The sequence below is a fragment of the Xiphophorus maculatus genome, chromosome 2, assembly GCF_002775205.1.
Source record: "Xiphophorus maculatus strain JP 163 A chromosome 2, X_maculatus-5.0-male, whole genome shotgun sequence".
In the NCBI taxonomy this organism is placed as follows: Eukaryota; Metazoa; Chordata; class Actinopteri; order Cyprinodontiformes; family Poeciliidae; genus Xiphophorus; species Xiphophorus maculatus.
The window spans coordinates 2,780,617-2,996,546 of record NC_036444.1 but is presented as its reverse complement, the minus strand read 5'-3'; the positions used below and the strand labels follow the sequence as shown (position 1 = coordinate 2,996,546).

Genomic DNA, 215,930 nt, shown 5'->3' with positions numbered 1-215,930 from the left:
CACAGTTTCCTCCTGCTACTTCCTGTTGTCTTCTTTGTGGTTTCCACCAGTAGTAATATCCGGTCGTGGATCACGTGACTCAGGTTATGCAAAAAAAGTGTTTCCATTGCAGTTTTGCGAAATACATTCACTTTTATACAGATGAAAAACTTCCTCATACTAGCCCAAACGTTTTATGGAAAAATGTGAGTTTTTCTAAAGTGCAGAATTTTCATTAAGCCAATTTATTTTCGTAATTCCAATTTGTGCAATTTTATGGTTAACCGAAACGGAGCTCCTTCACTGGGAGAAACTGGCTGTTCACATCCTTCTGTTTCCACGCATATTAATGTAAAATTGAGTAGAAGGAAAAACTGTAGAAGAATCTCTACAAGTAAGAAAGATAAAGGTTTTAGATTTTCACCTTTTGGTGGTGAAAAAAAAGGAATAGATTTGTCGCTGCATTATGGGCGTCTTAGATTTGTAAGCCAGTTGCCTTTTGTCATTTTTTGTTAACTCAACCGCAGAAAAACTCTTCCTGACAAGTTTTAAAGATGCCAAAGACCAAGTTTTAAATTGAATTTTTCTATTTTTCCCATTATGTCAACATAACCCTGGTCAGTCCTTTACATCCAGGTGTTATTTTATGTGCTTCCATTACAAGTGTGTAATGGAAGCGCAGTCCATTTCGGCACATAGAAATGATGAAATAGTGGTACTGCAATGACCCTCTTATGTGTCAATGATCAAGTCATCTTCTTGAAATCATTTGTTTCCCAGGAGTCCAACTGAATCTTAAAGTGGTCTTCCTGTAGTCATTCTTTCAGCTTATTTTTTTAAAGGCAACCATACAAGTGATTCACCAGCAGAGACAAAGGTTTATAAATAATCTGCTCAAAGAAAAGCAAAAGCTGAAAAACTATTAATGGAGTCAAAAATAGCTGAATAAAAATGCTTTCAAATATCCTTCAATGGATGATTAACTGTTTCAGTCATCAAGGTCACCTTCAGAAACGGTTTCTCTGCTGCAGTTTTTTGCCTGCAACGTTTTAATCAAACTCAATTTCTCCAGTTTTCTATCTTTCAAGACACCGAACACTGCTTATAAAGGTCTTAGATTTTCACTTCCAACTGATAGTAGCATCTCTATACATTTAATTAAAATATTTTTTGTGCTAAGTTACAATATTCAGAAATGTTACAGGTGATGAAAAGTGACATGTTCTAATATTTGATAGCACTGATTAGTGACTCAGAAACAGGACACTAAAAAACATCCTCTAAAACAAAGATCATTAATTGAGTGAAAAACTGAAGAATTGTTTCACAAGACCATTTTAACACTATGGTCTTGTGAATATAAAGGATTTCAAAATATAAAGGGAACAGGAAGTGACTGAAAGGTCTTGAACTGTGTTGAAAATTAAAAAAACCTCATGTCAAAATATATTTTTCTCAAAAAAGGGAATGTTCTGTATTTTCCCACCAACAGTAAGCAGCTTTACATGTGTGCATGCATACAGTATAACTTCACTGTATAAAATGAATAGCCCATTTTCTTCACGCAGTCATAAAAAATGAGAGTTTTCACATTAAAACTTAATAAAAATGAAAATCTAAAACAAAAAATGAGGCCAAAATTAAGTTTGTGTGTGAATCCTACATCCTTGCAGCTCCTGCAGGATTTAAGTATAAAAGTAGCAGCCAGTTAATGCTAATCACAGGCCTTTTGTAGCTAATCACCATGAATGTCTCTATAAAAGCAGCCATTCTGGTTGTGTAAGAGGAATGTGTTAACGTCATGCTACAGTCAAAAGTCGAAGCAGTGCTCCTGAGATCTGAGAATCAAGCAATTTTCATCATTCAGAAACACTACTCACTAACGTTTAAAGCTGCAGTAGGTAACTTTTACAAATATGTTTTTTAATTAAGTTTCAAGTTCAAGTTTATTTCTACAGCATATTTCAACAATAAGGCAGTTCAAAGTGTCTTACATTATAAAAACAAAGTCGTAGAACACACAGTCAGCAACTGAAGCATTACATTTTGTCAAATGCCGTCGTTACTCATCAGAATAAATGTATGTATTTGACAGAATAAAATAAGACAAATAATCAGTGAAAAAATCCAATTCCTCTTCTTTCTCCATGTAGTCCTACTGCCATCTGCAGAAATACACAGCTTGGTCAGAAACAACCAATCAGAGCCAGGAGGAGGCGGGTCTTGGTACTGTCAGTCATGGCATGGATGCTCAGGCTAGTTAGCATGGTTATCGATTATGGTGGATAAACAGTTTTTATGTAACGTTAAGTTGTTTCCATGCTATTTGGACATTGAGTAGCGCATACCGGAGAAGATTGACAGCACTAAGAACTTCCTCCTGACTCTGTTTGGTTATTTTTAACCAGGAGTGATGTACTTCTGCAGATGGCAGTAGGACCACAAGGAGCTTGATTTTTTTTCACAGCAAATTCACCCCCAGATCAGAGTGTGAAATGTTGAAGTTCATATCAGGACAATTAGAAAAAAGACTCAATAAGTGTGGCTGTTTAGAACAAGAGAGAATATGGTTACATGTTTTAGGTGTTTGGGCCTACATCTGAATGAAGTTGGTTCATGATGCACTGCACCATGTTAGCATAAAGCAAGCGCAGCAGATCAGCACAAACTGCTCACACCAACTTTCAGGCACGGTGGGGGAGGTGCTGTGCAACCACAAGACCTGGGCACCTCGCAGCCACAGAGGGGACCAGGAACTCCTAGCATACTGAACTGCTGTAAAGACAAATGTGAAAAAATCTGACTGACAGCTACAAGACGGGCCAAACTGGGTCACCAAAGCAAAGAAGCAGCGCTGCAGGTAGTACAGTGGAGGGAAACTCCAAGTCTGACCGGCATGAACGATTACTTCTAATGACTTGCTACTGAATTATGGGGTGTACTTAGTTTTCACATACATACAGTTTACTTTCTAGTTTGGTTTCATCTTTGTGTAAATATGGGCAGTGTGAAATCTGTTGTGTGTTTTTGCAGCCTTGAGATTAGATTGGACCAATCTTATAATCCACTAAAGAACAGAGATAAATAAAACCTTAACAGGTGAGTGAACTTTTCTTTTATCACTTCTAGTGGAAGAAATCAATATCCAGTAAAATATCATCTATAATAGAATAAACCCACCTTTAGGCAACAGTTAGTTGAGCAAGTCATCAGGAAATGTTAAAATTCAAGAAAATATACATTTTAACAGTATAGCAGATCATTAAGTTACAAGTTTTAATGTATAAAGCGAACCACAGGTTGTTTGAAGGACATGTACTTAGAAACACGAGGCTAGCATAAAGTTTGTTTCGATTTTCTGTTAGATGTGAACTCCCTCAGCAGACTGTGGTTTCTGTTATAGAAGCAACACAATACACAAGCACACACGCACAGAGCGAAAGAGAGGCAGACAAGACATAGTGATGTGACGCAAGACTTTGTGGGAAAGTGTAAGAACTAGAAGATTGCCTCAAACTGCGTGAGGTGGGACCCACTGACTGGCAATGAGAAACGGAGGAAGCTGAAACCGAATTCTGCAACACAATACATGTGAAATATGCGCTGACAGCAGTTTCTTCTTTCACTTCACTCTGTTCAGGCCTGAAGACTGGTCCACAAAATTGTTCTTAGACAATAACATTTTAGTCTGCTCAGTTCTGCCTATTTTGAGCTCCTTTCAGATTGACCTATTTTAGGCCCTTGTCACTTTAAATCCAAATGAGCTGCTGCTGGCCACGCCCCAACACAAAGTTTACACTTGCATATGAAAATGGCTGCAAACAAATGCACAATTATACAACTGTCCATCTTTGAAAAGCATTAGTAGAGCATCCTGCACAACCAACAAAGATGCAGCAAGTGGTTTCTGCATGGTAAGTCAACAACAAAACAACTTGTTTTTTCCAGAAGCCATTGTACAGCACAGTGAATTTGCATAATAGGTTCCCTTTAAGCCTCAATTTTGTTTCACAAAAGCAGCAGCACATACGCTTCATTGGCGATGTAGCCTGTGTAGCTAGCCTACTTTAACAGGCTAACAGCTAGGTGGAGCTAGCCTTATCTGGTCAGTCAACGGTTACAGCTATTAGAAAAGTGTTTTATCAGTAAGTCAGTTTTATATTCTGTCTGTTTTATAAACCTATACATTAAAATACAGCTGATTAATCTTGGCATTCAGACAGGTACAATTATTATTTTAACATAATGATGTTAGAATATATAAATCTTAATTGTTAGTGTTCTGATGTTGTTCTAAGAGTGACTGAAAAGATGCTTGCATGAGTTGAGGGGATTAGAAAACTAACAGACATTTATAAATCCGGTTGGATCTGATCTGAACAGATAATCAAGTGCCGATATTAAAGACAGTTTTCTGTAGGAAACCTGTCTGACATGAAAGACTCGTCTGACTGAGATTAAGATTTTAATGAACAACTTGTCACATAACACAAAATGTTCCATTTTATAATAATGTCAGACTTTGTCAGTGAGGGTAAATGAATCCACCCTCACCAAACAAAGCGAAAAAGCAGTGGGTTTTTTCTAAGAAAAATTGCTCAGATATTTATCAACACCTACTTGTTCTTTTCTGAGGAAGAGCTCAGAGGCTTTGTGACTATGAAAAACACAGAGTGTAGGAAGAGGACTAACTGAAGGTGTCAGGATGTAATTTACACTCTTCAGTCTGTAGCTTTCAAATACAAACAAGAAGAGAAGGAAAATCACAGGGAGCAAAAGAGGAAGGAAGGGATCGAGACAGATCAAGACAAAAGCAAAAACTTAATTATTTAATCAACAAACCAGAGGAAACTAAACAGAAACAGCCGATGCCAAACCAAATTTATGTTTTTCAAGAGCATTGAATAGGAATCAGCTTACAACCAAACCATGTTGAGGTCTGCCAGCGCTGACTGGAAAGGCTTGTATTTAACCCTCCCATTCATAGTGGTCACTACAGTGGACAGCTATCTAAAAGACATTTTCTTGTGCTTCTTGTGGATTTTTATGTTATAAATGCACACAGACCACTGAAGTGGACACTAATGAGTCATAAAATACACTATTAACTACTGGCCATCAGCTGCAAATGCAAGAAATTATTTTTGTTAAATCCAATATGGCCGACAGACAACAAAGCATGCCAGCCGACTCTGTCCCTCCTTCTACTGAGGACGGTAAAAAAAAAATATTGTGACATCAGATAACCCCTAAAGAACAATACTTGTGATGTATTTTTCAAATAACCACTTTGTATTTGGAGAAAATTACAATTGATCACATAAAAAAAAAATTAAAAAAATTTTTATTTTTTTCACAAAAAACATTTTCCTACCTTTTTTGCCTTAAGAAATTTTTTAAAAATTGCAAAAAAAAAACCTGACACAAAGGATCATAATTCATGCATGAAAGGGTTAAATTTCTGCAATATCAACATAACCTGGAACACCAGAATACAGCACAAAGCAATTCTTTTTCTTTCTTGGCCAGCGTTTCTGTAATATCAGCAGAAAAATCAAGAAAAATTGGTTTGATTCAGCTGTTGATAAAACCACTGAACTGCTCTGTTTGTTCCAGTTTTTATCCACAGCCCATCTCTGCATGTTGTTGTAAAATGAGAGTGCTTCAGCTACATACCAACGCAAATAAACCCATGAAGGAAAGGTGCCTGGTGCCTTTCCTATTGGGTACGGTTCACCCTGGACAGGTCACCAGTCCATTAGGACAAACAACCAGGTATGCACACCTGAGGAGAAACCAGTCATTAGTTATGTGTTTAGACTGAGAAGATGCTGGATAATCTATTCCTGCACAAGGAGAACACAAAGAGCAGAAAACTTTCTTGCTGCAAGGCAACAAGTGCTCCTTTGCTGCTGCTGCACAGTTTAACAGATGAACAGATTAATGAAATTTGCACACAACTTTAAAGTCAGGCTGCACACTGCAAAACTAGTTTTGTCTAGTTTGTGGTGAAAATACCTTAGTACACTTGAAATAAGACAAAACTAATTATAAGTAACTTTTTAGTAAGATATAAAAGCTTGTTTTAATAATTCTTTAATATTTATGAAAAAGCAATAGTTGTACTGGCAGATTATTTCACTTTGTATTGTATTGTATTGTTGAAAGTAAAATAATCTACCAGAGGAGCTAGTACTTTTTCATTAATATTAGGGAATTATTGACTTAAAACAAGTTCGTGTATCTTGCTCAAGACTTAAAAAAAAGTTACTTTGGCTTATTTCAAGTTAGATTTTTACTGTAGAAACAAAACAAGAAATACTTGGTAAGATTTTGTGTTTTTGCGCTTGCATAAAGGTACAGTTGCAAGAAATTGTTCTCAGGTAAGAGTAGATGTACATCAAGATAGCATTAAAGTACAAGTTATTGGTATGGTGCAGTAAAACTACTCCTACATGCAAGTAAACGTTACTAGTTAGTGCCCACACCTGCAAACACTGCTACTGCAAAAGTGACTAATAGAAAGCGGACAAATAACTATTCACAGAAAACTACTTTTCAGATGTCTATAAGCATCTAAGTGGCTAAAAGAGGCACATTTTACAAGTTGTTTAGTTACATGGAGGGTATCAGAGTGTAAAACAGAAATGGTACAATTAATTGTTTTAATTTTGACCTATAGGATTTTGAATTACAGGCATCAGCTTGGGGTTCCTGTTCCTGCATTTTTAAATGTTTAATATCAGGAGTTTTTATTATATCAGGGACATGCATCCATGTTTTGTGAGGCCAGTTTTTAAATTACAATCTGTTTTTCATGTCTGGCTTGCAAAACCGTATTGTACTTTGCATACATTTGGTTGATGTAATCTGGGGTTTAATCTTAAAATCTCAGTTCTACTGCTTTACAACAATGCTCAAGTGTGAAAGATGCTGCAGTGGCTGCTTGTCTCTGAATCATCTGACCTGGTTTGCTTGCTGTACTCTGATATCCTCCAGATCTCAAGGCTGCTGCACAGAGCTCTGCATGCAGCTGTAACATCAGGCATTCATTTTGACTTCCAGAGCAAAACGCTCAGTTTCTAAAACAAGAGAGCAACTTTTTTTGAGAGTTTGTTCTCTGTAAACTAGACTGGAACCAAACAGAAACATGTTCCTGGTCAAATGATCAATAAGTCTGATCAGAAAAGAGAGCGCTAACAATAACTCAGCAAAATGCAGTGAAACGAGAGTTTATTTAAGACGGTAGAGGAATGTTTAGAAAGAAATGGTAAAGCTGTGCATGTTTTCAGTGGCACACTGCCAGAATATTACCACCGCCTCATCCAAAATATTCAGTGTTGGAAATTTGATTTGTTTCTCATGAGAAGGAAAGTGTAAGTGGCAGCAGGCTTTTTATGGAGCTTAGAAAAGATCAGAGGACCTTAGTTATAATGAATACTTTACATTCCATTTATTCAACTGAATTGGATAGGGCATGAATATGAATGTTATTAATCCAGGGTTAAGAAGGCCAACAAAATATCAAGGGCAGACTAAAATGGGTTTCCCCAAAGAAAACAGCCATCAATCAAACTATCCTTCAAAACAGCAGCCATTTCTTTTTCTGAGAATCAAGGGACAATTTAGTGATGATGTGTGGATTTTACAACATGATGGAGCAACATGCCACAAGGTCAAAGCAGCATTGGAAAACACAAAATCTTACCGTTTTTGATCTAACTTCAAGTGCAAACATCTTAGTACAAAAAATAATATATAGGGGCTTGTCTTTATTTTAAGTGTACAAAGATATTTGCACTAGAAACTAGGTAAAAAAAATATTTAGTAAAATTTTGTGTTTTTGAAGGGAACTGAGCGACAGAAATTTCAGAAGATTGAAATTTTGGACTTTTTATCTGGAAACTTCTCAGGTTTGAACCTGAAGTCAGTTCTAGAAAAGCTTGTGAGGATGAAGAACTAGAATCAACTTTAACCTGTAAAACAATTGAAACCTTATGAAAGAAATATGTAAAAAGTAAAATAAGATACATAAAACATATTTTGATTTCATGGAACACATTTGTCACCATCACTAACAGAACAGATTTCTGTCCATTTTTGCAGACATTAAAAGCTGACCTAAGCTTTCCTCCCTTTCAGGCAAACAGAAGAAGATAAAATCCATTAAATTAAAAGGTTCAGATGTGATTCCAGTCTGTTCAGAAACAGATCCATAAATTCAGTCCTTTTGGAGATTCATTTAGTCTGATTTTATACTCCCACATCTTAAATAATCATTCTGGCTGATGCTATCACCTAGAGAGGGCTGAATGTTTTTCTTTTTTAAATTATTGTCAGTATTTGTGTAAATTTATATTAATAACTCAATTATCTAACTGGAACGTTGTAATTTAAGATGTTTCTCTAAACATTGAAAAATTATGTTTAATGGATCAGTAATGCAACAAAAAGTGATTAAGTTTACAAAACATAAATTGAACTTTTGTCTTATTAAATATTATTTTATCAGTCAAATCAAATCTGTTTTTACTTGTAACGGACCAAACTACACAAATGTGAAAATATGTTTAAAAAATGTAGAAGTACTATTTAAACATAGAGAAAGTTATAATATGTTTCAGCTTAACCACCGAAACAGAAACCAGTTTGACTCTCCTGTTTTAAGACATAACATTTTATCTGTTGGAGAACTGATTCTTTTTATTTTATTTTATTTTGGGTGTTTTTAAACCCTGGCCCCAATCTGTGATGTCTCCAAACTGTTGTGCTTCAGACAACATTTCTCTTCACTTCCTCTTTGTCATCAATCACTGTTAGAAATCTTGATTATATGGACGCCTGTGACATCATCGCTCAGGCTGCCTTGTGTGCAGTTTTTTCTTTAATGCTTTATTTTTATTTTGATCCTTTTGTGATGGACAGCTGTCCTTCAGGTTTCCTCGACAACCAGTCATACACCTTCAACAGCAATTAATGAGGAAGAGCATCTTGAACTCTTCCTCTTGTTTATGAAGACTTCATAATTCATTTCATGTGTTGTTTCTGCTGCTTATTTATTTTGGATATTTAAAGTTTTTTCCAGTTCCAGTGTTAAATGTTCAATATAATTAAAATTATATTGAACATTTAACAAATGTGTCTCTGCATTATTATACCATTACTGATGCATTACTTGAAAATTGTCTCAAAACAACAATATTATTTATTGCAATAACTTCTGGGACAATTTATTGCGACAGGCCTATGCTTTACGTGAATGTGTGAAAAGAATTGAGTGTCTTTTATTATTTATAAATGACTAACAGGTTGATTTTCACCATTACCTTTTAAAGTGTCTGTTAATCATAAAATATTCTGTCAAAATGTTTTCATTTGAATTGTTTTTTCCCTTATTAATTCAAATAAATCTTATTTATATAAAAAACTGAGCTGAAAGTTCCTTTAAATCTAGACTAAAACCCACTTGTTGCCTTTGAACCACAATGAATGGAACGCTGATCAATACATTTGGTGTGTATTGATGTGTATTGATAATTTTAACAATGGCACCTGACAAAATGAAATATCTGTTACTGGTTTTCACAATTGTTGACTGCATTGTTTATGATGTTTTTATGTTTTCATGCCTTGTTGCTGAAATGTACTCCACTCTTGATTGAGTGATTGATTGATTGATTGATTGATTGATTGATTGATTGATTGATTGATTGATTGATTGATTGATTGATTGATTGATTGATTGATTGATTGATTGATTGATTGATTGATTGATTGATTGATTGATTGATTGATTGATTGATTGATTGATTGATTGATTGATTGATTGATTGATTGATTGGTTGAGGCTAACTGAAGATGTATGATGTTCTTATTGCCTCAACCACTGAAACCAGAGAAACTTTTCCTCCTCTACTCGAACATAAATGCTTCCATGTCAGAAAAGCTGTTTTCTGCCAGTAAACAATCAAAGCAAGCTTCGAAGCTCTGACTAATTTGGGGCCAGTGAACTGTGTGGGCCTCCAAACACAAACAGAACACCTACTCCTGCTTCCTGAGTGCTGCCTGGACGTACCGGCGAGCTGCCAGGATATTAGCAACATTTCTTTAAATGTCAGCGCATCAGGTTTTAGCTCTAATGTTTTTATCTGCCGTGCAAACAGCTGTTGTCCCAGTTACTTTGACAATAGTACGCAATAGAGAAATATAGCATTATGCATCTGTATAAGCACTGACCCATCCATCTATCAAAACACACAAACTTAGACTAATCGATGAAGCTAGCAGTCAAGTTCCTGTGGGAGGAAACTGGAGTATCTGGAGATGAACCCGTGCATCCACATGGAGAAAGACTCCAGGCTGGGATTCCAACTCAGAAACTTCTCACTGCACTTATTTATGCATTTGTTTATAGTAGTATTCAATTTGTTTGTTTTGCTTATAAAAAGATCTCGTACATTTAGACATTCATAGACAAAGGAAGTTTCCATTTCTAGCCTTAGTTTGGCTTTACATTGATAAAAACATAAATAATACCTAAAAGATGCATAGTGGACCTGCTGGTATTTGCAGTGATTAGGGAAAACAAATCCTGTGAATACTTAGAACTCCCTCTAAAGATACTTATAACTGCCTATTTTAATAGTTAAAACAAAAATATATGCACTAATACACACAAGGAAAACTTTCCTGGTATTTAATGATGCTGAAAGATGCAGTATTATGTACTTTGCAGGCACATAATTCCGCTTTATAGCACAGCAAAGTAACTATGTTAACTTCAATTGTTATAAAAATTTGATAAATATCAAATATGGCTTAAAAGGAATTTTACTTCATGATTTAATGTCTCTGTCTCTTTAAAACCTCTTGCTCTTTCTGAAACAACACCTGCAGGAAATCCCCACAACATGACTCCTCCATGAAGTAGCTCCTATAATGAGCTCAGCAGGTGTACAGTTCCACCAGGTATTTGCTAATTGCTGCTGGCTAGTCTGAAGGAGCAGAGTGGAGACGGCTGCTCTGAGAGGCGGAAGCTTGGAAACTGGAGTTCCAAGGAGGGACTTTGTCTAGGAGGCGGGGCTAAGTCTAATCAGGCACTTTACACAACTGAATGGTTGCCATGGAGATTAAAGGATTTCTCAAACATGCATGAAATAGCTTGATAACTATTTCATGCAGGTAGTAGTGTTGCCTACTACCTGTAGTAGATAAAGGAATAATATTGAAACATGCTGTATTATTGACATAATACTGCCTCTTTAAACACTCATCTTAAACATCAGCAGATTGTTTGTAGCGTTAACAGTAAATTATCCTAAAGAAATACTTTCTGGATGTTTGCACAGAAATCATTTAAATGCTTCTCAACACACATGTAGCGTCTTTCCAGGTTCTCCATCTTCCTCCCAGAATCAGAAAACATGACTGTTAGGTGAACTGGAGTGTATGGGGTTTATAATTATATTATAATTTAGTTGTAGAATAACCCACCAAATAATCTTCTTGCAAATAAGAAGCTGGTTTATAAAGATAAAGGTTTTGTAGTGTAAGGAGTAATTTTTAATAACCATGGCTGATTCAGTGACTTGATTTGTGCAGCTCTTCTCTTGGATCTTTACATATCCTGCACAGCTATAAAAAGATATTTTGATGAAATATGCAACAAACCTACAGCGCTCATGCCTCAGTTATCTCCACATCTGCAGTAACAGCGACTAAATCAGCCTCGTTATTCAGAAGAAGTTTATGTTTCAGGCAACGTTTCTGCAGGGCATGATTGATTCAGTGAAGTACAGAATTATTTTTTCCTCAGGAGGCTCTGCTGCAAACAGAACATATTAAAGGGGGAAAAAAATTTTTAGGTATTTTTCAAGACACAATTGACTTTTCATGTAGCCGATATTTGTTTCTCCATTTAGTCTTTGCTGTTGGAGTAAAAGCACCAAAGATTTTTAAAAACTTGTCCACCTCTATTACTGCCACGCTGTGTTAGATAAAGTTCTGGTAGGAGTTCTGACTCCTTGTGTCTGTTTGGACATTCAGTTTGTGATCAATTTTGCAGGAATGTTGTTTCTCCATCTCCTTTATTTCTGCAGCTCTGAGTCCTGTCTGCGATGTAAGTCTGAGTTTGATGCTTTTGAAATGCTTCACCCTGGAGCTCCAGTTCGTCATAAATAAGCCATCTTGATCCGTTGTAGTCTGGTTCTGCTTTGCCTGCAGAGACTAAGTGACGCTGCTTAGGTCCGCTTGATGTTTGGGGAAAAAGGACAAAGACATTACTTGTGAGTGCATATTCTCATAGTTTCTCCAGTTTGTGGAATTATTTCTGAGTAAATGTTTTTGCATTAGTGGGATTTTCAGTGATTCGACCAGATACTAATGTTGCATTTCTGCAGCTCTGCTTCATGTGTGAAGGAGTTTGATGTGAAAGTGCCGCTCCAAGCAGTGAGATGAAAACAGAGGAACTCAGGGACAACACAAGCTATTCCAAATAGCACTCATCCTAAATAATGCAGCAACGTGTAGGGGAGGGGCGAGGCGGGCAGGAGAAGAGGAGGAGAGAAAAACAAAGGGAAGAGTTTGAAGAATACTGGTCATGACAGAAAAAGATACATGTTAATGTAAAAATATTTAGGGCTGCACCTAATGATTAATGTAGTTATAGATTAATTTGATTATTTTAATGATTAATCTGTAACTTGGATTAAAAAAATGGGCACATTCTGCAGCTTTTTTATCTAAGCCTTTTTATACAAAATTAGAAATGCATTAAAAGATGCAAGAAACTAAACATTTTACTGATTAAAATGCAATAACAGCATTCTATTGGTGAACGCTTGAACACCTGCAGCTAAAAATAATTTCTAACAATTACTAAATTATTTGATGATTATTTTAATAATAAACTCACCAAGACTAATAATTTCAGCCCTAAAACTGTCTTGTACAGAAAACTGTTTTGAGAAGAGTATTGGTAGGAAAACCATGCATTATCAAAATGAAATATGAGCAAAGCAACGTTTTCTCTGACATCACTATAGTAAGAAATTTGGACCAACAACTCTCTCAGGTTGATGGCTGCTTTGAAAGGCAGAAAATCTCATTAGATGGATTCACAAATCGAATATGTGCAACATGATAACTAGAGAGGAGTGCAGCTTAAAGACAGTGAAAGAGAGAAGCAGAGAAACCAGTGAGCTCAGATGATGGATCATAAATCTATAAATATGAATTTATACATTTTGGCTTCCATACATCTGCTCTGGGCCACTCAAACTATCCCATCACTATTCTCCATTTTCTGCAAAAAACCAATCTATTTAAGATGCAATGACACAGTTTGTGGTTTATCTTAGCTTTGTGGTCACAGATGAATATTACAGGAACAAATAATCAAATGCTGGGTTAAATTTTGAATTTTTTATGTTAAATTGCCAAATATGTTCTCACAAACAATTCAAGTACTATTAAAAACAGGTGATTAAGCAGATTGCTTTTAATAGCTTTTATTGAAGTTTACCATTGTTCATTTGCAGGTGGAATACATGTTCAGTATTTGTAACAATACACTTTAGTCTTTGCAAAAAGAAGAAGAAAAAAAATCCCTTTAAATTTGTCATATTTTAAGCAAGTTGTGGCCCACTTTCAAAAGCATCTAAGCACTGAGATCATCCTTGTCTTCCACTGACGGTGCGTGTTTGCTTTCTATTATCTTCTGCTAACACAGCAAGTGCTGTGAATTTGTATGTAGATTTATTCATGAGCGTTCACAGTGCAGAGGTGCTTTTGGGATGCCAGGCTTTGTTAACAGCAGATGTCTTTTCAGTCACCGAAACAAAAATACGTCCTTATCCGTCTGCAGTCCCGACAAGCAGAAATGCCATTTGAACACACATCCATTCTCTGCCAGTGCAAATGATTCAAATTTAAAACAGAATAAATTAGGAACAACAGCAACTCATCATGAATGTACAATTCATCACCCCTTGAAAAATCCATTTACACTCATATGATGAGGAACAAAAACACCTGCTAAGTCTAAGGATATCATTTTTTTAGTGCAATTTCACTTATTTTACACCACAGGTCACTTTTTCTTTCATTTACTCTAAAGCATTCACAGAGAAGGAGGCTCAACCACAAGCAAAGTTTCCTTGCAGGTCACATTTAGATTTTTATTAGCGAGTTCAGAAAAATGTTTAGGCAAATTAGCCAAATCTCGGTTCAGTTTTTATCTCTGTAAGCTGCTTCTTTTGAGTTTATTTTACTTTATATTGCCCTCAAGTTGCAGCTGTAATTATACCAACAAGTTGCATTAAGTCAAAGATTCAGCAAAGATTTTTTGTGCAACAGAGGAAACTTGAGGAAGAACAGCAACACAAAGTTAAAAGCTAAAGCTAATATGTGCCTTATTTGACTCCTTGCTTGCAGCAAGCTTTTCAGTCACACTCAGGGCAAAACCTGCTGATATTATGGCCTGAATGGTTTTGGGTTAGGCGGTTATGGAAGCCTGCAGCTTGTGGCCGAGCTGCAGGATGTGATGTCACTCCACCCAAACGTAACAACTGGTCAAAGCTTCTGTGCAGCTCAGCTTTTAGACTCACAGGCCAACTCTCTCCTTCAGCAGTGCATCTCAGTGTAGTCTGCTCAAGTCTACAACTCACATCTACATGTTCATGTCCTACATTCCAATGGTCATCTGTGCATTGCAGTATTCTCACTGTTCTGTACAATATTGCACAATTCATCTTATCTGCAGCTATTTTCTCCTAATCACATAATCACACATAATTGTTGCCTGCAACCAATGCTGAGCACAAACTAAAATTACACAATAAAAGGAAAAAACTTTTGGAAAATGTTCTCAATCTTATACCATTTTCAAGCTGGTATGCAAAGTTCTGTTACAGATTAAATTCTAAGATACAATCCCATTCAGCAATATAAACTCCAACATTTTTAAATCATGTATTGGATGATCTCTCAGCGGAAAAACACCCGGATTTATCTGGTTATGTTCCATCTGTCTTTTAAAAGGACTGGATTATGGATTTTTCAGGCATCTAGTGCCATTTTATAGCATAATCAAGTAGCTGTTAACATCAGCTGTTATTAAAAAAAAACTGTATATGCCAAATATGACTTAAGGAGATTTGATTTTGTAATTTACCATATGAAATTGTCTCTTTAAGAAGCTTCTGTTTTTTCTGAAACTCCGCCTTCAGGAAGTCATCACAACATGGCTCCTCTATCAACCCTTCAGCAACATTTTTCCCAGCGTTCACTGAGAAGTAGCTCATATACTGAGCTGACCAGGTGTTTGCTAATTGCTGCTGGCTAGTCTGAAGGATCTGAGTGAGGGAGAACTGCTCTGTGAGGTGGAAGCTTGGAATCTGCAGCCCTGAGGAGGAGCTTTGTCCTTGAAGGCGGAGCTACATCCAACCATTCAGCTGTTTTGCACAGCTGAATGGTTGCCATGGAGATTCAAGGATTCCTTAAACATTCATGAAAGACTCAAGTCAACACTCCAGGTATGTATTTGATGAGGGAATAACATTACGAATATGATGTAAAGTTAAAAAAAAAAAAAAAAGAAGTAAATTTTACATAATACTGCTCCACTGATGAACATTGCATCTCAAATAGTTTCCATTTCCTGCAGCGACTCACTGAGCTCCAAGTGTCTGCCTTCTAAAAACAGAAAATTAATGGCCTAATCTCAATGTTCTCCCCATGTTGGGATGCAAATTGTGCAAAATGCATAACTGGTTATGCTTTTTCATTGTTTCACAAGTAAAAACAAAAAAATATAACTTTTTGGCTACATGTTAAATAATTGCAAGGACATATGAAATAGGTAGGTTAAACTCCCCGGTGTGATGCACTTCAGTCCATCCATCATCATCATCATCATCTGGTTGTCTGGGTTTGGGTTCTGGTTGGAGTGTTGGCAGGATGTAGATGGACAAACACATTGGGGCTTTGTCTGCGTTAAAGTGGGAGCTGTTTGTGTTGGTTTCTCTTTTACCCTCAATAAAACACTAACTCAATATTAATGAGTTAGTTTGGTTTAAATTTACACTTTCACTTGAAGTATCAACAAGGCTAACACTACAAAAAAAAAATCTTACCAAGTATTTTTGGTCTACTTTCTATCCAAATATCTTGGTACACTTAAAAAATACAATACTGACTTGTAACATTTTTAGAAAGATATAAGAAGCTGTTTAAAGTCAATAATTCCTTAATGTTAATGAAAATTATTAGCTTCACTGACAGATTTTTTCACTGATAAGACTTTTTACAAGACTTGTTGCAAGTGAAATAATCTCCTCAATACTTTTCCCCTAATATTAAGACATTATTCAACTAAAACAAGGGCCTATATATTGCTCAAAAGTTACTTGTCAGCTCGTTTGGTCTTATTTCAAGAGCACTAACATATTTGCACTAGAAATTAGAACAAAATATTTTGTAAGATTTTGTGTTTTTGCAGTGAACACTTCTTTAGGAGGAAGAGTTGAGGAGCCTCTAAGCAGACTAAGAAAACTTGCTTGTGAAATATTCTACACTAACCCCCATGATTCTCATGTTAAATAATAGAAAACATTTTTATAGATTATTTATAGGAAGAAAAAAATTCACATCTACAACCTAGAACTCACACAAAGACTAAAGTGCAGAAGCCAAGAATGCATCCTTCTGGCTGTAAATGAGTCAAATTGAATTTTTACAACATTATTTTGTTTCCTTAACTGCAGATGTGGACATCAAATCCATGGCAGCCAGCTAACCAGGAAGTAGTTAGGAAATTGTCCTATTGTCCCTTTCCTTGCAGATGTCCTTCTGTGGACAGATTGGAAATAAAGCAGCGTGGAAACAGCCTGGCAGGGCCGTGAGTTCAAACTCCTGTGGAGTGGAATAATGAGCGGAACAGCAGCTTCTGTGGCCTGAGGAGAGAAACGAGCCAAGATGTCACAGTGTCTCCTCAGGAAGAATTCACCTGAGGCCGGGAAGAGTTAGTCTCTGGCTGAGGCTAAACCACAGACATTATAGCAATTCAGACCCTAAGAACACAATCATTCCTTAACAAAGATTAAAACATATATATTTAAGGATAAAATTATATTTGGATTATATTTTCCTGATAAATTCTGGCAGATCTCAAAGCATGCTGGTGAAAGCTTTAATTCTAGTTATTTGATGTAAAACCAGGGTGTTCTCCAGGGTTCAATCCTTTATTTTACTTATAACACTCTTCACATCAGCATTCTTAATGTTCACTTTTATGCAGATGACATAATGATATACAGTACATGTTCCCGCAAATGTTAGTACATTTACAGGAACTTTTCTATAAAGTTTGAAATCTGTGTAGCTTACTGTTTGTAATTTAAGTTGATCTGTAGGCTGAAAGAAAACTCACCTGTTACAAAGTGATAAATGAAGTGAATTGCAGCGATGCAGAACTTCAGAAAAGTCTCAGGAAGTACTTTTATTTTCTTCTAGTATTTTCCTACGTTTATCTTTTATCATCTCTGTCCCTTGGTCCAGGCTGGCCAGACCACATTCCTCCCATGTTTTCTGTCTTTTCTTTGGTTTTTGTGATGCTGTTTGTTCTATAATGTTCTTCAACAAACTTCTGAGGCCACAGCTGCATTAAATTACACACAGCTGGACTCTATTTAATAATTAGGGGACTTTTGATTTAATTTCACTGGATTTTATTTAGGGACATCTGAGTTTACTAAAAAAAAAACTTTTAAAAATGCATAAACTATTTTGTGTTGATCTTTCATATAAAACTAAAATAACACGCATTGATGTTTGCAGCTGTAGTGTGACAACATATAAAGCAGTTGAAGGGGTATGAGTATTTTTGCATTTGTTAACTATTATGTCACAAATTCTTACCGTTCAGATAAAATGCAACAGTCCGCGGCTCAGACTCACTGATCCTCACAGCTTGCTGCAGGAAAAGCCTCGGCTTCCTGATTCTGGAACATGTACTGAGGAAAAACATGCATGTAGTCAAAGACTTTCTACACACATGAATACAGGAATGACAAAATCTGACATTTTTATTTTATTTAATCATAAGCGATCAAGCTGTGACAGACTGGCGACCTGTCCAGGGTGAACCCCGCCTCGTGCCCAGAATGTTAGCTGGAGAGGCACCAGCACCTCCTGACCCCACTAGGGTCAAAGGTGTTAGAAAATGGATGGATGGATATACAGTAAGTGATTATGGTTTAAGAAATGTTTTAATTTTTTGCTTTTGCTAAAATTTCCCTGATGATGCTTTAGTTTCAGGCCTGAGACAAATTAATATGAATTTCACTTTGAAATGACTGAGTTAATGTTTTGCCTCAAGTTGTATTTGATTTTTTATTCCCATTTCTTTTGCTGAGATGTGTTAAAGATAACACACATTCCTGTTTGTGTGTGTTAAAGCCACCTTGCAGTGTCTTTCATCTTCACTGGCTGCTCCATCCTGTAAAGCAGTTACTCAGCGATACAACCAACCTTTCTATGCCCATGCTGTTTGCACTTACCCTCCTGAAAATGGAGCAACATGAATAACACGATGCAAGGTAATTTACTCAAACATGGAGCAGGCAGCCTGGCTGTAAGTGGGGAAACGTTCAGTGCTCTCTAATTACCGGGAGCCATTTGATGACTTTCATCTCCACAAACAAAACCAAACAGATTTGAAGAATGAATCAGCTCTCTTTCAGCGCAGAGTCAGAAAAATCTGCTTTTCACAGGAGGAAAATGGCTCAGGAAGACGACTGATGACGACTTTCAAAAGTTTCCAAGAGCTGTTGATGTTTGAGGATTAAGGGCTGATTAAGGGCTGTTGGAAATAATGTCAAGCCTTTGACTGTCCTAACCACATGTGTCTCAGGGGTTTGCCAAAGAAAACTATACTAAAATATTCTTTGTCTAGTATAATGCAAATATCTTAATATGCTAGAAATAAGACAAAATTAGAGTGGAAGCAACTTTTCAGCAAAATGAAGGAGCTTTTATTAGCTCAATAATTCCTTAATATTTATTAAAAAGTGGCAGATTTTTTCACTTATAACAAAGTATTTTACATGTTACAAGTGAAAATATTTGCCAGTGGAACTATCATTATTTTAAATCAATATGAAGGAATTATTGACCAAAACAAGCTTCTATATCTTGCTGAAGAGTTTTTTTTAAGTTAGGTTTATCTTATTTCAAGTGTCTTTGTGTTTTTGTGGTGCAGCATCTATAAGCACTGGATTTTATTCTAAAAACAATTTGTTTACTTGATGTTTGCTGTGAAAAATCCTTTCTCAGTGCAGTGAAAGCCAGTTTGACCTCAGAGCTGCAGCATCCTGTCTGTGCTCTCCTGGCTGGTGAGAAAAACTGGACCTCAGAGACGTTATTGATTACTTGGTGAGCTCAGGCTTTTAGTGTTTGTGTCTCTGAAGCTGGAAATGAACCGAGCCTCTAAAGGACCTCCTGTTTTAGAGCGCTGAATGATAATAGAAGGATCATACTGTTCAATCTCATCAGCTTCCTAACTGAGGCTTTCACTATTACAAAACCTTACGAGACACTTTAATGTTTATTACAGAACTTATTGAGTTTAATGATTTAACTTCCTCTCTCCATCCATTACAGTATTGATGAATTTGTGGGATCAGAGCTTAGGTGTGGCTTTCCACTCATAAATTCCTCCCTGACTGCTTTAAGAAAGTAGTTGGTACCTACAATACTTCTATTCCTTTTTGAAAAGTTATTGATTTTTCTTCAAATCTGTTTGCAAAAAGTTCTGTCAAGATAACAAATTTTGCTGGATGATAAATTGTCCCAGAAGGTATTGCAATAAAGGATAATATTGCTGTTTTGAGACCATTTCAAAGTAATATAATGCTAGAGGCATAATTATTCAATAAATTATTATTAAAAAAATAATTGATGAACATTTTACACTGGAATACAAAATGAATAAACAAAACAACAGAAACGACAAATAAGATGAATCATAAAATAAATCTGTCCTTCAAGAAAAAGGTTAGTTGAGACCAAAGCACCAGACTGACGAATTTTGTCTTTGAGTTTTTGGTAGAAAAAGAGAAAATAGAAAAACAATAAATCATGCAAATGGAAATTATTGAGCTCGGGTTAAATGATCATGCAGTTAATTGATTTATTGTTTCTTGCAACAGGCCTATTTGTAAACTCAAGATCCTCTCCATATTTCAGAGGTTTCATAAAAGACCTCCATTAACCAGAACACATAATTCAAATCACAATCGGGACGTTTCTGTGAAGACATTTTCTCCAAATCTCGTTTTTAGATCAATAGTGATTTTCAACAGCTTTTTAGAATCTGATGTTCTAATCAGAAGTATTATTTTATGTGAAATGAAGAATAAGATTTACTTTAACAGAAAGATATTGGCATCACAAGTCAAAAATTCTACGTATGATTTCATTTCTCATTTCTACACCTGTTATTTTCCGCTCATACATTTAGAAAATGTTTCTTATTCATTCATTATATCGCTTTTTATTGTTAAAGATGGTTTGTTCCAGACACAAAATACCATTATTCCCTTCTCATGTTTCTTACCATGTTCTGTTTCTCTGTTAATTATTTCAAACTCAGTTATTTAGTTTGGTTTGTTTTGCGTTTTCTCCACAGAACCACGGAAGGTTTCACACCACTCACAGATTTCAGGTTGGATTCCATCTCTGTGAAGTTCCACTCAGTCAGAGGAAGGCTTAAACTGAAAGGCTGTAGAAACACATGAAGAAGAAAAACTTAATGATTCACATCTTCAATATGCAAAAATAACAAGCAGATGCATCTTAATTGAAACCACGGTAACCAGTTCACTGACTTTTATTTTGTGGTTTAATTGTCAAAGAAAAAAAAGGAGAACGTTTTCATAATTGAGAAGTTGAATACCAATCAATATTTAATTAAATGCATTCATTAATTGATTACAATCAATGTGAAAATGTCTGCATTAATGGTTTTCACAGTTTACACTGCAGCATATACAATGAAGTGGTGAACATATTAGCTTTAAATAGCAGCTTTTACTGCTCATCATTCCTTAATGTTTTGAAGCTAGTTATTCTACAGAGATAAAGATTTTTATCATCTAAGCAGCTTCACTCCAAGCTAACACTGGATTTTCCATCTTAAATGCCAACAATTAGCATGTTAAATGTTAAAATTTGTGACAAGACAAGCAGAAAAAGATCAAACAAACATAACTGGTTTGGAAGTGTGAAGGAAAACAAACATTTTTGAAAAGATTCATGTTTGGAGAAATTTAAAGACAAGCAACCGTCATACATGGTACTGGAAGGACAATGAGTTAGGATTGTTTTGGACCCACAGGAATTTGCACTCGTTGATTAAAACTAATTTTAATTTAATAAAACAATTTTATTAATAACTGCATCCTTACATCCATTACGGCGCCGGCTCCAGCTTCCATGGTGCTCTGCTGGTGGCTCCTGAGCAGCAGCTGCTGCAGCTCCTCCAGACTCATGTCTATGTTCTCCACCGATTCTGGAAGCTCAGCTCTGCACACACACACACCAATATTCAACACACACATGGGTTTCTGTCAGGACGTCCAGCCGGGATAACGTACCGGTCCAGGGCGGGTCTCCTGTTCCTCCTCTCCACCATGGAGGCTACGGAGCCCCTCCCCTCCAGGACAGACTGCACCATGGCGACCGGGAGGACTGGAGGCTCAGAGGAGCAGACCTGACAGGTGGAGGTCATGGCCGCCGCCTCTCCTCCGTCAGCGGCGTCTCCCTTCCCTCCACCACGGACTCCTGGGCTCACAGGCTCCTCTTTGATGAGCATCATGCTTTTCTGCCTTAGCGTGGAAGCAGAGACAGTTTCTAACACTAAGGCTGTTTTCACACCAGCAGACTCGGTTAAAGCTGGTTAAATATTTGGGTAACACTTTATTTGACAGGTTGTGAATACGACTGTCATGACAAAGTCATAAACATGACATAACACCTGTCATGAACATGAGTAAGTCTTCATGAACATTTATGACTGTTGTCATGAAGTGTCATTCGGTAAATTATGACAATTTTAATACAAAGTTGACATTATTCAAAATATCTTCGTTATGACAACTTGATATTAACCAAGAAATCATGATCTGACATAACTTTGTTATAAAAGTATTACTGATTAAACTTTAAAAAGTATGTAGCTTTATGTTATTAAAGCTAAAGTGTAAAGGGTTTGGTTGGTTTGACTCATTGTTGTGTGAAAGCAAACCGCAGCAGCTGAAAATGAACCTTTAACCTTTTGAGACCCTGAAGTTGTCTGGGAGAAGACAGCGGTTCTGGTAAATCAGTGTTTACGGTTCTGACTCACCTGTTGTCAGCAGACTGCATCTGAATGGCCATGCTGGCCTGAGTCATGTCAGTAACATCTGAAATGATCGGTCCTCCTGTCAGTCCATCCGTCGAACAAGATGCAGTATCGCTGGATGGCTGAGAAGGGACAAAAACAACAAAGTGGCATTTTGTTTTATAAAACTGAAACTTTTTTTTTCAAAGCTGAGATCTCAGACCCAGTTTTAATGTTGCTGCCTCTTTTTCTGCCCCTCCTTAAGAAGAATCATATTTACCTGTCTATGTGCAGTCAGAAACACCACACCTAAATAGTTGGCCATTGCACTCTGCTTCCCTCTAGTGTTCAGTTAAACTGCTCAAAAAGATTTCTCACCAGATTTCTTTTCTCTGCATGTGAAGGATCAACTATCACGATTAAGACATTTTGATTCAAATTTTATGACAGCATATTAAGTCTTTGTAGATAGAAAAAGCAAGAATAAAATTCTGCCGAAAAACTCAGAATTTTTTTTTTTTTTGTTACCCCTCCAGGGGGTCTTTTGTGGGCTCTAGTGTCCCTTATATGACAGCAGGCTGACAGGAAACGGGGAAGGAGAGGGGGGAAGACATGCGCCAAATGTCTTCGGGTCCGGGAGTCGAACCCGCGACGGCCGCGTCGAGGACTCAAGGCCTCCAAATACGGGTCGCGCTAACCGCTACGCCACCACGGCACGCCCAAAACTCACTTTCTAGAGAACTTTCTAGAAAAATAAAGGTAATTTTTCAGTTTGAAAAGTCGTACATTTTCTAGAAAAAAAAAACAGGAAAACTTCTGAGTTTTTCTGAGTTTATGAAGTAAAATATTTTGGACTTTTGGAACTCATAAATTTCCTTGTTTTTTCTAGAAAATGTCTGAGATTTATCTATGAATGTTTTGACTTTTCAAACTCTGAAATCTCTGTATTTCTAGAAAATTCTAGTTTTTTTATATGGAAATTTTCCCCTTTTTTTCTATAATGATCATAAAACACTGTTGTAAAATTTGCAACATTGCTGCACAGGATGCCATAAATAAAGCTGCGTCCCTGCATGCATAACCAGTCAGAAACCCCCGGCTATAACTTGGAAGCTGCAGCTGAGGTTCAGTTCATGTGGCTGTTAGCAACATTTGTTCTGAACATGGAAGGTCATTATTTTAGTGGTTTCATAATTTTAGATCCCAACAGAATAGATCACTGAAAAACATCAGTATAGCATTAACTCTAGAGAGACATTCTAGCAAATCTAATAAAGCTTATTGACTTTTGGGTTATGTTTCTTCATTACATTTTACTATAACTGGCTGGTTTACTTACTGAGTGGATGTAGTAGGATTCATGCACCGGCTCTATGGGATGGCTGTGGCTGAACTTGGGTGAAGGAGGGCTGGGAGAGCCGTCATCCAACATCAGAGGCCTGATGGGATAAAAACGTTTCGGTCAGGAGGATTCTCACTTGAAGAAACCTGACCTCATTAAAAATGGTTTCCAGGTGTGTTGAAGTGACGTATTTTAGTTAAAGCTCGATACTTACTGTTTGAAAAGTCATTTATGTAATTTTTGAACTCAGACATTTGGCTTCTTGTTTTCCGGCATCAAAATCAGACAATGCATGAGTAATTCAATTCAAAAAGGTGTTGTTACTCTTTAAGGGAAATACTTCTTCTGAAAACCTGTATGTTTCTACCAAACAGACCTGGATATCCATAGTTTTTGTTTCTTTTTTTTGTCACTTTTGTATTTGGCGTGCCTCTCCGTTCTCATCCTGGCCTTGTTCACGCTCAGCAACAACGCTGAACCAGCATTTCATCCACATTGACTACAACAAGGTCACACACCATGCGGCGCTGCCTTCACTGACTGACTGATTCAGCACTTGTCTCCATTCACAGCGAGCGTTGAGTTAGATGCTTTGGTTTGTCAGCCCTCCCCTCCACCCCTCTGTTTGTCCTGTTTTTGTTGACGGTTGCTCCGTGTGTGTGTGTGTGTGTGTGTGTGTGTGTGTGTGTGTTCACTCACAGTTTTCTCTTCAGGCCCACAGCGCTGGGTGTGCTGGACTGCATCTGGCTGAACAGAAACCGGATCAGCTGGGGAAGAGGGAGAAAGCACAGCATGAATCAGCATCCTGGCTCGGCCTCACAGAGAAAAACCAAAACGTTTCAGGTGAAAAACAGCTTTTATCAGTTCCACCAGCTGGGTTTAAGAAAGAAGAGAAATCCCAGTTGTTGTAAGTTTGTTTTGTCCTCTCCGTCCATCCCTTCAACCTTTTATTAATAAATAAAACTTTAATCTAATATCATTGTAGTTCTTGAACATGTAAGAAGATCTTCTGACTGTGCAGAAAGTTACAGAAGCGGCAGCTTGTTTAAGCTTTTGAGCTGATAAAATGACTCCATTTTACACATAAATCATTTAAGCAGCTTGGTGTGAATCACCTGTTACATTAAAATGACAACAATTCAATTTAGAATCAATTAAAGCTGAACTTCAGAATATTTAAAAGAAATTTCATTTCTATGAAATAAAATAAAGTCTAATAATCTGAGTGTGACGTGTGCTTACATAACGCTGCCCATTACATTGTTTTACACTTCATTTGACAGAAACATTATCCTTTAAAACTTGATTTCCCAGGTCAAAGCTCCACAAGCATAAAATCTTGCCCTCCATTTAATCTTATTTTCATATTTATTAATCCTCTAATGGAACCAGCAGAATGGAAATAGTATAAATAACAATTCTGACAGTTTTTAGGCTTTTCAAACATTTTTAACTGAAGTTTATAGTTTAATCAATAATAGATATTAAGAGCAGGTTTTTACTTATTTATTCTGTGGAATAATTTTGTTGAATTTTCACAACAGAACAACACAAAGTATCCATAATATTTTTTATATCATTGTTTTTTTATTTGGGTTTTAGTTTTTCACAAATATCGACATCGCAACAGAAAATGTTTCTTCTTTTAGTAAAGGTTTAAGTAAAATAGTGTTTTTTTAAGTAAGCCAATGAATTTTCTATAATATTTATCAGAAATTATACATGATCTTTTTTTTTTGAAAAGCTCATGGCTGCACCTCTGATCCAAGTGTTGAAATAATTTCTGATCTCAAACTAAGGAATAGGATTTCCTCCCTGGACCATGAATTCGTTTTATTTGTTCCCGTTTGAATCACTTTTTGTTTTCAGAAGTGAACTTACCTTGTTCATGACCTTCTGTTGCTGTGTGTGGTTCTGTCTCAGTGAAACCACTTCTCTCCACAGAACCTCATTCTGCCTGCAAGCAGGAGCAAAACCAAAAGCCTGATTAGAAGGTTAAAAGTTTGATCTGGAGTTTAAATGTATTTGCAGCCATTTTCCTGTTGCTGTCAGGACCAAGGCTGCACAACAAACTGAGTCACAATCATCAGTTGTGACTTCGGAAGGTGCAAAATCAATATGATCAATATTGCAAATCAAAACGCTAAAGCGACTGGTGAATCATGGTTATCTTGTTAGTTAGTTTTGTCTTATTTTAAGTGTAGTAAGATATTTGCCCAAGAAGCTAGATGAAAACTGCTCAGTCTCTGATAATAAATTATTGTGTTCTTGTTCAATTATAGTTTGGATTAGTTTATGTTTATGTATAGTTTATGTTTCTTCAGATCGTATAAACTTCTACAAAAATAAAAATATAATTTTTAAAATGATTAATTCGCCGCCGGAAGGTAGAAACAAATGAGAACGGCTACATTTTAGCTCATCACACAACAAAAACTTGGTTTATGCATTATCATTTAGATGTTTTATAAATCAGGATTTTGAATAAATGGAGGCTGTGTGTGTGTGTGTGTGTGTGTGTGTGTGTGTGTGTGTGTGTGTGTGTGTGTGTGTGTCAGTCAGGTGATGAGGTGAACATTCTCTCCTCACATCAGCGAACAATGCTGAGCATAAAGCCGCTCCTTCACACAATAGAACCAGAGCAGCTATTTTCAGCAGCTGTGGCCTCCGGAGAAAATGTCAGTTCATCCGCTCACTGATCGGTTCCAACAGGAAGAATAAAATGACAGATCAGAAGCTGCTCTGACACCACAAAGATTCACAGCAGTGGATCCAAAAACCTTTTTATTGAAATCAACTAATTCTGCACAGACACATCAATAAACTACAGATTTGTGTGTAAAATGTTATAAAATGTAACGTTTCCTTTTGCGTTACATGTGTTTTGTGGATTTGTAGAAGAACTGTGGACAAATGCAGGAAAAATGACCCAATTTCAACTACTTACTTATAAAACCTTAAAAGAAATTATAGATCAATTAAGCTCAAGTTCCTGCTGTCTGAATGTCCTACCCACACATTTCTTTAAGAAAGTCCTGCCTGTCATCACAAATGATCTGATCCAAATAGTGAACTTATTATTTTCATCAGGCGTTTTCCCTGTGATCAAACCACTGATAAAAAAGAACAACCTGGACAAATCACTACTGCAGAACTACAGGCCGACCTCTGACCTCCCATTCATCAGCAAAATTATTGAAAAAGTTTCAACTGTTAAAAAGCTTCCTAACTATAACCAACCGCTTTGACTCCTTCCAGTCTGGTTTTTGTGCTCACCACAGAGACCGCCCTCGTAAAAGTGTTCAATGATATCCATATAAATACGGACTGTGGCAGAACCACAGTGCTGGTTCTGTTGGACCTCAGTGCAGTTTTTGACACTGTTGATCATGACATTTTACTGAACTGACTGGAGAGTTGGGTCGGACTCTCCGGTCCAGTACTCTGCTGGTTCTAATCTTACATAAAGAACAGGGATTCCTTTGTTTCAATAGGAAACGTCTCATCAAAGCGGACAGAAGTCACATGTGGGGTTCCCCAAGGCTCAATCCTAGGACCCCTTTTATTCAATATTTATATGCTCCCACTAGCTCAGGTTATAACTACCATAACTATGATACACAGCTCTACATTACAATGTCACCATGTGACCTTTGAATCCATCCAATCACTGATCAGATGCTTAGAACAGAAAACGTGTGGATGAGCCAAAACTTTCTCCAGCTGAACAGAAACAAAACTGAAGTTATTATCTTTGGACCTAAAGAGAAACGATCTATTGTCAACGCACAGCGTCAGTTATTACAGCTGGAAACCAGAGATCAGGATGACCTCTGACCTGAACCTTCAGAGTCACATAAAGACAATTACAAAGTCGGCCTTATATCACCTGAAGAACATTTTCAGGGTTAGAGGAATAATGTCTCCGTGAGATCTAGAAATCTAGAAGATCTAGAAGATGTGTTTATCTTTAGTTGCATTGATTACTGCAACAGAGTCTTCACAGGTCTGCCTGACAAAATCCTTCAGCTGCAGCTGATCCAGAACGCTGCTGCTGGAGTTCTGACTAAAACCAGGAAGTTAGAGCACATCACCCAGTTCTAAAGTCCCTACACTGGCTCCCTGTAGCTCAGAGAATAGACTTTAAAATACTGCTGTTGTTTTGAATAGGCCGATTTATTTTCAAAAAGTCAAATTGCTCAATTATGTGATCAATAGAAATGCAGATATAGTCTGAATTATTTTGAAAATCTCTGGTGGGATTTGAAAAAGATGGCTGCCATACATAAAAACAAAAATATAAATGAGGAGAGCAGGTTGAAGTTATGCCTGGCTGTAAATCATGTTACCAGCAAGTTAAAACAGGAAGAAAAAGCTCTGCTAAGATCTGAACATGCTAGTCATGATGAGGTGGAATAATTAACAAGAGCTTAGCAAAAACGTAATTTTATATTTAGTTTCAAGAAAAAATTAAACATCAGTTGTATTTAACTTAGTTTATCACCAACCGCAGCTAGTTTGTGTATTTTTCAATGAATCTAATTTGCAGTGAGGTGTTGGATAATGTCAGGTGTAACTGTATTTAAAAAGCAGAGTGACTTCACTCACTGCTTCATGTCCTGCATCTGACACTCCATGTTGTCCTGCTGCGTCCTCAGAAGCTGAACTTCGTACAGCAGCTTGCTGAGGTCCTCCTGCCGGACTTTAGTCTCCTCGCTTTTCACGATGGACACCTACAAACAAAAACATCAAAAATTTTAAAAGGTAATCTTGATATTTGAAAAGATTTACATGGTGGCTAAAACAAATATACAATCATTTGTTGAACTCCGATTTTATCTAATCATATTTATATTCCAAACTCCATTATTTGTGAAATTTGGTGTTAAATAATAGCACTGTGGAGTAAATTCTCAATAATATTTTTGAAAGTATCAAGGTTATGAACAAAGATTAGACTTTCACAAAAACACTCGATAAAAATCAGTTTTTTAATGGGGATATTTTCTGGCTCTTTAACTGACCACATTAATTTGTTGCAAAAAAGATAGAATATGTAAAAAAAAGAAAAACATTACACCACACACTTTAGACACTTACAAAAAAAAAACTTGGTGACATGTTTAACTAGAGATTCAAATTTAGTTTTTTTAATCTGAAACTGTCTGGCATCAAATTACTTTTCAGAACTTCTTTAACCTTTGACCTCAGACTATTCTTAGAAACTCAGCAAGATTTCTTCACTGAAGTAAAAAAATTAAAAAATATTGACAAATTAACTAAGGCGTCAAACTGTTTGTTTTAAATCAAAATCTCACCATTTACACTGAATTGAAGAAGTTTGAACTGAGCTGTTTTGTATACTTTAATAATTTGTAAATTCTGTCACTCATATTGATTGCTTTTATTATTGGCTTGTGCAACATTAAGTTTTTCTAAATGGAGTTTTATTTGGAACATTATACTTATTAGGTTTTCTGTGCGGATTTAAACTTTTTGTTTTAACATGAATTATTTTACCACTATTTATGCCTAAAACTTGTAGCCATTTTGTGAGTTAATTTGACTGAACCAAAAGCACTTTTCCATCAACTCATCACTCAAAGATCTTCACACTGGAGTCACACTCACAAACACAAAATCTTACCAAGTATTTTCAGTCTAGTTTCTTGTGCCACTATCTTAGTGCACTTTAAATAAGACACAACTAACTTAAAAGTAACTTTTTAGCAATAAATAGAAGCTTGTTTTAGGTAAATTATTTCTTAATATTGATTAAAATGTATTTGTTCCAATGGTAGATTCCATGTTGGAAATGAAATAATCTACCAGTGGAATTGATAATTTTTCAAGAATATTAAGGAATCACTCACCCAAAACAAGCTGCTATATCTTGCTAAAAAGTTACCTGTAATCCAGTTTCATCTTAAGTCAAGTGTACTAAGATATTTGCACAAGAAAGTAGACAAAAACACTAATAAGCTTTTACATTTTTGCAGCATGCAGAGATCAGCTGGCAATTTAGAGCTAAGTGCCCAGACTTGGATCTGACAGGAGGAAGCTGGAATCAAACCTACAATTTTCCAATTGCAAGAAAACTCCTGACCCCTCTGTGGCTCTAAATAAGAATATAAACTCATTTATCCAACAACTCTAATGAAGTGATGGTGTATTAACAAAGTTTATTGTTTGTTTCCACCAAAAGCTTCTCGTTTCAGAGCAACTAAACAACATTAATTTGTAAGTTTGCATAGTTTAATAATTATTTAAAGCTGCTTTAAAGTACATTTTGCATCAGTTCCTTATAGTTTAAGCCAGGGGTGTCCAACATGTGGCCCTAGGGCCATTTGTGGCCCCTGAATGATACAACTTTTCCCCACTGGAGATGGAGACGTTTCGACCCACAAATTAAAATCGTCTTTTATTCATCTTTTAATAACAAAGGTTTTTCTTTCCTTTTAGTTTCTTTCCATGGAATTGAAGACCAAAGCAGACCTCGATGAACCCAAACTGGTTTTAATTACATTATTACATTTTTTTGTATTTTTGTTGAGGATTTTGGTACATGTTGCAAACAGTTCGGATTAACCTTTTGTAAGCCATTTCCATCAAAGAAAAGACTTTCTCCTGAAGATCAGTTTTCATGTTTGACAGAGTTTTATTTGTGTGTGTGTGTATGCATACACACCTTCCTCTTGATGTGCTCCAGCATGTGCTCGTGTCCCTGCAGGAAGTAGAGGTGCTGGAACTCCGTATCGTCTCTTTCAGGCTTCACCAGGCCGCTTTGCTCGATGTTCACCACTTTACGGAAACCGTCTGATAAAACCCAGCAGAGCGGAGGAGTAAACACACCGACGACATGAAATAAAACAAACAAGAGGGCTATACTCACACATGTTGAGCTGTCGAACGAAACTCGCCATGTTGTTGTGTTTAAAGTATTTCGGCAGAACCTCTTTGGCAAAGCGGCCCTGGTCAAACACGTGGAAACTCGTTCCTGTCTGTACAACAGAGAAAGTTGTCAGGGCTGAAGTGTTTGTTGAATTATTTAACCATTTCAGGAATTAAAAGCAGAAGTGCTGCATAAATCTTCTTAGTCTTTATGTTTCAGAGCCGTCACTGTCTGACCTTAAACATATAAACATACAACTCACCTGGTTAATATTTAATTTGTAGAAGGGTTACCTAATCCTAACATGTCTGCATTCAGAAATATGTTTTTGTAATTCATTGGTTTAAAAATACTGAGCATTTCTAGTTATCAGAACTAAGCAACAGGTTTGCTAAAAACTAAACATTTAAGAAAGCAGGAAGTTTGTGTTTTCCATAATGTGACAAAATGTATAGTGAGATGACAAAACCTCTGTAGAAGAAACATAAGCACCATTTTAAGCTTTATTGTAGATTATTGCTTAAACAAGCCTGACTGTGGAACTGCAAGCAGCTGCTTGGATTTAATGGCATCGGTATGATTAGTGAGTTACAAATGATGCTAATGATAGCAGGTGTTACACACATTAGCTTAAGATTGGTGAAGCAGCTGGTGTTGACATGTTGCATGTGTCAAACACAAGGCCCGGGGGCCAAATCCGGCCCACCATAGATTTTTATGTGGCCCTCTAGACTCCAGAGGTATCCATAAACAGAACTTCAAAATAACAGTTGTGTGCTTAAATATTGTTTTATTAATCAAATCAAATAGGTTTGTATCTGTTTATTGCCAAATTATGTCAGTCAATTCTTCCAGTTTTACTGCGATTGCGGAAATGAACTCAAATTGAGTTATTTTTTGTGCTAATGCATAATTGTGAGTTTATTGAAAATTTTCCAGAAAAATTGTCAAAAACATAATTAACTACTACACTTCTGCCTCAGCCTTACATGATGTCAAGTTATAGTCTGTGATTGATTATTTGCCAGTAATAAAAAGTCACATTTACCGTCATACAGAAGTGCAAATGCAGAGGCAGTTCTAACCGTTTATCGGGTTTGTTGATACATTCTAGCACAACCGGCCCTTTAAGAATATTCATGATATTAATGTGGCCTGACATGTTTTCATTTCCTGACATGTTGGCATTGGGGGCCCCAAATGAAAACATGCACCGGGTCCCAAAAATGCTCGGGCCGGCTCTGGTTGAGCAGAACTCACAGCGCTCCAGCAGATGAGGTGGTTGGTGTCAGGATCCTCCACCAGCGTCCACAGTTTGGTGAGAAACGCCGGCACGTTGCTGCCGTAGCTGCCGTCCACACCGGCAACACCTGGAGACTCCTGCATGTTCAGCCCTCCTGGTCCACTTCACGGCAGGAAATCCAAATGTAAGGAAACGTGTGCCGCTTCCCAGATTAGTCCATGTTAGAGAGTGATCCGTCTCCGATAATCCCAGGTCTCTTTGGTTCCATCTCAGTTAGACTTTCTCTGTTTGTTTTGGTCTTTTTGGGCAGATTATCGTTTTTCACTGTTCTCCCCCTGTCATCATCCAACTGAATGCGCTCACAGAAGGTCCATGTCAGCACACAGAATACAAGCCCACCCACCCACGGCCTCCCAATGACAATCCCAAGAGTCTAACAATACACTGATCACACAAAACGGTTCAACAATGCACCCTGAAAGAGCTGCTGGGTGACCCAAACACCACTGAGCTCAGGGTTAAAGTCCTGACAGGCTTCATGACGGGAATGAACTGAAAATTATCAATTGGATTCTATTTTTTCCCTGACTCATTTGTTAATAACTTTTAAGAAATTGCCCAGATAGACGGGGATTAAGCAATGAATCATGATGAATCGATTATTGAAATAATCATCAATTATTTAAGTAATCAATTAATAGTTAACTGGAGTTTACAGACTCAAAAAAGGTCATTTGTAAGAAGAACAACACAGTCAGAGCAGTAAATAAGCTAAGGCTGTGCAGAAATGTATACATTTTCCATTTAAGATGAAAAAAACATTCTTTGTCTGCAAATATGTTCTATCCAGACCTTCTGCAGTTTTAGTTTCAAATTCTGTAAATAAAGCCTTTTGCTACCCAATTATTAATCAGCAAAACCAAAAGTATCATCAGATTATTGATGTTAGGTCAGGCAGAAAAGTTTTTCATATTTCTGAAATTGTTTTTAGCTGCAGGTGCATCCTTTGCTACAAATGATCAAGTGTTCACTATAGGAATGATATAGCACTTTAGGCATTACATGTTTATTACCTAAAAAAGAACTGAATTATTTGTTTATTGCATCTTTAATATATTTCTAATATTGTATAAATAAAGGCTTTTATTAAGGATCTGAAATCTGTATTTATCCTGGACTGACTTTCTGTAGGGGGTTTTATATTTTTTACTATTTCTGACCACTAGATGGTGCCATTGTGTTTAGAAACTTTCAGTCCCATTTAGCAGTGCAAGTTCGCAATTGATAAGTTTGTTGATTGATCTCATCAATTGACTAACCATTAACTTGTAAGTGGCCATTTTCTTACAAAAAAATGTTGGGCCTCTTTCAACAAGAACGTGGATCGTTTCTCCATAACATAAAGGGCAACATTTTTTAATGAAGGATTATTAAATTTTAACATAATTTTGAGTCAGCTGTACTAAATACTGAGTAAACAAACAGAAAAAAGTTAAAACTTTACTCCGTTAATGGCGTCGTGTTTTCTTGATCATGTTGTAATTTTTTTTATTTTTACATTACCTCCTCGGTTTTTCTCGGTCATCAAATCCTCGCCTTCGTAGCAAATCAGTAATTTTTGTTTGAAAAGTTGATGCTGCTCTGTCATGCAACACGGCTGAATGAGCGATATTAAGGAGAAACTTAAGGAGATTGGTGAGTGTTTATATATAAAAACAGAAGCACATAAAATGCGTACCGGACTCTATGGCTGCGTTCACAAGTGACCCAATTCCGATTTTTTGTGAAATCGGATTTATATCTGATATATATATATATATGGACTTTAGGTCGCATTTGAATTGGATAGCATCGGATATGGGTCGCATTCGAAAGGAAACCTACCTGTGCTTGTCAGGCTGTCATGAAAATATCGGATACAGGTCGCATTATGTCCAAAAGAAATCGGAATTGGGTCACTTCAGGCTGCAGTGTGAACGCCGTTTCTTTTTCCTTTTCTGTATCAATTGGCTCCACTTAAGGACGACCAGCGGCGCACTCTACTGGATGGAGGTCAAACTACAACATTAAAAAAGAGTGCAGTCCATTGGAACTAATTTTAATTTAATAACCCATTAATCGACTGTTAATCCTAAATCAATTAATTGTTTGCATTCATAGTCCCATTCAAATAATATGATTCTTAAATAAAATATACAGACTCTGACACAATTTCTTGTTGTAATAATAACCAAGAGTTCAACCAGAATCTGTTTACTGACTTGCCTGATGATCAGTTTTGTTTGAAGGAAGTCAAACATTGCAATTCACACCAGCAGATTATGCAACATCTTGTCAGGTAGCAATTAAAATAAACAGTGTGGGACTTTGAAGATATTGTTGCTGCATTACTGAATGAGTAAAAAAATGATGTTTTATCATCAAGTTCTTTCTTCAGTTTATTCAGAAAACCTCATTGATTTTCTCTCAGCTGGATTGTCATAAAATAAGGTTTGGGAGTCAAAGTTGCTCCAAAGACTGGTGTGAAGTCTGGTTCTCCTGCATCCTCCGGCCAGACGAACTTAAACTTCCTCAGCAGAGTCACCGTGATGAGGAAGAGCTCCATGCGGGCCAGACTCTCTCCAAGACAAACTCGAGAACCTGGTTCACAAAACAACCATGTTCAGTTATTTTAACATACCTCAGTGTGTCTGCATGCTTTTTTCTAGTCTCATAGACATTAAATCTACCTGCAGAGAAAGGCATGAAGGCCTCAGGTTTGACAAACTCTCCCTGTTCATTCAGGAAGTTTTCAGGGTTGAACTCATGAGGGAATTTCCACTGTCCCTCTTCTCTCAACACTGAGGTCATGTTCTGGATGATCATTGTACCCTGAAGGAATCCAAATGGTAGATATTTTTATTACAGAATGCCAAATCCATGAAAACAAGCTGCTAACAACCTGAGGAATGGAGTATCCCATGAGCTCTGTGTCCTTAGTGGTGCAGTGGAAGACACTGAGAGGAATTGTGTTGGCAATCCTCTGAATCTCATGGATCACAGCCTGGAACAAAACAGATTTCTTAAAATCTGTCCACCATGAAAAGCAATCCCACTGATTCCAGCTGTTAGCGATAGAATAAAAACGGCATAAACCCGTAGAAGGTGCAAAAAATCTTCCCTGACTGTGAGGCTGGAGGCTCAGATCCAGATGAAAAGCAGATGTTAAACATATTTTCTATTGACCCCATATTTTTGTATTAAAAAATCCAAATAAAATATCATAGAATATGTTTTTTATTGGTCTGATGGAATTTTCAAATCCCAAATGTTTCCATCATCTGCAATCGGTGCACCGCTACTTGAAAATACAAGTGTGTATGTAATTAATCAACGCAATGTGTTTTAGAGCATATTATTAAAAATATATTTCAGTAACTATCACAAATTTAAGAAAAATGTCTTTATAACAAGAACCGTCCCACCTGCATGTAAGGCATGTCGTTCCTGTCCTCAAAAGTGGCCTGATTGCCTCCCTGCAGCACCCGGTCTATCTCCTGCTGACATCGCTCTGAGGGAGGGAAATAAAGCACATTAACAGTTATCTGTTCACATGTACGTAAATTCATTTATATCAGTGCTTTGAAGCATACCTTGTATGTGAGGATAGTTCAAGAGGTAAAGAAACCCAGTCAGCAGGGTGTTGGAGGTGGTGTCTGTCCCAGCAGCATAGAGGTCAAAGGTGATTCTTGTTAGCTGCTCCTCAGAAAAAGTGGAATCACCATCTCTCTAAAAATTGGTAGACAAAGACATAACATTTAAATCACATAAACTGTGTAAAGAAACATATGCATGAAGAATCAGATTAATAGTTTTGTACCCCTTGGATGCATAATTATACATTTTCTTTTGCATGTTTAGATAGGACCCTATTTTACTGTATGGCAATGTCTGTTTAGTTTTGTGTATTGATTTTATTTATGTAAGTATATTGTCTGTTTTCTAATTACGTTTTCTAAGTAAGTTAAGTCTGATACGGTTCGTTCACTGCGTTTATTTTATTTTATTTTATTTTTGACTCACCTTATCCAGCTCGTCCAGATAGCAGTCAACAAAATCTCGCGGCTCTCCAGGGACTCTGCTCTTCTTGTGTTCATTCACCAAACCTCTTGAAATATTGAGAAAAGTCTACAACTCAAAAGTTAATTAATAAGCATTGTTTTTTTGTTTGTTTTTTACACACTTTGGTAGATTGTTTTTTGATTCATAGATGTGCTCATAAGTTCATATTCTCTGTTAGAATTGGTCTATTTTTGTGCAATGAAGTGTCTGATTATACATTAGATCTTAAGGCCACAGACTGAGGGATGCCCATTATGAAAAGAGCGTGCATGTAGAAAAGACTGCGCTTAAAATTAGAGCTATATGTTGGGGAATGGGGAATAGGAAGGATTCCAGCATTTAAGAATTTATTTATAAAAAGAGATTAGCATGTTTACTTTGCTAAAGTGCAAAAGTAGTATTCATTGATTGTTTTTTGTTGTTGCTGTTGTTTTTATGCTATGAGTTAAACATTTGTGTTTGAGCTTTAGCTCATCAATAAACGGGTCTCAGGAAAAAACAGCCAGCTATAGGCTATTGGTTTTAAGATCAATCAATTAATCACGGCTTCCTTCCTCCAAATTCCTCTAAATCTGTATTGAAATGTATTTGATGAGAAATCATAGAACCCAACTTTCAGCCATGAGTGACAGACAGAAAAGTGAGAAATACAAAAAGAAAAATTCGAATTTTGCCAGAGTATGTAAACTTATGAGCACAACTTTACGTCCTCTATCACCTCCATATTCTGAAAGGCTTTGTTGAAGGGCAGTGGGAGCGAACGGATCACAGGAAATGAGTCGTAGATCTGGGGAGAAAGAGGATTGGTTATATAAAATACACAGATTATGTTTGCATAGAACATTTCTAAGGAGGAACATATTCATTCAGATTAAGGCATTCAACTGTTATGGGGACAGTACAAGAAAAATACTTTTGATACGTTTGAGAAATACTTTCACCAAATTAACTTCATCCTATTTCTGAATAATACTTTGACTCACCATCGCCCAGGGTCCCATTAAAATTTTCAAAATCTCAGTGAAGCACCTGATTACATTTTTGATCGTCTCATCTTCGTACTCATAACGCGTTCCAAACAGAACCTTGCAGATGATGTTGGAGCCTGCATTGTGAAACAGGAACTGAGGACTCAAAGTTTTACCTAAAAAAACAAACCGAACAAACACAAGAGACGAAAATGTGACAAGGTTGAACGGTAGTACAAATAAGACAACAGAAATATATGAATGCTTAAAATCACAGGATCACCAATATTATTTTCTAGAGTTTTAATTATGTGCTGAATCTCTTCATGGATTCTTTCCTCCATTGACTTCTTTCCCAAACCAAAGTTCCTCAGAGTCATGAGAGCAAAGCGCCGATGGTCCCTCCACAGCGAGCCATAATCAACCAGAGCAACACCTAAAGAAAAGACAATATAAAAATGAAATTTCTTTATACAGTAACCACATGTACTTCTCAACATAGAATATATGTTTTATTTAACACTGCTTAGTTTATTTGAGCAAAAATGAGAAATAATCTCATGTAGGTTGACTTTAGAAATTCTTTCACATTCACTGAAACATGTCTAGGAATGGAACGACCATGTAATTTTATACAAACTGAATATCAGATAGCGCTTAATCATTTTATATTTAGAATAGCGGCATGTTGACGCTCATTTAAATGTAAAATGTTTTATTAATGCAACCAAAAAGAACAAATAAAGTCATTGATATTGTAAAATGTTTGTTCATGCAATATGAGTCGCCAGTTCAATTTGATTATTTGAGTGTTTAGAAAAATAAAGTAAATGGCAAAAAATAGCTGCACCACCTTTCGACATAAAGTTAGTCATGAATACATTCTATTAACAGTGGCGGTTTCTGATATGGGGGACATGGGCAGCCGCCCAGGGCGTCAAGTGACACCTCCCCCCTACAACACGGTGCTGAATGTCAGGCCAACTAGTCCACTTGGGGGAAATGGGCGCCCTCAGCCTGAAATAGCTGTAATTAACACCTGGTGCTGTTAACACGAGTTTCAATTGAGGTTGAGATTGGGGCTGGTGGTTTTGGAGGTTGTGTTGGTCAGATCTGGCAACCCTGGGGATGGGGGCGCGTTGATTGCAAATTAAGCCTATGGAATATTGAGAGGAAGCGGTCAAAGCCAGGAGAGTCGAGATCAGGAAAAACAGAGATTTTTTCAAAGTCGAAACTGAGAAAAACATATCTGAGGTCAACACCCAAATCAGTCTCGCTAATGGCTTTTTGTGAATTATGATAGAAAACACAAACGTTACCTTTGCTATCGGCGATGTCAGTAATTAACATGTTTTGGGGTCGACCAGCGAAATCAGTAGCTTTGATCACCATCGCCTCCTTCATGGCCTCAAACCCATTGATGACCACAGCTGGTCTCTGACCCAAGAACAGACTGTAGACGTTTCCATACGACTGACTCAGCTGGAAAAAAGATTTTTTTTTTATTTACTATGTCCTAAATTTGAAGTATATTAAATAAAACAAAAAAAAAAAACATAGAAAATGAAAAAAAATGTTGACTGTGCTATTTAGCAAATGTTTTTGTTCTTTAAGGAAATTAATGCTTACAGAATATTTTTAAGATTTTAGTGTTTAGTTGTTCTTCGTGGTTGATATGCATTTTTTTTCTTCCATGTAAGCATAATGTAATAACCAACAAAAAAGTGAACTTGATGCCAAACTGTGGAGAAAATATCACATAAATCTGCTGAGGTGAATTAGAAATAAAAGAAAACATTACTTCTGACTTCATAGTCTTTAATGTCATGCATTCACCAAACACCTGCAAACATTTACTGAACATTCACGGTGTGTTTTCTGGCTGTTCCTGGTTTTGTTGTGGCCAATCACATTTAGTTTAGTTAGTATGTTACACCAAATATTTCTTCCTTGTTTGTGTTAGAAAACCAAAGATTTATGAAAAGGTGGTGCTGTAATCTCACTTTCCCCATCCTGGAATCACCCAACATATTTCCCTATTACATGTGTCACCCTAAAAATGACGCTAAATATTATTCTGATCCTGTCTGAACCAGTTGCCATTGAACTGGAGGACCTGGATAAATCACAGCAGACTTCATTGGGAAATGTCTTACATAATCAGCAGCAACCTTTGGATGGCTCACAAACAATGACTTTGCTAAATGTGTGGAACACTGCAAGACTGAATCTAAATGTAAGAAATTTGGAGGCAGATAAATGTAATAAAAAATAATAGCAAATATCCAACTTCACCCCTGTAGAGAAACTTTATTGCAGCTTTTTCATGCTTTCCTGCTCAAACACATTAGAATCAAATGAACCAGACCTTTCCTAATTTTTAATAACATGCTGTTTTGACTAGAATTTTTTAACGTAATTGCAATTTCTGCCAAACCTTCACTGTGTTTCATAGGAGACCATGACTGAGCACGACGTAACTTTGGACCTGTGAATAATACACCATTTCTGCTCACTGGATCCTGAAAGACACGATCTAAAAGATCAAGTTTCCTAAGTGTTGGTTTAGAAGACCCTATTTAATTTGGTAAATTCAAAAAGTGTTGCTTATAGATGGCAAATATTGTATTATATTCTACAATAATTAAAATATTTTATGACATACATGTCAAATTGTTCTGATTTATGCTTCTTACTTCTCTGGTTGTTTCATATGTGCAATTGTAAATGCTGCCCTTGTCATTTTAATTTCTAGTATAAATAGTTTAGAAAAGTAGCCATCACTGATTCTGGGGAAGTTCAGTTTAATAAAATTAGCATTTCTAAGGGTTTGCAGGTCAGTGTCGTTATGAATGGACTGATAACCAGGAGTTTTTGAAGGTAAAGTTACAGTCAACAAATTCAAACTGAACTGTAATTCACCTGGTAAGGAACTAAATTCAAAGAGACCAAAAATAACTGCAGACGTCTGTAGCCAGATTGTGAATGAGATTAAAATAGGATTTTACTTTCTTTTTTTTTTTGCAGGACTGTAATCCACCATTTCACATAAATGTGGAAATGAGCTTTTCCTCAATATCAACTGGAGTTTAGGTGTTCTCTTTAACTTAACATTACAGTGTGAACTGTATGTTTTGAATGTTTCATTATAAATTTAGTGCTGTGGGAAACGGAGCCAAAATGTCACAATCCAAATATTTACAAGCCAGGCGGGCTTAGGAGTGGACATGATACATTTTACAAATCATACCACGAAATCCTGACTTTTCCAAAAAACAAATGTCTTCCCCTCCAGGGACTTTTTGTGGGCTCCAGTGTCCCTTATATGAAAGTATTCTGACAGGAAAGGGGGAAGACAGGGTGCAAATATCGCCGGGTCCGGGAATCGAACCCGCGACGGCTGCATCGAGAAGTCAAGGCCTCCCAATGTGGGTCACGCTATCCCCTATGCCACCACAGCACGCCCAGACTTTTTCAAGCTTTTATTGAAAAATAAATAAAATAAGCATCAGGAATAATCTCTAAAATGTTGAATCTCTTACATAATTTCCTGAATCATGCTGGAGACTACATAAGTTCAGGTAATGTTTGACTTTGCTGCATACAAATGTACAATACAAAATGTTCTAAAACTATCGCCAAATAAGTATTAGCTGATCAACAGCAGAGGTTACAGTTTACTGCTTACCTGCAATTCTGAATAAGTAACGATGAAGTTTGCAAGTTCTGAATTATTTTCTAGCAACATATACAAATTAATATCATATATAAATGGTAATAACATTAAATATAAAAAGAAAGAAAATAAATAGTAGTATTTATCATAGCTTTTCTTACCCTATCAAAGTCTTTTAAGGGGTTCTTCATGTTCAGGTTCCAGAGGTTCCCCAGTACAGGCAGACTGGGGGGTCCGGGTGGGAAGTTCTTGGGTCTCTGAGGTTTGAGTTGAAAAAGAAGGAAGACAACACAGAGCACCAGCAGAAATACTGAAATCATGTTGGCTTGTTTTGGATCAAACTGAAGAGATGACCTGCTTAGCTTATTATGAAAGTCTGTATCTCAGCGCTGACTGCTCTGGTTGTGGCTTTTGATTCTTTGTATTTAAAGGGAGAAGCAACATCAGGCATAAATAAGTGATCATAAAAGATGACAGGAAATGACATGTAAGAGGTAGTTCTTTAGTTTTCTTCATGAACTTCAGTTCAACTTGTTATTTTTAACCAGTTTATTTTATAACTATGCTGTTATTAGTGAAAGGACCTACACTACATGTATGAAACTGCTTGGAAATCATTGTCAAGTCTAAATTTGTTAAATATCATGACTTAATAGACTTTAGCTATTACATAAAAAATAAATGAATAATAGCCCTTTTTACCCTTTCAAAGTCTTTTAAGGGATTCTTTATGTTGAAGTTCCAAAGGTTTCAGGCAGGCTGAAGGATCCTGGGGGGGGATTTTTGGGTCTCTAAGGTTTGAGTTGAAAAAGAAGGAAACAAACAGAGTCCCAGCAGAATTACTGAGACCAACATGTTGGTTTGGATCAGATCGAACTTAAGAGATGATCTGCTTAACCTGAGAGAGAACATGAGGTGGTCAAAAGAAGGACAGGAAGTGATGTGCCAACAAGTTAGAGGGGGTGGGTCTTCAGTTTCCTTTATCTTCTTGCAAATGAGGTAAGAGCAAAACTACTTAGAGATTTAGGTTACAGTTGATGGTTTGTCCTATAGTCAACTATAAATTTGTGAAATATCATGACTTAATACAATTCACCATGTAAGCTAACACAGGTTTATAAGCATAAAATCATTCATTATATGAATGATTACATATGAATGAGTACGTAGAGTACGTACAGGAAAAACAAAGGACCAGAGATTTAAAAAAGAACAGTAACAACAACCCCACAGAAAAACATGACAAATAGTCATATGAAACAAGAAAGAAAAAAAACCTTTAAAATTCTTTTTTAATTTAAAATAACTTTAAAAATCTTAATTGTGTTGTTATTTTTAACATTCAAATTATAATTGGGATTTTTTTTTCGTTCTGATCAAAAATCACATAAATTAAAGCTATTTATAAATGAATGCACAACTTAATGAGAGTCGCTTCCTTTCTTTTGGAAAACAGCAGTGTAGTTGTGATTTTTTAACCTACACGTCGCTCTTCAAACGTGCATATAGAAACTTTCAGAGCTGAAATCGGAATTTATTCTGCAAATGAAAGAGACGTGATTTCATATCTGTTACCATTTCTGACCACCAGATGGTGCCATCGTACGTCAAAGGTTTATTTGAAACAATACAATCCCATTCACACAATAAGATTCTAAAATGAAATATACATAATTTAATAAAATTACTCATATCTTTTATTTGTAGGAATGTAATTAATGACTGATGTGTTTTACTCGGTTATAGAAACTATACAGTTTTAATAATAAAGAAGAGTTTAATTTAATCTGTTTATTGATTTGCTCAATGATCAGTTTTCAAACCAGCTGATTATGGAACAACTGTCAAGCAGAAGTTAAACAGTCTGAATGTACAAACAAAACTGGTATTGATTTATCATTGAGTCCTTTGAAAACCTCACTGATTTTCTCTCAGCTGGATCTTCATAAAATAAGGTTTGGGAGTCAAAGTTGCTCCAAAGACTGGTGTGAAGTCCGGTTCTCCTGCATCCTCCGGCCAGACGAACTTAAACTTCCTCAGCGGAGTCACCGTGATGAGAAAGAGCTCCATGCGGGCCAGACTCTCTCCAAGACAAACTCGAGAACCTGGTTCACAAAACAACAGCTTAAAAATAACATTCAGTTATTTTAACATACCTCAGTGTGCGTGCATGATTTTTTCCAGTTTCAAAATTTCCCACTGCAGCCTGAATGAACTTAAATCTGATTTTTTTTTTTAATCTCTTCTGAATTCACTATGTGTTGCATCCCTTATCTGACCTTTTCTTGACAGACTGAACAACACAGATCAGATTTTTTTTTAAATGCAACCCACTCTACTTGGATATGTGGTTCTAAATCCGATACGTTTCTGATCTTTCTGAGTCTGTACAGGCAGGTCACATTCAAACGACCTGAACATCATCAAGCCTCGACAAACATCACCGTTCTGTGTCCTGATATGTGGAACTGGGAGGAAAATCAACAACCATGGTGGATGAAAATGTGGATTAGGTTGTTAATGTGATGGCTTTAAAATCATCACAACTTTAAAATCGCAAGATTTTACTTCTGCAAACACCGAGTAACTATGTCTGCTGTTATTGTGTCTTCTATTGTGAATGAGGGACATTTTCATGTTGTTTTTAGTTCACACAGGAGATCACATACACGTCGCATATATTTGGAAATGTGAACCAACATGCAAAAGAAAATAAAATTGGATTTCACAAAATATCAGAATTGCGCATTAAGGCAGGCAGTGTGAATGAAGCCTTAGACATTGAATCTACCTGCAGAGAAAGGCATGAAGGCCTCAGGTTTGATAAACTCTCCCTGTTCATTCAGGAAGTTTTCAGGGTTGAACTCATGAGGGAATTTCCACTGTCCCTCTTCTCTCAACACTGAGGTCAGGTTCTGGATGATCATTGTACCCTGATGGAAATCCAAAAGGGAGAGAAAAGCAGTCAAGTTGTTTATCTTATTTTCAGCAACACATAAAGCCTAATAAAGCAAGATGCTAACAACCTGAGGAATGGAGTATCCCATGAGCTCTGTGTCCTTAGTGGTGCAGTGGAAGACACTGAGAGGAACTATGTTGGCAATCCGCTGGATTTCATGGATCACAGCCTGGAACAAAGCAGATTTCTTAAAATCTCTCCATCATCATGTGCGATTACACTTATTGGTAGAGCAAAAACAAGAGCACAGAACCTGAAAAGTTACAGTTTACCAACCAGAAACAGGTCACCAAGCAGAAAAGATCGGACCTGACCGTAAAAACTGAAGTAATTTTCTTTGGACTTAAAGAGGAACAATCTAGAGTTAACGTACAGCTTCAGTTATTACAGCTGGAAACTAGAGATCAGGCCTGAAATCTGGTGATGGACTCTGGCCTGAAACTTCAAAGCAACATAAAAACAGTTACGAAGTCGGCCTTCTATCACCTGAAGAACATCTCCAGGGTCAGAGGAATAATGTCTCAGCAAGAGCCAGAGAAACTCATTCATGAGGTTATCTTTAGTTGCATTGATTACTGCAACAGCGTCTTCACAAGTCTGCCTAAAAAAATTAATCCTCCATCTGCCGCTGATCCAGAACGCTGCTGCTGGTGTTCTGACTAAAACCAGGAAGGTAGAGCACATATTTCTAGTTCTAAAGTCCTTCACTGAGAGAATAGAAGTTAAAATACTGTTGTTAGTTTATAAATCACTGAACAGTTTAGCACCACAATACATTAATGATCTCCTGCTGTTGTATCAACCCTCCAGTACTTTCAGGTCTTCTGATTCTGGTTCTTGTCTGCATCCCCAGAACCAGAACCAAACATGGAGAAGCAGCATTCAGTTTCTATGCTCCACAAATCTGGAGCAAACTTCCAGAAAACTGCAAACATGCTGAAACACTGAGTTCCTTTAAAACAGTAATGCACTTCTGTGACCTTCAAGACTCCAGATGGCCACATAAATAGAACTTAAAGATAATATCTTCTCCTGTATGTGGAAAATCGTTACGATTCAAAGAAATAAAGGCATGAAAACATCAGATTGTGTGTGATCAATAATAGAAAGTGCTTGAGCATTATTATTGAAAAACACTGTTTTCAGTAACTCCATCATTAATTTATTAACTATGTCTTTAGGGAGCATTTCACCTGCATGTAAGGCATGTTGTGCCTGTCCTCAAAAGAGACCTTATCATGTCCCTGCAGCACCCGGTCTATCTCCTGCTGACATCGCTCTGAGGGAGGGAAAAAAGGCAATTTACGGTTATCAGTTCAACTAAAATACATTTTCATTTAAAGAAGTTAGTGCTTTTCCATGTCAAAGTGTACCTTGAATGTGAGGGTAAGTCATGAGGTAAAGAAACCCGCTCAGCAGGGTGTTGGAGGTGGTGTCCGTCCCAGCAGCATAGAGGTCAAAAGTCATTCTTGTCAGTTGTTCCTCAGAAAAAGTGGCATCATCACCTCTCTGAACATTGGAAGACAAAGAGACATGAAATTCAAATCAAATAAACTTTGTAAGGAAACAGAGAAACATGAGAAAAACTTCACCAGTCAGATTCTTACTTTTGTAGTATTTAATTATGAATAATTTCAGTTTGTACGCAATATGTGTAAACGTCTTTAGGTAGCACTCATTTTTTGTAAAGAAATTTACATCTGATTTTGTACTTTATTTGTATTCATGTTGAGTAGACTGGTTTTTATATGTTGTGCTGGTGATGCAAAATCATTTCTGTATTCTGGGATCAATAAAGTGCATTTTATCTTAATAAGGCAGTTATTTCATTTAGTTATGTTTGGCTATTACTCATTAATGTGGCTCATCTCTTTCTCAAAAAACACATGTATGACGCACCTTATCCACTTCGTCCAGATAGCAGTCGACAAAATCTCGCGGCTCTCCAGGGACTCTGCTCTTCTTGTGTTCATTCACCAAACGTCGTGCAATGTTCAGAAAAATCTACAACACAGAAATTAGTTGTGCTCATAAGTTTACATTCTTTGGAAGAATTTGTCTATTTTTAGTGTCTCATTGCACATTATATCTTAAAGCCACAGACTGAATATGAAAAAAGCATGCATGTTTAAAGTTTGAGCTTCATGTTGGGGAATGTCATGTTATGTTGGGAAAGTCTATAAATGATTACAGGAATCCTTCTGCCACTGGATTAGATTCCTCCAGACAATCAGAGAAATTTCAATAACATTCCGTTTGATTTGATTATTCTAGCATTAAATATTTAACTTGTTCGTGAAAACTGACACATTTACTTTGCAAGTGAAAGAAATGTGTTGTTTTTTTTTATTCTATGAGTTAAATCTTTGTGTTTGAGCTCCAGCTTGTTCACAAATCTCTTAGGAAAGAGGAGCCAGCTATAGGCTCTTGCTTTTAAGCTAATTGAATGAATCATGGCTTCCTTTCTCCAAATTCCTCTAAATCTGTACTCAAATGTACTTGATGAGAAATCATGGTAGCCAACCTTTATCCATGAGTGACAGAAAAGCAAAAAATGCAAAAAGAAAAATACAAATGTTGAGTGTGTAAACTTATCAAAATAAGTTTATGTCCTACATTACCTCCATGTTCTGAAAGGTTTTGTTGTAGGGCAACCGGAGGGGACGGATCAAAGGAAATGAGTCATAGATCTGAGAAGAAAGAGAAAATTTTACCGTACATGGATTAAATTTAAAAAAAGAAAAACACATATCCTGTTTGAATAAAACATTCCTCAGGAGGAACATATTCAGATTCATCTTAAGATATTCAACTTTTATTATGAGAGTCAAAATTTAAGAAATACTTTCACAATTTGATTTTTGATTTATTTGCTGTTTAGTTAGGAAGTTTTAACTGAGAAAAATAAATCTAGCAAAAAGGTGCTATAGTGTTTGAAAAGACTAATACCAGTGATTTGTTAAAACTTTACAAAGCACCAACTTAAAGCAAGAATACTATCTGAAAATATTCAGATTATGATCATTATAATCTGCTTTCTTTACCCACTTCATCCCGTCTCTGTCTGATGCTGTGACTCACCATCGCCCATGGTCCATTGGCTATTTTGATAATCTCAGTGAAGCACCTGACAATAATTTTGATCGTCTCATCTTCGTACTCGTAACGCGTTCCAAACAGAACCTTACAGATGATGTTGGAGGCGGCATTATGAAACAGGAACTGAGGACTCAAAGTTTTACCTGAAAAACATACAAGAGACTAAAATGTGACAGGCTCACATGCAAGTACAACAGAAACCGAATAATGCTTAAAATCACTGAAGACGCACCGATGTTGTCATCTAGAGGTTTAATTATGTGCTGAATCTCTTCATGGATTCTTTCCTCCATTGACTTCTTTCCCAAACCAAAATTCCTCAGAGTCATGAGAGCAAAGCGTCGATGGTCCCTCCACAGCGAGCCATAATCAACCAAAATCACACCTATAAAAGACAAAAAATTAACTTCCAAGGTGACATTTAGCTACGCAGTAACCTCAAGTACTTAGAAACTGTGTGAGTCTGTAAATTAAAAATTGCATTTTGTTTTATTCCAAAGTGTTTTCTTTATTTGAACAAAAATGAGGAATAATCTTGTGTAGGTTGACCTTTAAAGTTATTTAAATTTGATCAAAGTTGTTTAAAAATGGAATGAACATACAAGAACTTTACTCTGGAAACTGGAAATCATTTACAAATACCTGCATGAGCATATAGATGCTCATTTTGATGTAAATAGTTTACCAATGTTATCAAAAAAAGAAAGAAACAAGTCCTGAAACTGTAGCTATAGTGTCTGGCCAATTAACTGAGTGTTTAGAATGATTGAATAATGGCAAAACAACAGAATGCTCATCTTCCAACAAAACAAAGTTAGCACTGTACATTTTATTGATAATTAGAACAGGAGTTTGAAAATTTTCATTTACTTTTATACCAAATTAGTCTTACTAGTGTCTTTTTGTGCATTATGTTACAAAACACATACTGTACATTACCTTTGTTATTGGTGAGGTTAGTAATTAAGATGTTTTGGGGTCGACCAGCAAAATCAGCAGCTTTGATCACCATTGCCTCCTTCATGGCCTTAAACTCACTGATGACCACAGCTGGTTTCAGACCCAAGAACAGACTGTAGATGTTTCCATACGACTGCCTCAGCTGGAAGAAAGAAGTTTTATTTCAGATTTTTTCCCCTGTTTTTATGTCTTCTACCCCTTTATCCATCCATCCTTAAACATGTGAAAGAAGTCTGGTGAAGAGTCAAAGCAGAAGACCAAAGATTTATGAATTGGAAATGGAGTGATGATGGTGGGGTAATAGAACAAACCTCTAATCCAGAATCCAGTTTTTCCCATCCTGGAATTACCCATCATTTTACCTACTGCAGGTATCAGCATTTCCATTCACTATATCCTCCTGAGACCCAGAAAAAAAGCTTTTGAATTTTTTTTTTTTCACTACATGTCTCTTTGGAGTGAAAAAACATCACTACGATTGAAAAAGTTTCAAAACATGTTTTTATTTATTTATTACAGTATGTCCTTTGGAGAGGACATCGGGACTCTCTTGTGGCAAATATGAACACATTTTGAGGCCCAGGATGTCCTCTCTAAGGACCAACAGGATTTAACACAGTGGCATGTATGGTTTCAGAGTTATGAACAAAAAAACCTATGTCCTCCACAGAGGACAAAAATGTATTGCTGGGTCTCAGGAGGCAAGGTTGGCATTTAAAAAATAATTATGCGTAAATGGAAACATGGCAATTTATAAAAAATTATCACTATTTGATCAAAGGTTTTCACTAGTGACATTGGTTCATTTCACAAAACTGCAATGGAAACACTTTTTTTGCATCACAAAAATTAAAGGATAAACAACTGGGTGCAAACCATGAAGAAGAAGACAGGAAGTAGGTGGAGAATTATGGTGCCGCGTGATTTTTAACAACTTATCTCGTGAACAAACTTAATCACAAGTGATTTTAATTGCTTTTTTATTTAATGGAAACACAGTAATTGTGAAAATGTGTTTTTGGACATTAGCAGAAGATTGGCAAAGTTTTGTGCACATTTGTAATGGAAATGCAGCTTCTGTCACCTTAAAAAATATTATTCTGATTGAGCTTACACCAGCTGTCATAAAACCACTTTGTTCTGGATGCCAGTGAGCTAAAGGGAACGTTCATGTCAGACTTGTATGGAAAACATCTTAAAAAACAGCAGCAACTTATGGATGACTTTGCAAACCAAAGATTAAAACGTAAATGTCATAAAGATTGACTAATAATGACTCCAACAAGCAGGGGTCTCCAGCTTCAGTCCTTAAGAGATACTGTCCTGTATTGCTGCTCAAACACACCTGAATCAAATAAATGTCTCATTACAGACCTTTGACACATTTGATGGTATTTTTAATAGATCCCTGAAGCAAAGGATGACTCAAAAGTAAATTTGTCATTAATCATTAGGTCTGGCTTATCAGTTTTCCCAAGCGTGCAAACACCAAACTTTTACTGTTTCATAGGAGACTGTGACTAAGCAAAAGGTAACTTTGGACACAATTTTTGGAGTTTGGACACTAAAAACTGAGGCAGAAGATCAAATGGGCTGAGTCTTGGTTTAGAAGAGCATATTTAACTTGGTGAATTCAAGAGGTGTTGATTTTTGATGCTCAATATTGTATGAAATTCTACATTAATAAAATAATTGATGACATTTGCCGGTCATAAAAGACGAAATGTTTCTCATTGTCTATATGCTATATCTTGTCATTTTAATTTCTAGTGTAAATTGTGTAGGACAGTAGCTATAAATATTTGAATACTTTTGCATTTGAAAAGCTCTAGAAGTTTGTGTTATTATGAATGGACTGTATGAGGGGATATTTAAAGGTACATGCATTAAAAGCATTTATGCATAGACACATAAACACATAGAAAGTGTTTATGCAGTAACTGCTTTCTAATGCAAAAAATTGTTTTCTGCATTAAAAAGCAGGGATACTTTAGGATAATTCATTTAGGAATCTTTTACAGTTTCCTGAATCATGCTGACATCATCACTACTTAAGTTTATGTAATGTTTGACTTTGCTGCAGCGTAACCTTTGCCTTACAAACATACAGTTCAAAGTTTTCTTTAATCCAAACTAATTATTCCACTAAATATTTGATTATCAATAATGGAGTTAAAGTTTGTGCTGTACCTGCAATTCTGAGCAAGTAAAACTGAAGTTCGCAAGCGTTAAATTAAATCCAAGCAAGATATGGAAATCAATCTTATATAAACTGTAAAAACAATAAATAAGAAAGAAAAATATATTATTCATCATAGCTTTTCTTACCCTTTCAAAGTCTTTTAAGGGGTTCTTCATGTTCAGGTTCCAAAGGTTCCCCAGTACAGGCAGACTGGGGGGTCCGGGTGGGAAGTTCTTGGGTCTCTGAGGTTTGAGTTGTAAAAGAAGGAAGACAACACAGAGCACCAGCAGAAATACTGAAATCATGTTGGCTTGTTTTGGATCAAACTGAAGAGATGACCTGCTTAGCTTATTATGAAAGTCTGTATCTCAGCGCTGACTGCTCTGGTTGTGGCTTTTGATTCTTTGTATTTAAAGGGAGAAGCAACATCAGGCATAAATAAGTGATCATGAAAGAGGACAGGAAATGAAGTAATAACATAGAGGGGTGGGTCTTCAACTCTATTCATGGTCTTTAGTTTAAATTCTTTTTGTAACCAGTTAGGTTTATTTTAAAGCTATATGTATAATTATTAGGAAAAGGACCAAACTTAAATCTTGAAAACTACTTGGAGACATAGGCTACAGAAAATGGTTTATCCTATACTCCAAATTAGTGGAATAACATGATTTAATAGACCAGAAATAAAAGTAGAAAAACTACAGTCAGACTACAGTTCCAAAACAGTGCAGAAAATAATAATAATAATCATTATTATTATTATTAAAAACTTCTTCTGTTCGCTGATTCAGATGTGTAATCTATGTGAAAAGTTATTTTCTTTTTCTCTCTCTCTGACCGACATTAAACAAAACTAAATTTTTGTAATGTAATGTTTGACTTTTCTGCAGTTTGTTTCTTTGAATTCAGAAGTTTGCATATATTTCTGTAGCAAATGCAATTTGGGCCGAATGTATACATGCTTCCAGAAAATTTCCACAACAGTTTGCTGAAATTTTGGCCCATTCCTCACAACAGGTCTTTGCTCCTTTGTGAGCGAAAGATCTTGCTCACAAACATCTTTTCAGCTGTATGTGACTGAGATCATGACTCTGGAACATGGATTTTGCTGTTCTTAAATCCATATTTGATGGTTTAGGTCGCCATTGTCCAACACCCATTCAGCTATGTGGCTCATATCTTCAGATGTTGCTTCAATATTTCCATGTTTTTTCCACATGATAAACCAAAATGATCTTTCAAACCAACAGAAAGGTTTTCTCTATTTTTGTACTTTACTGGGATATTTAACCCACTCATTATTAGTTTATCAAGATTGAGTTGAAGTTTTTCATCTCTGTAATACTCTGTGTTTAGTCCAGGTTAACTAGGTGTGGGTTAGTGGATTTACTCCAAACCTTTTCTTACCTTCTCAAAGTCCTATAAGAGGTTCTCTAAGTTCAAATGCAGCGGGTTCCCCAGTAGAGGCAGACTGGGGGGTCCTGGTAGGAAGTTCTTGGGTCTTTGAGGTTTGAGTTTCAGAATGAAGAAAACACAGAGCCCCAACAGAAATAGTGAAACAAACATGGTGGTTCAGATTGTATTAAACTGAACTGCAAAGCTGCTTGAGTTTTTATGAAAGAGCAGCTCAGCTCTCAGTGCTTTGCTTGTGTACTTTGATTATTTGTATTTAGAGCGAAGGAGGAAATCAAATATGAATGGAGAACTGTCTACAGCAACAGGAAGTGAGGTATATGGGCGGTGTTTTCTTTGGGCTAACATGGTACATCTGGGCAACACAGTCACATTAAAAAACCATTTTGAAAAAACCTTTTAGTATAAGTTATTTTTGATCTTAGTAAGTTAATCTGACATACTGAAAAAACTCCTTTATTTTATATAAACATTTAGCTGCAGCTCAAAGAGAAACAATTGCAGTTGTCTCAATAATTGCAATGCCTTGTGCGTGTTCATTTATTTTAAGTTTTATTGTTTTGTTTTAAACATGTTTTTGAGCACAAGTGCCATATGACTCAATGCAAAAGAAAACCTATAGTGTTTTTGTTTTAAGAGTTTTAAACTGCTGCTTTTCTACATAGCAGCTTGCTGTGCTACAGTGCTAACACTAAGCTGTTCATAAAAGGGAACAAAATTTTCAGGGACAAATTCACAGCTATTTTCTGAATCCATACAAACTACAAATAATATTTTGCATTTTTCATCTCTTAAAACAAAACCAAATGTAAAATGCTGCCATCTGCTGGGGCTGATGGGCAAGTTTGTCTCTGTGCAATTTAGTGGAATCTGCTTTGTGAATCTGGTGCAGAAATGAAGCAAATAGATAAAAACAGTTCAAACAAATCCAAATAAATTCCCTCCAATAATGTCTGCAGACCAATTTTCATAATGACACTATATGTTTAAGGTGACTCTCTGTCAATAGATGCTTTCAATAAAATACCAACTTAAATGTAATTTGTCCCCCGTTGTTTCTCCAAATGTGTCCTACAAGTTTTCATACAACATGTAACATATAAACTCACAAAGAAACAATTGAACAGAAGAATAAAAACTCTTTGGTCTTGAAAAGATTTTTTTAGGTAAGCTTTTATTCATTAGCAGCAGTACTAAAATACATTGATTATTTTGAATTTTTTTTATCCAGTCTTTTATTCCTCATCTGTAACTGCGTTTCAATTGACCTTAAAATTATGCAAATTGGAATCAAAGATAAATTTGCTTAATGGAAACTCAACAATTTTGAAAAAACTAATTTTTTGTTAAAAGGTTTTAGTGCTAGCAAGAGGTGGTTTTACAGCTGTGTAGAAATTTGTGTATTTTGTAAAACTGAAATGGAAACACTTTTTTTGTGATGTCTCGATGCCAGTAGTAACGGCGGAAAAGATGAAGACGACAGGAGGTAGCAGAAGGATGACGGCGTGGCATGCTCTGGAACGAACTTTTTCATCCATGATTTTAATGGCAACATCACAGTTGGGATTTTTTTCCCCCCCGACATTAGCGGAAAACTGAAAGCTTTATGTACATTTGTAAAGGAAACACGGTTAGTTTCTGCTCCTCACTGTTTGGACCTCAGTTGGACCTTCATGTAGTAAGGTTTTGGCGTTAGAGTGACTCCATAGACTGGAGTGAAGTCTGGTTCTCCTGCATCCTCTGGCCAGATGAACTTAAACTTCCTTAGCAGAGTCACAGTGATGAGGAAGAGCTCCATGCGGGCCAGACCCTCTCCCATACACATCCGAGGACCTGGAAGAGAGAAACCACAAGATCCAACCCACACTTCAAGGTGGTTACCTCAACCGTGACACATCTCAGTTTACCTGCAGAGAAAGGCATGAAGGCCTCAGGTTTGACAAACTCTCCCTGTTCATTCAGGAAGTTTTCAGGCTTGAACTCATGAGGGAATTTCCACTGTCCCTCTTCTCTCAGGACTGAGGTCAGGTTCTGGATGATCATTGTACCCTGAAGAGAAGCATAAATATCAAATGCCGAAATCAGATGGTCTTTGTTTTAGTGTCCCTCTTGCAAAAAAAAACTTGAAGAAACTTTCCTCACCTACCTTGGGAATGGAGTATCCCATGAGCTCTGTGTCCTTAGTGGTGCAGTGGAAGACACTGAGAGGAACTGTGTTTGCAATCCTGTGGATCTCATGGATCACAGCCTGGATGAAGGAATATATTTAACACATTTTCTGACTTGAAGCAATAAAATGTGTTTCTAAGTGTAATTGTTTGGTTATTATTGCATTTAATAAATTTGAATTCCATAGAGTAAATGAAGCAACAAGATCAAATAGGAAGTGGCTACAAGAGACAGAAAAAACTATTTCACAGAGTTACTAAGTTATATTTTGTTGCTATAGTACCTGGACGTAAGGCATGCTGTTTCTGTCCTCAAAACAGACCCGGTCCTTTCCCTCCAGAACCTGGTCAATCTCTTGCTGACATCGTTCTGAGGGAGGAATAAAAATACAGAAGCATCAGTGGTTCCACATGTTCCGTTTCTACACTTTTCTGCTCTGGTCCAGTTATTTAATCTGCAGCACCACCGTTATTTCTGTTACTGTTATCCCCAGGACTATCAATTGAAATTACTCCTCCTGGGACACTTGAACCCCTCAACTGTCTCCCTCAAAATGTTGGATCTTACCAAGTTTGGGAAAGTTTCTAGTGCAAATATGTTAGTACACCTGAAATAAGACAAAACAAACGAATATGTAACTTTTCAGCAAGAGCTTGTTGTCCCAGAAGTTCCTGAGATAAACAATAATATTTCTGTTTTGAGATCATTTTCATGCAATATAATGGCAATAAGGGGTGTCGCGATACCATAATCTCATGATACAATACGATATTCTGATCACGATACGATATGTATCACAGTAATTGTCAAACAATACAATTTGATGCACTTTTATGATTTTCTGAAAAATTTTAGAAGCACAGAGTGATTTTAGTGACATTCTGTGTTCCATAGACTTGGATTTTAATTAACTGAAAACTGATTAAAAGCACCAACTACACAATACCTGACTCTGATTGGGCAGAGTCTAACAGTCTGCAGCTGGACAAAATGAATCAAAGATGCAGTGAGAAAATTGCATCTTTGATTAACTAGACATGTTAAAAAGACGGAATAAGCCGATGGACCCCTATGGTTTAATGTACTGATAGTCACGGATGGAAAATCGATGCCTTCCTAGGGTGGAAAAAATTGATAAATATCGTAGAATCGATATAATTATACAGCCCTAATGGTAATGACATAATAATGCAAGAGTACATTCTCAAAGATTAATAAACTTTAAATTCTAATGAACATTTAACACTGGAACTGGAAGACATTTTAAATATCCAAAATACATAAACAAAACAACCGAAACAACAAATGAAATGAGTTATTAAGTGTGTGTAAACAAAATTAACCTTCAAAAATAAAAGGTTAGTTGAGACCAAATCACCAGACTGGAAATGTTTGTCCTCCAGCTTTTGGTAGAAAGAGAGAAAAACGATAAATAATTAAATTGGAAATTATTTTGTTTCTTCTAAGTTATCATGTGATTAATTGAAAGATTGCTTATTGTGACAGGCCTAGTAAATAATTTCTTAATACTGATGAAAAATATTCATCAATATTTGATGAATAATATGGGTAAAGCATCTTGTAGGTGAAATAATCTGCCAGTGGAACTAACTATGATTTTCATCATAAAGGAAATATTTGTTTAAAATAAGCTCCTATGTCTTACTGAAAGGTTACTGGTGAATTAGTTTTGTCTTATTTCAAGTGTACAAAGATATTTGCACTACAAACTAGACAAAAATACTTGATTAGATTTTGTGTCTTTCCAGTGACTGAACTTAATTAGTAATAAACAGAATGATGGAGCCTGAATTGAAGCATACCTTGGACATGAGGGTAGTTCATCAGGTAGAGAAATCCTGTCAGCAGGGTGTTGGACGTCGTGTCAGTCCCAGCAAAGTGAAGATCCAGGCTGTAAATCATGAGCTGAGCTTCTGAAAAGGAGGAACCGTCATCGCTTCTCTGAAAAGAGGACAGCTTGTGATTATTATAAACATTATACACTGGAGGTGATGAACTTAATGAGTTTCTTATGCAGGTCTCACATGTTGGATGACTTACAAACCTTTTCCAGTTCATCCAGGTAACAGTCAACAAAGTGCCGAGGATCCCCAGGAACTCTGGTCTTCTTGTACTCAGTGACCAAGCAGTTAATATAGTTCTGGCAAATCTAAAGAAAATATTTTTTTGTTATGGAAATGGTATACATCATAAAGCTGTTGCTAAAGGTTTTCTCAGTCAGACAAATTTCATGTTTCACAGACTTTATATATTCACTTTGAGTTGCCAGTGATTAGAAACAAATTCGTTACAGTTCTTAAATGAATTTTTTTTAAATTCACAACATGGATGGAAAAACTGAAGTAAAAATAGCTGGAAATGCAGAAATACTTGGTTATTTACTTGGTAGAAAAATATTGTTTTTACCTCTGCATTCTTAAAGGCCTTTCTGAATGGCAGCGGGAGGCTACGGCAAATGGGGATAGAATCATATATCTATAAAGAAAAAGAAATTACATTATCTGAAGAGAAATATGGGTATTTATTTCCAACAGCTAAATATTTCACAGTTTCATTTACACACAAATCTACCACAGCATATGTGGGTCATTGTAGACAGAAAAGAAAAAAATAAATAGATAAAATAGAAACAAATAGAGAAATACATTTGCACCAAAAGACTCAGAAATGTTGAGATTATTTTAGAAATTTTCTATAAAAAAAATACATGGACATTTAAATTTTTGGACGTTTTCAGAGTTTTTCATGGCAAATTTTTAGCTTTTCAAATTTAAAAATGTCCATTTATTTTCTACAAAATTTCTGAGATTAATCTAAAAATTTCTCCTCTACGACGGCCCTAATACTGTCATATAAATCACCCTGCTAGTAGAAATTGTTTTAATAGCCAGATATAATGCATTTTATCAATAAGCAACGTAACAGCTGGCTGTGACTCAGTGCGAAGAGTAATGGTTTTACAATCGCAAAGTTGTGGGTTTTAATTCTAACTTCTTGCCCCATGTTTATGTATATATTAGCACATTGCATCATAAATATGTCACTACGTTACATGCAAGACTTTGATAGCGTTATGAATTAAATTTTCTACTTTAGGGGGAGAAGTGTACGGCCCCTTCTTTAACTCACACACTCACCATGGCCCAGGGTCCATTGGCTATCTTGGCATTTTCAGTGAAGCACTGAACAATCGTTTTGATCATGTCATCGTCGTACTCATAGCGCTTTCCGAACAGAACCTGGCAGATGATGTTGGAAGCGGCGTTATGGAACATGACCCGAGGACTCAGAGTTTTACCTGTATGAAAATCAAAACAGACATTTAGAACAGGCTACAGAACAGAGCACAGAGAGTTGCTGCATGGAGTAACCAATGACTTACCGATGCTGCCCTCCAGTGTTTTAATAGTGTGTTGAATCTCATCATGAATTCTGTCCTCCATTGATTTCTTTCCCAGACCGAAATTCCTTAAAGTCATCAGAGCGAAGCGGCGATGCTCTCGCCAGCTTGGGCCATAATCTGCCAGAATCACTCCAACACCACCTGCAGCAACACAGAAACACAAAAACGCATTCACATTTATTATTTTAGCCTCTAAACCACAGGTGTCAAACTTCAGTCCTCAAGGGCCACTGACTGCAGTTTATAGATTAGCCACAGGTACAAAACACTGGAATGAAATGGATTAATTACCTTCTTGTTGTGTAGATCAGATCTCCAGAGCCTTAATGACCTAATTATTCTACTCAGGTGCTGCAGCAGAGGCACATCTAAAAGTTGCAGGACACTTGAGGACTGGAGTTTGACACCCCTGCTCTAAACCTTTTTATGACCAGGTTGCATCTGCTTTTATATGCTCTTTCATATTTTCAGGGTACACAGAACCGAAAGTGATCCGCACCATTTTTGTAGACAAGCGCTTGTGCAATGCATAGCGGATCGATGGCTTCTAGACCAACAAAAAGAAAATATGTGGACACTCTTGACCAATGTGCGAGAGAAAATACATGAACAAAATGGATGCTGTCAGGAGCGACCCGTATGAGACAGAGAAGGAAAATATGTCAGACAAGCTGCCTCCCATCTCCTACTAATTAAACTGCCAAGTGAACACAACACAACACAACGTAACATAACTGCCTGCAAAGATGGCTGTCAGTTACAAAGTTCACAGAAACATTGCCTGCCATTGTTCTTGCTCTGTTTTTTGTGCATTTCCACTTGATTTTTGCAAAGTTTATGCGAACGATTCAAATCACAAGTCTAACTAAAGGTGGGAGACTTGTCAAATTTTGATAAAAGGTATAAAATAGTGAAAGAGATCTTGTTTTGCAGAGACTATATTGAACACCACCGAATGCTGTCTTTGTGAGAACTTTGTGAGAAGACAAATCAAATATTTGAATCAAGTGTGATGAAACAGGGACCAATATAAACAGTAAAAAAGCACAAAAATAAGCCCTCAAACATTGGTTATCTAATGTAATGTAATACCTACCATTCCTACAGGAAACATCGTTGACAAACAAGTCTTGGGGTCGTCCAGAAAAATCCGCACCCTTGATCACCATGGCTTCTTTCATGGCCTTCAGCCCGTTCAGAATCACAGCTGGTCTCGGACCGATGTAAATACTGTAGATGTTTCCATACGATTTGCTCAGCTGGGAGGGAAAAATAAAATGTCAGTGTTTTTTAAACACCTGTCCATCCTTGGTGTTGTTCTGTAATATAAGATTTGCATACAAGTGTATTATTCAAAGTTTCAAAATGTTAAAAAGTGAATTCATTTTATTGGTTTATTTCCACAACTGTAACTCTTGTAAATTAGCTACTTATGCTAGCTCTAAAATTGTTTATTTCTGTTCATTTCAGCTTCCAGGCGATAATCAAAATTTTGTTTCTCATAAAATTTGAGTATTTCACATTTTTTTAAATTATATACATCATGTTATAATTATTAAAATTTTCTGCATAACATTAAATTTCTGAATTTAAAAATTAAAAGAAAATTAGCTCTGATGTCATAATTTATTGAGATGCATATGTAGAGTAATATTCAATAAATGCAATTAATGTTCCGATCAGTCCTGTTAGTCAGATTTGAAAATAATATCGCTTACATTCAGCTCAAATTTCTGCATAAAAATTGTTTCAATTGTGATCTAATATTCTAATCTTGAATGTGATTTTTAGATTAATTTTAATGGAAAATCATCATAATTAGCCAATTAGAAAGAATAAGTCTTAGCATAGTTAATCTGTTTGACTTAGTGAATTGAGTTACTAAAATGAATAACCTTTCAATAATATTCTGATTTACTGAACAATTTGCAGTGAACTGTGTTGTGAACATTTAAGTATATTTGTGTGATTTATTTCATGCTGTGATATAAACTTAGACTAGAATATAATAGACTAGAATAAACTAGAATGTGATTTATTGAATAAGAACTATGCACACACTGGCTTATCAAGTCCTCTGGTCATAAACTCTAACACTGGTTGGCATTATTCCAAGTGTGCAGACAGTTTTGCTGATATTATTCAATCACCTGTAGTTCGTAAAAGCAGTTTCCTACAGAGAGATCAAGTATCAACACTTCTCAAATGTATTGATTTCACCATTCAGCTTTACTGGAACTCTTGCAATTCTAAATCAAACGTCGCTACTGTCATTTAAGACATTTAAACAACAAACTGCATTGATTTCGTACCCTGTCAAAGTCCTTCAGTGGGTTGTCCAGGCTCAGGTTCAAAAGGTTCCCCAGGACAGGCAAGATGGGGGGTCCTGGTGGGAATTTCTTTGGCCTCTGAGATTTGAACAGGATGATGACGAACCAAACAAAAAGCCATAGCAGAAATATTGATACAAACATGTTTCTATATGAAGAGGAAAAAAGACAGGTCTGACAGGTAGCAACAGAATTAAGCTGCTGCGGTTAGCCCTGCCCAGTTTGCTTAAGGACTTTGTTTCTCTGTATGAACTATTTGCCTCAGACGTAAAGTCCACTGATAAGCTAACGCCGTAGATAAAGAGCGCAGGAACCATCTGTTCTACCAGAGGTAAACTTAGGTGACCTTTACTGGGACCAGTCTGGCTCACCTAAAATATCTCCAACATAAAGTGGTGTTGGTTTTTTCCACTACTTTCCACTTAATCCATTCTGAATACTGAGCATTATTGTGCTTTGGTTCATATAAACTCTGGTATTAAATACAATAGTGGCAGGGTGTGGTTTGAGCACAAGTACAAGGGAAAGCCTTGGGACAGGGAAGGCTGTCCCGGCCAAGAACAGAACTCTGCATGCTTCCTGGCATCAGTCACTAAAACCCTCGAAGACAGAGCACATCACCCCGGTTCTGAAGTCCACTGGCTCAGAAAACATACTTTAAAATACTTTTGTTTATAAATCACCGTATTGAGTGGCTTAGCACCAGAATACATTAAAGATCTGTTGTTGTTGTATCAACCTTCAGACCACTCTGACCTTCTGGTTCTGGTCTGCTCTGCATCCCCAGAACCAGAACTAAACATGAAGAACCACCATTCAGGTTTTATACTCCTCTAATCTGGGATAAACATCCAGAAAAGTTTGTATTTGAAGAGGATTCAAATTAAATACATTGGCTGGTCTGATAAACATATTGCAGCTTCTACATTAAACAGATCATGTCTCTATTTGAGGTAAAACATAAAGGGGACATATTATGCAAACTTCACATTTTGTACCTTTTTTGTACTTCCTTGTTGGTTTCTACTGCTCCTAAAAACAGCCCAAGTGCTTGAAAAAAAACACCCCAAAAGTTTTTTGGCAATAAATTTATGTTATTTGGTGTTTGGAAAATGAGCCGTTTCAAAAACCTCCAGTATGTAAAGTCACAAATCAGCAGGCACAGCACCAGTACCACGCAACCCAAGCTGAGCTCCAGCATATTTGGTCAGCTGGTTTCAACACTGTACAATGGCTGCTGGAAAACACAGCAGGAAAACAATCAGAAGTTCACTTAGGTTGAGTTTTTCTGATGAACTTAGAAAGGCAAGGCTGAGATGTTTTCGATGTGTAAAGGAACAAAGAGGGAAGACAAAAGAAGGAAGACTTCAAAAACATTAATGTATTTAGTGAAACATAATCTAAAGAGGAGAATGTGAAAGACAGGATGAGGTGGAAACCGATAATTATCCAACGGAAGAGAGGAAGATGAAAGTTAGCATATTATCCAAAATAAATAAATAAATGCTTTGTGGACATTTGTTAATGTATTCTGACTCAGATTGACAAGACATTGGTTAGTTGCCCCTTTCAAAATAATCTGATCACAAACAGATAAAGTGAGAAACTCTTTAATCTTTTTATTTAGTTTCAACAATCAAGGCCAAAATAAAAACTCCTGCATTAGTGCAAGTTTTGGTGCCATTCACTCATGCGAAATACAATGAGAGTTAGGTAAACAGTAGGTTTTTCCTTTCATTTCTAAAATATTCCCTATATACATAACAAATATTTCTGGAAAGGTCTTTGTTCATTAAGGAAAATGTTGTAGTAACTCATCCATGCCTGTATGTGGAGATGTAGCAGTCACTGAAATACACCATAAAAATGCTCACTCAAATAAAAGTAAGCTTGTTAAATAATAAGAGTTGCTTAGTGGCAGTTATTTAGTTTTCAGTTGTAAATTGCTCATTAAACTCAAAATTTCTCTGCCGTCCTCACACTGAAGATCTGAGCTGGACCTTCATGTAGTAAGGTTTTGGCGACTGAGTGACTCCATAGACCGGAGTAAAGTCAGGTTCGCCTGCATCCTCTGGCCAGATGAACTTAAACTTCTTCAGCAGAGTCACAATGAAGAGGAAGAGCTCCATTCGAGCAAGACCCTCTCCCAGACAAACCCGAGGACCTGGAAGACAGAAAAAAAGATTAATTTCACTGACTTATCAACTCAGATGTACAAAGATGTATTGGGGTCATTACCGCAATACATCTTTACAATACAATAGGATTAAATTTCCCATAAAGAATAATCTCAGAAATCTTCTAGGAAAAACAAGAATTTTTCTGAGCTTCAAGTAAAAAATTTGCATAAAAGAAACAGAAATTTTTAGATTAATCTCAGAACATTTCTAGAAAAAATCTTGGAAATTTCTGAACTCCAAAAGTTGAAAATTTGTAAAACTGAAAAATCCCAGAAGTTCTCTAAAAAAAAAAAAAAACTTGACTTTTGAAACTCAGAATTTTTTTTCTAGAAAATTTCTGAAATTAATCTCAAAATTTCAGTTTATTGGCAGACATTTACTCCTTTTATTTTCTATCTATGACGGCCCTCATTTCATTTTACCTGCAGAGAAAGGCATGAAGGCCTCAGGTTTGACAAACTCTCCCTGTTCATTCAGGAAGTTTTCAGGGTTGAACTCATGAGGAAATTTCCACTGTCCCTCTTCTCTCAACACTGAGGTCAGGTTCTGGATGATCATTGTACCCTGAAACCAAACAGACAGCATGATGGCATTACTGTTCCTCTTATGAAGTCATTAATGTTTAACTCACTTTGGGAATGGAGTATCCCATGAGCTCTGTGTCCTTAGTGGTGCAGTGGAAGACACTGAGTGGAACTGTGTTGGCAATCCGCTGGATTTCATGGATCACAGCCTGATTTAACACAAATTTTCTATCATTAAATTCAAGCACAGACAAATAAAACCAGAAAAACAAAAAGGCTTAGAGTTACAATTGGAAAACAGTTCAAGCATAAAACATTTTTAAGCTCCGAAAACCTGATTTCTTATGCAAATATTTGTTTAATTTATAAAGTTCTTCTGTTTGTCTCTTTGAGATCATACATCATAATCAGAGTTACAGGGGTAACCTCTGCAGGTGAGTTCAGCATCCCAAAATGTAGGATTGCTTTTAAAAAACTGCTTTCTCTTTTGTTGCTATGAATGATGCCTGGCGTTCTGAATAGAAATCAGAAATAAATCATCTGATGTGCTCTACCTGCACATAAGGCATGCTGAGTCTGTCCTCGAAGCTGGCCCGATCCTTCCCCTGCAGCACCTGGTCGATCTCCTGCTGACATCGCTCTGAGGAATCCAGTGTTGCTGCACGTTACTGCACAACTTAAACCGTAATAAAATACACTTAGCCCTGGCTCATGTAAGGAGAATACTGAATAGTGAGACGATTAAAGCAAAACTGAAGCAGCAGTGAAAAGAAACGGTCACAAAGAAGACAGAAGGAATTCTTTTCTACTTTGTTTTTTTTCTTTTTCTCTTTCCTAAGCTTTTCCAACTCTAAAATTTACACTTTGTGGTCAAATAAGACTCTCAGGTACACTAAATAAAACTGTGACAATAAGACTATGACTCTTGGTTTTTATGGCTCAAAAACCAAGCGTCAAAGTGCACCTCAGATCTAAATATTTAAATACTAGATCAGCCTAATACCATTTTTAAAACATTGCTAAAAAATAAAAAATTAAAGGAGTTACCTGACCAAACAAGGACAAATTAAAACTCAAGCCTATTTTTATTTTCAGGATGTTAAATTATTGTAATAGCATTTTCATTAGTCTTTATAATAAAAAATGTTCAGACAGCTGTAGCTGATAGAGTCCTGCCCATCATCATCATCATCATCATCATCATCATCATCATCATCATCATCATCATCATCTACCATAACTCTTAATACAAGTTACAACATTTGATTTCCCTTTGGGATCAGGAAAGTATTTCTGAATTAGAACAAAAATGTTCTGCAGGAATATTTTCATTTTTATGTTATATATCATGTTTAAATTTTATTATTGCTCTTTTAATATATTTATCATATTAATTCTAAGTTTATTTACTTCTTTACATAACTTTGCATCACCTTGTATTTGAATTGGCTTCCACATCAAGTCATACTTGGGGAATTTATTAATATTAATGTTAATTGTGGTTCCAATTCAGCCCCTTCCTTCCCTCTTGGATGGCAACATTTCTCACTGATTTTTGTGACCATTTGTGTTTGCAATAAACCACAAGAAGTGGAAAGAGAAAGCAGATGTTTATGTAGAAAACAATAAAAAGATTGCTACATTTAACCTGACACAAAAACATTGCATTTATGAGCATGTAAGCGTTGTTGAGGTTACCTTGTATGTGTGGGTAGCTCATCAGGTAAAGAAATCCTGTGAGCAGAGTGTTGGAGGTGGTGTCAGTCCCAGCAAAATGTAGATCCAGAATGTAGTTTATGAGCAGTTCCTCTGAAAATGAAGAACCGTCATCCTTCCTCTACAGACGGGGACACAGAAAAATGTAAGGCAAACTAAATTAAGATAATTACCCTGAGTTATACTTTAAGAAATGCACCAGGAGTACCAGAAAATTAAATCCTTCAGTCATTTCAAATTAAAGTCAACTTATGTTGGATACAATCCGCATGTATTTTTGCATTTCCGTCATGCATACATGTCGGATAACTAAACCAATTTAATATCAATCCAAGACCCGTCATGAATGCTCAGGCTAGATAGCATGGCCACGGATGATGAAGGATAAACAGTTTTCCTGGAATACTAAGTTGTTTCTGCACCACTAGCACATTTAGCAGCTCTTACATAACCTTGATTGACAGCACTAAGATCCTCCTCTTGGCTCTGATTGGTGCATTTCAGACGCAGGACGTGGATGAGATCTGTCTCATATTATACTGCCAGGACACAGTGACAATTTTAACAAATTTGGTAAAAAAAAAATTAATAAAAGTTACCCCAGATTTTTTAAAATCTGTATAAAAGGCTCGTCTCACATTTACCCAAAAATATTCTGATGATTCCAAAGAATTTTTCTAAAATACTCTGCAGACTGATGAGACAAAAGTGGAGTTTTCTGGACCATGTTGGTTCTGTTACATCTGATATAAATCTAATACCACACACCACTTTGGGAAAAGATGATCAATCATGGTCTGGTGGACTTTGAGTTTAGTTTTATGATGTTGTGAAGCCTGACTGAACACAGCTTCTATGTTTTAAATAGAGTTGACTTTTGTTACATACACACCTTATCTAATTCATCCAGGTAGCAGTCTAGGAAGTCCCGAGGCTCACCGGGCACTTTGGTCTTCTTGTGCTCCTTCAGCAGCTCCATTGCAATATCCTGACAAGTCTAAACAGAAAAGCCATTCAAAGCAAAGAAATTTAGAAAATTATGGAGATTTCTATCATGCATTTTTACATTAACACCCGAAGGCAAAAGGCAGGTGAGAGCCAGGAAATGCTGTGTTTGTTTGTGTACTTTTTATTTAATGTCTACTGTCCAGCAGTGAATTGTTACCTGAAAGTGACAGATTTACTTTCACAAGTGAAGCATTACGGTTTTGCTATAATGCTCATCTCCCCACCACAAACGTGTGTTTAGTTTAGCAGAAGCTTTGTTCCATTACCTTATAGTTTCTAAAGGCAGTTTTGAATGGAAGTGGCAAACTGCGAGTAATGGGAAGAGAATCGTAAAGCTGCAAAGAGAAACAAGACATTAAGTTATATTCCTCATACATTCTGGTTTGTTTCACACCAACTGGTATGAACAGATTTATTTCATAAGTATGGCATCTGAATTCAAACAGGAGACTGACCTGACCTGAACTACAACAAGCAAATACTACAATTTTAAACTGAGATGAACGCACAGAAAGGCCTTGTTTTAACAGATGAGGTCAAAAGATTTGTTATAATGAATATCTGACAGAAATACTTGAGTTATAACCAAGATTAGGCGCTTTCCATCGTCTCGGCAGGAAAAATGTAAATATATGATTTAGTTCTAGCAACTCAGAGATGGATTTTGACTCACCATTGCCCAGGGTCCGTTGGCAATCTTCGCATTCTCGGTGAAGCACTGAACGATAACTTTAATCAGCTCATCATTGTATTCGTAGCGTTTACCAAACAGAACCTGGCAGATGATGTTGGAAGCTGCATTATGGAACATAACCTGTGGACTCAGTGTGCCTGCAAAAATGATCAAAACCAGAAAATAATTTGATTAAATAAAATAAATTAAATTAAAATGAGAAAATTTTAAGAAACAGATCATTTTTGATCATGTAAATGTTGCAGAAAGTAAAGTATACTCAAACTCAAAGATGAAATACCTGTGCTCTGTTCTAGAGTTTTGATTGTGTATTGAATCTCATCATGAATTCGGTCTTCCATTGACGTTTTGCCGAGACCAAAGTTTCTCAGGGTCATCAGAGCAAAGCGCCGATGCTCTCTCCATCTCAGACCATAGTCTGCCAGAATCACTCCTGAAACAAACGTGGGAACACAAAGATTTACACTCACAAAATATATTTTATATATATTTATGTCAGATTAGAGCTGAAATAACTGAATGGAATGAATACAAAGGATTACAATGGCTTTCCATGCACAAGTTAAGTCACCTTTGAGTAAAAATTCCTAAATATTTAGGTTAATCTCAAATTTCTCAGTTTGAACAGTCAAAAACTCAAGAAATGCTTAGATAAATCTCAGACATTTTCTAGATAAACTTTGAAATTTCTGAGTTTCAAAACTCAAAAATCTTTAATGTTTGAAACTCAGAAATTTTCAAGTTTTTCCTTAAAGATTTCTCAGATTAATCTCAAAATTTCTGAGTTTTTCTTGCAAAAATGTTATGAATTTATTCTTAATTTATTTAGACTTTATTCTCGTAATATTATGACTTTATTAATATGGCCCCAATACTCCTTAGTACTCTAAGACACTGGGGTTTTGTATAAAAATGTGTTTTTCTTATTAAATCTTAAAATTTTAATTAATATTGTCCAAGAAGTTTAGCCTTGAAACAGCAATGGCTTGTTCCCATTTTTACGCCACCCGAAATGAGTTTGAAGTGTCTCATTTCTTTTTATCTCTCTGAAAAATAGGAATTATTGACCATATCTCAGATGTTGGCGGCAAACTCGTTTTCATTTTGGGCCACATGAAGATCACGAATGTTCTTAAAGGGCCGGTTGTGTCAGATTGCATCAATAAACTTGATAAATGAACTGTTAGAAACGTCTCTGCACTTGATTCTTAAGTTCTTCTTAAAATAAAATAATATTGAACAGTTTCAAATTGATCGGTCCTTCCAGAATTTCAAAATTTTTTCAGTGATTTTTTTCCCAAAACTTTTCTGATGCAAATTTAGAAATATTTACAAGAAATGTTGCAATATTTCCGCTTAAGTGTGATGATAAATGGGACTTTTTATTATTTGCAAATAATTGATCACAGACTAGAACTTGACATCAAGTAAGACCGAGGCAGAAGTGCTTAAGTAAAATATACTGCCACCTGCATGTAGGAGTTGCCATCACTTCCAGCCAATGTTTTTGACCATTTTCCTGGAAATTTTTCAATAAATAAATTGCCAACCGATCTGCGTATCGGTGTATAAATGTGTGTGTGTTTGTGAGTGCGACTGGGTGAATGTGACTCTAGTGTAAAGCGCTTTGAGTGGTCAAAATGATTGGAAAAAGCTCTATATAAGTTCAGTCCATTTACCATTTAAACTCAGTTTGTTGAAAAAAACGTCACAATTTGTTGATTTTTTTTTTTACCCCTCCAAGGGGTCTTTTGTGGGCTCTAGTGTCCCTTATATGATAGTAGGCTGACAGGAAACAGGGAAGGAGAGGGGGGAAGACATGCGGCAAATGTCGTCGGGTCCAGGAGTCGAACTCGCGACGGCCGCGTCGAGGACTCGAGGCCTCCAAATACAGGTCGCGCTAACCACTACGCCATCACGGCACGCCCACAATTTGTTGATTTTGTGTGAATTTCCGCGATCGCAGTAAAAGTGGAAGCATTAACTTAATTACTGATTAATAAAATCATATTTAAGCACAGAATTGTATGCATACATAGGCCTTATTTATGCATACTTTTAGAGCCTAGAGGCCCACATAAAAAGCTATGGCTGGCCGGATTTGGCCCCCAGGCCTATGTTTGACACATATGGCTCCCTCTTAATCATCTCTTAAATGCTTCGGGATGCTTCTGGGATGTAAGACCTACCTCTATTCTGGGTGACATCATTTACAAACATGTCTTGTGGTCTTCCAGCAAAATCAGCACCTTTGGCCACTATGGCCTCCTTCATGGCCTTCAGCCCGTTGAGGACCACAGCGGGTCTGGGACCCAGAAACAGACTGTATACGTTTCCATACGAGTTTCTGAGCTGTTAGGAAAACACAAAATGTCATTTTAACAGTCAACACCAATATTAGAAACATTATTAAACCAGTACTGTGTCACAGTTGAACCATTTTCAGTGAAAACTCCTAAACCACTGCATTAGAACAATCACATTTCATTGACTTCTATTATGTTATTATGTTGTTCTGTTCAGCCATTTTCCTGTATGTGAATAAAGTCAGAAAATCTGCTGTGCAGGGTCATTAGAAATTACAAAATAGTTTCAAATGTAGAAAAAACATTGTTTTATGAATAGGTTCTCTTAAAAGTCTGTCCAGATGATGGGATGTAAATTCTTGTCTCTTCACAGATTCACAGATAAAGGAGACAATAACTATTTTGTTCAGAATGCATTAATTTAATATTCAATGTAAAAAGAACAGCATTAACTGGTCCAGCGCTTAGCTTACAACAAAAACAACCCTAAGTCTGAAAATATGATGTTTGAAGCTAACACACGTACTTTAAATGAGTCAGTATTGAAAGCTGACAAGTGAAATGTCTCAATCTCGTTATCTTTCAGTAAGGTGTCATTAATCAGTCGGATTAGACCCACCCAGTAATTAGTTCACAAAGGATACAAATGACAAAACACTCCCTGATGGAAACATGCCAAATGTGTAAGAAGTCAGCTCTAACTGACTTCTGCACTGATATCATGTTTACACACAAGTAAAACTCCTTTTTCTGAGCAAACTGGACCTTAAAGGCTGGAAATACAGGAAAATGTTGAATGCATTTGAGTTTCATTCTGATTATACCAGTAAAAAGACTGAAGAAAAGTAAAATAGATCAGAAATAAGATAAGGATTTTTACAGTGCATTAAGAATAACGGGGGCTGGCTGCTTTCCAAGAATACAGAGGTTATGCAATAACCTCTGTATTCAGCAGAGGGAACGCTGCTTACATACAGTGGTGGGACATAAAGTGCTTGTATTTTGTTACTGTACTTAAGTACATTTTTCATGTATCTGTACTTTACTTAAGTAAATTTAATTGTGGGTACTTTCGACTTCTACTCCACTACATTTTACATCAAGTATCTGTACTTTCTACTTCACTGCATTTCTATAAAGCGTTGCGTTACACATTACATCCAAGACAGATTGGGCTTTTTTGATTCGTTAGTTTGAAAGTAATCCACTGCAAAGTTGGTCCACTGCAAAGCAGGAAAGTACCGTCACCCTCCCTCAAGAAGAGCAAGGCGGGTCCAAAAGGACCTGCAGAATCACTAACACCCAAAATGGAGTCTAGTAAAGGCCGTTATCCAGAAGACCTGAGCCACCCAGTGTCTTATTTAAAAGATTCATTCCAGTTAACCGAGTCAAAAAGTGACTCCTGGAGATTCCTGTACCACCTTCGCCTCCCCTGAAAGCATGAACTTCTAGCATTCAAAAAAAATGTTAATATGGTGTTTTTACTTCTGCTACAGTACATTTTTGTCTGTTTATTTGTCGGTTTATTTAAGTACATTGTTTGAATACTTTCTCTACCACTGCCTACATATGTGAAACTTTGGTACATTTCAGAATCATTTCTTTAAATTTGTTAGAAAACTAAAGTGTTGTGCCAGCAAAAAAGTCTAATTTCAAAACATTTTACACTTGATTTCTAAGAGCAAAATTAAAAGTTAATTTATGTTTCTTACCCTCTCCAAGTCCTTCAGCGGGTTCTCCTGGCTGAGGTTGAAAAGGTTTCCCAGCAACGGCAGCGTGGGGGGTCCAGAGGGAAAGTTCTTGGGTCTCCGAGGTTTGAGCTGGAATAACAGGAATAAAATGCAGAGGCACAGGAGAAGCACAGAACCCAACATGATGGATGGGAAGCTCTGATGAACTGCAGTAGAAGTGGCTGGGTTCTGCTCTTAGTCCTGCCTCCTGTGGTTGTATTCTTTGTTCCTCCGTCCCAAAGGTGGGGCAAAGACAACCAGGACACCCACTAGCAAAGGCTTATACTCAAAAAGTAGTGCCAGCTTTACTCAGCTTAAAGCTGCAGTATGTAACTTTAACAAAAATAAGTTTTTCCATATTTATTAAAACTGTCACCATGATGTGACAGTATAATACAAGACAGATAATCTGTGAAAAGATCCATCTCCTCTGCTGCCACTCTCTGCTGCCATTGCCATCTGAAGAAATGCTCCACTCCCAACCAAAAGGAATAAATCAGAATCAGGAGGAGGGGCTTAGCGCTGTCAATCAATGCTGCTTAATGTGCTAACAACTTATTGTTACATTTATTGGTAATACTTTATTTGACGGGTTGTGAATAAAACTGTCATGACAAAGTCATAAACATGACATAACACCTGTCATGAACATGAGTAAGTCTTCATGAATATTTATGACTGTTGTCATAAAGGGCCATTTGGTAAATCATGACACTTTTAATACAAAGTTGACATTATTCAAAATGTCTTCATTATGACAACTTGACATTAACCAAGAAATCACGATCCAAAGTATTACTGATTACACTTTAAAAAGTATGTAGCTTTATGTTATTAAAGCTAAAGTGTCAATGAATTCTGCTTCATGACATTTAGTGTGAACAGGACATTATCCTCAAGCTCTGCAGGCTGAAAAATTCATTAAAATGAACATTTAGCATAATAACACACAAGAGTCATATCAATGTAACACACTTCCATCTCAGGATACTAAACATGCTGCTAAGGACACTGCAAATAGTTTCCACTCCTGGCTTTTTCTTCTTTCAGATTTTTTAAGGGCTAACTTTAAAACTCTAGTTTATTCAACTCTTGGAGGTTTGACAAAATTGATAAAAAGTTAACGACTTCCTACTGCAAGTTTATCTTTCACAAACTCACATTTCGATTCAAAATCAAAAACTCGCTAAATGTATTTGACTTAAAGAGCAGAAGACAGTAGACACTACTAAATGCGGCCCAAATGTTTTACAGTGTAAAAGATAAATCCTGCAGCTTTAACCCGGGTCCAAACTTTTTGCACTGATGGCCAAAAATCACCAAGATGAAAGCACTCAGGGGCCACAAGTAATGTTTCTTTTTTTTTTCAGCTAATGCAAGCAAAAACAACCATTAATCATCATGAATGATGTATGTGAGAATGTGGCTATCCTTATTTATTAGGGTTGTTTTCTGTTATTTGTTTTTTATTTCTTACATTGTGTGTAAATTGTGAGACAGTTATTTTTTGTTTTTAAGCATATGCACTGACTGATGGCACTTTTTAAATTCCATTGTTCTTGTGACAATGACAATAAAAAAGATTTATCTATCTAAAATGCAAAATAGCTCTATGGTGAATTTTTTTTTTCTTTCTATCTGCTCTGCTATAACTTTAATTTTAATTTAAAAAGTCAGAAAAGGGTTCTCAAAGTTGTACAGTTTACTAAGTCGTTAAGGTGCCTTTTTTTTGTTACCAGCAACAGAAATGAGAACTGTCTGTGAAAACCTTTAGCTGTATTCAGCCAATTTTAATTATTCATTTACTAACAGATTGTCCAGACATTTCAGTTTCTTTGATCACCATCAACTGTTGGCTAAAATGTCACATTAATGTTTCATGTTGCTTAAACTAATACCAAACTTGCAGCACATTTAGAACAGCATACTGCATATCAAACATTACTTAAATGTTTAAAATTGAGTTAAACAAATTTAATGTAAAAAATACTTTACATGGAGCAGTGTTTCACTGGTAAATGTAGGAAACCAGCGCCCCCTGCTGCCAATAGCGAGCATTACCCTGACTGTTAATTGGACTAAATGTAATTGCAGGGCTTTATAAATTCACAATACACTTCATGACATTTTTCTAAATTGATTTAACGCACAGACACATAATTTATTGGGTTGTTTTGCTCCACAATAATACACAAGTGAACAAAATGGACAAAATGTTCCCTGTTTTCAAAAGAACTCCGATACATGAAACGCTGAAAATTAAACCATAACTCAGGGGTCTCAAACTCGCGTTTGAGATAGTTTGTGGCCCCCGCCTTAATATGAAAGTTTAATGTTAGTGCGGCCCGCGAGTTTGATATAATTGGCCCTTTTCAATCACGGTGGAGGATATTGCTCTCGGGGGCGGGACATCGGCCGGGCCTATGCAAATATTTGCATGCCGTACATGCGCAATTCCCGCGGCCGCTTCCGCTTCCCTGCTTCAGCATCCAGTCTAGAGCCGGAAGTTGCTGATCAGTGTAACGGCGCTGTAACGCTTGGGTTGTGTTTAAGGGAGGAGAGGAGGCGGCAGCAAAGGTCAAAAACTCACAACCAGGGGTGCCGTGATGGCGTAGCAGTTAGCGCGACCCGTATTTGGAGGCCTCGAGTCCTCGACGCGGGTTCGACTCCCGGACCGGGCGACATTTGCCGCATGTCTTCCCCCCTTTCCTTCCCCGTTTCCTGTCAGCCTACTGTCATAAAAGGGACACTAGAGCCCACAAAAGACCCCCTGGAGGGGTAAAAAAAAAAAAAACTCACAACCACACTGGTACTGGGAATTCCACAGTGTTGTCCTTTAATAAATGCGCTCTTCATCAACCTTACAAAGCCGGTTGAACGGCTGCTATATTATCAGACATGAAAATTGAGCAGCGTCCAAACAACCCGTAACATTACTAAAAAGTTAGGGAGCTAACATGTCCGTCTAGCACGTGTTTTTTTTTTTTTTTTTTTGGTTGTTTGTTTTTTTAGCACGTTTCTCCCACGCTTTCTACAGAGAAGCCGTGGCGCATACTTCTGACATCATTAGCAATACTAGAGTATCTTAAAGAGACACTACACAATTACGGCTGTTACAGCGCCTGACTACAGCCAAATATGGTAATAGGCAATCAGAAAGGTTCGGCTGAGGAGACCGTGTGTGTGAATGCGGCCCAGCCTCACCCAGACTCTACCTCCAGCGGCCCCCGGGTAAATTGAGTTTGAGACCCCTGCCATAAGTCTTCCAGTGGAAGTATCACAACCCTCCGTGAACATCTTTCCTTTTCTCTCTTTTTAGAAATAAAGGTTACCCCAACTGTATGATCACTACTGCAGTGGAGCTCTGTTTATTTATTGTATTTTAGGTCTTTTTATTCTTTAAAAATAGTTTCTAATTGCCGTCATTTTCTGTTGGAATGTTAAATGCTCTGTAAATGTTCTGGGAATGCAGCCAACGTTTTTATCAAGAAAGAATTGAAACCCCCTCTGCTACAGCACAGTGTGATCAGGAAGCTGGGGTCAGCTAAAGAACAGCTTTTCCTGAACATGACCACCACCAAATTCCACAGCTTTGCTTCACATTCACCCAGAACCAAATACATTCACTCCTCCCACACACACACACACACACACACACACACACACACACACACACACACACACACACACATTTACTCTGCAAAATGTCTGCTGTTCAAACACTCTTCAAATCTTCCTTTTTCTACATCGTTTTCTAGGTTGAGAAAATAATGTTCAGAATTAAGTACGACTTGTGATGCACTTAGATCATCTGCCTCTTCCAGCTGGCTATGGAAATATTTAAAAGTCTCCTTTCAGAATGAGCCGTTTTAAATCTAAATACGCTGCTGCTGGCCACAGACCCCAACTCAATGTTTACACTCACATGTTAAAATGACAGCAAATTAAACAGTTATACTTCTGTGAAAAGCAGAAGTGGAGCCTTGTGGACAGCCGACAAGAATGCAGCAAGTGGTGTCTGGAAGCTAAGTTGACAACAAACCGCTTGTTTTTTCCAGCAGCCGTTACGCAGCGCATACAGCTGAACCAAAGGTGCTGGAGCTTCGCTGGGGTTGCTAGGTAACAGGCAGCACATGCTGATTTATGATTCTGGAGGTTTTTGAAACCGCTAATTTTCCAGACACCAAAAAGTTTAAACTTATAGTGGCCTGGTGTTTTTTAAGCGCCTTTTCTGTTTCTAGAAGCAGTACAGACTCAAACAGAATAAAAAATTTTTTAAAAATGTGAATTTTGCATAATAAGTCCTATTTAACCTTGGGAATGCAACGTTACAGATATTCACTTTTACAAACCACCGTAGGAGATCTGGACCACATGCAGAAACGTTTAAAGCATTCTGCTATGTTGGAAGGTGCTAATGTGGTTTTCAGGGTAGAACAAACAAGATGCAAACTGTAGGAAGTGTTATTGAACTCTAATAACTTTGAAAAAGATGCCCAACTCTTTAAATATGTGATTATATTGTAGTAAAGAAATGCAACATCTATTCATATGCAACACAGGAGCAACTTTCAGTCTAAGGAAACTGGGCCGGTCAACTCCTCGTCACTCCCACCAACATTACGCACCTCCCTCTAACTGTTCTTAACATGTTTCCAGTGTATGTACATCGCGTGTGTATTGGCAAAGAACAAAGGGTGAACGATGCATTTTATTGTTTTAAGGCAGAGTTTATGAACTAAAGCAGCTGGCAAATGGGTTGGATAAGTCATAAGGTCCATGAAAGACTTGGAACTTGATTTCTTAGAATGTAGAAACAGGAATGGGTTTTCCAACTTAAATTAGTTTCCTACATTTGTTTCAACATTCCTTGGAGGAGTTTATCTCACTGGTCTTAGGGAGGGTCTTTACTACTTTATCATATATGAAACAAGGGGGATGACATTGCAGCAACCAAAGCAACATCTGTGGAGCTCCGGCATGCAATTTAATACTTGTTTAACTCACCTGCAGGGAAAGTTGCTCACCTTTCATTCAAACAGTCGGAGCATTTTTGAAAATTTCAAATGGTGAAAAACAATCTGTTTTGATGACATTTTTTCACACAGTTTGATTTTTCTTTGTAAAGTTCATTCTTTCTGTGCTGCAGCTCTAGATCTTTTATTCTTTACTGAAGTTCCAAAATGGTTAAGGACACATTTAGCTTCTGTGTTTGCCAGACTGCCGTTTGTTTTAGAACAGGAACTGTACCACATTCAATAGTGTTGCAACCTTGAGAAGATGTGTTAATCAGCAGTTTTCTGCAGCAAAATGCTAAAAACAGCCTTCCTGTGGCACAAAAGGTACAAACCCAAACAGAAAAAGGAAACTATAGTATGTCTGGAAGCATCAGCATTTATCCTTCCATTATTTTTATTTTTTGTTTGCAGTCACCTGATATTATCCTGAAAAACTGATTGTAAAAATCAAACCACAGTGTATAGTTTCTATTACTTTCTGCCTCTGGAAACAAATTTCAGACAGGGAAATTCATATTTCAGTAAAATGCTATCCTGTCCTAATGAATAGCTGCACAGAGCCAGAGCTCATAGACAATGAAAACCAAATGTTACTGAATGTAGAGCCTCTGCTTACCGTAACAGAGGACAGGCTGCATTTGCTTTTAACCCTTCAGCCACCTCTAAATTAACAAAACCTATTTTTAGGTCCCAAAATGGTACATCTTATAAAACTATAAGAAAAATTCCCTTCACCTTTATGGCTGTTCAATAGCCATAACGTTTTTCTAATTTTTTAAAACGTTCTTATTTTTAATGCATGTTTTGCCACAAAAATCTTAACTTTTTAAAAGAAACTGACCCAAAATATGCAAGATTTTCACCAAAAGACCAAAACAACAGCAACAACAATGTTGGCTCAAAATTTAATAACATTATGCGTTATTATTTTGGAGCAATTACTGACACTCTTTTCCTGAGGAACCAAAAATGTACACTTAATAAAGTGAATTAAATGTTTTTCTTTTTCCATTTTCACTTTATTAATTCTTTTCAAATGGACAAAAAATGAAAAGTGAAATAAATACTTGCCAAGTTTCATAAAATTAACTTTTAATCTGACAGAGATGTTGTATTTGTTGCTGCCACTTGGCAAGGACTCCCTTGGAAAAAAAAGGTTTTTATCCTGGCAAAATAAAGGTTAAATAAACAAAATAAAATTAAATAACCAAAAGATTATGTTCCATTTTGGGTCACCAAGGTGCCTCAAAGGTTAAACATACTATTGCAACACATCAAAGAGCCGTGTGTGTGTCAGGGGAAGTGAAAGTGAGAAACCGCTGCACACACCCACAGAGGAGCTCAGCCTTTTGAGAAGTGATGTCAGAGGTCAAAGAGGTCAAAGAGGGAAGTGAGGGTGAGTCAATGAGTGCATGTGTGTCAGGCAGGAGGGAGGAGGAAGGAGGGAGGGTCGACCCTCTGCTGTACAAATACTGAACCCAGCTGGACCCAGGAGGAGAAAGAGAGGAACAGAGGAGAATACACGCGATGTCCGACCCCAGCAGTAAGTGACCACTTTGCCATTATTACTGCTTCTTTTACTGTGCATTAGGATAATTCAGGGGGAGATTGTATTGTGTGTGCAAAAAAATGGTCTAATTTATGAGTCAATATGTCGTTGTGACCAAACCCATTCCTGCAATAAAGGCAAAAACAGCTTTTTATTCAGAGAGCAAAGATCTGACTGAGTAAGTTGACCTGAAGGTCACCACGTGTCCCTCAGAGCTACCCTGGCTGTAACTTTCTACTGTTTCTTTTAGATTTGATTTATTTCAAATGGGAAGAATTTGGGTGCAATAGGTACACTCAGAAAAGAACATTTAAACACCCCCAAAAAAATCCCAACACTACTTCTGCAGATTTCCGTAGATTAACACATAAACAACAGCAAGAACAAGCTCAGTGTTCAGCATCACTGGTTCAAAAATGCATTCGTGCCAAGCCTACGTATAATGCAGGTTTAAAAACAGCAGCTGACCAAAGTGTTTGAGAACTCAAGTACTGATAGAATAAGAGTTGATAGAGCACAGCGAGTCTCCTCTGCTCTGCTTTCTAGGCTTTTGGGTAGAAAACAGCTTTGGGTGGAAGAAAAGAACAGGAAGTATAATCAGATTGGTTGAAAAGCTACAATCATTTCTATCCCACAAAATCAAACAACTGATCCATTAGAATCTAGTCATTCCGACTCTAGACCAAACTTATAGTCATCCGACTTTCATCAGGTGTTAACAAGTGATTCTTCACTGCAAAAACACTAAATCTTACCAAGCATTTTGTCTAGTTTGTAGTTCAAATATCTTAGAATGCTTGAAATAGGACAAAACTAATATATAAGTAACTTTTTCATCAAGAATTACGAGCTTGTTTTAAGTAAATAATTCCTCAATATTGATGAAAAACTATTTGTTCTACTGGGAGATTATTCACTTATAACATAGAAAAAATTTAAAAGTGAAATAATCTGCCAGTGGAAAAAGTACATTATCGTGAATATTAATCCATTATTTACTTTAAACAAGCTCCTACTTTTTGCTGAAAAGTAACTTTTCAGTTAATTTTGTTTTATTTCCGGTGTACTAATATATTTACACTACTTAAAGATCCTTGGTAAAAAGTTGTGTTTTTGCAGTTTTTATTTTGTCAAAGAAAAAATGCATCTAACTCATCTCTGCTGGTTCTGGTCAGATTTCATTGTCGACGTGGACCTGAGAAGTCATGAAAACAACTTGGCTCACCGCACCAGGGAGATCGATCGGGAGCGCTTGATTGTCCGCAGAGGGCAGCCCTTCTCCATAACCGTGCAGTGCTCCGACTCTCTGCCCCCCAAACACCAGCTGGAGCTCGTCCTGCACCTGGGTGAGCTGACCAATCAAGAGAGATCTTCAGTCACTACACTGCAAAAACACAAAATCTTACCAAGTATCTGTCTCTAGTTTCTAGTGAAAACTAAAGTACAAGCAACTTTTCAGCAAGATATAGGAGCTCATTGTACATAGAAAATTCTTGCATACTGATCAAGAATTTTGAACAGTAATTCTGAATTCAGTCACTTAGATTACTGGCAGATTTTCTCATTTTATATATATACCCTATCTGTTGCTGAAAAGTTATTTCTACCATAGTTTTCTCTTATTTGTAACTGTACTAAGACATTTGCATTAGAAATTACTTGGCAAGATTTTGTGTTTTAACAGTGTGTTTTAGATGTAGATGAAACGTTTGTCAGTTTGGGTTTGTCATGCTGTAAGACAGTGGAGCTGAATCTTAGAGGAAAACTGGAGATTTGAAGTCATAGAAAGACAAAAACAGAAGCTGTTTCTGTTTCATATGGAAGCTGTTGGATGTTTTCAGGCTGAGAAACAGCGAGGATACTCACCCTTAAATTCCAGTGTCAGTAAAAAGATAAACATGGGAGGTTTCCCAGATGCCTTGTCTGTCTCTTGTCTTGCCTGAGCTGCATTTTATTTCCTGTGGAGCAAGATTGGAAACCCAGCGCCGTTATTTATTCAGACCACCTCAAAGACTGGCAACAAAGATGGAGTCATTTTTATCTGTGCTCACAGGCTCAGTTTGATCATCACGGCAGACCGGCTGACAGAGGGCTGATCAGTTGTTTGGTAGGAGTGAGAAAATGGTCATCTTGATCCAACAGACATCAATGTGTCCAAATTTCTTTTTTCTGCACACAATGTTTGTGGGATTCATTGGCTGTCAAACAAAAAAACCCACAAATTTTTCACAGATTGCCGAGGCCTCATATTTTCTTTAAAGGTGAGAAACTGTTGCATCTTGTTCCTCGATAATAAAAAAAAATCAACATGCACTGACTAAAAACTTTGTGTTTATACAGGTAAAAGAGACGAAGTGGTGGTTAAGGTTCAAAAGCAGCGGGGGGTCGGAGACAGCTGGTGGTTCAGCCAGCAGGAGGCTCAGGGGGAAATATTGCTGACGCTGCAGAGCCCAGCAGACGCCGTCATTGGACAGTACCGTCTGGTCGTGCTGCTGATGTCACCGGATGGACGCATCGTGGAGACAGTGGACGAAGTCAGCTTCCATGTGCTGTTTAACCCTTGGTGCAAAGGTAGAGGATGCTTCCTACAGAACTAATTTAAAAAACTATATTTTTGTTCGTCACACATGTTCATAATTAATAATTCTGTCATGTTATGTAGTTTGCTGGTGGGCACAAATGCAGCTGGCGGAGGAGCAGAGTCTTTTTTGTGGTATTTAATGAACAAATGAACAAAAATTACATAGAACACAGGGAGCCAGAGCAGATCAAACACAGAAATCCAAAAATGATGACAGGAAACAGACGGAAAAATAACAGAAGGAAACGGCAAAGAGTGAGAGGAGCAGACGTGTTTAAGCACTCTGAGAGTGACTGTGGCACAATCGACACAAAAATATTACCAAGTATTTTTGTCTAGTTTCTACTGCAAATATCTTGGTACACTTAAAGCAAGACAAAACTAACTTACAAATAACTTTTCACCAAGAGATATGAGCTTGTTTTAAGTCAATAACTCCTTAATATTGATGAAACGTACTACAGTGGTTACAAGTAAAATATTTTAAGGACTCATTGACTTAAAACAAGCTCATATATTTTGCTGAAAATTAATTTTTAAGTTAGTACACTTGAAGAAAGACAAAACTAAGATATTCGCACAAGAAACTATACAAAGAAATAATACTGTGTAAGATTTTGTGTTTTTATATAACAAAGTATACTTTGTGAAAAAGTATACGTTTTCTGATTTGCTGTTTCTGCAAACATTAGATGTTTAAACTCTTCTTTGTGCTGTATTATTAAGAACAGAAAACGTTGTGGCTAATTATGCATGTCTGTGTATCAGATGACGTTGTGTACCTGCCTGATGAGAGACTGCTTCAGGAATACATCATGAACGAAGACGGAGTCATATTCATGGACACCTGGGATTACATCAAAAGCATTCCCTGGAGTTACGGACAGGTACCACGCCCACACAGCCACAGATATTTACTGTGTGGATGGGTTGAAGAAGTGCTTGTGTCCGTCTGTCAGGACAGAGTTTGGCATGTGAGACTTTTCACAGCAGTGTGTGAGCGGCGACTCTGGGGTTTCGGCTGGATCACAAAACGTGTTTGTTGGACAGAAGAGACTTCTGGACAAGACGTGTTACAATGTGACCAGACAAACAGGATGACAAACGGACAGGACATGTCCTTTGTTTGCATAATCTGAAAAATAGTAAAGCCAAGATGTTCTAAAAGATATATCTGTTTGGTAGGCATTTATTTAAACACCAGCAAGTGGTTTCTGGATGATAAGTCGACAACAAAACATTTGTCTTTTCCAGCAGCCATTGTACAGCATACCGTGGTAAACAGACTAGGCTGGCCTTCACTGGGGTTGCTAGGTGAGTGGAAGTGCCTGCTGATCTGTGACATTACAATCTGGAGGCTCATTTTATAGACACCAATAAACACTACCTTATTGCCAGAAACCACCTGGGTGTTTTTTTTAAGTGCTTGAACCGTTTTTAGAATCAGTAGAAACCCAAAAGGAAGTAATAGAACATGAAAAATTGGAATTTTGTATAATACGTCTCCTTTAAGAAAAAAAAAAACAAAAACATAAAATGTCTTTGGCCTCATTTACATTGAACCAGAACAACATCTTCAACTGACCCTTTGCAACTAGATCACTTAATCATTCGAGGCGCCATGACGCAAGAAGGACGGGAGCAAATTGTTTTCCCAAGTTGTTTTTGTCCGTTTCTTCATGGCTTCTGCTCGTTGGAGTCGAGTTAATTTGTCTGTGAACGTAACACACCTGGTTGGGGCTCATAGATGGCGGTATTTACTAAAGTTTGAAAGAGCTAGCTTAGAAACCGACCCATACGTCCTCCCTCCTGATGATCAAATTACCGACTTTGCCTGGATTCACATTGCATGATTTATATCACTATGACATAAATAGGGTTTCCTTTTACACCGGAGCAGCCTCAAAAACCTGCAAAAGACGAGATGCTAACCAGTTTTTATTTACATACATGCTAGGCTACATGATGGTAGAGCATTTTCTCCATTGTTACTAAGGGTTAGAGGCGAACCTTCTCCATATTTGATATCTTTCTAATAATACTTACTTATAAAGTATATGAACGCTAATCTTCTTACCTTGTAAAAAGTGTTCGCTGCAAATCCACTGACAGTCATTATTATTGACGGCTGCTGTCCATTGCTGCGGTGTCTCTCATTAAACCTTCTACAATAAAATGACAAGTTTGGTTAGATTTGCATCCATTTTTAAAGTGAAATCAACTCAACAAAAGCGACATTAGGCTACCAGAGTTTTTTTTTACAGCAGCGCAGAGGTTGTTTTGATGTCCGTCATGGCGGAGCGGGAAGAGTTCATAAATAGCGTGACGTCACGCGCAAAGGGTCAATAGAGAGGTCATGGTGGTGCATTGCCGATTCTTCCTGCACTGTAAAAAAACCTTTAAGTTAAATCCACTTATTTTATGAGCATCAAGCTAATAGTTTTCATCTCATTTTCCTTCCCTAATGACGTTTCTTGACAAGTTTGAGGACTTTGTGATGGACATTTGTTTTGAAGTCCTGGATAATTCCAAGGAGGCTCTGCACAACTCCAAGATGGACATTGAGAGCAGATCTGATCCGATCTACGTCAGCAGGATGGTCACCGCAATGGTGAGGAACTCTTCTTCTCTGAAAGACACATGATGGATTCATAAAGATTAATACTGCACTGCACACTGCAAAAACACTAAATATTACCAAGTATTTTTGATCTAGAACACGTAAAATAAGACAAAACTGACTTAAAAAGTAACTTTTCAGTAATATATAGGAGGTTGTTATAAGTCAACAATTCCTTAAAATTGATTTTAAAAAATACAAATTATAAGTGAAATAAAATGCTAGTTGAAACAAGACATTTTGGAATATTAGTTCACTTATAATATGAGAGAAAATTATTTTGCAGACTTAAAGCAGTCTTTTCCACCTGTGCAGGTGAATGCCAATGGTGACAGGGGCGTGCTGATTGGGCGCTGGAGGGCACCGTACCTTGATGGAGTCGCACCAAATCGATGGACGGGCAGCGTGCCCATCCTCAGGCAGTGGAGCAAATCTGGCATCAGAGCAGTCAAATACGGACAGTGTTGGGTGTTTGCAGGTGTCGCATGTACAGGTAACAGCTTTCACTGTAAATACAGCTGTTCTACTGAACAGGTCCACAGCAATCTACGACAAATACATTACTATTTAAGTTTTCTACATGTTACTTGTAATGTAGTTTTCCAAAATCCCTTAGTGAAAAGTGACTAAATCCATAGGAAAAAACAACAGGAAGAAAGAGTGACAACAATGTTTCTTTATAGTTCTTCGCTGTCTGGGAATCCCAACGCGACTCATAACCAACTTCTGCTCAGCTCATGATGTGGATGGGAATCTGTCCTTGGACTTTGTGGTGGACTTTGAGAGCAGAGAGGAAAAGACAGACAGCAAATGGTAAGATCAAATCCAAACATTCATGCTACGCAGCCAACACTTTATAATTCCTATTGTTTTATTCATGGACATCAGAAGTTTTTAGAACCAAATTAGTAGCTATGGTTTCATCCACCATTTGTAATTTGACATTTTGAAAATAAATTTGCTTAATGGGGGAGAAGGGTGTTGTGGGTGGATGGATGGATGGATGGATGGATGGATGGATGGATGGATGGATGGATGGATGGATGGATGGATGGATGGATGGATGGAAACACACAATTAAAATAAAAACTTGATTTTTGATCAAAAAGTTTTGACGCAAGTATTGAAAAAGCCCGATAGTCAGCCCTGTCTTACAGCTAAAGGGGAAAGTGGCTGATTTTCTGACCTTTGATGAGTTAGGTAGGGTCAGTGAAGATGTAAGCATCAACCGATCTCCCAAAATGAAGGATGTCAGGGCTAGTTTATCATTGCACTGCTACACATAATGCAGTCAAGTTAAGTTTATTATTCCATGTGGTAAAAAGTTTTCTCCCAAGGAAGACCAGCTGATTCTACAGAGTCACTGACATTGCAGCAGTACTTCCTCCATCATCATTGCATGGTGCAATCCCTCACACTAATCATGCATGTGGCATCAGTGCAAAGTCGGTTTCCAAACAATTTCTAGTCATCCAGAGAGAGAAATATCTTTCACAAGAGTATTATGTAAGATTGTTGTCAATCTTTCCATGAGTGGACTTCCAAGCAAATGTTGAAATTATTCATCTGATAGTTCAAGATTTTTTTCTCTTTCTTTTGGTTTTAGGAACTTCCACTGTTGGGTCGAGTCCTGGATGAGGAGAGACGATCTCCCTAAAGGAAATGATGGCTGGCAGGTTTTGGACCCCACACCTCAAGAACTGAGCGATGGTACATTTCTGACTTCTTCTTATTTTCCAGATATCCTTTCTTCAACTCATGTGATTTTGAAATGTTTGAATTGAATGGACTGAGTTGTCAATTCACACATTGTTGCAAACTGCAAAATCACAAAATCTTACCAAGTATTTTTGGCCTACTTTCTAGTACAAATAAATATCTTAGTACACTTGAAATAAGATAATACTAACTGGCAAGTAAGGAACTTGTTTTTAAAACAATAATTATTTAATATTGATGAATAAACTAGTTCCACTGGCAGATTATTTCACTTGTAACAAGACATTTTCCCAATGCTATAAGTGAACTAATCTGTCTTGTTTCAACTGGCATATTATTTCACTTATAATTAGTATTTTTCATCAATTTTGAGACCATAAATACCTGGTAAGGACTTGTGTTTTTGCAGTGCAACAGCTACCTTAAATTAATTATGACCGTATTTTTAGGGGAGTTTTGCTGCGGCCCGTGTCCAGTGGCGGCTATCAAGGAGGGAAATCTGGGAGTGAAGTACGATGCTCCGTTTGTTTTTGCCGAGGTGAACGCTGACATCGTTTACTGGAATGTCCTACCAGACGGCCAGAGGCAACAGATCAGCACGGACCAGAGAAACGTGGGAAGGAACATCAGCACCAAAAGCGTTTATGGCGACTTCAGAGAAGACATCACTCTGCTCTACAAATACCCTGAGGGTCAGAGGCTGAGCAGAGAAAAAATTTTAGAATCTAAAACTGACACAATTATTACAGTTTATCTCAGAACCTCATATTTAGTTTCACAACGAGGCATCAGACTGTTGAGGCTTCTTCTTCCCACTGTGGCATATAATTGTTTTCACCGTGGGATTCTGAGTTTTACTGATACTTTTTGTTTGTTTTGCAGGCTCTGTGGAAGAGAGAGAGGTTTATAAGAAGGCAAAGCGCAGGGCCACCTTGCAGCCCAATGAGAGCGTAGAGCCGGCACAGCTCAGCCTGTCCATCAAACATCCTAACCCCGTGTTTGGAACAGACTTTGACGTGATTGTTGAGGTACACAGTGACAGGATTCTGTTTGTTTTCTTCTTCTGCAATGTTTTGGTTTGGCTCTCTAAGTCACATGTGTCAAATACAAGGCCTCTAAGATAACAGTTGTGTGGGTCAATATTATTTTATTGATAAAATCCAAGCAGTTTTTATCTGTGTACTGCCAAATTACATAAGCCAGCCCCTCCAGTTTTTCATGGAAATTCATGTAAAATCAACAGATCTCAGCATTTTTTGCAAGAAAAAAAATGCAAGACTAATTTTCTGCGAAAATTGTCAAAAATATTGGGTTGAAGTGATGCTAACTTCCACCTGTGAGTGGCAGTATTGTTTTTTTATTTCTACACTTCTGCCTCAGACTTACTTCATGTCAAGTTATAGTCTGTAATAGATTATGCGACTAACAAAAAGCACATTTAAAAACATCACACATAAGTGCAAGTATTGCAACATTTCTAGCAAATATTTATAAATTAGTACCAGAAAATCTTAGATTTTTATTGCAAAAAAAAAAAAGCGAAATTCTGGGGGGACTGATTGACATGAATTTTAAGAAGAACTTATCAAATGCAGAGGCAGCTCTGTTTTTTTTTTTATTGGTTTTATCAATATATTCTAGTACAGCCGCCCCTTTAAGAACATTCGTGCACAAAATGAAAACAAGTTTGATAACCCTCCTCTAAGTGATGAATGATGTCTGTTCTGTTCATAGGTGAAGAATGAAGGAGGAGATGATGCTAACGTTCATCTGACGGTGCACGCTATGGCTGTCACTTACAACTCTCTCCACCAGGGGGAGTGCCAGAGGCAGATGAACAACGTGACTGTGTCGGCTCAGAACGGTCAGCAGAGCCCTGATGTAAAAATCAGTGATCTAACTGCAGAGTCTGATTGTTTTCTTCTCTCATGCTCTGTGCGTTTAGCTCATAAAGAAGTGCTGCGTTTCCGCTACGACGACTACGCCAAGTGTGTCTCTGACCATCACCTGATCAGGGTGAAAGCACTGGCTGAAGCTCAGGGGAACAGTTTGCCCATCATGGCTGTGGCGGACATCCCACTGAGCTTACCTGAGCTCCACATTCAGGTGAGCAAACAACCTAAGGAACAACACAAAAGCCCAAACACAAGCATATATAATCCAAACATTTTGGTGTAAACAAAATAAAAGTAAAGACTTTCTGCGTTTTCTCCAAGGTTCTTGGGAAGGCTTTTGTTTGGGAACAGCTGACGGCCTCTATCTCCTTCACCAATCCGCTGCCAGTCCCTCTGACTGGTGGTGTGTTCACCCTGGAGGGGGCTGGCCTGCTGTCTGACACTCACATCTACGTCGAGTACGGAATAAATACAGATTAAAACGGAAGCAGAATTAACCCTCTCCTTGCTCACCCTGTTCTCTTTTTGTTTCTTTTTTCAGTGGTGTCATTTCTCCAGGCCAGAAGGTGTCGGTGAAAATCGCCTTCACCCCGATGAGAACCGGGGTCAGGAAGCTGCTGGTGGACTTCGACTCTGACAGGCTGAAGGACGTCAAGGGAGTCATCTCTGTGGTTGTTAGAAAGAAATACAGGAATACCTTGCCTGTTTTGAGTGGAAGGTTTTAGGAAATACGTCTAATATAGGGAGACCTATAAAGACTTTACCATCCAACATTTAATGCTTACACCTGGTTTGTATTCAGTTGAACCCAGGATATAAAAGTTATCTGTAATGGGCCATGAAATATATATTCTTATAATATATATAGACTTTGAAAATTCAATATGGCTGATGTGCTTTTATTCACAAAAGGTGTTGCAGTAAAAACTGTTGTATGCACTTTACATGGTTTTTATCCCCTTATATCAGTCATGCGCCTAGAACTATATGATCTGTACCTGTGAATGTATTCATTTAGTGTTTGGATACAATAAATGTAGAGAAATGTTTTGTTTTTGTTTGTTGTGTTGCTGAAATGAGTTAGAAACCTTTAGGAAATCCAGCTGGGTTTATGTTTTTCTCTCACCATGCATCTCTTCCCAACCATGTTCCTGAGTTCGATCCATCTCCACTTCTTTTTCAGGCTCCTTATCTGGGTCAGGCAGTCTCTGTCACTCTGCTCCAGTGCTTTTCTTGGCTGCTCAGAAATGTGTCACTTTTTCCAGCCCACTGATGGAGAGATGTCACAGGCTTCACAGGTCTAAAGGACAGGTTGGACTGATGTTCAGCTCGCTTAAATAAATCCTGCTGCTTCATTAAGGGAAATTAAACTCAATTTGAAGTTGTTACAGCAGAATAAATATCTGAAAAGAAGGAGCCGTCATCTCTGCATCTACTTTAATAGCTGCACTTGTCGTTCAGTTATGCAACCACTGGGGGGCAGGCCTCCACTTTCACTGGTTTCTTAACATTTTAGCTGCCAAGTAACATAATTTTGCTCACAAATGTTCACAAGTATATAAATTATGTCCAAGTGAGTATCATTAACAGAGAACAATCAAACCATGAGGATTTGGGGGTAATGTATCCCTGCTCTTTAGCATTTGCATAAAAAAACTGATTTAAACTAGAAAATCAATTATATTTCACATGCTAAACATGTATGTTACAAAAACATGGTAACAAATGATAAAGAATGATTTTAGTGTTAAAATAATCTGCTAAAGAATCAGTCTAAACAACAAGACATTTGTTTAGGCCCAAGGATCATTCAGATACAACAATATTACTCATTGACCTTTGGTAATAGAAACCTTTAAACTGTAACAAAGAACATCAATGCAGCCTGAGGAAGTAGTTCACATTGTGTTGGAAGGTCATGATTCAACGTAAACGCAACAATTATTTTATTTTAAACGATGAACTGGAGATTTCTCTGTAGTACTGACTGAGTTTCTTCAGTCTGTTAGTTAAAAATCCCAAAGTGTGGCTTTCTCTAGTTACTCTGGATCCTTGTGTTCTGAAAAATGTTCCGTTGTGGTTCCATTATTATTGTGTTTCTTCTGTTCACCCACAGCCACTCAAAAATCCATCACCTATTCCACATCCATCAGTCAGTTCTCCCAACCCTCAGGTTACATTCAGTGTGACTTGATTCTCCTACAACTCTGCTCTAATGTTGGGTAGATCAGGGTTAATTGCCATTTTTACTGATCTCAACCGAAGCGTCCCACAACAATAAGCATTAATGCAAGAATCAACAAAGAGCAAAAGACTATCAGACACTTTAAAAACACCTGGCCATTTTTTGGCAATGAGTTAAAGTTTTTTGATGTCTAGAAGATGAGCCGTTTCAAAAAACCTTAATAGTCAGTAAGTGACGACTGAGGAATCATGTACTGTACCGTTACCAAGCAACCAGAGCTCCAGCATGTTTGGTCACTTGGTTTTACCGCTGTATGAACTGTGCAATGGCTGCTGGAAAGACAAGTGTTTTGTTGTTTAGTTATCATCAAGAAACCACTTGCATTCTTGTTGGCAACAAGAATGCAACAAGTGGATGATCACATGCAGAAAATACATGCGATCATGTATTTCTGCTTTCCAAAGATGTGTGGTTGTATAGTTGTGCATCTGTTTGCAGCCACTTTCATGTAAACATTGAGTTTGATTGGTCAAATGTGCAATGTCAGCAGAATTTTACAGCACACTCTGTGGGTAATAAACAATCTAGCAACCAGCATCGGTCTGTCGGTCGAATGGAACTGAGGGGTTTTTCTTAACATTTACAGAAATGAACGTTGAAAGACTGAAGAGATTGTTCAGTAATCACCTACATTCATAAAACAAGACATGTGTCATGGATTGCTCTTCAGCACTAACTCTGTAATCACATAACTTTTCTCTCTGTGCTGCACAACAGCAAAGGGCAGAAAGAGCAAAACGTAGGTATTAAAATTAATTTGTGAAATTGGATTGGAAGAGAACTAATTTGTGTAACTGGATTGTGGGATGTGTATCCTGGCCTCATTAGACCTTGGCAGAAGAATCGTGCATCTGGAGTTGAGCTGCGTTGGCTGATTGGGATCGAATGCAGGTTGGCATTAAAGGTGATGAGATGGTAAAAAACAACCTCAAAATTTCAGTGTTTGTGATTTATTAAAGTGGATAAAAGCTTGAGGTTGTTGTATTTGGAGATAATTTGATCTCTTGATGTTGAATTTGAAGCTGTTTGTTTTGTCTCATGTCAGCTCTCCGTTATAATGCAGGCAGCCACAGGTTTCTGGGTGTAACCAAGAGATGGAGCGAAAGATCATGTGTTGCTGAGAAAGGAGTTGCTATGACAACAAATAAAATGACGAACATGCACAAAGAATAATGTCAGTGGGGGATTCGGGTTTGGAGGCAAACTAAACAAAGCAGAGCATCTGTCACCAGCAGCCATGTTCTCTGATCTTGGCAGATTCTGCAGTAAAAGTCCAGGCTGGTTTGTGGCTCAAGCAGCAGGTTGCCCACCAGGCTCAAAGAAGACTTTCTTCATGCTCTCGCTGCTGAGATCCTGTCAGAATTATCTTTCTGTACAAATAAAACCTGCAGAAGGAAATCAGAAGGGAGTTGTGTGAATTCCAGGATAGATGTGATCAAAAGGTGAGTCTCACCAGCAGCACAGAATCTGCAAAGTCTCACCTTCTTCACTTAGCAGCAGGTGTGGAAACTTCTAACTGTGGGCGCTCCTCTTTGTGCTTGATTTCCCTCTCTGAAGGTGTGTGTGTGTGTGTGTGTCTGTGTACGTGTGTGTGGTAGGTACGAAGCCATCCTAGCACTCCCAATTCAATCTGTAAACATAATATGTTGTTTAAGGCTTTATAAACATCTCTAAAATGAGTGGAGTAGTTTTTTGTGTGGGAGTTTTGTTAAATTTGTGTTGATTTAAAAGTTTTGTTTTGCATAATTTCTTTAGAGCCTTTGTTGGTTTTTTGAAAGCATTTGGATTGGAGGCTTTTCATTCAAAGTTCCACCAATTCTGCTTTTCCTAAAGTAGTAATTTATTACTTTCCATCTCTCGTTTTTCAAGTGTGTGCACATCTTTTGCATTTCTTTCAAGATTAGTGAAGTTTCTTTTGGAGATTTCATTTTGCCTTTTGTTCATAATTATGTTTTGCAGTTTTACTTCTTTATATCATTTTGTGACATTTGCATTAAAGTCGGTTTCCATCCTGGTCCTTTTGCATTCACATTCACTCCTTTTTGAAAATGAGAGCAACATGTTTGCTACAGACTCACAGCGATACACATTGCGGTTTAATTGCACAAGTCAGCACTGCATAAAAATTACATTGAACATGGCAGAAACGTTGGTTCATAATTTCAGAAACAGCATCATAGAAATATACATTCGAAAAGTTCACACAAAAAGTTTCTCTGTACTTTCTGCTCGTTCAAATCTCATAGAATATTATTTCTTTGTCACTAAACGCTTTTCTAAACTTTCATTAAATATTTTCATCTGTTTAAATATTTATATAAAAAAAACATGCATTTGTGATCGTCAGCTTTTGTAAACAATAAGGAAATAGTGGCAACATGCAGGATGAACTCAGGCTATAATAAATACAGAAATTGTGCAAAAGCAAAGAAAATGTCTCCATGTTAAACAGCCTAATGAGTTCCCACATCTACTCTGTGACGTTGCTACAGCAGCCACTGTGGCCTCATTCTGCTCACATTTCATCCCTTCCAGGAATTAATCCTCACCGCTCAGATAGCTGTTGATCTCAACTTCCAAATAAAAACCTCTGTTTGTCGTGGCTGAGGAGATTCTTCTCTGTTTGGACTCAGGCTGTGAGTCTGTTGCACATGAGCACAAAATCAAACGGCTTCCATTGCGTCCGCTACCTCATATAAAACTTGGAGAGGATTCAAACTGCTAGGCTTCAAGAAAGGATTTAGCACAACGGAGATCCACGGATCACACGGTCCCTGTCACATGACACACTGACATGCAAAATAAATAAATAAAAAACACATCCTGTTGTGTCAAGATCATTTTTACCTCCCATTTTTGGACACAAACAACATCACTTCTGTTGAACTCACACTTTAAACAGTCTTTAACCAGTATAAAATATGACGGCATGGATGTTAGATTGTTTTTTATCTGACATACACACTTTAATTCTGCACTGTTTGCCTGCAACAAGAACATTTTTTAGGATCTGTCAAGCTAATGTACAGCGAGTGGACTCTGGACCTGGGGATGCCTCACTCTGGCGCCGGGTTGATGGGCGGTAGATTTCTCTGTTTGAAATACTGGGTGACCTGCTGAGGGAGCTCAGCCAGGACAGACTTGGCAAGTGTCTCCTTCGGAGCCTAAAAGGAAGAAAAAACGACAAAATAATGTTGCTAAACATTAGATTCAATGACCTCTACTGGCTAAAGTCAAGACTGCAGACAAAACTACTTAAGTATTTTTGTCTATAGTTTCTAGAGTAAATATGTTAGTATGCTTGAAATAAGACACAACTCATTTGAAAGTCGCTTTTCAGTAAGTTATAGAATCTTGTTTTAAGTCAATATTTCCTTAATATTGATGAAGTTCTGCTGACAGACCTTTTCACTAGTAACATGGGAATAATTTCTTGTTATAAGTTAAATAATCTGCCAGTGGAACTAATACCTCATCATCAATATTAAAGAATTATTTACATAAAATAAGCTCCTTTATATTGGTGAAAAGTTACTTTTATGATAGGTTTGTCTTGTTTTATGTGTACTAATGTATTTGCACTAGAAACTACACAAACATACTTGACAAGATTTTGTGTTTTTACAGTGAAGCTGTGCATTAAGATTAATTAATTTTTCATTAAGAGAAAGAAAGAGCTATATTTAAGAAAAACAGGGAGAACTTTAGTCCATTTATGTGCAAAACTGCTAGAGATGTTCTCCAAAATACAAGCTACTCTAATGCAACAAAAGGAGACTGTACTTAGTAATGACTCACGAGGGATGAATACAAATGCATGTCACATTTTTTACCTTTATATAAAAACCATGACTTATTTAAGTGGAGCAATCAAGATGGGTGCCTGCATATGCCAGGGAACATCAGCTCTCAAAAGTGGCATCTCACGACAGAATCCTAGTTGTGTTAATAATTTGATTGATTAAAGAAAGCTTCCAGCCAGCAGGGAAAACCCCAGAACTCAAAAAACAGCACAAGGTTGAATAAACTGCTGCACAAAAAGTACAAACAAGGCAAAAATCAAATTAAAAGCAGAATCCTAAACCCTAACAACAACTTTAAATATATATAAACATAATCAGAAATGTTGCTGTGTTTGTTAAAAATAGCAGAAGGCTTTAAATGAAACCATTATACATATTGATTTTAAAAAACATTAGAATATGAGCTCTTTTCTCAAATCTTCATTGTGGTAACATCATGTAAGTTTTCTTAAATCCATGGAAACTCAACATTATGTAAGGTATTCAACTCTGCATGTTCTGCGAATGATTAGTAGTAGGTGTGGGAGTAAAGGACCTTTCTTCAGATTTCTTCATTTCCTCTCCGTCTCAGATTAATTCCTGCCCCTTTCCTTTCACTTCATTTCTGTCTCTCGCTCTCCCACCAACAGCTGGAATGAAGCCAACAAACATCGTCTGTTCCTCCCACTACACTGGAAGTTAGTTTGCTCACCGACAACCCACACACACACATACACAGAAACATATGCAGAAAAACTACAAAAAACCCCACTAATGAGTCCTCCAGTGGACAGCCTGGAAGAGGACGCTCCAGTGTCTCTGCTCACCTGCAGCACACACGTACAAACCTTCATTAACATAAACGCAGCTCAGAAAGCCATCAGCATGGCGCACGCCTGCAGCTCCTCTGCCGAGGGCGAGATAACGGAGCAGGAACCCTCAAACAGCAAACTCTCTGAGCTCTGAGTGTGCTGTGTGTGTGATAAAGTACAAAACGAGAAGCAACAGGCTGCTGTTTATACTGCTTCGTTTAGTGAAGAACAGCTAAAACCGAGGCAAAATGAAGCTGCAACACTGAAACATTAGTTGGTAAAAGGGTCATCAAACCCCTCTGGAGTTGTTAGGTTTGAGTTTTAATCTAAATTTTTTTTCTAAAAGATCACGCATGCAAAAAACAATTACAACTTCTGGCCAGCTTAATGGACCAAGTGTTCCCCATTCATTTTGATAGAAGTTGTTCCTCAAACCACATCACATGCAGCAGAGGTTACACTGTAAAAACACAAACCTGCTAGAAAAAACAAAAGATCCAAGTATGGTTTCTTGAAAGCTCAGGTTTTATTAGCTGCTGACTTTTTGAAATAATGAGACTTTTTTAATTATCCACAAAAAATCGTCACAATTTTTCTCCAAACTTTCAACTTTTCAGGGCAGAAACAAACTTTGGTGAGAACAATGCTGTTGTGAGTGGAAGTTTGCATTAATGGTTGTTATTCTGAAAAGCTGCTGCTTTAAGACGTGATTCCTTCAGGGTTTTATTAGTTAAAAAGTCAATCAAAGCTCTGTTCCAGGTGAACACCTGAAGGCTGAGAAGAATCAGAAATTGCTATTAATCAATACTTACATTACGGAAATCCCTGAAGGGGACGAACTGCACAATGTCCCGGACCGCCTCCTCCCCTGTGTTGGACCTCAGAACGCTGGCGTCTCCATCCAAGAACTCCATGGCAGCGAAGTCGGCGTTACCGACACCGATGATGATGATGGACATTGGCAACTTGGAGGCCTGAACGATGGCGTCGCGCGTCTCATCCATGTCACTGATGACACCATCTGTTATGATGAGGAGAGTGAAGTACTGCTGCAGACGGAAAACAAGAAAGACGGAGAGGAGGGAAGACAGATGGGAAAAGACAGACAACATGTAAGAAATATATTAATTTATTTACAAAATCCTAAATTTGTACTTCAATCTTCATTCTGTGCAAAGACTGCAGAGCAAATTAGATTCTTGACAGGTTTGGTATGACAGACATGCTTACTTGTGTTCTTTTTGGAGATAAAACCTGAAATTAAGATCTTGCAGGGCTAACTATCATGCAGGCGATGGCGGAAATTCATGCAAACTCAACAGATCATTGCTTTTTTATGTGGCATAAATAAAACCTTCAAGATAACAGTTCTGTACTTAAATATTGTATTAATCAAATCACAGCTATTTATATCTGTTTCCTTCCAAATTACCTCAGCCAGTCCCTTTAGTTTTTTGTGAAAATTTACGCAAAATCAAAAGATTACCGCATTTTTTGTGCTTGTGCATAATTGTGTGTTTAATGCAAATTTTCCACTTAAGTGGTCAAAAACAATTGGTTTAAGTGATGCTAACTCCGACCTGTAGGTGGCAGGATTTCTAACTTTTACTCCAGCGCTACCTCAGCCTTACTTGATGTCAAGTTTGATCGAGTAACAAAAGTATCACATTTAACGTTAAATGTAGACTCAAATATTGCAGAACACCTTGCAAATATTTCCAAATTAGTGCCAAAAATCTGTGATTTTGATTGCAAAAAAAAAAAAAAAAAAATCACAAAAATAATCCTGGAGGGAATTATCGATATAAAAAGATCAAAGTTCTTGTATTTTTGTTGACTCTGACATAAATATAAACATAAACAGACATCAGCTGGACTTGAGTGGTGTCATGATAAGAACAGACAACGTGAAAACACAAGCTGTCTTAGAAAAAAGTCACTTCTGTGCAAAATACACACAAACGGAAACACACACACACTCTGAAGTCTGTCTCATTAACGTGCTAGCAGCAGCGCTCATTAGAGAATCATTATCACACAAATACACAGGGTCGCTCACACACCAGGACACGCAGAGACCGCATTGGCCCGCAGCCTGGGTGTGTGTGTGTGTGTGTGTTGGTAGTGGGAGCATCTCTGTGCGAGCTCACACTGTCTCCAGTCGCAGGTTCTCTCATTATCTGAGGAACAGAAAAGGCGAGGCTGAGCAGCAGAACATTTCTGCAGCCTAAAACCAACTCGACACACGTAGGTCCAAACACAAACCCAGCAGGACGTCCAAACACACACACACACACCCCGCAGCTGTCCTCACTCACTGTGTGTTACTCATTCTTATGTTTGAACTCACTGTAATATAAAACAAGAAAAGGGTCTCCAATCATTTCCTTACAGAGACAAAAGTGTTCTGGCACACATCACACAAGCAAGTACAATTCTCTCTGCGTCTCTGTTCCCCACAGGGTGACAGGGTGCAATTAGGGACAAAAAGCACCGTGGGAGCATAATGATACCCAGCCACTGCGCTCCTTTCAGATACATTCAGGAGACATGCTGCTTTATGTGTAACCAGAGGGAGGACTTTATGCCATTTGTTCAAAGCTTCTGAGAGAGTGGCATATCTGCAGGAACATCGGACTGATGTCACCGAATCCTGGTCCAGAAGAAAACAGTTAAAGATCTGTTACATGCTGAAAGTTTTGTAATCACCAGCCACTAAGCTGGTGATAACAAAATCACCAGCTTTAATGTCACCTTACTGACACCACCTGTCAGTAAGGTGACACAGGTGGTGATGGTGCTGAGATAAAGTCAGAGATTTAGTCCAGGCGTCTGCAACCTCTACAAACCAAAGAGTCCAGCTAAATAAAACTCACTTAGAGCTCAAGAATCACCATTTTATTTCCGTTTTTCAGGTTTTAAAACAAAGAAAAAAATAAAACGTTTACGTAAAGAGGGATGTTGATATTTGTGGAAATGGATGAAAACAAAAAAAGTTGTTAGTTTCCAATGATGTCTAATTAAAATATCACTGATAGTTGTGCTGTTCTGTTATGGAAATTCAATGCAAGATTTAATAACCTACTAAATGTGCTAATGGCAGATAAACAACTTTACTGTTCCAGAAAAACTGTTTACCTGGCATCATCAGTGGCTATGCTAACTGATGATTAGCATCAGTTAGCTAACAGTTAGCTGGTACAAATGCCAATTAGCTTTGGCATTTGTAACAGACTTTGTAGTGGTGAACCAGCTGAATAGCAGATAAGTAGGAGAAACGAGAGTGATTGACAGCACTAAGACCCTCCTCCTGGTTCTGATTGGTTGATTCTGACTGAGTGGTTTATTTATGCATTTCCTACTGGGAGCTCTGGGAGAAGCCTGATTTTTTCACAAATTATTGTCACAAAATTGATAATTTTAACAAACATAAAAGAAACATATTTTTTGTTTATATAAAAGTTACTTACTGCACCTTTAAGGACACCAGTCCTTGGAAACTGGACTCTGATCTGCAACATATTTAACCCACCAGCTACCTGTGTCTCCACTCAGAGAACTGGGCTCAGATTATAAAACTAAATGTGTTCGAATCCGTCCTGAGTTGAACCTGAGAGGACGAACCACACCATTAAGTCACATATGCGTTTTCTGATGTCATGGAGTCTTGAGCTGATTGAGACTGACAGATTTAATCATCCCTGGATCCAAGACAATGAATTTAAAGGAGAAAATGAGGCTTCCTAATCCTGCTGTCGAGCTAAAAATATATGAAAAGAAAAGCCTAGTCAGAGTCTCAGCTGCAGAGCAGTGTAACAAAGAACAGGATGAGACTCAGTGCCAGCAGCCAGAGATAACAGATGCACTAACTTGTTTGTCCCCACAGCAAAAAGATTGGATAAGTAAGGAGTAAAAGCTCCCTGGACAAAAGTGCACCACTGACAGCTTTTGTGTTGCTGGCTAGTAAACAAAACAGTGTCATGTTTGCTTTTCTTTGGTGTGATTTGCCCAGAGATATAACACTCTGGTTATTAAATCAAATAAAAGGAAAAGAGAACAAAGCAAGAAAATCATTGCAGAAGGAGAAAAACCGTAGATGCCTCTCATACGTCTATATTCGGTGGATCTGAGCAGGAAAAGATCATTTCATCTGACATATAAGAGCATGACTCAATGAAACCTGAAGGATGATTAGAAGGAACAAATACACTGTGAAAAGATCAGGAGTGTGTGAACTTCTAATCTTTTGACCACTGCAAAGAAGAGTAAAAAACTTAACGTTGCATTAAGAAGAGAAACTCTGGTGTCTGTGAGGATAAGGGTGCAAACAGTGGAAAAGTGTCTGCAGAGACGTAGAGAGGTTGACTCTTATTGTATATTAATATCTATATTTACATGCTAATTGTCACATGAACTTTCAGTGGAGTTTTGAAATGTTGCAAAAAGGAAAAATGCTAATTAAGTGTGCTTAGAGAGACTCAACAAGACTACACAAAGCGTGATGTCATCAGATATTGACACTACGCATGTAAACAGGAAGTAGGGCTGCAAACTAGCATGAGGCTCACATCTCACAAAGATGGAGAGAACCGTTCCCTCTCAGCTGGAGTTTCGTGCCTCAGAATCCAGAGATACACCCAAACTCAAATTATGATGTGTGACGTTGGCTACGTCATAATTTATTCCATCTCCTCTTTTGCACATGAACTGTTTGACAGAAAAGCCAAAACCCGCCTCAAGCTATAAACCTTTTATCCGAAACTGAGAAAGTTTTTTCGGATTTTAACGTTTCCATCCAGTGTTCTTAATGCGATAGTTCAAAATATGCATTAAAAACATTGAGGAAACACGGCTAACGTCAGGCTGTTAACGGTGGTCTGGGACAAACTTAAATTTTTATTAATAAATCTTAAATCTATTAAACACAACTAAACTACATTTAGCCGTGATCATTTCTTACTCTCTGTCCCATTTCACCACAAAAACCTGTGAAAACTGTTATTTACTCTCTGGCTCTGGTTACGTGGAACATGTAGCAAAAAGACTGGAAATTCATTTAACTTACTTTAGCACTTTTAAGTCCAGAGATGAATTCATTAATTTGTGATTATTTTTAATAATTATTTGTATGGCATTTTAATTGTGTAATTATTTGTAATTGTTGTGTAATCTTTGCTGCCTCTTGGTCAGAACTCCCTTAATAAAGAGGTTCTTAATATCAGTGGGACTTTCCTGGTTAAATAAGGTAAAATAAAATGAAAATTAAAAATAGTTTGAAAGGAAAACAGGATATCATCTGCAAAAAAAAGAACTTAGTGGAGTAGTGAGTTTCTCCACTAAGACATAAACATAGAAACATGTGTTTCTAAAACAGAAGTGGCTCCATTTATTAAAAATGGATCTAGTCTGAAACTGTTCCTTCCCAAATCATCCCAAAAGTTTTCAAAATAGTTTAGATCAGGATGGTCCAAAAGACGGATCATATTCTCCTAGAAGAAACTAAAACTGCTTTGGTTAAAAAAAACAAAAAACATTGTATTTTCATAAGATCTTTAAAAGAATCTTCTGACAAACATAAAACATGAATCTAACTTTAAAAATAAACAATCCAATTCTCGTTGAAATAATACAGAAGAAAGTTTGAGAATCACCTGTTTGAGCTGAAAAAAATCTCCATTTATAGATAAAGATCCCACCTGGACAGTGGTGATGGAGAGGTGGGTTGACAGAGAAGCAAACTGTCACAGACTGAAGCGATGCCTGGCTGCATTTAGACATTTTTATGGTTCTGGTTTCAGCAGCTGTCTGGGAATACAGCGCTCAGCCAGAGGCAGAGAGCTGATCCCAAAATACAACCCGAGTATTTGTACATCTGTAAATATAAAACAATACAGCGGAGCTGCGGCTACGCACCGCTGCTTTCTCCTGCTGAAGCGCCTGAGCGGCGAAACGTGCGACGTGGCTGATGATCGGAGCAAAGTTTGTCGGCCCGTAGAAGCGGATGTGAGGGAGGCAGGCAGAGTACGCCTGGGCGATGCCCTCCACACCTGAACATGCAGACGGGAAAATTAAACTGTTAGAAATGTGGAAAATACACATAGATGTTTATAATAACTGTTTTCTGTCTCCTGCAGCCACAAGCGTCTACGATTCGGAGGTAAATTTAAAACTTGCACTGCACATTCAGACTAGCATAATGTTTATTTTTTCATACAGAATTTTATTTTTAAAATATATACAGATTTAACAATTAAGCAGATATTTGAATGCATTAAAATGCACATTTTTAATACAGTAGATTCATCTACTGCATGTTGCATGTGATATTTAAAGTTTAATATACCAGCTGTTGCTGATAATTCAGCAGACTGAACTAAATCCGGATCTGTCTAAAAAAATCTACTGACCCTTCAATCTTTGGAGGCCAAAGATTTTAGAAGCTGTGCAACGATTCTGAAGAAAACCCAAAATAATGCTCCAACATTTAAATATGGATTCATACATTTAAAAAGGACTAATCATCATTTAACCAGAGCATTCAAACTCAAAAAAAGCAATTTGCTGAAAGATCAACAGACAATATAAAAAAACTTCTGTAAATATTTTCTACCCAAAACTCATCAAAAGCCAGTTTTATCTTCACCTGGTTCAAATTTTGTAAAGAAAATCTCCTATTAAGAAACGTTTTTCTATCCAGTTATTTATCAGTTAATCTAAAAAATAATAATCAGATCAGCTCTACACTGTTAAGTAGAGCAGAAAGGGCTTTCTACATTTTAGTATTTCTTTAGCTGCAGATGCATCCTTTGCTACAAATGGTCAAACGTGCATGAAAGGAATGCTACGTTGCAAAAAAAGTTTATTTTCTTATTTAAAAAAAGAATTAAATTATTAATTTGTTTGCATATTTTAATGTATTTCTAATATTGTATAAAAGGCCCAAATGAAAACTCTGCAGAATGTGGCCATTTTTATCCAATTAATCCATTAATCAACATAATAATCGATTACAAAAAATTGTTAGTTTCAGCCCTATAATGTATGTGGAAGATAAATCAAGTAGAGTTTTAGTTTTTAAAGCTGCTGTAAGATCTACAAAAAAAAAAGCTCACCGTAACAAAAGGGATTAGTGGGGTTGAAGTTGATGGCAAATTCATGCGAGACCTGCAGAGAAACGAAAACAGGAACTGATGGTTTCATCCTCCATCAAACTGGAGAATATTGTTAAGGAATATTGTCAATTTCTCCCACACCTTCCACCTCCCTCCCATCCTGTCTCTGTGTAAGGCTTCTTTGTCCTATTCATCATCTCAGCGCCATGGCAACACAGATAGGTTGACAGTTGCGTAATCATCTGAATATGCATGTACAATGTGTATGATGTTATCTGTGTGTGAGGTGGATGTTTATAAGAGGATGGCTGAAAACCCGCCCTCGCCTCTCTGCTGCACACGTTTTCTGTGTTTAGCACACAAACAGAAAATAAACTCCGTCCACACGTGTTGTACCTTCCAGTCGGGTGGGAGTTGAGCTCCGAATCCCAGCGCAGGAAACATTTTGTCGCTGAGGAGGAAACCATGACAACAGATTGGAACATTAGTTCAATCTTTTTTCTTCGTTTTTTTCATTCAAATGTAACAAATGTAGACAGGAGTGGCAATGAAAAAAGCAATATGGTAGAAAATTCAAAATCTGACCAATGTTTACATTTCCAAAACAGATTTTTTTTTTTCTTGTTAATTGCTGGAATAATAATAATAGTAAAGAAAACATATTAGAAGTTGTTTTTATTACAACAAACTCAAAACGGTGTTAACATTAAAATTAAGAATTTGCAAAAGTTTCAGATAATAAATCTGAATTAATTTTCATGCTGGTTAATTGACATCAGAGAAAATGAAATCAAGAAGAGAAGAGTGAGCTTCCACCAGTCTGACTCATCCTCTGTAATATCTAAAGTTAAAAAGTCAATTCTAGCTAAAATGTATTGAAACTTTCAAATTTGGGGAAAGTTAAAAATGTTTCTCTTTTCAGCTTTCAGATAATAGAAAATATGTTAGCAGTCCTAAAATATTTACAAACATCACAAAATGTCATTAACACTATAAATATGACTGATAAAACTTTAATTTATCTTCCGAGCTAGAAAATAAAGTTTGGGGTCATGACCTTTGACACTTTGGTTCAGAGTTTTGCTTTTTCTTTTTTTTTTTAGGTATTTATGTTTTGCTTCCTGGTTCCTTCCAACTGTTTTTGGGTTCTGCTCTTCATCATGTTGTGACAGTTTTGTATTCCAGTGGAAATTTACCAGGATAATCCTGGTACATAATAAACATGTAGATGTGAAGCACAGTTTCAGTCAAAGCTTACATCAACTCATCAAACATGTCATATTAATTTAAATTATCTGAACTGTCCCTTTTCCAGGGTGAATTATGCTAAAAAAAAACAACCAGAATATTTTTTTTAATTCAATCATTTGGAGCATAACTTTGATTTTAGAGAAGTATACATGGTTATCCATACATCCTAACATCTGAACTAATAACTGCAGCCTGAAACAACTTGGCATAGAAGCTGAGCTCCATCCTTACGTGTCGTAATCCTGTATGATTTGGCCAACAGCTAAAATGGCCGACAGATACTCGTTGCTGCCCAGCGGGTTGATGTAGTGGAGAGACGACGGCTCTCTGGGGTTTCCGTTAGACGCTGTGAAGTCTATCCCAACCTGAGGAACACCAAGTAGAGACAATTATCTTAAGATCAGCACAGTTAGTTTAACACAAATAACGTTGATGGAAAATGCTTTGTGAGGTCAAATGTTAAAGTCAGCCTTATTTTAAAAAGCTTCCCATGTGGGATAGGGTTAGGGTTAGAGAGGGTGCTGTTGGAGAAAAGTTTTAAAAAGCAGCTTCTGCGTCATGTTCATGTTGATTGCCACCTTGAACTTATTTATTACATTAATATACAGACGTACTGTAAAAAACGGTATTCATTGTTATTTTCTGGTGATTTATGATGCTAAAGATCCCATGTGGCTCAAGAATCGCATGTTGCAAACCCCTGGTCTAAGTAGAGTGCAGCCCTGATTATTATTTGTGCTCTTATTTTTGTTTTTTAGACTCTGTGCTGTAACCTGTAGCTTCTAAGCCTCTTAAATCTCATTCAAACATTGGCCTGCTTTGTTTACTTTAATCTGGCTGCGTCTGGAGCCAAAAGGAGTCATTCTGAAGCAACTAAAAAAAGAGCAAAGATGGAACATGTGAAAGTAGAAGAGAGAAAGATTGGACTGGAGTCTATGTTACATATTTCCCCAATACCAGTGTATTAACTATCAGCAATTGTCTGTTTTTTTTTACCAGATTCTAAACTATTTAAATCTAGAACATCTTATTCCGTTAAACATGTGATCTAATTTGTTCTACAGAACAATTTAAAAAAATAGTGATGTTATTCTTATAAACCAGAACAAAACAAAGAAAAAACAAGGCATGAAATTCGACTTGATTCAAATAGAAATGAGAAGGGACGGGTCAAAATGAGTAATAAATAACAAACACATTCTATAGCGTGATAATGAGCTCAGCCAGGCTCTGAATCGTTAGCAACCCGAGGAAGAGTGAGCTCTGCAGCAGATGGTCTGATCTCTCACACTGAAGTTAAGATCCTGGCGTCTCCTGGAGATTATATGAAGGAACAGGCTAAATCCACGAGTCCATGGACAAACTTCAGAAACTTTTTCATCATAGTCATATTCAATAAATTAGAACAGACTCCATGATGAGTCTTGTTAGCTAGATTAAAAGTATTTTTTTTTTAAATAACAACCTTTAAGCAGGACTTGCGTAAACATTCATTAAAGCCACATTTCTGTTTTTAAAAATAGCTGTTTTTATTGGTCTGATTTAATATTAAAATTTTAAATGCCATGTTTTTATTAGGTGTGAGCAAAAACTGATTGTGATTAAGAGAAATAAAGATGTTAAGACATCAATATTTATGTAATTAATCTATAAAATGTCCTTCGCTTGGTGATGGAGTTATCAATAATTTGTACTTTTGAATGGGAATAAAAAACAAACCAGGTGTGCTGCTGCTACATGTTCAGCACTGAGATGCTATTTTAGCACAACTTCAACACAATAATAGTCTTTTGCAGCGTCCAATCAGATCGATTTTTGAAGAAACCCCCAGTGGGCCCAGAGAGGCGGATTTGTCACTTGTGCGTCAGATTTACAGTCCTACCAGAAACATATGAATACAAAGGTTCCAGCTCTGGATTTTGTTTTATTTAATAAAAATAATAAAAAATAAAGCAAAATAGGTGAGTTAAAATATTTGACACAATACAATCTATATAATTAATTAATTGAAATGAATGCATTAAAGTCCTGGCTTTACCTAAAATGTTCTAATATTCATGATTATGATCAGTGGATGTAAATTTCTATAAATTACATATGTTGATGGACACAGACTTTCGAAGGTCCTCAAATAAAGAACTGTTAATTACGATGGGGTGTTAGGTAAGATTCCAACAAAAAAACTCAGAAATTTTTAGATTAATCTCAGAAATTTTCTATTAAAAAACGTTGAGATTTCTAAGCTCCAAAAATGTTCAAAAGTTTCGACTTGAAAATTTGTTTCTCCCTAAAAGAGAGGTTTCTCTCTTCTAGGTTTCTCAAACTTCTCTAACTTTTTGGCAGAAAGCTTACTCTTCCATTTTTATTTTTCTATCTATCTTTCTATTTTCTATCTAAAAACACAGGTGTAGTTTATTCCCAGAAGGCTGGAAAACATACAAAACTTTCTGTAACATTACACAGAAAGATGAGTTTAGAAATGCGATATTAGAAATCTGTAGTAATTTGAATGTTTACAGGAGATATTCCTCCCAGCGTACACTTCAGCGTTGCCTCTCATCGTTTTCTGGTGTGCGTCTGTTTGGGTTTACAACGCGCCTGAGCAAACTGACAGCTGATGGATCATCTCCGAACTATTACAGCGCTCGTCCTCCGTTGCCCTCCACTGACAGATGTGACAGCTGTGAATGTGATGAAGGATGAAGCCATCCTGACTTGTTCTGCGCTTCAGGCTGGTTGTAGTTTTTAAACACGTAGAGCTAATAAAACATGACAAACGGTTTCAACAGGAGAGGGTTCACTAAATAAAAGAGACACGTCTGATTACTGTATATTTTACAGCAGGGATTGTTTGAGACTTTGACTACACTGACAGCTCATCCCACTACCACCAACTTCCCGTTGAGCAGCTGACATGCTGACATTCACACAGAAGTTTTATTATTGGCTTCTCTGTTGAATATTCGCCAGAATCTCTGACACATTTGCAGCTGAACAACCAGAGAGATGATGGAGGGGAGCGAGGATGGACGAAGGTGTCAGAGCGTTTGTGAACGCCTTATTCTTTCCTTCTGAGACGATCAACAACAACATTAAAAACATTTTAATGTTTTTGAGTCATATTGCACTTATCTATTCATGATTATCTGAGACATATTCTATTTAAATATAAAGTTGCAAAAACTACAACAGAGACAGATTACTTAGAGTTTTAATAGAAAGAAAACTAACATGAGGTGAATGTAAAAGCTGTTATTCTCAGTTGGGATTTTATACGCCTAGATCATATACATTAAATGGCATAAAGAATTATTAATTAAATATCACTAAAACACAAAATCAATGACTGATCAATGTGAAAAGCTGTTCAATATTACTTAATTTTACTTGAAAAGGTAGTTAATTATTAATATTTTCACGGTTTGTTAGAGAGTTTTATCAATACTTTCTGGCACAACCGGGCCTTTAAGGACATTTGTGATTTTGATATGGCTCAGGTTTCAGTTTGACAAACCTGACATAGAAAATAAACAGTAAAATAATTTACATTTAGTAGCTACTGTTGGTAATGCTAACAACTAAAATTGCTCATAAAATAATCTTAAAACCATTTTTAAAAATATCACCATCATATGACTAAAACAGTGAACTGCTACTGTGCAAATACAGAGAGTACAGTAAATATAGTAGCTATCAATTGATTCATTAATAATTTTATAAATTTGGGAAATGCTGCATGAAAAGAAATAACATTTTATTCAAAGCCAATCCTGATTGTCTTGTAGCTTTCCTAACAAGAAGGTTTTTTTACACTGCGACGAATCCTCCAAAGTCTCTCTTTACCACCAGTTGACAATAAAACTATGAATGATATAAAGAATTCAAAATGAATAATATCCTGAGTCATTTGAAGTGAGCCTCGCCACCAAAGCAGGTTGTTTCTTTGTGTTGTCGCAGAGGAACGATGCGTTCTCCTCTGGCTCCCACAGCACCGAGCAGGAGAGACGTTCCCCCCCGGCAGATTAGGATTAAAAACCTCGCTAAGATTGACTGAACGCCGCAGAACGGCTCGTCTTTCTTGGCTGGTTTTGTACACAACAACTTCTGTGTGTGGCTGTAACATGGTAGTACCAAAAAGGATAGACGATGTCACTGGTGACTGGGTGTCTGTGAGAGATTATTCACGGTGAATCAAAATTAGTGTCAGTTTGCATAAGCAGCTAGTGCAGAAAATATGTTTGAAGAAATTCTGTGGACCTGTGCAGCTAAAACGCACCAGAACGTTTGGTTTGTTTCTGAGCAGAAAAACTGTCATTTGGGATTCTGCATATCAACAAAAGACAATGACAACAATCATTCAGAAGAGCATGTGTAAGTATTTATATATAATAGAAATGTGAAATAATAAAATTTACACTTAAAGGATTCAGTCTGCAGTCTGAATACTGCTGGATATTTCTCCCGACTCCAGCAGGATTTATTCTCGTAATGGCTCTAAACCTCGGAGCTTAAGAAAGCTGCAGGATTCACGGTTCCTCTTTTAGTTTTAATAGGTTATCAAACGCTGAGCAGAGCATAGAGGAGAGAGTTTCCTGCTACTGTAACCATCTCATCAGCGAAAACTGGGAGATCCAATGGAGAAGAGAGAATTAGCAACTGAATAGCAGCAACTGCAGCTGATGTTTAAAGGGCCAGTTGCTGATTTTATAGTATTTCTGGATAGTGTAATGTAAGATCGAAAAAGGTCTTAACTCTTAATTATGTTTATAGATAAGAAATAAAAAGGCCACGGCGGGTGGAGATTTACTACACTGTTCCACAGATTATCTTACAGTACAAAGTCAAATCTCCCCAAAATCTCCTCGTATTCTTAGAGTCTTCCTGTTTTATATCTTTTTCACTGGTGTAAGTTGGTAAGTTTTGACCAATAGCGTTACTGCCTGTGTTTGACTTGTGTCCTTACGTAAAAATTACATCAGCTTTTAAATGAGTGTATATTGGAGTTTCTTGGGAATATTCAGGCCTATTGACCCCCAACATCTGCTCCGTTTCAAAAGTGCTAAACAAGCCACTCCATCACTCGTATGCTATTCTTATCGGTCTAAACAGCTTTCCTCCCATCACATTTTGGTCCAATTTTATGCTTTGCAAGCAAGAAAAGAGAAGGGAGTTCCAAGTTATTCAGGTCAAACTGACCTTTAACGGCGCCAGATTTCCTCAGTAAAAAGCAACTCATAAAGAGTATTTCTGCTTCTTCAGATTGACCCAGTCCATTTGACACAATAGATTTCTTTTAGGTTAAAACATATCTTAGTGTGAACCCACCAAACAGCATTATTTTTAACTATTAACATAATTATATTCCTCTACAGTAACACGTTTAACAGCAGTAGGTTTTACATCTAAATGTCATTTACACTGACTCGTATGAACTAATTGTTTCTAATAATGGAACAAAAGCATTTTCAAAAGTAAATCTGTGATTATAGCTTTAAATATATGTATCTATGTTATATATGGCTCAGATTTTTAAGTAGTGGAAGTTTGTAAAATGAATAAACATAAAACATTGGATCAGCTCTTATGACTCAGAGCTCGTCTGTTGCTGCATATTTCTCATAAATATCAACGGTGAGCTGAAAACAAGCCACACTCTGGTCACTCTGCTGACATAAAACTCAGTTTGTTTGTTTTTCTGATGATGTAAGTTCATGTAAACATTTCTTCTACTTGATATGAAAGCTGAAGAATATGAATCATCTCCAAACTGTCTGAGATATTATGGGAGTCCTTCACTATTTCATCTTTCCTTCTGATATAACAACAATATGAAAGATGAGCTGCAGAAATCTACAGTCATATTCAATAGATTAAAATATACGCCCTAATAAGTCTTATTTATCAGATTAAAAGCAGATAGTAAACACAATTTACATTAAGTCCATATTTCTATTAACTGTTGTATATTTTTAGGTAATATTCAGATTTTAAATGGCATTTTTTAATTAATTGCAAGACAAAAATAATCATGATTAATAGAAATAAAGGCTTTCAAACATCCATCTGTGTGTAAATAAACTTTAGAATCTGTTTCATTTTGTGATAATGTTCCTAAAATAAATGTCCTCTATAATAATATTCTAATTTATTCATTCTATTCAAAGTCCAAGTCACATCAAGTGATTATTCTTAATATCAGAAATCCATTTTTAATGGAGTCACTAAAATAAACAAAAGCTTTAAAATATGCTGGATAAACTTTTCTCTGTGATTTCTGAATCTGCATTTTATTGAGGGGTGTCGGAGTAAATTAGTTTAATACTTAAACACATTCAGAATGGGATTCGGTAATAATAACACTTTTAATGCAAAGTTGGAACTTTTAATGGACTTTTAATGCAACTTTATTTACCGAATTAAACTTCTTGACAACAATCATAAATATTTATGAAAACTCCTTCATGTTCATAACAGATGTTATGTTTATGCCAATGTCATGTCAGTCTCATGCAAACCCCTTCAAATAAAGTGTTATCAATAAAATATAATAAATTTACAGTTGTTAAAATGTTAGAGGGGTATGAATACTTCTGCACTGTACTGTTGTTTTCTATGAGGCTGTAAATATGACTAAACATCTATTACATTATCTAAATTCACTTCTCTCTCTCTCTTAAAAAAGAAAATGTCCTTAACATTCATCGGCGGCGCAGAACGTCACCATGGCAACAACAGCTACCTTCTCTGCTTTAAGTCTCGCTTCCGACAACAAGGTGGCAAAAACAGGCGGTACCAAAGAGACGCAGCCATTGTCTGAGCTTTAACGCAGCACCGAGCACGCCGCCAGCCCAGAAAATCTGCACAGCGTGTTCTCTGTCAAAGTTCTGCTCAACCGGACCCAGAAGATCCACCAAGCAGCTGCTGCAAAGCGAACGAGAGCCAAACACACGAATCCTGCCTCAGAGAATAACAGCTGCATGAAGAGCTGCAACTCACCATTAACTGATTAATCAGATGATAAAATCGGCGCATTCTGCAGAGTTTTTTTATTAAACCACTTCAGCATTTTTCATAAAATATTAAAAATACATTAAAATGCAAATAAAAAAATTTCTCAATAATTATGTTAAGCATGAAAATAAACATTTTATTGCCATAAATGCAATAATAGCATTCCTTTAGTGAACGGTGGATCATTTGTAGCAAAGGATGCATCAGAAGTTAAAAAGCACAAGATCAACTAAACAAATGGAAAGAAAAAGGTGATAAATGAAGATTTGTTTTTATATTTTGAACCAGGTGAAGCTAAAACTGCCACTTGAGAAGTTCTGGGTGGAACATATTTACATTTTCTGTACAGTTTTGGCTTAATTACTGCTATGATTGAGTCTGTGTTACTGATTAATCAATTACTATATTAGTTGACAATTATTAATCAGATTAATTGTTTCAGTCCTACATGCATATATGAGTTCTATGAATTATTCTGGGGTTTAAAGGTTATTTCTGAATGAAATGTTTGTGGCCAAAAGTCAGAACCAGTTGGTTTATAATGCAACAGGTCCAGGTTTAAACATTACATTCAAAGAAGGCGTCTAAAATTATTTACTGAAATAATTTAAATTAGGGTCAATAGATTTAATGTGCTAAGCCCATAAACTGAGAGTTGGATTACAATGTTTACATTTAATGAGTTTAAAGTTAAGAACATTTTAGCAATTATTCCTGGATTTTATTATGTTGTTTCATTTAGAAGATGAATTAAAAACTAAGATTCAGATTTGATCAGAGCAGCATCATTTCGGTCTATTAACATTTTTTATTTGACAAAGGAAGTCATTAAAATCAAAAGAGTTTCTTCTGAGAGAAAGTTGCTGATCAATGCAACAACTTTTCTCCTTTTACTGTAATCACCCAAAACATCCAAATATACCCTCAAGTACAGGAAAGGAGGTTTAATCACCTTATGTTCCCTCAGAAAATTAAATGAAAACCATCCCAGCAGCTCTGGATTGCATCACTGAGTGATTTAAACGAAATGAAACTGTGACTTCACAGCCATGAGGGCCATGCAGACGTTTCTCATAGGAAGCGATTTATTACGCCGCTGTGCTGCGTATACTCAGTGAACATTACCAGTAAATTAAAGCTTGTGAATTCAGTCTGTGCCTTAAGAAAGAAAAGCTTCATAACTGGATAATAGAACCATGAACGGATTATTAATCTGAACAATAGTGTTATTCTGAGGAGCTTTCATCTAAAATGAAATAAAGGACACATTTTCACTTCCAGCACATCCTGCTTCCCCGTTAATTCCTGTTTAACTTTACAAGTTTAAAAAGAAATCATCAGAAAATGACCATGAAATAGTCAATTCCAGTTAGTTTGTGTTGCACATTTCAGCAACAAGGCAATTCAAAGAGCTTTACCTGATAAAAACATAACACAGGAAGTACAAAATTAAGAGAAGAAATAAAAACTTGTAATCCAGATTAGAATTAAACATTGTTCCAGTTATTATTAATCAAAGGAAACTTTAAACAGCTGATTTAAAGGAACTCAAGTGTTTCAGTGGTTTTGAGGTTTTTCTGAAGTTTATTCCAGATTAGAGGAGCATAAAAATTGAATGCTACTTCTCCATGTTGGGTTCTGGTTCTGGGGAGGCGAAGTAGAACCAGAACCAGAACCAAAAGACCTGAGATGCTAATGCAGTAATCAATGCCACTGAAGATAAACACATGGATGAATTTCTCTAGCTCCTGTTAGGAAATGAACCATGATTTTAAATGTTCTTCAGGTGATAGAAGGCCGACTTTGTAACTGTCTTTATGTGACTCTGAAGGTTCAGGTCAGAGGTCATCCTGATTTCTGGTTTCCAGCTGTAATAACTGAAGCTGTGCATTGACTCTAGATCGTGCACTCTCTGTGCTACGGTCACCGTGGAAACCAGACTGAAAGACCAGACTGAACAGACATTGTTAGAAAGCTATTTAACTGTTGAAACAAAGTTTTTCAATAACTTTGCTGATGAATGGGAGGTTGGAGATCAGCCAGTAGTTCTGCAGTAGTGGTTTGTCCAGATTTTTCTTTTTCTATCGGAGGTTTGATAACTGATGTTTTTGAAGCCTGGAGGAAAACACCTGAAGAGAGCGATGAGTTTACTATTTGGATCAGATCAGATGGACTTTCTGAAGGAAAGCTTAAAGTTTTGAGTAACAGTCATGAATCCTGCACAGGACCGGGTTGTTGGGCATTAAAGCTAATCAAACCCCTCCATGTTTTTGTTTATTTCTGTGTACTGTCAAGGCAATTGCTAATATTATCTCTGTTTAACCATTTAGTCTGTTTTAGTGACATCTGCTGCCATTTTTCTTTATAATGGATCTGGATGGCACCCTAGTGCCAAAAAGGTACTTTGAAAAAATAAAAAATAAAAATCTGAGCAGCAATTTTTGTCCTTGAATGTTACATCAACAAACTTATTTCCCTGGAGCCGTTTTCTCTTAGCTTAACTTTACTTGCATCTCAATCAAAACTCATATTGACACCATTAGTATATTTTAGTAATTCCAGAAAAAATTGTTTCATCATATTTATTCAATTTTTCCCTCTCACTGTTATAGTTTATTTTTAAAGCTCTTAATACTTTGCCTCCATATCGCTGGTTTATTTGAATTCAGATTTATTTTTTTTATGTTATTTGTAAAGAGCTACAAAGTTTTGTAAAGAGCTACAGTACATAAATCAATAACTGAATGAATGAAATGTTTCCAACCAGAAAAAAAGTAGCGAACCAAATAATCCATACCTTTCCTCTTTATCTGAACGTTGTTTTTCTTTGAAAACTTTAAATGTATTTTGAGGAATGGAGAAGGAAAAAGGGAAGCGAATTTATGTCTTTGTGTCTGTTTTCATCCAGAATAATAATGAAAAAAAGCTTGGTGTGTTTGAGTGACTTTGGACGGCCGTTATAAAGGAGGGTAACACAAAAAGATGTGACATAATCAGGAAAACAAAAGGTTTCTCCAGACCAGAGTCAGAAATAAACCAGGATGTTTCCTCTCATCCATGTCTGGAATTCACAATGTCTCCCTGACCCCAATGTTAAACACATTGCTCTTTATTTTAAATCACTTTTATTTAAAAATTCACCTATTTTTTTGGCAGAATAACTAAATTTCCCCCCTAGTGAACTCATTTTTCCACTACTCAGTGCCTCCTCCCTCTCTGCATGTAAAAGCCTGCAATCCAGCTGCAACCCGGGAGATGAAAATAGAAAATCCAAACGTTTTCCATTCATTTTCGAGAGCAGTGCCAACGGAAACATGTATCTCATCATCACAACACTGCAGATGCTGAAAAGGGAACAAAAGCTAACAGGCATGCTGACATCATACTCACTGTAAACATGAGCTGGCATCCTCCCAGAATGTAATCCAGGAAGGTGTAATCGTGTGCAATCTGAAACAACAAAAAGAAGAGCAGATTTATGTTTTCGCTCTTTTTCTACTTTAAATAAAAATGTGTTGCTTCTTCATGGAAAGCTTGGTTATTTGAAATTTAGATTAAAAAAACATTTTGTTTGAGAATAATTCCCTCTCCAGTTGCAACAAATACTCAGTTTTAATCCCCGCTGCAAGCCAGCAAATAAAATTTATATATTAGCACTTTTCTTCATTTGTTCGTGCATGAAAACAGCCAGGATGAAGAAAACAATCAATTATGAGAGCCTGTCATGCACACAGCTTTAATGCTGTTTTAATAGGCAGCTAAAGACTCCATGTTTCAGCTTTATGCGTCATCTGTGGCGCTCTGAGCTCCGGCTCTAATTAGTTACTGGCGACCAGGTCTGATCGGATGTGTGTAAAATTCAGACAAGCTAATTCTGTTTCTTTCGGCTTCATTACTCCAGTTTATCTCATCTTAAAGCAGCGATCTCAGCTTCAAAGTAAAATACACAAAAACATTTAGATTCAGTTTTATTCATTAAAGGCTAAATATTGTTTGAATCTGTCTAAATCGTTTCTTTGTGCAAACCTGCATTTTGGCCACTGTGGAGGCTCAAAAGTGCAAAAGAAAATCAAATCAAATTGTATTTGTGTAGCACGTTTCAGCAGCAAGGCATTTCAAAGTGCTTTACATCATATCAAACGCAGAAACACAATGAAACATAGAATCAACAATCAAAACATGACATGTTTTGATTTAATGATGGAATTTCATTGAGTGAAATTCCATCATTAAATTTTTAATTGATAAGAATTGAGCAATGTTTTAAATACTGATGGAAGGCAGAAGGAAATGAGAGTTCCCATCTGTCCATCTAAATCCACAGAGGGAGATTAATGAATAACTAAAACCACAAATTAATGCTTTTTTATTGATAAATTCTCTAAATAGTTTATTTAGGGTTCTATCTTTATGCTTTTGTGCAAATTTTTACATTTTTGTGTAAATTTTGTTTATTTTGCCATATTTTATTAACCGCCTCAGTGGTGCCCTCTGTAGGTTGGCCAGAAGCTACTGCAGTTTAATTTTCCTATTGGTTACACCAGTACAGTGCGGTATAACTACATGAAAGCTCCGCCCACTTTAGGGGATTTTTTGTTTTTATTTGTCAAGGAGCAAAGTTCATGTTTCACAGGGAGATTGTTACACATTGAGCTTCAATACAGACACAAAAACTAAAGGAAATTAATGTCCATTTATCCAAAAAGCAAGTTATTCATCCATCTTTTCATCCATTCATCTTTTCATCTGTCCATCCATCCATCCGTCTAATCGACCATTAATCCACCCCTAAAGCCATCATCCATCCAGTCATCCATCTTTTCATCCATCCATCCATCCTCACCTTACAGGACTTGAGGATGATGACTCCTGAGTTTTTGTAGTTTTTCTTCTTTTTCTGTTTCTTGGGATTGATGCAGTCAAACTCCACCTGAGGAGTGAAAAAATGTGAAAGAAGGTGTCAGGAAAGAAAAAAAGAGGAGGAATGCAAAAAGAGAAAGAGGGTGAGAGCAGAGTTGAGAAGAGGCGACAGGGATCTGACTGCGGCTGTGTCTGGGTCTCCGCCTACGGTAACTCCAACTGGACTGACAAACGTTCAGTGTTAAAACCCAGCTGAGCTTCCTGATGGGACTATGAAGAAAAAAAACATTAGTTAATGTGAAGAAGGTGAGCAGGAAACTGCAGAGACACGTTAAAGTCTTTGATCAAAAAGGACGTTTGAGACGCAAGCACACTTTAAGTCATGATTCATGTGACAGGTAAACGCTAAACGCTGTCACGCTCCTCCGCCTCGGCTAACGGCTGCTTCTCATTTCATCACCCTTCTTTACAGTCTCTAATTTTTCCATCCGCCATCTCTCCATCCGGCCTGTGTCGCTGTTTGCATGTTATTTAGCAAACCCCCCCTGCACCCCTTTACACACACATCATTATCACACATGAAGGGGAGTCAGTGGGAGGACACACACACAGAAAACACAGGGAGCTGCTAATGAATGAACTGCGCTCTGATCTGGACGTCTTTATATCTTTAGCTGACCAGAAGCAAAAGGGAAAAAAACTCACAGGAGAAAAACTTGCATCTGTGAGCAGGAATATTAGCAAAAGATGTGAATAAATTGATTTTGGTTTCATTTTGACAGTATGATATCAGATAATGACTAAAGCTCACAACATAATCCATGTCAATTAGTTTACCAGGCAGTAATTGCTTGTGTCTGAGTCACTGAGTTTAAATATTTGTGTGAAAAGCATTGAGTTACAATGGGATGCAAAAGTATTCATACCAGTAAAACATTTCCAGTGTTACAACCACAAAAGCTTATGTAACTTTTCAGCCCTTAAAAATTTCTCAATTAAATTTTGCTGTCAACTTTAAAGGTCAAAAACATTACATTTTATTTATTTACTCTTAAATTAATCCTGGATATAATCAAACAAACTCCACATGGTAGAAAAAACTTCTTAACTCTTAATTAACTGAGTCATTGTATGTTTATTTTTACCTGCCTCATAATTTATTGATTTATATTATGAGGCAGACATTACAGACACTATCTGTGTGTCTCAATTCATTAACCCAAAACATTGTATATTGTACTGATGCTATGTGTTTTATACTGTAAAATACAATTCATTTAATTTTAAAAATAAAAAAATAATTAAGAAAACAAGAAAAAATGTGTTAAAGAATGAAATTCTTAGTCGAAAAGGTCGACTTTCACTCTCCATCTGCTAATAATAAAAACAACACACTGGTCCAATGCTTTAGAGTCATTTTATTTCTTTATGCTTGAATAAGTTTTCAGTTCTGACGAATAATTCTCAAGATTTTCTGATCATCTTTGATATTTTTTTGTTTTTAAGCAAAGCAAGCCATCAAAGTGAAGTTTTTGCAGAAAATGTATGAGGATTAGATATGAAAATGTTATTTTCTTAATTGCTTGAAAACTGGACTAAAAAGTAATAAGATAATTTAAACAATCGCTCAGAATTGTAAGCTGTCAGGATCACTCAGGGTTCAGAAAGTCTGAAGTGAAACCAAACACAGATTTGAGAGACACTGAAACACATGCAACACAAACACACCAACAGTAATGCCAGTGTTTACCTCCACTGAGTTCTGCGCTTCGCTCATCTTGGAAACTGTGGTCTGAAACTCTCCGATGAAGTCATGGCCGCCATCGTTATCGTAATCATAACACAGCACCTGTCAGCGAGCAGAACGCAGCGGATCAGATGGTTTGTCTTTGTTTTCTACTCCACACAAGAACAAACTGCTTCACCAAGCTCCAGGAGTTTCACTACTTCATTCAACGCTTCATTTTTTAATAGCAGAAATGACCAAAAAGTTGATTTTCAGTGAGAGAAGGACCGACCTTAATGTTCCTCTCCACATCTCCATTGCAGAGAGAAATGAGAGGCACAGTGAAAGGTTTCCACACCGGGTCTAACGTGTTCTTTATCACCTGAAGTCACAGAAACAGTATCGTTAAACCCGACAGCAGCAAATCTACCACAGAGGAACATGAGTTTCTAATAACTGTTATAAGAAATTAAGATCCAAGTCAGGTTAAAATTTCTGACTGCCAAGAATGATTCTCTAAAGAAATAAAAAAAATTATGTAGCATTTAGAGGTCAGAGGAAAAATTTTATAGAAAAAAAAAAGATTTAAAAAAGATTTGTGCAACAACAGAAAAGAAGAAAATAATATCCAGCCTAACAACCACAGGCCCTACCTGTTATAACTAAATGAATGCATCACTGCTTCTAAACAGGAACCCAAATTCATCAATCAAGTTATTTAAATAAAGAAATCAGAGTTAAGGTTCAGTCCCATCAATGAACTCGTCTGTGCAGCTTTTTCTTTGATTTGAGCACAAAAACGATCAGAAGAGAAGAAGTTCCTCATCTCATTTATGAATCACTAAATCCCAAAATGAGCGTAAAAATGACCAGTAGCCTTTCCCCTCCGTTCCTCATGCTTGATACATGAGCCGCTGTGAATGTGTCCCTTTTTAAATTAACATGAAAGTCTAATGATGCTTCATTTAGGAGTCAGTTTGCTGCTGAACTTTGCTCTGTTTCTTGCTCTTACAGAACAAACCCACTTTGCAAATGCATGTGCACAATTTATCTGGCTAAGAGCACTTAGCGCTGGGTCGTCTCATTTTCATAATTCTGTGCACGTTTTGGCAGAACCAAGAGCAGAGTTTACACAGTTTCATCGAGTTCTTTTTATTTTTGCAACTGGCAATAGTTGAGCAGATTAGATGGTTTAATTCAGTGATGACTAACCTCTGTCCTGTGCACCAGCATCCATTTACCATCTTCCCCCTGTTTGTGAAACTCCAGGTAGGGATCTGATTTACCAAAGAAATCCTGCAGAGAGCACAATTTAAAAAGTGATGAACTTTATTTCACTTCATTCTTTCTTACCCTTAATTTCTCATAATAGCCTCAGCTGGAATGTTATGATAATTTAAACATCGCCTTTGCCAAAAAGCCATTTCAGCAGCAGCAATTACTGTTTTTAATGCATCCTGGTGATTTAACAGGAGGGTGCACAGCAGGTACGCGCCCAGATGAGCTGAAAACAGCTCAGCAGCTGCTCCACTCTGTTTAAATTCTGCTCAATTCAAGCAGCTTCAAATTACTGATAGATAGGAGCAAAGAGAGAAGCTGTGAATGCAATCAAATGTGGCAACAAAACAGGAAAAAACACAATGAATGAGTCATGTTTAACCAGAATGTTTAAATGGTTCTGCTCAGCAGAGCCATTGTTAGACTCTTTTCCATTTTCACATAAGTGGCAAAAACAATGCGTCCTGCATTCTTTACACATTTTTTAAAAACAGTTATTTTTATTCCACCCGCTTTTTCGCAGAAGAAGGTGGTTAAAACATTTTCTGTGTGGGCTCTGTTTCTGAATTAGTAAGCACAGGCTGAGTGTATTCACATGTTTGTGTTTGCATCCTGACTTTCTGCGTGTGCCGGGGTGTGTGTGTGTGTGTGTGTGTGTGTGTGTGTGTGTGTGTGTGTGTGTGTGTGTGTGTGTGTGTGTGTGTGTGTGTGTGTGTGTGTGTGTGTGTGTGTGTGTGTGTGTGTGTGTGTGTGTGTGTGCGTGTGTGTGTGTGTGTGGCTCTGACCGCCTACCTTCTTATCCAGTTTACGCCCACTCAGGGTCAAAGTGATGATTCTGTTGTCAGACAGCTCCTGCGCTGTTATCTGAAGTAAAGGCACAGAATAACACCAGATATAACTCAAACACAAACAGCTGAGAAGAGCAGAGTTACAATCATCCACCATTACAGTAAAACAGCAGCTTTGTCATAAAAAAAACAACCTGACCATGTTTGACTCTACGGAAAGACAGAAGAACCAATATTTTTCTTTAGTTAAAAATATTTACGTGAAAAAGTAAACCAAACAACTGTCCTTTAGAATACGAGTTAAAAACTATAAGAAAAAACAAAGTATGAACTGTTTAAAGTTATTTTTCCATATTGGGACTCAAACTTCAATGTATTTTTACTGCTTTTTATATAATGAACCAACATAAAGACGTGCATAATTGTAAACAAAACTGTTACATGGTTCGCAAAATGTTTACAACTAAAATTCTGAAAAGTGTGGGGAACAATTGTTTTCAGTCCCTCTTTCACCCCTGAATGAAATTCAGTGGCGTTATTTGTAAACATAATTCCATTTTGACACAGTGGATATTTCACTATGTTATTATTCCTTAGAGAAGCAGATAACCCCACAAATATATAAATAAATAAACTAATTTCTTACTTTTTTTTTAACTGTAGACGTAAAATATATAGACTACAACCCCTGAGGATATGTACACTTCTTATCAGGTCCAATAGAGTCTTAGAATCTGCACATCCATATCTGATTGCAGAAAAGTTTAACTTAGTGGGAACAGAACAGGATGAACTATTGATTTGTTCAGAGCCGATTCTGTTTTTCAGTCTCAGAGTTGAGCTGAGTGTTAATACTTCTCCATCTAGTTTCTTCTTGCATTTTAGTTTCAGCAAGAAGAAGCTAAATGTCAATAGAAAAGAGAAAGTTTTCTAGTAGAAGTGTTGGAGGATACACACAGTCAGCTAATGCAGGCATGTTTAAATGTGAGCAGCGTGGCTTACAGTCTGACAGGCTTTAATTCAAATGCATCATTTTATTCACCTTAATGCAGCAAAGGGTTTATTTTAAAATGGGAGTATTGAAACACAAACGCATTTGCTTTTCACACCTGCAGTAGATTGGGAACCAAAATTGCAACATTTGTTACATTTTCAGCTGCTTTGGTTCACTTTCACACTCAACTGTGTCAAACAAACCAAACCCTTAGATCAACCTGTTTCCCTTCTCACCTGTGGGGGAAACAACAGAAAAACCTCAGAACAAGACACTGAACACAACATATAAACAAAAATGGAGTAGAGTGAAATTTTAACTATTGGAGGATTTCTCATTTCTCCCACCAGTGCAAGTGTTTGTTTTGGTTGTTTACCCAGAATACCCTGCACTGTAGTCCACTTCCTCCTTTTGGAGTGGTCTCCAGTCTGCTTAGCGTTCACATATACATTAAAAACCTCACCAGAGTTCCTTTGAACCTAACACAGGCCGAGGTTTTTAGGTGGGCCAGAGTTCACTTTTATGGTTCGATTACGCATTCACACTTCCCCAAACAAACCGGACTTTCTGGGCAAATGGACTGGAGTTGGATTAACTGGATTAAACTGTAATTATTCTTACCGTGACAGAACCTTTGCCAGCTGGCTTCCCATTGGCTAATATCAGCGGTCTGTGAAGTTTCTTATTGGACACAATCTAGAAGAGAATTAAAAAAGAAAGCATCATCTACATTTTCTCTCAATAAAACAAACCCAGATTTTAATTTTAGGGTATTTTGTTGAAGTTTCCTTCTTACTCTGTCCTGAAACTAATCACTTGATGCAGTTTCCTACACTAGCTGCTGAATTCAACATTTCCTCCAATAAAATAATCTGTGATGTTGCGAAAGTAGCAGACGGTCATGCTGTACCACTCCCAGTGTGCAGATGAACTCTCCCAGGAAGTCGTGTTCGTAAAGCTGTGTAGCACACTTGTCTTCATCGAACATGGCGAAGCGAAGCTTCTGGATCTCTTCGAAGTGATAGTCCACCTGGAACTTCACCCCAAACACCGGGTTCAGGTTGTTCACGGCTGTCTCGGTCCGTCCCAGCTGGAAGAGCAGAAGCAAAGGAATAAAACAAGTTATTTCATCCTTTGTTCAAACTCTGTTTCTTTTAAGGATAAGAACGAAAATGTTTCTGTGAGTTTAAGTGTAAGCAAACAGTAGAGAGCAAATAATTCACCTTTCAACAGGGGCTGATCTTTGATTTAGCATTTTTTCTCTTAAAAGGGGTCTGTTATGAAAAATTCATATTTTTATGCTTCCATTTGGGTCTCAACTGCTTCCAAAAAAATGTCCAAGCACTTAAAGAAAAACACCCAGCTGTTTTTTTTTTTTGGCAATAAGTTAATGTTTTTCGGTGTCTGGAAATTTTCCAGTGATCTGTTAATTATTTTTTGGATTAACTGATTAATAACCGGACACCAAAAGGTGCTTAATATGAGATTTTATTTTCAACCAGGTGAAGTTAAAACTGCCACTTGAGGATTTCTGTAGAACATTTTTACATTTAGCTTTAAAAAGCGTTTTTATCTTTAAAGCTAAATGTTTTTATTCTTTTTACAGTTTTGGCTTAGTTACTGATCTGTTCTTCTTTTAACCAGTGACCTATTTAGAGTCTCTATATAAAAAATTAAATATATATATATTATTTGTACTATATATATAGTTACTCTAGATATAGAGTAACTATTACTCGATTACTAGATTAATTGACTATTTTAAAAATCTATTCCTCATGATTAATCCGATTAACTGTTTCAGCCAAAAAGGGAGAACATTTGATGATGTAATGAGTTTAAGTCAAGGTCATCAATAAATATTCCTCCTATATCAAACAGACTGTTTTGTGCAAATTCACAGGACTAAATTAAAGAGCTAGCTTTGGATTTAGACATTACCTTTATTTATATAGTAGATAACAAACTGCCATTTGCACCTTATCTTCTGATGTTAACTGTCAATTAAAAACTGTTAGCTTGGTGGAGTCACTTTTTGTCTAATTATAGCAACAAAACCTGCCCAGACGGACGCAGACATCCTAGCGGGTGTGGGAGTCTCTAAAAGGACAACAGGAGTCGTGTTCTTGCTGTGACTCCACTAACCAGCTTCTGACTCACAGCCTGTTTATCCAGAGGAGGTCAGTGCATGTTTAGCCTGTCGCCACTTCTGAACTACGGCAAGCAGAAGCAGCAGTTTGATGCACTGATGCAGCAGAGATGACAACTGTGAAGCACCAGCATCTTGTGAATGAATTACATCTGTGTGTAATGACACACAGATGCAGCCCTGCTGCAGCAAAACGCTTTACATCGTCACATGTCTTACTTCATTAATGTCTCTTTAGTTACAACTGATGCTTATGAAGATTGTGTTCAAAATAAACTGTTTTCTCTCAGGGTTTCGTTTTGTATCATCAAGTTTTAATCAGATTCTAAAGTTATTCAAATCTCACCTCGAGTACAAAAATGCAACAGATTGAAGGTTTTTATTTGTTAAGCAAAAAAAATTTTACGTATACAACAGGAAAAGCAGTGGTGCTGATCAATACTTCGATTATCAGTTTCTTATCAGTGTGAGAAAATCAATTAAAAAGTGTGTTTTTTAGAATGACAACATGGAAAACATCAACAATCACCTTAGAAAAGAAATCTTTGCTTTCATATTACATTTTATACCAGATCTGATTTTAAGCAATATTAATTTGCTTTCTTTTCTAAAAAATAAATCGGAAATGACAGTAAATATTTTCAAAAAGTGGTTTTAATTTAAATATCCCTTCTGAGAGTTGTATGGTGGAGCAGTAGGGCCAGGCTATGAGAATATTTGTTTAACTAAGAGAATAAAGTTACAATATTAACAGAAATTTACAAGAATAAAGTTGTTTTAATGAGAAAAAAACAATGTTTTTGTTATTTTTCATGTTGTTCTCATTAAATTTCTACTTCATTCTTAAAATATCACAATTTTATTCTGGTCAAATTAAAGCGTTTTCCTATTACTACGTCCGTATTCTTGTAAAATCATGACTATTTTTATATTAAAGAAAATCTTAGCCTGACCTTTGTATTTTGTCATGGAGTTGACATAAATTATCAAACAAGATGGCTGCCCTGCGCGTGCTGACATCACTCTGAACTACGGAAGCCCAAGAGGAGCATTGGTGATGAAGAGCGGAGGAGAACGGCTGCGCTTCACAGCTTAAGGAGGTAAATTACCAGGACTTCCTGGACGCCCGGCGGCTCCAGTGAGCATCTTAGATTTGAGTCACGGCGGATTTGAACCCGGCTCACCAGGCTACGGAGCTGAATCAGAACCTCGCAGCATTTTGTCCTCATGTCAACCTCATCTTTCATCTGCCCACGTTTACTATGATATGAGACAACGAAAGACTGGAAAACACATAAACACATGCAGACGCAGGAATTCTGTTCTGGAGCAAAAACAACAACAAAAATACGTTGTTGCTACATTACAAGCTACACGGAGACAACAGAGGAGGAATGGGTGTGATTACTTTATTCTGGGCAACAAAAAGCTAAACATGAACATTTGAAATTTTAAAGAAAGCTAAATGTTGGTTGTTAAAGACAAATACCTTGTGTTGAACTGAATATTTTCCATTATAGAAAATTTTAATTTGTAATATTTTTCCTCTAATTAAATTTTAAAAAGTCTCCATTTGTGGGCCAGACAGAATCATCCCAGGGGCCAGATATGGCCCCCAGACCGCACTTTGGACACCTAAAGGCATAACTAAGAAAATAAAATGAGTTAAAATGTAGTCAACTCACATGACGTTTATGGCATCAAAATAATGTATTTACTGTTTGATCAACATAATCAATCTGCAGATGCCAGAACTAAAACAAGCATTGCAGGCTGGAAAGTTTAACTCTCATTGCTTAAGAGTCACTATCCTCGTTAGAAACGACTTTTAATACTTCAACTGTGGCACATCTAGCTAAAATTATGCTAATTATTCAAATTTCAACAGCCAACAAACCACTTGACTGGATGTGTGTTCTTCATTCAAAACATCAAATCAAAGAGAATCTGTGGAGCAAATTCATATTTTCAGGAAATACATTTAAATGGAGAAGAGTGATTCTTTGTGAATCTCAAATGACAGCATTTTATTAAAATCTACATATTTTCTTTACATTTTACTTAATTAGGTCATGCATTTAAGCAGTTTATATCTGTCTTTTTATTGCACAGCTGGATATTTTTTAGTTTTCTTTCTAATTTATTACTATTATGTGTATTGAAACAAACATTTATTTCAGATCCGTTCCCATTTTTAATCATTTTGATATAAACTCAACTCTCTGGTGCCTTTTTGTAAAATTTTACAATTGTGTTGTTCCTCAGTCACAAATAATTATAAGAGAGTCCCAATATTTTATTTTGTTCTCTTAAAAATAGATTCCAGGTAGAGTTGAACAATATATATGCAATTATCGTTGTGTGGAATATTATGATTGGAAAGGCGGCTACCATAAGCTTTTGCATTTCCTGTGTCATTCTGCTTGTTGAAAAAGTATCTGGTCAATTAAATGTACTTTCCCTCTGATCTTTCAGGTTCAGTAAGAATTAAAACCTGAGGGGAGAGAGGTGGGAGCATCGTGGTCATGGTGCAGAAAGAGAGTAAATGTTGGTTACTGTATACATAGATCTATGTATACATAGATACTGTAACATAGATCACTTTGTGTTTGTAAAACAAATGCAATCTAAAAAGGGGGAATTAAGAGCAGGGAAAAACCCATACATGGAGAACATGTAAACTCTACAAATACTCTTATGGAAAAGTTTAATAAATAAGTACAAACCAGAGTTTGTCCTTCCCTTTAATTCTAATGCAGTCATTTCTCATTTTATGCAAATAAATATTTAATTTTTGCTTAAAATCCCAGAGACACATTGTCATTAAGAATGAAAGAACAAGGTTCATAGCACTCAAAAATATACAGCTATAAAAAGTAAAATCAGAGAAGCTGATCATTTTAAATGGTCTCTTCCGACTTATGACTTATTTTCAAGTTAAAGATCGGAGACACCAGAACCAGTGATGCAGAGGAGCTGAAAGGTGCTAATATTTACTCAAATGCATCATGAATATGGAACAAATAAAGTGTCACCAAAATCTCTTTTTGTTTCCGTTTCATTTCAGTCAGAAGATTTTGATGTAGATCCCTGAACTGTGACCTACTTGCGCTGAGTGGGACATCTTGTGCTCTCTGGTGGACAAACCCAATTTGGTTTCAGTCACCGGCTGTCATTTAAATAGACGAAATGTGGAGTAGCATCATTCTGACTCAGACTGATTTATTTCCAACAGGGTGGTGGAAGAAGAAGGAAAAAGAAACTTACTTCAATCTGCATCGTGGGGCAGAAAGGTTTATAAAAGTTAATGTTAACAGAACCACCAAATAAAGACTCCAGGCTCCATAAGGTTGCACTTTGCAGTCTGGTGAATGTGTGATTTAAACCTCAGTGACAGAACATCCCACTGCATGCGAGTTCTCACTTGCAGTGTTACAAGCTTATATCTGTGCTCATAACACGTGTGGAGATTAGCATTAGGATTTGGAGTTTGGAGAGCAGAAAAAAGATCACAGGATTTAGGAAATTGCTCGAGCAGACTGCTAACTGGGTGTTTTGTCATTTGCATAACTTAGATGAATATTTCCTCCAAGTTACCATCAAGCTCAGTTCGCTCACTTACTGTCACCTTCATCTTAATTCATGTCGTCACCTCTCCGTCTTTCACCTCCGCTGTCTCCTTCCCCCTTACCCGCCTTGTCGCCCGGTTTTCCCTCCCTCTCTTGTCACACTTTTCCCCCCTCGGTTTACCCAGCTGCTTCTCATGCCTCTATCTCCTAACGCAGACGGATATAGACGCAAAACGAAGACAGAATGAGACACGGAGAGGTGACGGGATTTGGGAAGGCGATGGGAGGAAAACAAAGCGAACAGGAGGCAGCAGGAGAAGGTGAGAAAGCTGCGAGTGTGAGAGAAACGGCAAGCTGCGGATAAAACCCGAGAAAAGGCGCGGGCCCAGCTTCGCCTCCTCCATCGCGCCCTCACTACAGGAGCGCTAAGCTTTTTGTTTCCCTCGGCGTTGCCTTGGTAACCATTGGCAATTTCGCTTTGGAGCCACATGCCCCGCTGACCGACAGCGCGCTGCAACACGAGGCACACGCCTACACACACACACACACACACACACACGCATGCCTTCCCAAAAATCTGATTGCCCTGTTGACCAGCTGTTTGCTGCAGAGGTGCCTTGAAGTTGCAGCCCACACGCCCACACACACACACACACACACGCCCACACGCACACACACACACACACACCCCGTACATAAACTGGTGCAATATGGTATTCACATTTGGGTTTTTAACAATATAAAAAGAAAAACAGAAGACATTTCTAGCTTGAACGGCTAAAATCTCCATGTCGATCTGCTGACTGGGGCACAGTCAGGCATCGCAGCATCAAGTACAGCTGAAATGATTAATCAGGTTAAATCGTGATTAATCGATTATTGAATAAATCTCCAGCTACTTTATTAATCAATTAATCACTAGCTAAAGTTTGCAGACTTTAAAACATAAACTCAACACGATCAGAGCAGGAATTAAGCCAAAACTGCAACAAAATATTTACATTTTGCATTTAAGTTAAAAACCATTTTTATCTGTAAATATGTTCTACACAGACTCTTCCAGTGGCAGTTTTAGCTTCACCTGGTTGAAATTCAGTAAAGAAAATTAAATTAAGCACCTATTCCTATCAATTATTAATTAGTTAAATGAAACAATAGCCTGCTGTATTGATGTTAAATGAAGCAGAAAGAGATTATTTAAATATTTGATATTGTTTTTGCTGCAGATGCATCCTTTGCTACAAATAATCAAGCGTTCGCTAAAGCAATGCTATGTTATTGCATTTTAGCCAATAAAATATTTATTTTCTTTTTTTGAGCTTTTTTATAGATTTTCAATTTAAAATGTTTATTTTCTTTGTTTAGAAAATAGAATTGCTTTGTTTATATGCACTTTTAAATAGTTTTGTTCATATTGTATGACATAAGCTTAAGTATTTAACTGAAAAATTGGCAGAATGTGCCATTTTTAAAAATCCAATTACTTGACTAATTGTCAAAATAATTGATAGAATAATGGATTAATAAAATAATTGTTGGCCGCATCAAGAACATAAACCACAGATAATAAATAATAAATAAATGTTAAAATTCATTGTTTTCATCTCAGTATTTAAAGTACAAGTCTAAGTCTATTTATAATTTTATTGATGTTATTGTAGTTTTTTTACCTCCCTATCCTCACACACTGTGTAACCATTACTGCAATAATCATAACTTTGCCATATATTGAGTTATTGTTGACTCACTGTATGCTTCAATGTCTATAAATCTTAAATAAAAAGTAAAAAAAAGAATTTAATGCATCAATTGATGCTTCTTCAGCTCAGGATGTATTGACTACAGAAAAAAGTGAGGAAAGAAACAAAAAACCATCAGCTAACAGGTTATTAATAGAAATAACAGCATCTGTGAGAGCCTGAGGAGGAGAATGGATCACAGCATCTCTGCAAACAGATTCTCCCTTCAGCATCTTGATTTATAAGAACCGTTTTGTTTTAAGCTGCATTTGTGAAACTTTTCTCAAATCCCAGCCGGTATTTCTGACCTCTGAGAGCACAACTAATACTTTCCCATTCAGGCTGGATTTATAAACAGCAGCAGGTGATAAAGAAGGACCATGTTGCTGAAGTATCTGCAGTCAGCTATAAGCTGCATGAGTGACTGCAGCTCTATGTGGTTCGCTGACCTACATTCCCTCCCATGGCAGAGAGACGAGTCACTTTTTACCAATATTGAAACTCTGTGGTTTCACTGTTTGTTACTGGCTTTTGCCAGGAGAAGCCGGTTGGTTTAGTTGACTTTTCCAACCGTGAACTGCAGAAACTCACAGCTGCAAATGGAGCACGTCATGGAACGTTGTCTGATTTTATGCCGTTTAATATAAATAAAGTTTTTTATACATAAGTCACATTGATTGCATCTGTCTGGTGTTTAATCCATCAAACACCAAAAACCTTCACCTTAACCTGTTTCTACGCTTGGAAATTTTAACATCTCTGCTAAAACCACCAGGGTCAGCGTGCTTAAGTCAAGTGTTTCAGTGTAACTAAACCCCACTGTGAAAGCATAGCCCCGCCCACAGATAATTCGTTAAAAATCCCACGAGTGGGCAGAGCCAATATAAGCAAAGGGGCGTGGCCAAGTGTAGGAATAAGCAGAGGGGGACACTGGACCAAATTAGCAACTTTTCTTCTATGTTATTGGAGGTTTATATGGTGACAACATGTGAAGCACCAATCAGCTCATTATTCCAACTCCTGACTCACCAGCAGGGGGCGTGTGTCGAAGTGAAATGGTTTTAAATCTGAACAGAGGCTGCGTGACACGTAGACATTAACCAAGCTGTAAGATTGTAACCAAAGGGTAAATTTAACTGCAGTAGCCACTGTTCAACCCAAAGAGGGCAGAACTGAGATGGTTTTAGGCAAAATATTACAGAATTACACAAATTTAAAAGAAATTTTCACAATTTGAACAGCAACATAAAGACAGAACCTTTTCACACGTTTTATCTTTAAAAAAAAAAGTTTGGGGTTCAGTTAATCTTTAACAAGAACATTATATGTAAAATTATGCAGGAATCTGAGTAGTAATTCAGACGTCTCTAGCCAATTTACTATTTTATTATAATTAAGGTCAATTGCAGGATCAAAGGGGAAAGAGTTATGAGTAAAAACATATTGATATTACTAATCCAATTACACCTTTAAGCACATCTTCCTCCCTTGTTTTCTATCGTAATACAGCTCAGGAATCTGGCAACATTTCCCTGGGCTCAGCATGACATGACTGATGCCAGATGGCCAAAACCTCGTGTGTTTGGATCACAACCTATAGGTCAACAAATACAACCTGACTGTTTATTTTCAGAGTCAAATGGTTTAGTAAAATTGATTCAGATCTTTCAACTTTTTTTGACCTGATCTGAAAATTGTCTATGCATTTTGTACAAATTCCTTGCAAAGTAAACCCTTTGATCCGTCAGCCCCTCCCAGGTGACGTACCTCCACCCAGTTTCCATCCACTTCGTGGAAGAGAACGCAAAATGGGTCTGATTTGGAGGCTACATCCCGATCCAGCAGGCTGGACGCAGTGACAGAGAGCTCGACTCGAGTGACGCAGTGCTGCGGTCCGACGGAGCGGGTCCGACCATCTGGTGCCACGCTCAGTGTGTAGGCCATGATCTGAGGTCACAGGAGGGCAACCTGGACGACATTGGAATGAGTTTATTTGATTTTGATTGAAACATACCAACATAATGAAAAATAAAACTCAAGCACACGTATGATGACTCAGTTCATCTGTGTAAAAATATTTCTGAGTATCCCTGACGTCAATTCACACCTTCAACTAAAAGATGCTGGTCCACTGCAGTAGGCCGGGCTTTTGACCCCATGAGGCCTAAAGGTCATGGAAAGATCCTAAAGAGGAACAACCACATAAACACACACAACCATTCAGTGCCAACCGCCAAAACAAAGACGTTTAATGTTAAGATGGAGAAACGCTTTTCTGGCATCTTAAAAAAGTTCCTCTCATCAGAAATAAAAGTGACTAAATTCTGCCGCAGCTTTTTGAACAAACAGCTCCCTCTGTGTCCATGAAGGCGGTTTTGTTCTCACGGCGGCGTGCTGAAAGGATGCGGTCTGTTGCTAAGATACTAATGTGTCACAACCAACGGTCCTCTGCCTCACTCCTGTGATGTCACACTGGAGGTTGTGATGATGAAGATGAAAATGACAGGGTCTTCACTCGCTCTTCTCACTCACTCACTCGTTGTTCAAGGCTTTAGTGGTTTGCGGTTATTCACACCTGCTGGTTCCTTCTTGTGCTTTGACTGAGGAATCTGAACCAAATCTGACTCCGTGCATCACATTGCTGTCAAAAGAAGCTGGGAAATCTGAAAATGTGGAGATTCTCTCCAAGTTTAGAGTCTTCTGAAAACATGAAGCTGTATTGCATCCCTCCAGTGGGAAGAGACTCTCATCCCAGTCACACTTCCTGACATTCACACAGAAGGGAAACCAGAGAGAGGGCAGGTTGTTGCCCGCTTCCAGCACATTGACCTCTGCACACACTCATCAGGTCTAATTACATGTCCTGCCTGCTGTATTTGGAGACACAGACGTCAAGCTGAGTTCAGATATAAACAATAATCATCCAAAGATAACTGATGACCTAAACTCACATTAGGTTATAAACGTTGCTCAGAAACGCGTTTTTCCTGTTTCTACATGCAAGATTTCCACCAGAATCTCGCAGCTGCCCCCACATCCTTCCGCCTGTCACCTCTCTAACCCGCAGTCTGAATGCACCTTTAGCTGCAGGTCATTTTGCGCACACATCATGTGCGTTAAAACCAACCCGCTCTCAGATCAACGAAGAGAAGCAAAAACAGGCTCACCTCAGAGAATGATGAGCAACTTCTCAGGCGTTTTCCACTTCACCGCTTTTTTATGACTATTTCTCCCAATGAGGAAGAAAAACAAACATCAAACTCTAAGTCTCTTCTTCTTCTTCTTCTTGTCTATAGAAGGGTGAAAACTGGACTTGACATTTTGACCTGCGGTGGATCATCCGGGGAGGCGCAACAGTGTGTGAGCGGAAATCATCCTCGGAGCGCGGCTGACTGTTTCTGGCAGCAGCGACGGACGGAGAATGTTCAAGTTCGCGGCAATAAGGTCTAACCGGATACAGAGTTGTTTCTCTTTCAAAATAAAAGGTCAGAGCCAGGAAACACGCTGGAGGCAATAAAATATTATGTCATTTGCACCCCAAAGCAAGTTTAGTATTGCTTTTTTGTATGTGCTGTAACGCATACAAATAGTTTCTCTAAAATGTATTAATCCTCTTGGATCCTTTATATTGTTTTTATAAATAAATTGTGATCAACAAAATTTTGCTTTTTTGATTAGAAAAATTACTAAAAAACACTTTCATATCAAGGGGAAAAATTATTTCCACAAAAGATTGGCAATTAAACCGAAATATAGAACATAAGTTATTCCATAATTATTCACCCCCTTTAAAGTGACAAACCCAAATCAACAGAGGTCCAGTCAACTGACATTTGTCCAGAAGTGCACCACCTTTTCTGGAGGAACCGAACCTCCATCAGTATTGCTGGATTCATCATTCCTAACGTGCTACAGTTATAAAGATTTTGAGGAAAATAATAGCAAATCATGGTCCAACGTTGTCAGTGGGGAACATGCAATCCGAACCGATGGACAAAATCCAAGGGGGACTATTTAGAGGACAAAATCCAATTTATTTCCAAAACCCAAAGGAGTCTGGAATAATGCAAGAAATAAATCAAGGAATGCTGTCCAAGTCCAAACTACCATTTGTTTGTCTGCATGAGGGTAACTGGTAGCAAACATCTAATTTTTTGTAATAACAACACTTATTGATAGTCAAATCAAAGATCAATAATTGAAGGTAGTCATGCTTGATTTCTGTGTGTAAATAACAAAGGTAGCTGAAAACATGTGCTGCAGTAACTGCAGTATTTATATTTAAGCACCTTTTTATGCTAATGTTTATTTTTAAGCCTTTCCTTGAAGGTAGATTTTTGCAAACTTGTATCATTTAAGTCATTACTCACCCGTTTTGTACGTGCAAAATGCGTCTGACACGTTTGTCAGTCATTGTTCGTTGGAGGTTTGCTCTACTTCCGCATGGGGGCGGAGCCTGCATCATGTGGTACTAGGAGTCTGCCAATGACAGGAATGGAGTCTCCAGTGATTGTAGCACCTGATTCTATAAGATCTAATCAATTTTCACTTTGTTCTTTTCGTCTAGTCAAAAAGCCATATTTTGTTGATCACGCTTGATTTGTAAAAGTAATAAAAGTGTAAAACATATAAGGGGTGAAAACTTTCTATAAACATTTTAATACTAATGTCTGATGAAAGGACAATTTCAGGCTTTTCTGAAAGGTGTCTGAACAGCAATTATTTGAAATCATAAATTTTGACACTGAAAAGACATTTTTTTAAAACACAATATGAAATCTTTGGGTTTTTTTTAAAAAAAACACTATTTTTAAGGCTTTGACTAATTGAGATAAGAATAAAAACCTCGTTTATGTCTATGCGATTGTTTGGTGCAAAAAATGGCTGAAAAGTTTATTTTTTTTATTTTTTTTTTCTTCGGAGTATTCATGTTTGCTTGTGTAATATTTTTAGGTGGACAAGTAAATAGCAGAAGACGGAACCGCTGCACATGTAAAAAAAAAAAGACTAATACGGAAAAAATCCTCCACTACCAATACTGTCGGCAGATGGCGGTATTAGCGGTATTACCCCGTGGAAACGTCTCAAAATATTCCAAATAGTTTAGATTTCTCTTTACTTTCCTTCTAGCACAAAGTTTATGTCATGTTTATGTTTAAGAGCAGAAATATTGTTTGACTTGATTTGCTTCCGGCATTTTTTTTGCGTTTGGATCCTAAACAAAAATGTTAAACTTCACATTTCTCATAAACGTACAAGTTAAGGCCTTATTGAAACCTTTTATTTTAGCAGGAAGATTTTCAGTATTCAAACTGCCGCGTGAACTGAAAACAAAATACATTATTGTTGCGACCGATCGCAACATTGTGAGGAAATGCAATAAATATAGAGCTGTAGCACCTTTAATAACCACAAGAGGGAGCCATGTGCTCTTGAAGATGCTTTTCTTCAGCTTCAGCGGTTCTTTTCTGTCAAAAACAAAAAGGCTCAACTTTTTACAAGAAACACACAGTAAAAACTTTATTTCTATCAAGGATCTTCAGTTAAACTGAAGATGCTGGCAAGGAAAGAGTCATTTTCTACAGGTAGTGACTCCTGTAAACAACAAAAAGCAAATAAAAGTAAAGAAGTACAAGGAAGACATTTAAAAAATGTTGAGCTGCAGCAAGATATCATCTTTAGTCTTTAAGATGAAAAAAAATGGCATAAAACAAAATTAAACCAGCGCACAATTTGTAAATTAAACAAACAGGAGAATTTACAATTTGTAAATTAAACAAACAGGAGAATGAATAACAGTGTTTTCACTGAGAATTTCAAGCACAGAGGAAAGTTTGTGAGAACTTAAATGTCAACCTGAATAGAAATTGTAAAAAGCACTCTTGGTTTTCACAATAAGGTGCATTTATTCCAGAACCGAGTCTGGTGTCCTTTTATCAACAAGTCTTTAAACAGAAAATAGAATAAGATTAAAACTGCTTCAAACATAAATAAACAATAAAAAAAATAAAGCTGCACTTTTCTTTCCATCAAAGAGCAAAAATAAATACGTATTCTGACAGAGACCACAACCCTTAATGATGACTAGAGGAACAACCTCCTGTTTACTGCAGATTCTTGACTTATTGTGTTTTTTTCACATATGTGGCCTCTGTGTTTGTGCAAAGTGACTCATTAAACCAGAGTCTGCAGAAATACAACACATAAAAGGTGGCCTTTAGTTTCACAGCAGAAACTTTGTGACGAGGAACAAAAATAATGAGCTCATTAGAGTTTGACTGAACCCTTACTGAGATTGGAAGACACTTCATATCATCTGTGTGATTTCCTAAAGTATATTTACATAAAAAGTCGGATTTGATGTCATTTTAGTTTAGTTTGGACCCACCTGCAATTTTCTCTTGTGAAACTAAGCTGAAAAACGCAGATGTCTCCTTTTAAACGATGTACGTTTTCGAATAGAACATCTGCAAAACATGATATTGCAAATAAATATATTTGTATGGTAATCCCATTAGGTGGAGGAAAAGTTCAGCCTCCTCTCCATCTGGCTGAACCTCAGAGCTTCACTCCCGGAGACTTTATTCCTCCACAACCTGAAGGAAAGAAAATGCGTTGAAATGAATGTGCAGACATTCTCACATTAAGATGAAATGCTTCCAGGTGAGGTAAAGAAGTAAAGATTTGTCCTGGGAACATTTACCTGATGACCTGCAGAGCAGGGCAGCACCTTAGTGCTCTGACCAGAGCCTCCACGCCGGCAGCGCTCACACTGTTACACTCCAGGCTGAAGGGAACAGGAATAGAAACATTAAAGTCCAGAAAACACATGAACAGTTTTTACTGAACACAAATAAACACTAAACACTGAAAAAACATAAAATCCTACCAAGTATTTTAGGTCCAGTTTCTAACTTGAAATTAGAGATGCAGCGATTCACATTTTTTACTTCTGATATTTGAGGTTTAGTATCGGCTGGAACCAATCCGATACAGAAAAACAGTTTCATTGATTTAAAACGTTTCTTTTTTTTAACACAAACAAAAATGTATTAAATTACAAATTTATTTGCTAACTCTGCTCCAGTACAGCTCTCTTAAATACACCAGTAGCTTCACATCCTTGGTCAAACATATGAAAACAACTTTAATTTGTTCAGTCAGAGCAATTAGGAGTAGAACAGCCAATGTAAGATAAATAATAAAGAAACTGTAATAGGTCGACTATCTTGGTCAAACATGTAAAAATGAACTGCAGCAAACTTTCAAAAGGTTCAGAAAGTGAAATTAGGAATTATAAATATAATGTAAAATAAAGAACAGAATTAGACTGAATAGATCTGCCCTCATGGATAAGGAACATTGTCACCAATACTTAATCTCATTTTTTTTTTTTCAATATATGGACCGATTCAGATTATATTGGATCCCACATTTCTACTGGAAATCAGAAAAAACTTACTTGCAAGTAACTTTTTATGAAAATATCGGAGCTTGTTTTAGATCAATAATTTCTTAACATTGATTTTAACAACTACTTGTTCCACTGGAAGATTATTTCACTTATAACATGGGAAAATGTCTTGTTTTAAGTGAAATAATTTTCCAGAGAAACTAAAACTTTTATTTATCAACGTTAAGCAATTACTAACCTAAAACAAGCTTCTATATCTTGCTGGAAACTTAGTTGCAAGTTAGTTTTGTCTCATTTCAAGTGTACTAAGATACTTGCACTAGACACTAGACAAAAAATATTGCATATTGCACATTTAATTTTATTTTAGACATAATGTGACACGTGTCTATACTGTTTTCAAAGTCATATTTGTCAAGAAAACCTGAGAACATCCCACTTCCCCATGCTGGAGATTTTAGTTTAAAAGTAACAATAAATAAAGTTACCTTTAAAATTAGTCACACAAGTGGCATCTAAACACTTGTTTGGACAGGGTAAATCCCAGCAGATTTAGGAAACTCAATTCACCTGTTAGACGGAGAGCTGGTAGCACATCTCCCCTCTCAGAAGAGGAAGTAGAGAGTAAGAGTAGAGAGAGAAGGGGAGGGGTGTTGCACAACTACAGTATGTATTAAATTAAACTCACTCAATGCGAGTCAGATCGTGGCAAACAGGCAGAACGTTGGCCAGCTCCAGCGCCACAGCGTCTTCACAGTTATTCCACCCAAAGCTGAAAAAAGCATAAAATAATCTGCATGTAAAGTTATTGTTAGCCACACAGATAAGTCAGCTTTGTAACGTAAAGAAGAATGAATCAGTTTCCCTACAGGTTACATCTTTGGATCCCAGTGAAGAAATTCAGATCAAATTCAAACATTTTTACTGTAAATGTTTCTACTGAGTTAAACAGTTTCCTGTTAGTTCAATGTGTTAAATAGTTTCTTCTTTTACCCCACATCCTCTATGAAGGGACAGTGGCTCAAACTGGCAGCGACAGCGCTCAGCTCTGAATTCCCCACAGAGGTCAGGCTGCATTCAAAAAACAAAAAACAGAAAGAAACAGTCATTGCCTCCTTCAACGCAGCCGAAATCAGACTCCTAAACTATCAGGACTTACTGGATCTTTCTGAGGTTCTTCAGGCTCATTATGGCTCTGGACAGACTGAACAAGCCCTCGTTTCCAACATGGTTTTCTGAAATACTAAATAAGAACCAGATTAAACTGATAGGACTGGAAGGAATGAATTTATGTTAATAGGTAGCAAAACAAATCTTACTCTAATACAGAGAGGCGCGACATTGATGGGAGAACAAGAGCCATTCTGGCAGCAGTCAGGTCACCAATATGGTTACTGGACAGACTGGAACAGAAAGACAAGCAGATGGTTTCACCCTCACTTTATATTACTAATCAGATTAATCACGATTGTTCAAATCAACTAATTTAGTAATCGATTAATCACTATCTGGATTGATCAAAAGAACAACAGTCAGAGCGGTAATTAAGTCAAAACTGTACAAAAATTATTCACATTTTGCCCTCAAGATTTAGACAAACTCTCTTGTCCGTAAATATGTGTAACCCAGAACTCCAGTGGTCGTTTTTACCGGTTTTACCTTCACCTGGTTCAAATTCTGTGTAAAAAAATTATCATCTTTTGTTACCCAATTATCAATCAGTTAATACAAAAAATAATCAACATATCAGTCCTACACTGATGTTAAGTCAAGCAGATTTTCACATGTTAATGTTAGAAGTTAGTTTTGTTTTTTTTTGTTTTTTTTTGCAGATTTATCCTTTGCTACAAATGATCAAGCGTTCACAAAAAGAACAGTATGTTATTGCATTTTAGGCAAAAACATGTTTATTTTCACATTTAAATATTATTTATTTGCATTGCTTAATGTATGTCTAATATTGTATGAAAAAGACTTAATAAAAATCAGCCAAATATGACATTTTTAAAAACTGATTAGGAGATTAATCGATAAGTAAGATAATCATTAGTTGCACTCATGTAGAAGTTAATTAAGTAATCCAGAAAATGACTTCGTTAAGTGATAGAGAAATCATTTCTAAATAAGAAGCAGATATTATAGAGATTCTGAGATTATTTTCTTACTGGAGCTCCTCCAGGTGCCTGCAGCCACTCAAAGCCTCCAGCAGCTTCTCTCCTGACGGATCACTCACAAGATTCTTGGAGAGACTGGAGGAGAAAAAACGAGTAAAAACACTAAATCAGTTTATCTGGTTTCAACATTTACAGAGCAAGTGAGACAAAATGCACTTTTTGGTTTAAGCACCAGCTGACATCTGGAAAAAGGCAAACCAGAACTGACGACTTCATCCTCAAAATGAAAATATGTGATTTTTCCTTGAATAATTTGGAGTTTTGCTCCACAAAAACAATCTGTGAATATTGAACCGTGAATAGACGAGTGGAAAATCACCCACAGGTTTACATTTTCTTCAGTTATTGTAACTGGTCCCTCTCCATCTGTTTATGTGCTATATTGTTTAGTTGTTAGATTAAAATAATGTAGAGTGGATTCTATTTTTTTTTCAATGGTTTCAGAATCGGCTGGTTTAAAGGTTGATATTATGCAAAATGTACTTTTTTGGGATTTATATCGTGTTATAATATCATTATAAAGAGAACACTGCAAAAACAGAAAATCTTACCAAGTAATATATTCTAGTTTCTAGTGAATACAGACAAAACTAACTTAAAAACAACTTATCAACAAAAAACAAGAGCAATATTATAAAATCAATATTATTTCATAATATTGATGAAAAGTTCTAGTTCTACAAGATTATTTCACTTATAAATAATGCTTTCATATCTTATATCAAGGAATATTAGTCATATCTAATTTCAAGTTTACTACGATATTTGCACAAGAAAGTCGACCAAAAATACTTTGTAAGATTTTTGTTTTTGCAGTGTAGGAGGTTCTTAAAGAGACAGAGGCCAATTTCAAAGTGACAGATACAAAGTCAAATTTCTTTTAAGTTGTTTTTGAAATATGCAGCATTTTAAAAACAACTGAAGGTAAGATAGTTACTACGGGCCTGGAAAACTCTCGACCCCCTTTAAGAAGATTTTGCACACTCGACTTTTTGTCAGGACGTAAATATGAGAAAATTTGAGATCTTTATCTGAAACTGACATCCAGAGTCAGAATCTGAGTGAATAGCCCTGTTTCTTTTAATGAATGAACTTTACAAGCTCTCCCAGTGTTAGCTTAAACTGGTGCATATTGTTGAGAGAGTAGCAATGCTGCATGGATGAGTGTGTGTAGAAGATGGACGGTAGTTTCACTACCTGATCGTCCTCAGATCTTTCCAACCAGGAAGGATTCCCGTTAGCTTCTGTATCCCCCCATCACCCATCCTCCAGCCACTCAACCTGAAAATAAAGATGAATTCAGCTTTTTTCCCTGGAAGGCAGAAACACTTGATTAACCCAAACGAGTTTCTGTGAGGGAAACAAACTCACTGTATCTCCTGAATCAGGTTGAGTTCTTCCATCCCGGCCAGCAGGTCCAGAACAACGTCGGCTTCTGGTTGTCCTGAACTTTTGACGATTTCATCCAGCCTTTTACAAACAGACACACATTTATTTATTTCAGGCCTGAAATTACTTTTCATCATCACAGGCCTTCACATTACAGTTTCAGGCAGGTGACCCAAATGTTCAGCTGTTAGTTTTTGTGCAATTTGTTTGTCTTCTAATATAAAATCAAACAGCTGAAACTAAATTATTGCATATTTTTACCTGCTTTTATGTGCTATGTTAAGCCTACATAATTTCAGCAAAACATTGATTAGTAATATCATAATTTCAATTATTATTATCCCTACTTTCCCAGCTCTTCACCAGTACACTTTTCTCATCATTCACAGTGTGTTTTAGCATCAGCATCAATGCCTGACCCTTAAAATATAACTTTCTAATAAATGTGATTAGAATAATGCACACATATTTTGATGACTGTGATTTAGTTTTATTGTGCCACTTTATATTCGATGCACAGATCTAGCATTTGTTTGTAACATGGGACACATTTCATATGCTGAGTGTGACAGATGACACTTGGCTAAGTGAAATTACTTAAAGGAAAAAGATCCAACAAAAATGTCTGGAGCTGCTGAAAGATTTGTGAACAAGACCAAACTTTGCAGGATGTGATCAATTTTATAACTGAGAGATCAATGAAGATTTAAAAGTATTTATTGCAGAGTCACATAAAATGTTGCTGGTCAGGAAAACTAATCTATTCTGTGATTTGGTGCATTTTATGTTATTATTTTCATGGTATAGAGATTTGACTCACTTGAGAATCTGTAAAGATCTCATGTTCCTCAGTGTTTGTGCCAAACCTCTGCTGCAGTCTTCATTCAGCTGCATCGCTGCATCCAGACTAAGAAACAATGAATCAAAAACACTGATAAATACAAACATTTGACCTTTGAATGGAGTCGAGAACATTTGACCAACTGAGGTTTTACCAAAGTTCTTCCAAAGCGGCGCTCTCCTTCAACGTTTCGATAAGCAGCAGCCGTCCAGCTGCTGACCAAACGCAATGCGATGATCTGCAGAGGAGAAGGAAAACAAAAACGTTGCTGCGTGACAGATCATTAATATAACGATAAGCTGCATAGAAGAACAGATTATTTTGAACTCTTCATATTAACTGATGAGCTTACTTGAACGACCGAAGGCGTGGCAACAGTCTGGTCAAAGTCTGAGCCGCTGCGTCACTTATGAGGACGCCAGACAAGCTAGAGGAGACAGAAAATGAGGTTAAAATAAAATTTACAGTGAGAATTAAAGGGAAAGTTTTAGAGTTTAATGTGCTAAACGGGACATCTTATGCAAAATGAAAAAAATTGTGCATGTATTCTTCCATTTGAGTCTCAACTGCTTCAAAGAACAACCCAAAAGATTTACAGAACGATGTCTGTTGGACAGATGGAAGCAAACTGTCCACGTTCGTAGAGGAAGCTTGAGACATTTATGCAAATAAAAGTCCACAAAGTATATATCAAAAAATATCAATAAACTAAAACAACAATGAAAAGAAGAGAAGATGTGAGGCTAATAAAACAACGAGAAACAAGAAAACTATGTTTTTTAAAGATGTCTTAATCATGCGGTTTACATTCATTTCCACTGTGTTGCTTCATTTATTTTCTCTTTTTTTAAATAATGTGACATGATGAAAATATGTCACGTGTTGCTGGTTTTCCACATTTGCATTTATCTACATTTTCTTTTCATTTTTATTGCAGGAAACATAAAAAACTAAAAAGAAGCTGTATTTTTTTCTTTACGCAATCGGGTGCAATGAGAAAATGTTTAATAAAAAATGGAACTTGTGTTTTGTTGCTCACTTTAATCTCTGAATGGACGTAGAGCTCAGGATGACGTGTAAGAGCTCGTCAGCCACGGCGCTGTCTTTGATTCCAACACTGCAGAGGAAAACAGGAAGTGATCGTCACGCAGGAAAATTAAAATTAATGATGTTCAAGAAAATGGTGAAAATGGTCACCTGAGAGACGTGAGATTTGGCAACGAGGGTAGAAAAGAGCAGAGTAATTTAGCTCCTTCCACGCTGCTGTTGGAGACACTAAAAAAGAGAACAAATATATCTTTAGGTTAAAAACTAAAGATTTTAATGCTCTATGGGGGAAAAAGTTCAGAAAAGATACTTGAATCAAAATGTTAGGGGTCAAAACTATACTGTAAAAAAAAAAAAACGTGTCCAATTTACAGTAAAATACCAGCAGCTGTGGTTGCCAGAATTTTATACGGTAAAATTCTGCGTTGACCGTTAATGTTAGTTTGTTTTACAGTGCTTACCTCCCCAACTACAGGGTGAATATCGTAGCTTTAGCTGATTTTAATTACATGAAAAATGAGATGGTGTTAAATATGTAAGTGTGAAATATGATGGTTGTTATTTGGTTGGACATTATTTGCAGGAATAATTTGCATTTTTCTCATGTGTCACTTACCTTATATTTTTAATCACTGACTGAGCTGGAAATGCAACATCACTGGTGGAAAAAAGAGACAACTTAACCTCTCAACGTTTTCATGAGAAATAAAACTTGATCAGAAGAATCGATCAGCATGGCGATAGAAAAAATAAATGGATGTTGGTGTTTATGTGATATAAACTGAGATACATTGTGTTAAAACTTTAGTGAATGTCCAGTGAGGACTGGAAATATAAAATCTTACCAAGTCTTTGGTCAACTTTCTCTTGAAATAAGTTAGAAGTGACTTTTCAGCAAAACATATGAGCTCGTTGTAAGTAAATACTTCCTTAATATTGATCATAAAAGTAATAGTTTTTTCAATTATGATGTGGGAAAAATGTTTTATTATAAGTAAGATAATCTGCCAGTTGAACTAGTACTAGTAACTTGCAGGTTTATTGAATACAATGTTTTAACAGTGAAGCTGATTTCATTTTGTTAATAAACTCTTGTGTATTTGAGAAAAGTAACCTGTATTTATTCCATACACATGTGCAGCACGTATTGAACTTATGCCTTCATCTATTACCAGGCAGGTGTTTATAAATAATAACTGAGACTGAACTTTATTGGCTATTTTCTCTACCAAGCCTGATGCACCAACTTGGTATACTGGATCTAAACTGCTAGTTTTATTAATAATTGCCATAAGCAACCATAATACTTATTCATAGCCAAATTTGACTCTTATTAAAGCACAACAGTGTGATAACATTTAGGAAATAATATTCAGTTTCCTAAAGTTCCCCTAATAATCTGTAAAATTATTATGTGTGTGAAAGGGACATAAAGCGAATATGTGTGAAGTCTACGGGTTTCTCCTGGGTCAGTACCTTTCCATGTTGTCCATCAGAACCAGCTGTAGTGTGGTGTCATCAATCCTAAAAAACAAAGTCAATCACATTCATGACTTCCTCCCTGAACATCCTGCAGTGAGTTCTGGGTCTATCTGGAGTCTATGCTCACCTGATGGTTTGGACGGGTTTGTGGAGCTGCAGACAGCGGCGCAGTAAAAGCGCAGCGTCATCGCCGCCGATCCAACGTTCTTCAACACTGATGAAGAAAAGAGAAGAGGAGCAGCAGGTCGTCACACAGCGAGTCGGTGGTTTCATTAAACCGTTATTTGTTTAGCACCTCAACCTAACTGAGGAAAAAAGTATTTTATAAAATGGTTGATTTTGGTGAAATAAATAAATAATCTCACCTGATAGTACATCGTCTCAGATTAACATTTAAAGCTGTCACAAAGTTTTCAATCCACTCAGATTGCAGCATGTTGTTCTTTAATCTGTGCAACAATAAAAACACAAAGTAATTGGGTTTTTTTTTTTAGATTTTACATTTGAATACTAAATAATTTACATAAATCAGTTTCAGCAATTCAAGAAAATTTCTATGATATGTAAATTTACCTATTTTTTTAGCTCTTGAAAACATGTAGGATGAAATACATTTTCTGGAAATAATTTGTGAATTATTTCCAGATAATTAAAATCTCAAATCAGATTTTAATTGATTTTTTTTCTCACGCTTTCTTTTCTTAAAAAGAAATTACAAATGAAAGAAAATACTTTTTAAAAAATGGCTTTTATTTCAGCCGTCTCTTCTATAAACTACGGAAACCAAAGTGAAAAAAAATTCAGCTTAAAAAAAGTTAAGTCTTCAAAAACACAACATTTTATTAATCAACAAAAACAAAAAAAACACTTAAAATGTATTATTAGACCTCCAAAATGTTTCAGATTGAATCTTACTTACTCAACTTTGGTCAAACTCTGACAGTCTGAGACAATATTTGCTAATGTGAGCAGATGATCATATTGCAGCTTGCTGTCTTTGACACTGGAAGACAGGAAAAAAGAGCAAAAAAACAATACTTAATTTCTAAAAGGTATTTATTTAATTGTATTTACGTTACTTGACAGTGTTAACTGTGTTAACCAGCTCACTTCAGAAGTCGGGTCAAAATCAGGTCAGAATTTCTTGTTAATTGCAACAAAGAGTTTTTGGTTGAAGAGCAACTTGATGAGAGACATTTAACCAAATGTTAGTGGGTTTATGAGTAGATTTGAAGCTGTATGTTTAATATTAAAATTTTACGAAAAAAGGAAAATCCACAATAAATTCAAACTTCTGCACCTAGTACTTATTATAACAATCATTCATGCTGCATGTTTCATTTCCACCTGAAAATGTTTTTAAAAACCACAAAAAACCCAGAAACTGATGCAATTAACACCCAGAATGAGGAGGAATCTCCAGCATTTATAGAAACTCTTTCCTTCTGATCATGCAAAGTTATGTTGGACTTTGAATCCCTTTGTTGCATGAATCCACATGTGAATACAGAATATGATTGAACTGCTGTGAAAGACTCATAATGTAACCTGATATCTCAGAGGTTTCAGACACGTTTCTTTTAACCAGTAAAAGTTGTGTCTTCATCTTTATCCCAATTCTTAAACAAGCCTTCTAAACTAATGATTATTTTTCTCAACAAGTACAACTTGATTCTGTCTGCTATGTCTGCATCTGCTGCTGTTTAACTAACCGTTTCCAATCTGTTGTCTGTTGCAATAACAACTACATGATGAGCTTTTATTTTTACTTTTTTTTGTCTCTTTTCTCACCTCAGAGTTTTTTCTCCTCCTCCTTTTTGTGTAAACCAGATCAGACATCTTTCATCTTCTCCCAAACTAGCAGAAAACACAACAGAGTTATGGGGAAAAGGGGCAGGAAATTTTCTTTTCTGCTGTGATTCTTTGGCAGAGATTCACCTGACTTCCACAGCAGAAACATTAGTGCAAGTACAAAGTGTTGTGGCTACATGCAGCGCCCCCTGCTGGCTCAGACTGTTCTTGCTCAGACTGAAAATAAAGATTAAAGGTCGTATTGAACACAATAGCAATGCAACACAAAGTTGCAACAAAAAGACAAATGTTTCTTACTTGATGAAGCTGCTGACTCTGATATTTGGAAGAGACTCCAATAAACGTCTCACTCCTTCGTCTTCCAGCTGATTTCCTGACAAACTGAAGCGGAAAAAGCAGTAAATAAGTTTATTTAAATGAGTAAGAAGGATCAAAATTACATTGTAGTTTCGTGGTTGTGAGATGAGTTGTGGTTTGTACTCAAGATAAGACAGCTGCCGGGTCTGCAGCAGGATCTGGTTCAATCTGTCCAATAAAGCAAAGTTTTCTTCTTTGAAAGAAAAATCTGTTAATCTGAAAACAGAAACAGATTAATTAGTTTTTATTTTTCATCCAAATAAAATACATTACACCTCATAAGCCCCACAGGGTTTTCTGAACTATATTTAAAATAACAAATCAAATTTATTTTAAACAAAATACACCAATTACAAGCTTTATTTCAATTATCTTGGTATCAAAATAAAGCTAACACTTGGGAGTCTTCATCTGAAATGTAAGTATCACAGCAGCTGCTATACTGGAACATGAAATAGTTTGGATTTTTCTTCTCTTCTTTTGTCCCTTGCCAGAATTTTTTGCATTATGCAGAATATAAACCTTCTAGAAATATCATAAATGAGGCTACAAGCCTTTGGAAACCATTGGTCCACATTACCTGTGCAAAGATTGATGTAGCTGAGTTTTTAAAAAAAGTAAATTTACAGATGTCTTAGTAAATAATAGATGTTTTCTCTTGGCACAGACTGGCACCATGTACAAAACTGGAGATTTGCTGTGTTTTTACTTACTAAACTTACTTTTACATGTCTAAAATTGCTTCTTCTTTTTTTAATTTTTTCAAAATACCCACATAAATTTTTTTTTTTTTTTTTACCCCTCCAGGGGGTCTTTTTGTGGGCTCTAGTGACCCTTATGTGATAGTGGGCTGACAGAAAACAGGGAAGGAGAGGGGGGAAGACATGCGGCAAATGTCGTCGGGTCCGGGAGTCGAACCCGCAACGGCCGCGTCAAGGACTCAAGGCCTCCAAATACGGGTCGCGCTGCGCCCTACGCCACCACGGCACGCCCCACATTAATTTTTTTTTATCTAATAAAAAAAAAGATACGGGGGCATAATAAGGGATATTTGCAGAAAAATACTGATTCAGGAACACGGCAGGAAAGGGGAGTAAAAAACATAGACTTGACAGATATGAAAGATAAAATAGAATCAAATATATATCAAATATATACTTTTTTGGCACTACCGGAGTTCCATACTATGTCTTTTTGTTTCCTGCCTGGTCACTGACGTCTGTCCTGCAGCCCTACAGTGTTTCCTGGTCATCTCACACTTAAACCTTTTATCAGTTTCTAGAGTCTGATGTTTCCATGGATACCAAACATGGACATGTTTAACTGAAGGGAGGTGCAGCAATGAGTGCAGGATTTTTAAAATACACTGGCTACTATTTCCTGTTTAAAGCAAGTGAGTGCAGGAAAGTTTCACACACACATACACACACACACACACACACACACACACACACGCCCACACACACACACACACGCCCACACACACACACACAGCAGCAGGGAGAACAAAAGTGAAACCAGACCAAGATGAATCTGCAGTAATAATGAGATAATCAGAAAACTGATAGCATTTAGAGAAGTTTATGGTTGCTGTTCACACACCTGCAGTTGACTTGTTCTGCTTTAATTCCAGCAAAACGAATGAAGGATTCGCCCTGTGGACTAAAGAGTCACAGGCAATAATTAAATAACGGCATCAATGTCAAATTTTTTAAAAGTCCTTAAATATTACGCATAAAAATATAAAAACACTTTCATGCATTGTCTCCTTGGAGGCCTGCTGAAGCAATACCTGAGCTCCACGGATGAGACTCGTTGGTTTCCAGGGAAACAGCTGATCAGAGTTAGAGCATCAAAAGTGGACAGGATGCTGTTACTGACACTAAGAACAAAGGAAGAACAATTAATTAGCCCCAAAGCTACATAACAGTTAAAGATACATTGATAAATATGATTATTTAAGCAGGTAAAACCAACAGTGAGGTTACATGTGACTTAAACTAAACAAGTAGAAAAAGCTTAGCATTGTATTCTCTGGTATTTAGTCATAATACACATTAATCTCCACAAACATGCAATTAAAAGAGACAAAAATACAAATACACATGAGAAAGTTTTGGTTTGTTTTCTAATTTTTAACATCATGTCAATAATCTGTTCATTCACATTCAACAAAGTTTTTTGCAAATAATAATTATAGTTATTTCTTTTGCAAAATAATAAAAAACTAAAAAAAACACAACTCAGGAGAACCTTTGGACCTTAGTTTGGTGTTTACTGATCCTTTTATGTTTAGGGATTTGGGGTTTTTATGTGTGCAGCATTGAAGTTGAACTTCCTGTTTTACTTTTTCTACCCAGTGAATCTTGCTCATTCACTTCATTTTTTTGTCTGCCTGTTTCTGAGTTTTCCAGCGTTTTAGTTCTTTGGTTCACTTTTCTGTCGAATACACTTCCTGAAACTACTTTCTTCAAACCTGAAGGAAATTTAAGGGACTAGGTTTCATTACGAAGTGATTTGATAAACTCTTGTGTTACTTTCCAGATCCAGAAGTCAGAGTGCATTTTACTTCACAATAAGAGCGCAGATGTTCCTTTCCAGAAGTTGGAAGTTACTTTTTGTTAATACTCCTCATAGCTTCCAGTTTGCTTTCCTGAAATGTTCTGGATGGTTTGGAAAACATTTACGATATATTCACAGAACTTACAACTTACTTTCCTGGGACATAGAAGGAAATTTTAGCAATGAGGTCGATTGGAATCTGAGACTTTCCTAAAATGTTAGTTTTCTGTAACTGTTTCTCTGGAACATTACAAGTTGTTTTCTAGAAATTGGAGGTTCTCTTTCCTGGAAAACACAAATTATTTTTCAAAACATAAACAGTATTTTTAGGGGACTGGGTTTTAATATGAGCTTGATTGTGACATGATACTTTCCAGATCTTTACTTTATGGGACTTAATGTTCACTTCCTGGAACTTTGACAAACATTTTCAGAACATCGAATAAATTCTGGGACTTAACTGTTGACTTCATTAACTGTTAATAAGTAAAAGTTTAAACTTTTTGTGAAACATTCAATGAAAAGAAAAACAGTCTCACTTTAGTCTCTGCAGCGTTGACATCTTTGGCAACACTCTCAGCAGATTTTCGATAGATTTCTCAGCAAATGAGCATTGAGTAAACCTAAATCACAGAAGATCATAAATATGCAACTGCACACTCATGTTATGAATAAAAAGCTCATGGATATACAATCATTAAGCTCACTCTAACTCCAAACTGGTGCGACACTGGACCAGTTTCCTGCACACTTTGTTTACATCAGATGCTGTCAGGGATCTTCTGTCAATTCTGAAAAACACAAAAACAAACTCCAGTAATGTTTTCCTTTAAATGGTTGCAAGAATGTGCCTCAGCTGACTGTACCTGAATAACTTTGTCTTTAATTTGCCGTTACTAAAATGAGAGAAAAGCAAGTATAACATATTAATTTTAAACTGTAAACATTTATGGTAAATCTAAAAGTTTTAACTGGAACATTTTTTCTACCTTGTGTCAGAGCTGAACTGCAGCATCACCTGGTCTTTTCCTCCATCACTTCAAGAGCAAAAAAACAAATAATGCAGTGATCTTATATTATAAAAAGTACTGAACAACAGTTTTTGAAAACAGATAAATAAAATAAAATGGAAACCCATTATGTAAACTTCATGTTTTTGTACTTTTATTTGGGGTTCTACTGCTTCTAAAAACAGACAAAATGCTTTAAATAAAACTTTGCATCTGTCTTTTGGCATTGTTTAATGGCAGGTTGTTGTCATTACACAACAAAAAACATTAAGGTTTGGTGCTTCAGATGAAAATGAAAATTAGACGATACCTGATGTAAACGTGCGTTAATCTGTTGCTGGAGCATAATGCATCCGCCAGCATCACCACTCCGTCCACACCGACATCATTACCGCTGAAACTGAAAAACACACAAGCACAGAAAATATGGTGAATCATGAAACCACAGAGGTCACAACATAAAACCTGTTCAGAACCGGTTCGGTAGGACAACATCAGCCCTGTGTTTCCTTTCCATTGTTTATGCAACAAAACCACAAAGAATGAACATGAAGATTAAATGGGACCTATTATACAAAATCCACATTTTGCACATTTTTGTACTTCCATTTGGGTTTTACTGCTTTTAAAAACAACTCAAGCACTTAAAAAAGCATCCAGCTGTTTTTGGCAATAAGTTCATGCTTTTTGGTGTCTGGAAAATAAACCGTTTCAAAAACTTTCTGAATGTAGTCACTGAGCTGTTACCTAGCAACCCCAGCCATGCCCAGCCCCGTTACCTAGCAACCTATGTGAAACTCCAGCACATTTATTTGGCCAGGTGGTTTTACCGCTCTAAGAGCTGGGGGGGGGGAAGTTTTTTGTTGTTGATTCATTTTTTGTAGTTTGTGCTGGAGACTCCACTTCTGCTTTTCAAAGATGTACAGTTGCATAATTGCACATCTGTTTGCAGTAATTTTCAGCAGCTTGGTTGGATTTAAAGTGACAGAGCGCTAAAACTGTTCATTCTGAAAGGAGCTCAAAATAGCTAGAACTGATCAGACTAAAATCCTATCTAAGAATTTTTAAGATTTTGTGCAAAAAAAATGTAATAAACTTGTTTTATATGACCCATAAATTTATCCTAACCTTTTCAAGAAAGCACAGCAGGTCAATCTGAAGCAAAGATTAAACTTCCCTCATACGACAAATTCCTAATATTTATATCCAGTTTACAATGAAGCTACCCAGTAGACTTGCAATGTCCTCAGATTAGCTGATTAACTTACTCTACTCGTTGGATTTTGCTTAGATGAGGCAAGAAGTCCAACAACTTCTTCAGTCCTTTGTCGCCTAACTTGTTACAGGACAAGCTGAAAATAATAAACAAGAGGCAGTAGTTATTTATGGTGTGCTGAGTGGAACCTTGTTGGTTTTTCTTTTTATGTGACCATTTTTGTGTTTTTGAGTCTTACTCCAAATCAGAGAGATCAGAGGACGCTCCCAAACTTTTCCAAACTCTTTCCAGGTCGATGGGCTGAAGATTACAGCAGCTGAGGCTGAAACAGGAAACAGATTTAGACTTAAAGTTTTTATTGTCAATAGACAGTCACTACATGCATGTTCAGTATGAGGGATTGCTGCATTCACACCTCCCTAAACGAACCGGACTAGAGTTGGATTACAGCGAACTAAACAGTGATGATGTGAATCCTCCCTAAAAGTTGCAGGATGGTTCAGTGATTTCTCACCTGTGAACTAAAATCACTAAACTTCTATTAGAGGTAAATCCAACTCAAAGTCCAACAGATAGAGACAATTTCCTGATGAAAAGGTGACACAACAATGCCTTTCTAATGTTCAGGTTAAATAGTTAACACTTACATAATAATAAATATTTATTGTTCTGAAATTAAATCTGGAAGGGTGAAAGTATCTCCATACAAACCAGAGTTTTTTAGAGGAAACATTTGCAGATTTTTCTCTCCCTACAGAAAACACAACAGACACCTGGACTGGATCCTGCAGCCTGAGAAGTAAAGAAAAGTCAAGTTTGAGCAGCAACAACACCGGATTATGTGAAACTACTTCAGTTCTGTGATCTCAGATTACAGTTAGCTGCATCGAAACCTGGTATTGGTTAACTCAAACACAACGTAATGTGATTCCACATTTAGTTGGTGCAACTTGTCAAAAATCTTTTTCTGTACCTGATGTTCATCTCCAGGACAGACGGACAGTCAGAAAGCAAAGCGGCGAGAATCACCACACTCTGAACTGATGAGCAGCTGTCATTCAATCTGACATGACACAAAAAAACAACAAATGCTGCTGTTTATTTCCATAATTAACATGAATATTGTTCTTACTGAATGGAGTTTTGACTTACATGATCCTCTCAGTGATGCTGAAGCTTGGCACAAACTGAATTAGCATTTTCAAAGTCTCCTCATCCCACTCGCCTCCAGACAGACTGAAGAACACAAACAGACAGAAAACCAAACACAACAAGTATGAGCCCTGTAAACAGGACACACAGGGGTGCGCTGATTGCAGTTTTCTGGCCACTCGCAGATTACTGGTTTTTAAAAAACCTGAGCTGCTGATTCCAATTCTCTTGACTGAAATGTTGCTAAATATAGCAAGAAAGTTGCTGGATTGGCAACAGTGGGGTGACTATTGTTAACTGCAAACGTGCAGACGTGACCTGGCGGGCCAGTCAATCAGTCAAACCTCTCCAACTGCAGACCAGAAGAGACAGTGGTTGATTTTTTGCCTTTCTTGAGGTAGATGAGATCGGCTTCATGTGTAAGTACCAGCCAACGACCGATCAACAAAAATTCAAAAAATCAGTGTCAATAAATCGGTGCACCCCTAACCCACAGTGTGTGACAAATGTAAATATCTGACGAAGATAATCTCAGCTGCCACATAATTTATCAATGAAAAGAAAGTCAGCAAAGCCAACCTGGCTAAAAATAACTGGCATCAAGAATTGTGCCAACTGGCCCAATCCTTTTTGAATAATTTAATCAAATCTGTCACATTAGAGAGTTTTTCATCATTTCAATCATCTAAATCTGATTTAGATCCAGACTTTGAATCAAACCTCCTTAGGTTACATTTTCCTAATAAAAAAATCTGCAGTGTGTCTGATGCTACTCACTCCAGCTCAGACAGGGAGGGACAGCGAGCCAGCGACTTGGCGAGGTTCTGCATGCCAGACTTAGTCCACTTCTGGTTCAGCAATCTGATAAAGAAAAATCTGAGTTTAATACAAATACATTTTTAGGGTTGAACCCAAGAAACTACATTGCATTTTACATCTTTGTGTCGCTGTTTTCATTCACTCAGACTCTCTCTGCTCCAGATTCACAAAGCAAATAGTGGCGCGGTATGTAATTAGTATTTTTTATATGAGCAAATATTTATTCAAAGTAAGTTTAGGTAATAATCTGGATGCAAAGCAACATAAGGTTTATATTATAATGACAAACAGCATAAGAGTATTTTTACTTTTGACTCCAACAATATGTATCTACTTCCAGAGAATAAATTATGCCTTTTGTAGAATCACATCTCATTTTTATGGCTGGAAAAGAGAAGCAGATATTTTAAAACAATATCTCTGCTTCATATTTAATGCTAAGAGCAATTTCACAAAAAGCGCTGTTTTTTTTTTTATCTGATTATTTCATTAATGACTGAAATACAACAAAACTTTGAGAAGTTTGCAACCAAATCCATGCATAAAGTCTCATTAAGAGAAAAGTGAAGTGGATGGATGAACAAACTGGTTTGTTCTCTTTTTGCGAGTGTAAAATTTGCACAGCTTCTCACAGTATCAGGCACTATGTTGTTAGAGTGATAATATATAAAATACAATTGTAAATGTGATTTGTGAAATTTTTTTTATTGAAATCTGAATTTTAAAATAAAACAGTTTTAGGAACAAAGTTTCATAAGAAAACTGGAAAAGCAGAAAAGGCTTATAAAACGGTAAATATATTAAACTACAGAAACATCATACCTCACTGTCGCTTCAGGCTTAATTTTATGGCTGCAAATAGAAAAACATTTTATAAAAGGTTAGAATTTCTTAAAGTTCATGTCATTATTAACTTTGCTGGTTATGAAACTCACCTGTTTGATTCAGATTTTTGAGAAAAAGTCAGTGTCAACTCTTTGATCCCGCTACAAGAACGGAGACAAAAAATTTGTTAAGATCACTAATTGCTTTCTTTGAGGCTTAATGCTGCATTATGTAACTTTAATAAATATGTTTTTTTTTACATATTTGTTAAAACTGTCATAATATTATGGCAGCATAACAAGAGACAAGCTCCTCTGCCTTGTCCCTGCGGTCCTTCTGCCATCTGCAGAATCCTAATTTGGGTATAAATACAAACTGTGTGTTTTGTGTTTTTTCTTACTCTGCATGAACTTGCTGGATGTTCGAGCAAGAAGAGACGTGTTTAACAAGACACTCTGCTGCTTCCAAAGAAGTGTTGTTTCGTCCCAGCCTGCATACACACACACACACACACACACACGAATATAACAAAAGACATGGAGTCTGCTACTGCTCCGTTAGAAAGCCTGAACGTTTATGAGCAGAACCGACTTACTTTACAGATGTCAAGTTTTGCAGTTTGGCAAGAACATCTGCAATGCATCGGATTCCTTCGTCTTGCAAATTGTTGTCACTAAAACTGAAGCCAAAAGTAGAGAAGCATTCTTCTTATCATCTGTCATCTATGTTTAGCTGTAATATGAGATATTTTATCTTGTAAATTTACTTGAGCTCAGTGACACTGGAACAGTTCTGCAGACCAGACGCCAAACTCGCAGCTCCTGCAGAACTCAGACTGGCACCACAAAACCTGGTGAAGAAACAAATCAACAAATCAGATTTAAAAAGGAAATAAAGGAAATACTTTAAATATTCTGAGTAAAGTATGGAGCAAAAACCTACTCTAGTTTTCTCAGCGCTGTGAATCGAGGTAGAACGGAGGAAAGCTTCTCTGCAAACTTATCACCATACTTGCGACTCCGAAAACTGCAATAAAATAAAAAGGAAGTTTGAAAGTGTTAAATGAAAATATATAATAAACGCTGTAATGTATGAAGTTGTAGCGTCCAAACTTTTTGCCTTGCAAATTTAAAGCACTGGCAGGCCATGAAATTCATTAAATTAAAATATTAGTTTATTGTGATTTTTTTTTTTTTTTTTTGTACAGTTTTACCTCTTTTTTATCATTATATTATTAAAGAGCTAAAACAAAGAAAGGGCTTGACTTATTAAAAGAAAAACAGAGAATTTCCCATTTTTGGGGGTCATCAATTGTTTTCCATTTTTCTGGCCAAATTTTTATGAATCTGTACTTGTGGTTAGGGCCAAACAAAATCATTTCAAGGGCCGCAAACGGCCCCTGGGCCACACTTTGGACACCTCTGTGTTAGAGGTTTTAATAACATTTTCATAAGAAGTCAGCCTTGGAGGCTAAACCTGCCTGGAGGAAGCATGGCTGCATTTTTCTCATGTATCTATGATTTACTTCCCTTCATGATAACATCGGCCTGAGCTCGTCTCATTCAGTATCTCAGGTTATTTGAATTTGATTATTTAAATTCAATAAACCTTGTGGGAAACAACATGTTGAAGCAAGTTCTGTAGAAAGCTGTTTTCTCAAAGGACAAAATTACTTCTGTTGGATCCTCATAACTCTAATCTATAAATTTAAACTATTGTTAATGGTTTCCCTCTGCAGGACATTTCCATATGTGGAACTAATTCAGAAACGTATCGGATTGTGGTCAAACTGCATGTGTCTGAACGGATATGTTGCATTTTATCCGGCTTTTATATCCATGATGTGAGACATGCGTCATAATTCTGCTGCAGAATCATGAGGATGAACTGTGAGCATGAATTAGTTCAGTTTGAATGTGTTTTAATGCGTTTGTACCTGAGGTAATGAATATACTGACACCTGGACAGGGTGTCCAGACACTCCAGTTCCATCGAACAGGCGCCGAAGTCCAAACCGACACCTTTGGTACCGACCGAGTTGACCACAAACGCCAACGCCTCGATGTCACTGGGTAACAGCCAGAAGTTTCTGAGCTCCAGCGTGGGTCGCACACTCACCACCAGTTGAGCCAGCTGCTGGTTCTGGCTCTCCTGAACACAATGGCAAAGCTGCAAAATCTGTCGCAGCACAAGAGCAGAAAGTCAGGATAAAAAACGGAAATCTGTATTTCATGAATCAGGTTTTGGTTCTTTTAAAAATCACCTTCGGTCCAGTCAGAGTGGCACTTTGGCACAGAGTTTTCAGCAACTTTATGACAAGGGCCTGGCGTTTCTGGACCCAGTTTTGGGCTGCTTTTAACCCCGTTGCCTTGGCGACAACCTCCAGAGCTGGAGTGCAGTCCAACGAAGCCAGACCACAAACGTACAGGTAGAGGGAATCAGTGAACACTGTCTTCTGGTCCGATTTAGTCGTCCAGCGAGTTTTCAGACTGAATCTGAGAGCAAACAGGGAATTTATCATATATGTTTGTTTGGCTATCTGGGTCAGAATGGCATAAAGTGATAATAAACTAAACTTTTAGTCAATCCTGCAGCTCAAAATTGACATTAGTGGAAAACATTATTCATCTACATTTTATTATTTTCATTTAATTTATTTTAACAAGCAATGTCTCCTGTCATTATGCCCCCTTTTCACCACAGTCACTGCAAACATTTAGCATGCCAGTTTGCACCTGCTATTGAAAATGTGCAAATTAAAGCCACACAAACAGCACCTGCTACCTAATTCTGGCTTAATAAATCTCATTTCAGGTGATAAGTTATTACATTTGCATATCCTCCTTCAATTATGTTGAACTTTCTGATCATCGACGTATATTTAGCATATTCATGAAGGCAAACGTGCTGAATGGATTTGCATTTGCAACCTTAGTTCCACCTGGTGTGCAGATCAGATTTGTGCATGATACCAAATTTGCACCCGTTTTTTTATACACGCAAACAAACTTTTTAAACGTCTTTATGCTCTTTATGTTTAATGTTTGGCTCCAAGTCGTGGCTGTGCCGTTCAGAGGGATGTAAGATAGATTTTTTCGTACCTCTTCTTCAGGTCTGCATCACTGACATCAGTGCTTGTCATGATCCTGAGTGCAGCCAGAAACTCCTGCACTGTGAGATGCAGGAAGCAGTAAGCGTTGACGACAACGCCGTCACGACCTCTGACCTCCACCTGACAGGGAGAATCATAAACATGTCGGTTTATGGACTGAAGCTTTGACACTGGAGTTGAAATGTATTAAAAATGATTTATGACATGCTAAACATAATGTCTGCAACAGTTTGAACAGGAAGTTGTCATGGTAACTAAAATGTTTTTACCACCAACTCCAGTAACTGTAAATGTCAACATTTAGTTCATCATCCACTTCCTCTAATTATAACCACCAACTGACAAAGTAGCAACACTGTTCACATGGTGAAAGAACGTGTAACAATGTAACTAACAAAAAGAGTCATTAAAGAATAATACGGATTTAAAAAGCAAAATCAATTCAATTACGTAGTTACATACAGAAATGATTGAATCATGGGGAACACTTTTGACATGATCATTATCTGTAAGCCAGAATCATTTATATTAATAAAATAAATCCTATTAAGTTTGATTTGACTTACTGAAAATGTAAACTTTTTAATGATATTTTAATTAACTGTAATGTACCTGCAACATGGCCTGATATTGATATTCTGCATAGGTAATAAATAAATAAATAAAAACACACTTTTGCAATTCCTGTGTTTCCATTAAATCAGAGATGCAATTAAGCATGTGAATGAGTGAATAAGGTATTAAAACCCACATCCTAACACTTCCTGTCGTCTTCTTCTTCTTTGTGGTTTTCACCAGTGGAAACATGTGACTCATGTGATGCGAAAAGTGTTTATATTTGTATTTTATTAAATAAACCAATTTTAATACAGCCAATAAAACCACATAAAACTTTTAAGTAAGTCAAGTAAAATTTTATATAAAAACAAAAGTTTGTTTGGTTTTTATTTTTCAAAATTGGGGTTTTTTCATTAAGCAAATTTATGCTCAGTGGAAATGCTGATAAAGTTTCCACAATAAGGCTCCCCTTATAGAGGACTAATAAATAGTTCACATATGTGTTATTAATTCATCTTGATGCACTTTGTAAATTATTACTAACTGTTTATTATGCATTAATTAAGGGAGAGAAGGAGATTAAATCTACCGGTTTCTTGCCAAATAGTGAGTCTGTTCACCTAGATATTTTATCTAGAGTTTAATTTCAGACTACTTTGTAACCATAACAAGCATTTGTAATGTAAAATGTAATTTTTCAACATGCACTCTCCTTCTCCCCTTTAGTTAATGCATAATAAACAGTTATTAATCATTTATAAAGTGTTTATAGAGTAATTGATAACATATCTATGAACTATTTATTAGTCTTGTTGTAAAGCGGTGTCATTTTTGTGCACATTTGTAATGGAAAAGCTACAGAAAAGTGAAACCATGTCTGACCTGTGAGAAGAGTCCTGACTTGATTGAAGACTCTAAAGTTTGCAGATGAACTTCTTCATCCAAAAAGATAATCCTGCTCTCCTCCAAACCTCTCCATGCCAGTCGACTGAGCTCACAAAGCTCAGCAGCAGGAAGACTCACAGTTTCCCATGTAAACTTGGTACTAGACAACAAAACAAATACAAATTTGTTGACAATATAATACAGACCACGTGTAGTTTTATAGAGATTTCAACTAAAAACCCAATGTTTTGTTTTAGTTTTTGTGTTGCTGTGTTTTCGAATCCTCACCTTTCAGAAAATCCTGAGGTCTCTGCTGCGTCATTTCCTCCGGTCCGGTCAGGGTGCCGGCTAAGAAATGCAGCAACAGCAGCGAGGTAGATTTGAGTCTGGGTTGCAGGGATTTGTGCTGCTGTGAAAGAAAACGTGGATCTGCTTTTTGCTCCATCCGTTAATGTCTCCTCACTGTTTCCGCCATGTTGTGCTTTTTGGGAGCGACTCTCATTGTCGCCCGTTTCATCAGGAGTTTGTGCGTCTTTTTTCTTCATTTCTAGACGTTTTTTCTTTACTTCGACTCCTTTTGCTCCTGGCATCTTTATCTTTTCTGCATGTCGGTGGAGTAAATGCTGCAGAAAGACGCAGCAGATGTTGCAGAGGGCTGGGAGGGAAGACATGGCCAGGAGGTGTCGGCTGGAGAAGAGAATTTCTGCTGCATCGGCTGCAAGTTTCCCATCTGAACATTAGAAATGAGAAAATAACCAGTTAAGCAGCAATAATGTTTACTGAATAAAACAGATATTAATGTGCTGATATTTAAGAACTGATGAGGCATTTCAGATTCAAGAACATATTTGGAAAAATCTTTGTATCTTTGGAAAAAGACTTGAGCAAATTGATTTGCTTTGGAATAAGGTAAAGTCGGGTTTCTGTAAATGATAAACAATTAATAATTAATTTGTGCAACAGAGAACACTTATTTCACTCAGTAATATGCAAAACTATTGTCAACTTTTATCCACAGCATTTTTTCCAATCATTTTCTTCATAATTTGTATCTTTACATTTAAATAAAATGTATACATTTATTTTAAAACTTTGCTGTTGATCAAATAATTAATTCTCTCACAAGGATAAAGAAAATAGAAAATTTAGACAGAACCAGCAGGTAACTCTTATTTTCTGTGTTCATTTCTCAAAATGTCAAGGATATCTAGCTTCTAGTGTAAAAATCTTAGTACACCTTAAGCAAGAGCAACTTAAAAGTAACTTTTAGCCAGAAATAACAGGTTGTTTTAAGTCAATAATTCCTTAATGTTGATTGTAATTAGTACTATTTCCACTGGCAGATTATTAAACTTATAACAAGACATTTTCCTATATTATAAGTGAAATAATCTGCCAATGGAAATAGAACATTTTCATCAATATGAACATATTATTGACTTAAAGCAAACTGCTATCTTGCTGAAAAGATTTAAAAAGGTTAGTTCTGTTGAGAAGGGTGCTAAGATATTTGCACTAGAAAGTAGAGGAATCGTGGTTGGTAAGAGTTTGTGTTTTTGCAGTGCAGAATTAAATCCCTCATCAGGTTTTCAACTCTAATAGAATAAAATAAATTAATGTTAACCTTTTGCACTAAAGAAGTTGTTGACACACTCTTTGACTTCACGGTGGTCCCACGGCAGCAGCTGCCCCACTTTGTCAGACAAACCGTCCAAATCTACGACGTCGCGTACTCGACTCGTGACCAACACGGTGCTCCCTGCAAGAAGCTGCCGGCTCAGCAGCCCTGAGATGAGCTCTGCCACAGGCAGAGGTTTCTCTGAGTCCAGCCGCGCGTTCTGAACTCTGTGTCTCTTTAGTTTGTTCTGGAACTCATCGTAACCGTCCAGCACCCAGCAGCTCTGCTCTGGATTGGAAAGGAGGTAGTCCACAACGGCCTGCTGCTCCGACAAAGAAAAGACGGTCATTTTTAAAACATTTAATCTGCTGTTTGCTACATTCAAACAGTGTTTGAGTTGCTGTGGGACCTTTGCTTCATTGTCTCCATCAGGTGGGAGGTAGTGGTGAAACAGCAGCTCAGAGAGGGAGAGAGGGTCCGACAGCAGGTTGAGCTGACGAAACTCCAGCAAGACAAACAGATGGGATGAAGGGATGGGGCCCTGGATGACATGAAAATGTAAAAATGTGAAAACCTCCCATTACAGAACAGGAAACAAAAACTGTCATCTTAGTGAAGGAATTCCGCAAAGCAATGCTTAATGAGCATGAATTAAATATAAACTTAGAAAACTTCAGTTATTTTTGTGCTTGGATTCTGTTTTATCTTCACAAACCTGAAGCATCGTCTAAACATTTCAGAATGAAAAACACAATGACAATAACAGCAGACCGAGCCGGAGAGAGCAGTTCAGTTTTACTTTCATTTCAGCAAAAGTCTGCAGCATACACGCAAACAAACTGCAGAGAGGCGGTTATAACCAAATGAATGTGTTAGCAGTTTTTATCCGGTACTTTCCACAGCGGCAAGTTGGGCAACTTTTTTAATGTAATTTTATTTTCTGTTAATTCTCCCTGCAGGGCATTTGATCAGATTAATGGCTGGGCTGGTTTAGACTTAGACTTAGACTTGTACTTTATTGATCCTTTGGGAAGACTCCCTCAGGAAATTGAAGTTACCAGCAGCTCCCAGGCAAAAAACAAAGATAACACACAGTTTCACAAAGAATACACAAATAAAAAGAAAAAATCCTGCTTTGTATTCCTGCAAATCATTTTTATTTAACATTTCTCATGTTTTAATTTCTATTATTAAGATTAGCCACTGAAAGAAAAGAATTCTGAGATTTAAAAAATGTCAGAATTCAGTATTTGAACTCAGAATTTTGACACTAAACATAGATTAATTTTACATTAATCTTATATTTTTGACATTTCTCATAACTCAGAAGATTAAAGTTAAAATTATGAAGAAAATAAAATCTATTTTTTTTTTTTTTCAGTGGCTCTATTCCTCTTTTGTAGTACTGAAATTCCTTCATGGCTTTCATTTTAAATGTACATTAGTCATTTATAGTGAGTAAAATGAGAAAATTGAACTTACTAATCCTTTAGTCCACTGTTCCCCGATGAAAGACATTACCAGCGTTTTTCCTGAGCCAGGTTGGCCGGCCAGAACCGTCACTTTTCCTGTGCATCCCTGAAGAAAACTCTCCAGAGTCAGTCTGGACTCTGGCCACCCGTCGTCACCGTCAGGCTCTAAAGTTGGTGAAAAATGATTGAGGGGTTAATTTCATGTGGACTACTCTCATTGATTAAGAAAGGAAGCAGGAAGTCAGTCCTGACCCGGTGTTCTGCCGCCTCTCTCTGCAGAGCTGGGAGTCTGGTCCGGTCGGTCCCTGACTCTGTTTGCAGTTCTGATGCTGACCCAGATTTTGTCCGGCTGCACATCCTTCAGCAGGCCCTCCGACAGTCGCTTCCACCTCCTCTGCAGGGAACCTGCCGCTTCAGCCTTGTACTGCTCCCAGTAATCTGCAGGTAGATTTAATTTACAAAGCAAGCCAATCATTTAATAAACTGCCGGATACAAACATATGACTGCAGTTTCACTTTCAGTTCATTGGCCTTGAGACAGGCTGGATTCTCACACGTCTCTGCTTGAAATCTGAGTTAAAACTGATAACATAATGTTCAATAAAAATAAGCAGAGGTTTCAAAGCATTTTTCTTTAGAATGTTAAGAGCAGCAACTTTATTACTTACTGTTTTAAATTCTTAATATTTTTATGTGTGTTTATTTTAGGTTTCTGTGTCTATTGAGTCTTCGTGTTGTCCTGTCTAACCCTAGATTGTTGCCAGCTGTGTGTCGTTCCCTGATTACCCTCTGTGTATTTAATCCCAAATTCAAACTATTAGTCACCAATAAAAATCAGACTCAGAAGGAAGGTGTGTGACTTCAGTTAAACTTTGCTCTCATTGAAGACATTTTAACACTGAAAGAACAAAAATTCTGAGAATCAAACAGGATTAAAGGCGGCATTGTCCAAGAAAAAGTTGTCCAACTACTGCGTGTTTCTGTTCCCTTTCTATTCTTTCCTGAATTATTCAGAGACCTTAGTAATAACCACTCCTAAAGTTAGTTTCTGAATGTGACAGCAGCGTAACTTTTAAGATCTAGTGTGTGTGTTGTACCAATCCGTGGGCGTTTGGTGAGCTGCTCCTCTGCAGGCGGCGTTAACGGCTGCTGATCCGTCACACTGGAGGCTGCATCTATCATGCAGAAGAATACAGACGATGCATGAAATAAAATACTTCAACACAGACAGTCAGAGATGCTATAACAATAACAACAGGTCTGCAAGCGCCTGCAGAATATGGAACTATATCCCTTAGTTATTAGTTTAAGGTTTTAAATGAGAGGAAATTCCTGACATTAAACAAAAGCCTTCAAAAATCCTGAATATGTGCAGCTCTGTCCAAAAACAAATGCTGCTTTCATTTTCAACTTTCATACATTTAATTATGAAGTTCAGTAATATGAAACTTTATCCATTCAACAGAACTAAATAAGTTCTGTTACCTTTCAAAATATCCACTAAGAATAGTATTTAAAAATAGCTATGTTTGCAGAAAGATCATAATGTATAGAATGTAGAAATTTAAATAACTAATTCAAGGTTTCTGTCTGATCAAAAATACAGATCAGGTTTAGTTTAATTTCTGTTGCTTTGACATTTGGAAACTTTTGATGTTTGCTGCACCTGTTTTTGTTCCAGTTAAAATTGTTTTTAACTGAAAACTCAATTATGATCATCATTTAGCATTATCAATTACCTTCACTTTCCAAACATGAGGTTTCAGTTGATAGATTATTCAAAGCACTGCCTGAACAAGCAGAAAGAGAAGAATTAATGAACAAATAAATCATTCTATAAGAATTAATTATTGGTAAGAATATGTTATATTATTTGTCTTTACAAAAACAATTCAGCTCTAATTTAGCTCCCAAAAAGAAATGTCAAATTTGGATGTAATTTTGTCTGCAAAGGGAATTGGAGGAAATAAATGTTGGCATTACAAATAGGACAGAACTGGCAGCAGCTGATGAAGTTTGATGGTGATACGTTTACTTAGCAAAATGAGATGGTAAGCAGCTTGTTTTAAAGCAATACAGTGTTAAAATTCAGTCTTGATCCCAATGCAGATGCACTATTCAGAATGGGAATGTTTTAAAAGTTACTTCAAACACCTGACAGGGCTTAATGTTCCACACAAACCAACTTGATTGTCTTATGCTAAGACCAACATGAGACATTTTTGACTTGCCAACGACTTAATACAACTGTCATGAGATGCGGTAGTAGATGGTGAGGTAGACGCAGTGGACCCAGGTTTGGTGAGAGAAATGATGATGATTTAATGATCAAAAGGCTCAATAATCCAGGCAGCACAAAATGAGCGGAAGGCTAATGCTCATTCTGTGGGCATACCAGTTGGTAGCAACTGGTACAAATAATTGACAGACAAGGCTAGGTGAGGGGAGACAGCAGACAAGACGGCTTGACAAGGACCCAACAAAGAACACAGGGTCCTGTGGGTTTAAATACACAGGGAGACAATCAGGAGAAACAAGGAACAGGTGTAACTAAACAGTTAGACGGGATAACACAGAGACTCCGCAGAACACAGAAACTGAAATAAACACACAGAAAAACTCAAATCCTCACAACATGTTTAAGTGTTAAGACTTAAAACAACATGCATTCAATGGCCCAACGTTGGAACCAAACCAAGATGATGTTTTGGTAACATGAAACAACATAATTTTATGTTACCAAACAAAAAATTGATCCTCCACCGGGTTGAGGATACATCACTGGGTTGGTGTATATCCTCCATCAACCCAGTGCAGGTGACGTGAGACAGAAGACTTTAGCTAAAATAACATCACTTTTGGACAATGTCTCCCCCCTCATCCATGAAGCTGCTGCTGCAGTGTCAGGTAAAAACTGCTTCATCCTTGATGCACAAGCAAGCGTTATTGCAGATCCTTCCTCCCAGCAACTGTTATATTTTATGACCATCACTGCTCCAAACAAACTTAAGCTCAACAAATGTTTACATCCCTGATATTATTTGTACAGTTTCTCAAATTTTTCCATATATCTGCACATTTGTACATTGTTTCAATCAGTTGCTCATCTCTTTGAATGTAAGTAAGCAAGTTTTAATCTCTGTACATAATTTGTTTCATGTGCTGTAAATCTGCCCTTTCTGTAGAGTCTCATAATCTTACTTTCTGTTTTTAGATCTTCACCCTAGTGCAAATCTGCGTGCTTCAACTTGTCCATCGTGTTTCTGCTGGCACACCTGAACTTCCCCAGTCGAAGGACAATAAAGGCTCTTTCTAGTGTATTCTATTCTGAACTGAGACGTGCAAAGGTTTTGGTTTGCTTCTTGAACAATGGCACTAGGTGTTGCTTCAAGAAGGGTAAAAATGCAGCCAAAGATATCATTAACATAATACTAGGGTATGACTGGTCTCAGATCCGCCGCTCCAAAGAGACACAATACGCTCACACAACAATCATCTGCCAAAGGCACAGCTAACGCTAACATGAAGCAAAACCACTCGCCATCTTGGTTTACTGGCTTCCTAACATGGTAGTGCAACCAATAATATCAGAGATCAAAATGATCAGAGGCCCACCACACCACAAAAACACAAAATTTGATCAAGTATTTTTGTCTAGTTACCAGTGTAAATATCTTATTACAGTTGAAATAAGATAAAAAATAACTTAAAGGAAATTTTCAGCAAGATATAGAAGCTTTTATAAGTCAATATTTTCTTAATGCTATTCTTAAAGTACTAGTTCAACTGGCATGTTCCCATGTTATATTCTCCTTATAACATGGGAAAATGTCTTGTTGATTAGTAAAATATTGTTGCCGTGGAACTAGTACTTTTTTATCAATATTAAGGTGTTATTTACTTAAAACAAGTTCCCGTCTTGCTAAAAAAAAATTTACTTGTAAGAGAGAACGCTTGAAATGGGAAAAACTAATATATTTGTATGAGAAACTACTCGCAAATTAAATCTGCCTGTTGACCAAATAATATCCAAATCAGACCACTTCTTCTGAGTGTTCAACTTTCTTATCTGTAAATTAATAATAAAAATATTTATCATTTAATAATAAATGCACTAACATAAATTACGACAATAAAATAGGATCAAACCGTCAATTTCCCTAGATTCCCATGTACACAAACACAAACCTCCACTTTGTTTTTATAAATAATTTTTAGAATTTTTTTGAATTTGTTTTTGTAATATTAAGCACAGTTTTTGTGTGGATGAAAGACCAAAGTGCGTAAAAATGTTTTGGTTTTAACAGATATCCTTCTATGTGTGGACTAGGTTGCCACCTTCAGAGGTTTGAACTATGTGAAATCTGGAGAGGAAAATAACATTTGAATCAAAACGAAAGAAAAAACACAGCAAGAACCTCAGTAAATGAGAAGCAAACCGATGGTGATAATCTGTCATTTCAAAAGTGACATAAGTATGTCAAAGATCAGCTTTATAAAAGATTGGCAGCAAAGAGGAATTTCTCTGAGCCAGGCTCTCTTGCCACTCCTTAATCGGTTTGGTTAGAAGAAAAAAACACTTCCGTGTCAAAGAAGCATGAAGCTTTGCAACATATTTTTGACCATGAGGTGGTTTCCTGTAGTTTTTTGCAGGCTGCAAAGCTGAGTTCAGATCTTTTTATTCAGGCAGCAATATTTAAACTAACTACTAATTATGCAAATTTCATACTCACAGAGTATGAAATAGTAGAAAAAAGCAGTCAGAGTACCACTACTTCAACATATTTTCAAGTAAAAGTAAAAAGTAGCCATCCAAGAAATTACTCAAGTAGAAGCAAAAAAGTATTTGTTAAAAAGTCTCTTCAAGTACTCAGTAACTGATCAAATTATTTATGATTTAATACTTAGAAAATTACATCATCAGACAGACCAAACTATGAAGTTAAGTGGAAATTTTGGTATTTTAAGGATCAAAATTACAATAATTCATATAAAATAAAAACCTAACAAAATCAGACAAAATATTTTTTTCCAAATCAAAAAAACTTTAACAAAACTGCAGGTGTGTGTCTGTTTGGTGAATTTTTGGTTAAAACATGTTTGTTTTTCATTCAGTGCTGAGAAAATCCAGAAATTTCACTCAAATCAGAGTAGAGAAACTTCATAATGAAATTACTCAAGTAAAAGTATAAAGTACAGCATAGTAAAAGTACTCCTAAAAGTGCATTTAAAAAAAAAGTTACTCAAGTAAATGTAACTATTTACTCCCAAACTCTGCATACTCACTGCATGCATATCCAGCCACTGAGATGAGCTTGGACTCCAGATGCATGGGGATGCCCTCACACAGAAGGCAAACCGTCTGAAGAAAGTTGCTGCATTCTGCAGTGTTGGCGCGTCTGAAGTACTGCAGCATGGCTTCGATGTGGTCTGATGGTGCAGCAGAGCCGCCGGTTGTTTGCCTGTTCAGCCCCACGGCACCGCCCGGCACCGTTTGGATAAGCTGCATTATGACCGAGTCCAACTGACAGCGAAGGATGGCGACCAGCTCTGAGTATTCCTGAGCCAAGACGGAGTTTGGATTTCCATCGTCAGGGTCGAGCTCCTCATCCATGATCAGACTCCATCAGCTGAAGCACAAAATCACACATAAAATAATGATAAGAAGAAAAGATACAAATCCATGTTTTCCAATCAGTGATTGCACCATACAAACTGTAATTGCAACAAATTTTCCCAAACAGCAACACTCTTCTGTGTGGAAGTTGATACTGTGTGAAGGAGACTCAAAAAAACTATTTTTAGTATCTCAAATGTACTAAAAATGAGGCCAGAGGAAGAATAAAAGATGCAAAACTATTCCAGAAGAGAAACTGTACTCAAGAGAGAGATGAGGTGACAGGCTGCGAAGGTAAAGTTTTTCTGTTTTATTTTTTTAGAATAGTCCAATTCAGTCACAGAGTATGCTGGATGAGGAAATGCCAGCACAAATCTCACTGTTATAGCCGCAATAAGCGAGAAGTAAATTTATTGTGTCATAAATTAAAGTTTTTGAGAAATAATTAATAGAATAAGCAACTTTATTCAAACTAATGTTTTGCTAACGCATCTGACTGGATGATTTTTCTCAGGGAGAACTTGCAAACTGTTTAAATCTGCATCAACAGGTCAGAAATTAACCACAAAACAATTTGATTACTGCACTTCTAATCATATTACTATCATAATAATACCCGCTGTAGTTAAAAACAACTAACAACGACATTGTAATATAACCCACTTATTTGTCGAAAACATTTCTTCTGAAGAAAAATTCAAAGTGGTTGTCAGCTAAATTATCCGTCCTAATGAAGAAACAGGAAGCAGACCACGTGATCCATATCTTTGTTTGCAATAGTAAAATTAATCTGCAGTCAGGAAGTTTTTGGGTCTGTTTTTTGTTTCGTTTTTATTGCTGATTTATAGTAAAACTCGGTTTGGTATTGTGGTCATTAACAGTTTATGCTAATTAAATTCGGTTGATTATATTTATGGGGGTGCGGCGGGTTTGCGCGCTGCGTCATGCGTATTAATGCATGTAGCTCACGTAAAACGCTCTAATATCAATTAGAAATACTTGTGTTTGTCTCTTAAGACATATAAACCAGGGAGTTTTAATTGAGCCGGTCGGATCTCTTCAGGGACACATGCAGATTCAACATGGCTTTTGTCCGTGTCCTGAAATAACTCACAGCCGAGGTCGACTGAGGTAAAGATCAGCAAAGTTCTGCGTCATCTCCAAGCAGCCCATTGAAGCAGCTCGGGCTCAAACTGCCTCGGACTGAAGCTGCTTCTCCACATTTCACCTATGGGAATAAAAGTGGGAATCGGGAGAAAACGACTTACCGCCGGCTCGTGTCGCAGACCGCTCTTCGCTGCAGTCGGGCTCTACGTTTTTGGAAAACGAAACCACGCAAAGGCTGAGGATGGCATCATTTTTGGTTTCGTTTCTTTACCGGGGCAGAACTTAAACGTCTATCTGTGGGTTTTAAGGAGGCATAAGGGGCATAAAAGGTCTGGAGTGGGATATACTCTTTATGCTCCAGCTGCTCTGATCCAGCTGGGTGGTTCTGGACTTGAACCCAGTCTGGGCCAGGGTTCTAATGGTTCTGTGGTGGTTCCTGAAGACGCAGCTCAGATCTTATCGGCGGTGGATAAGCTTCTTTCTTTCTACATTGAATTTTTGAATAATGATTTTACTTGTATTTTGTGTCATTACGTGTCCAGCAGGGAGAGTGAGTGAATAAAAAGTCAAGTTAATCATTAAAGCTGTGGAAGACGGATTCTATGGAGGAACGATGCTGCCAATATTGGTAATATAGAAATAAATAAATGACTTGATAAAGTAATTAATGTGCCAAATATGGCATACAAAAAATCTGAACTTTCCCAAATTGTTTTTAAAGGTTTTTTGTGGACCTAGATGCTTTTATTTATTAGTTAAGCGGAAGAGATGCAGCCGAGAATCAAACCAGTCACCTCCTCCTCTAACACTGAACTGTATGGCAAGCCCTTTTCCAACTTATTTGACTATGCAGTGGGACATAAATACAGCCTGTCAAAATAAGAAATTAATCAATCATAAATTGAAATGAGCTTGATAATCTCCATTCTGGTGACTAATATGTTTTGAAGGCCTATTTTGTTTACAGAAACTTCATAATCCAATTAATTTACTGTGTTGGTTGTAAATTGTGGTTTTCTCCATTTTAATGTTTTTGGTTGTTGTGTTTTACTTTGGATATTAAAAAATATCTTCGATTTCAAGTGTTGTGGTCTGTATAAAAACATTAAGTTTATTGGTCTTTGACAGGACAGATTTGTATTATGATGTCATTAACAATATATTACTTGATACTTGTATTAGTTGGTATTTTTATTCCACTAAAGGGAAGCTATACAACCGTACAATGAACTTGTCAATGTTTAGCAGGTTAGCATACAGTTCCTACTTGAAAAGTATTTTTAATAAACAAAACAGCAGGTGGCAGCAGAGATCACTCATAAGGACAGAGCCTGGCTCTCACATCAAACTGGAGAAAAGTAACTAACTGAATCCAAAAAGTTTTGGTTAATTGAATGCCGAGTCATCAGGATCATTTTTATTGTTTTGTTGCATACAAACATTAGGATACTCTAAATAAACATGTTTTAGTAGTTATAAAGGTACCAGGTAGCAGACAGGTAATGCATTAATTAATAGAATTGAAACATTTAATTTTAGGGAAAATAAAAAATAACTTTAAAAAACATTTAATGTTTTTTAAATTTCCACATTTGCTAATTTGTCAAATGTAAAAAGTAGTAAGATATTTTTCAGAGGTTTTAGTAGAAGTAGATTTTCAGATAGCACTAAGACAGTTGTGGTTCCATTAACCATAAAATTGCACAAATTGAAAGAACAAAAATACATTTGCTTGATGGAAACACGCCAATTTCAAACAACTCAATTTTTTCTATAAAAAGCTGTGAGAGGATGAGGTGAGTTTTCAGTCGAATCGAAATAGAAACATTTCACAAAACTGCAATGGAAACACTTTTTTCACATCAAACGAGACACATGATCAGCAGGTGGATGTTACTACTGGCAAAACCACAAAGAAGGAGACGACAGGAAGTAGCAGGAGGATAATGGGGTTTTTTGGATAATGTGCAGCTGGCTCCACCAGAGCTCTCACGGCATCGCAGTTCAAAGAAAGTTGTGTCATTTCAACATGTTGAATCCATCGCTCTTCTGTAAACTATTATTTCCCCAAAACATCGCATACGTAGCTGCTCCCAGGAAGGCGGAGCTTGTCACTCCAATGCTAGAATAAGAGGCCAACATCTTCTCTGATTGGCTGAATTATGAATATTATTTCATGAAGCTGTTTACTTCCAACGCTGCCATGATTTTTAGTAACTTATTATGGGACTAGCCTTATTCCCATGTGACTTTAATTTAATTTCTTATTTGATGGAAACACTGTAGTTGCAAAATTGTGTTTTTTTGACATTAGCAGAATATCAACAAAGATTTGCGCACATTTATGATGGAAAGGCAGCTCAATAAAAATGATTGTTCTCATGTTTACATATCTGAGTGTAGCTCCATCCTGTGGAGTTTCATCACGGTCCCTGCAGGACGAGGTGAACACGGATCGACTCAAACAGCAGGAAACTGCTCCAGATGTTTCTGGGCTGCAGCTTAAAGCAGCAGGCCATGCCACTTTGCTACAGGCTGCCGCACCGAGCGCACCATCAAGGTCCAGTGCTCGTCCTCTGAGCTCCTGTCCTTCCCCACACTCAGCTGTCCCAGCAGACACTTGTTAGACCTCCCAGTCGACTGCATCTCATACACCGAGACTGAGATTTTACACTGCTCCACTGGGACGTCTGGCAGGGAGAACATGAGGACCTCATTGAAGACGGTGATTGGGCAGCGGGGGACAGCAGAGGTCTTCTGGTACCTCAGCTTGCTCTGGTTGCACTGAATGCTGATCCTGGCATACATGACTGAGTGAAAATAAAGTGAGTCAATGTGGAGATGTGTGAAATTTTTATGTTTGGATTTAGGTTTAGGAATCACCTGCATCAGAGGACGGCTCAGCGATGGCTGTTCTGACCTTCAACAGGCCGACCTCCAGCCTCTGAGAGGTCGGAAGATACTTTAACGTCAGCAGCACTTCTCCAACCAAATCCTGTACACAGAGAGACATAAATATAGATAAATACTTTATTCATAAGAAAAATTTATGTATCCAGAAGTCCAAAACATGCAACAAAAATAAAATAAATTAAACAATAATGCTGCTCCCAGGAAGGCGGAGCTTGTCACTCCAATGCTAGAATAAGAGGCCAACATCTTCTCTGATTGGCTGAATTATGAATATTATTTCATGAAGCTGTTTACTTCCAACGCTGCCATGATTTTTAGTAACTTATTATGGGACTAACCTTATTCCCATGTGACTTTAATTTAATTTCTTATTTGATGGAAACACTGTAGTTGCAAAATTGTGTTTTTTTGACATTAGTAGAATATCAACAAAGATTTGCGCACATTTATGATGGAAAGGCAGCTCAATAAAAATGATTGTTCTCATGTTTACATATCTGAGTGTAGCTCCATCCTGTGGAGTTTCATCACGGTCCCTGCAGGACGAGGTGAACACGGATCGACTCAAACAGCAGGAAACTGCTCCAGATGATTATTTAAATAAAGAGGTTGCATTGCAATATAAACATTAGAGCTGCAACGATTGATCAAACTAATTGTGATTAATCCATTTTTGAAACAACAGTCAACTAACTTAGTAATCCATTAATCATTAGCTGGAGTATACAGACTCTAAAAATGTTAATTCACTGGAATAACAACACACTCAAAGCAGTAATTAAGCCAAAACTATTAAAAAATATAAACAATTTGCATTTAAGATGAAAAATCTTCTTTGTCTGTAAATATGTTCTGCCCAGAACTCCTCAAGCGGTTTTATTATAAAATTCTGCAAAAATAATCTCATATTAAGTATCTTTTGGTGTCTAATTACTAATTAGAAAAATAAACAGATTAGTAAAAAGTATTTTTTCTAGCTTTTTTTTAAGCTCCAGATGCATCCTGTGCTACAAATGATCAAGCGTTCACTAAACGAATACTGTCATTGCATTATAGGCAACAAGATTTTTATATTCGTATCCAAAAAAGTAACTGAATTAAATGCTTATTTAATGTATTAATAAGATCAAAGGCATCTGCAGAATATGCCAATTTGTTTAGGATTAATAGATTATTCGTGGTTTATTAAAGTAAGATATTAGCAAACTAATGACTATTGTAGTACAATAATCATTAGTTTGCTGAAAACATTTCAAAACATCATTGCAGTTCTATTAAAAATAATATGGCTTTTTTTACTGGCTCTACTTTGACCACTCCGCTCTACTCTGAAGTGATCATGTTTCCACAAATTTAAATCTCAGTTTGCATTCTCAGTAAATCAAGCTGTAAAAATACTTTCCATATTTAGAAAGAAAAATAATTTCCTTCCCTAGTGAAACAGGAGTTACAGTTTTTGCTTAACTTGCTCAGCTTTAACTTTACCTTCTGTGGAATCTGCAGATCTTCTTGAAGCTCCAGAGGAAAAGAGATGTTCAGCTTCCCCAAAGGAACCCTGACCTCTCCCAGCACCGTGTGTCTGGAGAACTTATCAAAGTCCCTCACCTGATTCACAGAAACCATAAACCATGAAAATTATTCTCTAATCCACCAGTTTAGATTAAATCTACTGCAGTCAGTCTCTCTTCTGTTTGGTAAAATTATAGATTATGTAATGCAAGTCATTTTCGGGTGGAGCGGTACCTCCATCCTCAGAGTGATGCGGTTAATCATGTCCTTGTCTTGCAGAATGCAGCTAAACTGGTCTCCATATAAAGGGTTACAGCTGCCTTTTACGATGCGGGTGCGCCACTCCTGCAGCACCGTCCACAGCAAAGATGGGGTCGCTTGACCCTAACGGGATCACCGTAGACATAATTAACAGGTCAGCATATGTTTACCACGTTTCTTCGACTTACAAGCAAATTTAGATCACAAAAGACATTTAAACTATCTCAAAATTAGGGTGTTTTCACACCTGATAGTTCAGTATGATAGTTCGGTAGATTTGGTTTGACTGGGGATAAAAATTGCAACATTTGTTGCATTTTTAGCTGCTCCGGTTCTCTTTCACACTGCACTGTCACAAACGATCCAAACCCTTTGAAAAACCTTTTCCCCTCCTCGCCTGTGGGGGCGCTGCACCAGCAACCACTGAAGGAAACAACGTAAAAACCTCTGAAGAAGATACTGAACACAACTTTGGACTAGCGTCAGATTGCAGAAGTTGTAGGATTTCTCTTTTGTTGTTGGTAAAAGACTACAAGCCATTTCTCCTGCTACCACTAAACTCGTTTGTTTTGGTTGTATTTACCCAGAATCCCCTGTATTATAGTCCACTTCCTGCTTTTGGAACGGTCTACAGTCCACTTGGTATTCACATATGCATTCAAACCGCACCAGAGTTCACTTCAAATGCATATGTGAAAGCCAAGCGCAGTGGAGACAACTCCCAAACCAGGAAGCAGACAACAGCACAGGGCATTCTGGGTAAAAACAACCAAAACAAATGCATCACTCTAAAAAAAAAGAAAGAAAAAAGGCCAAAAAAAGAAATCTGACAGCGTTATTTGTTTACATTTTAAGAAGAACAAAGTTTCTATCAGTGTCTTCTTCTGACGTTTTCATGTTGTTTCCTTCAGTGGTTCTTTGTGCAGCACCCCTACAGGCGAGGAGGGGAACAGGTTCATATCAGAGTTTGTTTTGTTTGACAGTGCAGTGTGAAAGCAAACCACAGCACTTGAAAAAGGAACAAATGTTGCAATTTTGGTCCCACATCAAACCGAGTCTAACGGACTATCAGGTATGAAAAACACCTTAAGATTTTAGTTGGGCTTTTCTAGTTCACCACTTGAAAGGTCCAGTGTCCCCATCAGTGTCTTCCCCTCAGAGCACAAACATTTCATGCTGGAGTTCAGGAATAAAACAAACACTGTTCCAATCAACACATTCACAGCTTTACCTCCTGGCTTTCCAGCTCAGTTCCCTCTGATCCGGCCCACATGAGGCGAATCTTCACAAACGGTTGCAGGCCTGACGTCTGGCTGCTGCCCACCAGCCCCTCCACCTGCAACACGGTCACCACCAGAAACGCCTGCAGCTGGTCATAGTAGACGGAGAAACGCAGCGAGCCGTGAACCTGATGGAGGAAGTTTAAGGTGAATTTGAGTTACCCGATTGTTTTTTTCTTTATAATCCATCTTCATGCATCTTCTCCATGGAAGCGTACTAAGATGTGCTTGAGATCTCCAGAGTAGTAAATTAAGAGTAAAAAATTACAAATTGTTTTTGGATCCGTTCACACTGCTGATTGTAATTTTATCTGTTCATGTAATCTATCAATTATTATGGATTTAGTTTTCCACACAGTGTTACTTCATTTCACTTATTGGTTGCTCAGTAAGTGTAAAACAGTGAAATTGTGAAATATCTCTTGTTTATTTGAGGTTTTATTCATATAGTTTTAAGACCTGGTGAGGATCAGGTGATCATTGTGAGCACTACTGACAGCCATTCAACAATCATACAAGTTTGGCCGCCCTGACCTGGTGGTTGATGCAGGTGGAGTTCTGCTTTTTATCAGTTAATTTATTTAATTATTGCAGATAAATTTAAAATTTTCTAACATGACAAATCTTATGTATTCATGACTTTTGTGCACCCAAATCTGCTTTAAATTCATTTGCTACACTTGATTAAGTACAGAAGACCTGATGTTTTTATTACTCTAAATGAATTACATTTTTTCTTTTTTTTCAAATGAGCTCAAAAGAATTTAAAAACTGGATGCCATTTCTAAAAAGGTAAATGTCCAATGATTTACACATCACTTTTCTTTTTTTTTACAAAGAAAAAACACAATTGTTAACTTAAAATATTGCATATTTAGTTGATTGTTGTGTAGGTAACAAAAATAAATAGATAAATAAAATATCTATTTTATTTATTTACTTTTTTCTGTCCAACACCCTTACTGTATGGAATTAAGAAAAACATAATAACTTAAAAAAGATATGAAGCCAACAACCTAACTTGAGACCATCTGCAAACTGTTAATCCTTATAAAGAAATGTGTTTTATAGCAAAGAGGGGAGTAAAAAAAATTAAGAATGATTGCTATTTTTCAGTATCTGTTACCCTGTTAATGGTTTGGTGATCCCTCATGTCGCTCTCTGCGCAGTTGGACTCTGACGGAAACGAAGCTTGGGACAAACATCGAGTCAGTCGGCGAGCTTCAGAACGCACATCCTCCACCTGCAGACAAGAGTTTAGATTAAAATACTGACTCCAATACTGGTTTGTTTCTCACCAACAATGTCTTACAAAAGTATACTTTAGGGTATTTTATTGAGGCTTTCAGGTGATATTCCGGTGTTAGACTGACCTAGTCAAAGTCCAGATATAAATCCAATGGAGAATTTTTTTTAATTCTTAAAAACTGATGTTCATAGACTTTCTTCATTCAATCTGGGATGTTTGAGAAGAAGAACGAACTGAAGGAAAATGTGGGGAAAATTGTGGAGGCATTCCTTAAAACACTAGTGGCTGGTGGGTCTATAAAGTAAGATTAGGGGTTAGAATGAGTCCATCTCGCAAAAAGCCCAGATAAAATACACCAAGGTTTGTGGTTAAAACATGAGAAAATGTGAAAAAGGTCATGAAGTGTGAATGCTTTTCCAGAGTACTTTGATTTCCCTAATACCTGAAATAAATCCATTTAAAATTCTGCATTTTATTAAACTTTCTGTGTTTTACCTTCAGAATTTATATCAATTTAAAAAAATATAACCAGAATCTGAGAGCAGGTTTAGTCCTGACCTGTAAAGATGTCAGCAGACTATCCAAATAACTGGATGAGTAAAAGTCAAACACATCCGCCATGCAAGAGATCAGAACACAAACACCACACCCATCATGTGCTTTACAGCCCGCTTCTCCTGCAGACATGTCCAACAGAAATGCGTCTGAAAATATTTCTTCAGACATATTACTCTTGACATAAATATGATTTTCTGGTATTTATAATAACTTTAGATCTAAATTACTCTTGGGTTGCCAGATTATGCCCTGAATCCTTCAATACAGTCATATTCAATAAAGTAATAAATCCTCTGATGAGGTTTGAAAATAACAACTTTTATCCGATCTTAAAAGTATTTTTTATTAAATCCAAATTTCAGTTTTTAAAGATAGTTTATTTTAAGGGTCTTATGTAATAATCTAATATCAAATGTTGAAAATCATAATAATTAACAAAAATAAATGCCTTAAAAACATCAGTGTGTGGAATTCATCTATATAATGTGTTTCACTCAGTTAAACACATTGTAAGCATTATTGACAAATAAACTGTTACTGATATTAAAACTTTTTAAAATATGACTGTATTTTTATATTTCTGCATGAATTCTGTAAAGCTGTGCAATGAACATACAAAGAACATATTGTGTTATTAAAATCTCCTTTATTTTCAGGTTCTTATTTAACTTTAATTTTATTTTATCTGTAAATACTTTATTAATATACAGTTGGCAATATTGTTTTAAGATATTTTCATATTCAGTTGGGTATATTTTGTTACTGTGATGCTGAAACAAGGGAATTTTCCCTATGTTGGATTAATAAAGGACTAGGCTATTATTTTCTATTTTCAGGTGAAATTTCTTTAATTATTTCTCTCTTTTTTGTAAATATTAAGCTTAGAAAATATTTAGGATTTAGAAAAATTTGATCCAGGATGACATTAACGTTGTATTATTTATACTTAGAGAAGCATTATGTTATATTTACGTTACAAAATACGATTCTGTGCCCTGAGTATTGACTGAAAGGCAGCAGGTTGGTTTTTTAATCTCATCATCCAAAACTTAATTTCTCAGTTCTTCCTAAAAGCCCAACTTGATTATAGACAGTTTATAATTACTTTAGTGCTTGGAGGAGAAGCGTAGTTTTCCGCTCCTGATGGTTTTTCCTCTGAATACAGCAGATCGGTGTTCACTACGACAAAAAGCATAAAAATCCATGAATCAATTCAACTGTTTCCTGACTGGACACCAGTTCTCATCAGATTAAGCTGCTCTATGTGGCAGCGTGACCTCTGACCTGTGTCCTGATGCGGGTATGATGTATGCGTCTCAGAGAAGCATCTGAAGATCTGCCAGAATAAGATTGCCAGCGCCACCAGGAGGAGAAGGATGGAAATTCCCAGAATGCAGTACTTGACTGCGTCTGAGAACGGCATCCTCAGCTCTCCGGTGGACAGCAGCTCCACATTGGCTGGAAACTCCACAAAAGTCAGCATGTCTCTCCACATCCATGCAGCCGCTACAAGCTCTGCAATACAATACAATCAGAATGACATGTAAAGTTTTAGAAATACTTAAGTTTGTTTATTTTTTAAAAGAGACACTATTTGGTTTGTAGGCATGTAGAAAGGGAACATGTGACACTTAAATACTTTGTGGAGACTTTTTTTATACAGTATTGGTATTTAATAGCCAAGGACATGAGTCAAACTGAAGGCCTGGGTCCCAAACCAGGTCCACCATAGCTTTTTATAATTAACTATATTAGAATCTGATTATTTAATGAACTCCCCACACAAAAAAATAAGCTTATTTACACAAACATAACCTGCTTGTCTTGTTTTTTGTATTTTAAAAAATGTCTGTACAGACACATGTATTGTTTTTTGTTTCTTCCCCTTCCTGCTTTCTGTACCAATCAGATTTAAGTCTTTATCTTATAAGTTCCCAACACATCAATATTCCACTGATTTCCTTTGTATTCAGTCAGACTCTCTTTTTCTCCTTGTTTTGGAGATTTTATCTTTTTAAGTTTGGCTCTGGTTTTTGTTCTCTTCTGAATGTCATTCCAGATTGTACGGTACAGACTGTTATTTCAGTCATTAAAAATTAAGTTGCTACACACCTTCTTATTGATTCACACTCTATGTCTAGTCTCCAACAGTTACAGAAAGAAGATGCTATTTCAAAATGAATGGTTGGTTGACATGGTTTATACTTCACAAGAAAAGGCAACTTTTTAAAAAAGGAATGAACTTACGATATAAGCAATTTACTAAGTAAATGTTATGGCAAATGAATATGTAATCAGTCCAGCTAGCTTAATAGGTTTAATCCTGAAAGACAAAATATCCATTTCTGAAGACAAATTAGGATAAATTTAAGCTTTGGGGAGTTAAAATGCCTTACACAACTAATTTGCAACACATAATCTGTAAAGATCATAAATATAGAGACAATACTGTATTGATACTGTAATTTTGTTTCTTTTATTTAGCATCAGAAGTTAGGAAAATGAGCAAAATGCCTCCTTTAAGATAGAGACATTCAGGATGTTCTTCTGGGATAAAAAGAAAATGATTATGGCTGCTGCTTGGTTGTAGGCAGACAATATTATCTCCTATCAGATTAGCCTTAGTCAAATAACACAGCCTGCTCACTCACCATGCAAATTATGTTGAATGTTAGCAGGAAACTGAACAGGTGGTATTCCCAATTAAATAATATAAAACCTACATTTTTTCACACACACTGTATAAATTCACTATGAACATTTCCTAAAATTAAGAAAAAAACATTGTGTACTTTTTTCTAAACCTAGCAGCTTCAACCTGTAACAACTCAAATCACATAAAAAACACATTACCTGCTGAACTTTATGCAATCTCACTTCTTTTCTTCCAAAAATTTGTATTCCCATGCTGCAGATCCATATTCAGACCCATTCAGTGGTCAGAGAAATAGGAGAAGTTTCCCTCTGAGAGCAATTCATATCATATCTTTGAACTGTTCCTCCTGCTGTGCAAACTCTAGACACTCTGACACTCCCTCTCCCTGCTTTCTCCCTCCTCACACACTCAACACATGACTTTCTGCAGGGCATTCTGGGGAAACAGGCTGGAGAAGATTTCAGGGATGTTTTAGGAAACTTATTACCTGCGGTACATTCCCCTGCAAAAAAAAAACAAAAAAAAAACAGACAAGAAATAGTAATTTGAACCAAAGGATTATTTGGGTAATATTTTTTCAATATTTTGGTATTGAATATCAGTCAGGCTTTGTTCACACTGTAGCCGGAAGTGACCCAATTACGATTTTTTTTTCCTTAATGTGATCTTTACCTGATCTTTTCATGACAACCGGAACAACACAGATCAGATTTTTTTTCGAATGCAAAAAAGGCCACTTGGATATCCAATACGTATCTGATATTTTCAAATATGACTTAAATCTGAACAGCCACATCGCATACATAGACCTGAACATCACTATTCTGCGGCCTGATACGCGAAAGCGGGAAGAAAAACAGCAACCATAGTGAGGATTAAGTTGTTCAGCATTGAGCATTCAGCATTCACACTTGCATTTTCATAGGAAATGCACACTTTCTAGTTTGTTTATTTACTTTCGGCTGAAATGGATTTCCATAGGTAACTAGCTACCCACTTATTACAAAATCGCTGGATGAAAAATTGCTACAGTCAAAAAGGGCTGAATAGAAGTGTGGGTAATTGTTCCTCGACTCTTTATTCAACTAAAGTAATTGTACACAGTAATTATACATACGTATATGAAGACATATTTTTTTCTGTGCTGCTGGAAGTGAGTTATCCAACATATAAAAAGAAAAATACATAAAATAGTCCAGCAGCAGTGAGACTAAAAGATGAATAGCATGTATTTTCCTGTCATGAACTTTAACCTTTAAGGATCCATCTCCTGGATTGTTTGTAATTTCTATGAACATTGGGCGCTTTGTCTACTCTTAGTTTAACAGCTGTCTTAAACATGTTAATTATGATAATGTTTCTTATTGTAAAATTATGGACTTTAAAAAGTTCATAAAATATCTGAAAGTTTCATAGGGAGTCATGTTTAATACGTTCATTCAGAGAAATTAGAATCACGAGTCATTAAAAATAATTAGATTGTACTAAAGGTTTAATACAATCTAAGTTAACCAGCAGTTCCCATTACGAGTATACAATAATATAGGTTAAAATTTGGGATTAGCATTTAGGTTAACAGCGCCGCTTAGTGGGCAGATATGGAATTAATTTTTAAATTCATTATGCTATTTTGTCCATCCATTTTGAAGAGTCCATTTCTGTTCTTGAAGCAAGCATCAGAAACTATTTGAAATATAAAAAGCCACAAAAAAGTGATCCAGTCAACAAGTTTAAGGCATTAAATATTTTTTATTCAATTAAGTGAATACAAATTAATTAATTTGCCGGGACCTAACTATCATTCAGTTAAAAATTCCTGAAAAATATTTAATAAGCTTTCAGTTTAAGTTTCTCTCTCTCTCTTTTTTTTAACAGTCAAAAACACTAAAAACCTGAAGCCACATAACTGTGACTCGATCACAGATGACACCGGTGTGTTCTTTTCTGAAGCAGAAGTCATACTTGAAAGCTGGCTGGAAAGAATTTATGCATCTTGTGGATATAAAATACCACATCAAGTGTGTTTTATAGAAATGGGGGAAGGCTCTGAGCCACAATAAATTATTTCATTTTTTCAACTTCTGTTCTGAAAAATATGACATTTTTTTTCTTGCTTGCGTTACACAGCAAGAAAATGTAATTGAAATCGAACTGATTTGAGAATCCAAACACTCATTTGGTATTTTTTTACTGTTGTTTTGTTGCTGATGATTTTCTGGGAGTGAGAGGTCCCTTTGTTTTGTAAAAAGCACAAAAAATCAGTGTTGTATAAAGTACTGAAATCTCAGAGTCAAGTAAAAGTACAAGTACCTCTCCAAAATACGACTTTGGTAAAAGTCGAAGTCACTGACTGAAATGTTACTTGAGTAAAAGTCTTAAAGTATCTGAAACTTCTTGTACTTAAGTATGGAAAGTACTGTAAAAATGGATGTACTCAAGTAATGTAATGAAAAGTACAAGTAAAAAGTAAAACAAAGCAAATGCAGTTTGAATGACATTTTGTATATTTTGGTAAACTTGTCAACTACACTTAAAATAATGTACACAACCAAGTGCAGGCAAAATTAAACCTGCTAATAGATATACCTGCAGGCATCATTTAGTTAAGAAAATTAGGTGCTTTACCTATAGCACAAGGTTAACTTAACCTGCTTTACAACTGAACCAGCTTCTTAGTAAACCCTCCAGGACAGAAAATACAAAGTTTTTGTAAGCCTTAAGTTTTCCCTTCAAGTAAGGTCAGTGCTGAAAATGAGAAAAATAAATAGTACAGAAAAGGCGGCCAACATGAAGAAAAAGATCTGTTACGATTACTCTACTTCACAAATCAGTGAATCAGTCAATAGGTGGTGCACACAACTGGTCATTATGCAAAAGAAAAAAAAAACCAGAAAACTTTGGAGCGGCGGGGGGGGGAGTGTGCTGCCCACTGACGCGGCTCAGGGATTACGTCACACGCAGCGCCGTGCGCAGTGCCCTACAATGCACTGTAAGCTATGTAATGTGTTTTGAGGCAATTGACCAAAATCCCGGACAATTTTTAAATTCCCCCCGGACATCTTTTTAGGTCTGAAAAGTAGGACATGTCCGGGAAAAAGAGGACGTCTGGTCACCCTATCACCAGCTGGTGGTTCCCCTGGAGCCGTGTCCGACGTAGTTGCAGTCGTTGTGGTCTCCGTCTCCTCCTCCATGTGGCTGCTGCTGATTGCGAGACTTGCGTTGTGTTTAATGGGAGAAGCGAAACAGGTGTATCCTATTGGTGGTGATGAACAAGCCCAGGCAAGCAGGCTACGGACTTTGTTCGGTAGCCTGCTTGCTACTTGCTAATCAGTAGGTGGGGTCAAAACACTTCGTTTCTCTCTCTCGGTTTTTTGTAACGAGTAACTAAACCACACACTGAAAATGTATCGGAGTAAAAGTACGCAATTAAGTTCGGAAATGTAGTGAAGTAAAAGTGAAAGTCATCAAAAATTTTCATACCCGAGGAAAGTATGAAGTACTCCAAAATATACTTAAGTAAAGTAGTGAAGTATTTTTACTTCGTTACTATACAACACTGCAAAAAATCATTTTTCGTTTCTTTTTAAAGAACATAGCTGGACAATAGTCAAATATTGTTGTTTTGTATCACAAATGAATCTCACCTCTTCTTAGTGTAATATCGTGGCAGTAATGAACATCTGTTGTTGCAATTTAACCCAAGAAGAAGAATCGAGCCGGCGGTGGGCGGGCCGCTGAAGAACGAGAGTAGCTAGCTGTTAGCCGCTAACCACCCGGTGCTGCTTGCAGGATTTGCTCTTACGTCTGTGCATCATTATGGTCCAACTAGTGGGTTCCCTCCGAAAAGAGCTGGCTGACTCTTTGTCCAGCTGCAAGGTTCTGGTGGTGGGAGCGGGAGGTATCGGCTGTGAGCTGCTGAAAAACCTGGTCCTCACCGGCTTCAAGAACATTGATGTGGTTCGTTCCGTTTCTGCTTGATGCTAGCAGCTAGCTAGGTCTTTGTGTTACTGGGGGGCGGGTGTGTGGGTTAGCAGTAATTTCAGAGTCGCGAGTTTCAGGGTTAAAATGTTTATAGAGAGTGTTTGCTTTGCTATATGTTAAGACCCAGGGTTGGAGTTTTTTAAAAATATGAGCGGAGTTTCAGTGTTTTATTCAGTATTTGGCGCCATTATTGCTGCTACCTTAGCCTACAGAGCCTCACTGACCGGTGGGTTGGTTTAATTTCAGGAAGGACAAACATGTCCACAACATCAGGGCTCAAACTGTTCTGTTAAAGACTGGCGCTGGCAAAGCTGGTATCTTTATAAACTGTTATTGTAATAATGAAGGAAACCTTGACTAACAGGCAAGCAGCTGAGCCAGAACCATAAACAGAAGCGCAACGAGACTAAACAGCTTAAATAAAGACACAGAAAAAATGGATTTCTTGTTTTAAACGGTTTAATAATTTAGAGAAAAACTAAAAAATATTCAATATTCATGTCGCTCTTGTAACTGAAATTAATCAGTCCATCAATTCCAGATGAGAGCATCAAGAATAAACTGGAATATCAATGAAAGTTTAAATTATTTCAATAATTGAATTCAAAAGTAAAACATTGATTCATGATGCACAGTGACCGGGGGTGGGTCAAGCAATGTTTCCATCAGGAGAGAAGAAAAACGTGCACCAACACAGCAAATCATTACTGGAGTACACACACTCAAAAAAGAAAGAAAACTTAATTCAGTTTTCTTTTTACCTAAGCAGTAATTAAGTAAAAAAAATAAATAAATACAAAAATGTAGACGTTTTGCATGGAAGATAAAAAAAATGTCCTATAAATTTTCAATTCAATTCCAGAAAATCCGCAATTGATAGCTTTAGCTTCTCTGGTTCAAATCCTGTAGGAAAAAAAAAAAAAGCAAAAACAAATTTCCTAAACGCCTTTTGCTATCCAATTATTAATTAGTTAATCCCCCTCCCCCCCAAAAACAAAAAAAAAAAACAGATAAATCCTGCACCGTATTGATGTGAAGTCGAGCTTTTGAGAATTTTTCATTGAAGGAATGCTATTATTGAATTTTGGGCAATAAAATCTTTATTTTCTTGTTTTAAAAATGCATTGAACTATTTATTTACACATTTTAATGTATTTCTTATATTGTGGTTAAATAAAAAATCTGCAGAGTGTGCGATTTGTTTTTTATCCCATTAATCGATAGAACCATTGATTACTAAAATAATCATTAGTTGCCTTACTACAGTAGTTGACATATTAGGCAGTATTAGTGGAGCTTGTTGGGGTTGCAGTTTCCAGGTGTTTAACTTGGTAACAATGAAAATAGCTCATTACAGATTTTGCCAGGTTTTCCTTTAACTCAGGGATTTCAAACCACATTCTTCAAGGGCTGCTTTTGCAACTTTGAGACACTTCTGTGAAATGGCAATTAAATCATTTGATTCAGACATGCTGGTCATGGCTAAAAGTTGCAGGACATCTGCTGTAATGAACGAGCGTTTGCGATGCTGCTGCAGAGGCTACACGGCGAACAAAATGGAGCAAATACCAATATTTCCACTTTTAGTTTTCTTTCTGGGATGTGTTAAATAAACTTACTGATTTCTGCAGATTGACTTGGACACAATCGATGTGAGCAACCTCAACCGTCAGTTCCTGTTTCAGAAGAAACATGTCGGCAAATCCAAAGCACAGGTGTGCAAACTCCAAACAGCCGAGTTAACGTTCTATTCAGTTGCATTTTTAACACTGATGTCTTTGGTTGGGTTGTTTTTCCAGGTGGCCCAGGAGAGCGCCCTGCAGTTCTGCCCTAGCGCAAACATCACAGCCTACCATGACAGCATCATGAAGTGAGTCTCCCTTTTTGTACAGGAAATAAAAGTGTAATTTATGTTTCCAGACCTGCAATTGATCATACTGATGATTAATCAGATTGTAGAATTGTCACATTCTGCAGATATTTTGTTTTGTTTGGCCACTTGAGCTTTTTTTAATACATAATTAGAAATACAATGAGGTGGAAATAAACCACTAAATTACTTTTTAAATGAGATAATTAAAATGTTATAGCTTAAAACTTAATAACATTCCTTTAGTGAATGCTAGATCATTTGTAGCAAAGGATGCATTTGCAGCTAAAAAAAATTCTTTCTAAGAAAAGCTCAGTCCTTTGTGGTTTACTTAACATTTGATTAACTGATTAATAATTATATGCAAAAAGTGCGTAATAGGAGATTTTGTTAACAGAATCTGAACCAGGTGAAGCTAAAACTGCCCCTTGAGGAGTTCTGGTAGAACATATTATAGACAAAGATGTTTTTTACCTATCTTAAATGCAAAGTCTATATATCTTTTGTACAATTTTAACTTGATTACTACTCTGTATGTGTTGTTCTTTCAGCAAATTTTCTTTTTTAGAGTCTATATACTTCTGTTAACTATTAATCAATAACTTAAAGTTAAACTTAAAGATAAAGTTTCTGATGAGTTGTGTTTTTCTCAACAGCCCTGATTACAATGTGGAGTTCTTCAGAAAGTTCATGTTGGTAATGAATGCTCTGGACAACAGAGGTAAGCTAACATGGCATTATTTTTCATTTATCCCTCCCTTTGTTCTGAATCCAGATGATGAAAGTAATGGTCTTCTCCCTCTAGCTGCCCGTAACCACGTCAACAGGATGTGCCTGGCAGCTGATATTCCTCTGATAGAGAGCGGCACTGCAGGGTATCTGGGACAGGTCACTGTCATCAAAAAGGTAAACGTCCACACCTTCATTTGGCCAAAAAACCCTCAAAACTTTAATTTTTAGTTCCTCCTGCTCTTTATCTCTGTCCCTGTTGACACCAGGGAATGACGGAGTGCTATGAGTGCCAGCCAAAGCCGGCCCAGAAAACTTTCCCAGGATGCACCATCAGAAACACGCCGTCCGAGCCCATTCACTGCATCGTCTGGGCCAAGTATCTCTTCAAGTAAGACTTACAACAACGGTCATAAAATTATTTTCCTTCTATTTTGGAAACACTTTTCTATTATTTGGGGTTTACATGTTCAGTCAGTTAGTTGGTTGTGATTTTAGTGTTTGGTTTCTAGCCAGCTATTTGGAGAAGAAGACGCAGATCAAGAAGTCTCACCAGACACAGCTGACCCAGAAGCTGCATGTGAGTCAGATGCATTCTCCTCGGCTGTTCAGAGTTTTAAACTAGAACTGCAGCTAACGGCTATTTCAGTAAATGCACAATAAAAAAATTGTTGCAGTAAACTATATTGTTGTTTTGAAAACACTTTGAAGTAATATGTTGATAACGGCTGTTTCAATAATCAATAAAATTTAATTGTGTAAGAATAATTTACACTAAAACAGAAAGATATTTTCAGTGCAAAAAAACAAAACAACAAAATTACCAAAAAACGGTAAATAAAATAGAAATAAAACCCCCACCAAACCGAAACATAAATAAAATGGATTACCTAGTAGGGCAAGGCGATATGTGCTTAAAGTTTTATCACAATATTTGGCACTAATATTGTGATAACGATAAAAGTGAATATAAGAACTATCTGTAACATATATTTTAGGTGACTATTTGACTGTAACTTTGTGCAACAGCAGTTATAGCCCCACAAACAGTGACGTGCGGTGAGTTGGTGAGGCACTGACTTAACCATAATCAGATTTACAAATCTCCCTGCAAGAAAATTTCGCGCATTCGGAAATAAATTTTCCGGTTCGTCCGTAAAGCTACACTTACGTTAATCATCTAATGCGCAGCCGCTCGCAGTGTTCAGTCTATCCTCTCACCTGTATAAATACACCTGCAGCGCTCTTCCCCGCTGTTAACTCTAAACCGCCACCAGGCAGCAAAAGGAGAAAAGCTGCCTTATTCCAGGCGTCGCGTCAGTCATTTTAAGGAGGATTGGTCCTCCGAAAAACGACAGAAACATTGTCATGAATCAGTAAAATCTTCAAAGGCCGAACTTGAAAACTGGATGTTATGCTGCTAACAGTTAGCTTTCGTCAACAACTCAGGCGGAAGTGAGAGCGCTGCGCAACGCAAGTAATAACCCGGCCGAAACACGATGCATTAAATAATAAAACATAACTTAACGAAGCTTCAAGGCAGATCAATTTTCCTCGAGGAATTTTATGAATCGAGGTACTCGAATCACTCAAGGACTCGTTTCAGCCCTACTAAATAGCCTTTCTTTTAGTCTGTATAATGAATAATCAGTTACTGAATTAGTAGACAATTATTTCAATCATCGATTCATCATAATTAATTGTTTCAGTTCTATTTTAAGCAACAGTGATCTGAAAGCATGCAGGTGATTCTCTTTAGTGAACTGAGAGAACTGTTCGTGTGAACAGGGAACCCTGAAGACACGGCTGCCCGCGCCACGGCCTCGGAGCAGGACGGCGACATCAGGCGAGTGTCCACCAAAGAGTGGGCCCGGTCCACTGGTTACGACCCTGTCAAGCTCTTCAACAAGGTGACAGTAGAACTATACCCAGCAGTTTGATGTTGAATCTCTTCACTTTGCTTTATTTATCAATGCTGTGGAAAGAAAGAAATTATTTCTTTAAGTATAAAGATTCAAGCTCAAGTGCAGATCTTTGCTCCAGTGTTATTTTGTGTTTTTATTGTTACTTCTTTTCCACTTTTTACTCATCATTTAAACTTTTTTGTCATTAATTTGGCTTTTTTTCTACTATTTTCTCATTTTTCTCTCCAACTGAGCCTCATAACTTCTTAGAGCTTTAATGTTGGGATCACAGTTCAAAGAAACAAATTATTGTCCCGTTATGAACACGATGCTTTTTTGAGTCTGTATAATCTAGTTAGTGATTTATCGATCACTAAATCAGTTGACAATTATTTCAATAGTTGATTCATCACGATTAATCGTTTCAGCTCTAGTAAAACTACAGATCAGCTTGGTTTCTGTTCTCACCAGTCAGGCGGAAGTTTGTTTCGTGGTTTAACAAACTTTGGCAGCGTTCAGGTCGCTGTAATCTGAACGCTGTTCTCTGCGACGTCATCGAATCTGACTTGCCGTAACAATCTCTGCTCTGATTGGCTCTCCTCCAAAGCTCTTCAAAGATGACATCATGTACCTGCTGACCATGGACAAGCTGTGGAAAAAGAGGAAAGCTCCTGCTCCTCTGGACTGGCAGCAGCTGGAGAACAGCGGTGAGTTCCTGAGATCGAACATAAGTTAGTTCTCTGGCTGCAGGATGAAGAAAATTTGGGGTTTTATTGGGTTGTTTTTATGAATTCCCTGAGTTTCTGCTGTCTGGGTGATTAATTCATCTGTCATGGTCTCAGCCCATCCTCAGGAGGAGAGTCCAGCAACGTCCGGGCTGAAGGACCAGCAGGTTCTGGATGTCTGGGGCTACTGCCGGCTGTTCCGGCACAGCGTGGAAACGCTGCGCGCACAGCTGCAGGAGAAGGGCGAGGGCGCCGAGCTCGTCTGGGACAAGGTTCGCTCCAGAGGAAACACAACAACAATCGTTGATAGTATCAAGAATATTGCTTAGTTCTTACAGCCATGCATAGACGCCATCCAAGTTGGTTTTTATGGCGTCTATTAGCTACTGTAGCTAGCAGCGCGCTACTGCAGGCGCCGTTACTATTCATTGTATCATATCCACAAAATCATACTGTTCCAAGGCAGGAATCTGACAGAAATATTCATAGTGCCCTTATTTCTTATCTCATTTCTATAAAATATGGTTTAGATTAAACCTGAGAAATTTTAAAACATAAACTTTGTATTCTTCCTACACATAAATCTGTAAACAGTTTGGTTTCTACGGAGGACTAAATTAATTTATCTTTAATATTGAACAATTAACTTAATTTGACATAAATTCGGTTGTAGGAGACATTGTTTGTTACATACTTTATGAAATATTTATTCCTATTTGATGACTGTTGTGAATGTCACCATTTTCTACAAAAAATGAGGCAATTAGTCAAATTATTGTCATCAAACTTTTAGAAATTACAGCAACTGCAGTGCGCCACAACACAGAGAAAATAATGCCGAAAAACAACTCAAAACCGCTTTTATATTGCTTGTTTTTTACTCTCTGTTTCGGCTTTATGCTACACACAAAGACCTGTTGCTATGGCAACTAAGGGACAACTGCTCCACCAGCCCGTAGAGCAGAAATTAAGTTCAAGTGTATCAGAAATCAACTCCAAAAAACACGCAAACATTTCCCAACCCAAACAAAGTACATAAAAAACCCAAAACGGAGCATTCAGTTTATCACAGTTTTATGTTTTCAGGGTTGATGTTTAACGATTATTAGTAAGTGGTAATTTAAACACATACTCTACTGACTGATCTGTCAGAGTGGATGTGTGTGTTGCCTTTTAATTTTTTAGCTGAACCTAAACACACTTACATGTTAAGGTTGTCAAAGTCAAACTAGTATAACTGACCCATTTATTATATATATATGTATATATCTAGCCACCTGACTTGTTTACAGCATTGTTTTAAATCATTTCCATCTTCTTGCTGTCAGGATGACCCTCCAGCAATGGACTTTGTTACTGCAGCAGCAAACCTGCGTATGAACATCTTCAGCATGAACATGAAGAGTCGCTTTGATGTAAAATGTAAGTTTTTATTTCTGGATGCTAGAAACAGCTTCTAGAAATCTTTTTGAAAGATTCGTGAGGCGGATCTCAGCTTGAAGACAAGCAGCACTGGTTCGGAGTTTCAGTAAAACGTTTTTGTTTATTTGTTTTTTGTCTAGCTATGGCAGGAAACATCATCCCCGCCATCGCCACAACCAACGCTGTTATTGCTGGACTCATTGTGCTGGAAGGACTGAAGATCCTGTCTGGAGAGCTGGAATCCTGCCGCACGGTTAGTCCAGCAGGCCTCTGTTATCCACAGATATGATGATATGTTAACACAAGGTTTGTTGGGAACTCAAGATAATTTTGGATTTCAGTTTTCTCAGTGTGTTGAGCTTTTAGAGATCACCTCTTCACCCTCTGCTCAGTCACATTGATCCAGCTTGGCTCAAAACATTTTTGGCTTCAAGTTTTTTTTTTACATTTATGTAGCAGAGATTTCTTTCAAAATGTTGCAAAGATTTCATCCCACTAACTTCAGACTTTCAGAGACATGAAGACGATATTAAAGTGAACTTTCTGTGAAAACCATTGTTAAATATTGGTGCATTTATACTGATTATAAAATTTGCTTCACATTAAGCGAATAAGATGGCGTAGAAAAATTAGAATTATTTCAGTTACGAGGATAAAGTCATACCACAGCAGAAAAAGCTGAAATCTTAGCATAAAAAAATGTCAAGGTTACGAGAAGTCGTTTTATCGAGAAAAAGGTTTGATTTATAAAGATCTGACGTGACTAACTGAGCAGGTCTTATGATTCTTTCTTTGAAATAAACTCAGCAGTCCTGCTACCGATAATAATTTGATGCTGATGTCTAAAGATGTAAAACCGATTTCAAAGTATAACTTCAGATGATGCTCAACATTATTCATTTAAAATTTTTAAAATGTTTTTCATGTAGGAGTTTTCATAAAATTACTACTTCATTCTTGTTATATTATGACTTTTTGTCTTATAATTAAATTTCTGAGCCTGGCCCTAATATTCTGTCATTGGTGCAACCAAAAAATAGTTTGGTTGCACCAATAATGACAGCAAATTAAATTATAGCCTATTTATATTTTAGTTTTGCTATCAGAATGTTTTATTAACAAACTATAATATTCAACCATAAGTTAAATTTCACTGAATATATTCTTTCTGCTAAAGACATAAAAAGAAGTCGCTTCACTTTACTGCATTCATTCCTCCTGTTGGTTTTGTTTGCTTGATTTAAAATCCAAAGTTTGTTTATGTTATTTATCAATATTAATGTTTTGTTTTTGTTCATCTTCCTAATGAAACTTAATTTAAAAATGGTGTCACTTTAACCCTGGCTTGATTCCAGCTGTTAAAACCTGCAGGAAAACTTTGTTCCTTTGTTCCAGAACCAAAACGCGTTCTTTTCTATCTCCCACAAACTCGATATGTTTGTTGACCTGCTGTTTCTCCTCTGATAAGAAGTTTTAAAGCGTTGGTTGGGTTGGGTGGTAGAGTTCAAGGACAAAATCTCTGACTTCTCCTTTGTGATCCCTGGTGTCCATTCGTTTCAGATCTTCCTGAATAAATGTCCAAACCTCAGAAAGAAGCTGCTGGTGCCCTGTATTCTGGACAAACCCAGTCCAAACTGTTACGTTTGCGCCAGCAAACCAGAAGTCACGGTTAAAGTCAACGTGCAGAAAACGACGGTTCTGTGTCTGCAGGACAAGGTAAACCCAAACTGGAGCCAGTTGTCACTGAGCAGACACCATGGAGCGAAATGATGCAACGTTGCTCTGATTTCTGTTCAGATCCTGAAGGAACGGTTCGGCATGGTCGCTCCGGATGTTCAGATAGAAGACGGCAAAGGAACTATCCTCATTTCGTCAGAGGAAGGAGAGACGGAAAGTAATTTAAGCCATTTCTTCTGACTCTTATATATTTGAGGCAGATTAAAGTTTGTTAAAAACAGAGTTAGGTAGTAACTAACTCAATTACATTTACAATTGCATTTACTTGAGTGCCTTTTTGAAAAAAATATACTTTTAGGAATATTTTTACTACGCTGTACTTTTTATTTTTATTGAGTAATTTTATTCTGAAGTATTGTTACTCCGATTGGAGAAAAAATTCTGTATTTTCTACCCTCTGAATGAAAAACAAACATGTTTTAACCAAAAATTCACCAGACACAGACACACACCTGTTTTTGTTAGTTTCATACATTTTTTTATTAAATGAAAATTGTACTTTTTGTTATATGAATTATCATTTTTGTCCTTAAAATACCAAAATTTTTACTCTGCTTTATATTTTAGTCCATCTGATGATGTAATTTTTAAATATGAATGGTTGATCATTTGATCAGGTACTCAGTTATTGTATAGTAAACGTCTCACTAGATTCGTTTTTACTCTTGAGTAATTTCTTATATGAATATTTTTACTTGAGTAAAAATATGTTGAAGTAAAACTACTTGAGTAAAATATTTACTTGAGTACAATTTTGGGTACTCTGCCCATCTCTGATTAAAAGTAATTTGTTTTGAACAAACTGTTAATTTAACTTCATACGACTTAGTTTGGTGCATCTTGATCGAGCTTTCTTTGGTGCATATTTGGTTTAAAACAATGATTTGAGAAAAAGAAACATTTCATATTCTGAGAATAGAAAAGGTGGCAAATGTAGGAGAGCACAGTTGAGATAGCGCATCGTCCCAGACTTGGCCACGCCCCTCTATCTTTTGGCTCCACCCACTTTTTTGTTTGTTTGTTTTTTTGTTTTTTAGAATTTGTCTGTAGGGGATTAGATCCATTTTAAGGCCCACAACAAGCCTCATTCACTGAGTCCCAGTCCGCTGAACACAGTTTTGGATCAGTTGGATCTGTGATTTCTAATCTGCTTTTTTTTTTCTTCACAGCCAATAACAACAAATTCCTCTCTGACTTTGGGATTCGTAACGGCAGCCGTCTCCAGTCTGACGACTTCCTTCAGGACTACACGCTCCTCATCAACGTCCTGCACACGTGTGTGACCGACAGATCAAACTTTTACGTTTCTTCTAAGCAAACAGAAAATATAGATATAATATGTAATATCATTTGTTTTTGTTGGCAGTGAGGAGCTTGAGCGAGATGTGGAGTTTGAGGTGGTGGGCGAGGCTCCGGACAAAGCTCCGCCCCCTCAGACCAACCAGGAGGAAGTCAACAGCATCACCAATGGCAACAAAGACTCCGCCCAGCCATCCACGTCTTCTAAAGGTCAGCATCAAAACATCATTTAAATTTTTTATCTTATTTTAAAGATGGAAATGTCTTCATTGTGTTTTTGGCCTGATGATTTTGCATGTTTTTATGCTTCCATATGGGTTTCAGCTGCTTCTAAAAACAGACCAAGCCTTAAAAATAAACAGAGCTGTGTTGTTTTTGTTTTGTTTTTTACTAATCTGAAATGATGATATCAAAAATTAGAATTCTGAGTTTAAAGTCAGAATTCAGATAATTCAGAATTGTTTCAGAACTCTGACTTTTGATCTGAAAAGATTAAAGTCAGAATTTTGATTCTGATTTTTGTCAAAACATGTGGAAAAAAGAAAATAAAAAAAGACTTACTTTCCTGGAAAAATTTCTCCAGATCCCAACTTAATTTTGTGAGATCTAATGGGACATAATGAAATAATCACATAACATTTATGTGAAGCTGAAAAATGTGTGTGAAAGTAAATCTGCTTTATTTTTTATTTTTTTGGTGTCTGGAAACTAGCAACCCACGTTAAGCACCAGCACATTTGGTCAGCTGGTTTTACTTCTGTATGCGCTATACAATGGCTGTTGGAAAAGACAAGTGTTTTGTTGTTGACTTACCATCCAGAAACACTTGCTGCAATGTTGCTGGTTGTGCAGGAGGCTCTACTAGTGTCTTTCAAAGATGGACGGTTGAGTAGTTGTACATCTGTTTGCAGCCATTTTTATGTGAGTGTAAACGTTGAGTTGGGGGCGTGACCAGCAGCAGTTTGTTTGGATTTAAAGTGACGGGAGCCCCTAAATCAGCTCAACACAGGCAGAACTGAGTAGGCTGAGGTCTCATTATCTGAGAATGATTTTGTGCAAAAAATGTTATGAAGATATTTTGTTTAGGCCATAGATCCATCCTAACCTGTTCAAAGAAGTATAATAAGTCACCTTTAATTGTCTTGGATTTCAGCTGCAGCAGACGATGATGACATCATGATAGTGGACTCTGATGAGGAAGTGGGAGCACCGTCCAGCTCTGCGGCGCCGCCGTCCGCCACCAAGAGGAAGCACCGAGAGGACTCAGAGACCGGCGAAACCTCCACCAAACGCCCACGAACGGACCAATCAGCTGCAGCCACTGCGGCAGACAATGACGAAGACGATGACATCATCGCTTTGGACTAAAGCTCTGAAGGACTCTGATGAAATCATTATGTTTTCAAAAAGACAGTAGGCTGAAATCAATAAAACCGCCAGTTCAATGAAGAACACTTTCATCTTTTAGTCCCCGCTCCTTTTTCTGCTTTCATGCCGACTTTCAGACATGACTCTGTAAATAGATTCAATATTTTAAACAAACTTTTGAAAATGCAGTAAAGTTTGCATATTTTTATTCATTTAAGGTCTTGAACTGCTTCTCTTGATGGTTTCAAAAAGGCTTTTTTTGTACTTTTTTTTTAATAAATGTACTGTACTCCTCATGCAACACGAGTCAGGATGTCAGTGGAGGTTTTTGTAAAAAAAAAAAAACAGTAAAAGAGGTCAACAGTCGTTGATGTCTTACGGGTCCAGTCATGCACACACACTCAGAGGTTCTGGCCATAAGAGTGTTAGTTTGCTACCTCTTTTCCACGATTAAATACGTTTTTCTGCAAATGTACTAAAATCTTGTTTAGTTTGGCCACACTAAGGCCTCTGGTCTTTGGAGAATCCTCATAAGTTATACAGAGAGGAGCCAACATGGCCGCCAGGGAAATTAGAGCTGCTTCAGTTTCCTGAAGCTTACGGTTGCTGTCAGGGTCAAAGGTTAATTTGACAGAGCCGGCCTTCAGAACCACAAGTGCGGTTATTTACTGTTAAAAGCTGAATATCTCCGGTTGCTGTGTGTCCATTATTTCATATTGGTTTTCTGTTTATGAAGCGTTTGGACCAATTTAATGAAGATAATAAATACAACAGTTTCTGACCTTTTTCTGTCGAGTTTCTTTTTGGTTTTTGTGGTTCTGTTAACCTGAAATGATCTAACAAAATCTCAGACTCAATTTTAATGTTTTACTGAAATTATAAATCAGAATAATCAAAATTAGTAGAAATTAATACTTAGAATATACAACTCTCTGCAAAATGAATCTACAGGAGTTTCTTTGTAAAGCACATTTCAAAAACAAGGCAGCTCATAGTGCTTAAAAAAACATTTTAATGTTTATATTAAAACAATGTTTTGACCTGTAAGCATGAAACAAATCAACTGCACTGAACTTAGTTTAACATATTCCTGTTTCATCACTATTGGCTGCGTTGACACTTTGCTTTGGTACTGGCAGTGTCGTTATGGTAACCATCATAGTGTAAACACTGCCTGCTGAGCATAACTCAAAGGATTACTAAACTAAAAATAAAGGTTAAAGGTCACAATGTTTGTTTGTAAAATGTTCTTATCTAAAGAAACATACAGTTCTGGAACATTTATTAGCACACTGCTAAGAAAGAGGTTTAGAAAAGGCTGTGAAAGGAAATATTTGTATTACAGCAACATAATCGTGCACTGAGGTATGTTTATTCACTGACAGTTATTATACAGCAACTTGGTTCAGTTACAGTACAAAACATTAAATCTCACCAAGTTTTTCTAGTGCAAATATCTCAGTACTCTTGAAATACAACAAAACTAGCTCACAAGTAACTTTTCAACAAAATATATGAGCTTGTTTTAAGTCAATTTTTGAATATTGACTAAAAAAAGTACTAGTTCTTTTTCACTTATTGCAAAATGCCTTGTTATTAGTAAAAATAAAGGCAGTGGTGCGACCAACTGCTCCACAAGAACAAAATGGACCAAAATTATTCTCAGTAAAACAGTTTTCTGAGTAACAGAGCAGAATATAATGTGAAATATGAGAGCCAGAGGTCTAAATATTTGTTATTGATGTATTTGCTGTTCATCAGCTTGTCTGAAAACAGGTAACAACTGATTCATTAAGGTGTTTGCAAAGAATGTCAAAAGGAGCTGGGAACAGACTGGTTCACCTGGGATGTGGTGATGAAATCAAATCTGAGAAAAGCCACAGATTCATGTTTACCTTCAGTTTCCACAGCTGAGTAAAGTACACACCTTATGAGTTTTTGTAAACAAAGTTACTGGCCTTCGTCACTCAGAGGTGACGTTAATGATAAGCAGTGATGCAACGCTGAGGTTCGTAAACAAGCTGAAGAAAACAGTTTAATTGGACCAAAAGTCACTGGGTCTGAGAGATGATATGCCTGGAGTCTTTTATAACCAGTTTCAATAAGATTAATACAAATACAACTTTCCTTATCATAAATTAGGAAAGTGAAACCAAATGACAACATCACAGACTGATAGAAAGTGATGATTTCATCCTGCAGGGTGATTTAGTTTATCGTCTAATGAATATTTTATTTTACTACGTAAAGTTTCTTTCTTTTGACTTACTTTTTATTTTTTTTAAAAACTGTGAAATCAAGTTCAGTTGCCTCTTCAAGTACACGGATTCTGACATTGTGTGTAAATAAGGTAAAAACCGGAATGAAACCTTTAATAACACAAATTTCTGGGTATGCCATGAGCTTGTTATTAGTGAAAATAAAGGCAGTGGTGCGACCAACTGCTCCACACGAACCAAATGGACCGAAATTATGAATTCAGTCCATTTGGTTGTGTCTGGGCTGGACTGACTTGTGAAAGACAGGTCAATGCAAAAATAGTTACAAAATGGTCATGTTTAAATAATTTGTTAGATGTTTTAGAGTGAATTAATATGTGATTAAACAGTGTTCTATGTGCAAGAACTTTGAGAAACACATTGGTTGAGTGATTATTTTTATATACAATAAATAAACAGAATAAAATCTGGAAACAATTTTCTTTTCTTCACTCTAATTTGTTCTTTCTATATGCATCAACACATGGAAAACATAGAAAAAGCTATGTCCATAATTTCCAACATTGTGTGTAAAATATGTATGAAATGTTAGAAAAAATGCAGTCAGTATTGTGGGTAAAGGTAAAATGTTAACAATTAGCAGCAGATACTTTTATTCTTTCCACTCAGCTGCCTCCTATTGAGTACTGTTGTTCCTGCTGATGAAATGCACCTTTAGTCTACTTTGCTTAGAAATCCTAATATTTTCTAATTACATGACTGTTATATGTTAAAAACACACAATTTTAATGTAAAATATTTATTATTTTGATATGTGATCCTTGCAGAAATTATGTTCATTTAAACATAATTTAAATGCACTATCACAAGTCCTTCCTCCCGTCTGTTATCAACAAACCCAATAAGTGCCTACATCCCTGTTGTTATTTGTACATTTCTGTTGTGTAAATTTTTTTAAAACTTGATAATTGTCTGTTGATGTTTTTAAAGTATAAATATTCATGCATGTTTTGCGCATTTCTTAACTAAACACCTTGCTTAAATCAGAGTACCGGTATGTTAGATTTAATAACTGAATTACTTTTTTATACTATAAATTTACCCTTATTGACATTATTTTATTTTATTGCGTGTACAATCTAGCTGCTTCAACTTGCATGTCACTTTGCTGCTGGAACACCAACTGACAGGCAATAAGATTATTTCTATTCTATTATCAATCAATCAATCAAGTTTATTTGACAGTTTCAAATGCTTTGCGCCATAAAAACACAAAAATAAAAAGTCATAAAACAAACAGTAGCAAACATTACATTTTGTCGATTGCTATTATCAAAATCATCAATACACATCAAATCTGGTGGTCAATGTTCCACTTATTATGGTGAAATAGTCTTAACAGGTGTTTTTATTTTAGCTTTGATCTAAAGAACTCAGTGTTTCAGCTGTTTTGCAGTTTTCTGGAAGTTTGTTCCATATTTTCCAATTATACACTTTAACAGCCGTCCCAATATTACGCTACTGTTGGAACAAATGTTGGGATAATGATGTTTTGAGCCTTTTTACAGTTTTTTAATGGTATTTAATAATTACAGTGACACCTCGCGGCAGTGTTGATGGTTTCCTTTCCGTTGTTATGGCTGTTGCTAACGCCCCTCGCAAGAGTTCTCTGATTGGTCAAAACCGCAGCCCCTCCCCCTTGCATCGATCGTTCTAGTGAACCGCCGAGGGTCTTTTTCAACTGTTCACGGCCCCAGCAGCGCATTTAAACGGGTTAAAGGAATGTAGACAGTCGCTGTAGCTTCGCTGTAAGCGGTGGTTTCCCTCTGCGGTGAAAGTCTGAAGGTTTTTCCTCCGCCTCCAGATGAGCAGGAGAAGGATACAGAGGAAGACGTCGCAGCCAGCCGACACATTGTTTTGAACAGGCGGCTAACTTCAGTTCAGTGTGGAGTTTTTACAGCTAGCTGCGCGCGCCTCTAACCGAGAAGCAGGGTAGTGTCACAGGGTGGCCGTTTTACGCGAATCAGGTGTAGTCAGTTGGAGGAAAATGGTGACTTTCTCTGCAGCGGTTAGACCTTTGGTCTCTCACCTTCGGCGACAACTCGTCAGACACGCCATGAGTCCCAGGATAACGCCTGTCCGACGGTGCAACCTGACGGCGTGTTCCAGCAAATCTGTCCTGTCTCAGAGTGAGTACAGATGATGCTAGCTGCATGTTTTCATGCTTTATGAAACATGAAAAGCTAATGTCATCAGCTGTGACATTAGAACATTTTATTGTGAGGCAGCGAAGGAGGAAATGGGTGCATGTCTCCTTAAAAAAAAAAAGCAGCAGATCAATAACAATTCACGCTTTGCCAAATAATGACTCCTGACGATGCTGTCCAGTTAAAGCCCTTTGCCCCACACAACTGCCTGCTGGGGCTATTGTAATCCAACAAAAGAGTTTGCATAACTTCCATTTATCTCTTTTACCCTTTACTATCAGATTTCAGCACCAGAAAGAACTCTGTGTCCGTAAACTACTTTAATTTGATCTAGTTTGATTGTGGATTTAGTTTCTATTTTCCCTAATCCACCTCTAAGAGTCATCACATGTCACATGTATTTTTAATTACCAAAATGGTTTAAACACACCCATTCTGGTCTGTCAGCTCCTTGTTGCATAAAGTCTCTCTGTCCCGCTTTAATCCACAGATAAAACATGCAAAAAACATGTAGAAATGGAAAACAATAACAAAGTTGCGTTTTTTCTGAATCAATTAAAAGGAGAATAAGTTTATATTTGGTTTGTTTTTATGTTAATTAGGATATGTTTATCTGAAACATCACCCTTTATAATGATCGCTTTTAAATCATGTGTTAAACTCGAGGCTCAGGGGCCTAATGTGGCCCACCATAAGTTTTTATGTGGCCCTCTATTTAATTTAATCAGTTGTGTGATGAAATATTGTTTTACCAATCAAATCAAAGCAGTTTTATCAGTATACTGCCAAATTACATTAATGTATAAAGATGTTTCACATTATTGAATTTCAAGAAATGCATCAAATTAAGACAACAAATTATTATTAACAGCTTTTTAATAATAATTGTTAATGGGTAGTTTTATCAGTACAATTAGCCACATCCTGCCCTCTGACAACATTTGTGATCATGATATGGCCCAAAATGAAATAGTTTGACACCAGTGCTTTAAATTTTCCAAAAAAATTTTTTTTTTTCATTTGATTTAGGTCAGAGGTGCTCAGTATGTCGATCGGGAAGGTTTTGAGTCGATCTCGGCAGTAGGTGACAAACTGAACGCCGCCGGGACGATGAGACCAGCACTTCCTCTTCTGACGCGCTTATCAAAATATTCACTAAGATCCTAAATGTTTGTAGCTTCATTAAAGAATGATAATTAAAAAAAAAAATCAACAAAATGTGTCAAAATTAATATTCTCAGTAATTATTGTTTCAACAAGGTGTTGCGCAATTCAGTGTGTTTCCGTTCCATTAACAAAAAAAAAGGCGACTCAAAGACCGACTAGCTAATTTAAACTCCTGCTCTGCTAGTCAATCAACCGTCGCTGTGTTCAGGGAAGAACTTATTAATGATCGAGAAATAAATATCAAGCCTGGAAACTTGATATTGTAACGGACTGAATGTTATGTTTTTAACGTAATCTTGTAAGCTTGTCTTGCGGGCGAAGGCGGTTGCCACGGTAACAGGTGTGCTTAAACTACAAAGAGAGAGAGAGAGTAAAAAGGTAGGAGTGGTTTTGAGTTGATCACCTGTTCGGGTTATTTTACCTGTGTTTACCTTTGCTGTGGTGCATTACAGCCGCTGTAGTTTCTAAACGTTGGACTAATGTATACGTCATTCACAACAAACATCAAATAGAACAAATATATTTCATAAAATTTTAACAAACAAATGGCTTCTACCGCGGTAGTTATGTGAAATTAAATTAATTATATCCCAACTTCAGAAGATTTGCCTTTACCTTTACAGAGATTTTTGGTTCCTCCTGTCAGTCTGCAGCTTCTCATATTGACATCACCAAACCAAATTTCAGATCTACCATAACTGACTGACACCTGTTGGCCTCAGGTTTGCAACCAGCTTGTGACTGAGAAACCAGTAACCTCCTCCCAGTGTCAGAATCTCACTGAGGAAGGAACTGCATTAGTTTTCTATCACTTTATTATTTCTGCTATAACTGATGTATATTCGCATATAACATAAGTCAATAGAGTTTAATTTACTATTTTTATGTCTTCGTGTCATGAGGAAGATCTCAGCCGGCTGGCGAGAGAAAAAGTAGATCTTGGTCTCAAAAAGTTTGGGCTCCTCTGATTTAGGTTGTAATGATGATCAAAACTTCTAAAGCAGGGGTGTCAAACTCCAGTCCTCAAGGGCCGGTGTCCTCCAACTTTTAGATGTGCCTCTGCTGCACCACACCTGAATAGAATAATTAGGTCATTAGCAAGGCTGGGAGAACTGATCTACACAAGGAGGAGGTAATTAAGCCATTTCATTCCAGTGTTTTGTACCTGTGGCACATCTAAAAGCTGTAGGACATCGGCCCTCGAGGACTGGAGTTTGACACCTGTGTTCTAAAGCTTGTATGGAAACATTTTCATTTCTTTTGTCTTCTTTGGTGGCATCTTGTGGCCAAAAGGATGAAGTGCAGCTCAAATCTACTTTAAATTAACTGCTCTACTATATCTGGTCATTAATGTACAGTTTCTGTAGGATTATCTTTTGACAATTATGTCTGATATCGGACTGTCATTTAATAATTTTTTTTGTGGGCGGAAAAATATTAATATGTGTGCAGTAGTTTCCCTCTGACGTCTTGACATTTTTAAACAGACAAACAAAAAATAATGAGAGTCAGGAGGTTCCACCTGGACAACACACACACACACTTAAGGGAAATTTAGAAAGACTATTAACCCAAAGATCATGCTTGTGGACAGTAGGAAGCCAGAATTTTTCAATTCCAATAAAATTTGATTGACTCAAACCATAAGGGGCTATAAAATCGAGATTATGACACTATAAGGCCATTTCCAGCTTGATTTAATGCAAACTAGAAGGTTGTGTCTTTGCTTTCAAGCTGCGGTTCATCCAACCATACAACTCCAGATGCAGTTACATTCATAATGTCTAAAGGCTATTAAACCAGCAGCTTTACACGTCTTACTCTTCTAATTCTCTGCCAGTGATCCAGTTCCTCATAAAATATTAAAGTCGGTGCCAAACAACTAAAGTGGTGACTGAATTGTGATCATGGAAATCTGGTCCTACTGCCTCTGAAGCACTTTGTTATTGTTTTCTGGGACACATGGCAGATCTTCAGCTTCATACTGCAAAATAGTCTCTTCTTGTAACAAGTAAAAAAAAAATATATATATATATAGAAATGTGTACTAGATATTTTTCAATTGTTGCTTATAAAATATAACAAAACAGAAATCTCTCAGGATGCAGAACAGTTAAAAAAAAAGATGAACAGAATAAAATGTGATACACTTATTTCCCCGTTAACAGAGACGTTCATACAGAAATACGGTCTGTGGTTGGTCTTAAAGGAATTTAAAAACTTCGCTCTGTAAAGTGCATTAATTCACGCCCTTAAAATCAACCCTGCTTATTGCCACCATGTTTTTTTCAATCATGTTACAATTTTTCTGCGTTATCTCCTCTGCCTTTCTGTCATCCTAGACTTTGTAGCAAATCAGTCATTTTTTAATGAGAAGTTGACTTGACTCCACCATTCAACTCAGCTGAATGAGAAACTTAAGGATTCTGTCGAGTGTTTTAAGTGATTCTGTTTAGAGAGCATTTTGCATCCCAGACTGGACTCTGTTTGGGCTGTTTCTCTTTTCTGTCCTGGCATGGCCCTGCCATCTTTATTTCAGCTTAAGAATGGGCATTGGCGCCCTCTGCTGGATAGAGGTCAAACTACAAGACTACAAACGTCCAATCAGATGTTATTTAATCTATGGGTACTAATTTTAATCTAATGAACTTTATTTATTGATTGGCAACCAATTTTCATTATTTTAATTACTTCAATGCATTTGTGGTATTTGGAGTAGAAGTTGAAATACAATATTTAAACAGTAGCAACATCTGTTGTTGGCTGTTTCTGCTCACCTTCATGCTGTGCTGTGGTTTTGCTCTGTGAATTGTCAGTTCAGCTGATTTATAAATATTGTCCAATTAACACATGAGCCAAAAGGTGGATTGCGCTCAGAGTAGCGCAGTGTGCTACGGCTTGGTAAGCAGTTATTGTGTGAACAGGTAATGGCTTATCTTAATGAACATAATATATTAGAGTATATAGAGTATATATTAGTTTTTTTTCAGTCTGGTTTCAAACCATTTCATAGCACAGAGTCAGCTCTTTTAAAAGTTTTGAATTATATACTTTTAGCAACTGATTCTGGTGACTGTGTTGTTTTGGTGCTGTTGGATTTATCAGCTGCTTTTGATACAGTTGATCATGGCATTTTACTTTCCCGTGTGGAACAGTGGGTGGGCATCGGTCACGTAGCTCTGGATTGGTTTAAATCTTATTTGGCCAAGCGTACTTTTTGTGTCTGTCTTGATGCCCGTGGGTCTCCCTCTGCTCCACTGTCGTGTGGTGTCCCACAGGGCTCCGTTCTACGCCCGCTTCTTTTCTTGTTGTACCTCCTTTCTCTTGGTTCTATTTTTAGAAAATATGGGATTGCTTTTCATTGTTATGCAGATGACACACAAATATATTTACCACTAAAGAACGCAGACTCCACCTCTCTTTGGTCTCTGTTTTTATGTCTGGAAGATTTGAAGCCCTGGGTGGCCCTAAATTTCTTGAAACTTAATGAAGATAAGACACAGGTAGTGATTTTAGATCCACTGTAGATTCCCTGACCAGTCTTGGCTCTTTGGCCCAGTATGTCAAGCCGGTTATTACAAATTTAGGGGTCAAGATGGATGCTGGTCTAAAGCTGGAAGCACACATTAGAGCCGTTGTAAAATCCAGCTTTTTCCACTTAAGGCAGCTAGCCAAAGTAAAACCAATTCTTTCCAGACAGCACTTTGGAACCGTGATCCATGCATTTGTGACCACACGGCTGGATTACTGTAATGCACTTTATATAAGATTCAATGATTTATATATTTCCCAGCTTCAGAAGGTACAAAATGCTGCTACACATCTTTTAACAGGTACACGAAAATGTCACCATATTTCCCCTATTTTAGCTTCCTTACACTGGTTGCCTGTACATTTTGGGATTCATTTCAAAATCCTTTTATTTGTTTTTAAAGCTCTTAATAGCCTTGCCCCTCCCTATCTGTCTGAGCTGTTACATTTGTACACACCTACCCGTTCCCTCAGGTCAGATGATCAGTTGCTTCTGAAGGTGCCAAAGACAAAATGCAGCTCAGAGGGGGCCGTGCTTTTTCTGTGGCTGCCCCCAAGCTATGGAATGATCTTCCTTTGGCCATAAAACAAGCCTCTTCACTCGCTGTTTTTAAGTCCCTTCTTAAGACCCTATTTTATTTCTTTGACTTTTGGCACAATCTGAGAGGTTTCACTTTGTTTTATTGTGTCTGTATATTAAATTGTATTTTATATTCGATCTTTTCTATTTTATAATTGCATTGTATTTTATGATTGTGTATAGCACTTTGGTCCTGTCGGTGTATAAAGTGCTTCATAAATAAAGTTGGTATGGTAACAGGCAACTACAGGAGGAGGAGCTACAGTCTGATGAAGATGAAGGTCAGCTCCCAGTCAGACCTGCTCAGGAACCAGAAGAGGAGCAAACGGTTCTGCCTTTCTGTTTGTATCCTGTTGGTTTGTATTAAGAAGGACGTAGTAGATTTTTATAATTTTTGGACAGTTTTTCTGGAGATTCTCTGGACGCCACGCGGAGTTCGGGGTAATTAGAAGTCAGAAGAGCGCGAGCCGGCGTTCTGACCCGCCAGAGGTCCCGGTCTGCTGCTCCTGCTGTGGAGCGGAGCTGGGGGAATGCCAGGACATTCCGAGTGTCACTCTGTACAGCCGGCCCACTTCTCTCTTTTTTAGCTGTTTCCTTTAAAGAAAAAAAAAACTTCCTCCTGCTCCTCTCTGACTCATTTTCTCCCTTTAGTTCGTCCTCAGTGGACAGAGGAGTTTGTGTCCCTGTAAGACTGAGTGTAGTTGATAGATGTTTTAAAATGGACTCTTTGGAAAAGCTGGAGGAAGCTGAGCACAATGGGGAAAGTAGGTGTCAGCATTTGTGTTTTTGTTGTTTTTATTTATTGAAACAGCAGCAGCTTAATGAAATCTGATGTTCCTTTTCATTTCCCCCCTCTGCTTCTTCTTCTCTTCTTCCTGTCCTGGTCTCCAGTGCACCCCATGTGGCTGGGGCCCCTGGAGGTGCCAGGAGGGGATCATCAGTCTCCTATCGACATCGCCGTGAAAAAAGCCGTCTTCGACTCGGATCTGAAGCCGCTGGAGTCCAACTACGACCCGCAGACCTGCCAGCAGATCTGGAACAACGGTTACTCCTTTCTGGTCGAGTATGACGACACTACTGACAAGAACAGTGAGTAACATTTTAAACTTTTAATGAAAACTCCTTCAGAAATGAACCCAAAGAAACCTGTTTTATACAAAGTGGATCTATTGTTTATTCAGCTTCCTTCTCTTACAGTTCCTTGTGTAATATCCCCTTGATTCTTGAGAAATCGCAGCAGGGTGAATGCATGTTTTGATCTACATAAGAGGATTATCTCCGCCCCTGTTTGTTCTTAAAGAACCCCCTCTATATATGTCTGAAAGGCCAGAAATCAGTTGAAACGCCACTTGCAGCTGCTGACCTTCATGTGACTTGTGTGTTCATGTTGAGCTCAGTCGCTCTTAGAATTGCTACCTTTTCCATTTTAACTACCAGGCTTTTCCCAACATGCAATAACTCAAAATGCATGAGGCTGATTTCAGAAGAATTAAAAATTTTCAGAAGAGACGTAGGAAAGTGTTTTCTTTTTTAGCAACATAAACAGTAGAGGAGGTATTTTAAATAATTTCTAATGTTTAACTTTCTGTGATGACAAGTTTATGACCGCGGTAAAAAGTAACAACTTTAAAAGGGATAGTAGTCTCTGCCTTTAGGTTTCCTGGAAGGTTCGTGGTCAGTGTTTTGCCTCAACAACCTGTTCTTCAACGGCCTTATAGGGGAAATGAAATCAGCATTTTCCACAAAAGGCTGAATCACACTAAGAAGCAACGCTTCATTGTTTCCACTTTGTTGCAATGTTTCAGGCTGGGCAATTAAACTATAGAGACATGATCAATATATGTAGAAAAAAAATCTGATAGAGTTTTGATAATTTCACTGAGATCTAATCCTGAACCGCACGGCATTCTGGGAAATGCTTTTAGCTGCTCATCCTTTCAGGTCCAACCAAGAAACGTTGATACCTGAGTGAAGTCGTCGCTCCATCTTCTTTAAATCTAATGAAATTGGTGTCAAACGTTTGTGCTACGTTTTATTTTTAAAGATTTTAATAAATGTTTCCATAGGTCATGGAAGATCAGTCAGCCCCGTCACCATCTCTAAATCAGAGAAAAGTGGAGTCAATCAAGTCGCCTATGTTTGTGCAGCAAAATCTTTTGTTTGTGCTTTTGCTTTGATGATATTAATTAAAATTTAAAGGTCAAAAAGTCAACCAGCTTTTCCCTCCCACTCCACTTTACCCAAATCTAGCAAAATTTGTCTCAATCAACTGCAATGTTTGTGCAGCAAAGATTTTTTTGTTTGTGCCACCATCATTTTAAAGATATTAATAAAAATATCTGACCTCTGACACAAAATTATTTGCTGCACAAACATAGCACAGTTGATTGACACCAAATTTGTTCAATTTTGGAAATGTAAGCCGGGCTATCTTTAATCATTATGTTAATATCTTTAAAATCATAGCGGCACAAACTAAATTTAATCGTTATGTTAATATCTTTAAAATCATAGCGGCACAAACTAAAATCTTTACTGCACAAACATTTGACACCAATTTTGTTTGATTTTGAAGAAGGTGGGGGGCAAACGTAAGGTTGATGACGTCGACTCACTCACTCACTCTTTGGTTACCTAGCGACAACCTGTTGAGTAGCATGCGCAGCAGCAGTTTCATGTTGCCTCCAACATAATCTGGCAAGTGTGTGGAGGCTGTCCTTCTAGAGAAAAACGGGGCTAGCTAGCAAACTTGCTAGTATCCATTAGGATTGTGGGAAATGAGGGAATTTATCATGACAAATGTAGGCAGTCAGTATTCTTCACTATGAAATCTGATCCGTCCGTGAACAGAATGCACACAATGAGGATGTAGGAGGAGTTTAAAGTTGTCGCAATCCCTCTGTTCAGGAGTGAGACCGTTTCTTTTATTTCAGACAACATACAACTGAGTCATTGTTTTCATGTGGATCAAGTTCCTGATCTCAGGGAAATCTGAGAGTAGAGCTGAACAAGTGTGAGCAAGGAGGCGTACAAACCTGACCCAGTTCTTCCAGTTCTGTTGGAATGAATGGGCCAAAATCCCAGAACACTAACTGAAGTTAAATCAGATCAAACTTCTCATTTTAGATCAGTTAGAATTACTAAAATAATTTCTATTTGTAAATATCAGAAAACGTAGCGAGAACAATTTTTAGAGATTTTTCTTTTTCAGACCAGCCAGATGTGAGAAACATTTTAAAAATAAAACAACCTTTTTCATGCTGTAGAAGGTAGGATATTATTACAAGTTGTTATTATTAATAACAGTAATAAGTGATATCATATAATTGTGGATTGCAGCTGTCTCTTTTAGTTTCATTAGTATTGTTTTTATCTCTAATGTTTGAAAACCTACCTTGAAAGTATTTAAATTTTACTGTGAGAAAAGTGTACAAACCCTGCCGTTAGAAACTAATTAAGAAATTTAATTTAAACTATTCAGTGATTACTCACCATTATCATTGCCTGTAGCCTGTTTTAATATCCTGATATCTTCTGTACATTTCTTGTGCAGCACTAAAGGGAGGCCCCCTACAGGACAAATATAGGCTTTGTCAGTTCCACTTCCACTGGGGTGAGAGCAACGACTGGGGCTCAGAGCACACTGTGGACCGAAGGCTGTTTCCTGCAGAGGTACTGTGTCAGCACTGAACCTTCTCCACTAACACAGACATAAAGAGCAGTGAAGTTCATCTGTTTTCAGCAGAATGTGGCAAAAGTTTCATTCAAATACAAACACGACATTAGAACTTCATCCTTAATAGGTTTTTAATATCATGGTTTGAATATTGTTTGATAAAAGTCTAAACAAATGACCAGTCAATCGTGATTAATTGCATGTGTCCTTTGTTAAATTGCAATCAATAGCATATTAAGAGCATGTAACAAAGTCTCTACTCATGCAAACATGACTTCAACTGTAGGGTGAGACTGAAAAATATCAGACGAAAGCAAAAAAGAAATGGTTTTTGAAACGTTTTAGACTGAATTTGTCATATTTTACATAAATTGAAACTATAGCTCTTGGCTAAAAATAGTTACAAAAATTGTGGAGGTCAGTTTTTGTTACAAACACAGAAAAAATACATTATAGACATGAAAAACATGAATTTTCTTTTGCTTGTGAAACATACTGCAAGCAGAAAATATACCAAAAACATCAGAATCAGTCCTTTACTATCAACTACTCTGGCTTTAATGTATACCTGAATTATTTTAGGACTCCTGAAGTAAAAACAGTTTCTTCTTTAATCAGGATCCAGTCATGGTTTTACTTTAAGACTGGAAAAACGCAGTTCCAATCTAAACAGAGCCTTGATTTATTTAGCTCTGATGCTTCTCCTACATCAACTTCGAATTTTTTTAATTTGCATTAAATAAACATTTGTTTTTTCCCTCTAAGTTTGGTTTCAGTGCCCAGTTTCATGTCCCTAGACTCAAACATTTTTTTTGTTTTTATGTTGTTCCATTTCAATTTCATGTAACAAGATGTTCCAGTGACTCTGTGTATGTTGTCCTTTGACCTCTTGTGCCCACAGCACAGTTCTCAGAAGTTTGGGTTTGTGTGAAAACACGCAGGGCATCAGGTTTCAGTTTACAGAAACTCTTTGTGGTGCGTTTGTGTGTGTGTGTTTTCAGCTCCACTTGGTCCACTGGAACTCTGACAGGTACACTCTGTTCGAGGAGGCGGTGATGGAGGAAAACGGACTCGCCGTCATTGGAATTTTTCTGAAGGTACACACTGAGTGTAGGGGTGTACATACACACATACACTCAGCACCTTTGGTCATGAAGACATGAACTGTGACTTTAATCCAGATTAATGTCTAATCCGATGCAGGTGGGAAAGAGACACGAGGGGCTGCAGAAGCTGGTTGACGCTCTGCCTGCTATCAGACACAAGGTCAGTCACACGTTTTGGAAAATGTGTCCAAGCTTCATGTTTGGACGCATCAGATCACCAAACCTTCCGACTAAAATCTGTTTAAGTGGCGCCCTCTACTGGCGTTACATCCCAGCTACACTGAACATCTCAGGAAGCCATTTTTAGGTCTTCTTTCTGTCTCTGTTTGTCTTCAGGACAGCGTGGTGGAGTTCACCCGCTTTGATCCAGCTAGTCTGCTTCCCTCCAACATCGATGACTACTGGACGTACCACGGCTCTCTGACCACGCCCCCTCTCACAGAGTCCGTCACCTGGATCGTTATGAAGCAGCATATTGAAGTCAGCCATGACCAGGTATGTGTCTGACTCAAACCTGACAATTATTTTAATACAGAATGCTGATTCTTGTCCCTTTATCATAGATGGTGTGCTGCATGTTTGAAAAAGTTGCTAGATGCCTTTTCTAGTGTTTATAAAAATGTTTAGTCTCCTCTGCTGAAGGAAAATAATGAAGCTGTTAATTTTCACCTGATTTTTGGGAAAGTTTAGATACTTCAGGGTCACTCAGTAGGGAATCAAAGCTCCTCTACTGCCACCAAGTGGCTAAATATAGTCGGTGCTTTCAGTTTTAACTAAACAGAAGGAAGAAAAACTCTCTTCTATTCAGAACTCGGTTTCAGTGCATCAACTTGTAATTTTAACCCATAAATATGCCACAACAGTAAAAAAAAAAATCTTCTGCTTTAAAGCTCATGTTTAACTGAAACTGAAAATATTTTAGAATTTGGCTCCTCAAGTGGAAGCAAATGCCCCCATCAAACTCTAATTCACAGACTAATAACACTGTTTTCAGTTTGCTTTTTAAAATGCTGTTTATATCTTTTCACCTGCTGGTTCAGTGGAGCTATGTCAGATGTGTTGTTTGAAGTTTATTATGCTTGAAACTGATGATTATTTTAGTTATTGATTATTCAGACAATAAAAGTCTCATTCTCAAGATTTTTATGCTTTATTATGCAATATTAGAAATGCATGAAAACATGGAACTAAGCAATTATTAGTTTGTTTTCTTACTTTTTCAAGTAAGAACATTTTATTGTCTAAAATTCAATAACATTCCTTTGGTACAAAGGATGAATCTGGAGCTGAAAAATACTTCTAACATAAAAAAAAGCTTTCTGATTCATTTTTCATCAGTATATTGAAGGCTGATCTGTTATTATTATTATTATTATTAATATTATTATTAACTGATTTAATAATTAGATGGCAAAAGGTGCTTAAAACGAGATTTGTTTTACAGAATTTCAACCCGGTGAAGCTCAAATGAAGGTAGAACATATTTACAAATTGTATTTTATCTTAAATGCAATATATTTTTAATTAGTTGACAATTATTTCAATAATGGATTCATCAAGAATAATTTGAACTAATAATTTCAGCCCTAATTTACTCCGAGCTCCAGCCAGATGGTGGCGCTCCACTCAATCTCTCTAAGCCAGATTTTGTTGCAGTTCGTAACTCTAAACTGTAGATAAAAAATGTTAGTGGACCAGTAAATCCAGAACATTTACCAAAATTAAAGTTTTTACATGTTTGACCAAGATTGTGAAGCTCTTGGTCAGGTGTACTGGTCCAGAGTTACCAAATAAATGTATAATTCAGTACATTTATGTTTGTTTAAAAAAAAAAATCACTTTAAGGCAATTCAGCTGTTTATTTGTATCGAATCGGTATTGGCCGATACTAAACCTAAAATATTGTTATCAGAAGTGAACATAGTGGATCGGTGCATCCCTAACAACAACCAAGGTAAAAAAACAAATCAATTAATTAAGTTTATTTGCATTGCACATTTCTGCAACAAGGCAGTTCAAAGTGCTTTACACCATAAAAACCCAAAAATACAAAGTCATAGAACACAGTCAATGATTGAAGCAACACATTTTGTCAAGTCGTTACACGTCAGAAAGTTGATCGTTTCCAAAGCAGCTCTAACCTGGTGAGGTTTTAGTCTAGATTTAAAATAACTCTGTGTTTTGACTGTTTTGCAGTTTTCTGGAAGTTTGTTAAAGATTTGTGGTGCATAGAAGCTGAACACGTCTATGAAATAATAAAGTGAGAATGACAAAAACAATAGGTTGACTATCTTGGTCAAAACGTAAAATCCAAACGCAACAAACCTTTCAAATGGTTCAGAAAGTGCAATTAGGAATTCTTAATATATCGCTAAACAAATAATAAAGCAAGACGTCATTCAGAGCACATTGTCACCGAGACCCGATCTAGAATTTTTATCAATATCGGGACCAATACAGAAATCATCGGATTGTAAAATCTGAACGTTTTTATCAGTGCTTCATGCCTTTCCTTCCAGCTGGCGGTCTTCCGGAGCCTCCTGTTCACCTCTGCCGAGGAGGAAGTCCAGAAGAGCATGGTGAACAACTTCCGGGTGCAGCAGCCTCTGCGGGGTCGCACCGTCCGCTCCTCCTTCACTCCCTTCCTGGCGGAGGCACCGTAGAGGTGACAAGCAAGGCGGCATAGGCTGCTGGACTCTATAACACAACACTGCTTGTCGAAGCAGAACCAGTGTTTATATGACCGGTTTCCTCTGGGGAGCTTCATCCAATACAATCACTTCCTCTTTAATTTTAATGAACAGTTTGACAGAGGATGGAAGAAAACTTGTATTTTTACTCAGAATTTGGTTTGACTGTTTCAGACCAGTTATCAATAAGGGAATAAGGGTAACTGAGGGGGATTTTATTTGATTTTAATGATTACATTATCATAAATCATATTTAGTCTACATTATGGAAGAATCACATTGAGCTTCAGGTTCAGTAAAAACCCAACAAGTCAGATTTCTATCTAATGTCTGTTTAAAGCAAAATTCTCCTTTAAATTTTCATAAAAATTCCCGCAAAATCACACATCATTTTTCAGTCGCTCTTCTCAGGCTGCTGTTTGTTTTACTGAATATTTTCTTCATCTGTTACAAAGAGATTCCTCTGAATATGTCTGATATTCAGAGCCGTTTTTCACTCATTTTTTAACTTAAGTTCTGAGTTGTTTTTTTTAACTCGGCCTTTGTTACTAAGACGCACAAACATGCAATGTTAGAGCAGCACACTCGTAGCGACATGGAGCGTGGGAATGAAAGTACAAGATTCAAGGAACCTTAGTGCCTTTAAATCTTCCTATTTCTCTTTTGTGTTAGTTTAATTCTCACCTGATTTGTCTTTTCTTCTACTTCACAGAATTAAAAGAAATGGCAGTCATTTGAGACTTTCAGTCAATCTTGTCAGGATTATATCATCTCATTGAATCAGGTCGATCTCATCAGTCTTCTTTAATCAGACTGATTCGGTTAGCTAAAACTAATCAGATTGTACCTCTTAAAGCTGGGAAAATGCAGTCTTCTAAGCTACTGTTGTGCCTTTGTGGCTCTCACCCAGGGTGATATAGCCTAGTGGCGGCACAAAAACTGAATCGATTTTTCTCAATGTGCATAATGTAAGCGCTGTAGGATAATATTGCTGTACACTTGCTAATAAACACTTCCTGATCCTGAACAGATGATTGAAAGTGAGAACTTGTTCTCAACCAGCTTACCTGGTAAAATAAAGCAAAAAAAAAGTAAATTTATGTTTAAGTTGCTTCATAATCATTGTCTTTTTCTTAACGGACTCTAGATTACATCTAATTACATCAAATCCTAAATACTTAGACTGGTGGAACTGTGTGAGTGACAAAAATGCACTAAAATCAGAGTATAAAATAAATAATAATGTAAATAAATATAGACTGGGTGAACCAGGGAGACATTCACTGCAAGCTGTTTAATTATAAATTAAAGTAAAAGAGCACTAAAAGTGCCTACTTTGAGCGTCGTTTCAGCATATATTAAACTTGTTTCTTCTTCTACACCCAGTTCATTTTGCAACAGATTCTATTGAGAGGAGGATTGTGCAATCTGCTCAGGTTTAAGCAATATTCAGTTATCTGAAGAAGTCCAGCCTCCTTCGTGCTTTGCGTCACGCCCGTCTGTTGTCGTTACGCCCGCCTGTGCTGCTCTGCCAGAAAGATAAACTTGAAGCTCGAGGTGAAGAGACACATCACGTTTGTTCTCGGTGCGTGAAGTTTTTTTATTTCTGATTTACGGTCCAGTTGAGGCGAGAGGCCACTGTCCCTGTAATCCCTCTTTCACAATGCAGCTATCCAAACTCGCAGCGGTGACCCCGGGAGTCGTGAACTCCCCGCGCCGGAGCAGACGGAGCGGGACGCTGCACGATGAAAAGCACCGAGTGATGGCGACTTGTTCTGAAAGCTTCAGAATAGTTAGATAAACACCACAGGGGCCACAGCAGGCGCGAAACATTGCTGCTTGGTTTGGGTTTTCTTTGGGTGTAAAACTCATTTTCAGTTTTGGGCCACATAAATGTTCATAAAGGGCCAGTTGTGTCAGAATGTATGATATCTGTTATCAAACTGTCAAAAATATTAATAAATGGCTGTTCTTAAAAGACACTGTCTTACAAAAGTATTCACACCGTTGACCTACAATCAAAAACATTGGAATTTAATGTGAAAGACCAACACAAAGTGGTATACAAATATGAAATGGAAAGAAAATATTTTTACATTAATTAGTCCCGCCAGGATTTTGCGATTGTTTTTCAGATTCCAGATTTTGTGGTGCAAATTTAGAAATATTTACAAGAAATTTTGCAAACTTGAGATGTGACTTTTTGTTACTCGTCGTATCGATCACAAACTATAACTTCACATCAAGTAAGGCTGAGGAAGCAAACAAGTTATTAGTTGTTTTCTATTTCGTAGGTCAAATTTTTTATGTTCTTGACTTGTGGTCAGGGGGCCAATCAAAGTCACTTTGAGGGCCACAAATGGCCCCCATGCCACACTTTGGACACCCCTAACTTGAACCTAATGTTTTTTGAATATTTTTGCCAAAAATTTGTAAGAAACTCACAATTGTGTTTTAGGATTTTTTGATTTTGCAATCGTGAAAAACTGTAGGGACTGATTTATGTAACTTGGAGCATGGAGGCCACATAAAAAGCTACAGTGGGCTGGATTTGGCCCCTTGGCCTTGAGTTTGACACAGGTGGTGTAAAACATTAAATATGGGCAACAACAGAATGAAGAGACACAGAGCTGCTTTTATGCTCCAACTGTGCATTAAGTTACTTTTTTTTGCCTTTTTTTGTTGCAATGTTACTTAAAAATATTTTAATGCCTTTTTCTGTCTGTAGAAATTTGTTTACTTCACAATATCTTCATTACTGTAATTTATGAAGATGTTTTAAATATGCCCCTGATTTTTGATCTGAGGTATAACTGAATGTGCAGCATCACCTGCAGCTCAGTGGGATGTTTAAGGAGCTGAATGTTGTTTTTATTGTAACTGTAAGAAGTGCATATTGTCACTGCTTATTTGTCCAGTGTTCGGCCTACATTCCTGCCCCCTACCCCCTCCAGTCTCATGCTGGGCTACTCCCAGCATGCTTTGCTCCAGGATGCTGGGAGTAGCCCAGCATGCTGGACTACTCCCAACCTCTAAAGATGGCAATCTTTACAGGCTTCGTAAAGATTGCCATCCAGCTGAGAGCGACTCCTGCTCTTCAAGGAGAGAGGGAAACTGTAAACCACTGATGTATGTTTAGAACTGGCTGTAATGTTTAACAATAAAGTAATATATCAAAATGTTTGAGATCAATTCTGTAATTTTCTTTGCCACAAGCTTTGGTTAAAATGTCAGTTTTTATATGTAAACTCTAGCTACACACTAACGGTCAAACACGGTGGTGGTGGAGTGATGATCTGAGGTTGAAAATATTCAAGTTGGCCATAAATACATTAATGACAGGTCTTAAATGTTGTTGTGGCAGGACTGTTTAATCTCATTCTACCTAGTTTATTTTTCTTGTGGGACCTTTCTGAGTTGCACACAGACAGTTGAGGCTCCTGCATACTAGCTGCTAATAAACTCTGGCTTGGGAGCTAGCTAGGTTTTTTTTCGCATCTGCCTGGTAAATGCAAATTATTGCCAGTTGGCTGCATGGCATCAAGTCTTTCCAACCGGTTCAGTTCTGTTGCCAACCCATACATGGTTATGTGTATTCTGGGCAAAGAATCTTGGCGCTACAAAAAATTTTATTTTTATTTTTGTACATCTCTATTGTGATGCAGATCTTAAATTGTATTCATTATGGTTTTGAAAAGTCTTAATTTTAGTTGTGACCTTAGATATTGAACCGTGTTGTATAAGTTTGAAATTCAGGGCATTAACCGTGTAAGTGCGCAAATTTGAATTATGAAAATAAATATGCTTAATGAAGACGTACCAATGTTGAAAATAAAACACGTCTTTTGATAAGATGAGGTGTATTTTCGACTGCATCGAAATTTGAGTATTTTAAAAATGGCGTCACATGATCAACAACGGGATGTTACTACGAGTGGAAAACACGAAGAAGACAGGAAGTGGTTGGACGAGGCATGTTTTTAATGACTTATTACGCATGTATATTTACGTGATTTTTTTTATTGCGTTTTTTATTTAATGGAAACACCGCAATGTATTCAACACTAGCAGCATATTGACAAAGTTTTGCGCACATTTCTAAAGGAAACACAGTTACTGTGAAGTTTTTTCACCTGGTGGTTGTTAAATTAAAACCCACTCTGTTCCCAGCTGAGCCAAATCCTCCCATAAACCCGATCCGGCTCGTTTTCCTAAATAAAAACCGCTTCTAGCTGCCTCAATCTGACTCGGTCCTGTGCTTTGAATCACTGCAGGCTCTATGAGGGGATGTTCAGCACAAACAAGCCGCCCAGGCACCTCCGGGTGGGCTGGGTGTGACCCACATTTCCACCCGACTCCAGCCACAGAGCAGGCGATTGAAGCTGACCTTCAGTGGGGTGTTTGTTGTGTTTGGCTGCAGGAGACTGAAAGCTCAGGTTCTGCTCAGATGCTCCGGTACCGGGTTTCCCCTGATTGTATGGACGAGGACAAACAATTGTTTCAAACAAAATCATGGCTGAAATTATTGATCCGCCTCGCAATCACAGGTGGGCAGAGTAGCCAAAAATTGTACTCCTGTAAGAGTAGTGATACTTCAACATATTTTTACTCAAGCTAAAGTAAAAAGTAGCCAACCAAGAAATGCTCAGGTAAGAGCAAAAAAAAAAGTATTTGGTATAAACAGCAATTCAAGGAGTAACTGATTAAATAATCAGTCATTTAATATTTAAAAATCACATAATCAGAAAGACCAAAATATAAATCTAAGTTTAAATTTTGGTATTTTAAGGACCAACATGATAATAATATATATAAATAATAAAAAAATAAAATCAGGCTAATGAAATTTTTCCAAATCGGTTTCTTTCAATAAAAAGCAGATTAAACTTTAACAAAAAACTGCAGGTCTGGTGGATTTTTGTTTAAAACATTTTTGTTTTTCCTTCAGTGGGTGAAGAATCCAGAAATTTTTCTCTTAATAAGAGTAGCGGTACTTAAGAATAAAATTACTCAGGTAAAAGTAAAAAGTAAAGCATAGTAAAAATATTCCTGAAAGTAAATTTTTTCCAAAAAGTTACTCAAGTAAATGTAATTGAGAAAATGTAACTAGTTACATAACTCTGCTCTCAATCCACTTGAAAGTTGATATAGTTGAAGCTTTACTGTTATTATTGTTCATGCAATTTTGAAAAGAAAACCCTTGCTTGTTGATAAAAAGTTTTGGTATTTTTAATTGGACATATAGAAATTGGTTTATTTTGCAATGGAAACCCTTTTTCGCATCACACGAGTCACGTGATCAGATGTTGCCATTGGCTACGAAGAAAACGACAGAAAGTAGTTGGAGGATCAGAGTGCAGAATGTTTTTTATGTGAGCAAACTTATTCATGTGTGATTTTAATCGCGTTTCTTATTTAATGGAAATACTGCAATTACAAAATAGTTTTTTTTGACATTAGCGGAATATTGACAAAGTTTTGCACACGCTTGTAATGGAAACACAGCTAGAATTAAAACTATTCTGCAAAGCAGAGTGGGTTAAAATTCTTCCAGGTTAATGAAATAGACGCTTGATTGGCTGTTGGTGCTAAGAGTGGAAAAACCAGTTATTAGCTGGAAGGAGCACAGAAATCAAAACGTGCCAAAGTGCCTTTGTATTCATCTTTGTGACAAAAGAAGAAATCTGATAGAGAGAAAATGTTTTTTCATGGCTCTGTATCAATAAGTTACATGTATATTTTATGATTTTACGTTTGGTTTGCACCATAGAGACTCTGTCCAGCTGCCATCATCAATGAAGGGAGATGAAAAGCAGAAAACAATCCAGATTCTGCTCAGTATAAACAGGAACATGAACGGAGAGGCCTTTCTCCCTCTGAACTCCAGGCCAGCTGCTCTTCCTCCTCGTCTTCCTCCTGCTTCTGCAGCAGCTCCTCTGATCTGATTGTTTGGTGTTTCAGAGATTTGAGACAAAAGCTTTTCCTTCGTGGGATTCCCGTTTGAATTTGAAAGCAGCCTTAACTGGTTTGTCGGGGATGAAATGCTCAAGTCTCATTCTGATGCTCCTGTGTCAGGAAAGTTGATTTTCTGTGGTGATTTGGTCAAATGTTTTAGGCAAGGCAACTTTATTATATAGCACCTTTCAGCCAAAGATAATTCAAAGTGCTTGTACAAGAAAGTTAAAAACAACATACAACAAGAAGATAGTAATAATAATTTAAAAAATCAAGCGGATTAAATTTAGACAAAGTAAACATAAAAAAATTAAATGTAGTGGAATAGAATTAAAAAAATTAAAAATAGGCAACTTCAAATAAGAAGGTTTTTAACCTTGTTTTAAATAAACTCACGGTAGGGGCAGGAAGCTTATTCCTGAGCGCTGGAGACTAAAAACTAAAAGCTGCTTCACCGTGTTTAGTTCTGACTCATGGAATAGTTAGTAGGTTTGATTCTGATGATTTTAAAGGTCTGAGTGGTATAAAGGGTTGAAGAAGATCAGAAATGTAGTCTGGGTTTCTATTATGAAATGCTTTGTAAAGTATTAAGGAGATTTTAAATTCTATTCTTTGAGCAATAGGCAGCCAGTGCAGGAATCTTGGAACTGGACTGATATGTTGATCTCTTTGTGTTTTAGTTAGGACTCTTGCAGCAGCATTCTGGAGAAGCTGGAGCTGTCTTATTGCTTTTCTAGCCAGTAATCGACTCTACTAAAAACAAAGGCATGAACTAATTTTTCAGAATCTTGTGGGGACATAAGTCATCTAATTTTAGCAATATTTTTTAGATGGTAGTAAGAAGTTTTCATGATAGATTTGATGTGGTTATCAAAGTTCAGATCAGGATCCATCATCACCCACATGATCAAATGTTTTACCTCATTATCTTTCTGAAAGACATAATAATGATTGTTTAAAATATTTTTTCTTACAGAAACCAGCAGATTTTTCATCCAAAACCTTCTGTATCAGGAGAGGTGCAGGCCCGCAGCATAAAGTGCTTTCCCACAATTCATCCTTTGCTTTACACCAAACACACCTGGAGTGTTTGTTTCATAAAAGATCGAAACTCACAGTTTCAGTTAGAGATCAAGAAGAGTTGAAGAAACAGCAGGACAGAAAAGGATTTTTTCTCCTAAATAACCAGTGGAGATTCAATTCAGTTCAAAAATACTTTATTGACCCTCAAAGGAAATTCAATTTTGAACTCATAATATACTTTCTTGTTGTAGATACTGATGGATGTGTGGAGGGAGGATATCCTGTAGCAGTCTGTACTACAACGGTATGTATAACAACCTCTGACTGAAGATAGTCTGTTGTTCTATAACAGTCCAATGGAGAGCATGCTCGGATTTGTCTGTATGATTAGAAGGTGTTTAATTTCTTTTTTATGGTAAAATATGAATAAATGGCTGTCATAAAGTATGATGTATGGAAGCTGTACTTTTGCATAAACCTTTTGTAAAATGTGTTTATATCAGCTCCAAAAAGAAATAAAAGCCTGCAGAGTTACTGAAACTCCTATTTTCTAGCTTTAATATGGTGCTAACAGTAGGAATAATCATATTTACGTTGCAGTTAATCATCTGTTTGTTTTTCCGCAAATCTGAATCAAAGGTTTTAGTGGAGAAGAAATTAGTCTGTTTACACATCAAATCTTGATGCTCAATTTTATGAAAAATGCTACTAACTAAATAGAATCAGACTTCTATGTGAACAGTTTATAAGCCCTTGCACAGAAGAAGAACGACACACAGCAGCGCACTGTTTATGGAAGCAATAATGGCCGCCGTCATCTGTGAATTCATTTTAAATTTATTGAGCAACAGGCGCCGAATGTGTCGTCATAAGATCATAACAAGACAAAGGAAGATAAAAACAAGAAAGCTTCAGACATTGTTTGCGTTCAGATTTATCACATCTGGCTTCTTACGATGCGTCTCACGTCAATGACGTAAAAGTTGGATAAAATCCGACTCGACCATTCAGACTGCAGACACTTTGAAAACTATTGGATACGTGTCTGATTTAGTTCCACATATGGAAGTGACAAAATTTGATTTTTGAGGGGTAAAAAGATTGGAAATGGACCGTTCAGATTTCCATAAAAATATCGGACATGGGATACTTAATGGGCAAAAAAATAAATAAATTGGATTTGGTTTGTATTTGTCTGCAGGAGATCATAGACTAAAAAAACTCTAGAAGTTGGAAAATAAAACTTAATGTGACTGAAAGGCCCATTTTTGTTTCCTCCATAAAAATCATAACCTGCAGCAGACACTGTGCCACCATAAACTTTCTATAAACTCTATTTTCTTTAAAAGGTTCTGGAAAAAGTTGTTCTCTTTCATACATACCTGCAACAAAACATTTAAATCTGGTTTCAGGACAAATGAAGAGGTTTGCCTTAATTCAGACAGAAAGAACAGTTGTTTACGCCATGGCTCCACATTTTTGATTATGCAACAGTTTTTAGTATTTGCTGCTGTTTCAGTGACACCACAGTTATGTAAAATATAGCCGGAAACCATGGGGAGGCTTCCTTCCTGACAGATGGTATTTGAGTATTTTAAAAATGTAAACACGTCTTGCAGATTTTTGCAACTTGATTTAGTAGATGACTAATCTGAATAAAGATCTGCTGTTCAGGTTCAGGCAAAGAAGAGAGATAAAATGATCCAGATTTAATGCCAAAGCTGCCAGATGCCTCCACAGTGACTCTGCCCATGTGACGACTCAGACAGCAGAGAGCTTTCTTGGAAAGATGTTGTCATGCAGAGTTTTAATCTGTCAAGCACAGACTTGTTGGAGTTTTGTGAGGATTGTCACATGAGGATTCAGAGACTCAAAGCAACATGAAAGAAATATGGAGACCACGAGGTAAAGCAGTCGGAGCTCTCTGGAGGCTGCAGACAGATAATTTCCTGCGTTCAGAGGAGGTCAAAATGTTCAACATTTATTGGACTTGTATATCTGAATACCTGAGGGACTTTCATTCAGGTCAGACATCAGGATTCCACCTTAATCCATGTCTGCAGTTCAATCCCGACTTGTCTGTCTGTCTGAGTGCAGCAGTTCCCTGAGGCCCAAAACATTTTTCTGTCCTGGTTGGACTGGACAGTAGCCGTGTTTCCATTCATCATATAAATGCTCGATTTGACATTTTGAAAATAAATTTGCTTAATGGAAAAAGAGCAATTTAGAAAAAGCTCCTATTGCTTGATAAAAGGCTTTGGTGCTATGATGAGGTGAACTTTTTTCTTGGTTGTATCAAAGCTGGTTTATTTCCCAAAACTGCAATGGAAATATTTTTTTGCATTGTATGATCAATAACTGTATGTTACTACTGGCAGAAACGAAGAAGAAAAAGATGACAGGAAGTAGTTGGAGGATGATGGTGCAGGATGATTTTAATGACTCATCATGTGAACAAACTTATTCACACATGATTTTAATTGTGTTTCTCATTTAATGGCAATTGTGAAACTATTATTTTTTCAACATTAGTGCAATATTGGCAAAGTTTGCGCTAATTTGTAACAGAAAAGCAGCTTATAACATTCTACTGTAAGACCACTGACATGAAATGATTCAACACAGGAATAAAATGGAGCTTTGAATCAAATTTAATCCACAGGAGGATCTCCTCAGTATTTGGGGAGTTTTGTGAGCACAATCGCCAGCGAACAGCAAAAGTCTGCGAAAAACTAAGACTCCCTCTTTTTAACTGCTTATTTCAACAGTTCAAACATCAAATATATGTAAATATATAAGTGTTGGAGCCTATTAAGAAGTAGATTAATTTATTTTTTGCTAAATTATTAATGTTACAGATCTAAGGTTATGTGAATGGTAGATCTATTGTTTATTTATTTGTTTGTTTTGCTTAGCCCCTCCTCCTCGTCAGTCAGCCTCCTGCTGTGATTGATCTGATTGTTTGGTGAAGGAGTGAAACAGTTTTTCTACCACCAGTTAACGTTTATATTTAAATTTTTTGCAAGTCAACTTGGAGAATATTTCTGTTATTTTTATTAGTAAAGAAAACACACATTTTGAAACCAGAAAACTCTCTGCGAGTGCTTTTTATTTTTGAGTGAGTCGAAAATCTCCTCCTAAAAACTACTCTGGCATTTTTTTATTTTTGGGAACTTATTATGTTGCAAGAGTAGCCTTAACAATAAGTGTCTGAAATATTGACACCAAATAGTTGAGACACCGCTGAACCAAAGAAACACCAAATAGTGGTGATATTTGCACTACAAACTGTGTCTTAGCACTGTTTCCAGAAAGTAGACACTGGAAACCAGTCTCAGCACTGTCTCCAGTGCTCAGCACTGTCTCCAGTGCTAAGACTCCAGTCCTAGTCAGACTGCAGAAGTTTGCATCCCTGGTTTCCCTTATTTCTGCTCTTGGGATTTCAGCCAATCAGTGCCAAGGAAAGAGAACAGTGGTCCTGGATTCCTCTACTCCAGTTAAATAAATTCCTTGTAGATTTTGTTCAGGGTAAGACTCGGCATGTTTATGGATTTCTGTGGCCGTTGAAAGGATAACTGTTTAAGTGTTAACCTCTCAGAGATGGGAGTTGGTTAGGTTAGAACTTTGGACAATGAAAGAATAGCTCCACTGGGTGGTGTCTGGAGTACCGTGGTCTTCCACAGATGGAAGAAATTAATTAGAGCTCTTTAGATCTACAGTTTATTAAACAGAAAATTAAACAATTAAGCAACTATAAATCATGATGAGGTTTGGTTGTTCTGTTAGATTTTTTTAACAGAGAGTAAAATTATCAAGGAAATGATTAAATCTGTTATTTGTTTTATAGTCAAACTTGCTTCTGAGATCATCCACCG

General features: G+C 37.0%; 10 protein-coding genes across 16 annotated transcripts; 3 read left to right on the top strand and 7 right to left on the bottom strand.

Moving 5' to 3' along the window:
- Positions 1-16,172: 16,172 nt before the first annotated feature.
- hsf4 (heat shock transcription factor 4) lies at positions 16,173-32,145 on the bottom strand. 2 transcript variants are annotated; one of them, XM_005795781.3, is made up of 13 exons: positions 31,852-32,145; positions 30,592-30,700; positions 30,388-30,515; positions 28,308-28,432; positions 25,581-25,656; positions 24,399-24,466; positions 23,697-23,796; positions 22,382-22,500; positions 21,633-21,863; positions 21,444-21,561; positions 20,693-20,758; positions 17,896-17,990; positions 16,173-16,931 (listed from the first exon to the last, which is right to left on the bottom strand). In XM_005795781.3, the coding sequence occupies exons 1-12, from the start codon at positions 31,975-31,977 to the stop codon at positions 17,931-17,933; spliced, it is 1,326 nt and encodes a 441-aa protein (XP_005795838.2). In that variant the 5' UTR covers positions 31,978-32,145; the 3' UTR covers positions 16,173-16,931; positions 17,896-17,930. The 2 variants fall into 2 exon arrangements, with proteins under 2 accessions (XP_005795838.2, XP_023200498.1); XM_023344730.1 differs by lacking the exon at positions 31,852-32,145 and having other exon boundaries at positions 30,592-30,777.
- A 1,975-nt stretch (positions 32,146-34,120) lies between these two features.
- On the bottom strand, positions 34,121-41,031 carry LOC102230619 (cytochrome P450 2F2-like). The gene is made up of 11 exons (XM_005795879.2): positions 40,741-41,031; positions 38,223-38,385; positions 37,187-37,339; positions 36,919-37,079; positions 36,654-36,722; positions 35,897-36,001; positions 35,467-35,602; positions 35,299-35,384; positions 34,776-34,877; positions 34,564-34,705; positions 34,121-34,474 (listed from the first exon to the last, which is right to left on the bottom strand). The coding sequence occupies exons 1-11, from the start codon at positions 40,897-40,899 to the stop codon at positions 34,287-34,289; spliced, it is 1,464 nt and encodes a 487-aa protein (XP_005795936.1). The 5' UTR covers positions 40,900-41,031; the 3' UTR covers positions 34,121-34,286.
- A 1,119-nt stretch (positions 41,032-42,150) lies between these two features.
- Positions 42,151-59,346, bottom strand: LOC102226716. Its single transcript, XM_005795778.2, has 22 exons — positions 59,098-59,346; positions 57,882-58,044; positions 56,765-56,926; positions 56,520-56,680; positions 55,789-55,857; positions 55,427-55,531; positions 55,185-55,323; positions 53,645-53,730; positions 53,339-53,440; positions 53,100-53,241; positions 52,840-53,025; positions 49,926-50,146; positions 47,577-47,739; positions 46,870-47,022; positions 46,620-46,780; positions 46,160-46,228; positions 45,438-45,542; positions 44,912-45,047; positions 44,732-44,817; positions 43,606-43,707; positions 43,371-43,512; positions 42,151-42,684 (listed from the first exon to the last, which is right to left on the bottom strand). The coding sequence occupies exons 1-22, from the start codon at positions 59,257-59,259 to the stop codon at positions 42,497-42,499; spliced, it is 3,003 nt and encodes a 1,000-aa protein (XP_005795835.2). The 5' UTR covers positions 59,260-59,346; the 3' UTR covers positions 42,151-42,496.
- A 1,363-nt stretch (positions 59,347-60,709) lies between these two features.
- LOC102227138 (cytochrome P450 2F2-like) lies at positions 60,710-69,521 on the bottom strand. Its single transcript, XM_023342419.1, has 11 exons — positions 69,256-69,521; positions 67,427-67,589; positions 65,518-65,670; positions 65,217-65,374; positions 64,810-64,878; positions 64,428-64,532; positions 63,518-63,656; positions 62,374-62,459; positions 61,927-62,028; positions 61,718-61,859; positions 60,710-61,279 (listed from the first exon to the last, which is right to left on the bottom strand). Exons 1-11 carry the CDS (start codon positions 69,415-69,417, stop codon positions 61,092-61,094), a joined length of 1,467 nt encoding a protein of 488 aa, XP_023198187.1. The 5' UTR covers positions 69,418-69,521; the 3' UTR covers positions 60,710-61,091.
- A 6,220-nt stretch (positions 69,522-75,741) lies between these two features.
- On the top strand, positions 75,742-85,705 carry LOC102230089 (protein-glutamine gamma-glutamyltransferase 2-like). The gene is made up of 14 exons (XM_014471988.2): positions 75,742-75,834; positions 77,016-77,186; positions 78,181-78,411; positions 79,190-79,308; positions 80,904-81,032; positions 81,357-81,534; positions 81,725-81,854; positions 82,648-82,751; positions 83,210-83,452; positions 83,643-83,788; positions 84,495-84,624; positions 84,706-84,866; positions 84,977-85,113; positions 85,197-85,705. The coding sequence occupies exons 1-14, from the start codon at positions 75,819-75,821 to the stop codon at positions 85,378-85,380; spliced, it is 2,079 nt and encodes a 692-aa protein (XP_014327474.1). The 5' UTR covers positions 75,742-75,818; the 3' UTR covers positions 85,381-85,705.
- A 3,269-nt stretch (positions 85,706-88,974) lies between these two features.
- Positions 88,975-127,383, bottom strand: cpne2 (copine 2). Its single transcript, XM_005795776.2, has 16 exons — positions 127,139-127,383; positions 125,739-125,939; positions 117,425-117,604; positions 117,136-117,210; positions 115,525-115,596; positions 114,667-114,750; positions 113,747-113,836; positions 113,479-113,577; positions 111,712-111,798; positions 110,259-110,318; positions 100,089-100,222; positions 99,003-99,057; positions 98,607-98,658; positions 97,408-97,541; positions 92,307-92,543; positions 88,975-90,064 (listed from the first exon to the last, which is right to left on the bottom strand). The coding sequence occupies exons 2-16, from the start codon at positions 125,913-125,915 to the stop codon at positions 89,957-89,959; spliced, it is 1,644 nt and encodes a 547-aa protein (XP_005795833.1). The 5' UTR covers positions 125,916-125,939; positions 127,139-127,383; the 3' UTR covers positions 88,975-89,956.
- A 2,093-nt stretch (positions 127,384-129,476) lies between these two features.
- On the bottom strand, positions 129,477-163,466 carry LOC102229830 (protein NLRC5-like). 4 transcript variants are annotated; one of them, XM_023324453.1, is made up of 55 exons: positions 162,602-163,465; positions 161,003-161,346; positions 157,456-157,506; positions 156,814-156,891; positions 155,969-156,154; positions 155,727-155,881; positions 154,654-154,785; positions 154,251-154,566; positions 152,915-153,356; positions 152,624-152,786; positions 151,173-151,303; positions 150,335-150,566; positions 150,008-150,249; positions 149,014-149,097; positions 148,838-148,921; positions 148,667-148,750; positions 148,472-148,561; positions 148,182-148,232; positions 148,069-148,098; positions 147,205-147,288; positions 146,428-146,511; positions 146,249-146,338; positions 145,987-146,067; positions 145,514-145,597; positions 145,328-145,411; positions 144,370-144,459; positions 144,039-144,086; positions 143,916-143,945; positions 143,757-143,840; positions 143,589-143,672; positions 142,280-142,369; positions 142,090-142,149; positions 140,611-140,703; positions 140,428-140,511; positions 140,257-140,346; positions 140,110-140,175; positions 139,238-139,321; positions 138,684-138,767; positions 138,446-138,532; positions 138,313-138,360; positions 137,453-137,494; positions 136,987-137,064; positions 136,829-136,906; positions 136,142-136,216; positions 135,944-136,027; positions 135,769-135,855; positions 134,931-135,029; positions 134,757-134,840; positions 133,551-133,634; positions 132,705-132,788; positions 132,545-132,628; positions 132,379-132,456; positions 132,074-132,157; positions 130,675-130,758; positions 129,477-130,567 (listed from the first exon to the last, which is right to left on the bottom strand). In XM_023324453.1, the coding sequence occupies exons 2-55, from the start codon at positions 161,328-161,330 to the stop codon at positions 130,486-130,488; spliced, it is 5,715 nt and encodes a 1,904-aa protein (XP_023180221.1). In that variant the 5' UTR covers positions 161,331-161,346; positions 162,602-163,465; the 3' UTR covers positions 129,477-130,485. The 4 variants fall into 4 exon arrangements, with proteins under 4 accessions (XP_023180221.1, XP_023209333.1, XP_023209329.1 ...); XM_023353565.1 differs by having other exon boundaries at positions 140,428-140,703; positions 154,251-154,563; positions 162,602-163,466; XM_023353561.1 differs by having other exon boundaries at positions 140,428-140,703.
- Positions 163,467-163,591: 125 nt separating this feature from the next.
- LOC102229568 (synaptotagmin-5-like) lies at positions 163,592-173,220 on the bottom strand. The gene is made up of 9 exons (XM_005795875.2): positions 173,064-173,220; positions 171,495-171,725; positions 171,316-171,389; positions 169,530-169,646; positions 168,355-168,531; positions 167,097-167,246; positions 166,839-166,958; positions 165,324-165,435; positions 163,592-165,250 (listed from the first exon to the last, which is right to left on the bottom strand). Exons 2-9 carry the CDS (start codon positions 171,703-171,705, stop codon positions 164,943-164,945), a joined length of 1,269 nt encoding a protein of 422 aa, XP_005795932.2. The 5' UTR covers positions 171,706-171,725; positions 173,064-173,220; the 3' UTR covers positions 163,592-164,942.
- A 3,381-nt stretch (positions 173,221-176,601) lies between these two features.
- Positions 176,602-188,687, top strand: uba2 (ubiquitin like modifier activating enzyme 2). Its single transcript, XM_005814919.2, has 17 exons — positions 176,602-176,823; positions 178,479-178,562; positions 178,647-178,717; positions 179,374-179,438; positions 179,523-179,623; positions 179,716-179,837; positions 179,959-180,026; positions 181,235-181,356; positions 181,958-182,057; positions 182,193-182,347; positions 183,404-183,497; positions 183,638-183,750; positions 185,058-185,213; positions 185,295-185,391; positions 186,404-186,509; positions 186,601-186,743; positions 187,687-188,687. Exons 1-17 carry the CDS (start codon positions 176,683-176,685, stop codon positions 187,899-187,901), a joined length of 1,953 nt encoding a protein of 650 aa, XP_005814976.1. The 5' UTR covers positions 176,602-176,682; the 3' UTR covers positions 187,902-188,687.
- A 3,137-nt stretch (positions 188,688-191,824) lies between these two features.
- Positions 191,825-208,269, top strand: ca5a (carbonic anhydrase 5A). Of its 3 annotated transcripts, XR_002753623.1 has the most exons (8): positions 191,825-192,309; positions 198,497-198,694; positions 201,159-201,277; positions 202,283-202,378; positions 202,485-202,547; positions 202,724-202,882; positions 204,907-206,662; positions 206,747-208,269. XR_002753623.1 is itself a non-coding variant. In XM_014474884.2 (7 exons), the coding sequence occupies exons 1-7, from the start codon at positions 192,168-192,170 to the stop codon at positions 205,048-205,050; spliced, it is 921 nt and encodes a 306-aa protein (XP_014330370.1). In that variant the 5' UTR covers positions 191,825-192,167; the 3' UTR covers positions 205,051-208,269. The 3 variants fall into 3 exon arrangements, 2 of the variants coding, with proteins under 2 accessions (XP_014330370.1, XP_023199904.1); XM_014474884.2 differs by having other exon boundaries at positions 204,907-208,269; XM_023344136.1 differs by lacking the exon at positions 191,825-192,309 and adding an exon at positions 197,846-198,369 and having other exon boundaries at positions 204,907-208,269.
- Positions 208,270-215,930: the final 7,661 nt, after the last annotated feature.

Bases quoted from the DNA above. Each gene is read 5' to 3' on its own strand.
- LOC102229830 (XM_023353561.1), bottom strand. From the start codon at position 161,330: ATGGATGAGGAGCTCGACCCTGACGATGGAAATCCAAACTCCGTCTTG. The intron at 147,289-148,068 runs GTATGATGTTTC...TTTCTTTATCAG, and splicing joins AAGCCTGAAGCGACAGTGAG to ATTGCTGAACCAGAAGTGGA. The intron at 135,030-135,768 runs GTGAGTCAAATC...TGTTTGTAAAAG, and splicing joins AGATCTTTACAGATTCTCAA to GCTGGATGAAATCGTCAAAA.
- LOC102227138 (XM_023342419.1), bottom strand. From the start codon at position 69,417: ATGTTGGGTTCTGTGCTTCTCCTGTGCCTCTGCATTTTATTCCTGTTA. The intron at 62,460-63,517 runs GTAACCTCAACA...TGGATTCCTCAG, and splicing joins GAGCTACCCACACATACAAG to AGCGATGTCAGCAGGAGATC. The intron at 62,029-62,373 runs GTAGAGCACATC...GTGTTAAATCAG, and splicing joins TCAGCATGCCTTATGTGCAG to GCTGTGATCCATGAAATCCA.
- LOC102230089 (XM_014471988.2), top strand. The intron at 83,453-83,642 runs GTCAGAGGCTGA...TTTGTTTTGCAG, and splicing joins GCTCTACAAATACCCTGAGG to GCTCTGTGGAAGAGAGAGAG. The intron at 83,789-84,494 runs GTACACAGTGAC...TTCTGTTCATAG, and splicing joins ACTTTGACGTGATTGTTGAG to GTGAAGAATGAAGGAGGAGA.
- LOC102230619 (XM_005795879.2), bottom strand. From the start codon at position 40,899: ATGATTTCAGTATTTCTGCTGGTGCTCTGTGTTGTCTTCCTTCTTTTT. The intron at 38,386-40,740 runs GTAAGAAAAGCT...TCTTTTTTCCAG, and splicing joins CCTTAAAAGACTTTGATAGG to CTGAGTCAGTCGTATGGAAA. The intron at 35,603-35,896 runs GTGAGTCAAAAA...ACCAATTTTTAG, and splicing joins ATCTGGACGAGCTGGATAAG to AGAGATGGTGATTCCACTTT.
- LOC102229568 (XM_005795875.2), bottom strand. From the start codon at position 171,705: ATGTGGAGAGACATGCTGACTTTTGTGGAGTTTCCAGCCAATGTGGAG. The intron at 168,532-169,529 runs GTAACAGATACT...TTCCTCCATCAG, and splicing joins ATCACCAAACCATTAACAGG to GTTCACGGCTCGCTGCGTTT. The intron at 165,436-166,838 runs GTAAAGTTAAAG...CTCTGTGTACAG, and splicing joins ATCTGCAGATTCCACAGAAG to GATTTGGTTGGAGAAGTGCT.
- hsf4 (XM_005795781.3), bottom strand. From the start codon at position 31,977: ATGCAGGAGTCTCCAGGTGTTGCCGGTGTGGACGGCAGCTACGGCAGC. The intron at 23,797-24,398 runs GTGAGTGAACAC...TTATCCCATCAG, and splicing joins GTGGGCCTGAAGAGAAAACT to GCCTCTGATGTTGGATGACG. The intron at 22,501-23,696 runs GTAAGTAAACCA...GTCCCTTCTCAG, and splicing joins AATCCTACTACATCCACTCA to CCATCCAGCGATACTGCATC.
- uba2 (XM_005814919.2), top strand. From the start codon at position 176,683: ATGGTCCAACTAGTGGGTTCCCTCCGAAAAGAGCTGGCTGACTCTTTG. The intron at 179,838-179,958 runs GTAAGACTTACA...TTTGGTTTCTAG, and splicing joins TGGGCCAAGTATCTCTTCAA to CCAGCTATTTGGAGAAGAAG. The intron at 185,392-186,403 runs GTAATTTAAGCC...TTTTCTTCACAG, and splicing joins AGAGGAAGGAGAGACGGAAA to CCAATAACAACAAATTCCTC.
- ca5a (XM_014474884.2), top strand. From the start codon at position 192,168: ATGGTGACTTTCTCTGCAGCGGTTAGACCTTTGGTCTCTCACCTTCGG. The intron at 198,695-201,158 runs GTGAGTAACATT...TTTCTTGTGCAG, and splicing joins CGACACTACTGACAAGAACA to CACTAAAGGGAGGCCCCCTA. The intron at 202,883-204,906 runs GTATGTGTCTGA...CTTTCCTTCCAG, and splicing joins TTGAAGTCAGCCATGACCAG to CTGGCGGTCTTCCGGAGCCT.
- LOC102226716 (XM_005795778.2), bottom strand. From the start codon at position 59,259: ATGTTTGTATCAATATTTCTGCTATGGCTTTTTGTTTGGTTCGTCATC. The intron at 58,045-59,097 runs GTACGAAATCAA...TTTCCCTCCCAG, and splicing joins CACTGAAGGACTTTGACAGG to CTGAGCAAATCGTATGGAAA. The intron at 47,023-47,576 runs GTAATGTACAGT...TGTCTTTTATAG, and splicing joins TAACCTCACCAATAACAAAG to GTGTGATTTTGGTTGATTAT.
- cpne2 (XM_005795776.2), bottom strand. From the start codon at position 125,915: ATGGCCTACACACTGAGCGTGGCACCAGATGGTCGGACCCGCTCCGTC. The intron at 99,058-100,088 runs GTAAGGATGGAG...TTTCCTCCTCAG, and splicing joins ATCATACAGGATTACGACAC to CGACAAAATGTTTCCTGCGC. The intron at 92,544-97,407 runs GTGCGTAGCCGC...TTCCGTCTGCAG, and splicing joins TTCAGCAGGAGAAAGCAGCG to CAGTACTTCACTCTCCTCAT.